This window comes from Hypanus sabinus, chromosome 12 (assembly GCF_030144855.1).
Source record: "Hypanus sabinus isolate sHypSab1 chromosome 12, sHypSab1.hap1, whole genome shotgun sequence".
NCBI classification, from domain to species: Eukaryota; Metazoa; Chordata; class Chondrichthyes; order Myliobatiformes; family Dasyatidae; genus Hypanus; species Hypanus sabinus.
This window is the reverse complement of record NC_082717.1, coordinates 91,090,797-91,323,468: the sequence shown is the minus strand read 5'-3', so window position 1 is coordinate 91,323,468 and position 232,672 is coordinate 91,090,797. Positions and strand designations below refer to the sequence as shown.

Sequence of the window (232,672 nt, the reverse complement as noted above, 5' to 3'; positions counted from 1 at the left end):
TACCTTCTCAAGAGCCTTGCTGTTAATGTCTAAATTGGAAAAAAATGTAATGAAAATAAAATAAAGTTATGTGAAATGACTGCATAATGGTGATTCATCAATAGTTGGACAGTTTGGCCCTTAATTAGATGATTGTCTGCATAGGTATTTTGTGTGATTGTACTATGGATATTCTACACGTGCTTGCTATCTTGTATGGGCAAAGACTGTGGCTCAAGCTGTGGTGCGGCATGTTTACAGCTGCTGGGACAGAGGTATTGGTGCTGGTGCACTCCATCGGGGGCAGTATGACACAGCATCCAGGCTGGAGTCAGTACTGCACTTACCATAAAGACATATGAGCAGAATTAGGCCATTCAGCCCATCGAGTCCACTCCACCATTCCATCATGGCTGATTCTGGATCCCACTCAACCCCATACACCTGCCTTCTCACCATATCCTTTGATGCCCTGACCAATTAGGAAATGATCAACTTCCACCTTAAATATGGGCATGGACTTGGCCTCCACCAAGTTAAAGTGGCAGAGCATTCCACAGAATCACTACTCTCTGGCTAAAAAGGTTACTGCTTACCTCTTCTAAAAGGTCACCGTTAAATTTTGAGGCTGTGCCCTCTAGTTCTGGATACCCCCTCCATAGGAAACATCTTCTCCACATCTACCCTATCTAGTCCTTTCAACATTCAGTAGATTTCAATGAGATCCCCATGCATTCTAAATTCTAATGAGTACAGGCCCAAAGTGGCCAAACACCCCTTGTATGTCAACCCATTGATTCCCAGAATCCTCCTCGTGAACCTCCTTTGGAGTCTCTGGAATGACACCTCCTTCTGAGACATGGGGCCCCAAACTGTTGGCAAACTCCCAAGTGTGACCTGACTAGTGTCTTATAAAGCCTCAACATTATCTTCTTGCTTTTATATTCTATTCCACTTGAAATAAATGCCAACATTGCGTTTGCCTTTTTTTTTACCAGATTCATCCTGTAAGTTAACCTTATAAGAGTCTTCCAAGTCTCCCTGCATCTCTGATGTTTGAACCTTCTCCCCATTTAGATATAGTCCACACTATTGTTCCTTTTACCAAAATGCATTATCCTACATTTCCCAACTCTGTGTTCAATCTGCCACTTTTTGTCCATTCTTCCAATTTGTCTTCAGTCATTGCTGTCTCAGCACTACCTACCCCTCCACCTATCTTTGCCACAAAGTTTGCTCGGCAGAAGACAGGCTCTACTGTGGGCGTCTGCAGATTTAGGTGATGTTGGATGGCTTGAGTTTGGATTCTTATTGGGTGGCAGTATCTTTCTACCTTAAGTATGCTTTGTGCTGTGTGTGACTTGGTACTGTGTTTTGTACCTTGACCCTGGAGTAACGCTGTCTGGTTTTATTGTATTCATGTAGGGTTGAATGACAATTAAACTTGTTTGTCATGGAATTCCCTGGATCCAGGAGAAAGGGAAGGAGGAGGGATACTAGAGGTACGTTGGTTCTCGTGGACTCTCCACACATTAAGTTTTCATTAGTCCAAAAACATAATTTACTCCACAACATTTAATCTACTAAATACCCAATTAATTAATTAATTACCAGAACTGGATCTCAAATATGAAACATTAATTCTGTTTCTTTTTCCCCAGATGCTGGCCGAGCTGCAGAGTTTTTGTTTTTATTTCAGATTCTCAGCATCAACACATTTAATTACTTTTGAAGTTTTCATACTTGTTACAAAGGTTCCCAACCTGCAAAATCCTAATGTAGGTCAGTAAGTCTTTTTCAGGTACTGCCAATGAGAATTCTGAGAAATTCCTTGGATGTGTAAAAAAAAGTTTCAAGGGTTTTGTTAAATTTACTTGAGAGGATAAGACAATATCCAGCAATATAATGCTGCACTATACCAGGTTACAGACCAAAGGTACAATCAGTGTCTCAACAGATAAAGGTGTGTTTGTGTGAACTAGGCCAGGTAACAAATTTGTGATTCTCTGTTCTTCGTCCTTCAGTGCAGTTCATAAACAGTGTATTATTGAAAAATTCAAAGAAGCTGCTTCAATAACAAATAAGAAATCCAAATCCACATTTCGATACAATTCCCATGTTTAAATTTATTATCAAGGTACATATATGTCACCAAATACTACCCTGACATTCATTTCCTTGTGGGCATTCCCAGTAGAACAAAGAGGTACAGCAGAATTAATGGAAAACTGACAACCAGTGTGCAAAAGGCAGCAAACTCTGCAAATACAAAAAGAAACAATAACAAAAATCATGCTGAGGATGAGTTGTAGAATTCCTGAAGATCTTCTTCAGCTCTTTACGTCTTCCACCTATAACCTTCCAACTTCTCTCATTCCCTCCCCTTCCTTCCCCCTCACCTGGTTTCGCCTATTGTCTGCCAGCTTCTACTCCTTGCCCTTCCCCACCTTGTTCTGCATTCTCCCTTTCCAGTCCCGATGACGAGTCTTGGCCCAAAATGTCATCTGTTTATTCCTCTCCATGGATTCTGCCCGACATGCTGAGTTCCTCCAGCATTTTGTGTTTATTGCCCCGAATTTCCAGCATCAGCAGAATCTCTTGTGCTTGCTATTCATGGATCTTTTCTGAATAATTTGCCCATGAGTGCAAAGGAGGGATGTTGGACTGTTGACCTGGCTGGTCCAGTTATCATCAGTCACAAAGCTAGCTTTAGAAATAGATCCCAGTTTGAATTACAACCGGACAGTTAGCAGTGGAAAGGGTGAGTAGTTTCAAGTTCCTGGGAGTCAACATTTCAGATGACCTATCCTGGTTCCAACATATTGATGCAATTATAAAGAAGGCACACCAAGGGCTATATTTCATTCGGAGATTTGGTATGTCACCAAAGACTAGTAAATCTCTATATGCATAGCATGGAGAGCATTCTAACTGGTTGTGTCATCATCAACCAGGGAGGGGGCAATGCACAGGAATAGAAAAAGCTGCAGAGGACTGCAAGCTCAACCAGCTCTGGCATAGGCACTAGCCTCCCCAGCATCAAGGACATCTTCAAAAGGTGGTAACTCACAAAGGTGGCATCCATCATCAAGGACCCCCCATCACCCAACACATACTCTTTTCACATTGCTCTCATCAGAGAGGAGTACAGGAGCCTGAAGACACACACTTAACATTTCAGGAACAGCTTCTTCCCTCCCTCATCAGATTTCTGAACAGACAATGAACCAACCCACTAACACTGCCTCGCTATTTTCACACTACTTACCAAAAAATATGTACATATTTCTTATTGTAATTTATTATATTTTATGTCTTGCACTGTAATGCTGCCGGAAATCAACAAATTTCAAACATGTGACCGTGATGTAACATCTGATTCTGACAGCTTCCAGAAGATCTATAGCCCTAGCACGTCAGAACCTTCAGGAGAGGAGATTGAACAGTGACATCAAGTCCAGCAATTTCTCTGTAAACACATTAATTCTAAAGCTTTGATACTGGAACACATTAAGGATTGGCCACACTGCTGCCCTGCAGCATCTGATGTGGAATCAGAATCAAGATTATTATTGCTGACTTACTAGACGTGAATTTGTTGTTTGTGTGCAGCACAAATTAAGACAGCTCCAAATCTCGCTCACTTCACATGATGGGTGTTTGACTTCTACACTATGTCATGTGGGCTAACTAAGGATGATAGATATGTATGATATTGAGGACAGATAGATACTTCATTGATCCCAAAGGAATTTACAGTGGCACAGTAGCATTACAAGTGTACAGATATAGATATTAGAAGAAATGTAGAAAGAATAAAAAATAAGTTACCTCAAACAGTCCAACAAGTGGCTTCACTTCCCTGGCTATAGGTCGACTCATTATAGAGCCTAATGGCCAAGGGTAAGAATGACCTCATATAGCATTCTTTGGAGGAGTGAAGTTGTCTTAGTCAATTACTGAAAGTGCTCCTCTGTTCAGCCAAGGTGGCACGCAGAGAGTGGGAAACGTTGTCCAGAATTGCCAGGATTTTCCATAGGGTCCTTTGTTCTACCACAGCCTCCAGTGTGTCCAGTTTGACTCCTATAATAGAGCTGGCCTTTCTAATCAGTTTATTGAGCCTGTTGGCATCACCCGTGTTGATGCCATTGCCCCATCATGCCACCATATAGAAGATTGTACTGGTGACAATGTGAAGGAGAGGCCTCAGTCTCCTCAGGAAATCGAGGCAACTCTGGCCCTACTTGTACACAGCCTCTGTGTTGGTGCTCCACTCGAGCCTGTCATCCAGGTACTTGTAGGTTCTCAAATCGGGGGGGGGGGGGGGGGGGGGAGGATTAGATGGAAATTGTATTCTTGATGGGTAATCCTTTCAGACAAAGGTTTGATCTGAATGGTTTGATTCCTTTAGACTCCCAACAGCACTCCTTTCTTCACTTCTCCTCATCCCACCCTCTATCATGCCATTAATTCAAAAAAAGAGCTAAATTCCCTATATTTGTCTTGTTCCTTCTCCTTTAACCCCCATCCCAACTACAAGAAAAAACCCTATGTCCAAATCCAAACAGTACTTCATCCTCTTGTAAAGTTTAATGGCAGTTAGCAAACCAACCTAAGGTTCATTACCCCCAACGGAGTTAGAGAACAGAGCAAAGAAACAGGAAGTATACCCATTAAATCCACCCCCCCCCCCACCAAATTCAAATATTATCAAAATGTCTAATGCTTTTAGAAATTCAAGTACACAATTATACATATTACAATTGCAGTGTGATGCACCATCAATAACTCACACTGAGACGTAAGGCGAGATATCGGCTTTTATTGACTGGAAGAAGGAACCAGGAGTGAGTGTCCATCATACTATGTCCTGGAGACTGAGGCCGAGCGTCAGGCCTCGGATCGCCTTTATACAGGGGCCTGTCGGAGGAGCCACAGGAGCAGTCAGCAGGGGGCGCGTCCAGACAGGCACATAGTTCACCACACAGTGATAGCCTAACAAATTTTCCATCTTGAACTGGGTCTGTCCCAAAGTCCTCAATTTAGCACAAACTTGAGGAAATCTGCATTTGCTGGAAATTTTGAGCAACACAAAATGCTGGAAAGTGTAATTAAAATGGGCGGCCACTGGGAGATCCTGCTTTTTCTGGCGGATGGAGCGCAGGTACTCGGCAAAGTGGTCCCCCAGTCTACATCAGGTCTCACCAATATACAGGAGGCCACACCAGGAGCATCAAACGCAGACGACTCCAGACTCACAGGTGAAGTGTCACCTCACCCGGAAGGACTGTTTGGGGTCCGGGATGGTAGCGAAGGAGGAGATGTAAGGGCGGATGCGCTTGTTCCACTTAGTGCCAGGAGGGAGATCTGTAGGCAGGGATGAATGGATAAGGGTGTCATGTAGGGAGCAATCCCTGTGGAAAGCAGAAAGTTGGGTGGGTGGGGGAAGGTGTACTTGGTGGTGGCATCCATTGGAAAAGGTGGAAGTTGCAAAGAATTATATGTTGGATGCGGAGGCTGATGGGGTGATAGGTGAGGACAAGAGGGAACCTATCCCTGGTGTGGTGAGAGAATGGAAGCGATGCAGATGCGAAAGAGAGGGAGGAACTGAGAGAAGGGGATGGCAGTTTTACAAGAGACAGGATGGGAAGAGGTGTAGTCCAGGTAGCTGTGAGTATCAGTGGATTTATAAAAGATGTCGGTAGGTAGAATGTCTCCAAAGATAGAGACAGAGAGATCAAAAAAGGGAAGAGAGGTGTCAGAAATGGACCAAGTAAATTTGAGGCAGAGTGGAAGCTGGAGGCAAAGTTGATGAAGTCAACTAGCTCAGCATGTGTGTAGGAAGCAGCATCAATACAATATCACTGAAACTCCCATCAAAGGGAAGATCTACATTTAACAATTCTATCTTTCCTTTCACCTCATAGGAACAGCAATCAAACAATACAAGCTGCACCTTTCCTGACAAGTTCATTCCCTACAAATGGCCTTGTTACCTATACTAATTCTAAACAGGGAACTATTGAACATAGTTTGTCCAATATGTAAACGTGAGAGTATAACATCTACCCTTCTTTTATACCCAGTCATGTTCCCATCATCCTCAGAATTTTATATTAGTGCCATCCCTTCTTTTCCTTATCCCAACTTTGTTGCCACAGTGATTGAATATACTTTTTAATTATGATTTGTACCTCACCCTTATGCAAAAGCTCGCTACATTTAATAACTTAATTTTAAGTGATTGCTTTGACAAGAATGTCTGCCATCCTGTTTCCTACATGGGCAGGAATCCATATGAAATGCATACCCAGGCCTGGACCCTGCAGCCTCAACAGATGTTGTCCAATCCCAAGAAGAATGTGTAGCCTGCAATTTGAAATACCTTTTTTTAAAAAAGGTGTCAAAACCAAGAATGAATCAGAGCTCAGAAGTACATAATCAGGGTGTACTGTACTTCTTCAACCCTTTCCAAGGCTAGATAGCAACCATCTGAGACATGAATACTGATAAATTGTTTGATTTTTTTTTCTTATGTCATCTGAAACTTTGGAACATAAACAGTAACACCTGAATGACCGATCGCTGGATCTTTTAAACCATTTGTATAGATGTACGAATCCATAATATCTGCTTTGGATACATTGCTGAACTTCCTGTGCCACAGATAAACAATCACTCCTCATCAAAAAGAAATGGTCAATGTTTCAGGCCGAGACATGACAAAGGATCTCAGTCTGAAACATCAACTGTTTGCTCTTCTCCATAGATGCTGCCTGGCCTGCTGTGCCTCCATCATTCTGCCTGTGTTGCTTTGTATTTCCAGCATCTGCAGATTTTCAACATAGCTTGTCCACTATGTAAACATGAGAGTATATCACTCATCTTGGGCCCAAATCAACCACAGGCAAGGAGAAAAACTATAAAGGAGCGACAGAAAGGGGTACACTGGGACATAATCAACCCAAGACTTTGTACCCATTCATTTCCCATCCAACCAAAACTGCACACCTTATGAATGGAGTGCTCCCAGCTCTCTACAAACGTTGCCAATAATGGATGATCAACTTTAAGTGCTCTTACACTAACCCAATAAATCATTACTAATTGTAACCAGTGTAGGTTGTAGATGATTTAATAGCATCACAACATAATCTTAGTGCTTGAATTTGAACTTTATCTAGGGGCTTTAAGACTGCTGTTGAGGCTGACCCATGAGCAGTACATCTATAATCAAAGATTGATCTGATTAATACAACATACATTTGTTTAATTGACCTCCTACTCACACCCAGATCACAAACAACTAAGCACCTGAGCACATTATGGACTTTTTTCTCTTCTTTAATCCTTTTCGCTCCTTGTGGCGCATAGGGCCTCAACAAAAGTCCTCCACTTTCTGCGATCTCTAGCAGATGTTTTTGCAGTCTCCCAAGTTTGGCTGGCGGCTTTCAGTTCATCCAAAAGCCTACGCCTCCAGGTTTGCTTTGGGCGACCTCTTCTTCTCTTCCCTTGTGGATTCCATTCGAGTGATTGTCAAGTGACATTCCACTGGCTCTCCCTCAAGATGTGGCCGACCCATCTCCACTTCCTCCTCCTTATCTGGAATACAAGGGGCTCTTGGTTTGCTCTCTTCCATAGGTCTAGGTTTGACACTCTGTCGTACCATGGGCTTTTTTTTTACACTTCTTTAAAAGCTTATTCACATACACCTTCCATGTTAGCCTTTTGTCCATCCACCTACCTACAAACATTTGTAGAAACTTTACCACTGACTCTTGTTTAAGAGATATACCCATATAACTTCAGATCAATTGTGGGTGTAATGTTCCTTTTAGAAAAGCAAATAACTTGAGTCTTTGCACCTCACCAACGACCCCATTCTCTACTTCATTAAAAGCTGCTTGCATTTTCCTAACTATATAATTTAAAGTCCTGCCTCTCTTCCACACTGCACCATCATCAGCATTTAATGACTTAGAAATGTCTGAGCCAACATTTAAGAAAATATAACTAATCATAATATTAAAAAGGAGTGAGCTACACACACTCCCCTGTGGAGTCCCATTCTCTATCTCATACTCCTTAGACAATGTTGTTCCCACCCTGACTTGTATCTTCCTGTCACATAAAAATTCTTGAATCCGGTTGAATATTCTACCACATACTCCCACCTTTCCAGTTTAAGCAGCAACACTTGTGTCCATAACATATCATAAGTTTTCTCACATAAAATGAAACTCCTACCACTGATTCTTTATTAACTTGGGCTTTACAATTATCAGGTTCTAACTTAACACCCAGTCCGTGGTTATTCTCGCTTTACAAAATGCAGGTTAGTATGCAGCTTATTTTCCATTACTTTTCACAAGATAAGAAAACCTTGCTATAACCATTTATTCCGTTATCTTACATCCATGTGATATTAGTGAAATAGGTCCATAACTGGGAGAATCTGATTGATCCTTGCCAGATTTCAATTGCTAACAACCGCTAATTTTCAGGAAGCAGCAAGTCTCTCTTCTACCCAAATTGTATCAATGAATTTCAAAACCAACATAAGTTTCAAATCTGGTAAGTGTGTAAACACACCAAAACAAATATCACCTTTCCCAGGTGATGTCTGACCAGCTCCATTAATAGCCCTTTAAGTCCAGACAATATAAATTCAACATCCAAGCAGGAACTGGAACATTCTTTTTTCTCAGCAATCTGAGGATTGCTTGCCAAAACTGTTTCTATATAAGACCTCTCTTCTTTACTTAAACTGACCGAATAATATACACTGATATCTAATTTTGCTAACAGTTCTGCCTTTTCAGAGTGAGTAACTGCAGCCTTCTCCTCACTATACAAAACCAGTAATGTATCAAGTTTTCTAACTCCCTCCAGTTTCTTTATCAAACTTTCCCAATCTGGATCTCTTTCCCAGTGCTATCACTGACATGTATATCACATTGCATTTTCTTTGCCCTTCCCACCACTTTTCTAATGACAGCTTGTTATTTTAAATTGTACAAAAGACGAATAGGACTAACACTAAAAGCTTTATTCTGCTGCTTCACAGCTCCTTTACATTCATCCATCCACCAGGGAACAGCTTTCCTTTTATTATCTCCCAATGATTTGGAATTGATTTCTTGGCTGTGGAGTTGAGTACTGAACTCAAAGGTATTATTACTGTGCTTGATATTCTCTAAAACCATATGATCAAGAAATCTACTTTCACATAAATCATCAAATATGGCCCAATTTGCCTTTTTAAAATTCCATTGGATATATGAGAACCTTTCTTCTGACACACATCCGTACCATTGTACAGATAATGGGGAAATGATGTTCACCATTGTTGTATCATTATACACTTCCCAGTTACACACTCTTGCTATATCCTCAGACACCAGTGTAAGGTCAATAGCAGTAAGTGTTGTTAAATAGATTTATCCTTGTGCTTCTACCATAATTCAAGCACATCAAACAGTTTACTTTCAGAAAGTCTTCCACCACTGTCACTTCCACATTAGTGTCACACATAGTACTGAGCATTAAAATCCCCACACCATATAATCTTGTTTATCCCATTTCCAATCTATCAGGTATTAACCTTTCACAAATTTTATTACCTGTACTTTACTATTCTTTCCTCAAATTTTAATCATAATTGGTTCATAATCAACCCCAATCTCCAAAACTCTTAAGCACTATCCCATTTTTGACAAAGCTAGTCACTCCTCCTCCATTGCCCATTTTCCGATCAAGTCTGAAATCTACATAACCTTATATCTTAAAATTTAGTCAAAATTTCCTGTACACACAAAACATAAGGTTTATTTGGTAAATCTTCAATAAACTTCTTAAACTCTTGACCATTAGCATCCCATTTTAAGACTAAACAAAAATACTAACAAGCCTCCTTTGAAGTCTGAACATAATTTTTTCCTCATTTTACCACATCATTAATAACTTCTGCGGTCAAGACTTTTATCTCTAGATGGTTTCTGCAGCTTTTAATATATTTTTTCCTGTCCTACTTTTATTTGTACTGGACAAATTACCACATCTGCCATGAAAATATTAAGTTTAGTTTATCAACAATCAGAGAATACTTTGTTATACAATTATGCACTTTGTACACTAACCACCTGTATTCTGGAATTCTGGATATCAATAGGTCCCTTTGACATTGTCTTCTGTACTTTCTTTAGAGTCTCTGCATATGATATTCCCATTTCCACCCAGACTCGGGCACTTCCACAGATCTTTACAACACAGGACACTATATAAGCAGAGTATGTTCTCCTTCCACAGTTGTTACATTTTAGCCTAACGCCTTCTCCACAATTGCCATAATTATGTTCTCCACCACATATACCCTACAACTTTTACCCTTATACACAGCTGCTACACGACTAAACCTCTGGCATTGAAAGCATCTCAGAGGGGGCAGCACATCAACTCAAACCATATAACCCAAATTAACCCTATCTGGCAACTTTTTTTTTCCACATCAAATTAATACCTATAACCTATCTGTTCTAACTCCACCACGAAACCCTTTCAAATATTTAGCATCCACGACCTTTTCCCCCAACAAAATTATGTTTAACTTGGCGCTCTAGAGATGACTCCCCAAAGCCATATAATTCCCTGCTATTACTTTCCTTCCTGCCAGAGCTTTTAACCCCAAATCTCTCTCACATCGTTTACTATCTTTACAAAATACTAAGATCGCCTCATCCCTTAGGATTTGCGCCTACAATATCTCCTAATGCTTTTAAAAAAACAACTGATATCAGAAACAGGCCTGCTTTCAAAACTCAACAAAACCTTACACTCTTCCTTCCTTTCATTTAAATCCTGTCTAGTGCCTTCATCACTGGACGATAAGCCACTGCAGTCCTCAATCGACCGCTTGCGCTTCACATTTGCCCTTCACAACTCCTATTACCCAATACCGCCTCCACACTCCCCGTCCTTCCTGCGTGAGGGAAACCTCCCAGCAACCCCCTAACCTCACAATAGATCACCTTCCCACTGCCATTTATCCCAAATATTCCCATCGTTTGGCTGCCCAGCTACCACCCGTTCCTTCCACCAATCAGCTCACGGGATTTAAATGCACCTGTCGCTGAGCGCCAAGTGCGCATGCCCGGTTTCCACGCCGTGGTCCCAGTAAAAAGTAATTCTATTGGCACGGGTGGTTGTCAAGCTGCAAGGGCCAGCCAATGAAAGGAGTCGGAGGCGCGTTGTGCTGTTGCTGTGGTGTTGGCAGCAAAGCGGAGCGGTGGGAAGTTGAGGGCGGCAAACCAGGTCTTGCGGTGGACGGGTCACGGGGGTACGGAAGCTCGGGGAGGCTGGAGGGGGGTGGTTAGGGAGCAGGGTCACGAGGGTATGGAGGCTGGAGGGGGGTGGTTAGGGAGCAGGGTCACGAGGGTATGGAGGCTGGAGGGGGGTGGTTAGGGAGCAGGGTCACGAGGGTATGGAGGCTGGAGGGGGGTGGTTAGGGAGCAGGGTCACGAGGGTATGGAGGCTGGAGGGGGGTGGTTAGGGAGCAGGGTCACGAGGGTATGGAGGCTGGAGGGGGGTGGTTAGGGAGCAGGGTCACGAGGGTATGGAGGCTGGAGGGGGGTGGTTAGGGAGCAGGGTCACGAGGGTATGGAGGCTGGAGGGGGGTGGTTAGGGAGCAGGGTCACGAGGGTATGGAGGCTGGAGGGGGGTGGTTAGGGAGCAGGGTCACGAGGGTATGGAGGCTGGAGGGGGGTGGTTAGGGAGCAGGGTCACGAGGGTATGGAGGCTGGAGGGGGGTGGTTAGGGAGCAGGGTCACGAGGGTATGGAGGCTGGAGGGGGGTGGTTAGGGAGCAGGGTCACGAGGGTATGGAGGCTGGAGGGGGGTGGTTAGGGAGCAGGGTCACGAGGGTATGGAGGCTGGAGGGGGGTGGTTAGGGAGCAGGGTCACGAGGGTATGGAGGCTGGAGGGGGGTGGTTAGGGAGCAGGGTCACGAGGGTATGGAGGCTGGGGGGCTAGGGAGCAGGGTCACGTGGGTATGGAGGCTGGGGGGCTAGGGAGCAGGGTCACAGGGGTACGGAGGCTGGGGAGGCCGGGTCACAGGTACAGAGGCTGGGGGGGGGGTGGGTCACAGGATTACCAAGGCAGAGGGGCTGAGGGAGTCAGTGAGCGGTAGTGATGAGAGGCTGGTGGGTGCCTTGTCATCCCAGAGTATCACATATATGATCACAGAAAGCTCTTGATAGAATGTAATGTGCAATGGATGAAACAATAATCATATACTTATTAAAAGTCATTGTGCTCAAAGTAAATCACAGGGAATTTTACTAACCTTTTGTCTGGGATTACTAGTAGCAGGGGCCCCCGCTTTACGAATGTTTGCTTTATGCCACTTTGCTTTTACAAAAGACCTACATTAGTAACCTGTTTTCGCATTACAAAGAGGATTTTCACTTTTATGAAAATTTTTTCCCATATAAATTAATAGTTCTTCGCTTTATACCATTTCAGCTTAAGATAGGTTTCATAGGAACGCTCTACCTTTGTAAAGGGGGGGAGCACCTGTATATAGCTACTAATATTCTTTGTTGTTAATGGTAATTATTTGAATTTTTAATAAAGTGTTATTGATAATGATAGTAATTGGAATTATTGATAATTGAGTCATTAATCATTTATATTCATCTTTGAACTATGCAAAATACTTTGCTTTAAGCAGTTGTTAATTTCTAAAATAATTAAATTTATTAATCATCATTCAAGTTAGTTATAATTGAGCTTTTAATAATCACTTATCATTGTGGTATTAATATTCTCCACTATCAATAATTGCTAGATTAAGCATATTTATAGGTTAATTATTGTTAATAACCCTCCTTGTTAGAACTTATTTGAGTTCTAACAGTTACAGTTTCTGTGTTGTTTTAAATATTTGGATTTTATGGTTTGTTCGGGATAGTCTTTCTCTGTCAGCAGCTTTGTGCTCTATCTGCCCTCTGCACTGGCGGTGAGACTGTGAGCAGGAGTAACTGTGCTGGTGTCGCGTAGCTGCCTCAGTTGGTGTCTCTCTCTGTAGGTGCTCCCCTGCTGAAGGTATGACAGCAGGCTCCATCGCAGTGCCACACATCATCCCACTTAGGATCCCTCAGCAAGGCAAAGCCAAGTATGAAATTGATACCAACACTCTTATCGGAATCAAGTCAGGTAAGTTTTTTTTTGAACCATAATTGGTTTAAAACAAAGACCAGACAATTCCTGAAATATATTGAGGGCAATCACATGCTTTCAATAACGTACCCCTGAGTCGATCTCCTCTTCCAGCTCTATGATCTCTGCGATCCTCTAATTATGACCTTTTCCACCATCCCGTCTCTCTAAATGGTGAATTTTTGTGCTTGAATCTTTCTACACTTATACTCTTCTTTCCTCTTTTTTAAAAAAAAACCTCCTCAAAATTTAGACCCTTTCAGTTCCCCTTTGGTCATTATTCCTTGTCTGCTCTGTCTGGCTCAGAACCAAGTTTTGTCTTTCTGTACTTCTGCTAGGACCTTTCAGTCATTTTTGTAAATTAAAGCTCTTTGTTGAGATTGTCTTGTCTCGTTCCCAAGCAAGTCAGCAATGTTATTTCCATCTTGTTCCCTTACGCGTGCTCCATTATCAGTGCCCAGTATCTGAAAAAAGAATGCAAACATGACTATCGACTGAATAAGGGACCATCCAAAGTTTAGTAGTAATACTATGCCAGGTGACAGCACAGAATTACAATAAGAATTACAATTCTTATTTTAAATTATTAAAATAAGAATTTCTGCAGTTGCTGGAAATCCAGAACAACACTCACACAACATACTGGATGAACTCAGCAGGTCAGGCAGCATCTATGGAGAGGAATAAGAAGTTGATGTTTCAGGCCGAGTCCTGATGACTGGGCATCTGTTTATTCCTCTCCATTGGTGCTGCCTGACGTGAGTTCCTCCAGCATTGTGTGTGTGTTGCAACTCTCAGTGCATTACTGCTGTACATACAGGGGCAGACTTTCTGACCATAAGACAGGAGCAGAATTAGGCCATTAGGCTCATTGAGTTTGCTCTGCCATTCCATCATGGCTGATTTATTCTCCCTCTCAACCCCATTCTCCTGTCTTCTTCCTGTAACCTTTGACACCCTGACTAATCAAGAATCCATCAACCTCCGCTTTAAATACACCCAATGACTTGGCCTCCACAGCCACCTGTGGCAATGAATTCCACACATTCACCACCTCTGGCTAAAGAAATTCCTCCTCATCTCTGTTCTAAAGGGATATCCTTTTATTCTGAGGCTGTGCCCTCAGGTCCTAGACTCCTCCAGTATAAGAAACATCCTTTCCACATCCTTTCAATATTCCATAGTTTTTGTTGATATCCTCCCCCATTCTTCTACTTCAAGTTTAATTGTCGCTCAACCATCCATGATACCCATGGATACACTCAAACAAACAGTGTTACTCCAGGGCCAAGGGGCAAACACAGTACCAACAGTCATTCACAGCACAAGGCACATGTAGCACAAAAGGATAACAGTAAAATACAGTCACACACAAAGAATACAAAGTCCAAATCCCCGAGTCCCTAAATTTTGCAGCAGTCTGCACTCGAACACAAAACATCTTGTCTTCTGCCGAGTGAACACTGGAGAGTGGCGCTGCTCCAGCATGGACGCCACATCACACCGTCTCCAGCACTCTGACTCTGACGCCGGTCTCCGGGGTGGCTGCAAGCAAGCGACACCGCAGTTTGAGGCCTTCCCTTGGCTACGACTGAGGCCGAGCTGCTCCCCCACCATCGGACCAGCCACTAAGCCTGTGAATCGGACTTGCAGCATTCCATGTTGCAGAAGTCCATCAGGGTCTTGCAACTGCAAGAAAAGCAGCTAAAACAATCACTTGCTGTAGACTGCACACCGTGTTGATGCCTCTCTGACGTAGGTAGCAGCACAATCCACACCAAGTCCAGATCCTTCAGTTTCTCCACCAATGAGCGGGGTAGACCTGCAGTACTTTGTGTTGTTAATGTCCAGCATAAAACTAGTACTATAAGTTACAATACAAAAATAACTAGTGCCAAAGAGGAATCACAAAGTAATGTACGTAAGTTCAGTAACCATTCAGAAATCTGATGGCAGAGGGGAAGAAGCTGTTCCTTAAACACTGAGTGTTCATCTTCAAGTTCCTGTTCAAGTTCAAGACTTTGTATTCAAGTTCAAGTACCCTCACTGATAGTAGTAATGAGAAGAGGGCATTTTCTGGACAGTAAGGGTCCTTATTAATGGTTGCTGCCTTCTTGAGACACAACCTTTTGAAGATGTCCTCGATAATGGGAAGGCTTGTGCCCATGATAGAGCTGGCTGTATTGCAGTTCTCTGCAGCCCCTCTTGATCCTGTGCATTGGAGCCTCCTGACCAGGGGGCGATGCAGTCAGTCAGAATGCTGTCCGCAGTATATCTGTAGAGGCTTGCGTGGTATACCAAATCTCCTCAAACTCCTAATAAAGTGGAGAACTAGTCTGCCTTCTTCAGGATTGCATCAATATGCTGGGCTGTAAGAAGTCAGTGTGTCAGGCAACATATGTGGAGGAAATGGATAGTCAAAGTTACAGGTCAAGACCCTTCATCCGGATTGGAACCCTTCATCCCTTCCAGACTGCCGTCTCAACCCGAAATGCTGATTGTCTGTTTCCCACCACAGATGCTGCCTGACTCATTGAGCTTCTGCAGCAGCTTTTTGCTCCAGATCCCAGCATCTGCAGTCTCTTGCATCTCCCTGCAACCACGGGGGTTTCCTCAGGCTGTGACAGTTTATCCCAATTTTTTCTGCCAAGAGAGAAATGAGTTGAGGTAGTAGATGGGCTTGTGTGAGAGACAGTGAGCTGCAGGTTGTATGGATAAATAAGGAGAAGAGGATTGAATCTTAATGGCCCTGCTTCCCTGGGAGCTGGCATAGACCTGTGGGCTGAATGGCTTCCTTCGTAAGAAATAAGATTTTCAATTTCATTTTGTGTAAAGCTTTTAGGAATGTTTTCAGTGCAAGTAAGTGGTGTAAAAAAAGTGGTAGCTATGGGCACAACAATAGACAACCCCTTAGGAGAACATCACACTCAATTCGAGTGATTCTCAATTACATCTATTACCTTGCAAATCAAGACTTGGATAGGAACAACGCATAATTTAAAATAAAAGTTTCTCATTACTCAAAAACCTTCAGGGTCTTGAAACCCCCTATTAAGTTTCTCCCTAATTCATTACCATCAGTTTTGTTCTGAGGAAGACAATCCAAGTTTTCTAATTGAACTGGCCAGAAATCTAGTTTTTTTTATTTACAGGAACATGCTTCTTTATGTTTCTTTTACTGTTTTTACGTAACAGACACTCATGATGTGGATGTGTACTACACTGTGAATGGCAGCAGACCTCAACCCCAGAAGAAACCAAGCCACGGGGACAGCTCCACCTTCAAGTACAGAAAGCCATTCACCTTGCCCGCAGGCAAAAGGACTGTTAAGTCTTTGGCTGTCTCTAGGTAAACTTCCTATGTGTCAATCCTGAAAAGAATATTTTTTCATTGGAAAGTAGTTTAATTGCATCAAAAAATTAAACCCTAAAATAGTTTGGAACAGAAAATGTCAAATCTACAGAATAAATCCATTCCTTCAATTTCCTCCATAATCTCTAAATTCCTCTTTGCCAGTATTGAATCATCTTCCAATGCCCATTTAAGCTGTGTGTTCCAGATAATAAGAATTTGCTGAGTGGAGAAAGAAACTCTCTTGATTCTTTAGATTATATCTTAAAATTTTGTTCTCTGGTTATCAAGAAATCATTTCTCCCTAACTATGCCAGGAGATCTGAATGCTTGCATGAACCACATCTGCCTTCAGGAGAGCAATTCCATATTCTCTACTTTCTCCATAATCCTTGCACTGTTTTTCAATTTAAATTACCTATCCACTTTCTTTCTACAAGATATATTATTGCACTGTGCTGCGTTATATTTCAAATAACATCATCTTACTTGGCCATTTCACTGCTTCCTCCTGCCTTAGTGTAATATTCTACCATTTTCCTATTGTCATTCTAAATGTCTGTGTCATCTGCAAACTTTTTAGAGATGGCCGAGAGAGTGGTGTTGTAACTAAGGTGTTTCTTGTGGAGTATGTGCAGCCCAGCTCAGTAGAAGTGCTGGAGGATGATGAAGAGAATTTCCTCCAAGATTATAAAAAGGAGCTTTCCAGACAGGTGAGCACATGTAGATGGGTACACTAGCTGGGTTTTACTCACAAAATGCTGGCTCAGAGTTTCTTGTTTCTTGTACAGTTTTGTAAAAAAAAAATTAGATCCTTGGTGGCACTGTTCCTTCCGGTTTTACTTTGCCATTTGTTTCTACTATTACTGTGATGTCACAATTGATATATGGATAGCTATCTAACCACATAATCTATCAGTCATAATAGCAGAATATTGGAATAAGAATAGGCCATTCAGCCCCTTGAACTTATTCTGCTATTGGGTTATGGAGACACAAGACTAAAGATACTGGAATCTGAATCAATAAACTAACTACTGGAGGTACTTAGCAGGTCAGGCAGCATCTGTGGAGAAAAATGAGCAGTCGATGTTTCATGTCAAGGCTCTTCAGGACTGCTCCGTTTGGATGGGTCTAAGTGTCAGTTGTTCACTTCCCTCCACAGATGCTGCCTGACCCACTGAGTATCTTCAGAGTATTTTGATCCGCAAATCAAAGCCAAAGAAAATGTTATTATCTAAGTACATAGATGTTACTGTTTACTACTTTTAGATTCATTTTCTCACAGGCATTTACAGGAAACAAAGATCTACAATAGAATAGCAACTATGCATAAACAAAGACTGACAAGCAACCAATATGTAAAAGAAGCCAAGCTGCAACTAAAAATAATTCTGAGAGCATGAGCTGTAAAGAGTCCTTGAAAGTAAATCTAGCTTGTAGAGTCACTTCAGAATAGTGATGAGTGAAGTTATGCTTCTTCAGGAGTTTGATGGTTGAAGATAATAACTGTCCTGGATATGGATTCAAGGGTTTCTGTACCTCCTGCCCGGTGGTAGTAGTGATGGGGGTCTTTGATGATGAATGCTGCTTTCTTGGGGCAGAGCTCCATCTAAATGTACTCAATGGTGGGGTGGGGAGGGTTTTGCTGTGATGTACTAGGCTACTGCAACACACACACATGCTGGGGGAGCTCAGCAGCTCTGGTTTCACTTATGGAGAATAAGCATTCAACATTTCAGTCTTGATGAAAAGTCTTGGATTGAAGCATCAATTGTTTATTCCCCTCCATAGATGCTGCCTGGCTTGCTGAGTTCCTCCTGCATTTTGTGTGTAATGCTCTGGATTTCCAGTATCTGCAGAATCATTTTTGCTTATATTTAAGGCTACTGACCTTTTCCATCTCCAATCCCATAATGGCTTCTTCCTCCAGTAGTTGATAATCAGCTCTTTGATTTTGCTGACATTGAGCGAGATGTTGTGACACCGTTCAATCAGTTTTTCCAATCTCCCTCCCATATGCAAAATTTGTCATCACCCTTTGATTCAGCCAACAGCAGTGATGTCAGAGCTTAAATGATGTAATGCTAAAGTTGTACAAGGCATTGGTAAGGCCAAATTTGGAATATTGTGTGCAGTTCTGGTCACCGAATTATAGGAAAGATATCAATAAATAAGAGAGAGTGCAGAGACGATTTACTAGGATGTTACCTGGGTTTCAGCAATTAAGTTACAGAGAAAGGTTGAACAAGTTAGGTCTCTATTCATTGGAGCGTAGAAGGTTGAGGGGGGATTTGATCGAGGTATTTAAAATTTTGAAAGGGATAGATAGAGTTGACGTGAACAGGCTGTATCCATTGAGAGTAGGGGAGATTCAAACTAGAGGACATGATTTGAGAGTTAGGGGGCAGAAGTTTAAGGGAAACACGAGGGGGTATTTCTTTACTCAAAGAGTGATAGCTGTGTGGAATGAGCTTCCTGTAGAAGTAGTAGAGGCCAGTTCAGTTGTGTCATTTAAGGTAAAATTGGATAGGTATATGGACAGGAAAGGAGTGGAGGGTTGTGGGCTGAGTGCGGGTAGGTGGGACTAGGTGAGATTAAGGGTGCGGCACGGACTAGGAGGGCCAAGATGGCCTGTTTCCGTGCTGTGATTGTTATATGGTTATATGGTTAAATACGGCATTGGAGCTGTACTTAGCCCACAATCATATGTATAAAGTGAGTAGAGCAGGGAGCTAAGCACGTGGTCTTTTTCACTTTTTAGTGGTGGTCAGCGTGGAGGAGTTGTCTTTACTAATCTGTAGTGACTGGGTCTGCCAGTGAGGAATTTGAGGATCCAGTTGCATAGGAGGTACTGAGGCTCAGGCTTTGAAGTTTTGAAATGATGATAGTGTTGAATGCTGAGAGAAGAGCCAAAGAAATGGCATCTGCTGTTGACCTGTTGTGACAGTAGACAAACTGGAGCAGATCCAGGATGCTCCTCAGACAGGAGATGATGTACTTCATCACCAGTCTCTCAAAACACTTCATCACTCTGGAGACAAGTGCTACTAGATGATGGTCATTGAGACAGGTTACCACATTCTTCTTGGTTATATTACATTCTGATTGATCCAACATCTACAGCCCCTCTGCAAAAAGTGATTTCTGGTTTTACTCTGCTTGTTCTAACTCTAATTTTCAGAATGCAAGTAAACAATCTGTAAAATTGGGCCTGTATTCTTGTTGGAGTTTCGATGAATGAAGGGGAATCTCTTTGAGACTTTTCAAATATTGAAAGGCCTAGATAGAGTGGGTGTGGAGAGGATGTTTCAATAGTGAGGAAGTCTAAGACCAGAGGGCTCAGCTTCAGAATAGAAGGAAATTCCTGTAGAACAGAGCTGAAGAAGAATTTCTTTAGCCGGAGAGTAGTGAATCTGTGGAATTTATTGTCACAGACGGCTGTGGAGGCCAAGTCATTGGGTATATTTAAAGCGGAGGTTGATAGGTTCTTGGTTAGTCAGGGCATCAAAGGTTATGGGGAGAAGACAAGAGAATGAGGTTCAGAAGGATAATAAATCAGCCATGATAGCATGGTGGAATGGGTTCGATGGGCCAAATGGCATAATTTCGTTCCTGTAGTATGTTTTATGTAAAATAATGGATTGTGGAGAAAACGACTATAACAATTTCAACAATCAATGTTGCGAATTATTTTATTTAGTGATACAGCTCATTTCCGGCCCAACAAGCCCGCGCCAGAGCCCTTGAAGGAAACCCATGTGGTCATGGGGAGAGTGTACAAACTTCTTACAGACAGTGACAGGAATTTAACCTGGGTTACTGGTGCTCCGCACTACCATGTTGCCTCCCTCCCCACCCCACTTCCCTGCCCACAGGGATAAATTTATGGGGAAAAAATCAAATTATGCTGAATCTCAGAGATAAAATCTGATGTTCAGCTTAGTCAAAACAGATATGTAACCTACGAAGATGGGCTAGATTACAGGGTGAGTTCGTGGCTCTTGTCCAATGATACAGGTGGCATGAAGTATGGAGTGAGAGAGCAAATGTTGCTATCATAGAGATAAGTCATATTAACTTGTAACTGAGCTAGCAGCCTTGGCACTACAAGTAAGAACAAACAGCCTGCTGGAACGTTTACGTTAAGATAAAAGAGCAAAAGACGTGCTCCTAAAGAATTGACCTCTGCAGGTATGCAGGGAATGGTGATATGTCTGTGAACACAAAGTATCAGAACAGGAAATGTGCCTTCTAATAACAAACCTATTGATAATCATCCAGCATACTGATCTGGAACAGGAGTCTCTCATTCTCACTTGGTCAAAAAGTTATTGAAATGTTTGTAGGTTGGTCAGCATAATGCTCTTCCTTAATGTGTGACCTTACAGCTATGTAACCTGGATTACAGGTTAACCCAGGTGTGACCTATGAGATCTCACAGCTCACATGTATTTATTGTTTAGGTGTAATCGCCATTCTATGATTTCTGGATTTTTAGGTCACCTCAGTACACTCTATCTGGACAGATTCCTTGCATATGCTCAGTCAAAACCTCTAAACAAAGCAACATAAATTTTAACAGATTACTGGGCAATGCAGTGGGTGACTGAAGAAATGGATTTAATTTGTATGGTGTATTTATAATGAGATTAACTTGGTATGTGTGGATTGTAACCACAGGTAGGAAGACTAGGGGCAAAATAGAATGATCTTATTCCTCCCCAAGTTCTGCTTCTTTGTGATAAAGAAGTACAAATAGTTACTGATGAAGGGTTTCGGCCCGAAACGTCGTCATTACCTCCTCCCATAGATGCTGTCTGGCCTGCTGAGTTCTGCCAGCATTTTGTGTTTTTATTTATTTCCAGCATCTGCAGATTCACTCGTGTTACAAATAGTTCTATTGGGTATGTTTCTGCATCTCGTTTAATAAAATAAGACCTTAGTTTTAACTGTTACTTTTATTTAACTATGAGGCTGTATTTCAGTTCCCCCATTCAAAGATCTGTGGATGATAGTTTAGTGTGCTTAAAAACAAGCTACTGGAGAGCTGTGGGTTCAGGCAGCATCTGTCTAGGGAAATGGACAGATTCCATCATTTGTGGCCTGTGTTGCTTCCCCCTTTCGCTGCCAAGCTTCTATCGGCATTTCCTTCCTTCCCTTCTTTATCTACCACTGGTTTCTCCTCACCTGAAGCCACCTGTCACTTGCCGGCTCTTATCCCAGCCCTCTCCCTTCTATTCTGAAGTCCTGATGGAGGGCCTATTCCGGAAATGTCGACTGTTCAGTCATTTCCATAGATGCTGTCTGACCTGCTGAGTTCCTCCAGCATTTTGTGTGTGTCGCTTTGGATTTCCAGCCTCTGCAAAATTTCTTGTGTTTATTATTCTGCAGAATTTTCCTATTCTTTCATGTCGACAGTCCACTTCCCTCTGCAGATGCTGCCTAATGCTCTGAGTTCCTTTAGCACTTTCTAGTTTGCTCCAGATTCCAGCATGTCTTTAAAGTTCAAAATAAATTTATTATCAACCCATATACAACCCTGAGATTCATTGCCTTGCAGACACCCACAAGAAAATAAAGAAATACAGTAGAATCCAGGAAAAGCCATACATAACAAAGACTGATAAGCATCCAATGTGTAAAAGAGGGCAAGACAATTAATCATTAAGAAAAAGTAAATGGGTAATACTGAGAGCACGAGCTGCAGAGCCCCTGAAAGTGAGTCTGCCGGCTGTGGAGTCAGTTGAGCGATGAGGCGAGTGAACCATCCAGTCTGGTCCACAAGCTCAGTGGCTGTAGGGCAGCAACTGTTCCTGAACCTGGTGGGAAGGACCCAGGACTCCTGTCCAATGGTAGTTCAAAGTATGGGTACCATATCCAACCCTGAGATGCATCTTCTTGCAGGCAGCCACAGAACAAAGGAACATAATGTAATTCATGAAAAGCCCCACACAACAAAGATTGACAAACATCTAATGTGTGAAGAAGAACAAATCGTGAAAACAATAAAATAAAGGAATAATACACAGAACATGAACTGCAGAGATCCCAAAAGTGAGTCCACCGCCACGGAACCAATTTGGCACTGAGGCGAGTGAAGCTAGTCCAGGAGCGGAGCAGGGCAACAACTGCTGCCAAGCCTGGTGGTGTGGGACCCAGGACTCTTGCACCACTTGCCTGATGGAGGCAGCGAGAAGAGAGGTAGACAGGTCAAACCCAGGCAAGCGGGACAGGCTCGGGGGAAGGTCTTGGCTGACACGGGGATCTGAGCTGAACACCCAAGGCCTTGATCCCTTAATGTTTTTCATCTGGCTTGTTGCTTAAATCGGATAAACATCAGTTTATTTTTCACTCAGCCCTGATGTTTTAAGTCCACCCCACTAACGGCAGCTGTACTTGCATTCATGAGAGTTCAGTGTGCCAAGTCCTTCAGGAAATCACAAAAACACCAGATGGTTCAAAGGCACACCTCCCAAAGGGAAATTATAGGGTGTGTACTGCAGTGATGGTAGTCCAGAAGAAATAGATTGAGGAGAATGGCTGGTCATTTGTAAGCCACCGTACGTCGCCACCGCCATCTTTGGAAGTGGCAAGAGGAGAGGAAGACGGGGTGGGCTCAGGTGAGGATCTTGACTGGACATTGGTTCATTTTCCACCTCAGGCCTCAACTTTAATCAGGCTTGAATGCTGCCTCTTGCGTCTTTACTGTACTATGCTGTAGCACCAGGTCATCATCAGATACAATATTTAAAAATTTTAGGTTCTATATAAAAAAGAGAAAGACTCAAATTAAAATTCAAGGTCTGAAACTACCTCAAAACATTTCAGTCAATTAAGACATTTCTGCATTAATGTGGAAAATATGTTGGCAAACTTGGTCCCATAATCAGCAATGAACATGGAAATAGGAAAAGGTCGTTGCTCCCATCGGCTTTGTTTAATGAACTCGTGCTTGTTCTCCCCACTTTGACACCATACACGCTACACTTTTAGTCCCATACTGTAACCCTCATGTAGTTTCTTCACGTTAACTTCTCTCTTAAATGCTCCAGCTTTGCTTGAAATTACTTGATACCCACACCATAGAAACATAGAAAACCTGCAGCACAATACAGGCCCTTCGGCACACAATGCTGTGCGGAATGTGTACTTAGAAATTACCTAAGGTTACCCATAGCTCTATTTTTCTAAGCTCCATGTACCCTCCAGGAGTCTCTTAAAAGCCCCTATTGTATCTGCCTCTACCACCATCCCTGGTAGCCCATTCCATGCACTCATCCCTGACATCTCCTCTGTACCTACTTCCAAGCACCTTAAAACTGTGTCCTCTTGTGTTAGCCATTTCAGCCCTGGGGGATAAAGCCTGTGGCTATCTACACGATCAGTGCCTCCCATCATCTTATACACCTTTATCAGGTCACCTCGCGTCCTCCGTCGCTCCAAGGAAAAAAGGCTGAGTTCACTCAACCTATTCTCATAAGGCATGCTCCCCAATCTAGGCAACATCCTTGTAAATCTCCTCTCCACCTTTTCTGTAGTTTCCACATCCTTCCTGTAGTGAGGTGATGGAACTGAGCACAGTACTCTAAGTGGGGTCTGACCAGGGTCCTATATAGCTGCCACATTACCTCTCAGCTCTTAAACTCAATCCCATGGTTGATGAAGGCCAATGCACCATATGCCTTCTTAACCACAGAGTCAACCTGCTTAGCAGCTTTGAGTGTCCTATGGACTCGGACCCCAAAATCCCTCTGATCCTCCACACTACCAAGAGTCTTACCATTAATACTATATTCTGTCATCATATTTGACCTACCAAAATGAACTACCTCACAGTTATCTGGGTTGAACGCCATCTGAAACTTCTCAGCCCAGTTTTGCAAGCTATTGATGTTCTGTTGTAACCTTGGAAAGCCCTCAACACTATACACAATGCCCCCAAACTTTGTGTCATCAGCAAATTTACTAACCTATCCCTCCACTTCCTCATGTAGGTCATTTATAAAAATCGCAAAGAGAAGGGGTCCCAAAACAGATCCCTGAGGCACACCACTGGTCACCGACCTCCGTGCAGAATATGAACCAGCTACAACCACTCTTTGCCTTCTGTGAGCAAGCCAATTCTGGATCCACAAAGCAATCCCCTTGGATCCCATGCCTCCTTGTTTCCTCAATAAGCCTTGCATGGGGTACCTTATCAAATGCCAGCTGAAATCCATATACACCACATCTACTGCTCTACCTTCATTAATGTGTTCAGTCACACCCTAAAAAAATTCAATCAGGCTCGTAAGGTATGACCTGCTTTTGACAAAGCCATGCTGACTATTCCTAATCATATTATGCTTCTCCAAATGTTCATAAATCCTACCTCTCAGGATCTTCTCCATCAATTTACCAACCACTGAAGTAAGACTCACTGGTCTATAATTTCCTGGGTTATCTCTACTCCCTTTCTTGAATAAGGAAACAACATCCGCAACCCTCCAATCCTCCAGAACCTCTCCCATCCCCATTGATGATGCAAAGATCATTGCCAGAGGCTCAGCAATCTCCTCCCTTGCCTCCCACGGTAGCCTGGAGTACATCCCATCCGGTCCTGACAACTTACCCAACTTGATGCTTTCCAAAAGCTCCAGCACATTCTCTTTCTTAATGTCTATATGCTCAAGCTTTTCAGTTCGCTGTAAGTCATCCCTACAATCACCAAGATCCTTTTCCATAGTGAACGCTGAAGCCAAGTATTCATTAAGTCCCTCTGCCATTTCTTCCAGTTCCATACACACTTTTCCACTGTCACACTTGATAGGTCCTATTCTCTCACGTCTTATCCTCTTGCTCTTCACATATTTGTAGAATGCCTTGGTTTTCCTTAATCCTGCTCGCCAAGGCCTTCTCATGGCCCCTTCTGGCTCTAGTTGGAATGTTTCTCTGCATTTGCTCTATCAATTCCTGTCAAAATCCTAAGAAGAAACACAATCAGGAATTGTGTTTCAAAAACTGCAGGTTGATGCGAGTAGGCAGAATAATACTTTGGCATAGACTAGATGGGCAGAAGGGTCTGTTTCTGTGCTTTAGCGTTCTATGAATTTATGGCTATTTATTCAGAGATACAGGCCTTTCTGGCCTGATGAGCAACACACACTTGCCGAGTCACATGACAATTTACAAACTACTGACTGGTCTAACTACTAACTTTGGACTGTGGGAGGAAGCCAGACAACTCAGAAGAAACCCACACGGTTCACAGGGGGAATGAAGGAACTCCTTACAGACGGTGCTGGCATTGAACCCCAAACTCAGGAACACTCTGATCTGTAGTAGCATTTCATTGACATATTAATGTACTGCTAAAGTGTAAATTAGCCGGCTGGTGGTGTAGTAGTATCTGCACTGGACTTTGAGGCGAGTAGTCCTCAGGTTTGAATCTGGCTGGCTCCTTTCATGCTTTCCAGCTGTGCTGGATTGAGTGTCGAGCTAGCAACTCAGCCTTGTAAAAAAACAGACATACAAAAGAAAAGGCAAAGTTTGCTGCCTGATGCACCACAATGTGTGGGGGAGAAAGAACAAAAGCTAAGTTTAAATTATGTGAAAGATTTTGAATGCTCTTCCTGAGTGTGGAAGCAGTGATTGGATTAGAGTCATCTTGAGACTTGAATTTTGCAGCCAGTGATTGTCAAAATAAACATTAAGGTCCCTTCTGACTAACGATGAACTCGGCCATGGATGGACCCAAGCCCGCCTGCGAAAGGAGGGCTGGGCATGGGGTTAGCAACCCCATTCTGTAAAAACCCAAAGGTACAGAAGCAACAACGGAAGCTCGAAAGACCTCATTCCATGGATCTTCGCCTAGAAGGCATATGAAGTTGTGCAGTGAACATGGAAGGCACAGGGCCAATCAACTTTCAGCCCAGAACAGTGGACTCTGACGAGCTGCTGGAGCTGCTGCTGGCGGCCATTGCCCCAGTAACGATGATGAATCACAATGAATCAATGTTAGTATGTTAACATCCTGATGAATCTGTGTTGCATTCTTTCCAGGTCTAGTTTATCCTATCCATGTTACATAACCTCAAACAACACTCATTTCTCTGGATATGGTCTGGTAGGTTTTGTACATTAAGGATAAAATGTATTCCCAATACACTCCAGTCTCCTAGAATTAAATACAAAGTACACTGCAGATGCTGTGGTCAAAACAACACGTACAAACAAGCTGGAGGAACTGCCCCCTCCTTCAGTCCTGACGAAGGGTCTCGTCCTGAAACGTTGACTGCTCGTTTCAACGGATGCTGTCTGACCTGCTGAGTTCCTAGAATTAAATGCTACCAATTACCTTAAATACTTAATGCAACTTAGTGGTTTATGTACATTGACCTTTATAAAACTTTGAACTTTTGTTTCTATTTGCCTACCATTTATAAAATACTCGGATCAGTCCCTTTTGGCCACATGGATACTGAGGCACCTAATTATTGAATTACTTCTGTCATCCTTTTTCAATCTGTCATTGTTTTCATCATTACAGAAAATAGTGTTTGGGCAATTGAATTATTAAACAGTTCAGATTTCTTTTAATGCTTAGTCACTGTCTATTTTAGTTCCCTTTAACTTCCTTGTAATAGATCCTGAATGAATATTTCTGTAATTTCCCAGTTTACCTATCATATCTTAATGACTGGATAACCCAGCTTTAGGTTTGCTAAGAGATGAATGTGGGTCAGGAAACTTGGAAGAACTTTGTTGTTCTGCAGAACAATGCCTTGGGCTATTTCAAAAAGCCAAGCTGGCTTTGGTTGAAAATCTCATTAGAAACTGACACTTTCAGCAGTGCAATACTCTCTCTGCAACTGAACTGGAGTTGTATGCTTAAGTTGTTGCTTGGTATTTAAACCTGCCACCTTCCAAGCAAGAGACGGCAAGGGGTGACAGCAGCAGTGAGCGGTGGGGAGGTCTGTAGAGGCAGTACATCCGGTGGGCTTGTGAAGACATTACAATAGTCTGCACTCCTGATAGGCAATTCTGAAGGATATCAAAGATTAGAGGACAAAACAAGGTGGATGCAGCCTAGTCCATCACAGGCAAAGCCCTCCCCACCATTGAGCATCGATTATCGAGCGCCCCACCATCCAGGCCATGCTGTCTTCTCACTGCTGTTACTGGCCCCTGACCATCAGGTTCAGGAATAGTTATACCTTTCAGCCGTCAGGCTCCTGAATCAGCCTGGGTGATTTCACTTGCTTCGACTGATTACACAAACTATGGACTCACTTTCAAAGACTCGTTTCCTCAGTATTATTTATTTATTTACTTGTTTGTCTGTTTGTTTATTTATTTATTATCGTTTTTTTGTATTTGCAGTTTGTCTTTTTTTTGTACATTGGTTGTTTGTCAATCTTTCTGAGCGGTTTTTCATTGATTCTGTTGTGTTTCTTTGCTGTACTGTGGATCCCTGCAAGAAAATGGATCTCATGATGACATATATGTATTTGATAATAAATTTATTTTGAACTTTGAAAATTGGAGCCCATCTGCACACACTCTGTCAATGATAAACCCAGTCACCTGAGTAGTGTAGGAAAATGTGAAACTATGCAAAAGTATGAGTCCCTCCTTCAGAAAACAAGAAGAAAATGGTGAACATTTGTACAAGAATATAACTGCAGTTTATTTTTATTGCTGTGGTCTATTAACAATGTTCCTATAAAATTGCTCTCCTCCTCATCCATCTATGCAAGTTAGCTGTCTGTTTCCATGCACCTTGACTCCATACTGCCGACAAATCATCTTTGCATTCTTAGGAAACTCAGGAAAAGTTGTCATGTCTGTCAGTGGAGTTTCACCCAGCTTTAAACAAGGAAAGCAGCCTTGCCTGGGAGGAGGCAACTCAAAGGAGCCAAGGTAAGCAGTCTGGACATGTCCAGTCTGATGCTTTAGTACCTTATTATTGCAGTGGCAAAAATATGTTGATATGTAAATGCAGCACGCTGTAAGCACTTTTAAACACTCTTCTTGTGCTGCTTAAGTATATGCTGGTATTTATGTATTCTCATTTTATTTCATGTCTGTACTTTAGCCTTCAATGTGATATTTTATGTAATTCTTTATTCTTTAGAACTGTTGCATGTTGTGCCAACAATGCAAATTCCTAATACACAAACGTATAGGGCAAATAAAGACCCTTGATGCAAAATAGCCAATAAGTGGATACAGTAAAATTAGACAAGGTAGAAGCTGGAAGTGCTGGAATGAGAAATGTCATCTCATCCAGTTGAAATACTTCCAGGGTTGCTAAAAGAAGTAAAGGCAAAGATGACCAAAGTCTTGCTCTGCCGATATCACATTGCACGAGTGAAAAGTTGTATTGTCTTTCCAAAGAAAAGTAGAGGAATAAACTTGGAATCTAGATTAGACTAACAAAAAATATTAGTAAACTTTTAGTGATATAATTCCAAATAAGGCTGGTTGTACTTGGAATAATATGAATTGAAGAATGGAAGCCACAAGGATTTGTCAAGAGCAAATCATGTTCAAAATTTGAGTCCTTTTGAAATATGAAGAGAGCAAATTTATGAAAGGAACGTGGAAGGTCAATTTCAAGAGGCTTTTGATAAAAGTATTACGTAATAGGTCTGTTAGCAAAGCCAGGTGCTGCAGTGGCTGCTTGGGTTAAGATACTATAAGCAGAGAATACTGGTGAATATTTGGAACATTTAGCTTAGTTCATATTAACTAAAAAGCATGCCTTCTCAACACCTTCCCACAAGCCAGTAGTTCACATCTTAACAGCCTCCAAGCCTTAACCCAACATGATTCATGATCCAGTAGCCTGCTGTCCTAACTGATGCCCCATTTTAAAATATATTTAAAAGTTGCTGCCCTCTGCTTACTGTATCATGGCCAAAAGCATCAAGAGGCCTTTGAACACCTTCTGACTGATAATGAATCAGGCTCCTCTGAAGGCCTGATTCTACAGGAGTAGTCACACTCTTCTGTAGGCTTCTTATGGACAAAAGCAAATCCCTCTGCATCCCTGGCATCTCCAGATATCAATGCATTGAATACCTAGAATGCCACAAAAAAATTGTGGTCTGCAGTTTTGCATGCTTTTCCTATCTCTGATGACTTCCTATCCTTTTGAGAACAATCAGGAACATTAGTTAAATGTAATTGCTCCACTCTTAGGCTACATCCACACTAGATCGGATAAATCAGTAACCGAAGCTTCTTCTCTTTATTTTTACCCTTCATCCACACTAAAACGGCGTTTTCGTCCCCCGAAACTGGAGCTTTTCAGAAACACTCTCCAAAGTGTGTACTTTTATAAATACCGTATTGGCCGGATCAGTGTGGATGGGGTAACCGGAGACTTCTGAAAACGCTGTCAAACGGCAGTGTGCTATTTCATTGTTTTCTTGAATGCAACCTAACAATTTCAGAACAGACGGCAATGAGACTGATGCCAGAAGAGTTAGAAATGTACTTAACAAATACTTTGACCCATAACTTACTTTCTTTTCTTTTTCAATCTTTTTATTAATATCAACATAGTGAGATTGATACATAATTATTGGGATTACAAAAATACAAAATTAAAATGAGCATAAAAGAATACATAAACAATAAGTACAATATAGTTAAGTCTTCCCAATTCATTCATGATACGAGTATAATATGAACAAGACAAAAAAAAACAAACTAAGTATATCAATATGAAAAAGAAGAAAAAGAAAAGAAAATTACCCCAGAAAACAAAAACTAATCTGATCTAGCAAACTAACAAGGTACATCCACATTAGACCAGATAAATCCATAACCGAAGCTTTTTCTCTTTGTTTTGATCCTCCGTCCACACTGAAATGGCGTTCTCCTCCCCCGAAAACGGATATTTTCTAGTACGCTGTCCAGAATGTGTAAATCTGAAAACGCCAATTGGGCAGTGTAGTGTGTATGGAGTAACTGGAGCTTTTTAAAAATGCTGTCATGACAGATGGTAGCGGCAGTGCGGCATTTCATTGTTTTCTTGAATGCAACCTCCAACACCACAACAACAATGGCGGACGGCTTCAGGAGACTGTCCCTGAGCAGAATGTTACTGCAGCTTTGCAGTATGACAGAGAATTTCAACATCCCGCACAACCTAACAATTTCAGAGCAGACAGCAATGAGACTGAAGCCAGAAGAGTTAGAAATGTACTCACCAAATACTTTGACCCATAGCTTACTGAATAAATAAGTATACTCACTTTGCCCTGTTTTCTGTCCTTGCTCGTATGAAGGTGGTTTACCTATTTATGCAAGTACTTCTCTGACAATAGATGTGTAACAGCCTAATGTAACACAGTATGGAAATACAAGATAATACTGATGCAGACATGTTTTATACATTTAACAAGGTGCTTTATTATTGCAACAGAGTTAGTCAGTTTTTCAATGTTCGTCATCAGCTAGGTCAATCTGTCCGTGAACTCCCTGTAGGTTGCCTTCGTACGCTCCAGTATTTGTTTTTTTTTTACTTTTAAGTTCTCCTGCGCGAGAGCCAGCTGTTGTCCGTTGTTTTAAGTTTTTCTAGTCTGTAACTACACAAACGCGCACTTTTACGACGAGATTCGACACCAAACATGTCGCTTGTTTTCGGTAGATGTGTCCTGCGCATGCGCAGGAGGAGGAGATTCGCCGAAATCTTCGTTTCAATGTGGATAGAGATATTTTTTTAAATGCACAGTGTGGACACCTACCGTTTTTACATGAAACCGGCGTTTTCAAAGTTATCCGGTCTAGTGTGGACGTAGCCTTAGAGCCTTGCGTTCATCAAGCAAGGTCTTAAGGTGTGAAATTCTTTGCCCAAACCACTCCACCACCCTTTCATCCTTTTAAGACATTGCCATAAAGCTACTGCTTCAAACAAACTGTTGGACATCTGCCTAACGTGTGATTTGATGTAAGTTTGGTTTTCCAGTGAAACCACTTGGTGTGTTAAAACTTGGAGGGGGCTGGTGTGGAACACAGTCATGGACAAGCTGAGTGGACTAACTAGTCTGCCTTGATGCTTTAAGTTTTGTGTATTAGATTTCACTCTGCTATGTATATTCTACTTTTGACTTGTATACATAGGACCACTTTACTATAGTTTGTAACTTCTCCAGGGTCTTTGTTATCCAGCCTTATTCCCCTCTCAGCTGACCACAAGACATAGGAGCAAAATTTTAGCCATTTGGCCCATTGAGTCTGCTCCGCTATTCCATCACAGCTGATTTATTATCCCCCTTGACCGCATTCTGCTGCCTTCTCCCCTCAGCCTTTGATTTCTTTACTAATCAAGAACTTAACAACCTCCACTTTAAATGTGGAGAGATTAGGAGATGTATGGCTTTACATTCCTTCTCTTATTACTCCCTTCTGAAAATCATCGGAAAGTAATATTGGATGGGGTGTAAAACTGGCATTCCACAAACCCTATGGGTTTCCTACAATGAATTATGTTAAAATTGTCCCAATATACAGGCAAAAGGCTTGAAAAGAAATTATCACTTTTAGTGATAAAATTTATAATTTGAACTTTGCTGAAAAGTCCCAATAAATTACTTGCTTAGAAAAAAAAACTAAGTTGAATGTCAAGTTACTTATCCACCCCAGTTATAGATGGGAGCTGTGATCACATTTTCATTATTACTTATTACCAGAACTGAAGATAGATGGCAGCAATCATCACAAATCATTTAAGAGCCCACGGTTCCTGAACAGTCGTCTAGGAGCCCAGGCCTCTGAATGCGAGCCTCAGTCACACGGGTTGCAGGTAAATACTCAGTCACTTTTAGAAAAAGAGCATTATCTTACTGTTAAGGATCCTTGAGATAAATTGATGTCAAAGACAATTGAGTAGATTATTTTCTTGATACATATCTATCAACTAGTTTACAGCCTTAAAATCTTTGATAATTTATACTTCACAGGGGTTTTCTTTTCAATCATATTGATTGTCTTGGTTGACAACTGTAGTGTTTAATTGTCATGGGTCAAAACTTTGTGGTCATAATCCCAGAAACTATCAGTGTTCCACTAATAGTGTTGTAAGAGTGCTTTCATAATATAGTGTGCAAAACCTGAAGGAGCATGATCAAAAATCAAAGGAGAAGGCATTATTGCCACCATCTCAAGGACAATTAGGATTGTTCAAGGACCATAAATGGAAAAAGATGTTGATGTTGAATGTTCTTTATATTAACACGGAAATGTCCCAGGCGGGCATCCAGAATCTAGGGTTTCCCAGAAACCTGGATGAAATTAGAAGCATGTAAATATTTTATACTGGATTCCTAACCTGATATTCAAACTGATCAATCAGCTATTTTCTAATCAGAGTGGAAAGCTTGCACTATGAAGAGGGAGAAGGGTGCAGTTAGGGCAGTGAGTGTGAGGTTGGGATAGACTGTTTATTTATGAGAGAGGATGGTCAGAGTCTCAATGGCAAGGGGAGAAACACAAGGGGTGAGATAATGATATGTGAAGAGGCCATATTCTGGGTGCTTATGCCGGAGAGTATAGGCACTGATTTCATTCAGAGGGGAGGTACAGCTATGGAAGAAGAGATGTAGCTATATTTTTTTTTACAAAAGTACTCTTATTACAAATTCAAACCACTACATTAATGTACAATCATACTACAAAACAAAAGCAGACAAATCATTACTAATATACACTAAACAAGCACAACCCCTTCCTCATCATCTCCTTAGCCATGGGTGCTGCGTGTTCTTTATCAACAGCTACCCGGGCACATACATACCCCCAGGACACTGCCAAGCAGTCAGCCTGGTCAGAACCCTCTGCTGCCTATCTCCAGGACTCACGGATGGCTATCTTAACCTGCCTCCAAAGCAGGTTAACTAGGACATCCTGCCCCACTCCTTACTGGATGATCAAAGATGAAGAAGTTTGGTCAAAAGTGCAGCCAGAAGGTGAGGACCAGTCCCCTCAGATATGTGAATGGGAACTGCAGCCTTGCACGCTCCATACACATCTGGTACACAGTCTCTTCCAACCCACAGAAGCGACAGGTGGCTGGGAGATCTGTATGAACTAAGAAACATGTTGTAGGACACCGCTCTATGCAGCACCCGCCACCCCAGGTCCCCAGTGTGCAAGGGAGAAATGGTAGATGATTATACAGGTTAGAGGCAAGGGTCAAGTGATAGTGGAGGTTGGAACTAGCTGAAGTGAGAAGGAAACCCGGTAAACTTGTTACTTCCAGATCTAGCACTCCTGCTCCTTCCAGCAGTTGTCCATCATGTCTAACGATGACAGTGAAACCTGTGCGGGGAGTTTTTAAAGTGGAAAAGCCATTGCACTGGGACAGTTCCACTCTCTCAAACTCAGAAGTCAGACCCCAGTGGTACGAACAAGTGTCACTAACTGGGGTCTTCCTTGGTTGCAGTGGGTAACCATGGCATCTGTTATACCTTGTTACGCTGTTTGCTCTCCGTGGAGCGTTGCAGAACTGCCTTCCTGGCTGCTAGTTCTCACTGTCGATCTCATCTGCCTAGTCCACCTGCGCTAAATTCGCATGCAAAGACAGGCACATCCCTATCTAGCCGGTGGTCTCTGGTGTACACACGTCATGTGAATGTGATCTCTCTTTCCTGGTTTCCCAAGGCCCAGAAGATGTGCAGAAAAAGAATATTTATTAAAAATGGGGCCTTAGGTGCTTCGACTGACTGACTGTATTGATCAGCCATCACCATCAGTCCCCAGCTATGCTCTCACCATGCCTACTGGAGTCTGTTAAATGTGGAAGTGCAAGTGGACCCACGTCCCTAATTTAGGACTTGATGTATGTACCAGTGTAGAAAGAGATTATGATTAGAGCTTTATTGTCATTGCTGAGGATGAAGAGATTGCAGTGCTGCTCCATAAAGTGCAAAACAGCAGCCTGACAATCCAATTACTAAAAGCACAATGACTGAATTAGTAATGCACTTGCCCATTTTATAAAATATAGTGATTAAATATGAAATAGCATCAAGAATTATGCCCATGTATTGTACGTAGAGGTTGTCCATAGTGCCTGTGGTCTGTGGGTGGGTGGGTGGGGGGTGCTTTGTTCAGTTGCACGACAGCCCTGATTGTCAGTCTGGATGTCCATGCAGAGATGTTTCTGTATCTCTTGCCGGATGCTGGGAAATTGAACGGGGATACCTGGGTGGGATGAGTCCATTGTGATTTTGAAGCCTGCTGTATACATTGTGAGTTGTAAATAGTTACCATATCTGGTAGTTGTGTTCCAGTGATGTTCTATGCAGTCATGATCATTTGCTTAAGTGCTTTTGGGTCAATCTTGTTGCAGCAAATGCTTTCAATTACACATCAGTATAAGTTTACCAGCAGCTTTAGGGTCAGAATTGCACTCTTTAAACACCTTCCCTAGTATCAAGGAGATGTTAGAGGTCCAAGAGAGTTCCTCTGTGACGTTCACTCCCAAGAACTTAAAGCTGGACACCCTTTCCACTGCTTTGCCATTTAAGAGTAGTGGAGCTTCTTGATTTTCTGAAATTGATAATAATTTCTTATCCTCACTGTTGAGGGGATGACTGAGAAAGATCTTAAATGATGAGATTTTTGGGGTGCTTGTAAATTCCAGGATAGCATAGAATAATCTAGAGATCAAGTGTTTCAGTGCTAGATCTGGAAGCACTTTTAACAAATCCTGCAGAAATTTGGAGTTGCCCCACAACCATGCAGATGACAGAGATGAGATGCATTCAAGCCACAGTCTTAATAGCTAGGTTAGGCAAGCAAGCTAAGTGCAGCTGAGTGAGCTAGGATTTTCCTCTTAGGAGCAAAGGAAGATGAGAAGCAACTTGGTGGTGGTATAGACGGTGATAAGAGGTACGTTTATTTATACGGTGGTAAGAGCATGGTGCAGATGATTTGGGACATTTAAGAAATGCATAAATGAAATAAAAAATTAAGTGCTATGTGGGAGAGAAGGGTTAGAATGATCTTGAGATAGGTTAAAAGGTCAGCGCAACATTGTGAGCTGAAGGGCATGTACTGTGCTGTATGACTCTATTTTCTAATTAGAGTCTTGTGAACACTCCTGGTGTCAGTATATATAGAAAGGATGAAGGGAAATTGGAGACAGTGAAAAATAAAGCTTAGTAAAACAATATCAAAACTTTAAGAATAAGGGTAGGCTCCTTTCTTTAGTGAAGACTGAGATCTTTGCGATTATTGAAGGGAACATGAGGGTTGGTGAAGCAACAGTAATGGAGCTATTGGCTAATTAAAACAATCGAGACTCTATCACTTAGTCCACAGCAGTGTCAGATATGATACTTAGAATAAATCCCAGTAATTGAGATATTTCCAGATCCATTGTCATCTTTTTTGTCCCAAATGTGAGAGCCTTTATATGGTGAATTTGTAAATTCAAGCTCCTCCTTTTCTGTGTGAGTTATTCCTTTTCCTGACCAAAAAATAAAATGGCAGTGCAGTTATAACCTATCTAATTTTTTTGTCTGGGAATAATCTGCCAGTTTTGTACATGGGAGTCATTTCCATGAGTGAGTGATTGCTGATCTGCAACCAAGGGCAACCTCCTGTATCTTTGTTCCACTGGACCGTTTAGTCCAGCTGGTGAGGTAGATCGAGCTGAAAGAAAAAATCTCAACTTCCAGATATTTTGGGGTTTCTTGATAGACTTGATAATTTAAGGAAATATACCTTTGATGTGTTTATGTACACGAGAATCTTCAACTTCCCATTTGCAACTTTTTTGTACTCTTCAGCTGACTGCTTCTGTGGACTCACATCCTCCCAAGATGCCAAGCAGTACACAAGCCAAGAGGATCGTGAGGGAGTCTGATTTCCTGAAGTATGTGGCTCTTATAGATCTTCCTCTAGTATCGTTATTTGTTTGCATGTGTAGGAAGGCAACTGTGAATTTTCCAAAAGATGTGGCTAGTTACATGATTGGACAAGGAGCAAACCTGACATTGCTGACTCCAACACATTATCTGCTTTGACATCAGCTCTTACAAAATGTTCGTATGTAACCTCAGTTCAGAGGGATTAGCAAGCCAGTGAAGGCATTAACTTGCAGGGCAGATGGCCTTTGTTATTTTGCCCTCCCCCCCAATTTAGTTAGTTATTTGGAGATACAATGTGGGACAAGACCTTTTGGCTCAATGAGCCACACCGCCCAGCCACTGGTCTAACCACAGGACAATTTACAATGATAGTTAACCTACTAACTGGTATATCCTTGGACTGTGGAAAGTAACCGGAGCACCCGGAGGAAACACACACAGTCAGAGGGAGAACATACAGGCAGATAGTGCCAGAATTGAAGTCTGACTCTGGAATGCACCAACTGTAATAGTGTTGCGTTAACCACTATACTACCATGGCGGTTAGTGCAACTATTTATGTCTGCTGTGCTTTTATAATAGGAAAATGAATTAACCAGCTATTAATGGGCAATCAACAAAGCTGTTTAAAAATACTACAACAAATTTTAACTCATTTCAGTCTGTTAGTTCATTATCGTCTGTTAGAACACTCAAAACAGCAGATTATATTCAGAAAGTGTGCACTATGACAATACAATCAAATGTACACTATGCAGAGAGTACAAAAAATAACTAAATGCCATAGAACAGGGACACGTTGTTTAGTGATAAACACAAGAGTTTCTGCAGCTGCTGGAAATCCAGAGCAACACATGTAAAAAGGTGGAGGAACTCAGCAGGTCAGGCAGCATCTATGGAGGGGAATAAACAGTCAATGTTTTGGGCCAAAACCTTTCATCAGGACTGGAAGGGAAGGGGGAAGAAGCCAGAATAAGAAGTTGGAGGGGAAAGAGCACAAGCTGCTCCAGGGGAGGGGTTACGTGGGTGGGGGAGGGTGATGAGGGGACACAAGCTGCTCCAGGGGAGGGGTTACGTGGGTGGGGGAGGGTGATGAGGGGACACAAGCTGCTCCAGGGGAGGGGTTACGTGGGTGGGGGAGGGTGATGAGGGGACACAAGCTGCTCCAGGGGAGGGGTTATGTGGGTGGGGGAAGGTGATGAGGGGACACAAGCTGCTCCAGGGGAGGGGTTATGTGGGTGGGGGAGGGTGATGAGGGGACACAAGCTGCTCCAGGGGAGGGGTTACGTGGGTGGGGGAGGGTGATGAGGGGACACAAGCTGCTCCAGGGGAGGGGTTATGTGGGTGGGGGAGGGTGATGAGGGGACACAAGCTGCTCCAGGGGAGGGGTTACGTGGGTGGGGGAGGGTGATGAGGGGACACAAGCTGCTCCAGGGGAGGGGTTACGTGGGTGGGGGAGGGTGATGAGGGGACACAAGCTGCTCCAGGGGAGGGGTTACGTGGGTGGGGGAGGGTGATGAGGGGACACAAGCTGCTCCAGGGGAGGGGTTACGTGGGTGGGGGAGGGTGATGAGGGGACACAAGCTGCTCCTGGGGAGGGGTTATGTGGGTGGGGGAGGGTGATGAGGGGACACAAGCTGCTCCAGGGGAGGGGTTACGTGGGTGGGGGAGGGTGATGAGGGGACACAAGCTGCTCCAGGGGAGGGGTTATGTGGATGGGGGAGGGTGATGAGGGGACACAAGCTGCTCCAGGGGAGGGGTTACGTGGGTGGGGGAGGGTGATGAGGGGACACAAGCTGCTCCAGGGGAGGGGTTAGGTGGGTGGGGGAGGGTGATGAGGGGACACAAGCTGCTCCAGGGGAGGGGTTACATGGGTGGGGGAGGGTTGATAAGGTAAGAAGCGAGTAGATGGAAGATTTAATGGGCAGAAGGAGGAGTCTGGAGAGGAGAGTGGACCATGGAAGAAAGGGAAGGAGGGGGTATACCAGATGGAGGTAATGGGCAGGTCAGGAGAAGGGAAGTGGTAAGAGAGGAACCAGAGTGGGGAATATAAAAAGAGATGGAGAGCAGGGAGAAATTATCAGAAGTTAGTGAAATTGATGCCCTCAGGTTGATCGTTAGCCTGACAGAATACAAGTTTGGCCTCATCATAGAAGTAGAGAAACCCATGGACCAATGTTTCTGAGTGTGTTTGGGGAGAAGAATCGAAAGGGGTAACCGCTGGGAAGTCCTACCTTTTATCATGGACAAAGCGAAGGTGTTAGATGAAACGGTCCCCATTCTACATCAGGTCTCACCGATGGAGAAGCTACACAGACACCAAGTACACAAGAACACTAGGGGTGCTGGTTGAGACATTACTGTCAACTGGGATGCTGGGGAAGAACTATTCAGCTTCTGGTTGACATCACGTCATTGGTATCTCTTGTACTCACTGAGAGGGCTGAAGGGGTCATTGTTCAATGTTTTACCTAAAAGACAGCACTTGCAGGACTATAGCACGATACTGTCTTGAAATATTTCTAGAATTTGTACTCAAGGCTTTGGAGTGGGGCTTAAAGCCACACTGTCAGGTTCAACAGGGAGTGCTGCCGCTGATCTTTACAGGCCTGGCTGAGAAAGTGCTCTGCTTGTATCGTGCATGTTATTTGGTCCATGTTACAACTTGTACTTTGAGGACAACATTAAGATTCATTCAGGATGGTGAAACTCATTGTAACTTTTGCATTCTTGTTTTTCATAACCTTTAAATCATAGAAGTGTTCTTTTGTCTTATACTTATTGTGTTCATGCATTTACCCATCTTGCTTCTTTCTGCATGCCTCAACATACAAAGTGAACCAAAGATTGTAAGTCTATCCAATTAGAGATAAAGCTTTGTCCACCTTTTAAGGTAGAAAGCTACTAGAGGTTTAAGTAATTGTTGTCCTTTTTACAAACTGCAAACATTTGTGTGAAGGTGTAAACTGTTAGTTACACTGTTTTATCAAAGAGGACTAATTTATGTTTTATAATCTAGCATTATCTTCAATATTTTGTTCACTATGTATATTTTCAGTGTTGTACATATTGTATATATTTTTGAATGTTTACAACAAAGAATGGTGGACTTGAAACATTCTGAATTTGTCTTGAAGGGCTTTGCATCTAATGAATCAGTAAAGAAGTAAAGTCACTAATGATGAAGTAATGGAGGAATGGCATTGGAAAGAATGATACTGTGGCAATGATTGAAATTATCAAGGAATTCAGTTCTGGGATGCTGGTCAAGGAGACAACATTAATCTTGGTTTGATACTTCTAGTAAATTTGATCATTTTTGAGAAGATGGCATTGTTGATATTTATCCAGTAGAGGACACCTGCTGTACGTAGTCCAGGTCTCAGATGCACATAGGAAGGCAGGAATCACCTCTGCCCAGTAAGACCATGAGCTTAATGCCAGGTCTCAATCCTCAGTCAAATAAAAGCTGTGTTGGTGGTTTGAAAACTTCATTTTGTGTGCCTACCTTCACCAAGAGGTGGTTCTGGCGATAAGGGAAGTCAAGCATTTTGACCAGAGTCTCAATGTAAACCGTTAGTGTATGAGGACAGTGTGGTGCAGCAGGTGTGGAGTCAGTCAGGGTTATCCTGTCTTGTTTGTGTGCTGTATAGAATGCTTCACTAAAGCCACCAGGAAGGACGAGAGCATAAGAGGGGTGACACTGCCAGGCAGTGAAGGGACCTAAGTGAAAACCTCACTGTACATGGACAACATCACCATCTTCTGCTCAGATCCAAGGTCAGTTCACAGAGTGATCAACATCTGCAGCCAGTTTGAGTTGGTGTTAGGGGCCAGGATTAACTGGACAAAGGGTGAGGTCGTGCTCTTCAGCAACTGGCCTGACCGATCCGGTGTTCCCTTCACCATCTGGGGATCTGGTTCAGGGGGGCAACAACAAGAACTGGCCGGAGTGGGCTGAGAAGATGCAGCTGAAATTAGGCCTGTGGGGAGGGCGCTCCCTGTCGGTAACAGGGAAGAATCTGGTCATCAGGTGTGAGGTGCTTTCAGGGCTGCTGTACCTGGTGCAGGTGTGGCCCACCTCCACTCCTCCAGCTTGGGAATCACCTGAGCTGTCTTCAGGTTCATATGGGGATCCAAGATGGAGTAGGTCAGACGGGTCACAATTCACAAATCCCCGGAAATCGGGCAAAAAGATACCCAGTGTCGGCCTCGCCCTAATGACCAGCTTTGTGTGTGGCTGCATCAGGTTGTGTGTGGAACCTAAGTACGTGAGCACCAAGTACCATTACGTGCCGAGGCTCTACCTGTCCCCTGTGTTGTGAAGGACAGGTCTGGCCCTTTTGCCACGCGATGTCCCAGTCAGTTGAACATTGCCACTCAACCTGTCCTTCTTTGAAAAGTTATTCCAGACCAAGTCTATCAGGCAGTGGTCAGCACAGAACACTCTGCAGACACTGCAGGATACGGACTCGATGGACACAGTGCAGTGACCCCTGTGCAGATAGTCCCTGAGCAGACTATCCAAACCATCTGGCAGGATAACTCATCACCAGGCCTCACCAACAGGCACCATGAGCTTGCCTGGCTGGGGGTGAGGGGGTCCTGCCAGTCACATCCTTCCTGCATGCCCGGAGCATCGTCCCCATTGCCCGCTGCCCGTGGGATGGCTGTAGTAGGGAAGTGACAGTAGCTCACCTCTTCACGGACTGTGGGTGTGTAAAGAGGGTCTGAAGAAAGATGCGAGGGCCTGTGTCGCGGTTCATCCCGGAGCAGCAGTGTGACGGGGGACTCTCTGATCTACGGCCGTTCCCAGAGACACACACGGAGACTAACATTGTGCTGCTGTCAGATCATCAACTCAGTGAAAGTCGCTCTGTGGTCTGCCAGCACGTTGAGATGTCTGTGGAGGAACGCTGCCGACTGGCACATTGCAGGCTGCAGGAGCTCATGCTGAGCTATGCACATATTTCTTAACCAGAAAATAACGTTCATTGACCACTTAGAAGGTTAATGAGTTAAAAATAAATTTAATATCAGACTACATGTATATCACCATATGCAATCCAGAGATTAATCTTCCTGTGGGCACTGACAGTAAATATAAGAAACACGATAGAATCAGTGAAAGACCGCACACAACAGGACAGACAAGAACCAATGTGCAAATAAAAAGCAAAAAACTCTGCAAATACAACAAGAAAAAAGGAAAAAAGGTATCATAATAATAAATGAATAAGCAATAAATATCGAGAATGTGAGATGAAGAGTCCTTGAAAGTGATTTGCTAGATTGTGGGAACAGTTCAGTGATGGGGCCAGTGAAGTTATTGCACCTAGTTCAAGAACCTGATGGTTGTGGGGTAACAACTGTCCTTGAACCTGGTGGTAGGGTCCTGAGGCTCCTGTACCTTCCCCTGATGGCAGCAATGAGAAGAGAGCATGGCTTGGGTGGTAATAATGAGGTTCTGCATGTCACTGAACACTGACAAATTTCTACAGACGTGCTGTTGGAAGTATCCTGACTGATTGTATCATGATCTAGTACAGCAATTCAAATGTGCAGGAATGTAAGAAACTGCAGAGAGTAGTAACTCAGTTCAGTGTGGTGGTACATCCCATCCACCATCATGCAATGTCTGTTGTCAAAGATCTCCACCACCTGGGCCATGCCTTCTCACGGCCACAGCTGTGCAGGGGACACAGAAGCCTACCACCAGGTTCAAGAACAGCTACTTCCCTTCAACCATTCGGTTCTTGAACTAACTTGCACATCCTTAAGCACTACATCAGTATAGTATCACTATGTCTCCTTTGCACTACATTAGATTTTGCTTTTTTGTTCTAATTGTGTTCTTTTGTTGTATAATTTGTTGTAAATTTGTGTTTTTCTTGTCAGCGTAGTGCCTCTGTTGCTATTTGCCTGTGAAGTTGCTCAGGCAAGTTCTCATTGCACTAGTACGTGCTTGTACTTGTGCAGATGGCAATAACCTACTTGCTCTGTGATATCACAAAGCATTACAATGTCCACGAACCATTGCATTAGCCAGTGTATCCTCCATGAATGGTTCCACTACTGTTGGTTGTCTATAAACCATTGCCTTTTATTATGAACTGCAAGTTACCGAAGAACCGCTGCTGGAGGTGGTGCATATTAATAAGCTGGTTAAATTTGTTTGTTCATGATAAGTGATGGTGGGGAAGGCTCCTATTTGACTCTCCTGAGTTTTCACTGTGGTTTAATTTGTTTTAGGTGTGTGTCTTGCTTTGCTCCTCGCCCATCAGATCCCTTTGCACGTTTCTGTCAGGAGTGTGGCTCCCCTGTTCCCCCGGTGCCAGGCCGCAGGCTTCTGCCTCCCGAAGGAGCTCAGGTTGGTAACGGCTAAAACCGGGATCTACGTCAGCCAGTAGAAACATGAACACGCGCTGATCAACACTCTACACAATTGCAGGATACCTCGAGTGGAGGAAGAAACATGGCTGCTAACTTAGAAACATAGAAAATAGGTGCAGGAGTAGGCCATTCGGCCCTTTGAGCCTGCACCGCCATGCAGTATGATCATGGCTGATCATCCAACTCAGAACCCTGTACCTGACTTCTCTCCATACCCCCGATCCCTTTAGCCACAAGGGCCATATCTAACTTCCTCTTAAGTATAGCCAATGAACCGGCCTCAACTGTTTCCTGTGGCAGAGAATTCCACAGATTCACCACTCTCTGTGTGAAGAAGTTTTTCCTCATCTCAGTCCTAAAAGGCTTCCCCTTTATCCTTAAACTGTGACCCCTCGTTCTGGACATCCCCAACATCGGAAACAATCTTCCTGCATCTAGCCTGTACAATCTCTTTAGAATTTTGTACTTTTCAATAAGATCCCCCCTCAATCTTCTAAATTCCAGTGAGTATAAGCCTAGTCGATCCAGTCTTTCTTCATATGAAAGTCCTGCCATCCCAAGAATCAATTTGGTGAACCTTCTTTGTACTCCCTCTATGGCAAGAATGTCTTTCCTCAGATTAGGGGACCAAAACTGCACACAATACTGTAGGTGCGGTCTCACCAAGGCCTTGTACAACTGCAGTAGAACCTCCCTGCTCCTGTATTCAAATCCTTTTGCTATGAATGCCAACATACCATTTGCCTTTTTCACCGCCTGCTGTACCTGCATGCCCACCTTCAATGACTGGTGTACAATGACATTGCACCTCACCTTTTCCTAATCGGCCACCGTTCAGATAATAATCTGTTTTCCTGTTCTTGCAATTAAAGTGGATAACCTCACATTTATCCACATTAAATTGCATCTGCCATGAATTTGCCCACTCACCTAACCTATCCAAGTCACCCTGCATCCTCTTAGCATCCTTCTCACAGCTAACACCGCCACTCAGCTTCGTGTCATCTGCAAACTTGGAGATGCTGCATTTAATTCCCTCGTCTAAATCATTAATATATATTGTTAACAATTGAGGTCCCAGCACTGAGCCTTGCGGTACCCCACTAGTCACTGCCTGCCATTCTGAAAAGGTCCGGTTTACTCCCACTCTTTGCTTCCTGTCTGCCAACCAATTCTCTATCCGCATCAATACCATACCCCCAATACCGTGTGCTTTAAGTTTGCACACTAATCTCCTGTGTGGGACCTTGTCAAAAGCCTTTTGAAAATCTAAATATACCACATCCACTGGTTCTCCCCTATCCACTCGACTAGTTACATCTTCAAAAAATTCTATAAGATTCGTCAGACATGATTTTCCTTTCACAAATCCATGCTGACTTTGTCCGATGATTTCACGTCTTTCCAAATGTGCTGTTATCACATCTTTGATAACCGACTCTAGCATTTTCCCCACCACCGATGTCAGACTAACCGGTCTATAATTCCCCGGTTTTTCTCTCCCTGTTTTAAAAAGTGGGTTACATTAGCCACCCTGCAATCCTCAGGAACTAATCCAGAATCTAAGGAGTTTTGAAAAATTACCACTAATGCATCCACGATTTCTTGGGCTACTTCCTTAAGCACTCTGGGATGCAGACCATCTGGCCCTGGGGATTTATCTGCCTTTAATCCCTTAAATTTACCTAACATCATTTCCCTACTAACTTGTGTAAATATGTTCATATAACTAATAATATGAGGGGTGATTGATGTTCATGGCCTAAGGTAGAAGGAGTCAATTTTAGAAAACCTAGCACATTTATTTTTCAACATAGTCCCCTCCTACATTTACGCACTTAGTCCAGCGGTCATGAAGTATATGGATCCCTTCTTTGTAGAAGTTGGGGGTCTTGGACCTCCAGAAGTGGTCCACAGCAAGGGTGATTGATAAGTTTGTGGCCTAAGGTAGGAGATGAGTTATTAACTGCAAACTTTCCGCATAATCACTCAAAGAGTTGACCTGCCTGTGCATGTAACGAGAGCTGTATAACTCGTCTCCTTCTACCCTAGGCCACGAACTTATCAATCACCCCTGTTGTGGACCACTTCTACAAAGAAGAATCTGTATGCTCCATGACCACTGGGCTAAGTGTAGGAGGGGGCTATGTTGAAAAATAAATGTGCTAGATTTTCTAAAATTGACTCATTCTACCTTAGGCCACAAACTTATCAATCATCCCTTGTATGATGAAGAGCAGCTTTTCAGTGCTGTTGGTTGAGGGGTGTATGGTAGAAGTGTCTAGAATTCTTCGGTTTCTCTTTGTATTACAGTCATTTATTTTACCTCCTGTGGAAAATACAATTTCCAACAGTCAATCTTGTCCTCAGTGTTCCACCGCACTTCCAACTAGAACAAGTTTTTGGAGTGAAGCTCTAATCCTCATACAAGGGTTTCATTCAAAATATTTTATCTAGTTGAAAGTGACGAGGGTGGCATGGTAACACTGTGGTTAGTACAAGGCTATAGCAGAGCCAGTGACCTGGTTCAATACCCGTCTCCATCTTCCATGAAGGAATTTGTATGTTCTCCCTGTGACTGCCTGAAATTCGTCCGGGTGTTCTGGTTTCCTCCCACGTTCCAATGATGTACAGAGTTAGTGGGTTAATTGGTCATGTGGGTGTAATTGGGCAGCGTTGTCTTGTTGCATCAGTAAGTCCTGTTAAGGGCTGGAAGTTCCCCTAATGTTGACTGGCTCTGGATTCCAGCTTCTTCCTCCTTCTTCCTCAGCTCTTTGGTTTTGCTGAGAGAGTTTGTTGTTGCGGCACCATTCAACCAGATTTTCAGTCTCCTTCCTGTATGCTGATTTGTCACCACCTTCGATTCGCAACAACAGTGGTGTCATCAGCAAACTATGGCATTAGGGGGGATAATCATAAGTATAAAGAGAGTAGAACAGGCAGGCTAAGCACACAGCCCTATAGTGCAGGAGGAAATGTTGCCAATCCAAACTAACAGGGTCCAGCAGTGAGGAAATCAAGGATCCAGTTGCACAGGGAAGTACTGAGGCCCAGGTTTTGGAGCTTAATGGTGAGTTTTATGAGGGTGATAGTGTTGAATGCTGAGCTGTAGTCAATGAAGAGCATCCTGATGTATGGATCTTCACTGTCCAGATGTTCCGGAGCTGAGTGAAGAGCCAATGAAATAGTATCTGTTGTGATGGTAGGCAAAGTGGGGCAGATCCCCAAGTTATTTCTAGGCAGGACTTGATATGCTTCAATGCTTGAAGCATTTCATCATAGAGCACTACTGGATGATAGTCATTGAGGCAGGTTACCATGTTCTTGGGATCTGGTATGACTGACGCCTGCTTGAAACAGGTGGGTACCTCAGACTGCCTCAGACTATCGGGAACACACCAGCCAGTTGATTAGCACGGGTCTTCAGTACTTGGTCAGGTATACTGTCTGGGCTAGATGCCTTCCATAGATTGGTCTTTTTGACAGATGTTCTCACGGCAGCCTCAGGACATTCATGTTACCAGGGAGAAGTATTTGCAGCCTTGACTCTACAACCCATGTTCTCAGTATTATTTATGTACTTATTTAACTTTATTTGTACACTTTGTTTTCTTCTGCAGTCTGGTTATTTGTCAGTCTTTGGTTGTGTGTAGCTTTTTCCCTGATTCTTTTCTATTTATTTGTTTTCTTGTGACTGCCCACTAAAATGAATCTTAAGTTGGTATTTGGTAACATATACTACTTTTGATAATATATTTACTTTGAACTTTGCTTAGAACTATCTTAAAGTGGATAGATGCTCAGGACATGACTGAATGCATCCTTGGACTTTGTGGGAGCTGGCAAAGAAATTATGGAGGACCTTGCAGATTACTTCATTATGAGCCACTGATGAAATTCCTGAAGACTGGAAGGTGGCTAATGTTGTTCCATTGTTTAAGAAGGCTAGCAAGGGCAAGATAGGGAGCTTCAAGCCAGTCAGCCTGGCTTCAGTAGTGGGGAAGTTACCAGAAGGTACTTTAAGGATCAGAATCTACCAGCATTTCAATAGACAGACTCTAATCTGGAGCAGTCAGTATGGTTTGTGCATGGAAAGTTGTGGAATCTTTTAGATTTTTTTTAGAAGCAACAAAAAAGCGTAGATGAGGTTAGAGCAACAGGTGCTGTGTGTTCGGACTTTAGCAAGTGATGCACCATCAATAACTCTCAGAGACGGGAGGCAAACGATAGGCTTTTATTAGCTGCAAGAGACCACGATTAGCAGCAAGAGACCACCACACAGCATCCTGGAGACTGAAGGGGGGAGCAGTGCCTCCAACCGCCTTTATACAGGGGTCTGTGGAAGGAGCCACATGAGCAGTCAGCAGAGGGGCGTGTCCAGACAAGTATACATAGTTCACCACGGCAAGGTCTTCAACAAGGTCCCACATGGTAAGCTGGTCTGGAAGGTCACATCATGTGGAATCCAGGAAGAGCTAATTAGATGGATTAAAAATTGGCTGAAGTTGGACACAGAAGGTCATGGGTAAAGGTTGTTTCACGGAATGGAGATTGGTGCCTAGTAGCATGCCGCAGGGGTGGTGTTGGGACCCTTGTTACTCATTATTTAAAGTTCAAACTTTAAATTTATTATCAAAGTCACTATATACAACTCTGAGATTCATTTACTTGGAGGCATTCACAGTAGGACAAAGAAATACAACATAATCCAGGAAAAAACTACACACAAAGACTGACAAACAAGCAATGTGCAAAAAAAGAGTAACGGTGCAAATTTAAAAAAAACAAATAATAAACAAAGAGAACATGATTTGTAGAGTCCTTATGAGAAAGATATGGTTAAAATGAAAGAGTCCAGAAAAGATTTAAGAGTATGGTGCTAGGGTTAGGGAGACTACGGGCAGGCTAGGTAGTTGTTCCTTGGAGTGTAGGAGAATGAAGGGGCTCCTTATAGAGGTTTATAAGATCGAGGTGCATTCGGGTGGATGGTCTTTTCTGTGAGAAGAGAATCCTAAAATAGAGCATCTGGATTTAGGGTGAGAGAAGAGAGCTTTAAAAGGGACCTGAGGGGCAATGTTTTTCTTCAGAGGGTGTTGAGTATATGGAACAAACAGCCAGAGGAAGTGTTTGAGGCAGGTAAAGTAGTGTCATTTAAGGAGCACTTAAATAGGTACATGCAGTGGCGGTGTCTATAGGAATATGGACTGAACATAGGAAATTGGGGCTGGATGGGTAGGCACCGTGGTTGGCGTGGACTCATTGAGCTTGAAAAGCCAATATCCATGCTGCATTGCTCTGTAGTCAATTGTTAGCTTGACAATTTCAGTTAGCACCCTCCAATGTCTTCATCACCCATCCCCTAATTACAACTTTAGATACATTTTCTCATGCTTTCAGTTCTGATATAAGGTCTTTGATGCACAGGATCAGCTCTGTTCTCTCACTGATGCTGACCTATCAGCTGAGTATTTTATAGCAATCTTGGCTTTTTCAAGTTTACAACTTCAGGAGTATTTTTACTCAAAAAAACATGCTCAGTTCCACAATGGGGAAAATGGATTTATTGGATTAAGTTGCCCATCCTGAGTAGAAGCATCTTATCAAAAGCCTAATAATGTCTTGTGTTGATGTACAGATGGGGCTCTGTGTTGAATGCAAGACAATGATCCCATTGAATACTCCAACGTGCATTGTATGTGAGGCTCCTGTAACACCTCAGCTGATGCCTCAGGCCAGCATCCGCCTCCAGGTAAACATCTCTTATAGTTGACAAGAAAGAAATTTTCACTCAAAACAAACTGTGCTGATGTATGTGTGGATTGCTTGAGGGCTGTTCAATGAGTATCTGAGTTTCTAGTCACAGATTGCAGAGAAAACTGCTGGGCACAAAGTTTCTATTACACTGTAGTGCATGTTGTAATGCATCTGATAGTAAATGGTCAGAATTATTGGAGTCATAGAACACTGCAGCATAGAAAAAGGCTCTTTGGCCCATCTAGTCTGTGCCAAACTATTATTCTGCCTAGTCCCGTCGACCCACATCCGGACCATAGCCCTCCATACCCCTCCCATCCACATTCTTATCCAGACTTCTCTTAAATATTGATATCAAACCTGCATCCACCACTTCCACTGACAGCTCGTTCCACACTCGCACTATCCTCTGACTGAACAAGCTCCTACTTAAATATGCCCCTTAAATATTTCACCTTTCATCATTAACTTGGGCCTCTATCTAGTATCACCCAACATCAATGGGAAAAGCCTGCTTCCATCTACCCTAGCTATACCCCTCTTAATTTTCTATACTTCTCTCAAATCTCCCCTCATTCTCCTATCCTAGGGAATAAAGCCCTAACCTATTCAACCTTTCCCTTTAACTCATGTCTCAACAACATCCTTGTAAATTTTCTCTGTAGTCATTCAATCTTACTGATATATTTCCTGTAATTAATAAGTCACAGTTTCGAAACCTGAGATTGAACCAGAGAACTTTAGATCTTCAGTCTAATACTCTCCCAACTGAGCTATTTTGGCTGCCTAAGCATTACTCCTAAATAATGTTCGGGGGGGTTGAACAGGTCTCCCTTCACGAAACAGCAGGTTTGGCCTGAAATGAAATGTACTCAGGGTAACAAAATAGCTGTGTGCCATCATTTGGTCTGTTGCCCCTCAGCACATCCTGATTATGGTGTTTATGCAGATAGAATAGTACATAGTTGTGCTGACCCTCAAACCCTGCCTCCCATGTAACCCCCCACCTTAAATTCCTCCATATACCTGTCTAGTAGTCTCTTAAACTTCACTAGTGTATCTGCCTCCACCACTGACTCAGGCAGTGCATTCCACGCACCAACCACTCTCTGAGTGAAAAGCCTTCCTCTAATATCCCCCTTGAACTTCCCTCCCCTTACCTTAAAGCCATGTCCTCTTGTACTGAGCAGTAGTGCCCTGGGGAAGAGGCACTGGCTGTCCACTATGTCTATTCCTCATAACGTCTTGTACACCTCTATCATGTCTCCTCTCATCATCCTTCTCTCCAAAGAGTAAAGCCCTAGCTCACTTAATCTCTGATCATAATCCATACTCTCTAAACCAGGCAGCATCCTATGTGCCCCTTTCCAATGCTTCCACATCCTTCCTATACTGAGGCGACCAGAACTGGACACAGTACTCCAAATGTGGCCTAACTAGAGTTTTACAGAGCTGCATCATTATATCTCGTCTCTTAAACTCTATCCCTCGACTTATGAAAGCTAACACCCCATAAGCTTTCTTAACTACCCTATCTACCTGTGAGGCAACTTTCAGGGATCTGTGGACATGTACCCCCAGATCCCTCTGCTCCTCCACACTACCAAGTATCCTGCCATTTACTTTGTACTCTGCCTTGGAGTTTGTACTTCCAAAGTGTACCACCTCACACTTCTCCGGGTTGAACTCCATCTGCCACTTCTCAGCCCACTTCTGCATCCTATCAATGTCTCTCTGCAATCTTTGACAATCCTCTACACTATCTACAACACCACCAACTTTTGTGTCGTCTGCAAACTTGCCAACCCAACCTTCTACCCCCACATCCAGGTCATTAATAAAAATCACAAAATGTAGAGGTCCCAGAACAGATCCTTGTGGGACACCACTAGTCACAACCCTCCAATCTGAATGTACTCCCTCCTCCACAACCCTCTGCCTTCTGCAGGCAAGCCAATTCTGAATCCACCTGGCCAAGCTTCCCTGGATCCCATGCCTTCTGACTTTCTGAATAAGCCTACCATGTGGAACCTTGTCAAATGCCTTACTAAAATTCATGTAGATCACATCCACTGCACCACCCTCATCTGTATGCCTGGTCACCTCCTCAAAGAACTCTACCAGGCTTGTTAGGTATGATCTTCCCTTCACAAAGCCATGCTGACTGTCCCTGATCAGACCATGATTCTCTAAATGCCCATAGATCCTATCTCTAAGAATCTTTACCAACAGCTTTCCACCACAGACGTAAGGCTCACTGATCTATAATTACCTGGACTATCCCTACTACCTTTTTTGAACAAGGGGACAACATTCGCCTCCCTCCAATCCTCCAGTACCATTCCCATGGACAACGAGGACATAAAAATCCTAGCCAGAGGTTCAGCAATCTCTTCCCTCACCTCGTGGAGCAGCCTGGGGAATATTCTGTCTGGCCTTGGGGACTTATCCGTCCTAATGTATTTTAACAACTCCAACACCTCCTCTCCATTAATATCAACATACTGCAGAACATCAACCTCACTCATATTGTCCTCACCATCATCAAGTTCCCTCTCAGTGGTGAACACCGAAGAGAAGTATTCATTGAGGACCTCGCTCACTTCCACAGCCTCCAGGCACATCTTCCCACTTTTATCTCTAATCGGTCCTACCTTCACTCCTATCATCCTTTTGTTCTTCACGTAATTGAAGACTGCCTTGGGGTTTTCCTTTACCCTACTCACCAGGCCTTCTCATGTCCCCTTCTTGCTCTTCTGAGCCCCTTCTTAAGCTCCTTTCTTGCTACCCTATATTCCTCAATAGACCCATCTGATCCTTGCTTCCTAAACCTCATGTATGCTGCCTTCTTCCACCTGACTAGATTTTCCACCTCACTTGTCACCCATGGTTCCTTCACCCTACCATTCTTTATCTTCCTCACCGGGACAAATTTATCCATAACATCCTGCAAGAGATCCTTAAACATCAACCACATGTCCACAGTACATTTCCCTGCAAAAACATCATGCCAATTCACACCAGCAAGTTCTAGCCTTATAGCCTCATAATTTGCCCTTCCCCAATTAAGAATTTTCCTGTCCTCTGATTTTATCCTTTTCCATGATAATGCTGAAGGTCAGGGAGCGGTGATCACTGTCCCCCAGATGCTCACTCACTGACAGATCTGTGTCCTGACCTGGTTCGTTACCTAATACTAGATCTAGTATGACATTCCCCCTATTTGGCCTGACAACATACAGTGACAGGAATCCATTCAGGACACACTTAACAATCTCTGCCCCAGCTAAACCCTTGGAATTAATCAAATGCCAATCAATATTAGGGAAGTTAAAGTCACCCCATGATAACAACCCTGTTATTTTTGCACCTTTCCAAACTCTGCCTCCCAATCTGCTCCTCGGTAGCTCTGCTGCTACCAAGGGGCCTATAGAATACCCCCAGTAGAGTAACTGCTCCCTTCCTGTTCCTGACTTCTACCCATACTGACTCAAAAGAGGATCCTGCTACGTTACCCACCCTTTCAGCAGCTGTAATAGTATCCCTGACCAATAATGCCACCCCCCTCCCTTTTTCCCCCCCTCCCTTTTCCCCCCCTCCCTTTTCCCCCCTCTCTATCCCTTTTAAAGCACTGAAATCCAGGAATATTGAGAATCCATTCCTGCCCTGGTGCCAGCCAAGTCTCCGTTATGGCCACTACATCATAATTCCATGTATGTATCCAAGCTCTCAGTTCATCGCTTTTGTTCCTGATGCTTCTTGCATTGAAGTACACACACTTTAGCCCTTCTACCTTACTATCTTTACACCCTTTATTCTGCTTCTCTTTCCTCAAAGCCTCTCTATATGTTAGATCTGGCTTTACTCCATGCACTTCTTTCACTGCTCCAGGTGTCATCCCCCTTGCAAATTAATTTAAGCCCTCCCGAACCATGCTAGCAAACATACCAGCAAGAATATTGCTCCCCCTCGAGTTCAGGTGTAACCCATCCAATCTGTACAAGTCCCACCTTCCCCAGAAGAGATCCCAATGATCCAAAAATCTAAAACCCTGCCGCCTACACCAACTCCTCAGCCACGCATTCAACTGCCATCTCCTCCAATTCTTACCATCACTATCACGTAGTACTGGCAGCAATCCTGAGAACACCATGCCTCTGCCTAGTTCCTGAAACTCACACTTCAGGACCTCATCCCTCTTCCTGCCTATGTCGTTGGTCCCAACATGTATCACGACTTCTGGTTGCTTTCCCTCTTGTACCAGGATGTCATGCACCCAGTCAGAGACATCCCGGACCCTGGCACCCGGGAGGCAACAAACCATGTGGGTTTCCTTCTCACGTCCACAAAATCTCATGTCTGCCTCCCTGACTATAGAGTCTCCAATGACAACAGCTCTCCTCTTCTCCGTCCCATCCTTCTGCACCACAGGGTCAGACTCGGTGCCAGAGGCCCTGTCTGGTCGGTCGTTCTCACCAACAACATCCAGGACGGTAAACTTATTATTCAGGGGAATGGCTACAGGGGTGCTCTGCACTACCTGTCTACTCTCCTTTGCTTACCCCCCGCAGACTGTCACCCAACGACCTGCTCCGGCAGCCTGATAAACCTGATAGTTTCACAATGTAACAATGCTGCATGTTAAATAGGACAAGATTATCTGTCGATCTTGTGGAACGGGAAACCCAGCCAATATACAGCACTGTGTAACCTGTGAAACCAAGCTGTCGGACTCTCCTAAGGTACGTTACTGCCATTTGATTTAATAAGACTGAGAAACTTGTAACTTTCCAGCTAGCCATTGAACTGTTGGAGATACCATCTTTCCAGGGTTGAAAATTTAGATCTCTCAGGCCAAAAAGCGGATCCTAGAAGGTAACTGAGAGAAAAGCAGGGTGGTGCTCTGTGTTGTGGTAGCCTATATTCCTCTATCACTATCACCTGAGAAAGTAGATACATGGCAGTTATCTCATGGCTGGTTCAACCATGGATACCTCTTGTACCTAATAAAGTGGCCAATGAGTGTATGTTCGTGGCTGCTGTAGCAGCTGCTGTAGCCCATTCACCAAGGTTTGACATGTGTGCATTCAGAGATGCACCTCTGCACTCCACTGTGGTTATTTGAGTTACTGTTGCCTTCCTGTCAGCTTGAACCATTCTGGCCATTCTCATCTGACCTCTCTCATTAACAAGGCGCTTTCACCCGCAGAACTGCTGCTTACTGGATTTTTATTTTGTTTTCACACCATTCTCTGTAAACACTTGAGACTGTTGTGTGTGAAAATCCCAGGAGATCAGCAGTTTCTGAGATACTCAAACCACCCCATCCATGGACAGATTTCTTCCCCATTCTGATGTTTGGTCTGAACAACTGAACCTCCTGACCATGCATGCATGGATTGAGTTATTGCCACGTGATTGGCTAATCAGATGCAGGTGTACCTAATGAAAGGAGCACTGTGTGTGCAATGGTTCCTCCATTTCTACCCTACAAATGGCACAATATTGCAAACAAACTTCACTGGTATTTCAGAACATCCTGTGATTGTGAAAGGTTTTACATGAATTCAAACATTCTTGGATTTTCACTCTAATGTAGGCCCAAGAATAATCTCAATATCTGTATCAGCGGCTCTCTGATAACGGACAGAAATGTTTGGGTTAGGCCTGAGGCCTGAAGTCACTACCAAGACATAATAACCCAGCTAACTGTTCATACCTGCCATTTGGTGAGGTCTGCAGCTCAAACAGGCCTTAAACAATGGATTCTGAAGTCAAAGTTATCAGAAACTGTTCTGATTTAAAGTAGTAAAAAAAAATTTAATAACAAAAACCTAAAAATTATACGAAATTATTAAGCTAATATGCCATTTGCCTTCATGATTATCTTTTGATTAGCAAGCTTAATGTAAAGGAACCCTTGGGAACCAGTTAACATAATATGATAAAATTCATTCTGAAGTTTGAGGGGGAGAAGCTAACATCAGATATATCAGTATTAAAGTATTACAAAGGGAATTACTGAGGCACAAGAGAGGAGCTGACCAAAGATTATTGCAAGGGAACACTGGCAGGGACGATGGCGGAGCAGCGATGTCTGGGAGCAATTCAGAAGGCGCAGGATGGTTACATCCCAAAGAAGTACTCTATAGGCAGGATGACGCAACCGTGGCTGACAAGGGAAGTCAAAGCCAACATAAAAACCAAAGAAAGGGCATATAATAGAGCAAAAATTAGTGGGAAATTAGAGGTTTGGGAAACTTAAAAACCAACAGAAGGCAACCAAAAAAATGTCTGGGGGGGGTGGGGGGCGAGTTGAAATATGAAGTTAAGCTAGCCAATAATATTAAAGAGGATACCAAAAATTTCTTCAGGTATATAGAGAGTGAAGGAGGGGTGAGAGAAGATATTGGACTGCTGAAAATGATGCTGGAGAGGTAGTAGGGTGGAACAAGGAAATGGTAGACATTGCGGAAGACACTGGCAATATACCAGAAGTTCGAGAGTGCCACGGGGCAGAAGAGAGTGCAATTGCCATTACTTGGGGAAACCGAAAGGTTGGAAGATAGATAAGTCATCTGGACTTGGATGGTCTACACACCAGGATACTGAAAGAGGTGACTGAAGGTATTGTGGGGTTATTTTAATGATCTTTCAATTGAAACCTTTTGAATGTTGAAAGGCCTCAGAATGGATGTGGAGAGGATGTTTGCTATACTGGGGGAGTTTAGGACCAGAGGACACAGCCTCAGAATAGAGGGATGTCCATTTAGAACAGAGGTGAGGAGGAATTTCTTTAGCCAGAGAGTGGTGAAATCTGTGGAATTCATTTCTGGAGGTGGCTGTGGAGGCCAAGTCATTGGGTATATTTAAGCCAGAGGCCGATTGATTCTTGATTAGCCAGGACATGAAGGGTTATTGGGAGAAGGCAGGCATTTGGAGCTGAGCGGAAATGGATCAGCAATGATGAAATAGCAGAGTAGACTAGATGGGCCAAATGGCCTAATTCTGCTCCTATGTTTTATGGCTTTGGTAATTCTATGCAAATGGGCTCAGTGGTGACGAGGCTGCTGGTGCTGGAATCTGGAACAATACGAAAACTGCTAAAGGAACTCGGTGGGTCAGGTGTCATCTGCAGAGTGAAATGAAGAGACCATTTGAAGGGTCTTAAGTCGAAATGTTGATTGTCCTTTTTACAGAAGTCTTATTAGGTTTTAATGATATGGGATTATTTATAAATTGCCTGTCTCACTCTCAGAACTTTGATCTGTACCTGAAAGTACAAATAGATAAAAATCTAAATTAAAACCTAAATGTCCATGCCAAATTTTGCCATCAAAATTATTTTTTTAAGAAGTAAATTATACCAAGCCTTGTTGTGTAGTTGTTTAGCAAGGTTTGCTGTTATTTGAGTCATTATTTATATGCATATAAACATCTTAATTTCAAAAATATATCATGACCTGTCTTGTTTCACATTCAGCAATGCAAACTAAATTGGATTCACTGGTAGAAATGAGCAATCTCCCAAGGGTGGAACAGTGATACAAAGCTTTAAAGAACAGGTTTATGATTTGCTGATGGTCAGAAAAGTCATATCATTAAGACAGAGCAAAGATTGCATTCCTCTATTCTCAACCTGCTCTGGGCATGTTTGAAATTTATTTTGGGTGTCAGAGTGGAAGAGTTCCAGTTCCACCCACTGAAATACCTCCCTTTTATAAGTATGAACTCAAATGGCACTTGAAAATAAATTGTATTGCTTGAAGGGAGACAAATATAGAAGAGAGGAGTCATTCAGCACCATAACTCTGCTGCAATTTATGTCCAGTTATATACCTCAATTTAATTTACCCTTGATGTTCCTTGTCTTTAAAAATTCCTAAAATTTCTGTCACAAAAGCTCCAATTATCCTTGAATTTTTGACTTTGTTTCTCCAATTTTCATGATTACTTAATGATCTGAGTCACTGAATATTTTCAGCATTTTGTGATTTTATTTCAGCATTGCAACTCCTGGGTTTTTTTTTGCTTTTGGATGCCTGAGTTTATGTCCACTTTCTCCCGTCAAAGGGAACAGTTTCACTATATTAGTGGCATTCAATCTTCTCTATATTAATTGCAATCACTCCTAGGTTTTCTAAACCTGCAAAATTACAAGCCCTTCCTTATGCCTCAATAATATGGATGTGAAATTATACATCCATTGTTCTACATAGTGATAAAAACAAAGCAATTTTTTTCTGTGCTGCATTAAAATTGTTGCTAAATTTGATACAATTATTTTTCTTCTCCTTCCAAATTAGCCACTTCTTAGTGGAGATCATGCTGTACCATTACCAAGTCAAGAAGGCAAGTTATTATCTTGTTCCAAATGCAGTCGGGTTAACAATACTGATGCTCGATTCTGTGACTGGTGTGGAGCCAAGGTAGGAATAAAAATAGTGAAGCAATCTGCTTGGTTAGATTTTACACTGCCACAAAATGGTGCCCTAAAGCTTGCTGAATTTTGGTCCCATATCTCCTGTAAACTTCCGCAGTCCTAAAATCCTGGAAGAACTCTGCAGGTCAGGCAGCATCTGTGGAGGGGAATGAACAGTTTCAGGCCGAGACCCTTCGTCACGATATAACCGTATAATATATTAACAATTACAGCACGGAAACAGGCCATCTCGGCCCTTCTAGTCTGTGCCGAACGCTTACTCTCACCTAGTCCCACTGACCCGCACTCAGCCCATAACCCTCCATTCCTTTCCTGTCTATATACCTATCCAATTTTACTTTAAATGACAATACCAAACCTGCCTCTACCACTTCTACTGGAAGCTCATTCCACACAGCTACCACTCTCTGAGTAAAGAAATTTCCCCTCGTGTTACCCTTAAACTTTTGCCCCCAACTCTCAACTCATGTCCTCTTGTTTGAATCTCCCCTACTCTCAATGGAAAAAGCCTATCCACGCCAACTCTATCTATCCCCCTCATAATTTTAAATACCTCTATCAAGTCCCCCCTCAACCTTCTACACTCCAAAGAATAAAGACCTAACTTGTTCAACTTTTCCCTGTAACTTAGGTGCTGAAACCCAGGTAACATTCTAGTAAATCTTCTCTGTACTCTCTCTATTTTGTTGATATCTTTCCTATAATTCGGTGACCAGAACTGTACACAATACTCCAAATTTGGCCTCACCAATGCCTTGTACAATTTTAACATTACATCCTAACTCCTATACTCAATGCTCTGATTTATAAAGGCCAGCATACCAAAAGCTTTCTTCACCACCCTATCCACATGAGATTCCACCTTCAGGGAACTATGCACCATTATTCCTAGATCACTCTGTTCTACTGCATTCTTCAATGCCCTACCATTTACCATGTATGTCCTAATTGGATTATTCCTACCAAAATGTAGCACCTCACACTTATCAGCATTAAACTCCAACTGCCATTGTTCAGCCCATTCTTCTAACTGGCCTAAATCTCTCTACAAGCTTTGAAAACTATTTCATTATCGACAATGCCACCTACCTTAGTATCATCTGCATACTTACTAATCCAATTTACCACCCCATCATCCAGATCATTAATGTATATGACAAACAACATTGGACCCAATAGAGATCCGTGAGGCACACCACTAGTCATTGGCCTCCAACCTGACAAACAGTTATCCACCACTACTCTCTGGCATCTCCCATCCAGCCACTGTTGAATCCATTTTACTACTTCAGTATTAATACTTAACGATTGAACCTTCCATGCGGAACCTTGTCAAAGGCCTTTCTGAAGTCCATATAGACAACATCCACTGCTTTACCCTCGTCAACTTTCCTCGTAACCTCTTCAAAAAATTCAATAAGATTTGTCAAACATGACCTTCCATGCACAAATCCATGTTGACTGTTCCTAATCAGACCGTCTATCCAGATAATTATATGTACCATCTCTAAGAATACTTCCCATTAATTTACCCACCACTGACGTCAAGCTAACAGGCCTATAATTCCTAGGTTTACTCTTAGAACCCTTTTTAAACAATGGAACCACATGAGCAATACGCCAATCCTCTGGCACCATCCCTGTTTCTAATGACATTTGAAATATTTCTGTCAGAGCCCCTTCTATTTCTACACCAACTTCCCTCAAGGTCCTGGGGAATATCCTGTCAGGATCCAGAGATTTATCCACTTTTATATTCCTTAAAAGCGCCAGTACTTCCTCACCTTTAATCATCATAGTTTCCATAACTTCCCTACTTGTTTCCTTTACCTTACACAATTCAATATCCTTCTTAGTGAATACCAAAGAAAAGAAGTTGTTCAAAATCTCCCCCATCTCTTTCTGCTCCACTCATAGCTGTCCACTCTGATTCTCTAAGGGACCAATTTTATCCCTCACTATCCTTTTGCTATTAATGTAACTGTAGAAACCCTTCGGATTTATTTTCACCTCACTTGCCAAAACAACCTCGTATCTTCGTTTAGCTTTTCTAATTTCTTTCTTAAGATTCTTCTTATATTCTTTATATTCCTCAAGCACCTCATTTACTCCATGCTGCCTATATTTGTCGTAGATATCTCTCTTTTTCCTAACCAAGGTTTCCAATATCCCTTGAAAACCATGACTCTCTCAAACTTCTAATCTTTCCTTTCAACCTAACAGGAACATAAAGATTCTGTACCCTCAAAATTTCACCTTTAAATGATCGCCATTTCTCTGTTACATCCTTCCCATAAAACAAATTGTCCCAATCCACTCCTTCTAAATCCTTTTGTATCTCCTCAAAGTTAGCCTTTCTCCAATCAAAAATCTCAACCTTGGGTCCAATCCTATCCTTCTCCATAATTATATTGAGACTAATGGTATTGTGATCGCTGGACCCGAAGTGCTCCCCAACACATACCTTCATCACCTGACCTAATTCATTCCCTAACAGAAGATCCAACACTGTCCCTTCTCTAGTCGGTACCTCTATGTATTTCTGCAAAAAACTATCCTGCACACATTTTACAAACTCCAAACCATCCATCCTTTTTACAGTATGGGCTTCCTAGTCTATGTGTGGAAAATTAAAATCTCCCACAATCACAGCCCTGTGCTTACTACAAATATCTGCTATCTCCTTGCAAATTTGCTGCTCCAATTCTTGCTCCCCATTAGGTGGTCTATAATACACCCCTGTAAGTGTTACCACACCTTTCCCATTCCTCAATTTCACCCAAATAGCCTCCCTAGTCCCTAGACGACCCCTCTAATCTATCCTGCCAGAGCATAGCTGTAATATTTTCTCTGACAAGCAACGCAACACCTCCCCCTCTTGTCCCTCCGATACTATCACACCTGAAGCAACGAAATCCAGGAATATTTAGTTGCCAATCACACCCCTCCTGCAACCATGTTTCACTAATAGCTACAACATCATATTTCCAGCTATCAATCCATGCTCTAAGCTCATCCACCTTTCTTACAATGCTCCTAGCATTAAAATAAATGTATTTACGAAATTCTCCACCTCTTCCTCTCTGTTTATCTCTAACAGTACAAAAAACTTTACTGTCTTTTTCTTCCTTCTCCCATACATCTGTTCCTACACTCTGGTTCCCCTCCCCTCTCGTATCTAGTTTAAATCCACTGGATCCTCTCTAGCAAACCTACCTGCAAGAATATTTGTCCCCCTCCAGTTCAGATGTAAACCGTCCCACCGGAACAGGTCCCACCTTCCCTGGAAAACTGCCAATTAACTATAAATCTGAAGCTCTCCCTCCTGCATCGTGTCTTCAGCCACGTGTTGATCTGCACTATCTTACTATTTCTAAACCCACCTGCACGTGGCACTGGTAGCAATTCTGAGATTGCTATCCTGGAGGTCCTGACCTTTAACTTGGCACCTAGCTCTCTAAACTCACCTTTCAGGACCTCTTCACTCTTCCTACCCACGTCATTGGTCCCTACATGGACCACAACATCCGGCTGCTCACCATCCCTCTTGAGAATACTGAGAACTCGATCCGAAATATCGCAGACCCTGGCACCAGGGAGGCAACAGACCATCCGGGATTTTCGATCTCTTCCACAGAACCTCCTATCTGTCCCCCTAACTATCAAATTCTAACTATCTAATATCTACTGTCCCTCATCTCTACTGCTCTCCTCTTTTTTTTTCCCCCTTCCCTTCTGAGCTGAGGGTCCAGTCTCGGTGCCAGAGGTGCAACCACTGCAACTTGTCCCTGGTAGGTCGTCCCCACCAACAGTATCCGGAACGGTATACTTATTGTTGATGGGAACGGCCACAGGGGTGCTCTGCTCTTTCTGTCTAATCCCCTTCCCTCTCCTGACAGTCACCCAGCTACCTGTCTCCTGACTCCTAGGGGTGACTATCTCCCTGAAACTCCTGTCTATTTCTGCCTGTGCCTCCCGAAAGATCCGAAGTTCATCCAGCTCCAGTTCCCTAACACAGTTTGTCAGGAGCTGCAGCTGGATGCAACTTTTGCAGGTGTAGCCATCAGGGACAACAGTACTCGCCCTGACTTTCCACATACTGCAAACGGAGCACTCAACTGCCCTAACTGCTGCCTTCATTACCTACTCCTAATCTAATTAGATTAATTAAAGGAGCTTACCCGGCCTTACCTCACCTGGAGTGAAGTTCGTACTCAGCCTCTGCTTGCTTTTTAAATTCCCCCGCTGATCTCAGAGGCTGACTTTCACGCTCCTGCGCAGTCTAGCCTCTTTACCCCAATCAGTTAAAAAACACAGCTTGTCTCCAAGCTTCTTTTACCTCTTCCCTCTCCGCCTCTTGCTGCGATTTAAATAACAGTTGAAAACTTTTTTTTTGATGAAGTGTCTCAGCTCAGAACCTGCTAAACTTCCAGCACAAGGAAATCTGCAGAGGCTGGAAATCCAAGGCAACACACACAAAATGCTGGTGGAACACAGCAGGCCAGGCAGCATCTATAGGAAGAAGCACAGTCATTGTTTCAGGCTGAGACCCTTCGTCAGGACTAACTGAAAGAAAAGATAGTAAGAGATTTGAAAGTAAGGGGGAGAGGGAAATCCGAAATGATAGGAGAAGACCGGAAGGGGTGGGGTGAAGCTAAGAGCTGGAAAGATGATTGGTGAAAGTGATACCGAGGTGGAGAAGGGAAAGGATCATGGGACCGGAGGCCTCGGGAGAAAGAAAGGGGGAGGGGGGAGCACCAGAGGGAGATGGAGAACAGGCAGAGTGATGGGCAGAGAGAGAAAAAAAGAGGGAAGGGGAAATAAATAAATCATGGATGGGGTAAGAAGGGGAGGAGGGTATTAACAGAAGTTAGAGAAATCGATGTTCATGCCATCAGGTTGGAGGCTACCCAGACAGAATACAAGGTGTTGTTCTTCCAACCTGAGCGTAGCTTCATCTTGACAGTAGAGGAGGCCATTGATAGATGTATCAGAATGGGAATGGGACGTATGCTCCTCCAGCATTTTGTGTGTGTTGCACTGGATTTCCAGCACTGTAAGGATTATGTTTTTTTGATTTCTCAAGAGCCTTCAATGCCACACAACTCTCATTACTGAGGGAAAGGATCCATTCAATGCAGGTTGTCACTTCCATTGTATCCTGGATAATGGACTACCTGACTAGCATACCACAGTTTGTGCAGCTTCAGAGCTGTGAGTCACACATGGCTATAAGCAGCACAATGGCCCCACAGGGTAGTGTATTGACTGCCTTCCTGTTTACTCTGTATACTTCAGACTGTAGATACAACACTGAGTCATCATCTGCAGAAATTCTCTGATGACAGCAATAGTTGGGTGTATAAAGGGAGGATGGGAGGATGAATACAGGGCCCTGGTGGAGGACATTGTCAAATGGTGCAAGCTGAATCATCTCCAGCTCAACGTCTGTAAGACAAAAGAAATGGTGGTGGACTTTAGGGAGACCAAGCCCGCATTTCTCCCTGTTATGAGAATGTGGATGTGGTAAGGATCTACAAGTACCTGGGGGTGCACCTGGATAACAAACTTGAGTGGAGCACCAATACAGAGGCTGTGTACAAAAAGGGCCAGAGCTGCCTCTACTTCCTGAGGAGACAGAGGTCCTTTGGAATAAGCAGGCCTCTCCTTTACATGTTCTACCAATCTGCTGTCACCAATGCAATCTCCTATACAGTGGTGTGCTGGGGAAATGGCATCAACATGGGTGATGCCAACAGGCTCAATAAACTGATTATAAAGGCCGGCTCTGTTATAGGAGTCAAACTGGACACACTGGAGGCTGTGGTAGGGCAAAGGACCCTATGGAAAATCCTGGAAATTCTGGACAATGTTTCTCACCCTCTGCATGCCACCTTGGCTAAACAGAGGAGCACTTTTAGTAATATACTAATACAACTACACTCCTCCAAAGAGTGCTATATGAGGTCGTTCTTGCCCTCGGCCATTAGGCTCTATAATGTGTCAACCTATAGCTGGGGAAGTGATGACCCCCTCCTGTTAGACTGGTTGTCGGTAACTTATTTTTTATTCTTTCTTACTTCTAATATATGTATATTGTATATATCTGTGTATTTGTAATGCTACAGTGACTAATTTCTTCTGTGATCAATAAAGTATCTATCTATTTCTTGTGTGTATATCTAGTGTTCAAGAAATACTGAATGCCTGAAGCTCTAGATCCTGAGCACCTCTCCAATTTCCTTTATTCCATGCCCTAACCTGATCTTGATCTAAACTCCTCCCACCTCAGTCTCTCTGCCTTTAAGCTGCCTGTTACAACTTACCTCTTTGCTTTTGGGAACCTGTCCTATTTCCAGCATTTCTACATCAGCAGCAGATTTTCTCTGCTAATCCTCCTGTGAAGCATCTTGGGATCTTTACATGTGAGTTATGATCTGAAGACCTGGTAACAGAATTGAACAGATATCCTAAGCAAGAGAAGGGAAAGCTAGGATGGGAGTCGAGGTGTATATGTGTCTGTAAGTTAGTATATCTTGTTCTGGCCACAACGAATTCAGGTTGCCTACCTGGTTGTCCTTAACTCTGGTAAATCGTTGATATGAACCCTGATTGGCTGGAAGCCAGGCTTTCTGTCAGTCAGGTGGTCTGACATAGCAGTGATGTGTTTTAAAAATCCATCCTGTGAGCTCCCATTAGTGCAACTCAAGGGTTTGCTTGAAGCAAGCAAAGATCTCCTATAAAGAGTGGTATTCATGTAAAATGAGCTGCCAGAAATACTGGCTGAGGTGGGCATATTTAAAAGACATCTAGATAAGTGCATGGAAAGGAGAGGTGTAGAGGGCTGTGAGCCAAATGCAGTTAGATGAGATGTGCTCACTGGGCAACAGTCAGCATGGGAGAGTCGTGCTGAAGGGCCTTTTTTCATGCTGTATAATACTATGTCTTTAGAGATATATATAAATATGAGAGAGAGTGTGTTGAGTTTGTCAATATGAGTTGGAGAACAAGTTTGTAAATCTGGCAAGAGCAAAGGATGTTGGGAATGGTGAGGGTGGAGTGCTGTGGGGAGGGGTGTGGGCCAGGTGGCAGGGATGGAGTGCCAGGAGCAGAGGGTCTGAATACAGACGCACCCAGACCTGAGAATCAAAGGGGTAGTATGAAATCAGCATATGGCAATTCCCCTTCAAGTTGAATGTCATCCTAACTTGGAGATGTACCATCATTAGTGTCTAAATACTGGAACTTCTTACCCAAAAATACTGTGGAATAAGGAATGGCCACCACCTTCTCAGGATATTTAGGGCCTTGGCAGCAGCAGCTAGATCTCAAAACCAAGCATAAATCATCCCCCGATAGCTAGTAACGTGGTAGTCCCGCCCAGAAATGTGACAGTGCTAAAGATCAGTCTAATTGTTTTATTGGTTCAGTTTCTGGATAGTGCCCAGGATCTATTTTGTGTGTTATTATAAGTCAACATTGCAGCTCATTTTGCATTCCTGTTTTCCTGTTCTGACAGGTTAATACTTTGTTCAGAGTGGCACGACCAAGATGTTCTGTTGAAATGTTATTTAAAATTGCATCACTTATTGATTTACATAACCCAGAGTCTATACCTCAGCAGGTTAGCTAGTATAAATTTAGAAAGCAGAAGTGTTATATTTCCACATGGATCCCTCATTCAATATACACTCAGTGGCCACTTTATTAGATACCTCCTGTTCCTAATAAAGTGGCCACTAAGTGTACGCTTGTGAACTTCTGCTACTGTAGCCCATCCACTTCAAGGTCCAATGTGTGGAGCGTTCAGAGATGCTCCTCTGCACACCACTGTTGTAACGCATGGTTATTTGAGTGACTGTCACCTTCCTGTCAGCTTGAACTAGCATGGCTGTTATCTTCTGACCACTCTCATTAACAAGGCCTTCTTGCCCACAGAATTGCTGCTCACTAGATGTGTTTTGTTTTTTGCACCATTCTCTGAAAAACTCCAGAGACTGTTGTGCGTGAAAATCCCAGAGGTTAGCAATTTCTTCTACACTCAAACCACGCCACCTGGCATCATTCCATGGTCAAAGTCTCATTTTTACTCATTCTGATGAATGGGTGTGGACCCTGTCTCATCCCAGATGATGTACCGCCTGATACTAAAGACCTGTGCCAATCAACTGGCTGGAGATTTCACTGATATCTTTAACCTCTTGCTTCTGAAGTCTGAGATACCCACCTGCTTCAGTTATATTAGTGGCTAAGAGGAATATGGTAACCTGCCTCAATGACTATTGTCCGGTAGCACGTACATCCACTGTGATAAAGTGCATTGAAAGGTTGCTGATGAAACATATCAGCTCTTGTCTAAGAAGTGACTTGGATGCACTCCAATTGGTCTACCATCACAACAGGTCAACAGCAGATGCCATTTCATTGATTCTTCACTCAACCCTGGAACATCTGGACAGTGAGGCTGAATCTCAGCATTCAGTGCTATTATCCCCTCAAAACTATTCAATAAACTTCAAGATTTGGCCTCAATACCTCCTCCTGCAGCTGGATCCTTGCAGACTCCAGTCAGTTTACATTGGCAACAACACCTCCTCCACAGTCGCCATCAGGACAAGAGCACCACAAAGCTGTGTGCTTAGCTCCCTGTTCTACTCGCTTTATACTTATGACTGTGTGGCTAAGCACAGCTCCAATGTCATATTTAAGTATGCTGATGACACCACTGTCATTAGCCAAATCAAAGGTGGTGACAAATCAGTATAACGGAGGGAGATTGAAAATCTGACCGAGTGGTGCCACGACAACTTCTCACTCAATGTCAGCAAGACCAAAGAGCTGATTATTGCATTCAGGAGGAGGAAACTGGAAGTTCATGAGCCTGCCCTCATTAGGGGATCAGAAGAGGAGAGGGTCAGCAACTTTAAATTCCTCAGTGTCATCATTTCAGAGGATCTGTCCTGGGTCCAACACTTAAGTGCCATTACAAAGCAAGCACAGCGGTGCTTCAACTTTCTTAGAAGTTTAGGAAGATTCAGCATGTCATCTAAAACTTTGACAAACCTCCATAGATGTATAATGTAGTGTATTGACCAGTTGCATCACAGCCTAGTATGAAACACCAATGCCCTTAAATGGAAAAGCCTACAAAAAGTAGTGGGTACAGCTCAGTCCATCACAGGTAAAGTTCTCCCCACCATTGAGCTCATTTATATAGAGTGCTGTAGCAGCAAAATAGAATAAAAATATATTTTAAAAAAGGAAAACAGTATTCATCAAGGACCCACCATCCAGGCCATGCTGTTTTGCTGGACCAGGAAGGAGGACCAGAAGCCTTGGGACCCACACCATCAGCTTTAGAACAGTTAATACCACTCAACCATCAGGGTCAACCAGAGGGCATAACTTCACTCACCACATCAGTGAACTGTTTCACAACCTATGGACTCACTTTCAAGGAATATTCATCTCATGTTCTCAATTTTTATTGCTTATTTATGCTTTTTTTCTTTTTTTATTTGCACAATTTGTCTTGTTGGATGCAGTCTTTCACTGATTTTATAATGTTTCTTCGTTCTACTGTGAATGCCTGCAAGAAAATGAATCTCAGGCTTGTACAGTGGATTCCAGTTAGTTAGGACACATTGGGGCCAGTCCATTTTGGCCAAATTAAGCAACTGCCCCAATTATTGAAATTTCATGGAAATAGTTAAAAAGGTATAAAAAGGCAAACTGAATAACAAATTATGTATTTAAATGAAGTACAGAACAAATTAGAACACTGCTAATGGTATACAGTGCTATAAAACTGTATATTAGTTTGTAATAGTTATTGATGGGGGAATTCATCCAGTGTACTCAATGAACAAAATCAGTGGAGACACCTAGTACAGGTAATAGACTGCCTTCATACCATGCTCTCAATGGTTACATCCTCCAAATCTTCATTTTCATTGTAACATTCAAGATCATTGTTGATGCTTGCAAATTCTTCTTAGTTCCTAAGTCACTTCTGGCTGTTTCTGCTTTCTCCAAACCTGAATGCTTGAAACCACAGTGAGCAGACCATTCAGAATTGTCTTACTGCTTATTGCTTGCCAACTATCAGTGACAAAAGTCACTGTTGTTTGGACATAAACACACACAACTGACACTCTTTTAAGAAGGTTCACTCTAAGCATGGTGTAGTGTCTAATGGCCGCAGAAGTGTCTGTGACTGACACTAATTCAAACATGCTTGGCAAGTCTCCTGCCCCAATTAAGCGGTATAATATACCAAATAAATGAAGGGAATCTGGGCAATTTTCTCAATTGGTTTTTGTTCTTGAAGAGTTGTCCCAAATAATCAGCTGCTCCGATTAACTGAGGCCCAATTAACCAGAATTCACTGTATATGGCGACAGATATGTACTGTGATATTAAATTTACTTTGAACTTTGATGTTTGATCTGCACAACAACTGAACCTCTTGGCCATATCTGCATGTTTTTATGCATTGAGTTGGCTGAGTAGATACTTGCATTAATAAGCAAGTGTACAGGTGAAATGAATAATGTGGCCACTAAGGGTATGTTCCAAGTAGTGTTCTACACTCCCTCTTAATCCTTTTGTTACTTTCTCTTTAGCTGATCTGTTTATAATATTTTTTATTTCTGTTTCAAATCTTCCACACTTGATTTCGTTTTCCTTTTGTAAAACTGTGTTTAAGTTGCTCTCTGGTAAATTTTGAGCTCATATCATTTCATTATTACAAAAAGAAATGACAATTGCTGTTCACAAATGAGAGAAAATCTGCAGATGCTGGAAATCCAAGCAGCACACAGAAAATGCAGGAACAACTCAGCAGCATTTCCTCGAGTTCCAACAGTTCCTCCAGCATTTTGTGTGTGACAATTGCTGTTCTTTAGTTAAAAGGAAAAGCAATTCCTGTTGGAAATTCAAAATCTAAAATTCAGAGCCTGCAGTAAAGTATAGCCATAAGACGTTTCAAGTTCCACACTTGGGCTGCTTCCTCTGAAGCAGAGGAGGCTGATGGGAGATCTGATGGAAGTTGTAAGGTTACATGAGGCACAGAAAGAGTTAATAGCCAGCATCTTTTTCACAGGGTCGAAATACCTGAAACAAAGAGGGCATGTATTAAGGCAATAGAAGGTAGATTCAAAGGAGATGTGAGGAGCAATTTTTTTTTGCATGGTGGTGGTGGTGCATGGAATTCACTGCCAGGAATGGTGGTGGAGACAAAATTGATAGAGGCAACTACGCTCTGGTCACTGCATACTGCAACCGCCAAAAGTGCAGATTCTCCACAGGTAATGGCAAGGTTCTGCTCCTGTGAAGTCTTTGTAGCCTGAACAGTTTGCAAGACGGAAAGGTGGCTGTGAGCTTCACTCCCCCATGTCAAAACACACCCATAGCCAGGCAGCAGCCAGCAAATCTACATTACTGGTCTTCGGAAGCTGAAGTCAAGTTTATTGTTGAATGCACAAGTACAGGTAACCAGGTTGAGTCAGTAGTAAGCAAGTATAATGAAAACATTCATTTCAAGAGGACTGGAATATAAAAGCATGGTTGTAATCTTAGGCTTTATAAATTCAAAGTTCAAAGTAAATTTATTATCAAAATACATACAGTATATGTCACCCTATACAACCCTGAGATTTGTTTTCTTCCAGGCATTCACAATAAATAGAAGAAACACTAGAATCATTGAAAGACTGCACCCAAGAAGACTGGCAAACAAACAGTGTGCAAAAAACAACAAATACTGCAAATACAAAGAGAAAAAAATGAATAAATAAGCAATAAATATTGAGAACTTGAGATGAAGTGTCTTTAGAAGTGAGTCCATAGGATGTATGAACAGGTGAGTGAAGTTATCCAATCTGGTTCAAGAGCCTGATAGTTGACTGGCAATAAAAGTTCCTGAACCTGGTGGTGTGGGTCCTGAGGTACTGGTCAGGCCGCATTTGGAGTATTATGGATTTTGGGCCCACATCTAAGAAAGTATATGCTGACATTGGAGAGGATCCAGAAGGAGATTTATGAGAATAATCCTGGGAATGAAAGGGTTTACATATGAGGAACATTTTATGCTTCTGAATAACATTTTATATGAGGGGGTTTCTCACTGAAACCTACGAAATATTGAAAAGTCTAGATAGAATAGATGTCGAGAAGATGTTTTCAAAAGTGGTAAATTCTAGGATCAGATTGCAAAGCCTCAGAATACAAGGTGTCCCTTTAGAACAGAGATGAGGAGGAATTACTCTAGCAGGTGGGTGGTGAATCTGAAATTTCTTGTCATGGGCTGCTGTGAAGTCATTGGGTATATTTAAACAGAAGATTAATAGTTCTTGATTAGTAAAGGCATCAAAGCTTATGGGGAGAAGGCAGGAAAATGGGGCTGAGGGGGAAAATTGAGCAACCATAATCATACAGCAGAGTAAACTTGATGGGCTGAATAGTCTCATTCTGCTCCTATGCCTTGTGCTGTACATGCAGAAGTGCAAAGGAAAACTTGCTTGCTTAGGTACAGGTTGTACATAAGTCAGGTGTTGGTAAACTGGAGAGGGCCTGAGTTGAGGAGTTTGTTTGGTTTTGCTTGAGTAATAATTAAAGACCATAAGATATAGGAGCAGAATTAGGCCATTTGGCCCATCAAGTCTGGTCCACCATTTCATCATGGCTGTTACAACTTTCACCTTAGCCCTAATCCCCGTATCCCTTCATGTCCTGACCAATCAAGAATCTATCAACCTCTGCCTTAAATATATATACAGACTTTCCTTCCACAGCTGCCTGTGACAATGAATTTCACAGATTCCTCCTCATCTCTGTTCTAAAGGGACGTTTTGTATTCTGAGGCTATGCACTCCGGTCCTAGAATTTACCACTTTTGAAAACATCTTCTCCACATCTATTTTATCTAGACTTTTCAATATTTTGTAGGCTAAAGAAATCCCACCTCATCTCTGTTCTAAAAGGATGTCCCTCTATTATAGTCTCTGGTCTTAGACTCTCCCACCATAGGAAGCACTTTCTCCACATCCACTCTATCAAGGACTTTCACCCTTCGATAGGTTTTAATGAAGTCACCCCTCATTCTTCTGAATTCCAGTAAATACAGGCCCAGAGCCATCAAACGCTCTTCATATAACAAGCTATTCAATCCTGGAATAGTTTTTGTGAATCTCTTTTGAACCCTCTCCAGTTGCAGCTCATCCTTTTTAAGATAGGAGCCCAAAACTGCTCACAATACTCCAAGCAAGGCCTCATCAGTGCTTTATAATGTCTCAGCATTGCATCCTTGCTTTTATATTCTAGTCCTCTTGAAATGAATGTTAACATTGCATTTGCCTTCCTCATCATAGACTCAACCTACAAATTAACCTTCAGGGAATCCTACACATGGGTTCCCAAGTCTCTTTGCACCTCGGATTTTTGTATTTTCTCTCCATTTAGAAAATAGTCAACCCTTTCATTTCTTCTACCAAAGTACATGACCATGCACTTCTCGACACCGTATTCCATCTGCCACTTCTTTGCTATTCACCTAATCAGTCTAAGTCCTTCTGTAGCCTCTGTACTTCTTCGAAACTACCTGCTCCTCCACCTATCTTCATATCATCTGATTCCAGCCCTGATGAAAGGTCTCAGCCCAAAACGACAACTGTTTACTCTTTTCCATTGATGCTGCCTGGCCTGCTGGGTTTCTCCAGCATTTTGTGTGTGTTGCTTTCAAATCATCTGTAAGCTTTGCAACAAAGCCATCAATTCTATCATCCAAATCATTGACATATAACATAAAAAGAATTGGTCCCAACACAGACTCCTGGGAACACTACTAGTCGCCAGCAGCCAACCAGAAAAGGCTCCCTTTATTCCCACTCTTTGCCTCTGGCCTATCAACTACTGCTTTATCCATGCTAGAATTGTTCCTATAATACAATGAGCCTCGTATGTCGCACCTTGTCAAAGGCCTTCTGAAAATCCAAGAACACAACATCAACCATTTCTCCTTTGTCTATCCTGCTTCCTGTTTCTTCAAAGAATTCCAACAGATTTGTCAGGCAAGATTTTCCCTTGAGGAAACTATGCTGACTACGGCCTGTTTTATCATGTGCCTCAAAGTACCCTGAGACCTTACTCTTAATCATCGATCCAACATCTTCCCAGCCACTAAGGCCAGACTAACTGGCCTGTAGTTTCCTTTTTTCTGCCTCTCCCTTCTTGGAGAGTGGAGTGACATTTGCAATTTTCCATTCTTCCAGAATCTAGTGATTCTTGAAAGATAATCACTAATGTCTCCACGATCTCTTCAGCCACCTCGTTCAGAACCCTGGGGTGTTCACCATCTGGTCCAGGTGACTTATCTATCTTCAGACCTTTCAGTTTCCCAAGAACCTTAACTCTAGTTATGGTAATTCCACACACTTCATGAACCCTGACACATGGAACATCCACCATATACTGCCAGTGTTTTCCACAGTGAAGACCGATGCAAAATACTTATTTGGTTCATTTGCCATTTCATTGTCCCCCATTACTACCTCTCCAGCATCATTTTCCAGTGATCCGAAATCCTCTCTTGTACAGTTTATGTGATGTGACCTATTGTCTGCTCAGTGGATAGCTCTCAGGAGGAAATACGGGGTTTGGGTTGCAGACCTGGAACACAAAATCTCTGTGGTGTACAGCTGAAGCTGCTTTCTCAAAGCCACATTGAACCCATGTCCAGCCTGTCCTCTGAGATAGATGTAAAGGGATTGAGTCCCTACATCACAGCTTTCTTTCACAGTGTCTCACCATTTATCTCTAAACTGTGATAAAACTGATCACCATTCTCTCATTCACAAGTTATGCTACCCTTTAAAGATGTTGTCTGCATTTGCAATGGTAACATCCAGATTCTAATTCCATTCCTTGCTGCCGGTATAATTGCTCCTTTCCAATAACATCCTGGCACCTCACTCCCACTGCTGCCTCCTCCAGGCAGCATGGTAGCACAGTGGTTAGCATAATGCTTTACAGCCTGGGTTCAGTTACCATCACTGCCTGCAAGGAGTTCATACATTCTTCCTGTTACTGCATGAACTTCCTCCAGGTGCCCCAGTTTCCTCCCACAGTCCAGAGTTGTACAGGTCTGCAGTTAAATTATTCACATGGGTGTAATCAGGTGGCAGGGACTCATTGGTTCTAAAGTGCCTGAAACCATGTTGTACCCCAAATAAAATAAATTGCAATTTAGGAAGATCTTTAATTTGCTAGATAAGCATTAGGGGGCCATAGAAAGCTTTGTATTAATTTTCTCCTATTAACTAGGTCTTCCTCTTTTTCCAGCCAGGTCCTGCTATGAGTTACCTCGGGTGTTCCAAATGTGGCGCAACTAACCATCCATATGCTCGTTTCTGTTCATCCTGTGGCGTTTACCTGGAGCCGCCCCCACGGATGGATTCGCGCAACAGCACGCTCTTTGGTTCTGGCCTATCTGTGCCTCCAGCTGAGGTGGGTCTTATTGAATGATTTCTCCCTTCAAAACCAGCAAGATACCTGCCCTTCTTGCTTAAAGCAAATGGACATCTCAGTCAGCATGGACAAGTTGAGCTAAAGGGTCTGTTTCCAAAGGCAACATGAGTGAATCTGCAGATGCTGGAAATAAATAAAAACACAAAATGCTGGCAGAACTCAACAGGCCAGACAACGTCTATGGGAGGAGGTAGTGACGACATTTCGGGCCGAAACTCTTCATCAGGAGTGAAGTAACATGGGATGGTCGAGGGGGGATAAGAAGTGGGGGGAGGGATGAAGTAGAGAGCTAGGAAGTGATAGGCTGAAGGGAAATGTGCCAGGGGGAAGGTGGAGAATTATGGGAAATATAAGAGAAAGAAAGGTAGGGCTGGGGGGAGATTATAGTGAGGGGGGAAAAGAGAAAGAGAACCAGACTAAAATTATAAATAGGAATGGAGTAAGGGGGGGCAGGGATATCAATGGAGGTCTGTGAGTTGGATGTTCATGCCGGCAGGTAGGAGACTACCTAGGTGGGAGATAAGATATTGCTCCATCAATCTGCGTGTGGCCTCATCTTGACAGCAGAGGAGGCCATGGACAGATATATCGGAGTGGGAGTGGTCTGTGGAATTGAAGTGTGTGGCCACAGAGATCCCCCACCACTGCTGGAGGACTGAGTGCTGGTGTTCGGTGAAACTGTCTCCCAGTCTGCGGTGGGTCTTCCCAATGTATAAATGGCCACATCGGGAGCATCAGATACAGTATATCACCCCAGTTGACTCGCAGGTGAAGTGGTGCCTCACCTGAAAGGACTGTCTGGGGCCTAGGATGGTGGTGAGGGAAGAAGTGTGGGGGCAGGTGTAGCACTTCTTCCGTTTGCAGGGATAAGTGCCTGGAGGGAGGGATGGGAGGGGGGGATGAATGGACAAGGGAGTCGCGTAGCGAGTGATCCTTGCGGAAAGCTGAGAGTGGGGAGGAGGGGAAGATGTGTTTGGTGGTGGGATCCCATAGGAGGTGGAGGAAGTTATGGAGGATTATATGTTGGATCTGCAGGCTGGTAGGGTGATAGGTGAGGACCGGGGGACTCTATCCCTGGTGGGCTGGCTGGGGATGGGGTGAGGGCAGAGGTGCGTGAAATACGGGAGATGCGATGGAGGGCAGAGTTGATAGTGGATGAAGGGAAGCCCCTTTCTTTAAAAAAGGAAGACATCTCCTTTGTCCTAGAATGAAAGGCCTCATCCTGAGAGCAGATGCGGCGGAGGCAGAGGAATTGAGAGAAAGGGTTAGCATTTTTGCAGGAGACAGGGTAGGAGGAGGATAGACAGATGCTGCCTGGCCTGCTGTGTTCCACCAGCATTTTGGTGTGTTGTTATGCACAGCAAGGGTCAGCTTTATTCACCATCTGCATTTACATGTACTAGGCAATTGCTGTCGTGTGTTGGCAGGACATGCAGCAAAAAAGCAAAAATTATACAGAAGAAAGAATTGTGTAAAAATGGAATTAGAAGTAAAATGTGCATAAATGCCAGAATATATTTACAATACAAACGGCTTATAAAAAGTGGTTTAAGGTGTTTACAGTGCAATGCAGTGACTGAGGTAATCGATAGTGTGGGGGGGGGGGGTGCTATATAGAATAGCTGATTAGATTAAATGCCCGAGGGAAGAAGCTTTTAAGATGACATGAAGTTTTATATTCCTATAGCGTTTTCCAGAAGGAAGCTTTTGGAAAAGGCAGTTTGTTGGATGGGTAGTGTCCATGATGACCTCTCTACCTGCTTCTTTGTCCAATTGCTGCAGTGATGGTAGACTGCAGCCAATGACATCTTCTGCTCACAACATACAGTTTGCTGTAGTTTTTTGTACATTGTGAGAGGATGCTGCCCCAAACCAGGCTGATGTTAGGATGCTGTCTATGGTGAGAGTGTGGAATTGCACCAGCTTTTTTTCTGTGGAGGGTGGAATTTTACCAACTAATGAAAGAAGTACATTCCCTGCTGAATGAGGTGGCTCTGTCAGTATCAACAGTATTTACTCTTGTGATATTGCCTGAGACACACACACGTCACTTCCCTATTCCTTATGTAATGCCCTGGTTAAGAATATGTTTTATTGTATTACTGCTGTTATGCTGTTGGGTATTTTATTTTCTGCAGCTTTTCTATAAAACTAAGTGTGTTCTGTTAATTAAGCTTCACAGTCCAGTATTTTGGTTTCTGCTGAGATAATGAGTCATTTAGTCAGCTTAGGTGAGCAACAGCACGCTTAGGTGTCAGCCAATTGGGTTAGTCTTGATAACATTCTGTCCAATAGGATGCCACAGAACATTCAAGAGGGAGTGGTGGCATCCAATTTATAGGAGAACGTGGATTTTGGGAGAAGAAAGAGTACAAAGGGAGACCGTCGCAAAACCCCGCCCAAAGGGAAGTCCCCATTGTAAGAAGTGCTTTATGACGCAGACAAATAGTTCCAAGGAGGAAGTACCAATACTTCCAAGCTAGCCAGATCATTTGTACAGTAATGGTCTTTGAGGGAAGTTCAAACTGTGTCTGGTAACTTGCACACAGAATGTGGATTTAGCGCTGTGAATAATTAAAGAGAAACACCCAACTACTCAGAAATGAGCTCCAATGTTTACATGCACATTATAGACTGGTTTAACTGTAATGGCCCCCTTTTCTGATAACTGTGATAGTTGAATTATTTGTAAATATACTTCCGCTTTAAGTTTATGCCAATGTAAGTTCTGTTACATGTAATTCTTGGGGGACATTAACTTTTGCATGGGGCAGTATTTATGCAGCATTTACCATAATTTCCATTCTCTCAATGGAACATGCCAACTTTCCTGATCGGTTGAACCTGAATCATACTGACTCTCGATGTGTGTTGCTTATTGGAGACAACTGTCTCTCCAAAAGGAGCCTAATTTGTTATGAGCTATGGTGAGAGGATTACACTAGCATTAGGTGTGGGATCTTTTACCTTCATTTTGGAGAGGAGTTGGGCCTCTCTATATCAGAATTAGGTTTATTGTCACTGGCATGTGTCATGAAACTTACTATTACTTTATTGTCACCAAACGATTGATACTAGAGTGTACAATCATCACAGTGATATTTGATTCTGCGCTTTGCGCTCCCTGGAGTACAAATCAATAGTAAATACAATAAAAATTTGGATTATAAATCATAAATAAAAAAATAGAAAAGGGAAAGTAAGGTAGTGCAAGTCAGGTCCGGATATTTGGAAGGTACGGTCCAGATCCGGGTCAGAATCCATTCAGCAGTCTTATCACAGTTGGAAAGAAGCTGTTTCCAAATCTGGCCATACGAGTCTTCAAGCTCCTGAAACTTCTCCCGGAGGGAAGAGGGACAAAAAGTGTGTTGGCTGGGTGGGTCGTGTCCTTGATTGTCCTGGCAGCACTGCTCTGACAGCATGCGGTGTAAAGTGAGTCCAAGGACAGAAGATTGGTTTGTGTGATGTGCAGGGCTATGTTCACGGTCTTCTGCAGCTTCTTCCGGTCTTGGACAGGACAACTTCCATACCAGGTTGTGATGCACCCTAGAAGAATGCTTTCTACGGTGCATCTATAAAAATTAGTGAGGATTTTAGGGGTTTAGGCCAAATTTCTTCAGCTTTCTCAGGAACTAAAGGTGCTGGTGGGTCTTCTTGGCAGTGGACTATGCTTGGTTAGATCAAGTCAGGTCATTTGTGATATTGACCCTGAGGAACTTAAAGCTTTTGACCTGTTCCACCTGCACACCACCAATGCAGACAGGGTTGTGCGGTCCGCTACTCCTTCTGAAGTCCAACCAATTCTTTGGTCTTGCTGACGTTGAGGGATAGGTTATTGTCTTCGCAGCATGCCACTAAGTTCTTAATTTCCTCTCGGTATTCAAACTCATCATTACCCGAGAAACGGCCTACAATTGTGGCATCATCAGCAAACTTATGTTCGATGGAAACTTGGCTACACAATCATGGGTGTTCAGTGAGTACAGCAGGGGGCTGAGTACACAGCCTAGTGGGACACCGGTGCTCAGAGTGATTGTAGAGGAGAGCTTGTCCCCTATTTTTACAGCCTGGGTCCTGTCTGTGAGGAAGTTGAAGATCCAGCTGCAGATCTGAGTGCTAAAACCCAGGTTCCAGAGCTTAGGAATCAGTTTATTTGGAATGATGGTATTAAAGGCAGAGCTGTAGTTAATGAAAAGGAGCCTTACATATGTGTCTTTATTTTCCAGGAGGAATGTAGAGCCAGAGAGGTGGCATCTGCCGTTGACCTGTTGTTCCAAAACTTGTTATCTTAGCAGCAGCAGTTCAATGCAATACATAATATAGAAGAAGAAAAAAAACAATCAATTACAGTAGATGTATATTGAATAGATTAAAAATTGTGCAAAAAACCAGAAATATTATATATTTGAAAAGTGAGTTCGTGTTCACGGGTTCAATGTCTATTTAAGGATCGGATGGTAGAAGGGAAGAAGCTGTTCCTGAATCACTGAGGCTTCTGTATCTCCTACCTGATGGTAACAGAAAAGGGCATGCCCTAGGTGCTGGAGGTCCTTAATAATGAACACTGCCTTTCTGAGACACTGCTCCTTGAAGATGTCCTGGGTACTTTGTAGGCTAGTACCCAAGATGGAGCCGACTAAATTTACAACCTTCTGCAGCTTCATTCGGTGCTGTGCAGTAGCCCCCCCACCCATACCAGACAGTGATACAGCCTGTCAGAATGCTCTGCACGGTATATCTGTAGAAGTTTTTGAGTGTATTTGTTGACATGCCCATCTCTTCAAACTCCTAATGAAGTATAGTCACTATCTTGCCTTTTTTATAACTGCATCGATATGTTAGGACCAGGTTAGATCTTCAGAGATCTTGACACCTAGGAACTTGAAACTGCTTACTCTCTCCACTTCTGGTCCCTCTGCAGAGGGAGGTACAGGGGCCCAGGATCTGTAACTTCTCAATCAGGATTGTGGGAATGAAGTTGTTGAGCACTGAGCTATAGTTGACGAACAGCATTCCTGACCTAGGTGTTTGTATAATACCTGGTCTGGCAGTTCTGCAATGAGTCTACAACCACTGAGGCATGAAAGATATAAAAGGGAATTCGTAACTTCTTATCTCTGCTTGCGGAGTCATGACTGACTGGGGGTGGTGCCCAGATAATGTAGTGCATCAGTAAAACTGCTGAGATATGTTTCCTTGCATCGCTGGTAATGTCTGCGATACCAAATCTGATACATGCTTAAGGCCTTGGTGTAAGGGAGGGTGACCAGTCACCAGTTTAAAATGCCTGCGTTTGCCTTCACCTCTGAAACACCAGCACAGTTAGTGCTGCTACCTCATAGCTCCTGTGTTCAGATCTGACCTCAGCTGCTGTCTGTGTGGAGTCTACAAGTTCTCCCTGTGACTGTATGGGCTTTCCCTGGGCATTCTGGTTTCCTCTGCTCTCCCAAAGTGCTGGTAGCTAGGCTAAGTGGCATGTGTAAATGGCCCTTGCTTTAGATTGGTGGCAGTAGAATCATTGTGCAGTGGATGGGCTTTCAAAAGAGATTAGCTTACTAGGAAAGTAGGAGAAAGAAGCTGATTGTAAAGTTTTGCAATCCATATAAACTCAGTTACTTTCTATTTAATGTCATAGTTTTTTTTTAAAAGCCAAGGCAACTCTGAGTCCTGCCCTGGAGTTGGAGGACTATCTCTGGGTGGGTGGGTGAGTGGGAGGGACGGGAGCTTGTTTTGCTAGTGTTGGTTTGTTGCTTGTTGTGTTCTGTGTTGTTCTGCCGAGTACTGCAGGCATTTTATGTTGGTATTGGAATATGTAATGACACTTGCCCTGAGCACATCCTTGGACTGTGTCGTTTGACACAAACAACGCATTTCACTGTACGTCTCGATGTACGTGGTGGTAAATAAATGAACCTAACTCTGAATCTAAGCAGCAACTCAATATTATGCCAAACAGGCACCGATCCTACATAGAGTTGATAAACCCAGTTGAGCTGTCAATGGCAATCCTACACGTTCAGTGATCATAGTATATTATTGTATTTAAACCACTGTGATGAGAGAAATGAAACCAGTTCAAAACCTCAGTCTTTTTTGTCACAATGTCTTCCATTGGTGCATGCAGAATGAACCCAGATAATTCCAAGATCTGAGAGCGTATTAAATTTTACGTGGACTTGATGATACTTTCCATGGTGTAATAATGAAGAGAGAAAAAGACACTTCAACATTGCACTTCATGTCTCTGAAGTGTTTCACAGGCAATTAAGTAATTTTGAAGGGGAGTTGTAGTTATAAAGTAGGAAAATACGGCAGCTACTTTGTGCTCTGATAATCACCATACACTGATAAAATGTTGAGCAGCTGATCTGCTTTTGGTGCTATTTCTTAATTTCACATCCAATATTTACTATAATCATGAAATCTTACAACCTGGAAGAAGGCCATTTGGTCCACTGGACTGATGTTAGCCTTGAGAAAGGGCTTCCAAATTAAACACTCCCATCCTCTTGCTCTTTTCTCAAAGTACATGCAGTCCCCGGGTTACGTACAAGTTCTGTTCCTGAGTCCGTCTTTAAATCGGATTTGTACGTAAGTCAGAACAAGTACATCCAGTATTATTTAGCGTCAGTTAGTCAAATGTTTGTATTAATATATAGTATATACTTTACCTTTCTATGCATATAAAACACTTAAGAAACATATGTATTCCAATAATTAAACCACTGCATTGCTTAATAATAATTGTAGTTTTCATCGGGGCATGGCCTTTCACATTATCCATTAAAATTGTTCCGATCGTTGACCGACTGTAGTCTAACGCTTTTCCAATGACCGATGGCATTTCACCTCTTTCTAAATGCTTTATTATTTCCACTTTATTTTCAATCGCGATCGCTTCCCGTCAATAGAACAGAAACACTGCAGGCGGCGGGTCCCGAGCTGCGCTGGCTCCCGAGGTCTGCTGGGTCCGAAGGGCCATGGCACTGAATTCCCCGGGTCCTAAACTCCACCGCACTGAGGCAGGTTAAATGGGACAAGTGGGGGCTGTGCTGGATTTGGGTATTTGATCCTCCACAATATTCCACGTGGGAATTTAAACTGGAGGTGGCAGTGTTTTTCTTTACGAGGTCAGGTTGCGAGCTCAACATCAACCCGGCATGGATGGTATGGGAGTCACTGGATTGACATCAACCTGGCACGGGAGCGGTCTGTAACTAAATCAAACTCAGGAACCTCAAGACCGGCGCTGATCTCACTGAGCCACCAGCCGACCGGAAAAGGGGGGCGGGGTCAAGGTGAATCTTACTAAGACAAATTTAAGCCAAATACAAAGTTGAACACTCAACACAGTGTCAACGGCAAGGACTTAAAATGGCGGATGGTGTCACGATCTGACTTAGAATGGCGGACGGCGTTCTCCTTCCTCGATTCATAAGTACGAGTTGTCCGTAAGTCAGACATTCATAACTCGGGGATTACCTGTAATATGCAATTACTTTTTAAAACCTATCACTGAATCTCCACATCAAGTTCCTCCAGCAAACTGTTTGTTGCAGTATAAAGTGGCATATTGTCAGGTGACGATAGTTTGTGTTTCTTTCTTCTATAAAGTATTGTTGTCAGGCTACGTCCACAACAGACCAGATAAATCCGCAACCGAAGCTTTTTCTCTTTGTTTTGACCCTCCGTCCACACTGAAACGGCATATTCCTCTCCTGAAAACTGAGCTTTCCTAGAAAGCTGTCCAGAATGTGTAAATCTGAAAACGCCGATTGGGCGGCGTGTGTACGGGGTAACCGAAACTTTTAAAAAACGCTGTCATGACAATAGACAATAGGTGCAGAAGTAGACCATTTGGCCCCTCGAGTCTGCACCGCCATTCTGAGATCATGGCTGATCATTCACCATCAATACCCAGTCCCTAACTTGTCCCCATATCCCTTGATTCCCCTATCCATCAGATATCTATCTAGCTCCTTCTTGAAAGCATCCAGAGAATTGGCCTCCACCGTCTTCCAAGGCAGTGCATTCCACACCTCCACAACTCTCTGGGAGAAGAAGCTCTTCCTCAACTCTGTTTTAAATAACTGACTTCTTATTCTCAATCCATGCTCTCTGGTACTGGACTCTCCCAACATCTGGAACATATTTCCTGCCTCAACCCTATCAAATCCTTTAATTATCTTAAACGTTTCAATCAGATCCCCTCTCAATCTCCTCAATTCCAGCGTGTACAAGCCCAATCTCTCCAATCTCTCTGCGTAAGACTGCCCTGTCATCCCAGGAATCAATTGGTACTTCTTTTTTTTAAAAATAGACCACAAAAGAACATGAGATGAAGAGTCCATGAAAGTAAGTCCATGGGTGGTGGGAACTGTTCAGTGATGAGGTAAGACAAGTGAAGTTATCACCTCTGGTGCAGGAGCTTGATGGTTGAGGGGTAAATAACTGTCCATCATAAATAACTGATCCCTTTATACTGAAACCATGCACCTTAGTTCTAAATAACAATTCAAGATGGAGGAATCCACGATATCGATTCTCCTTAGAAACTTAAGTGGTTCAATTAAGTCACTTATAATTCTTCTATATTCCAGTGAGTATAGGGTCAACCTTCCTTCTTATGTCAAACTGTTTATCCAAGGAATCAGCTTTGTGAACTTACTCTGCTTTGCCCCAAAGCAAGTATACCCCTCCTTAAATATGAAGATCAAAGCTCTACATAATACTTGAGTTGCACTCCCACGGAGTCACTGTAAAATAATATGAAATAGAAAATTTGGCAGATGCAGAAGCATGATTCATCAGAAAGAGTCCAAATTCTTTGTATTGATACAAAGTGACATGGAGCACATGATGCTCCAGAAAATGTGATTGTGCATTTTCTGATGTAACTTGTGAGGTGCTAACAGAAAATGGTATTTGATGAGTTAAGAGGAAATTTCATTTTAAATATTTAATTGTTTACTTTGGTTCAACTGTTCTCTTAGCCGTGCGGATTTTACTTGACCGTAAACAAATTACATATAGTAAACAGCAAGCCTAGAACCTCAATTAATTAGATAACCAGCAAGAACTGATTCACTGATCAGCTGATTCAGAACATGTAAAAATACAATTTAACATATGAAAGTTTTGTCAAGGCACAGTGCTTCTTAGTGCAATATGCAATGCCCAGAGTGGAGTGTCAATGGAGAGTGAACTTTGGTGACTAAGCAATTTCAGTAAGACAATGGCAATATGCAGTTTTATATTTAAAAATAGTTAAATAAATATAATAAATCACCTAAAATACGCATAAAAGCACAGTTAAGTCATGGGTACAGGATGTGCTGTAGCCCAATATGATTAGAAGATCAGCCGAAGTTCTTTTTATTATAACTAGTTGCTGTACAGGAGTCTTTGATTTGGACACTGTGGGACACCAGAGAGGGGGATATTACCACCTGGATATTTTGTTTCAAGAAGCAATCATACACGTTTGATTAGGAACTACAGAACTGGTCAAGCCAAACAAAAAAGGAACAAGTGACAAACAGTGACATAGATATAGGAATCGATAATGTAACATAAAAGGATCCTCAGCCTTACTACTTGTTCACACAGATAAAGGTTCTTGGAGCATTATAGATGACAAGAATAACTGCAGGTAAGAGTAGCAGATATCGTTGGATGAGGTCATTTGTAATTGGGGAGTGAAAAGAATCTAGTGGCTTTCAAGGGTAGTATAGATGGTGTTTTCTGCAGCCAGATCTGCAAGTCCCAATTGCCATATTAGCAATGTCAAGGTTAAGATCTCCTTAAGACTGCATAAAGGAACTTGAAGTACAAGTTACCTCTGGTCCAGCTAATCTGAGGGGGAGGTTCTGTTGAAGAAACATGAGCAGCTTGGGTCCAAATTAAATAGCAGAACCACAATGGTAAGAATAGAATGCTTTATTACCTGAGCCACATGCAAAATGTATGACATTATTAAGATCAGAGAGATAAATACATGACCAAAGACTGGTGTGGAGGAAATGGGTTTCAATTTGTGGAATGCTGGGGAAGGATGGAGTGGTTCTCTTGGGCAGACTTCACTAGAATCAAGCTGGAAGCAGCACCCTAACCAGTCAAATAGTTAAGGTGCTTAAATATGGCTTTAAACTAAACAGCAGAGAAAGGTGTTGTGGAATAAAATTTGAGAAATTAAAGACAATGACAGATATGAATCTGTGGAATTCATTGCCATATGCAGCTCTGGAGGCCAAGTCTTCAGGACAAAGGTTGATAGATTTTTGATCAGGGCATGAAGGGATACTGGGGGTGGTGGCGGGGAGGCAGAAGATTGGGGCTGAGAGGGAAAATGGATCAGCCATGATGAAATGACAGAGCAGACTCGATGGGCCAAATGGCCTAATATGTTATGGTCTTGCGATGAAGCTAACTGGAATCTATCAGGAAACAAATATACAGACAGAAGACATCTCCAACTGCAGAGCATGGAAAATTGATGAAGCAACAAAATTGAAAATTGTCTGAAGCATGCAACTTTTATTTGAAGACAGACAGGTAAGAATTAAGAGCTAAAAAACAAATGGGAGCAACCCAAAGCCATTACACAGAAGTTGTTGCAAAGTAACCAAAACTAAGCATTAGACATGTTTTTTTAACAAGATAAATGAAATAAAAGTGGAGGGTAGGAAAAAGGCAGTATAAGGATTAGAAAACCAAGTGCAATTGGGTGGATATAGGAAAATAGACCTTAGGATCTTAGATAATTGCCACCAAACAATAATGGATAGAGCATAACACACAACTGAAAATAAGAGCAATTTGATCATAGAAGAGTTTTATCTTTATATGGACTACGCAAATCAAACTGACAGTAAAAAAAAGAGAACTTCATGGTGGTTTTCTAAATTAGTACACTCATGAACCAAGACTGTGGGTTATATTAGATGTACTATTTTATAAAAATGGAAAGAATTAATTAATAATCTTGTAATTAAAGGCCTTTAGAAAAGAGTGAGAATTGTGTACAAAAAGTGGAATTCAAAGTCAGTCGTCGAAATACATGGCATGGAAGCAGACACTTTGGCCCAGCGAGTCCACACCAACAGCAAACAATCAAGTAACACATTCTGCATTCAAACCAAATCCTACTAGATTCTACCATTCTTCTACATATCAAGGGTAATATACAATAGCCAATTAGCCTAGCACCCCATATTTTAGAAAGAAATTGGAGCACCTGGAGGAAACCTATGCAGTCATAGAAAGCACACAAGGTCAGGAATGAGCCCAAATGCAGAAAGTATAATGAAAGGATTAGAAAAATCAAAAAGTGCTTAAGCCAGATACTCAATTTTACTTCCATAGTTTTAAAAAAATATTCTTTGAAAGGAAATAAAAATCACAATAATATTTATAGGGTCTTTAACTGTAGCAATTCAATATTATTTGACAATCATCTCCTAAATAACAAGTTGTGAGGAGATTAAAGGAATTACTTATAATTTTTTGGTTACAGTACTGAGACATGCCGGAACAGATGGTAGCAGCAGCACGGCATTTCATTGTTTTCTTGAACGCAACCTCCAACACCACAATTACAAAGGTTGATGGCTTCAGGAGACTGTCCCTGAGCAGAATCTTACTGTAGCTTTGCAGTATGACAGAGAATTTCAACCCCCCGCACAACCTAACAACTTCAGAGCAGACAGCAATGAGACTGAAGCCAGAAGAGTTAGAAATGTACTTAACAAATACTTTGACACATAACTTACTGAATAAATAACTATACTCACTTTGCCCTGTTTTCTGTCCTTGCCTGTATGAAGGTGGTTTACCTATTTATGCAAGTTCTTCTCTGACAATAGATGTGTAACAGTCTAATGTAACATTGTATGGAAATACAAGATAATACTGATGTTTTATACATTTAACAAGGGGCTTTATTAATGTATTGTTTGTGCAAACATTCAATAGATGCGATTGTCACTATTTCCAAAATGTAATTTTTAAGTAGTAGCTTATGTTTGGCATAGACGTGAAAATGTTAAGGCCAAAAAAGGACAATTGTAAGTTTCACTTTTACTCAGGTAAAAATAAAATCACTTTTGCCCAGTAACTTGTTTTATTGCACATGTTAAATACAGCAAAATAATACAGAAAGATATGGCAAAAGTAAAGGCAAACAAATGAGGTAACAGCAAATTTCACTTTTGCCCAGTAACAAGCCTTATTGCATTTAATTGTAGCTGTCATCCCTTTCATCGGTGAAGAGACTATGGCTGTAGGAAATGTTTCCAGGGTGGGGAGTGGGGAAGATGTTGGTGAGGCCACCCGGGGGTCTGTGTGTCGATATGTGTAGCTGTTGTAGTGGCTGTGAGGCTGGTATTGTGGTGGTGAAAAGTACTGGGGGGGGGGGGAGCCATCATATTTCTCATCATTGCAAATCCTTCTGCAACAGAGTTGGTCAGTTTTTCAATGTTTGTCTTCAGCTGGGTCATACTGTCCGTGAACTCCCTGTCGGTTGCCTCTATACGTTCCAATATTTGTTTTTTCAATTTTAAGTCCTCCTGCGCGACAGCCAACAGCTGTCCATTGTTTGGCAATTTCTTATTAAGTTTTTCTAGTCTGTAACTGGACAAATGCGCACTAAGTCTTTCACAGCGAGATTTGACACCAAACATGTCGCTTGTTTTCTGTAGATTGTGTCCTGTGCATGCCCAGTAGGAGGAGATTTGCCCAAATACCCATTTTAATGTGGACAGGCGTATTTTCTTTTTTGTAATTTATTTTTTTATTGAAGTTCATCAAACAAACATTTCTATAAGATGTATTTCAGACATTGTAAATACATTATCACAAATCTCCACAAAGTATTTATCTGGGGTATACGCCTACAGAAAAGAGTGGAAAGAAAAAAACAAACAAAAGGAAAGAACTATGTACAAGTAGGGAGTGATCTTTTTTTTACAACAGATTCATTGATTTGTAAAAATAAAATCAGGCCTATGAGGCATTATGTAGTTAAACCATTTTTCCCAATATGAATCAAATTGTACCAGCTTATGATTAAAACATGCTGTTATCTTCTCCATTTTGTAAATGTCCATTGTAATTTCCATCCATATATTTAAAGTTGGGCTCTCCTGTGATAACCATTTCCTAGTAAGAGTCTTTTTACCAGCCACCAGCAGTATATTAAATATTTATTTCTTTTCAGCCATTCTTGAGGTTTATATTCAAAATATATGGTCTTACTCTCTAAGGGTATTTCACAATTAAACATGTCTTGTAGGGCATTGTCCCCCTCCAATAGTTTTTGATAACAGGGCAGTCCCAAAAAATATGATAATGATTTGCATTGTGATTTCCACAATTTCTCCATCAAACAGGGATGTTACTATCATAATGGGATTTCTGAGAGGGTGTAATAAAATATCTTATCAAGTTTTTACATCCAAACTCCCTCCATTTCTGTGAACTGGTACACTTCCATTGATATCTCCATATTGTTGTCCATTCTTCCTCAGATATAATTATCCCTTCTCCCATTTTGTTTTAATGTATGAAGTCGAATGTGTTTTAAGATTTGACAACCCCTTATACATGCTTGAAATGATTCTACTACCATTATCTGAATTATAAGCTTTTCTAAAGAGCTCTATCAAGCATGTATTTGCCTTGGTTACATTTTTAAGTGTCTTATTAACATATTGTCGCATCTGTAAATACCGAAAAAAATCTTGTTTTTCTAGTAAGTGTTTCTCTTTAAGCATTTCAAAACTGAACAGTGTTCCTTCTTTCATTATGTTGCAAAGAACTGTTATTCCTTTAGCTATCCAGTCCTCAAATCTAGCATCCAGTTTATTTGGTGTAAAATCTGAGTCATATGCACACCATTTAAGAATTGCAATATCTCCCTCTAGATTATATTCTTTTATAGTAGTTTTCCATATTTTAAGAGTCAATTTTACCCATGGGTTATCAATAGTATTTATGCACCTTTGCAGGTTGTTATCAGCTAAAATTGCTTGTATGGGGATGGGAAGTACCCGCTCCTCAATGTTTTTCCATTGAGCGTCATATAATGGGTTGCACCAACATATCACAGTTCTCAACTGTGCTGCAAGATAATCTCTAAGAGAAGGTAGGCCCCATCCTCCCTTTTCCTTTGCTAATTGCAAAGTTTTGAGACGAATTCTAGGCCTTTTACCCTGCCGAATATACCTTGATAGCATCTTGTTCCATTCATTGAATTGATTTTGATTAATCTCTATTGGTCGGGTCTGAAAGAGATATAACAGTCTGGGCAGTATATTCATTTTAATAGACTCAATCCTTGAACTGAGACTGAAAAAAGGAATCAGGTTCTATCTTGCCACACCTTCCTTAATTTTTTAAATATAAAGGCTGATAATTACATTCTGATAATTTTGCCAAATCTTATGGCATAATGATACCCACATATTTGAAAGACTCTGTGTGCCATGCCCAGGGGTATCAACTTTCAATTTCTCTTGGTGGGCTATAGTAATATGAAAGTAATTAGTTTTTATCTATGTTGATCTTGTATCCTGATAATTGACCATATTGTTCAAAGGATTGCATCAATTTAGGTAAAGAGTATGTTGGTTGCCCTAGATAGATCAAAATGTCATCTGCATAACAAGCCAATTTATGCTCTGCCCCTTTAATAGTAATTCCCCTGATATCTTCATTTTGTCTGATGTATTGAGCTAATGGTTCCAGATATAACGCGAAGACTAGTGGTGACCATTCACAACCCTTTTTCATGCCCCTTTCTAGGATAAGACGATTTGATAAATATCCATTGATTTTAATCCTGGCAGTGGGATTGTCATATAGTGTCTGTATAGTTTTAATAATTGTGTCTTGGAAACCAAATCTATGTAAAACTCTGTAAAGAAAATTCCAATTAACCGAATCAAGTGTTTTTTCAGTGTCCACACTTATCACTATTGCTTTGATTTTATTTTTTTGTATATGATCCATAATGTGAAGTGTCCTTCATATATTGTCTTGTGTCTGGCATTGTCGTATAAAACCTGCCTGTGTGTTACGTATCAGTATGGGCAGAAACTCCTCTAATCGTTTGGCCATGATGGAGGTAAATAACCTATAATCTACATTAAGAATGGATATTGGTCTAAATGACCCGCATTCTATTTTATCCTTGCCTTCTTTCGGTATAGCTGAGATTATCGCTTCCTTCCAACTGGGTGGCATTTGTGTCTTTTTTAGAGCCCAGTTCAGTATGGGGAGTAAAACAGGAATTAACTCATTTTTAAATTCTTTGTACCACTCTGCTGTATACCCATCTGATCCTGGTGACTTGCTTAATTTAAGCCTACTAGTCAAGTCAAGTCAACTTTTATTGTCATTTCGACCATAACTGCTGGTACAGTGCATAGTAAAAATAAGACAACGTTTTTCAGGACCATGGTTTACATGACACAGTACAAAAACTAGACCGAACTACGTAATAAACAAACACAGAGAAAGCTACACTAGATTACAGACCTACCCAGGACTGCGTAAAGTGCACAAAAACAGTGCAGGCATTGCAATAAATAATGAACAGGACAGTAGGGCAGGGTGTCAGCCCAGGCTTCAGGTATTGAGCAGTCTGATAGCTTGGGGGAAGAAACTGTTATATAGTCTGGTCGTAAGAGCCCAAATGCTTCGGAGCCTTTTCCCAGATAGCAGGATGGAGAAGAGATTGTATGAGGGGTGCATGGGGTCCTTCATAATGCTGTTTCCTTTGCGGATGCAGCATGTAGTGTAAATGTCCGTGATGGCAGGAAGAGAGACCGATGATCTTCTCAGCTGACCTCCCTATCCGCTGCAGGGTCTTGCGATCCGAGATAGTGCAATTTCCAAGCCAGGCAGTGATGCAGTTGCTCAGGACACTCTCAATACAACCCCTGTAGAATGTGATGAGTATGGGGGATGGGAGATGGACTTACCTCAGCCTTTGCAAAAAGTAGAGACGCTGCTGGGCTTTCTTTGCTATGGAGCTGGTGTTGAGGGGCCAGGTGAGATTCTCCGTCAGGTGAACACCAAGAAATTTGGTGCTGTTTACGATCTCTACCGACGAGCCGTCGATGTTCAGCGGGGAGCGGTCGCTCAGTGCCCTCCTGAAGTCAACAACCATCTCATTTGTTTTGTTCACATTAAGAGACAGGTTGTTGGCTCTGCACCAGTCCATTAGCCGCTGCACCTCCTCTCTGTAAGCTGACTCGTCGTTCTTGCTGATGAGACCCACCACGGTGGTGTCATCAGCGAACTTGATGATGTGGTTCGAGCTGTGTGTTGCAGCACAGTCGTGGGTCAGCAGAGTAAACAGCAGTGGACTGAGCACACAGCCCTGGGGCCCCCCCGTGCTCAGTGTGATGGTGTTGGAGAAGCTGCTCATGATCCAGACTGTCTGAGATCTCCCAGTCAGGATGTCTAGGATCCAGTTGCAGAGGGAGGTGTTCAGGCCCAATAGGCTCAGCTTTCCAATCAGTTTCTGAGGGATGATTGTGTTGAAAGCTGAACAGCACCCGAACGTATGTGTCTTTTTTGTCCAGGTGGGTTAGGGCCAGGTGGAGGGCAGTGGCAATGACGTCATCTGATGAGTGGTTGGGACGGTACACAAACTGCAGGGGGTCCAGTGAGGGGGGCAGCAGGGTCTTGATATGCCTCGTGATGAGCCTCTCAAAACACTTCATGATGATGGATGTAAGTGCAATGGGATGGTAGTCATTTAAGCAGGACACTGAAGACTTCTTCGGCACGGGGACGATGGTGGCGGCCTTGAAGCACGTTGGAAATGGTGGCGCTGCTCAGGGAGATGTTGAAGATGTCAGTGAGAACATCTACTAGCTGGTCTGCACATCCTCTGAGCACTCTACCAGGGATGTTGTACTAATTGCAGCTTTTAATTCAACTTCAGTTATGTCAGCAGTCATCGTTCTATTTTGTTCTTCGCTTAAAGTGGGTAACTCTAGAGAATTCAAGAAGGTGTCAGTTTGGGTTATGCTTCCCCCTGGAACTTTGGAATATAGAGTTTTGTAAAACACTTAAAAAGCTTCTTGAATTTCACTTAGCTTATTTTTTTTTTATCTTTTTCATTCTTGGATCCCTAATTCTATGAATTCACTTTCATAATGTCTCTGTTTCAGAAACATTAAGTTTTTCCTGATTTCTTGCATAGCCAAATTATTTATTTCATTCCTAATTCTTTTAATTTCCCCAAATGTATCCTGTGCCAAACTCAATTTGTGTTTTTTCTCTAGTTCCTTCAGCCTATTTTGTAATTCCTCTAATGTTTTATTTCTTTTTTTTCTTATATGAAGATATCACTGTAATTTTCCCTCTTAAGACCGTCTTCAGAGTGTCCCATAAATTGGGAGGTGAAACCTCTCCATTATCATTAAATTCTAAGTAGAGATCAATTTCTTTTTTAATTTGTTCCTTAAAGTGCGGAACATTGAGTAGACTTGAATTTAGTTTCCAAATTGTATTCTTTGCTTGTAGGTCAAAATCAAAAGATAAATATATAGGTGCATGGTCACTTACATCTATTGTCCCAATTCCACAGGTGTTTATTTTGTCTTTGTCTTTTCCAAATGTTATGAAATAGTCTATTCTTGTATATACAGAATGGGGAGCAGAATAATGAGTGTAATCCCTTCTGTCAGGGAAAAGGTCCCTCCATATATCAATTAAACCAACATCCTCAAAAAGTGTATTAACTTTCTTATGTAAAGATTTTGTTTCATAGGTTTTTCTATTGGAAGAGTCTTAAGTTTGGAAGTAATTGTAAATTTAAGTCTCCCCCACATATCAGACCTTCTGATTCCGTTACCATAATATCAGTAATTTTCTGAAAGAATATCACTTCCCGGGGGTGCGTATATATTCAATAGAGTAACTGAATTGCCGTCTATATTCCCCCTTACCAGAATATATCTGCCCTCTTTATCTCCCATTTCGAATACTTTTTCAAAATTTAGCTTACTTGAGATAAGAATAGCAATTCCTCTCCTATGTCCTGATTTATATGAGGAGAAAAACAGATTAGTGAAGCCCATTCCCTTTAGTTCTTTATGCTCATTATCACTTAAATGAATTTCCTGTAAATATACTACATGGGCTTGTTCTTTTTTCATTTTGGATAAAATTCTCTTACGTTTGATTGGATTTAATAGCCCATTTACATTAAAAGAAATGAATTTTATCTTGTCCTTAGCCATCTGTATTTATCTGTCAATGTATCATCGAAATTAGAATAAAACTAAAACGATCTACTCCCTGAACAAATAAGAACCAAGAAACACAAATGACAACAAAAATGACAATGGACGTGTGATTCCAAGGCTGAGGTCTCTAGTAGATGACCCTGTGTTGAGCTAGAGGAAATGTCTAGCTGTGGGGGATAACCCCTCCTACTTGTGAGTTGAGGGCCCCCATTGCAGTATTCATAAAAGTCAATGAACAAATCCATTACACAGAAAAGATTTCCCTGTGTACTCCTCTATATATATATATATATATATATACTGATAATTCCTCAGCCAGGCTTTCCTTCGTTTTGGTCATGCTGACCAGCAACCCTCTGACCTTCATGTCCGTAGTCGCCTCTTCCACTGGCTGGTACAACCGCGTCCCGTTGTCATAAAACACTCGAAGTTTAGCAGGGTATGGAGTTTGAAATCTAATCTTATTTTGCTTTAGTACTTGCTTTACTTCGGAGTATTCTTTGCGTTTCTGGAGGATCGCGGGGAGGTAATCTTGGTCGAAATATATTAATTTATTGTCGAAAAACATTCTCTTCTTACCCCAGGCCCTTTGTAGAATCTCCACCTTGGTGCTGTACCGAAGGAATTTAATTATTATTGAGTGTGTCTTTCTATCCTGGGTAGTTTTTGGGACTAGCGCACAGTGGGCTCTTTCGATTTCCAGCTTCATAGCTGGGGGAAGCTCCAGCGCATCCCGCAGTAACTTTCTGACGAACTCCGTCATAGATGAGCCCTCCGCTCCTTCGGGAACGTTGTAGATTCTGATATTTTTCTGCCGTGATCTTCCCTCCAGGTCAAGCAATTTACATATAACATATAACAATCACAGCACGGAAACAGGCCATCTCAGCCCTCCTAGTCCATGCCGAACTCTTAATCTCACCTAGTCCCACCTACCCGCACTCAGCCCATAACCCTCCACTCCTTTCCTGTCCATATACCTATCCAATTTTACCTTAAATGACACAACTGAACTGGCCTCTACTACTTCTACAGGAAGCTCATTCCACACAGCTATCACTCTTTGAGTAAAGAAATACCTCCTCGTGTTTCCCTTAAACTTCTGTCCCCTAACTCTCAAATCATGTCCTCTCGTTTGAATCTCCCCTACTCTCAATGGAAACAGCCTATTCACGTCAACTCTATCTATCCCTCTCAAAATTTTAAATACCTCGATCAAATCCCCCCTCAACCTTCTACGCTCCAATGAATAGAGACCTAACTTGTTCAACCTTTCTCTTTAACTTAAGTGCTGAAACCCAGGTAACATCCTAGTAAATCGTCTCTGCACTCTCTCTAATTTATTGATATCTTTCCTATAATTCGGTGACCAGAACTGCACACAATATTCTAAATTTGGCCTTACCAATGCCTTGTACAATTTTAACATTGTATTCCAACTTCTGTACTCAATGCTTTGATTTATAAAGGCCAGCATTCCAAAAGCCTTCTTCACCACCCTATCTACATGAGACTCCACCGTCAGGGAACTATGCACTGTTATTCCTAGATCTCTCTGTTCCTCTGCATTCCTCAATGCCCTACCATTTACCCTGTATGTTCTATTTGGATTATTCCTGCCAAAATGTAGAACCTCACACTTCTCAGCATTAAACTCCATCTGCCAGCGTTCAGCCCATTCTTCTAACTGGCATAAATCTCCCTGCAAGCTTTGAAAACCCACCTCATTATCCACAACACCTCCTACCTTAGTATCATCGGCATACTTACTAATCCAATTTACCACCCCATCATCCAGATCATTTATGTATATTACAAACAACATTGAGCCCAAAACAGATCCCTCACCGGCCTCCATCCCGATAAACAATTATCCACCACTACTCTCTGGCATCTCCCATCTAGCCACTGTTGAATCCATTTTATTACTCCAGCATTAATACCTAACAACTGAACCTTCTTAACTAACCTTCCATGTGGAACTTTGTCAAAGGCTTTGCTGAAGTCCATATAGACTACATCCACTGCCTTACCCTCGTCAACATTCCTCGTAACTTCTTCAAAAAATTCAATAAGGTTTGTCAAACATGACCTTCCACGCACAAATCCATGCTGGCTACTCCTAATCAGTTCCTATCTATCCAGGTAATTATTAATACTTTCCATTAATTTACCCACCACTGATGTCAAACTGACAGGTCTATAATTGCTAGGCTTACTTCTAGAACCCTTTTTAAACAATGGAACCACATGAGCAATACGCCAGTCCTCCAGCACAATCCCCGTTTCTAATGACATCTTAAAGATCTCTGTCAGAGCTCCTGCTATTTCTACACAAACTTCCCTCAAGGTCCTGGGGAATAAACTGTCAGGACCTTCTTGGTGATGTAATATTTTTATTGTCTTACTCAGTATCCGTTCCACATTCTGAACACGATCTTCCACCTTCTCAATTTGAGTCTCTGCCACCGCTATTTTTTGATTGATGCTGGCGAGCTCTGACTTAGTATCACAGAGCTGCTGCTTTATATCTTTCTGGACCTCCATTATTTCTTTCAGGATTTCGAAGATTTTCGCCGCTTCACCTGAACGAGGCCCGGCGTCCGCAAGCACGTCGGGTAGGAGAGCCACTCGCTGCACTCCTCTCGGCTGCAGGCTCCACAGTGTCGCTTTTTTTATTTCCATTCCTTTTCCCCATTCTTGCCCCTCTTTTCAGTTCAAATATTTTTCAAAGAATTATTATATTCGATGGGTTTACGGGGCTTAAAACACGTTTTTCCGGAGGAGCTAGTGACTTAAGCTGCCATTCCTGACAATGATGTCACCGGAAAACAGACAGACGTATTTTCAAAAATGCCTGGTGTGGACACCTATCAATTTTACGTGAAACTGGCGTTTTCAAAATTATTTGGTCTAGTGTGGAACAATTGTATGAATAGCTGTACTATATTACCTATAATCAGCCAATTACACATAATCACCTTACAGTATTAAGTCCATTTATTGGAAATCTCTTAAATTGCTCAAACTCGTATGTTTACAGTCTTACACTGATTTCACCCCGTACTCAGTGCTCATAACATGCAGAACTATGGCGCAGAAATCATATTCAGCTGTTCTGAGGAGAACCTGGATTTAATCCACATGGGCAACTATGAACTTTCTGTTGCCTGCCACTTTAGTTCTCCAGTGCACTCCTTCTCCAACCCATCAGTCCATAGCCTATTGAGTTATTTTAGCAAGACCCACCATAGGCTTGAGGAATAGCTCTTCATCTTCCACCTAGGCAAGAGACACCCTTCCAGACTCCATATCCATTTCCACAACAGGTAAATCTCTCTGTGTTTCAGAGCTGCCCAATCCATTTGTGATAGTGATAGGTTATTCTTTCTCTGACCTAAGAGGCATGCTGCAGTTCTGCATTTCACAAGTGTTTGCTTTCTCACCCAATTTTATAGTGTTTTTACTTCATTTAGATTATTTCTAAATGCTCTCATTGTTCTCATCAACTCCAGTCTGGCTTATCCCCATTGCCATTCTGGCCTTGCCTTTTCAGAAAGGTCCCCTTTGTCCTATCCATTCCATCCCACCCTAAAAAAATCTTGTTTTCTCTCTTTGCTACCTCTGATGAAAACTCTCTCCTGAAAAGTTGACTCACTTTCTGTTTGCACAGTTGTTGCCTGACCTGCTGAGGTTTTCCAGCATTTTTCTGTTTTTATTTTATACTTCTAAATCCAAATTATACTTGCCTTAAAGTCCAGTTTGAAATTTTACTTTTAAGACCTGAGGACATTATCAGTATTTTACATATTTTATGTTGTAATATTGAAAAAATGTTTGATATTTGTCCAATACCATGGTCAGAATTTAACATTATTAATTTAACTCCGCCCATTTAGAAGCTAATTTTGAGATGGAGTAGACATATCAACTAAGCTGATGTTATGGGAGTAATTATAATTAGGCTATGTAGCATTTCTTTTTTACTAGTGAAGGCAGTGTATATTTACCTGGGGTAGAAATGATTGCTGTAATTTTGTTGTGCAAGTTTAGACCTCTGTTATTTTAGCAACTTCAACAATGTCATGTTGGCAGCATTTCTAAGATCATGTCAGTAGATTGTCAATTCATGGATTTCAATGCCAATACATAATTTTATGAAAAACAGAAAATACTTTTTTTAAAAAACTCAACAGATCAGGTAGCATTCCTGGAAAGGGAAACAACTTTTGGGGTGGTATGATGGTGTATTGCTGTTTATGGTGCCAGTGTCTGTAAGGAGTTTGTATGTTCCCCCCGCATATATATTTCCTCCCACATTTCAAAGATGTGCAGGTTAGTACAGTAGGTTAACTGGTCACGTGGGTGTAATTAGGTGAAGCAGTTTTGTTGGACCAGTAGTGATCTTTGCTGTGCGCTATGTCTAATTAACTAATGTCTTCTTGAAGAACCCTGTGAATTGGTTACTATTATGACTGGTACCGAGGTGCCAGTCATAATAGTAAACCAATTCACAGGGTTTTTGCATGACAAAAACCTTTAAAACCAATACAAAAACCAATAAAAAGCTTTTTGCATGACATCCGTACAGAGCATTTCACCACATTAGTACATCAAAGGGGAAAACAATAACAGAGTGCAGAATATAATGTTGCAGTTACAAAAGGTCGTGCAGAGCGGGCTGACTTGAAGGTGCAAGGCGTAATGAGGTAGATTGTAAGGTCAAAAGTTCATCTTCATATATGAGGGGACCGTTCGATAACAACAGGATAGAAGCTGTCCCTGACTCTGGTGGTACATATTGGGAAAGAGAGTTAAGACTGTAATTTAAATTTCAAGGTGATGATAGCGCAGAAGGAAGATTTCTGAAAGTGTAAGGACAAGGTTGTCATGGGATGAGTCCTTTGGTCAGATGGATTAAAGGGTGACAACCTGATAAAGAGGTATAGAGTGTTGTTAATATCAAAGCTTTGGGACATGCTGTATGCCATGTTGTAATGGTGAGAGAAAGCTGAGCTAACTTGGAACAGAAATGATCTGTTCTGACACCAGTGGAGAAAGTGAGTTACCAAAAGTTGAGAATTCAGAGTTGAGTCTTCCGATAGGATGGCAGTGCATTTTGTCATGGCGCCTTCTCCAAGTCCAAAAAAAGGAGGAAATGTTTGCCTTAAACATTTTTATTGTGATTACAAGACACTGTTGGAAAAATACAAGTCCAGTCTGTTGGTGAGACCAACGGTGGGGGAGTTGCATTGCCTTAGTTGTTGCATGGACTAGGCCCTCATGTCACGGTGTATCCTGTTACAGCTATCTAGGGGAAGAGGGGCCAGAGTCACAAAGACTAGCAAAGTTTTACAGATGTACCATAGAGAGCATTCTAATTGGTTGCATCACTGTCTAGTATGGTGTGGCCACTGCACAAGATTGATAAAAGCTGCGGAGGGTTACAAAATCAGCCAACCCCATTATTGAAAAGGTGGTATCCATTATTAAGGACCCCATCAACCAGGACATGCTCCCTTCTCATTATACCATCAGAGAGGAGGTACAAGCACCTGAAGACACACGTTCATTGTTTTAGGAATACCTTCTTCCCTCTACCAATTGACTTCCAAAAAATGAACATACCCATTAACACTACCTCACTATGTCTACTCTCTTTTTGCGCTTTTTATTTCATTTATTTTTAAAACCTATTTCTTATTGTAATCGATAGATTTTTAATGTAAAGCAACAAATTTCACGACATTCAGTACTGTGCCGAAGTTTTAGACACACACACACTCACACACACATATATATATATAGCTATGGTGCCAAAGACTTTTGTAAAGTACTGTATTTGTCAATGTGGGGCAGAGAGCGAGTTTGTAAATCTGGCAGAGCAAAGGATGTTGGGAATGGTGAGGATAGAGTGCCGTGGGAGGGGTATGGGACAGGTGGCAGAGAAGGAGTGCCAGCGTGTGGTGAGGGGGATGTTGCAGGTACAGGCATACCCAGCCCTGAGACACCAGCCTAGGTTATTTGATTCCAAACAATTGGTTTATTGATCATTACAGAATGTTTCTCTGGTGGTTCCTGCTCCCTCCCTTTTCCCAATCATGATTCCCCTCTCCCTGTCCCCTTCCCACTCTCAGTCCACAATAGAGACCCATATCAGAATCAGGGTTATCATCACTCATGTATGTTATGTTTTCTTTGTGGCAGCAGTAGAGTGCAATACATAAAATTACTACAATCCTGTTCAAAAGTTCTGGGCACCTTAGCTAGCTTTTTATATATCTAAGACTTTTGCACTTTACTGTATATAATTGTTATTAAACCTGATTCTGATTCAAATTCAAAGTTGAGAATAAGCATTCAGGATGATATTGAGAAACAAAGTGATTGTTAATCTTCCTGCCTGAGTTATTCTTCACGTGTACATCGAACATACACTCATTTGCATTAATAGCCAACACAAGCTAAGGGTGTGTTAGGAGCAGCTTGCAAGTGTCACAACACCTTCCAGTGCCAATTCCCCATTAGATACATATCCAACTAGAACAGTGAAAAATGTTATGAATGCAGTAGCCGGTTTGTACCTGTGTGATAGCACAGCAAGAAGCATGAGCATATTGTGCTGGCTCTGTAAATTTGTGGGAGACTTCAGCAATCATCTTGGTAGCAGTGTACATTCCACCTCAGGCCAGTGTATGCTGGCTGAAGACGTAATAAACAGGCATGAACCAGTGCACCCTGATGTCTTCCTTATCATTTGGGGGAATTTTAACCAGGCCAGCTTGAAAAAGTCTATAAATAATTATTACCAACAAATCCCTTGTAGAACACACTGGATTGGATGACTGTTACATCACCATCAAGAGCACTTACTGTGCTATCCCATTCCCACACTTTGGAAAATCTGATCAATCTAAGTACAGGCAGAGACTGAAGACTTCAGCACCAGCAGTGACGACCAAGAAGGTTTGGACAAGGGAGGCACAGGAGTGTTTACAGGACTGCTTTGAATCTGGACTGGACTGTATTCAGGGATTCATCTTCGAGTCTGAATGAGTACACACTGACTTCATAAAAACCGGCATGGGTGAGTGTGTGCCTACAAGGAAAGACTGTACATACCCAAATCAAAAGTCATGGATGAACCAGAAGGTTCATAGTCTGCTGAGGGCTAGATCTGTGGCATTCATGTCTGGCAATCCAGGTCTATACAAGAAAACCAGGTATGACTTGCGGAGGGTTAGCTCAAGAGCAGAAGAACAATTCCAAAGGAAGTTGGAAGTGGGTTTGAATGCATGTCAACTCTGGCAGGGTTTGCAGTCCATTACTTTCTACAATGTGAAACCCAACATCACGAATGGCAGTGATGGTTCACTACCAGATGAGCTCAATACCTTTTATGCACACTTGGAAAGGAAGAATAAAACTACAGCTAGGAGAATCCCTGAAACACCCAATGACCATGTGATCTCTGTCTCAAAGTCCGATGTCAATCTGTCTTTCAAGACAGTGAACCCTCAGATGGCCACAGGCCCTAATGGAGTACTCTGAAAACCTGTGCCAACCAACTGGAGGGGGTGTTCAGAGACATTTTGAATCTTTCATTGCTACTGTCGGAATTCCCATCTGCTTCAAAAGGGCAACAATCATACAATCTTTTGCCCAATCAACAATCATTTGCCCAAGAAGAGCAAAGTGTATCCAGTAGAACTCACATCTATGGTGATAAAGTGCTTTGAGAGGTTGGTTATGAACTCCTGTCTCAGCAAGGGCTTGGACCCACTGCAATTTGCCTATTGCAGCAATAGGTCTACAGCTGATGTGATCTCATTGGCTCTTACAGCCTTGGATCACCTGGACAATACAAATGTCTATGTCAGGATGCTGTTTATTGACTACAGCTCAGCATTTAACACAATGATTCCTACAGTTTGATCAAAAAGCTCCAGAACCTGGGCCTCTGTACCTTCCTCTGCAACTGGATCCTCAGCTTCCTAAACCAGAAGACCACAATCTGTGTGGATTGGAAATAACATCTCTCCTCACTGACAACCAACACTAACCTACCTCAGGGGTGTGTGCTTAGCTCACTGCTCTACTCTCTATATACACATGACTGTGTGGCTGGGCACAGCTCAAACGCCATCTGTAAATTTGCTGATGACACAACTAATGTCGCCAGAATTTAAGATGGTAAAGAGAAGGCGTACAGGAGCAAGATAAACCAACTACCAGTAGTTGAGTGGTGGTGCAGCAGCAACCTTGAACTCGGCATCAGTAGGACTAAAGAACTGATTGTGGACTTCAGAAAGGGTAAGATGAGGGAACACACCAGGGATTAGAAGAGGAAAAATTAAGCAATTTCAAGTTCCTGGGTGTTAATGTCAAAATCTCTGAGGATCTATCCTGGACCTAACACATTGATGCAGCTACAAAGAAGGCACAGCAGTGGCAATATTTCATTAAGAGTTTGAGGAGACTTGGTATATCACTAAAAACATTTGCAAATTTCTACAGGGGTACTGTGGATAGCATTCTAACAGGCTGCATCACCGTCTGCTATGGGGGGATGTGGTTTGCTACTGCACTGGACCAAAATAAGCTGCAGAGAGTTGAGAACGTAGTCGGCTCCATCGTGAGCACCAGCCTCCATAGTATCCAGGACATTTTCAAGGAGCGGTGCCTCAGAAAGGCGGCATCCTTCATTAAAAACCCCCATCATCCAGGGCATGCCCACTTCTCATTGCTTAATGTAATTCATGCTGGTTTCTTCTATTATTATGTTTTGTATTGTACTGCTGCCGCAAAGACAACAAATTTTACAACATATGCCGGTGATATTAAACCTGATTCTGATTCTGAAGCTGAATACCACTGACTTTGCTCTTTATATTTCCTTTGCCATAAAGACCACAGACCTGCATGCTTCTGCAACCTGGCAACCTTTGACCATCCCATTGCCACAGTTCAGACTTGGATATAATAAGGAGGATCAGGCGACCCAAACAGTGGGCCTTTTTTACCCATCCTGCAAGATGATGGAGAAGAGGGAAATGGAGATCACCTCTCAACAAGAAAAGCAGCAGAAGATGACCAGTCGACGACCCCTTTTAACCGCTGTCAGTCCTGGAAGAGGTCAGTGATGTCGCCTACATGTTTAGAGTCTATTTATGTGGCCAGGATTGAGCAGTCCAAAGAAAACCACTGCACAGTGTTACTGGAACAATACTGTTTTATCTGCTGTCTGCTTGCTTTATTAGAGTTGAGGAGCCCATTTGCCATTTAATGGACAAAGATATATATTCCATATTTTATTGTCTATACCCAACATGTACATTCAGAGAAATCCTTACAAGATCTGTGGTTGATCTTGGCTTTTTATCAAGAATAAAATGCTTAAAGTTCACAATGTGATCAGCCAAAGTTTACTTAGAAATTGGATATGCTCTTTGTTGCATCTAGATCATTTTACCTACATGTAGCTAGTGCCCAGTGTATCCATAATACTGTCCTGCTTATAGTCTCTGCTCGGCCAATGAAAGCAGAGAAATTAGGCCTGCGAAGTTCAAATAGACAGACCAAATGACATTAATGTAAAACAACAAGTTATGTTGAGATGTATCTATGTGTTGCACTCTGTAAATCTTTTTTTTTTCTTCTGAATAAAAATATTGTAAAAAAAAATGTAAAACAACAATCTGAGCAGTTAGAATCTCTGACTAGGACTGGGTGTTTTAGAACTCCAATAGGCTTCAGTTTAGAGCAGGGTCATTTTCTTGATACTCTGGTGCTGCTAAATTTCTGCTCTGGTGAACAAGAGTTGGTCTGGTTCACTTGATAGGGCGTGGCATCACAGCAAACAAAGTCCTACATCAATTCATCAGGTGATGTACTCTTGATAAATGAGTTATGTTAAGAGGAAATGCTTTTTGAAAACAGAACCTGGTGGAGACTGTTTCAGAAGAGTGGTGAATGAGTCCCAATCTGGTTTACATCAGAGGGGAGAGGTGCTAATGATGAATGGTATTTGGTATGGATCACTTCTGTTGGGTTAAGTAACGGGATGACATATCATTGTGAATGGAATACTTTACTGGGTTCCAGACTAACCCAGTTTGGTAGGATAAAATATCACTGGGGTGAAAAAAACACCTCATTAGAATAGTCTGGTAGAATGAGATGGTACTGCTGAATGATTCTTGGATGAATTAGGTTAATGTTCAAATTTTGAACTAATCCTGGCGAGTAGATCACTTTTGGAGAGTGAAGTACTCCTCACAGACAGAATATCTACTAAAATCCAGGAGCAGTACGTTTCTTGTCCACTTAACCTCTGAGGATCCACAGCTAAGGAAGCAGAAAGCCGAATATTTCATTTGTGAAGCAATAAAACTTGTCAAACGTGGCTGCCTATAATTATCTGTATAATGATGTGCTGACGATGAAATGTGTTTTAAAGTTAAATTTTCAATTATACACTCAGTAGCGACTGTAATTAGATACCTCTTGCGCCTGTTGAAGTGGCCACTGAGTATGCATTTCTGTTGCTGTAGTCCATCCTCCTCAAGGTTTGATGTGTTGTGTGTTCAGGGATACATCAGGGTGCATTCCAATGTAACGTGTGGTTATTTGAGTTACTGCTGCCTTCCTCGCGGCTTGAGCCAGTCTGACCATTCTCCCTGACCTCTCCCATCAACAAGGCATTTCTGCTCAGAACTGCTGCACACTGCATTGTTTTTGTTTATCACTCCATTCTCTGTAAGCTTTTGAGACTGCTGAGTTTGAAAATCCCAGGAGATCAGCAGTTTCTGAGATACTCAAACCACCCCATCTGGAACCAACTATCATTCCACAAAGTCCCTTAGATCAAATTTCTTCCCCATTCTGATGTTTGGTCAGAACAACAACTGAACCTCTCGATCATGCAGTTGTACAGGTGTACAAAATAAAGTGGTCACTGACAGGATATAATAATAAGCCCAGGACCTTTACAAGCAATCTCACTTCAAACCATGCTCTTGTCTCCTTCAAATTCAGAACAGAGCTCAGAGTATAATTTGGACAAGGATGTGGAAAAGCACAGGGAAAAAGTTAGGAATGAAGAAAAGTCTTCAGTTGTAGAGGGGCTCGTGAAATGAGAAACAGAATTCAGTTCAGAACAGCTGAAGCCCAATGTATTGAGTGAAGGAAATCTTGAGTCATGGGTCAGAGGACTGAATTATCCAGGACTGCCTAGTGCTACAGACAAGGGACAGAATATGACCAAAGGCAGATTGAAGATCTGTGGGTTTAGAGAGCCAACGTGGATTATCGAGGATGGGTGTGAGCAGCACTTGGGAGAAACAGAATAGTTTTAGAATCATTGATTCTGGGAATTGTATCTAGTAGCAGCAAAGTCTATAAACCTGTCTAGTGGTTCTTTCTGTGAGAGAGAAGCTTCTTACTGGCTACAATTCCTTCTCTTAAAAGCTTGCCAAATTGATTTGAGCTGCCCTTTTCTGCATTCCAAGATGGTTCAGCCTGTGGCTGTTTTCTAGCAGGTGCCTGAGCTTTTCCCTTTGTACCTTGGAGAATGGATATTTACTAGGTGCTGTTGCAGTAGCTATCCTAGGGGCTGAGGACTTCAGTAGACTTTGTTTTCCTCCTGGTGAAACTGTGTGCGCATGTGTAACTGGATGTGGTCATTTGCATGTACTGCCAAGTATATGCATATCATCACAAAGCATGAGTGATGTAGGGTTGACTGATGGTTGTAACTCTTAGGCTGATAGTTTTTTATTAATCAAAATTATTGTGGCATTTAAGGAAAGTGAAGGTATATTGTGCCGGTTCTCTGCCTTATCCGACAATGACAGGAAACCTCTACATGAGAGTTTTTAAAGAGGAAAGGCTTTTGCACTGGGGCAGTTCGACTCTCTCAACCTCAGAAGTCTGGGTCCTGTGGTATGAGTAGTCGTCACAACTGGGGTTTTCTTTAATTGAGGTGGATAGCCATGACATCTTCTGTGCCTAGTCAGGCCCTTCACTCTCCTCAAAACGTTGGAGAACTGTTGCTCCTCATTGTTGCTTTCATCTGCCGTCCACCAGAGCTTACTTTGCATGCTGAAACAGGCATGGCCCTATCTAAGGCCCTCTGGCTACCCTCAGCTGGTTTAGCCTGTCTGTTAAAGCAGTGTACCGGCTGTGGCCACTGTTGCATGCAAACAGCTACTTGGAGCCACAGGTGAAAGCTGAGTGTTCTGTCGGGACCAAAGGTGAGTGAGCTAGGCCCCCAGAACAGGCCCCTTCCCCAGAATGGACACCCCAGACACCCCAGATCTATTATAATTAGGCTAAATATCAAATTCTGTTGTGCTCTCACTTTGTCTTGGAAGAGGCCTACTCTTGTTCCTGAGTGTGTACATGTGCATTTGTTCATTTGTGTCTGCATTTTTTTGGCCAAGGTGATGTGGTGGCACGGACGCTCACTGTGATTGGCTAACAGCAGCAGCTGTAACAGAGATCTCAATACGGTTCATACTCCTGTGACTGTCTAAGGGTTTAGACTTGGGTCTAGTCTGGAGGAGCCAGGTGATCGCCCCTTTATTCTTTGTGTTTTGTTTGGAAACCTTTGTGGTTTGGTGGGGAATGGGAGTGAGCACATGGTAACTCACCATTGACCTCACTTAAAGGACTCTTTATCTCGTTATCTCATGTTCTTGTTATTTATTTCCATTTGCACAGTATTTTGTCTTCTGCACTCTTGATATTTCATTGACCCTGTTATAAGACCATAAGACAGGAGCAAAATTAGGCCATCTGGCCCATCGAACCTGCTCCACCATTCAATCATGGCTGATCCTTTTTTCTCTCCTCCTCAACCCCAATTCCCGGCCTTCTCCCCATAATCTTTGATGCCATGTCCAATCAAGAACCTATCAATCTCTTCTTTAAATACACCCAATGACCTGGCCTCCACAGCTGCATGTGGCTACAAATTCATTACCCTTTGGCTAAAGAAATTTCTCTGCATCTCTGTTTTGAAAGGGCACCCCTCTTTCCTGACGCTATACCCTCTTATCCTAAACTCTCCTACCATGAGAAGCATCCTTTCCACATCTACTCTGTCTAGGTCTTTCAACATTCAAAAGGTTTCAATCAGATTCCCCCTCATCCTTCTGAATTTCAATGAGTACAGACCCTGAGCCATCAAATGTTCCTCGTATGATAACGCTTTCATTCCTGGAATCATCTTTGTGAACCTCCTCTGGACCCTCTCCAATGCCAGCACATATTTTCTAAGATGAGGGGCCCAAAACTGTTGACAGTACTCAAGGTGAGGCCTCACCAGTGCCTTATAAAGCCTCAGCATCACATCCTTGCTCTTATATTTTAGGCCTCTTGAAATGAATGCTAACATGGCATTTGCCTTCTTCACCACTGACTCAACCTGCAAGTTAACTTGTAGAGTGTTCTGGACTAGGACTTCTAAGTTCCTTTGCATCTCAGATTTTATCTCCATTTAGAAAATAGTCTGCACATTTATTTCTACTACCAAAGTGCATAACCATGCATTTTCCAACATTGTATTTCATTTGCCATTTTCTTGCCCATTCTTCTAATCTAAGTCCTTCTGCACCTATCTGTTTCTTCAACGCTACCTGCCCCTCCACCAATCATAGTATCATCTGCAAACTTGGCAACAAAGCCTTCTATTCCACCATCTAAATCATTGATAGGCAGCATAAAAAGCAGTAGTCCCAACAACGATCCCAGTGGAACACCACTAATCACTGGCAGCCAACCAGGAAAGGATCCTTTTATTCCCACTCGGGGCCTCCTACCGGTCAGCCAATGCTCTAACCATGTTAGTAACTCTCCTGTAATACCATGGGCTCTTAACTTGGTAAGCAGCCTCATGTGTGGCACCTTGTCAAAGGCCTTCTGAAAGTCCAAAAACACAATATCCACTGCATCTCCTTTATCTATCCTACTTGTAATCTCCTCAAAGAATTCCAACAGGTTCATCAGGCAGGATTTTCCATTAAGGAAACCATGCTGACTTTGTACTATCTTGTCTTGTGTCACCAAGTACTCCATCACCTCATCCTTAACAACTGACTCTAACATCTTCCCAACCACTGAGGTCAGGCTAACTGGTCTATAATTTCCTTTCTGCTGCCTTCCTCCTTTCTTAAAGATTGGAGTAACATTTGCAATTTTCCAGTCCCTTGGCACCATACCAGAGTCCAGTGATTTTTGAAAGATCATTTCTAATGCCACCACAATCTCTAATGCTATCTCTTTCAGAACCTGAGGGTGCAGTTCCTCTGGTCCAGGTGATTTATGTACCTTTAGGTCTTTCAGCTTTTTGAACACCTTCTCTCTTGTAACAGTAACTGTACCCACTTCTTTTCCTTCACACGCTACAATATCAGGCCTACTGCTAGTGTTTCTACTGTGAAGACTGATGCAAAATACTCACTTAGTTCATTAGTCATCTCCTTGTCCCCGGTTATTATTTCTCCTGCCTCATTTTCTAGTTGTCCTATATCCACTCTCATTTCTCTTTTATTTTTAACATACGTTTCTATTTGAAAAAACTTTTACTATCCCCTTTGATATTATTTGCTAGCTTGCTTTCATATTTCTTTTCCTTTCTAATGATTTTTTAGTTGCTCTCTGTAGGTTTTTCCAAACTTCCCAATCCTCCATCTTCCCACTAATTTTTGTTCTGTTGTATGCCCTTTCTTTTGCTTTTACAATAGCTTTGACTTCCCTGTCATCCATGGTTGTACTATTTTGCAATTTGAGTATTTCTTCATTTTTGGAATACTCATGTCCTGCACCTTCCTCTTTTTTCCCAGAAACACACACCATTGCTGCTCTGCTGACATCCCTGCCAACAGCTCCTTCCAGTTTACTTTGGCCAATTCCTCTCTCATACCACTGTAATTTCCTTTACTCCACTGAAATACTGCTACATCAGACTTTACTTTCTCCCTATCAAATTTCAAATTGAACACAATCATATTGTGATCACTAGTTCCTAAGGATTCTTCTACCTTAAGCTCACTAATTGCCTCTGGTTCATTATATAACACCCAATCCAGTATAGCTAATCCTCTAGTGGGCTCAATGACAAACTACTCTAAAAAGCTATCTCTCAGGCATTCAACAAACTCACTATCTTGAGATCCATTATCAACCTGATTTTCCCAATCTACCTGCATGTTTAAATCTCCCATGACTACCATAACATTGCCCTTTTGACTCACCTTTTCTATTTCCTGTTGTAATCTGTGGTCCACCTCCCAGCCATTGTTGGGAGGCCTGTATATAACTGCCATTAATGTCCTTTTACCCTTTCAGTTTCTTAACTCAACCCACAAGGATTCAACATCTTCCGATCCTATGTCACATCTTTCTACGGATTTGATGCCATTCCTACCAGAAGAGTCACACCACCCCCTATGCATACCTTCCTATTCCTCTGGTATAATGTGTAATCTTGGACATTCAGCTCCCAACTACAACCATCCTTCAGCCACAATTCAGTGATGGATACAACATCATACCTGGCAATCTGCAATAGTGCAACAAGATCATCACCTTATTTCTTATACTCCGTGCATTTAGATACAACATCTTGAGTACCGTATTTGCTATCTTTTCTGATTCTGCATTCCTAATGATTGATACTCAGCCTCTTGACTGCAACTAAGCCCCATCACCTGCCTGCCCTTCCTGACAGTCTGACTGCAAGCTATCTTTGCTTTTTTACCATCTGCCCTATCCTGAGTCCCTTTACTCCAGTTCCCACCCTCCTGCCAAATTAGTTTAAACCCTCCCTATCAGCTCTAACAAACCTGCCTGCGAGAATATCGGTCCCCCTCGAGTTCAGGTGCAACCTGTCACTTTTGAACAGGTCATACCTTCCTCAATAGAGATCCCAATGATCCAAGAACCTGAATCCCTGCCCCCTGCACCAGCTACTCAGCCATGCATTTGTCTGCCAAATCATCCTGTTCCTACCCTCAATGGTGCATGGCACGGGCAGCAATCCAGAGATTACTACCCTGGAAGTCCTGGTTCTCAGCTTTCTACTTAGCTCTCTAAATTCTCTCGTCAGGTTCTCTTTGCTTTTCTTCATATGTCATTGATACCAATATGTACCAACCATCTGACTGCTTTCCCTCCCTCTACAAAATGTTGTGGATGTGATCTGAGACATCCCTGACCCTGGAACCTGGGAGGCAACATACCATCCGGATGTCCCTTTCAGGTACACAGAATCTCCTGTCTGTTCCCTCATTGTTGAGACCCCTATCACTACCCTTCCATTCTTCTCTCTCTTTCCCTTCTGTACCACATGCCCATGCTCAGTGCCTGTAACCTGGTCGCTGTGGCATTCTTCCGGGAGGTCATCCCCTACAGAAGTATCCAAGTATTTTTGAGTATACTTATAGTTACTGTTCTGTTGATTTGCTGAGTATGCCGGCAAGAAAAAGAATCTCAGGGTTGTATATCGTGACATATATGTACTCTGATAATAAAATTTACTTTGGCAATGACTTTTAGTCACAGCAGTCGTATTTCACCTTAGGCACCCTATTTTTTTTTGCAGTAGATTTAGGCCTAAATACTTGAAATATTAACTTTTATTTCCTTTTGACAATGACTTAAAATGGAAGACTTGTTTTTGTTTGGCTCCAAGCACTATACTGTTATTAAATTATTTTCCTCGAAGAGAAGCTGCTGGTACATTGAATTAAGCAGTCCAGAACTCTGTTCATTGTGCAGTGGAGATGTGTTGTCCAAACTTAGAACACATATTCTCCTTCCCCAAAGCCTACAATACTGAACCAAGACTAGTGTTGGATAGGTGAGTGTTCAAGCACTTCGTGTCAGTACTGAAGCTTTTTTCACTTATAACTTCTTTCTAACCTTAAAATGGAAAGGACACAAGTAGATTCCTGTTTTTTCAGACAACACCTGCTTTCTTCCTGCTTAGTTAACAAGTAACGATTGGATATAGCTCACAAATACAACCTTAGTCAGTCATATGATAGGAATGTAAACCACATGGAAACAGAGTCATTACTAAGGTGTAGGTGTCATGAATTAGTCAGAGTTGTGCCCAAAGCTCACTCCACAAGTAGGCACTCCAGGTCTCTTTGCTGGTGCTTTTACTGGGTCATCGTATTACCTACTCTCAACGTGACCTGTCTATATTGGAGTAGTTGGGCATAAGCCAAATGGTGAGAATAAGAGGGGCCTCTCCTAGTTGGCTGCTTTGACTAGAGGCATTCCGTAGAGTCCTCTACTTTTTACATTATATGCTAATGATCTGGATGACAGAATTGATGGCTTTATAACCAAGTTTGCGGACAATACCAAGATTGGTGGAGGGACAGATAGTGTTGAGGAAGCAGGGTGTCCACAGAAAAGACTTGGTCAGATTAGGAAAATGGATAAAGAAGTGGCTGATGGAATACTGTGTAAGGAAAGTGTACATGAGCGTATGTAGAAGGAAAAATTGTGTAGATTATTCTTTAAATGAGGAGTGAATTCAGAAATTGGAGGTGCAAAGGGACTTGGGAGTACTAGGACAAGATTCCCTAAAGGTTGATTTGCAGATTGTGCTGGTAGTAAGGAAGGAAAATGCAATGTAAGCACTTATTTCCAGAGGACTTGAATAATAAAAATAAGGATGTAATGCTGAGGCTTTATCAGGTATTGGTCAGACCACATTTGAAGTAACGTGAGCAATTTTGGGCCCTCTATCTATAAAGGATGTACTGGCATTTGAGAGGGTGCAGTTGAGGTTTACAAGAAAGATCCCAGAAATGAAAGGGTTAACAATCTGTATGAAGAGCATTTGATGTTTCTGGGCCTGTATTCATTGTTTAGAAGAATGGGGGAGGATCTTACTGAAACCTACCAAATATTGAAAAGTGGACATAGAGAGAGTGTTTCCTGTAGTGGAGAGTCTAGGACCAGAGGACACAGTCTCAGAATAGAAGGATATTCTTTTAGAACAGAGATGAGGAGGAATGTCTTTAGCCAGAGGGTGGTTAATCTGTGGAATTCATTGCTGCAGATGTCTACAGATGAAAAGTGATTAGATATATTTAAAGCAGAGTTTGGTGTGTTATTAATTAGCAAGGGAATGAACAGTTACATGTAAAAGACAGGAGAACAGAGTTCAATCACAATCCAAGGAATAGAATGTTTGCCTCCCAGGCTGTGCACAGTAATTGAGACATTAGGTATCAGAGCAGAACTGGTGAAAATGATTAATTGCAGTTCACAAGGTAGTTGACTTCAAATTTACTTTCTGCAGTGATATTATAAACTAACTGTGAGGAAATCAAAAACACAAAGAAGTCTACAGATGCTGGAAGTCAAAGCAACACACACAAAATGCTGGAGGAACTCAGAAGGCCAGGCAGCATCTATAGAAATGAATGAACAGTTGGCAATTCAGGCCGAGACCCTTTTTCAGGACCCGAAGGAACTGGGAAGTAGTCGGAGGAGGGCTTAAGGAAGGAGGATAGCTAGAAGATGACAGGTGGGTGGGAAAGATAAAGAGCTGAAGAAGAAGGAATCTGATAGGAGAGGAAACATAAGAAATGGCACTTGGAACATGGTGTGCAGTTCTGGCCACCAGGCTATAAGATGCATGTGATTAAGCTATTCTGGATACAGAAAGTCTAAGAACATAAGAAATAGGAGCAGGAGTAGGCTATCCGGCCCATCGAGCCTGCCCCGCCATTCAATAAGATCATGGCTGATCTGTCTGTAAACTCAGCTCTATCTATCTGCCTTCTCCCCATAACCCTTAATTCCCCTACTATGTAAAAATCTATCTAACTGTATCTTAAATATATTTAGTGAAGAAGCCTCAACTGCTTCCCTGGGCAGAGAATTCCACAGATTCAGCATTCTCTGGGAAAAGCAGTTTCTCCTCAACTCCATCGTAAATCTTCTCCCTTGAATCTTGAGGCAATGTCCCCAAGTTCTTACCAATGGAAACAACTTTCCTACTTCTATCTTATCCATCTCTTTCAAAATTTTGTATATTTCTATAAGATCCCCCCCCCCCCCAATTCTTCTGAATTCCAGAGAGTATAGTCCCAGGCAACTCAATCTCTCCTCATAGGTTAACCCCTTCATCTCTGGAATCAACCTGGTGAATCTCCTCTGCACTGCCTCCAAAGCCAGTCTATCCTTCCTCAAGTATGGAGACCAGAGCTGCACACAGTACTCCAGGTGCAGCCTCACCAGTACCCTGTATAGTTGCAGCATGATCCCCCTGCTCTTCAATTCAATCCCTCTAGCAATGAAGGCCAACATTCCATTTGCCTTCTTAATAACCTGTTGTACCTGCAAGCCAACTTTTTGCGATTCATGAACAAACACTCCCAAATCCCTCTGCACAACAGCATGCTGCAATCATTCACAATTTAAATAATAATCTGCTCTTCTATTATTCCTTCCAAAGTGGATGATCTCACATTTACCAACATTGTATTCCATCTGCCAGACCTTGACCCACTCACTTAACCTATCTATATCTCTCTGCAGACTCTCCACATCCTCTGTACAATTTGCTTTTCCACTCAGTTTAGTGTCATCAGCAGATTTTGCTACGCTACACTCAGTCCCCTCTTCCAAATCATCAATGTAAATGGTAAACAGCTGCGGGCCCAGCACCGACCCCTGCAGCACCCCACTCTCCACTGACTACCAACTGGAGAAACACCCATTTATACCAACTCTCTGCCTTCTATTGGTTAATCAATCCACTATCCATGCCAATACACTTCCTCTGATTCCATGCATCCGTATCTTATTTATAAGTCTCTTGTGCGGCACCTTATTGAATGCCTTCTGGAAATCCAAGTATATGACATCCACCTGTTCCCCTCTATCCTCTGCACTCATTATGTCCTCAAAGAACTCCAGTAAGTTTGTCAAAAGGACCTGACCTTTCTGATCCATGCTGTCTCTGTCTAATGGAACCACTCCTTTCTAAATTTTTCGCTATTTCTTCCTTAATGACAACTTCAAGCATTTGCCCTACTACAGATGTCAAGCTAACTGGCTTATTGTTGACCATCTTTTGCCTACGTCCTTTTTTAAAAAGTGGCGTGACATTTGCAGTCTTCCAATCTGCTGGGACCTGCCCAAAGTCTAGAGAATTTTGGTAAATAATTACTAACGAGTCTACTATAACCTCCACCAATTCCCTCAGCACCCTGGAATGCATCCCATCAGGACCAGGGAACTTATCTACCTTCAGGCCCTCTAGTTTGCTCATCACTATCTCTTTAGTGGCAGTGGTTTTATCAAGACCCTCACCTCCCATTTCGTCCATAACATCCTTCTTTGGCATATTAGACATGTCCTCCACCATGAAGACCAACGTAAAATAGTCGTTCAATGCCTCAGCCATTTCCTTGTTACCCAATATCAATTTCCCCTTCTCATCTTCCAAGGGACCTATGTTGACTTTAGACACCGTCTTCCACTTTATATATTTATAAAAACTTTTGCTGTCTGGTTTTATATTTTGTGCTAATTTACTTTAATACTCTATCTTCCCTTTATTTCTTGTTTAGTTGTTTTTTTGTTGCTTTTTAAGTTTTCCTAATCCTCCAGTCTCCCACTACTCTTTGCGACTTTGTACACATGAGCTTTTAATTTGATACTATCTTTTATTTCCTTAGTTATCCAAGGCTGGCTCTCCCCACACTTACTGTCCTTTTGTTGAGCACTGTGAAAAATCTCTTTGAAAGTATTCCACTGTTCCTCAACTGTCCTACCAAATAGCCTGTGCTCCCAATCCACATTAGCCAACTCCTCCCTCATCCTGTTGTAGTCTCCCTTGTTCAAGCATAATACACTGGTTTTAGATCTAACTATTTCATCCTCAATCTGTATGGGAAATTCAATCATACTATTTCCAAGTGGATCCCTGACTACAAGATTGTTAATCTTACAAAGATCTAAGATAGTATTTTCCCTTGTAGGTTCACTAACATGCTGCTCAAGAAAACCATCACAGGTGCAGTCTATGAAGTCCTCCTCAAGACTTCCTTGACCAACCTGATTTACCCAATCTATGTGGAAGTTAAAATCCCCCATGACAACTGCTGTTCCGTTCTTACGAGCTTCAGTTATTTCTTGGTTAATCACCTCTGCTACTGCAATATTTTTATTAGGTGGCCTATAGACAACTCCCACCAGTGATTTTTTTCCCTTAACTATTCTTAATCTCTACCCAGATGGACTCAACATTCTGCTCCATAGATCTTATATCGTCTCTCACAATCGCCCTGATCTCATCCTTAATTAAGAGCGTCGCCCCACCTCCTTTGCCTTCCTGCCTATCTTTCCGTATTACCTGATACCCTTGGATATTTAATTCCCAGTCATCTCCACTTTGCAATCAGGTTTTTGTATTTGGCCACTAAATCATATGCCTTGGTACTATCTGTGCTACAAGTTCACTAACCTTGTTTCTAATATTACAGGCGTTTAGATAAAGTGTCCTTATACTCATTGTCCCTTTAGAATCTAGTGACCTATGTGATTTTTTGCTTTTTATTTTTATGCTCTCTACTCTTACTTTTTTCTTCACTAACTCTAGCTTTGGTCTCTGCATCACTTCCCTCTTCTTTTCTGTGTGGGTTCCCATCCCCCTGTCATATTAGTTTAAAACCTCCCCAACAGCACTAGCAAACAATCTCCCTAGAACATTGATCCTGGCCCAGCCCAGAAGCAGACCGTCTGGATGGTACTGGTCCCACCTCCCCCAGAAGCAGTTCCAATGCCCCAAGAATCTGAAACCCTCCCTCCTGCACCACCACTCAAGACACATATTCCTTCTAGCTATCTTGCTATTCCAACTCTGGCTAGCACGTGGCATTGGTAATAATCCTGAGATTATTACCTTTGAGATCCTACTCTTTAATTTATCTCCTAGCTCCCTAAATTCAGCTTGTAGGACCTCATCCCGCTTTCTTTCTATATCTTTCTACATGCACCACAATAGCTGGCTGCTCACCCTCCCCTTTCAGAATGCCCTGCACCCTCTCCGAGACATCTCTGACCCTTGCACCTGGGAGGCATCACACCATATGGGAGTCCCGTTTGCAGCCACAGAAGCTCCTCTCTATTCCCCTTACCATGGAAACCCCTACCACAACAGCTCTGCCACTCTTATTCTTGCCCTCATGTGCAGCAAAACCTCCCATTGTGCCATGATCCTGGCTACTGCTGCCTTCATCTGATGAGCCATCTCCCCCAACAGACTGTTTTACTGATGACTGCAGGAGACTCCTGTACTACCTTCCTGTTGGTCACCCACTCCCTATCTTTCCTTAGATCCTTAAACTGTGGTGTGACCAAATCACTAAATGTGCTATCCACAACATTCTCTGCATCTTGGATGCTCCAAAGTGAGTTCATGCGCAGCTCCAGTGCCACCATGCATCTGTCAGGAGCTGCAGCTGGACACACTTCCTACACACGCAGACTTCAGGGACACTGTCAGCCTCCTTGAGCTCCCACATGTCACAGGAGGAGCATGGCATGGGTCTGAGCTTGCCTGTCATGTCAGAGCAACTAGTGTTAGCTGAAGAGGACCACGGGAGAAAGGGAAGAGTCCACTGGGGAAGCTGAAGGCCGTTATCTGTGAATCTGGACCATAGGAGGAGGGGACCCAGGAGGAGTTGATAGGCAGGTGAGAAGAGGTTAGAGTGGGGAATAGAAGAAGGGGGGGAATTTTTTTACCAGAAGGTAAAATTATTATGCACGCCATCAGGTTGGAGGCTATCTAGATGGAATATAATGTGTTGCTCTGCCACCCTGAAGGTGGCCTCTTCTTGGCAGAAGAGGAGGTCATGGATTGACATGTTGGAATGGGAAAGGAAATCAGAATTAAAATGTTTGGCCACTGGGCATTTCTGCTTTTGGCGGATGGATCTGAAGTGTTCAATGAAGCGGTCCCCCAATTTACAACGCATCTCACCAGTGTAGAGGAAACTGCATCGGGAGCACCAGACACAATAGACAACCCCAGCAGATTCACTGGTGAAATGTTGTTCCACCTGGAAAGATTGTTTGTGCTTCATGGAGGTGAGGGAGGGGATGATTGGGCAGGTGTAGCACTTTGGCCACTTGTAGTGATAAGTGTCAGGAGGGACAAATGGACAAGGGAATCAGGGAAGGATTGATCTCTGCAGAAAGCAGATAGGAGTGGGGGAAGATAAAGATATGTTTGGTGGCAGGATGCTTTTGGAGATGTTGGATGTTGCTGAGAATGTTGTGTTGAATGTGTAGGGTGATAGGGTGGTAGGTCAGGCAGCAGGAAGATGTTTGGAAGATGGGGGAGATGTAGGTGAGGGCAGCATCTATGGTGGAGCAGGGGAAACCCTGTACTTTGAAGTAGAAGGACACCTCTGATGTCCTAGTAAAGAAAGCCTCATCCTGGGAACAGATGTGGCAGAGAGGAAGTGACTGAGAAAACTGAATAGCATTTTTACAGGACACAGGCTGGGAAGAGGTATAGTCAAGATAACTGGGAACCAGTAGGTTTATAAAAGATGTTGGTCAATAGTCCATCTCCAGAAATGGAGACAGAGAGATCGAGAAAGTGGAGGGAAGATTCAAAAATGGACCAAGTGAATTTAAGGACCAGGTGGAAGTTAGAGGCAAAGTTGATGAAATTGACAAGCTCAGCATGGGTGCATGATGCAGTACTAATGCAGTCATCAATGTAGCAGAGGAAGAGTTGGGAAGCATTACCAGGAAAGGCTTGGAACATGGACTGCTCTACATAGCCAACAAATAGGCAGACAGAGCTGGGTACCCTTCGAGTCTGGAGAAAGTGGGAGAAGCTGAAGGAAAAATTGTTTAGGGTAAGGACCAATTTTGCTGGACGGAAGGGGGGAACTGGTCGGTCATTTTATTGAGAAAGAAACAGCAATATTTAAGGCCTTCTTGATGGTGGATATAGGGAGTAGATATCCATGGTGAAAATGAGACTGTCTGAGGCAGGGAATTGAAAGTTACTGAGGAGACTGAGAGCATAAAAAGTATCGTGGATGTAGGTGGAAAGGGTTTGAAACAAGGGGGACTGTAGTCTAGTGTAGCTTTCTCTGTGTTGTTTTTTTTTTACGTAGTTCAGTCTAGTTTTTGTACTATGTCATGTAACACCATGGTCCTGAAAAATGTTGTCTCATTTTTACTGTGTACTATACCAGCAGTTATTGTCGAAATGTCAATAAAAGTGACTTGACTTGACTTGGAGTTGAGGTATGAGGACGTGAGTTCAGCTGGGCAGGAGCAGACAGAGACCATAGGCCTCCCTGGACAGTCCAGTTTGTGGATTGTGGGTAGGAGGTAGAAGCGAGCAGTGCTGGATAAGGGAACTGTGAGTTTGGTGGCAGTGGATGGGAGTTCTCCAGAGTGGATGAGGTCAGTGATGGTGTTGGAGACAGTTTTCTGATAGTCCAGAGTGGGGTCCTCTTCAAAGGGTAGCTATGAGGAGGTGTCCGAGACCTCAGCAAGGTAGGGGTCAGAACAGCACACTATAACAGCACCCCTTTGTCTGCAGGTTTGATTGCAAGGTTGGGATTGGTGCAGAGAGACAGGAAGGCAGTGCATTCAGAGGAGGTAAGGTTTGAGGAGGAGAGAGAGTGCTGAAGTCAAGACAATTGATATCTCATTGGTAATTCGAGATGAAAAGATCCAGAACAGGCAGAGGACCAGAGCAGGGTGACAAGAAGAGGAGAAGGGTTATCAGTGCATGGAGTGGAATTCCTGCCAAAGAAATGGGCTCAGAGACGGGCAACAGAACAATGTTGTGGTGGGTATAGAATTCAGTGAGGTGCAGGTGAAGGGGGACAAATGTAAGGCCTTTGCTAAGGACAGAACGTTCTGCCTCATAGAGGGGAAGGTCAGAGGGAATAGTGAAGAGAAGGATTAGAACTGGGATCAGGTGGGGGGGAAGAGAGTTGATGATGCCAGAGGAGAGAAAAAGGTTGGGGTGTTTAGGGAAGGTGGGTTGTGAGGAAGATGCAGACTCCAAGAAGTGACGGTGAAGCCTGAGAGATACGCCTAGGGGTCATACAGCAGGGAAGTCTCAACCGGGAGGTGCTGGTGGTCGAGGTCCAGGTCCAGCTAGAGGCCACATTATTGTAGTCTGAAGACACCTGGGGTCAGGAACCAGCATTGGCGGCTGTGGAATCCAGGGTCTGGATTCACTTGGTATCATTGGAGCTGAGATTGGCCACAATTGTATCACTGGTCCAGACACATCCAGGGCCATTGGAGCTGAGGTTGGAGATGGCAAGATCCATGTTCTGGGGATTCATGTCTGATCAAGTTGAAGTCTGACCCAGAGGCAACAGGGACCACGATATGGGGGGTGTCCAGAGCCGTCGGGACCGGAGTCAGAGGTGGTGCGATCTGTGGTCTGGGGTCGGGTGATCTTGTGATCCTTCCTTGAAGTGAGGAATGTGAAGAACTGGCACTTGAAGGCATGATCCTAGCAGAGGGTGAAATGTCAGAGAGGTCTATGACAGGCAGAGGAGAGAGAGGCCTGGAGCTGTGGCAGGGCCACCAGGTATCTCTGCATAGCAGAGACGGTGGCATGTAGAAGTCAGAAGGAGAAGCTGGGGGAGAAGTAGTCAATTGAACACGAGTACCTGGGATCCTTGGTGGATCCAAAACCGAGAGACCTGAAAACGGATCTGGAAGCCGTGTGCAAAAAGATTGTAGCAAAGATTGTGGCTGTGGTAGCAAGTCTGGATGAGAAAGTGTGTAGGATTTAAAACTGGGTTGTAGACAATGCCTGATGTTTGATTATACTGTTTCAGAAGTCATTTTGAATCTGAGGTTCGCCAAGATGCAACTTATGAAGAGCAGTACATTGCTTAGATCTGCTGAGCTAGCTAGGTCACTAAGCTTTCAAATGATTGTATTATTTCCAGAGATTTAGATTTGATCCCTTGCCATCTGCTGTGAATTGAAATACTTTTTGCTGTTTTCTTCCTTTACTGTGATGCTTTCCCTTTAAAAAAAAAAGATTCTCATCCAGTAGTCATCTTCAGCCAGATGCAAAAAATGTGTAGAGCTGCTGTCTGCCTACCTGCCTCTCAGTACCTGCTGGTGCTTGTAAGATTGTGGCAAGTGTACATGCTGACTCTGGGAAAGGTGAGGCTCTTTGTAGTCATCAACTGTTTTCTTACTGTTACTGCGATTCTAGTGGTCTGGAGAGGTAATCATACTCTGCCATGCTTTGTACAAAATGCTTTGCAACATTGTATTAAACAGAATTAGTCACCCACTTCCTCCTACACTCTATCAAAAGGTGTTTTAAACTCAAGAAGATCTGCAGAGGCTGGAAATTCAAACAACACACACAAAATGTTGGGGGAACTCAGCAGGTCAGGCATCATCTATAGAAAAGAGTAAACAGTTGGTGTTTCAGACTGAGACCCTTCATCAGGACTGGAAAAAAGTTGAGAAGTCAGAGCAAGAAGGTGGGCACAGGGAGGAAGAAGTATGAGGTGGTAGTGAGAGATGTAACTGGGGGGGGAGGGAGATGCTGTGTTAAAAGTGATTAATGTGCATTTAGTCTCTTTTCTCAAGTACATTAAAAGTGTTACTTGAGTGCAGCTCTGGTATCTCTCTTGCGTTTCAGGTAGTTGAGAGGTGCAAGAAAGCTGGGATCACTGTGCACTTAAAGCTTAATTTGGTTTCCTATACATACCTGTTTTCTTTTGCACTTGGGAACACATTGAACCCCAGGCAGTTTAACATAGATGAGAGACTGATGGCGGCGGCTTCTACATTGGTGAGACCCAACATAAATTAGGGGGCTGCTTTGTCTAACACCTGCACTCCAACCACCAAAAGCAGATTTCCCAGTGGCCAACTATTTTAATTCCTATCCCCACTCCCCTTCCAACATGTCCATCCATGGCCTCCTCTTTTGTTATGATGAAACCATGCTCAGGGTGAAAGAGCAACACCTCATATTCTGTCTGGATAGCCTCCAACCAGACAGCATGAAAGTAAATAATTACTTTCCCTTCCACTTCTCTCTTCTACTATTCCCCCACTCTGTCCTCTTGGCTCTTCTCCTCATTTGCCTATCACCTCCCCCAAGTGACCCTCCTTCCTCTCTTTATCCTATGGTCTACTCTCCTCTTCTGCCAGATTCTTTTCTCTCCAGCTCTTTACCTTTCCTACCCACCTGGCTTCACCTATCACCTTCCCTCCTCCCACCTTTTCTTCTGGCATTTTCCCCCTTTCTTTCCAATCCTGAAGAAGGGTCTTGGCCTGAAATGTCAACTGTTTATTCACTTCCATTGATGCTGCCTGACCTGCTGAGATCCTCCGGCATTTAGTGTGCATTGCTCTGGGTTTCCAGCAACTGCAGAATCCCTTACATTCGTGAGTTTAACATTCTTAGTTGCTTTAGATGCCACCCCCTTTTTGTTTAAACCTTGTGAGTGTATTATTTTTCTAAATGTGCATATTATTTAGTCCTTGAATGTCTAAAATGGCCTTCAATATATTGGAGTTGACATCAATTCTGTTACATATGGTCATATGGAGTTGGAGTGGGTTACTCAGCACTTTGAAACCAGTTCCATAATTCAACAGACAACAGCTGATCTGATTGTAGCCTCAACATTCTCACCTGAATCCAGTAAGCTTCTACTCCCTTCCTGATGAAGGACCTATCCAAGTCTTTTAAAAAAAAATATTCAAAGACTCCATTCCACAACCTTGGATTAAATCGATACCTGTAGCTGGCTGGAAGCCCGAGAAGAGTTTGTTCATGCACCATGATGCCCAGCAAATCATAAACACAAGGGATTCCGCTGATGCTGGAAATCCAGAGTAACCTTTGCAAAATGTTAGAGAAATTAAGCAGATCAGGAAGTATCTATGGAGAAGAATAGAGTCAATATTTCAGTCCTGATGAGGGTTCTTGTTCCAAAATGTTGATTCTTTATTGATACTACCTGACTTACAGAGTTCCACCAGTACTTTGTGGGTGTTACCATATTCTGTTATGTCTCAGACCTCTGCAATCTCTCAGCATTTAGATAAAGTGATAAAATTTTATTTTTCCTGCTAACTGGATGATATCATGTTTTCCTACATTATGCTCGATTTGCTGGATCTTTGCCCAGTCAACGTATTTATAGTCCCTTCCCTGAAGTGTCAGCATTCATCGTGGTGACTACAAAAGCTTTATTCCCCTCTATGTTGCTATAATTCTCTTGGATATTTATTGTGTTTGTCCCCAGTACTGTATTTAGCTGTTTTACCAGGTTCAGGAACAGTTATTACCCCTCAACCACCAGGCCCTTGAATCAGAGGGGATAATTTCACTCACCCCGACACTAAACTGTTCCCACTACCTATGGACTCGCTTTCATGTACTCCTCTGGTTGTTTGTCCATCTTGTTGTGTGCAGTTTTCCATTGATTCGATTCTGTGCCTATGTATTTACTGTGATTACCTATAAGAATAAAAATCTCAAGGTAGTACTGTGTATGGTGACATATATGTACTTCAATTTAAAAAAAACTTTGAAGTTTTGAATATTGAAGAAGTTGGTACTACGTAGATTCACAAGAGTTTATAGTAGGGCTTAAACAATGAAGCTATGAGAACAGGTTACACAGACCCGGCTTCAATGCCACTGAACACAAATGAGTAAGGGAGGACCTAAGTAAGATGACCAGGGCTGAAGGGCTTGTTTCTGTGCTGTAATGTTCTGTGTTCTATTCTGAAATTCAGATTAATTGTTCAAAAGTTATCCAAACTATCCACTCAAGAACAACAAGGCATACAGATTGAAACATTAACTACAGACTGACATATAGTCCTGATGTCCATATTGTAGCTGTCAGCCATGGCTCGGTGGTTAATGCTTGTCTCTGAGTCAGAAGGTTGTGCCTCCATTCCACTGAGCTATGTAACCTTATCAAATACTTCAAGGGTCCTTCAGGTGAGAGCTTGGATAGCTGCCCTCTCTGGTTTAAATAAAGATTCCATGATATCATGATGAGAAAAGGTGGGAACGATCCCCCTGATGTAATGTCAATGTCTATCCCCCGATGAACATCACAGATTATATGCTAGTTATCGTGACCATAGCCTCCTGCGGTGTGAAATCTGTCTTTACATCTCATACTTTATAAGAGGCTTAGGCGAGAACAGGCGCAGGCTAGAACTTTAGCTGGAAGAGTTAAAGGTATAGCAGCCGTGGGCAGGATGGTAGATCAGACAGTGGAATTCTCGTCCTGTAAAATGTGGGATTGCAGGGTCCAAAATGGTCTCCTTAATTACTACATCTGCATGTGGTCACTCTCCTCAGCAACAATCTGCTGGGGAGGTTGACCTGTCAGGGTGCATCAGCAAACAGGCCTGTGATGGGCTCCGAGGCTCAGTAGGAAAGGATAAAGTTGGGCAGAGCAATACTCGATAGTCAGGGGGACAGACAGGAGATTCTGTGTGCGTGAAAGGGACACCAGCATGGTGTGTTGCCTCCCAGGTGCTTAGGTCCAGGATGTCTCAGAGTGGTTGCAGACAATTCTCAAGGGGGTGGATAAGCAGCCGGAGGTTGTGGTGCACATTGGCACCAATGACATGGGTAGAAAGGGGGAAGAGGTCCTGCTCAGTGAGTATAGGGAGTTAGGGAAGAGGCTGAAGATCAGGATCTTCAAGGTAGTAATCTCTGGATTACTCCCAGTACCACATGCTAGTTCAGGCATGAATAGGGTGACGGTGCAGATGAATGAGTGGCTGAGGATGTGGTGTATGGGACAGAGTTGCAGATTTCCAGATTATTGGGATCTCAGATGACATGTACAAAAAGAACAGGTTAAATCTGAACCCAAGGGGGACTGGGCAAGTTTGCTAGAGCTGTTGGAGAGGGCTTCAACTAATTTGACAGAATTAGGAGCCAGAGTTATGGGGCTGAGGATGGGGCAGTTGGGAAACAAATTGATGCATTGTGTGGTGAGACTGTGAAGAAGGACAGGCAGATGATCAGGCAAAATTTCAGTCAGTAGGATAAGTTGAAGTGTAACATGGGAACAAAATCAAAAGAAGAATACAGGACTTGAAAGTGTTATATTTGAAGCCACACAGGATATGGAATAAGGTAGATGATCTTGTAGCACAGTTAGAGAATGGCAAATATGATATTGTGGACATCTGAGTCATAACTGAAGAAAGGTCATATTTAGGAGCTTAACATCCAAGGATACATATTGTATTGAAAGAACAATCAGATAGGCAGAGGGCAGTAGGAGTGGGGTGGCTCTGTTGGTAAAAAATGAATTCAAATCCTTAGAAAAAGATGACATGGGATTGGAAAATATAGAACCTTTATCAGTCAAGTTCGGTGATTGCAAGGGTAAAAGGACCCTGATGGAAGTTATTTACAGACCTCCAAACAGTAGCCAGGATGTGGGATATAAATGACAATGTGAGTTAGAAAAGGTATATAAAAAGGGCAGTGTTACGATAGCCATCAGGAATTACAATATGCAGCTAGGTTAGGACAATCATTTAGATGCAAGACTCCCGAGAGAGGGCATTAGTAGAATGCCTATGAGATGGCTTTTAAGAATAGCTTGTGGTTGAGCCCACTAGGGGAGAGGCAATTCTGGATTGAGTGTTGTGTAATGAACCAGATTTGATTAGTGAGCTTAAGTTGAAGTGATCTTGGGAGGCAGATAGAATTCACCCTGCGGTTTGAAAGGAAGATGAAGTCAGATGTATCAATATTACAGTAGAGTTAAGGGAATTACAGAGGCATGAGAGAGGAGCTGGCCAAAGTTGACCAGAAGGTGGCACTATCAGGGATGAGAGCAGAACAACAATGGCTGGAGTTTCTGAGGGCAATTTGAAAGGTAGAGGAATGTCCATTTGGAAAACATTGAGGAGGAATTTCTTTAGCCAGGCCGTGCTAAGTCTGTAGAATTAATTGCCACAGGCAGCTGTGGAGGCCAGATCACTGGGTGCTTTAAGACTGAGGTTGATAGGCACTTGATTAGTCAAGGTGTCAGAGATTACAGGGAGAAGACAAGAGAATAGTGATAGTGACAGTGATAATAAATCAGCCATGAGGGAATGACAGAGCATACTCAATGTGCCAGCTGGATTAATTCTGGTCTAAGATTGATCACCACTTATTTCTCCATTGGTTGATTTTAGCATGTCCCAAGGTACCACATAAATGAAAGTCTTTCTTATTCTGTTGTCTGGTTTAATTTCATTAGAGCAATGTTCAGTGACCATTTAATTAAATATGAAATATTAAAAACAATAAATATCTAACCAGAACATTTGTTTAATCAGGAAACAGCGTAATGTATTCTTAAGTATTGCTAACTCGGCTTATTCGTTGTTTGAACTTGTAAGTACCTAGAGGTAGAATTTCCTCCTTATGATTACACTCAATTTGTGCTGCTTGGATTACACTTCACGTTTCTTGTTCTATTCATTTCCATATTTACAACAGTAAAATCTTTATTGAGCTAGTCTTCATCTGACAGCCTCAGAACAAAGTGGACTCCTTTACTACTTTAAAGAACTCCTTGATGTATCATGAGAAAAATTTCTCTAGCCAGAATCTGTGGAATTCATTATCATGTCATTGGGTGTATTTAAAGTGGAGATTGATAAGTTCTTGATTAAACAGGGTGTCAAAGGTTACTGGGAAAAGGCAGGAAAATTCTGCTGCTATGTGTTATGGAGAGGTAGCCTGCCGCAGTCTCACCTTTACAGCCCAAAATGGTTTTTTCTGCAAAGGGTTCATGTTCTCAAATTTTGAACTTTCTGATTTTAAATAAAAAGGCCATGAAAGGTATAATATAAATGTACATTTAAGTGATTTTTGGAAAGGTTATTCTGCATAGTTTCACTGGTGTTCTCTGGTCAGTTTCTTATTCAGTTAAATATTTCCTTGATTGAGGTAGGCAGGTAGTTACACCAGGGCCTTGGGAGACAGATAAGTTGGGTAACAGTCAGGAGAGGGCAGGGCAGGAGACAGATACTAGAGACTACCCCAGTGGCTGGTTCTTTTGTTAAAGTACCCCAGAACTTTAACAAAAGTACTCCTGTTTGAGTACTGTTGGGGGAATAGCCTACCTGGGGAAGTAACAGCAGCTGTGCCTCTGGCACAGAGTCTGGCCCTGTGTCTCAGAAGGGTAGGGAAAGGAAGAGGATGGCAGCAGTTATATGGGGCTCTTTTGTTAGGGGGTCGGACAGGTGATTCTGTGGATGCGGGAAAGAAACAAGGATGGTAGTTTGCCTCCCAGGTGCCAGGATCCGGGATATTTCTCATCGCGTCCATGATATTCTCAAGTGGGTAGGAGAACAGCCAGAGGTTGTGGTACATATTGGTACCAACAACATAGGTAGGGAAAGGGAGGAGGTCCTGAAAACAGACTACAGGGAGTTAGGAAAGAAGTTGAGAAGCAGGACTGCAACAGTAATAATCTTGGGATTACTGCCTGTGCCACATGACAGTGAATATAGGAATAGAGTGAGGTGGAGGATAAATGTGTGGCTGAGGGATTGGAGCAGAGGGCAGGGATTCAGATTTCTGGATCATTGGGACCTCTTTTAGGGCAGGTGTGATTTGTACAATAAGGATAGGTTGCACTTGAATCCCAAGGGAACCGATATACTGGCGGAGAGGTTTGCAAAGGTTATTTGGGAGAGTTTAAAAGAGAATTGCTGGGGGGGTGGGAACCAAACTGAAGTGACAGAGGATGAGGCGGTTGGCTCACAAATAGAGAAAGCTTGTAGACAGTGTGAGAGGGAGGATAGGCAGGTGATAGAAAATGGATGCATTCAGACCGATGGTTTGAGATGTGTCTATTTTAGTGCAAGGTGTTTTATGAGGAAAGCAGATGAGCTTAGAGTGTGGATCAGTATTTGGAGCTATGTAATGGCCATTACAGAAACTTGGATGGCTCAGGGGCAGGAGTGGTTACTTCAAGTGCCAGGCTTTAGATATTTCAGAAAGGACAGGGAGGGAGAGAAAAGAGGTGGGGGCGCGGTACTGTTGATCAGAGATAGAGATCAGAGATAGCTGCAGAAAAGGAGGAAGTCATGCAGGGATTGTCTACAGAGTCTCTGTGGGTGGAAGTTAGGAATAGGAAGGAGTCAATAACTCTACTGGGTGTTTTTTATAGACCACACAATAGTAACAGAGACATTGAGGAGCAGATAAGGAGACAGTTTCTGGAAAGATGTGATAATAACAGGGTTGTTGTGGTGGGAGATTTTAATTTCCCAAATATTGATTGGCAGCTCTCTAGAGCAAGGGGTTTAGATGAGGTGGAGTTTGTTAGGTATGTTCAGGAAGGTTTCTTGACAGAATATGTAGATAAGCCTATAAGAGGAGAGGCTGTGTTTGATTGGGAAATGAACCTGGTCAGGTGTCAGCTCTCTCAGTGGGAGAGCATTTTGGAGATGGTGATCACAATTTTATCTCCTTTACCATAGCATTGGAGAGAGATAGGAACAGACAAGTTAGAAAAGCATTTAATTAGAGTAAGGGGAAATACAAAGCTATCAGGCAGGAACTTGGAAGCATAAATTGGAAACAGATATTCTCAGAACTTACGGAAGAAATGTGGCAAATGTTCAGTGGATATTTGCTTGGGGTTCTGCATCGGTACGTTCCAATGAGACAGGGAAAGGATGGTAAGGTACAGGAACCATGGTGTACAAAGGCTGTCATAAATCTAGTCAAGAAGAAGAGCTTACAAAAGGTTCAGAAAATGATAGCGATCTAGAAGATTATAAGGCTAGCAGGAAGGATCTTAAGAAGGAAATTAGGAGAGCCAGAAGGGGCCATGAGAAGATCTTGGTAGACAGGATTAAAGAAAATCCCAAGGCATTCTACAAGTATGTGAAGAGCAAGAGGATAAGACGTGAGAGAATAGGACCAATCAAGTGTGACAGTGGAAAAGTGTGTGATGAACCGAAGGAGATAGCAGAGGTACTTCATGAATACTTTGCTTCAGTATTCACTACGGAAGAGGATCTTGGCGATTGTGGAGATGACTTACAGCAGATTGAAAAGCTTGCGCATGTAGATATTAAGGAAGAGGATGTGCTGAAGCTTTTGGAAAGCATCAAGTTGGATAAATCACCCGGACTGCATGACATGTACCCCAGACTACTGTGGGAGGTGAGGGAGGAGGTTGCTCAGCCTCTGGCGATGATCTTTGCATCATCAATGGGGACGGGAAAGGTTCCGGAGGATTGGAGGGTTGCGGATGTTGTTCCTTTATTCAAGAAAGGGAGTAGAGACAGCCCAGGAAATTATAGACTAGTGAGTCTTACCTCAGTGGTTGGTAAGTTGATGGAGATGATCCTGAGAGGCAGGATTTATGAACATTTGGAGAGGCATAATCTGATTAGGAATAGTCAGCATGGCTTTGTCAAAAGCAGGTCATGCCTTTCGTGCGAGAGGTAATGTTGCAGCCATATAGAACCCTGGTCAGACTCCACTTGGAGTATTGTGATCAATTCTGGTCACCTCACTATAGGAAGGATGTGGAAAGGGTGCAGAGGAGATTTACAAGGACTTTGCCTGGATTGGGGAGCATGCCTTATAAGAACAGGTTGAATGAACTCGGCCTTTTTTCCTTGGAGCGACGGAGAATGAGAGGTGACCTGATCGAGGTGTATAAGATGATGAGAGGCGTTAATCATGTGGATAGACAATAGACAATAGGTGCAGAAGTAGACCATTCGGCCCCTCGAGTCTGCACCGCCATTCTGAGATCATGGCTGATCATTCACCATCAATACCCAGTCCCTGCCTTGTCCCCATATCCCTTGATTCCCCTATCCATCAGATATCTATCTAGCTCCTTCTTGAAAGCATCCAGAGAATTGGCCTCCACCGTCTTCCGAGGCAGTGCATTCCACACCTCCACAACTCTCTGGGAGAAGAAGTTTTTCCTCAACTCTGTTTTAAATAACTGACCTCTTATTCTCAATCCATGCCCTCTGGTACTGGACTCTCCCAACATCTGGAACATATTTCCTGCCTCAACCCTATCAAATCCTTTAATTATCTTAAACGTTTCAATCAGATCCCCTCTCAATCTCCTCAATTCCAGCGTGTACAAGCCCAATCTCACCAATCTCTCTGCGTAAGACAGCCCTGCCATGCCAGGAATCAACCTAGTGAATCTACGCTGCACTTCCTCAATTGCCAGAATGTCCTTCCTTAAACCTGGAGACCAAAACTGTACACAATATTCCAGGTGTGGTCTCACCAGGGCCCTGTACAAATGCAAAAGGACATCCTTGCTCTTGTACTCAATTCCCCTTGTAATAAAGGCCAACATTCCATTTGCCCTCTTCACTGCCTGTTGCACTTGCTCATTCACCTTCATTGACTGGTGAACTAGGACTCCTAGGTCTCTTTGCATTTCTCCCTTACCTAATTCTACACTGTTCAGACAATACTCTGCCCTCTTGTTCCTGCTTCCAAAGTGGATAACTTCACATTTATTCACATTGAATGACATCTGCCAAGTATCTGCCCACTCACCCAGCCTATCCAAGTCTCCCTGTATTCTCCTAACGTCCTCTTCGCATGTCACACTGCCACCCAGTTTAGTATCGTCAGCAAACTTGCTGATATAGTTTTCAATGCCCTCATCTAAATCGTTGACATAATTCATAAAGAGCTGTGGTCCCAATACAGAGCCCTGTTTTACCCCACTAGTCACCTCCAGCCAGTCCGAGAAACACCCATTCACTGCTACCCTTTGCTTTCTATCGGCCAACCAGTTTTCTATCCATGTTGAAACCCTGCTCCTAATGCCATGAGCTCTGATTTTACTCACCAATCTCCTATGTGGCATCTTATCGAATGCCTTCTGAAAATCTAGGTACACTACATCCACTGGCTTACCCTCGTCTAACATCCTTGTCACACCCTCAAAAAACTCCAACAGATTAGTCAAGTATGATTTGCCCTTGGTAAATCCATGCTGGCTCGGCCTAATCCTATTACTGCCATCAAGATATGCCACTATTTCATCCTTAATAATGGACTCAAGCATCTTCCCCACGACTGACGTTAGGCTAACAGGGCGATAGTTCTCCGTTTTCTCCTTCCCTCCCTTCTTGAAAAGTGGGATTACATTAGCCACTCTCCAATCTTCAGGAACTGATCCTGAACCTAAGGAACATTGGAAAATGATTACCAATGCATCCGCAATTTCCTGAGCCACCTCTTTTAGAACCCTCGGATGCAGACCATCTGGACCCGGGGATTTATTAGCCTTCAGTCCTATCAGTCTACTCGTCACAGTTTCTTTCCAAATGTCAATCTGGTTCAATTCCTCTGATATCTTATGACCCTGGCCCATCCATACATCTGGGAGATTGCTTGTGTCCTCCCTGGTGAAGACAGATCTAAAGTACGCATTAAATTCTGTTGCCATTTCCCTGTTTCCCATAACAATTTCTCCCAATTCATTCTTCAAGGGGCCAACATTGTTCTTAACTATCTTCTTTCTCTTCACATAGCTAAAAAAGGCTTTTGCTATCCCCTTTTATATTCCTGGCTAGACTGAGCTCATACCTGATTTTTTCTCTCCGTATTGCTTTTTTAGTTAAGATCTGCTGTTCTTAAAACTTTCCCAATCATCTGTATTCCCATTCATCTTAGCCCTGTCATACTTCTTTTTCTTTAATGCTATACAATCTCTGACTTCCTTTGTCAACCACTGTGGCCCCTTCCCCCTCTTTGAATCCTTCCTTCTCATTGGAATGAACTGCTTTTGCATCTTTTGTATTATCCCCAAGAATATCTGCCACTGCTGATCCACTGTCTTTCCTGCCAGAGCATCCGCCCATTTAACTTTGGCTAGCTCTTCCCTCATGGCTCTGTAGTCTCCTTTATTTAATTGCAACACTGACACCTCTGATCTGCCCTTTTCCCTCTCAAATTGTAGATAAAAACTTATCATGTTAAGATCACTACTTCCTAATGGCTCCTTTACTTCAAGATCACTTATCAATTCCTGTTCATTACACATCACCAAGTCCGAAATAGCCTCGTTCCTGGTTGGCTCAAGCACAAGCTGTTCCAAAAATACATCCCTTAGACACTCCACAAACTCCCTATCCTGGGGTCCAGCACCTACCTGATTCTCCCAGTTCACCTGCATGTTGAAATCTCCCATAACGACTGCATTACCTTTAGCACATGCCAATGTTAACTCCCTAATCAATTTGTACCCAATATCCACGCTACTGTTTGGGGGCCTGTACACAACACCCATTAGGGTCTTTTTACCCTTACTGTTCCTCAGCTCAATCCACACAGACTCTACTTCCCCCGTTCCTAAATCACCCCTTGCTAAGGACTGAATCTCATTCCTCACCAACAGGGCCACCCCACCCCACTTCCCATATTTCTGTCTCTATGATAGCACGTATACCCTGGTACTCTCAATTCCCAGGCCTGATCCCCTTGCAGCCATGTCTCCATTATCCCAACAGTATCGTAGTTCCCCATTTTCATCTGAGCTTCAAGCTCATCTGTCTTATTTCTGACACTACGCGCATTCAAGTATAGAATTCTTAGCCCATTCCTCCTCTCTTTGCTTAAAACACTGTCTATTGTACCTAACCCAGCTCCTTGAACTTCCATCGGGCTAATTGCACTTTGAATTTTGATGACCTTCTCAAGATCACCCAAACCTTCTACACATTTAACACCATGATCCTTCTGACCAACCCTCTGTACATGTAACTTTTCCAACACATGTTCTGTCTCACCTTTCTCCTTTACACAATTAATATTTGGGAAATGTGTATTCCCCACCTGTCCCTTATCCTTCATCATATCATCTTCTCTCATATTCTGGATCCCTGCCCCCTGCACATCTAGTTTAAACCCCCCCCCCCCGAGCAGCACTGGCAAACATTCCTGCAAGAATGTTAGTACCCCTCCAGTTCAGATGTAGACTGTCCCTTCGAAACAGATCCCAACGTTCCTGGAACAAAGACCAATTATCCAAAAACCTGAACCCTTCCTTCCTGCACCATGCTCTCAACCTCGTATTAATGTGCATAATCATTCTATTCTTCACCTCACTCGCATGTGGCACAGGTAGCAATCCTGAGATTGTCACCCTGGAGGTCCTGCCTTTCAGCTTCACTCCTAACTCCCTGAACTCTCTAAGCAGGACCCCCTCACTCACCTTACCTACATCGTTGGTCCCTACATGGACCACTACATCTGGGTTCATGCCCTCGTTCTCAAGAATAGCCTGCACCCGATCTGAGATGTCCCGGACCCTGGCACCAGGGAGGCAACATACCATCCGAAACTCCCGATCTGCCCCACAAAATCTCCTATCTGCCCCCCTGACTATAGAATCCCCTAAAACTATCGCTCTCTTCTCTTCCCTCCTCCCCTTCCTAGTTGAGGGTTCAACCTCTGTGCCAGAGGCAGGACCTCATTCCTGGTAGGTCATCCCCATCAACAGTATATATAGTCAGAGGCTTTTTTCCAGGGCTGAAATCGCTAGCACAAGAGGGCACAGTTTTAAGGTGCTTGGAAGTAGGTATAGAGGAGATGTCAGGGTAAGTTTTTTACTCAGAGAGTGGTGAGTGCGTGGAATGGGCTGCCATTGATGGTGGTGGAGGTGGATATGATAGGGTCTTTTAAGAGACTCCTGGGGAGGTACATGGGGCACAAGAAAAATAGAGGACTGTGGGTAACCCTCGGTGATTTCTAAGGTAAGGACATGTTTGGCACAACTTTGTGGGCTGTAGTGCCTGTATTGTACTGTCAGTTTTCTATGTTTCTATGAGTCATAGAGCCATAGAGCACAGACAAAGGCCATTCATCCCACTGTTTCTATGCGGCCCATAAACCACCGTACATTAATCCTTTCTCTTTATCTACCTACCTCATTGTACCACTGATCCATCCACTGGAAGCAAACTTTTTTTTCTTTCCTTTTCAATATTTTTATTAATTTCTAAAATAGAAGAATACAATCTTTTTTTTTAAAACAGTGGCCAATGAATCTACTAGCCTGCAGATCCTTGGGACATGGGAGGAAAGCCAAGCACCCAGAGGAAGCCCCAGAGGGTATGGGGAGAAGGCAGGGGATGGGGGTGGGGATGAATGGAAGAATTGGATCAGCCCATGACTGAATGGTGGAACAGACTCGATGGGCCAAATGGCATTTTATGTGTGTTTGTTGAATTGTATGCATCTAGCCGTGGCATCGTGGGGGAGCTGGGCTTCGGGACCCATTACATGATTGTGATCTTGTGTGTGCTTCCTGTGTGTGACTGCTGGTAATGTGTCTTTGCAACTTGACCCTGTCGTAATGTTGTCTCATTTGGCCGTATGCATGAGCACTCGTATATGGTGAAATAACAATTAAATGGATTGAATTGAAATCCAGCTGCTAGTGCGAATCTGCTGGCAAAACCTGTTCCAGCTTGTGCCCAGAGTGGGAATATCAAGTCCGTTTCAGTTGAAGAACCACTGCTTCCAGCAAGGATGAGTATTATTTCAGAGCAACACACACAAAACACTGGAGGAACTCAGCAGGTCAGGCAGTATCTATGGAAATTAATAAATGGTTGATGTTTCAGCCGAGTCCCTTCAACAGGACTGGGGAGGAAGGGGGAGAGGTTAGAATAAGGCCAGGTTGGAGGGAAAAAGGAGCTCAAACTGGCGGGTGATAGTTGAGACCTGCTCATGGGGGAGGGGAGGATGATGGGGCAGTGATAGCTCATCCTCCTTCCCTTTCTCCCAGGGTCCACTCTCCTCTCCTACCAGTTTCCTTCTTCTCCAGCCCTTTACCCTTTCACACATCTCACTACCGCCCCCCCCATGATATGCTTCATAACCAACCTGTCGAAGCACTTCATCACAGTGGATGTAAATGCCACCAGACTACAGTAATTGAAGCAGGTTACCACGATCTTGGGCACCAGTATTATTGAAGTCTACGTGAAGCAGACTGCTGAATGAGAGGTTGAAGTTGCCAATAAACACTGCAGCCGGTTGGTTAGCCCAGATCTTCAGTACTCAGCCTGCACCACTGTAACAGGAAAGGACGCATTCAGTTTAGAGAGATTGATGGGTTAAGTAAGTAGACCAAGAATTAGCAAATGTAGGAAAATGTGAAGTTCATCATTTTGGAGAAAAAACTATTTAAGAGAAAAGATTACAGACAGCTACAAGTTTAGTTACTTCTTCATGTATAAAATGGAGGTCCTTGCCCATAAAACAGAGGGACTAAATCCTTGAACATATTCAGGGCTTAGATAGAAGGGAATTAAAGGCTGGGATAGGAAAGTTAAAGATAGATCAGCTGTCATCTTAATAAACAGTGTAGCTGGCTCAATCCTTTCCTATATCTTATTTCTAATTATTTTGAGTGTTCTTAATATTAACTTTTTTAATAGTATTTGAATGTTTTTGAATGACATTCAGGATTTGAGTACTCAGAATGTGCGTAGCACAGCTGGCGGGTGTGTTTACCGACATTTTTAATCTCTCCCTCTCCCAGTGTAGAGTGCCCTCCTGCTTCAAATTATCCACCGTTGTCCCTGAACCAAAAAAGACCAAGGTAAAATGCCTGAACAACTGGCATCCTGTCATGCTCACCTCAATAATAAGCAGATGCTTTGAAAGGCTGGTCAAGGACTACATCTGCAGCTTGCTACCACCCAAAATGGACCCCTTACAAATCGCCTACCAACACACCAACCGATCAACAGATGACGCAATAACCACTACTCTACATCCTATCCTTACACACCTGGAGAAGAAGGATGCTTATATGAATGCTGTTCTTGGTCTACAGTTCAGCATTCAACACCATAATTCCATCCAGACTCGACAGGAAGCTCAGAGACCTTGTGCTTGACACTGTCTTGTTCAGCTGGATTCTGGACTTCCTGTCAGTTCACCGGCAGGTGGTAAGATTGGGCTCCCTCACCTCCACTGCTCTCACTCTCAACACAGGAGACCATCAGGGCTCTGTACTAAATTCCCTCATTTACACCCATGACTGTGTCGCCAGCCACAGTTCTAATCTGCTCATTAAATTTGCCGATGACACTACATTGATTAGCCTAATCTTAAACAGTAACGAGGTGGCCTATAGGGAAGAAGTCATCACTCTGACACAGTGGTGTCAAGAAAACAACCTCTCCCTCAATGTCGCAAAAGCAAAGGAGCTGGTTGTGGATTACAGGAAGAATGGAGACAGGCTAACCCCTACTGACATCAATGGATCTGGGGTCGAGAGGGTAAACAGCTTTAAGTTCCTCGGCATCCACATCACTGAAGACCTCATGTGGTCTGTACACACCAGCTGTGTGGTGGAAAAGGCACAACAGCGCCTCTTTCACCTCAGGTGGTTGAGGAAGTTTGGTATAAGCCCCAAATCCTAAGAACTTCCTACAAGGGCACAATTGAGAGCATCCTGACTGGCTGCATCACTGCCTGGTATGGGAAATGTACCTCCCTTGATCGCAGGATCCTGCAGAGAGTGGTGTGGGCAGTCCAGTGTATCTGTAGTTATGAACTCCTCATGATTCAGGACATTTACAAGGACAGGTGTGTAAAAAGGGCCTGAAAGATCATTGGGGACCCAAATCACCCCAACCACGATCTATTCCAGCTGCTACTATCTGGGAAATGGCATAAAAGCCAGGACCAACAGGCTCCAGGACAGCTTCTTCCACCAGGCCATCAGACTGATTAACTCACGCAGATTTGAGTGTATTTCTATGTTACAGTGACTGTTCTAATTATTACAAGTTATTATAAATTACCATGATTGCACGTTGCACATTTAGACAGAGATGTAATGTAAAGATTTTTACTCCGCATGTATGTGAAATACAGTCAATCCAATTCAGTTCATTTTCTGTAGTAGATTTGACATGCAATTAAACATACAGGTGTGGATTTTCATAGTCAGGACTTGTTCTGTCTCCTGCTAAGTGTAGATACATATTTACCATGCAAATGTGAGTAACTAACCACAAAAGCAAGTACAGCCCATTGTGCAAATAATAGCAAACACCATCATCCAGCTCTAATAAATATGTTGTTAATTGAAAGACCTTGCCTACTCTTCTTCCTGTATAACCATGACTGTGTGACCAGCTTCTGTTCTAACTCCATCCACAAGTTTGCAAATAATCCATGGTAGTGGCCACATCTCAAATAATGATGAGTACAGGAAGGAGATGGAGAGGCCAGTGATGTGGCGTCCTGACAGCAACTTTTCCCTCAGAGTCATTAAAACAAAAGAAATGACTGTTGACCTCTGGAAGGGGGTGCAGTGCACATTCTGTTCACAGCAACAATGTTGAGGTTGAGTCTCAAGTTCCAAGGACCAATAACCTGTCCTGGTCAAAGCACATCCAAGAATGCTTACCAGCATTCCTATTTCCTCAGGTTGACTAAAGAAATTTGGCATGTTCCCTTTGACCCTTGATAATTATTGATGCATCATAGTAAGCATCCTAGCTGAATGCATAGTGGCCTGGTTTGTTCACTATCCTGCTTATGGCTGCAAGAAACTGCATAAAGCTGTGGGAATAGTTCAGCACATCATGGAAACCAGCCTCCCCTCCATAAGACCATAAGACATAGAAGCAGTATTAGGCCATTTGGACCCTCAGGTCTTCTCTGCCATGGCTGGTCAAGTTTTCCTCTCATCCCCAATCTCCTGCCTTCTCCCTGTATCCCTTCATGCCCTGACCAAATATCCATCAACCTCTGCCTTAAATATGCATAAAGACTTAGCCTCCACAGCGGCCTGTGGCAAAGAATTCCACAGATTCACCACTCTCTGGCTAAAGAAATACCTCCTTATCTCCGTTCTAAAAGGACACCCTTCTATTCTGAGGCTGTGTCCTCTGGTCTTAGACTGTCCCACCATTGAAAACATCCCCTCCACATCCACTCTATCAAGGCCTTTCACCGTTCGATAGGTTTCAATGAGGTCACTCCTCATTCCTATGAATTCCAGTGAATATAGACTCAGAGCCATCAAACACTCTTCATATGACAAGCTATTCAATCCTGGAATCATTTTCATGAACCTCCTTTGAATCCTCTCCAGTTTCAGCCCATCCTTTCTAAGATAAGAGCTCCAAACCTACTCACAATACTCCAAGTGAGGCCTCACCAGTGCTTTATAAAGTTTCAACATTACATCCTTGCTTTTATATTCTAGTCCTCTTGAAATGAATGTTAACGTTGCATTTGCCTTCCTCACCACAGACTCAATCTGCAAATTAATCTTCAGGGAATCCTGCACAAGGACTCCCAAGACTTTTTGCACCTCTGTTTTTTGTATTTTCTCTCCATTTAGAAAACAGTCAAACTTTTCAATTCTTCTACCAAAGTGCATGACCATACACTTCCCGACATTGTATACCATCTGCCATTTCTTCACCCTTTCTCCTAATCTGTCTAAGTCCTTCTGTAGCCTAGCTACTTCCTCAAAACCACCTGTCCCTCCAGTTATCTTCATATCGGCTGCAAACTTTGCAACAAAGTCATCAATTCCATCCTCCAAATAATTGACATACAATGTAAAAAGAAGCGGTCCCAACACAGACTCCTGTGGAACACCACTTTTCACCAGCAATCAACCAGAAAAGGTTCCCTTTATTCCCACTCTTTGCCTCCTGCCAATCAGCCACTGCTTTATCCATGCTAGTATCTTTCCTGTAATACCACGGGTTCATAGCAGCCTCGTGTGGCACCTTGTGAAAGGCCTTCTGAAAATCCAAGTACACATCAACCGATTTTCCTTTGTCTATGCTGCTTGTTATTTCTCCAAAGAATTCTAAAAGATTTGTCCGGCAAGATTTTTCCTTGAAGAAACCATTGTTGACGTACAGCCTATTTTATCACATGCCTGCAAGAACTCTGACACCGCATTCTTAATAATCGATTCCAACATCTTTCCAGCTGCTGAGATCAGACTAACTGGCCTATAATTTCCTTTCTTCTGCCTCTCTCCCTTCTTGAATAGTGGAGTGGCATATGCAACTTTCCAATCTCCGGAACCATTCCAGAATCTAGTGATTCTTGAAAGATTATTACTAATGCATCCACAGTCTCTTCAGATACTTCTTTCAGTACTCTGAGGAGTGCACATTCTGGACTAGATGACTTACCTATCTTAAACCTTTCAGTTTCTCAAGAACCTTCTCTCTACACACTTCATGACCCCTAACATCTGAAGCTTCCACCATACTGCTGTAAAATACTTAGACAGTTCATCCGCCATTTCACTTTCCCCCATTACTGCCTCTCCAGCATCATTTTCTAGCAGTCCAATATCCACTCTCATGTCTCTTTTACGCTTCATGTATCTGAAGAAACCTTTGGTATCTCATTAATATTATTGGCTAGCTTACTATCGTATTCCATCCTTACCTTCTTAATGACTTTTTTTATTTGCCTTCTATTGTTTTAAAAGCTTCCCAATCCTCTAACTTTCCACTAATCTTTGCTCTATATTATGCCCTCTCCTTGTCTTTTATGTTGGCTTTGACTTCTCTTGTTAGCCATGGTAGTGTCATCTTTTCTTTAGAATACTTCTTCCTCTTTGGGATATATATACAGATAGTCCCCAAGTTACGAACGTCCGACTTACGGACAGCTCGTACTTACGAACCGAGGAAGGAAAATGCCATCCGCTATTTTAAGTCAGATTGTGACACCATCCGCCATTTTAAGTCCTTGCCATTGACACTGTGTTGAGTGTTTAACTTTGTATTTGGCTTAAAATTTTCTAAGTAAGATTCACCCTGAACCCGCCCCCCCCCCCCCCCCCCATTCCAGTCGGCTGATGGCGTAGTGAGATCAGCACCGGGCTGGAGAACGGAGGTTCCCAAGTTCGATCCAGTGACAGACGCTCCCGTGCCGGGTTGATGTCGATCCAGTGACTCCCATACCATCCATGCCGGGTTAATGTCGAGCTCGCAACTTGACCTCGTAAAAAAAACTGCCACCTCCAGTTTAAGTTCCCACGCAGAGTATTGTGGAGGATCAAATACCCAAACACAGCACAGCCTCCACTTGTCCCATTTAATCTGTCTAGTGCAGTGGTCCTTAGGACCCAGCGGACCTCGGGAGCCGGCAGAGGTCGGGACCCGCCACCCCGCAGTGTTTCTGTTCCGTTGACAGGAAGCGATCGCAATTGAAAATAAAGTGGAAATAATAAAGTGTTTGGAAAGAAGTGAAATGCCATTGGTCATTGGAAAATCGTTAGGCTACAGTCGGTCAACGATCGGAACAATTTTAAAGGATAACGGATAAAGTGAGAATAATGGAGCATGTGAAAGGCCCTGCCCCAATGAAAACTACAATTATTACTAAGCAACGCAGTGGTTTAATTATTGGAATACATACATTTCTTAAGTGTTTTATATGCATAGAAAGGTAAAATATATGCTATATACTAAGACAAACGTTTGACTAACTGATGTTAAATAATACCGGATGAATTTGTTCCAACTTATGTACAAATCTGACTTAAAGACGGACTCACGAACAGAACTCGTACGTAACCAGGGACTGCCTGTATCCTCTGCCTTCCGAATTACTTCCAGAAATTCCAGCCATTGCTGCCCTGCCATCATCCCTGCCAGTGTTCTTTTCCAATCAATTCTGATCAACTCCTCTCTTATGTCTCTGTAATTCCCTTCACTCTATTGTAATACTGATACATCTGACTTTAGCTTCTCTTTCTCAAATTTCAGAGTAAATTCAACCATGTTACAATCACTGGCCCCTAATGGTTCTTTTACCTTAAGCTCTCTAATCAATTCTGGTTCATTGCACAACACCCAATCCAGAATAACTGATCTCTAGTGTTTTCAACCGTGAGCTGCTCTAAAAAGCCACCTTGTAGGCACTCTAGAAATCCAGCATCAACCTGATTTTCCCGATCTACCTACATATTGAAATCCCCTATTACTATTGCGACATTGGCCTTTTGGCATGCATTTTCTATCTCCCATTGTAATTTGTAGGCCACATCTGTAGTACTATTTGGGGGTCTGAATACAACTCCCATCAGGATCTTTTTACCCTAGCAGTTCCTTAGCTCTATCCACAATGATTCAACACCTTCTGACCCTATGACACCACTTTTTAATGATTTGGTATGATTTTTCACCAGCAGAGCAACACTGCCCACTCTGCCTTCCTGCCTGCCCTATCAATACAATGTGAATCCTTGGACAGTAAGCTTCCAGCTATGATTTTTCGGCCATGGTTCAGTGATGTCTACAACATCATACCTGCCGATCTGCAACTCTGTGTGTGTGTGTGCTGCAAGTTCATCTACCTTATTCTGTATGTAAGACTGTAAGACATAGGACAGAATTAATCCATTCATCTCATTGACTGCCATTTAATCATGCCTGATTTATTTTCCCTCTCAACCCTATTTTCCTGCCTTTTCCCATAACCTCTGATACCTTTACTAATTAAGTATCTGTAAACCTCCACTTTAAATATACCCAGTGACTTGCTATGTTAATCTATGACTACAGTCCATCATTCATCAATAACTCCATTGGCATGATAATTGCAAGGTAAACTTAGCTGGCAGGTGGGAAACTATATTTACCTTGATGAAGCTTCCCTATAAGCCTGTACGTTGTGTAAGTTGCTCCATCGACAACCCTTGCAATCCGCAGCCTGTAATTTTCCTTTGGGAGTTGTGCTTTAGAACTGTGTTTTTGTGGTATCCTGAAGGATTCTGTGAACTGGACTCTCAAGAATGCAAGTATGGCCATGGCGGCCATTGTTGGAGTGGACTTCAGGCCAGACAACCAAACCAATGTTTAGTCGATATAAGTTCTGAGCCAGATTAAAAAGATTAAGGCATTGAGGCCAAGGGCAGGTTTTGAACCGGTGTTCAGCTCACTACTGCATGTCAGCCAGGATTCCCACCTGAGCCTGTCAAGTCAGTGTTGAACTGACTCTGAAATTGTGGCCTGCAGACCACAGGCTCCCGGACCGACTGTGCTTACCTCAGCATTGAACTGGTTTCGTGGCTGTGGACTCACCTTCGAGAACTCTGCAGTCCACGTTCTGTGTGTTTTTTTTACTGTTTCTGATGTTTGCACGACTTGTTCTTTTGTTACACAGTGAATGTTTGATGGTCTTTGTTGTGTGAGATTTTTCGTGAATTCTTTTGTGTTTCTTGGTTTTGTGGCTGCCTGCAAGAAAATGAATCTCAAGGTTGTATATGGTATCAGTATTTTAATAATAAATTTACTTTGATAGCAGTGTGGACCTGATCTAACCCCCATTGCCCTGTTGTATTCTCACCCGTGTGTGCCTCATCTTACTGCATCCGTCAGGTCGTGTTCTCAAGGATACTAGTCTGCCAGTTACACTCTCATCAGCACTCCCATCTTCCTGGTAACCCCAGGAAGCTCCATCTCTGCTTCCATGAGTTGCTGATGTTTCTGGTGGTTTCTGCTATCGATTATCAGAGTGGTTAATTCAATAAAAGCAGTACCATTTCTGCTGTCTTCTGTTAAAACTCTTACAGTGGAAAGATTAGGCCCAATTTCTCTTATCCACCAAGTCTTCACAAGCACATCTCCCCTCCATGTTGAACTCCATCGTGCGTGAGGAGCTAATGGACTTCATTGTCACCACAAACAATTTTATCCCAAAAGCATCTAACCTGAGCTTTGAGCTTCCTCTGGCTTCCTCTTACCCCTGGGCTCAAATGTCTGAGCCCCAACCCCTGCTGTTTCAACCCTGTGCTATCCTCCAATTTCCCTTCTTGGCCCTGATGCTAATAAAGAGCCTTGTCCTTAAAGTGTTTTTTAAACCTTGCCTCATTAACCAACATTTCAATTACCTGTTAGAATATTCAAGTGGCTCAGTGTCAAATTTTGTTCATTAATATTCTGGTGAAATATTTGTGAAAAAAACTGTAATGTAAATATCAGTTTTAAAAAAGTAAATGCTGGAAATGGTCAAATTGAACAATTCTGATGCATGGTCTCAACCCAAAATGTCAACCATCCATTTTCCACAGCAGATGCTGCTTGACCTGCTGAGTTCTTTAATTGTGTTATAAAGTTGGAAATGTTAGCCATCTCCTAACAGATCCTACCTACTGAGTATGCCCAGTATTTTCTGCATTAGGCCAATATTTTCACTATTTAGCTCTTGTTGTAATATAGTCTAGACATTTTTGTTTCTATATTTTTATAACCTTCTTTGCTGTTACTTACATTCAGTAACATTATTGGGTGAGTCTAAGGTGCCCAAACGATTCCTCACCTTTTTCTTCATATGCAGGGTATTGGAGAATGCAGTTGGATCACATCTGTGCACATCTGCGCAGTTATGCACATAACAACACTGAATTTCGAGCTCTTATTGGAGAACCTCAAATGGGAAAAGTAAGTAAACAAAAGCTCTGGACAGTTCCAGGGAAGTTGAATCAGTGGTTAAACAAAAGTCTTCAAACTTACTTTAAGAAACTGCTTTCCCACAATTGTAAACCCTGCAAGGGGTTTCCTAAAAGAGACCAGGCATTCTGCCATCAAAGAGTCCTAAAATGAGATGTCAGACTGTAGCACCCAAAACACATAATAATGGAGCCAAGTAGTCTTAAAAACATCAGTATTTCAATCCAAGTTGTTGACTGTCCATTTCCCAGATTCTGCCTGACCCATTGTGTTCCTCCAGTAGTTTGATTTTTAGATCAGATGTGTAGTCCCACATCTAGTTATGGGCGGTGAGAGCGATTAAATAAGGCCATCCCCATCCGTCTTTGTTGTCAAGACCCAGCAAGATAGTGCTAGACACCAGGCTGAAATGGCCACGACTGTGTTCAGCCAGAGGTGAGGTGGCAAGTGGCTGATCCAGTTCACTTCATGTAATGGCAATAAACGGCTGAGACTGTGGGTGCAGCAAACAGGTACACTGCAGAGCCAGCAGCACAGTTACTACACTGGCACTTCCTCCCCACAAACACCAAGAGAAATACAACCGATTAGTTATTGCCCGATCTGTGCAGTCGTAACCGTCCACATAAGGTGCCATTAGCAGTGCTGTCAAGTGGCAAGCACGCCATCCATGCAGATCATTTCATCATATCAGCGTATTGAGGTAGCTTTTATTTTTATTATTTATCAGTAGATTTGTGGTAATGTCACTTTGTGTGTGTGTGTAAGTTCTATGTACTGTGGTGTACACCTTGGTCCGGAGGACATAGTTTTGTTTGATGGTATACATGTACACGGTTGAATGACAATACACTTGAACTTGTACAAGGGAAGGTCAATACAGAATGCAGACTAAACTGTTCGTTTACAGGAAAAGTGCAGAGCAGGTAGAAAATAAAGGGGAAGGTCATGATGGGGTAGATTGAGATCAAGAATCCTTTATCATTTACTAATCATATAACATCAGGACTGAAGCTGTCCTCCATCCTGGTGGAACGTGCTTTCAGGCTTGTACCCTCTGCCCGAAGGGGGAGAGCAAAAGCGAGAATGTTCAGGGTGGCTCCTTTACAGAGCGAGAGGAAAGTGTAGACAGAGGCTACTCTTGACATTCAATGGCATTACCATGGCCTAGATGCCCACCATCAACATCCTGGGTTTCTGCACTGACCAGACCTATCCCATTAAAATCTTTGGTCAGAGGCTGGGTGTCCAGCGGTGACCAACTTACCTCCTGAAACCTTAAGATCTTTTCATCATCCACAAGTCAGGAACTTGATGTGGTACTCTGCCCTTCTCTGGATGAGTGCAACTCAAACCGCTCTCAGGGCGCTGTTTATCCACTTGTGCCAGTACTGTCGATCAGTAAGATCTTTCACCTCAGTGCCACTTTCCTATCCTGAACTAACCCCATATCTCTATGCCCCTTAATATCAAAGTTAGTATTACATCTTCTTTTTGCTCGCCTTCTCTTACCTCCTGAGGGCACTTTATGACCGACTCATCTCACAGTCGAGTGCACTGTGAGATCACTTACAGAAGGCTTTCATTGCCACTGTGCCCCCATCACAACCCTTGCTTTCTGGGGGTCAGCATGATCTGAGTTGTGAACTCAAATGTATTGAGTCAGGGTGACTTAATAATTTGTAAGACCATATAATCAAATACAAAGGAGCAAACTTAGGTCATTCGATGTATCAAGTTTGAAGTGCCACTTGATCATGGCAGATTATCCCTCTCAACCCTGTTCTCCTGCCTTCTCCCCATGACCTTTGATGCCATTACTAATCAAGCAACTAGCAACCTCCACTTTAAATATACTCAGTGACTTGGCCTCCACAGCTATCTGTGGCAATGAATTCCTCAGATTCACCGCCCTCTGGCTAAAGAAATTCATCCTCATCTCTGTTTTAAAGGGGCATCCTTGTATTCTCGGGCTGTGTTCCCCCCCCACACCCCAGTCCTAGACTCCCCCTCTATTGGAAGCATCCCCTCCACATCCACTTCATCTGTTCGATAGGTTTCAATGAGATTCCCCCCTCCCCCCCACCCATCGTTCTTTTAAACTCGGGCATGTACAGGTCCAGAGTTATCAAATGGTCCTCGTACAATAACGCTTTCATACTTGTGAACTTTCTCTGGACCCTCTCCAATGCCAGCACACCCTTTCTTAGAAAAGATACCCAAAACTGCTCATGATATTTCAAGAAGGATGAAATCGGAGTGCTTTGAGAATGGTATTGCAATTACCATAGAGCCCAAATCCGCTGCATTAATTGAAGAGTTTGAGACAGTTCATGAGAGTGTTTCCAGGTAGAAATTGATGCTGTGACAGAAGGAAGATATCAAGGCATGTTGAAATATGATAGGTTTAAAAACTGGAGAGGGATTTTCAGAGCAAAGGCCTGAAAGTACAGCCCCCGTGGTGGGAAAGGGAAGTTGAAAAGGCAGCTAAGGAAGCTTTGGAATCACTGAGTTTCCCGAATAAGATAATGCCTTTCAGAGCACTGCTGATCCTGCCACAGGGTTCTCAGACTCCTGCTAGTCTCAGTACCATTCACATTGGGGCAGGTCATAAACAAATTAAGAAACTCAGCAGGTCAGGCAGCATCTATGGAGAGGAATAAACAGTCGACATTTTGGGCCGTGACCCTTCATCAGGACTCTTACTCATAGATGCTGCCTGACCTGCTGAGTTCCTCCAGAATTTTGTGTGTGTTGCTCTGGATTTCCTTGTGTTATAACCAGCTTTAAGGAACCCCTTCAATGTTGACAGCAGCAGTCCCATTATTCAGTTTGTATCAATCCTGGGATATCTTGCTGGAGAAGGGAAGGGAATGGCTCATATGGTCTTTTTAACAACACTCTGCTTCTTTGTATAATCCTGTAAGAACTTTTGGATTTGAAGTGTAGACACCATAAAGTAGCAAATACAAAAGCAGTGTGATAACGAGAATATTGACGCTGTTGGTCAAGGTAAAAATATTGGCCAGAACATTGTGCAGATCTCCCCTTTGTTTCTTCATTGTGGGAGAACAGATGGAGCTGTGGTAGAAAGTGGCATCTTAAAAAGTACTCGCCCTATCTACTGGGAACATTGGCCTGAACTTGAAATCTAAGTTATGGGATTTAGAGGCCAACTGAGCTACAGCTACTGTCTGCATATGGATCGGTAAACAAGATGCTGGAGGAACTTAGTGTGCTAGGGAAATAGTTGGCATTTCAGGTTGCAACCCTTCACCTAGGCTGAAAGATAGAGGGGGAGTCAGCTAATATAAAGAGGAGAGGGGAAGGGGTGGAACATGCAATAGCTGGATTCAGGTGAGGAAGGGTGATAGGCAGATGGAGGAGGAAGGTGTAGAAATAATGAAAAAGCAAAGGTCTACTGATGATAGTAGATCAGACAGCATGAAATCTGCTCCCCCACCCCTGGTCCCTTTTCTTTCCTGATCAACCAAATTCCTCCTACAGCTACCTCAGCCCCCACCATCCCATTTGTTTACCTTCTGAAGGAGAATCCCAAGTGATTCTACAGATATATTAAGAGCAAAAGTATCACAAAGATCAAAATCGGTCCTCTTGAAGATCAGCATGGTCATCTATGCATGGAGCTGGAAGAGATGAGGGAAATCTTAAATGGATATTAGGATCTGTATTTATTCGGGAGATGGACACTGAGTACATAGAAGTGAGGCAAAACAGTGAGATCAATTACCATATGTGGATTGCAGAAAAGGACGCACTTGCTGTCTTTAAGCAAATTGGTATCCCCAGGGCCTGACAAAGTGTTCCCTTGGATCTTGTAGGATGGTATTGTAAGAATTGCAGAAGCCCCAGCAGAGGTATTTAAAACACCCTTAGCCAAAGGTGAAGTGCTGAAGGATTAGAGGATAGCTAATATTGTTACATTGTTCAAGAAAGGTCCTTAAGAATAAACTGGGAAATTATAAATCAGTGAGCCTGACGCCAGTAGTGGGTAAATTATTTGAAGGTATTCTAAGGGACCAGATATAAGTGTTTGGATAGACAGGGTCTGATAAGGAATAGTCAACATGGCTTTGTGTGTGGGAGATGGTGTCTAGCCAATCTTACAGTTTTACTTGGAGGTGGTCAGGAAAGTTATTGAAGGCAAGGCAGTTAATGTTGTCTACATGGAGGGCTTTGACAAGGTCCCACATGAGAGGTTGGTCAAGAAGTTTTAGTCACTTGACATTCAGGATGAGGTAGTAAATTGGATGTAACATTAGCTTCACAGGAGAAGCCAGAGAGTGACTGTAGCTGCTTGCCTCTCTGACTGGAGGCCTGTGACTAGTGGTGTGCCCCAGGGATCAGTGCAGGGTCCATTGATTGTCATCTATAGCAATGATTTTGATAATAATGTGGTGAACTAGATCAGATTGGGGGTGTACTGGACAACCAAGAAGACTATCAGAGCTTTCATGGGTTTGGAACCAGCTGGAAGAATGGGCTGGAAGATGGCAAATGGAATTGAAGTGTGAAGTGTTTCACTTTGGGAGGGTAAATCAGGGTAGGAATTACACAGTGAACAGTAGGGCACTGAGGAGCGTGGTAGGACAGAGCCATCTGGAAATACAGGTCTATAATTTCTTGAAAGTGGGTTCACAGATAGATCGGATCATACAGAGAGCTTTTGGAAGATAGGCCTTCATAAATCAGGATATTGAATACAGGAGTTAAAATGTAATGTTGAAGTTGTACAAGATGTTGGTGAAGCCAAATTTGGAGTATTGTGGTCACCATCCTCCAGAAAAGAGTACAGATAAAGTTTACAAGGATGTTGTTGGGATTTGAGGATCCGACAACACAGGGAAAGGTTGAACAGGTTAGGACTTTATTTCCTGGAGCTCAGGAGAATGAGGGGAGATTTGATAGAAGCGTTGGGCACAGCCTGTTTCTGTGCTGTGATTGTTATAGAAGTATATATAATTGTAAGGGTAAAGGCAAGCAGGCTTTTCCCACAGAGGTTGGATGAGTCTACAACTAGAGGCCATGAGTTAAGGGTGAAAGGTGAAATGTTTAAGGGGGACTTCTTCACTCAAAGGGTGGTGAGGGTGTGGAACAAGCTGCCAGCGGAAGTGGTGCATGCGGATTCGATTACAACATTTAATAGAAGTTTGAACAGGTACATGGAATGGGAGGGATATGGAGGGCTGTGTTCCATGTGCGGGTCGATGAGACAAGATAGAGGCCTGTTTTGGTGCCGCAGTGCCCTATGACCCTTTTGCCTACACCAGCTCCCTTATTTGATTCCGTGCAACACCTCCTCTCCCCTCCTATGGTTTGTTTGCTCCAGATTCTAGTATCTGTGCTCTCTTGTGTCCATGTCTGCATGGTTTTCATTTAAAGAACAATTATATGGCATTAATTGTGATCTTCTCTGTGTCCTGGCAGATCATATCAGCTACAGTCCATGAAGATGGTTATGAGCTCAGCCTCCAGCTGAACTTTGTCCTTGCAGGAAATAAGGTCAGTTCGGATAGGGAGGGAATAGTTAGATTATCTTACAGTAGGTTAGAATGTCTGTTCAACATCACGGGCTGAAGTACCGGTACTGTGCTGTAATATTAGTTCTATGTTTTATATTCTATATTTTGAGTTCTGTGAACCTGCAAAGGGACTTAGACAGATTAGGAGAATGGGCAAAAAAGTAGCAGATGGAATACAGTGTCGGGAAATGTTGCTCATGTACTTTGGTAGAATTAATAAAAGTGTAGACTATTTTTCATATGTTAAGAAAATTCAGAAATCGGAAGTGCAAGGGGACTTGGGAGTCCTCATGCAGGATTTTCTAAAGATTAACTTGAAGGTTGGGCCGGTGGTAAGAAAGGCAAATGCAATGTTAGCATTTGTTTTAAGTGGAATAGAATATAAAAGCAAGGATATAAAGCTGAGACTTAGTAAGGCATTGGGCAGATCACATTTGGGAGTATTATTCTAAGAAAGGATGTGCTGACATTGGAGAGGGTCTCGAGGGGGTTCATGAGAATGATCCCAGGAATGAAAGGCTTATCATATCAGGATCATTTAATGTCTCTGAGCTTGTATTTACTGGATTTCATTGAAACCTATTGAATATTGAAAGGCCTTGATAGAGTAAATGTGGAGAGGATGTTTCCTATAGTGGATGAGTCTTGGACCAGAGGGCAAAGCTGCAGAATACAAGGACATCCCTTTTGAACAGAGATGAGAAAGAATTTCTTTAGCTGAAGGATGGTGAATCTATGGAATTCGTAGCCACAGATGGCTGTGGAGGCCAAGTCATTAAAGTGGAGATTGATAGGTTCTTAGTCAGGGCTCAAAGGCTATGAGGAGAAGGCAGGAAAACAGGGTTGAGAAGGACAATAAATTAGCCATGATGGAATGGCAGAGCAGACTTGATCAGCCTAATGGCCTAATTCTGCTTTTTTGCGTTTCTTATGGTGTCTTAAACTCTTTGACAAGGTTCCACATGGTGAGTTGGTCAAGAAGGTTAGTGTGCATGGGATGCACACAAACAACAAGGGTGAAACAACAAGTTGGACGCAAAATTGTCTTGCTCTTGGGTTGCGTAGGGTGAAGAAGGTGGCCTAGGGTTGCAACAGTTTCAGATGAAAGTGTAAGCGAATACCAGATGGAATTCAACTTGGGTAATTTCAAAGTGATGCATTTTGGGAAGTTAAACCAGGACAGGACATACACAGTGAGTGGCAGGGCTGTAGGAAGTGTTATGGAACATGAAACTTAGGTATAAGTAGTGGTGAAGAAGGTGCACAGTATGTTTGCCATCATTAGCCTAGGTATTGAGTGTTAGAATTGGGATGTCATATTACAGTTGTACAAGTCATTTGTTAGGCTGCATTTGGATTATCATGTGCATTTCTAGTAACCACAGTACTGAGTGGATGTGATTACATTAGAAAGGGTACAGAAAAGATTCACAGTAGTGTCACCAAGACGAGAGGGCTTGAGTAATGGACATTTGATAGGCTGGGACTTTTTTCCCCGGAATAGAGGAAGAAAGGATATGCTGACATTGGAGAGGGTTCAAAGGAGGGTCACGATAATGATTCCAGGGTTGAAAGGCTTGTCATATGAGGAGTGTTTGATGGATCTGGGCCTCTATTCATTGGAATTCAGAAGAATGGGGGAAACCTCATTGAAACCTGTCTTATGTTGAAGGGCTTCAATAGAGTGGATGTAGAGAGGGTGTATCCAATGTTTGGAGAGTCTAATACCAGAGGACGCATCCTCAGATTAGAGGGGTGTCCTTTTAGAACGGAGATGAGGAGGAATTCATTTAGCCATAGAGAGGTAAATCTGGAATTCATTGCTACAGGCAGTTTTGAAGGGCAAGTCATTGGGTTTATTTAAAGCAGGGATGGATAGATTCTTGATTAGTCAGGGCTTGAAAGGATATGGGGAGAAAGCAGGAGATTGGAGCTGAGAGGGAAAATGGATTGGCCATAATGAAATGGAGGAGCAGACCCTGGGCTAAATGGCCTAGTTCTGCTCATATATCTTATGGTCTTGTGAGTAATTTATGGAAGTTTATAAAATAATGAGAGGCAGAGATAGAGAAGATAATCACAGTCTTTTTACCAGGTTAGGGGAGTCCAAAACTAGAGGTCATAGGTTTAAGGTAAGAGGGAAAAGCTTTACAGGGGATCAGAGAGTGGAATTAGTTGATAGAGACAGGTACGTGGATGGCAAGGGTTTAGAAGGATATAGGCCAAATGCAGGCAAATAGGTCGAACTTGGATAGACATTTTGGTCAACGTGGACCATTTGGGAGTTCTGTGACTATATAGATAAAATGCTGAAAATAATTTATGGATCAGGAGGGGAAGTGGTCCAGTTGCCATTCCTCCTTAGTGGGATTTGAACTCATTGGTTCTACAGGGATATATTTTCTGTTTCAAGAGCACTGAATGTTAAGTCATATTACTCACTAGAGCTGCAAATTAACTCATGCTTTGGGAAATACTAAAGCATGAAATGTTTTCACAGTCTGACACCAAGAATGTACTATGAAGCCCTGAGGAGGTCCATATTCGACAAAGCAGTTAGTGAACCTAAAGTTATAGAAAGCTTACTGTGATATTAGTGCTTTCCTTCCATGCTTTTTGTGGGTTTTTTTTCTTCCTCCAACAGAACCTACTAACTAGAAACTCGTCAAAGATTTCAGAGAGCAACTACCTCAGCAGCGTAACTGAGGGGAGAGACCTGCTGTACGGCAGTCTGACTAGTCTGGGTAAATTTCCCCGTTTCACAGTGTTCTGTCAGCTGGACCAAATGAGAGGATGGTATTCAGAGGACAAAATTTCAGCAAGTAAAACCAGTGTGACATCACCTTGTTGGTATTTTGCTGTGAAAGGTATCAATGGGAGGAGTGAGCTGGGTTGATGCCTGGTTACAAAATATGAACTGTTTCAGTCCAGAAACGAGTACCACCTGAACTAGTCTCAGAACTGAAGCTGCAGAATTCCTCAACTATGAAGGCACTAGTGTACATTTCACCTGTATCCTCTAATGCAGATTTATTGGAATAGAGCAACTGATAATTTGGAAAGCTCATTAGAATTGATGAACTAGCTAACTCTATTTTTATGCTGTGCATGATTTATGTACTTGTTACTCTACTGTCCTTTTCTGCCACTCTTGGCAAGGAGTTTGTATGTTCTCTCTGTAACCTCATAGGTTTCCTCCCACATCCCAAAGACACACTGGCTAGTAGGTTCAGTGGTCAAATGGGTGTAATTGGGCAGTATGCACTCGATAGGTCGGAAAGGCCTGTTACTGTGCTGTATCTCTAACTAGAAAAAAGAATATTATCACATTTACTGGTAGTGCTCACTCGAATCTAGTAATGGTCCTTGCAATATCCACCTCTGAGCAACAGAATATACTGTATATCATAATGTCACCTGTGGCCAGTTGATGTTCCTCAGTCTAATTAATTACCATAAATGATGATAAACTTATATCTGTGTATAGTTCTCTGGGGAAAATCATATGCCACATCCCACCATCTTGACTTTCCAGTTACCCTGTCTTGCCTAGAAATTGGCATTAAATGTACATGTTTGTATGTTGTTTTGTATGTAAACATTGGATCACTCAGGTTTATTATCAGCTCAGTTAATGAACATGAGGAGACAGGATCTGTCACTTTAGCTTGGCATACCTGACATTTCCAGCAGTCTAAAACTGGGTTGGTCCCGTATTGCTTTACCCTACATTTGCATTTTAAAGTTCCCAAATGAACCAGGCAGATGGTAGTTCAACAGCAGGGGAAAGCTTTGTGCTTCAGAGGTTTTACTAATGTGAATCAAATGAAATCTTTGAATCATTTCTCAGTTTTCACAAGAGACATGCAAAAATTAACATGAATAACTAATTTCTGCTGAGGAACTGCCTGTGTTCAAAGTTCTAGGTGTAAATGGCCCTGTTGTTACCTCTCTGTGTAATGTTCCTGTTTCCAGGTAGTGAGCATCAGTCAGACGGAGCAGACACCTACAAGAAGCCGAAAAAATCGCGGAGGAAAAAAGAAGTGTTGGTGAAAGAAGACAGGCTGCCAGTCAGTATCTTTCATAGTAACTGTTATGTACTGTTTAGTAGTGACACTTGGGATCCCTTTAGATTATGTAATGAGATGTATCAGAGTTCTGTGCTCATGAGAGGAAGTCCTGATGAGCAAAGACTGGGCAAACAAACCAGGGAGGCTCTTCAGCACCTCTCCCTGCAAACCATTAAACACTGTTTTCAAATCCTTCCTCAGATTCCTGTTATTCCATTTATGTACAAATATATTTTATGGTTTTGTTTCTCAATGACCCAAATCTTGAATTAAAGAATGGGTCGGATTTGTCAGACACATTAGTTCAGGAGTCCCTCAGACCAGTCGGCCACTCCACGTGGCTTCCAGCGGAACTACCAGCAGCCTAGGCCCAGTTCAGAGATCCTGCCCACTTCAGTGGCCATGATAGAGCTTTATGGCATAAAGCAAAGTTATACTTTTTGAATACTTTACATCAATTTGATATTTTAAATAATTTAGGGTGCCATGAACTATGCTGTAGATCTGGAACTTAGGTATTGAGCAGAGCTTTGCTGGCTGCCAGAGCTGTCCATGGCTTTCAGGGCTGGATCTCAGCCAACACTGTCTGTCTTCCCAATCCTGCTCTCTGTAAATCTTGTGCCATCAATCTGTAGCAGGCTCCTGTGCAGCCATTGATGTAGACTGTAACATTGTGGGCCTTGCCACAATATCCATGGATAGAGAGGTGGAGAGAATAAAGTTCTAAGAGTTTGTACAACAGTTTCCCCAACTGCAAAGAAATTGCCAGGCACCTGTTAAACAGCTTCTCTTTAAGCTCTTTTAATGACCTAAAACATTACACTGCACAGAACTTGCTCCGTGCAGTGAATTTAGTCACAGCCTAAAAACACACTTGAAGGGTCTCGACCTAAAACATTGACTGTCCATCTCCCTGCTGCCTGACACAGATTTCCTCCAGCAGTTTGACTTTTGATCCTGAGTACACATTGTGCAGAAAAACTTGCAGAGGTCTTCCCTGTGCAGACTCCTGCTACCGTGCATGGCAATGATTCCACAGAGAGTGTACTGTGCAGTGAATGGGGTGGGTAGAAATGATATGAGGCTGAGCTTTGAGTATCTCGTTGAGTGGGAGATTATTATGGGTTGAAAAGAGACAACCTGCTGGAGGATTCAGCAGCACCTGTGGGGACAAAGGTACAGTCAACATTTTTGGGTGGGGTGAGAGTGGACTGTAGAAACAGGGAGGGGAACTATGGAGCAGGGGATAGCTCAGCTGGAGAAATGATTGGACCTGGATTACTCAAAGTATCCACCTGGAGATTTCTGACTGCTGCCAGTTGTCCAGAAAGGGTCAGACTCTTTACACAATCACAGAGCACATCTTTGCTTGAACTGGCCTAAGGGAACAGCAGCGTTCCACACCAGATTGTGTCAAAATTAATGCTGAATGCCTTGTTACCTTAATGGCGCCCAACAAACGCCTAAAGGATCCACACTGTAGTTCCATTAGTGCACAGCCAGTGCATTAAATAGCCACTGGGATTTAATAATTTAATTACACAAGATGGTGTAACATGCATGTTAGGCTTTCCATTGAATCTGCTGCTGAAACTCTGGTATTTCCCCCACGTGATTTAATCATATTTCTCTGCAGACAAACCAAAGACCTGTATTTTAGGAACCCACCTTATCATTACTGCAATTTTTTTTAAAAATCCAGATCAGGCCGCTTCTGTGCGCTGGGTCAGAAGCAGGCATCTCCAGTATATACTGTTTGAATTTCAGATTTCCAGCATTTGTTTTTCATTTGTCCAGCTGGTTAATTCCATGGAGCAGATGGTGGAGATGGTACAGGTGTCCCAACTTCCAACATCTGCTATCCTCCTACACACTCTGCTTTCTGCTTCCCTCCACAACTGGGGCAACAATAAAACTCAAATAATTTTAAAAAAGAAAAAAAAAAGCCAGATTTTCTCCTAGCCCATTTCTTGGCCCAGTCCTGACTGTTTCTACTGATCCAGACCCTGCATTGAATGGCCTCACACCAGACTCCCCACAACCAAAGTCAAGCTCTTGCCTCGTTCTTAGTCACTCTTGCTCACAGTGCTTCGAGTACAAGTTAATGACAGCCACGGTGGAGCTGGGATCTTTGCTGAGTTTCGGCCATCAGCAGGCAGACAATACAGTAAGCTCAGCTGATGCATATTTCATTGCAGTGGTAACTCCACTGAAGTTGCACATACTGTAGGCCAGGTCAGAGCATCTGGGAAGGTTTCCTTTGTTGCTGTTAATTAACTAATTAGATTATTACAACACTCTGCCAGTTTAATTACCATCTGTACAGCAAATGCATTTTTCTAATTAACTGATTTCAAATTCGTACCGCTTCATTATTAGACTGGGCCTCTGAATTAGTATTACTCTCTAACTCTGATCTGATCTGATCTGATCCCACAACCTGTGGGACACCTTCAAAGACTTGACAACTCATTCTCAGTATTATTTATTTATATTTGCAGTTTGTCTTTTGCATTTTGGTTGTTTTCAGTCTTTGGAGTGTTCAGTACTGTTTCACTGATTCTACTGTATTTCTTTATTCTGTAACTGTCCATATGAAAATTAATCTCAAAGTATTATATGGTGACATATAATGTATTGATAGAAATTTGTTTTGAACCTTTTGGAGCCTGTCCTATTCTGACAAACTATTTCTTCCCACTGAAGCTGCGTGTCTTGCTGAGTGCTGCCAGTGTTCTGTTTTTGCTCTGAATTGACTAGCTCAGTCATAAACAAAGGTATCACACACACGAGGGGGGCACATCAGTTCTGCCCCGCCTGGACTGCTTGCTACCCACACACTGCACTGCACTCTCTTCCTGCAGACAGAAGACCAGCAGCTGCTGAAGGAAGTGGGACCTACTGGCCTGGGGAGGATCTCGGAAGTACAGCAGTTACTCGATGAAGTAAGTTAGACATTGTGGTATCATTTGACTCACAGGAGTGGATTGATCTATGTCTAAATTAGGATAACTGGCCTAAGAATTAGAGATCTTCTTCATTGAAGCAAGTGAAATGATTTGGAAAGCATTCCTAAAAGTGGGATATAACCAGATATGTAGGTATGTTAATTTGCTCCTGGTGTAGATGGGATGAAGGAGAAAGGGAGAAAAGAGCATGGATGAGGGGGCGGGGGGTTTGAGTAAAGAGAGGTTACACTGAAATAACTAGCAAAACAGAATAGAGGGCTGGTGTGGACTCATTGCACAGAACTGACAAGTTGGAAGTAAAGATGACTGGACTGGAAAAATGGGAGGTTGCTACTTTTGGGGAAAGGGAGGACAGATCTTTCAGAGTCTGTATGGTACAGTACACACACACACTCACTCAACTGAACACCACTCTCTTTGTGATTTTTGCTTTCTTTCTCAATTCCTGCTAAAACATTGTTTACATTTACATTTATTATTATATTAAATTTGCCCTTTACTGTGCCTATTGTCTTTATTAGTTATTGTACTGTCTTGCACTGTTTTGTGCACTTTATGTAGTCCCGTGTAGGTCTGAAGTCTCATGTAGTTTTGTGTTGTTTCATTTTTACTGTGTACTGTAACAGCAGTTATGTTTGAAATGACAATAAAAAGCGACTTGACTTGAGTCTATAAAACCATAGTATGTGTGCTCTTTTTCAGCCCTAAAGGGGACGTAACTTTAAGGTGTTTGAAGGATGGGTGTGTGGAATGTGCTTTGTGCTGCTAGGGGTGATGGTAGAGACAGATGCATTAAGGACATTTAATAGACTAGTAGATAGACATGGATGAAAGCAAAATGAGGGAGGGAAGAGTAGGTTAAAGGCCGAAGGGCCTGTACTGTTCTATGATTTAACGTAAACATTGTGCTGTCTGTATTTGTGACTGTTGCAGGGAGCAGATCCAAACTGCAGCAATAGTGATGAAAGGCCAGTGTTAACTGTGGCTGTTCTGAACCAATATCATGAGGTGATACCGGTTCTGGTGCAGAAGGGAGCAGATATTAACCAGCAGTCTGGCCGGTAAGGAGGAACATGTGCATCATTTTCTTGCTGACCTGTGTTTCTGAAGGGTCAAATTGACCTGGGACAGTGGTACCTACAAGAAAACAACAATTACCCACCAAGATAGAATGACATTCTGGCATTGCTCTGGGTTGTAACAACACTTCCTATAATGACATACATGTGTTTATTCCAGCTGTCTAATAAAACCAAGCTCCAGATGATATTCTTTAGTTTAAAAACTCTATAGTTCCATTGTTCAACACAATTTAAAAGTCCATTTTGAAGTATTCCAAATGGATCTTTAATCTTAGTGTCAGCAACAGAAATGCTATTGTTAATTGACAGTGGATTGGTGACTAGAAAGCTGGCAGTTCACTAAGTCAGAGGCTTATCTCCCAGTGAGATCTGAGTTCCTGAACTGAGTTAGGTACTCAGGATCAGGCTCTGGGTGAGAACAACCGGCACACTGACAACAGCAAACATAATTTTTTGCTGCAAGAGACCAGAGTCCTATTTTGCCGAAGGTGGAGGGCATGGGGGAGAGGGGAATGAAGGGCAGGGGTCTAACCGCACTAATGGCCCTTGCTATTGACGCAGAGCAGTTTTGGGTTTCCCAGCTGATCGTCATCTCCTTCAGGTTAACATTATAGATTTGGTCCAAATCACATCAGAGTCATTTCCACATATTTAAAGGTCCTGATTGTCACGGTGAGCAGATTGGATCAGAAAAGCCAGTAGCCCAATCCAGCATTACTGACTTTCTGGGACGAGGTCAAGGCTATTGCATTAGGATCGTGGATTATAGGAGTTCCTAAATTGTGCCGTATTGTTAAAAGGTTGGATTTATGAAATATCCAACCCAACGCAACCTTGTCAGTGCTAAATACCCCTTCGTCCTTTCTCAAATGTATATAGCTTCCACTTAAATGTACCTCTGTCTATCCTCATAATTAAAGAGAGTAGCTCTATTTGAAACATACAGCAAAATGCTTCAGTTTGCATCAGATAAGCGAGGAATATGCTTGTGTTGACATGCTTCTGCCATTCACTACTCACGAACCTTAACCATACAACTTTGGAATAAGGAAGGGAACTGGAGCACCTGGAGATCACGCACGGTCACTAGGAGAACGTACATACAGACAGCGGCAGGAACTAAATCACGATTGGTGATCCCTGGCACTATTAAGTGATGCGCTAACCGGCTCGCTTAATTACTTCGCATGGCAGCAAATTCCATTTTCTAACCACTCAATAATTCTCTTTTAATTTTGTGATTTTGTTTTATATTTTTCATGTTCTCCATGTCTACCTTATTAAACCTGTTTGAAATGTACAAAGATCACAGGTACACTTCTCTGAAGAGAACTGGTCCCTGTGGGAAATGAGGCAATCAGGAAGGAATCTTAGGGAACCATAATTTTTACTTCAATGAATAGATAAATTTGTAGACAATTAAGGTCATGTCCAGCTTGTATATAAAAACACAGGCCAAGTCCCACGTCCTGCCATGGTGATCATAGGTAGAAATGTTACAAAGTTGGCTATCATAGGAGACTGCCACATTCTATTTCATCACTTTACCTCATCCTCCTATCCACTTCCCCACCCACCCACTTTTCCCCTCACCTGTCACCTACTACCTCCTCCCCCTACCTTTTTATTCTGGCTTCTTCACCCTTCTTTTCCAGTCCTGAAGGATCTCACCCCAAAACGTCAACTATTTATTCTTCTCCTTAGATGCTGCATGACCTGCTGAGTATTTTGTGTCTGTTGCTTTGGATTTGCAGCAGCTGCAGGATCTCCTGTGCCTAGATAGTTCATCAATTCAAACTAATCCAATAAGTGTTAAAATCTGTCCTTTTCAAATACAGCTTGAACAATACGGCCCTCCACGAGGCTGCAGGAATGGGAGCCCAGGGAGTGAAATGTGCAGCTGTTTTACTTGGGTAGGTATTCCTTTTTTACAGTCTATAGTAACCATCTTCTAATGACAAACCTGTAGAAAATAATGGCAGTTGTGGATGCATCTTTCAAGTGGCCTTGTCTTGTAAAGTTCTACGACAGTATACATGGGGCTGGGGGGGTGGCGGTAGCAGTAGAGCTCCAACTCGACAATATATGCATTATTCTAAATGACCACAGCTTCAGTCACATTTTGTGCTAGGCAGACAGCCTTTAACTCACCAGCATTGTCCTTGGTGGAAGAAGCAAGAGTGAAAATGATAATGTCAGGCAAAATCATTGTCCGGGTAACGTCTGGCTTCTTCCCCTCCCCTCCACCCCTTCCTCTCCAGTCTAGATGAAGGTCTCAGCCGAAAACATCAGCTCTTTACTCCTCTCCATACATGCTTCCTTACCTGCCGAGTTCCTCTGTCATTTTGTGTGTGTTGCACTGGATTTCCAGCATCTGCACAGTTTCTTATGTTTATGATTTGCTACCCAAAATTAAAACGTGCAGCCAATTCAGACTAATGAATTTTGTTTTAATTCCTAACAGCTGTAATGCAAATATAAAGAAGAAAAATAGTAAAGGTTTAACAGCATACGACCTGGCTGTTAAGACTGGCAGTGACAAACTAACATCGCTGTTTGCTGCAAAAATGGGACAGGGCATGTTAGCCAAGTTTACCAAGACCAAACATGTAAGCCTGGATGTCTTCTAATGATCTCCTCAAGATGCAAATACATTCAGCACTCAAGGCTTCTGAAGCATAATCTGCAATTTTCAAGCAGATTCTCATTTGAGAATGCTAGCTGTGTATTTCTGAAAGTTCTTGTTGCATATCTCGGAAGACTCTGTATTCTTTTCCATTCTGAAATGAGCTGTTGGTATAGGGTTAGTTTATGTCAAAGCCTTTGGTTTCCACTTTCAATCATGTAGTAACAAGAGTGAACTGGCAAGTGGCTTGAGGAAATTTAAATGTAAATCCAAGGATTGCACTACTTTGTTCTCTTCTGGCAATTTATAATGTGGAATTGACCCAAATCAATGTGGTTTAATTAAAAATCAAAACTATTTACTGGGTTTGTTTCTTTGTATAGAAGTGTTTTCAAAAATAAAAATACAATAATAATTTGCAATGAATGATCCACCTCCCTACAAAATACATGCAAAATTTAGCAGCTGCCAGAGAATACTAAATTGCCCTAAAATTACTGTCAATCACAGAAGTTTGGTCAGATTGACAGAATAACCAGCAGCAGAGACAGGGGTGTTTAAAGGGTTCCTCACTTCTGAAACAATTGTGGGTGCACAGAAGGTTCACAAGAATGATCCCAGGAACAAAAATGTTACTGTGGCCTGTAGTCACTAGAGTTTAAAAGAATGAGGGGCAATCTCATTGAAACCTATCGAATATTGAAAGGCCTAGGTAGATTGAACATAGAGAAGCTATTTCCTATAGTGGGAGAATTTAGGACCAGAGGGCAGTCTGAGAATACAAGGAGATCCCTTCAGAATAGAGATGACGAGAAATTTCTTCACCCATTGAGTGGTAAATCTATGAAATTCATTACCAAAGATGTCTACAGAGGCCAAATCACAGGGCGCATTTAAAGTGGAGGTTGATAGGTTTTTAATTTGCAAGAGCATCGAAGAATACAGGGAAAAGGCAGGGGAATGGGATTGAGATATATCATAAATCAGCCATGATGGAATGGCCCAATTCTGTTTCTTTGTCTTAATAGTCTTAACAACACCAAATGTTACCGGACAGTGCAGATCAAGAAGCATTCCAATGCTTTCCCTCACATCCATCATGAAAGAAAATACAAATGTTCCTTTATTCTTCCCTTTATTGGTTCTGCCGAGGGCTGACAGCACCACATCATTCTACCCAGGTTTAATGGCAATGGTCCCTCGCTGCTGCCAGGTCTGAGGTTTGCTGTCTTATTTAAACAGGGATGGCCTTATAAAACAATATATTTTAATACATATTCTAAAAACTTAACAGTAATTAGATTATTTCTCCTACTTAATTGTCTAAGTTTTGCAAATTAACATCAACATGGGGTTTTTTAGGCAGTGATCCTTCAAATCACATGATCTTCTCAATACTGTCCATGTTTTTTGCATTTCTGAATTCCAAGAGATTACCTCCGCAATCTGAGGAGAAATGCATGTTTACACTCCTTACTATCCAAGGGGTGATACTTGTCATAGAAATCCAAGATGTATTCCTCAGCCTTGAATCCAAACTTCTGGTACAGCAGCATAGCAGAGTTACTGGCCGAGACATGTAGAGTCACATCCTTCCCCATGCAGGTCTGTAAAACAGAAGGTTAGAGAGCACAATTAACTGGAATCCACATTCACCTATAGAATCACAGAGGCTGATTAATATGAGATAAACTGATGACAGAGGGGATTTTTACAGATGCTGCTGCTATCAACCATAGGTAATAAAGCTTACAGAGAAAATACAGTCCATACTCTTCAGCACAACCTTCTTTACAGTTCAGGTGGGCCAAAAGGGGAATCCCACTAGGAATACATCTTGTCTGGAAAAGCACTGCATGTGATTCCAGAATAAGACCGCTAGTGGCGGGGGAACCTTCACCCGTAACACAGTGTACTCAGAGATGAGGTGCCCAGAAGGCAGGTTTGGGTTTGAGGGAGTGTAGTCCTTATGCCTGTTTAGTGCAAATGTGTGCTGTTTTAATTCACTACATGAAGCATCATATATTAAAGAAATCTGGTTTTGCAAGGTCATTGCATTTTAGGCCTTTCTGATTAAATGACAGCTCCTACACCTCAGAGAGTGAGTGGGAAAGGGGGGGTTTATCTCAGCAACACAAGCCACAATAAATGTTCAAAGTGGAATAACAGTCTACCTGAATGAGGTGATAAATCATGAAAGTTGCAATCCCAGCTCTCCTCCACTCCGGGTGGACCAGCAGAAAGGAAATATAAGCCTGGTTGTATTTCACATCAGGAACCATGAAGCCAAAACCAATTATAACTTTTTTGTAGAGAACAACAACACTGAAATCTGGGTACTGCAAGCACTCTGACATGTCAATGCCTGTGTGGGTTACAAAAGATGGTGTAAGTACACAATTAGAAACCACTCCAAGTTGCTCAGAGAGTAAGATAGAAAACCATCCTCATTTTGTTCAAAAATGGTTGAACTTTTTTTAAAAATCTGATTCATCGCAATTAGAAGTAGGTCAGGATTTTAACCACAGTGTTAAATAATTAAAGAATACCAAAATGTTTTTGGATATGAGAGTTTGTCTATAATACTGAATGGTGTGAAAAACACTTTGACTTAACAACCTGTGATGACAGAATTTACAACTTTTATCACATTAAAATGCTTCTGTGGGCTTGCAGCAACTCCATCCCCCACCTTTATAATATCCTGCAGTCCTATCACAGTCAGAATCCAGCACTCGTCCAGTGCTAGACTCTAAAAGTGTCTTCATTTTCTTTGGATGGGATAGTACAAGGAGCAGGATCCATGATAGCAGGTTGGGTTCAAGAGAGAGGCGGAGTAAGAAGGGAGAGAAGAGAGGGTGGAGGGGCAGACAGGGCATGATACAAGCTGTCAGGAAAGATTTCCAACACTGGGACAGACTCTCTCAATCTCCTCATTCTCTCCCATCTCTTTCTGTGGTGCCCAGATCAAATGACAAATGAAGGCTACTACTGCAACACAAGGCATAAAGGTTGCCTCCATTCCCATGGTTTGTCTTGGGAAGGGGGAGGGTTTGTTTCAGTTTCAAGTCAATGCACCAGTTCTAAAGTGAATTGTGGAAGCTACTATGAAACTAATTTTTTTTCTTAAACACGTTCAGAGTGCTTGATTGATTGTGGAATTTGTTGCCACAGATGGCTGTGGATCCCAAGTCACTGGGTCTATTTAAGGCAGAGGTTGATAGATTCTTTAAGGCATGAGAGAATATGGGGAGAAGGCAGGAGATTGGGACTGAGGGAAAATGGATAAGCCATGATGAAATAGCAGAAGACTGGATGGGCCAAATGGCCTGATTCTAATCCTATACTTTATGGGCTTATTAAGGAAAGTGGACATTAATTTTAAGAAATGACTTAAATGCTCAACCATTTTGACAAAAGGTCATCAACCCAAAATACTACATCCATTTCTTTCTTCCTAAATGCTGCCTGGCCTGCTGAATGTTTCCTTTTACACAAAGTACACTGCAGATGCTGTGGTGAAATAAACACGTACAAACAAGCTGGATGATTCAGCAGGTCGGGCAGCATCCGTTGAGAGGAGCAGTCAACGTTTCGGGCCGAGACCCTTCGTCAGAACTGAAGGAGGAGGGGGCAGGGGCCCCATAAGGAAGGTGGGGGGAGGGTGGAATAGGGCCCCTGCCCCCTCCTTCTTTAGTCCTGACGAAGGGTCTCACCCCGAAACGTTGACTGCCAGACCTGCTGAGTTCATCCAGCTTGTTTGTACATGTTTGTTTCCTTTTACTGTTTGTTGTTATTCCATTTCCAGCATCCTCAATATTTTAAATCATTAATACAATTTAGCAGCAGTGGCGATTAAAGATGCCATATCAGTTAGCAAATTTAGTACTTGAGAATTATAATCAGTAGATACAGTATCTTTAGTATTCACCCCCGCGTGGAAGTTTTCATGCTTGTCTACTGAGGCCATATGGGTGGAGCTGAGAAACAGGAAAGGTATGACCACATTAATGGGGTTGTATTATAGAAAACCCAATAGTCAGCGAGAATTGGAGGAGCAAATCTGCAGAGAGATAACAGACAACTGCAGGATACAGAAAGTTGTGATTGTAGGGGATTTTAACTTTCCACACATTGATTAGGACTCCCATACTGTTAAAGGTCTAGATGGGTTAGAGTTTGTGAAATGTGTTCAGGAAAGTTTTCTAAATCAATATATAGATGTACCAACTAGGGAGGATGCAATATTAGATCTCCTATTAGGAAATGAGTTAGGGCAGGTGACGGAAGTGTGTGTAGGGGAACACTTTGGTTCCAGTGATCATAATGTCATTAGTTTCAACTTGATCATGGATAAAGATATATCTGGTCCTTGGGTTGAAGTTCTAAACTGGAAAAAGGCCAAATTTGAAGAAATGAGAAAGGATCTAAAAAGCATAGATTGGGACAGGTTGTTCTCTGGCAGGGATGTGATTGGTAAGTGGGAGGCCTTCAAAGGAGAAATTTTGAGAGTGCAGAGTTTGTACGTTCCGGTCAGGGTTAAAGACAAAATGAAAAAGAACAAGGAACCTTGGTTCTTGAGGGATACTGGAACTCTGATGAAGAAGAGAGAGATGTATAACATGTATAGGCAACAGGGATGAAATAAGATGCTTGAGGAGTATAAAAAGAGTAAGAAAATACTTAGGAGGGCTAAAAGAAGACATGAGGTTGCTTTGGCAGTCAGGGTGAAGGATAATCCTAAGAGCTTCTACAGGTATGTTAAGAGCAAAAGGATAGTAAGGGATAAAATTGGTCCTCTTGAAGATCAGAGTGGTTGGCTATGTATGGAACCAAAAGAAATAGGAGAGATATTAAATAGGTTTTTTGCATCTGTACTTACTGAGGAAACTGGAATGGAGTCTATGGAAACAAGGCAAGCAAGTAGGAAGGTCATGGAACTTATACAGATTAAAGAGGAGGATGTGCTTGCTGTCTTGAGGCAAATCAGAGTAGATAAATCCCCAGGACCTGACAGGGTATTCCCTCTGACCTTGAAGGAGACTAGTGTTGAAATTGCAGGGGCCCTGGCAGAAATATTTGAAATGTCCATATCCACGGGTCAGGTGCCGGAGGATTGGAGGATAGCTCATGTAGTTCCGTTGTTTAAAAAAGGCTCAAAAAGTAAGCCGGGAAATTATAGGCCAGTAAGTTTGACATCGGTAGTAGGTAAATTATTGGAAGGAATACTAAGAGATAGGATCTGCAAGTATTTGGATAGACAGGGACTTATTAGAAAAAGTCAGCATGGCTTTGTGCGTGGTAGATCATGTTTAACCAATCTATTAGAGTTTTTCGAGGAAGTTACCAGGAAAGTGGATGAAGGGAAGGCAGTAGATGTTGAATACATGGACTTCAGAAAGGCCTTTGACAAGGTCCCGCATGGAAGGTTAGTTAGGAAGATTCAGTCGCTAGGTATACATGGAGAGGTAGTAAATTGGATTAGACATTGGCTTAATGGAAGAAGCCAGAGAGTGGTAGTGGAGGATTGCTACTCTGAGTGGAGGCCTGTGACTAGTGGTGTGCCACAGGGATCAGTGCTGGGTCCATTGTTATTTGTCATCTATATCAATGATCTGGATGATAATGTGGCAAATTGGATCAGCAAATGTGCCAATGATACAAAGATTGGAGGTGTAATGGACAGTGAGGAAGGTTTTCAAAGTTTGCAAAGGGATTTGAACCAGTTGGAGGAACAGGCTGAAAAATGGCAGATAGAGTTTAATGTGGACAAGTGTGAGGTATTACACTTCGGAAGGTCAAACCAAGGTAGATCATACAAGGTAAATGGTAGGACACTAAGGAGTGCAGTAGAACAGATGGATCTGGGAGTATAGGTACATAATGAGCTGCCAGATAAAGTGGTGAATGCTTTTGACATTTAAGAAAAACTTGGACAGGTATATGGATGAGAGGGTTTGGAGGGATATGGCCCAGGTGCAGGTCAGTGGGACTAGGCAGAAAAATGGTTCGGCACAGCTAAGAAGGGCCAAAAGGCCTGTTTCTGTGCTGTAATGTTCTATGCTTTATTGTTTTACAATTGAATCAGTGGATTTAATTTGGCTTTTTTGACACTGATCAACAGAAAGACTTTCATGTCAAGGTGAAAACAGATTTCCACAAAGTAATCAAAATTAATTATAAATATAAAACACAAAATAATTGATTGCATAAGTATGCACCCACTTCAATAAGCAATTACAGCCTTGAGTCTGTGTGGATAGGTCTCTACCACCTTTGCACATCTGGACTCTGCAATTTTTCCCCATTCTTCTTTACAAAACTGCTCAAGCTCTGTCAGATTGCCTGGGTATCATGAGCAAAAAAAAAGTTCATGTCTGTCCCGAGCCTTAACTTCACAAGCCTTCCAGGACCTGCTGCAGTGAAGCATTCCCACAGTATGATGCAGCCACCAGCATGCTTCACAATAGGGATGGTGTGTTTTTGATGATGTACAGTGTTTCAGCTTACACTAAACATAACGTTTAGCCTGATGGCAAAAAAGCTCAATTTTGGTTTTATCAGCCCATAGAACCTTCTTGCAGCTAACCCCAGTCTCCCACATGCCTTCTAGCAAACTCTAGCCAAGATTGCATGTGAGTTGTTTTCAACAGCGGCTTTCTCTTTGCCACTCTATTAACCTGCGACTGGTGAAGCACCTGGACAACAGTTGTTGTATGCGTAGTCTTTCCCATCTCAGCCACTGAAGCTTGTAACTTCTCCGGAGTTGTCATAGGTGGCCTCCCCCACTAGTCCCCTCCTTGCACGGTCATTCAGTTTTTGAGGATGGCTGGCTCTAGGCAGACTTATAGCTGTGCCGTATTCTTTACAAATCTTGATTGACTTAACTGTCTTCTGAGAGATATTCAATGACTTGGAAATGTTCTTGTGCTTTTCAATAACCTTTTCACAGAGTTGCTTGGAGTGTTCTTTTGTTTTCATGGCACAGTTTTTGCCAGGATACTGACTCACCAGCATTTGGACCTTCCAGATACAGGTGTATCTTTACTACAATGAATTGAAACACCCTGACTGCACATGGGTCTCCAAAATCAGATCTCCATTTAACTAATTATGTGACTCCTAATACCAATTGGCTGTACCAGTGATGATTTGATGTGTCATATTAAAGGGGGGGGGGGGGTGAATACTTACGCAATCAATTATTTTGTGTTTTATATTTGTAATTAATTTAGATCACTTTGCAGGAACTGTTTTCACTTAGACATGAGAGAGACTTTTACTGTTGATCAGTGTCAAAAAAGCCAAATTTAAAGCACTGTGATTCAATGTTGTAAAACTATGAAAGATGCAAACTTCCAAAGGGGGTGAATAGGCACTGTATAACATAAGAGTATGATAATCGACTGCTTATTTCTCTCCATATATGTTCCCTGACCAGCTGAGTTCCTCAAGCATTTTGTTATGTGTTGCTCTGGATTTCCAGCATCTGCAGAATTCCTTGTGTTGATATCTAAAAATAAATTGCTTAAATTGCTTCGTCTTGACGAAGGGTCTCGGCCCGAAACGTCGACAGCGCTTCTCCCTATAGATGCTGCCTAGCCTGCTGTGTTCTACCAGCATTTTGTGTGTGTTGTTGCTTAATATATCAACTTGTTATCCCCAAACTAACCAACACATCCCAATATCTCACTTAAATAATTCTGCCCTTGTTGTTCCTATATTTGAATTTTGACACGTTTCCCTATATTCACTCTACTTTGGTCATTTAAAGCAGCCTGCTCACTTTCCTCTCCACTCATTTTCCTGTCTGATCTTGTGCATGGTTGAAAACATTAGTTTGTAATCATGATGAATTGTTGTTTCTCAGACCAGAAGGCGGTAATTAGTGCCATTCTCCTTTGATTGGTACTGGGGGCCTTTGCCTTTCATCTATATTAGTGACCAGGACTTGGGTCGGGAGGGGTGTGGCAGAATGCAAACCAGTTTCTTAACAATAATCTGCAAAGAGGATGGTAATTCATTGCATTCGGGTGGAAACAAGCTTGGATGGGCAAGTATTGCCCAGATATTTGAGGTGATGAATTTTGGTGGGAAGGACGAGAAGAGGTGAAGAATATAGATACAGGAATAGGGCCTGGGAGCATGGGTGCACAAACCATTACAAGTGGCAGGGTAGGTTGAGAAAACAGCTAATAATACATACATAATGCTAGGCCTTCTTAGTGACGCCACTGAAGAAATTATGTGTGGAATACAGTAATCAATTCTGGCCATCTCATTACAGCAAAAATGTGGAGTCAGAGAGGGAACAGAAAATATTTACAGAAATGGTTCCTGGAGAAAGATTTATTTGTGCCATAATTTTAATATGATTGGAGAAAAGTACAGGGGGGATTTCTTGGACTTCAATGCTACTTGGATTAGAGAGCATGTCTTATCAGGATAGGATGAACGAGCTAAGGCTTTTCTCTAGCGAAGGATGATAAGAGCTGACTTGACAGAGGTGTGCAGATGCACAGACTGAGTGAATAGCCAGAGGACTTTCCCTAGATTAGAAATGGCTAATACAAGGGGGCATAATTTTAAGGTGATTGGAGGGAAATACAGAAGGGATATCAAGAGGTAGAATTTTTACACAGAGAGTGATGGATGCGTGGATTGCCCCGCCAATGGTGATGGCAGAGGCAAATGCATTAGGGATATTTAAGAGATTCTTAGATAGATAGAAAAATGGATGGTTATGTCAGGAGGAGGGGGATTAGATTGATCTCAGAGTACGTTAAGACATCGGCACAACGTCATGAGATGAAGGACCTGTACGGTGCTATAATGGTCTATGTTCACTAGCTTACAACTTGCCAAGCTCTGTCCAGTAGCCCATCCCCTATCAATGAGTTTATTAATCCATGAGTTCCCGTAACTGGCTGAGATTGCACTATTGAAACAGAAGAGTTAAATACCTGGCCAGAAGAACTCATGGCACATGGAGTTTATCGTAGGAATAAAATTAGGACAGACATAGCAGTAATCAATTGGAGCTTCTGCTTCTGCTTTCCAGCTTGGGTCATCCCGATGTGGGTAAGCGCGAACTTCTGCCAATAGTTTTAGTTTAGGTGGAATACAGTCAAAGTCACGCCTAGTTTAGCAAAATAAGAGAACAAAATTTATCAAAGAATTATTCAAAGGTTTCATCTATCAAACTTGCGAAAGTCTAAATAATATGACAAAGCTGTAGACACAGATGGCTGTATTTGCAAAACCAGTAATGGTCAATGCTGCAATAATCTACTATGTTACATTTTAAAAGACAGCAAAATGGTGAGCAGAACCTGTGATCTTGAACAAATTTTACAGAGAAACTTTTAACTGCATCCATTGTCAATTCAGCTCAGAATTAGAAACATACAACATGCACATTGTTCGATCCTGCGTGCCCGTACCATGCTATGCCTAGTTTTACATCCACTACCTATCTGTGTCACCCTCAGGACTATTATGAAATTATCTTTTCATCAGAACATTCCAGAGCCCAACATTTATCAGCAAAACCTCCAGATCTTTTGCTAGTACTTTAAATATGTGGCCTCTGGCTACTGACAAAATGAGATGATAAGACATAAAAGCACAATTAAGCCATTTGGCCCATCAAGCCTGCTTTGCCATTTGACTGTGGCTTATTTTCCATCTCAATCCCATTCTCCTGCCTTCTCCCTGTAACCTTTAATGTCCTTACTAATCCAGAACCTATCAACCTCCACTTTAAATATACCCAATGATTTGGCCTCCACAGCCGTCTGTGGCAACAAATTCCTCAGATATACCACTCTTTGGCTAAAGAAATTCCTCATCATCATTTTGCCTTTACTGTTCTATAAAAAAGCTCATTCTTATCAGATCTTTTATTTGATCATCCCCTAATTTTTCTGTTCCAAAGAGAACTGTCTTGGTTTTTCCATGTGTTCCTCCAATCAGAGATTGCCATCATTATAATAGCCTAGAAATGATTCTAAATTGAGGGACCTGGGCATGTTCCATCTCAGTGGTATTGATTTATTATTGACACATCTATCAAGATACAGTGAAAAGCTTATTTGTCTTATTGAACAGCGTATATTTATATTGTAGTCTTGTTGCATTAGCCAACAGTTGGTTACCCTTCGATTTACTTCCCAAGAAACTTAACCCACGGCCCTCAAAGTCCAGGGGTGTTGTTAAAGGAGATATCCTGATCAAGAAAGAACTTTGAACAATGGCCAATCCGGACATTGGAAGTTTTGAGAGGAGGGGACTTCAGTCACATCCACTACCTGAGCACAAAAGGCATCAGCGGGTCACTACAGTGAAAAAAGCTTTGACCAGTGACCAATCAGTGTTTGGGATTGATTAGCAAGAGCAAATTAAAGCAAGGTGGGGCAAGTGCAGCGGCCATTATCTGAGTGGACAGAGTTAGAGAGGTCATCTTGAGGCTTTAGCTCTTCGAGGCTTCAACAAAGAGAGGCTTCAGCCAGAGGAAAGAAAAGCTCGTGGTGAAGTGTTCTTTCCTTGCCTTTAAATCTGCTCAATTAGGACTGTGGGGATGACAGATAGAATAGTGATATGTCCTCTGGCAGCATATAGGAAGGCAGGGAGACTTCCAGTGTCCCTGAAGACTACAGATGCAAAAAGTGCATTCAGCTGCAGCTTCTAACACACCATGTTAAGGAGATGGAGCTGGAACTGAATGAATTCCGATCATTCAGGAGGCTGAAGGGGTGAAGGGGACATATAGAGAGGTAGTTACACCTAAGGTGCAGGGCACAGGAAACTGAGTGACAGTCAGGAAGTGGAAAGGGGTTAAGGGGCCAGTGCAAAGTACTCCTGTAGTCATCCACGTCAACAACAGATCTATCACTTTGAATACTATCGGGGGGGGGCGGGGGGGGGGGAGGAGATGAACTAACAGAGGAAAATCACAGTAGTCAGGTCTCTGGCACTGAGCTTGGTTCTGTGATTCTGAAAGGAAGGGGGGGAGAAGAGGCAGGCTGCAGTGATAAGGGATTTGTTAGTTAGAGGAACAGGAAGGAGGTTCTGTAGGCAAAAAAGAGATTGCTGTCTCCTGGTGCCAGGATCCAGGATATTTCAGATTGAGTTCTCGGCATTCTTAGTGGGAAGTTATGGACATGGGTAGGACAAGTGACAAGGGTCTGCAGAGGGACTTCAGGGAGTTAGGTGCAAAGTTAAAGGGCAGGACCTCTAAAGTTGTGAGGATGTAGCCTACAAATTACGAGCAGATAGAAAATGCATGCCAAAAGGGAAATGTTACAGTTGTCATGGGGGTTTTCAATATTTAGGTAGATTGAGATCAGGTTGGCGCAGGATCCCAGGAGGAGGAGTTTCTAGAGTGCCTACAAGATAGCATTTTAGAGTAGCTCATTGATCAGCTATTCTGGATTGGGTGTTGTGCAATGAACCAGAATTGATTAGAGAGCTTAAGGTAAAAGAACCGTTAGGGGCCAGTGATTGTAACATGGTCAAATTTACCCTGAGATTTGAGAAAGAAAAGCTAAAGTCAGATGTATCAGAACTACGGTGGAGTAAAGGGAATTAGAGGCTTGAGTGAGGAGTTGGCCAGAATTGACTGGCAAAGAACACTGGCAGGAATGACAGCAGAGCAGCAACGGCTGGAATCTCAGGAAACAATTCAGAAGGCACAGGAGACAGACATCCCAAAGAGGTATTCTAAAGGAATACCTCTAAAGAAAAACATGGCTAACAAGACAAGTCAAACACAACATAAAAGCCAAAGAGAAGGCATAATATAGAGCAAAAATTAGTGGGAATTTAGAGGATTAGGAGGCTTTTAGAAACCAAAGGAATACAAAAATAGTCAATATGAATATGGAATATGAAAGTATGCTAGCCAATAATATTAAAGAGGATATCAAAATTTTCTTCAGATCCATAAAGTGTAAAAGAGAGGCAAGATATTGGACTGCTGGAAAATGATGCTGAAGAGGTAGTAGTCGGGAGCAACAAAATGGCAAATGAACTGAATAAGCATTTTGCATCAGTCTTCACTCTGGAAGACACCAGCAGTATGATGGATGGGTTGACTATTTTCTCAGTGGTGAGACAGTACAAAAACCTGAGGTGCAAAGGGACTTCGGAGTCCATGTGCCAGATTAACTAAAGGTTAATTTGCAGGTTGAGTTCCTGTGGTGAGGAAAGTAAATGCAATGTTAGCATTCATTTCAAGAGGACTGGATTTTAAAAGCACAGATGTTATGTTGAGACTTTATAAAGCCTGGTGAGGCCTCACTTGGAGTATTGTGAGCAGTTTTGGGCCCCTTATCTTAGAAAGGATGTGCTGAAACTGGAGAGGGTTCAAAGGAGGTTCACGAGAATGATTCCAGGATTGAATATGATGAGTGTTTGATGGCTTTGGGTCTACATTCACTGGAATTCAGAAAAATGAGGGGTGACCTATTTGAAACCTTTCAAGTGGTAAAAGGCCTTGATAGTGTAGATGTGTAGGGGATGTTTCCTATGGTGGGAGAGTCTAAGACTGGAGGACACAGCCTCAGAATGGAGGAGGAAATTCTTTAGCCAGAGAGTGGTGAATCTGTGGAATTCTTTGTCACAAACAGCTTGGGAGGCAAAGTATTTATGAATGGTGGTTAGTGGTTTAGGCAGCGGTTGATAGATTCTTGATTGGTCAGGGCATGAAGAGATACAGGGAGGAGCATCTCAGAATCTGCTGATCTGGAATTTTCAGGTACAACAGTCTCTGGTGTAGGGGTTCCCAACCTTTTCTATGCCATGGACCCCTACCAGTAACCAAGAGGTCTGTGGATCCCAGTTTGGGAATCCCTGCTCTAGAGCTAGAATGGTGCGAAAAACAAAAAAGAAATTCAGTGAGCAGAGTTCTGTGAGAAAATACCTTGTTAATGAGAGGCCTGAGTGGTTCAAGCTGACAGGAAGGCAACTCAAATAAACACACATTACAACAGCGGTGTGCATCTCTGAATGCACAATATGTCGAACCTAGAAGTGGATGGGTTACAGCAGCAGCAGACCACAAACTAAACTCAGTGGCCACTTTACTAGATGCAGGAGGTAGCTATGTCCAGTTTTCCAATGCACCATTCCCACTCCCTGCTTTGCTACATAAGTCCTATTCAGATTCAGCCCTATGATACCACATTAATGAATTTTAATTTTTAATGAGGATTAATAAAAACTCGAAGTGGAGCAGCCTCCAGTACCTCTCCATAAAAGGAATGGATGAATCACTGCAGTATAGGAGAAAGTGTTACCTGATATATGGCTTGAGCACCCGTGATGTATATGGGCTGACAATACATTGGTTTCTCAGGTCTCCCGATCCAGTCAGTCGATGCAAGAACTTTATCCTTTGCTCTTGGTATCCCTTTGTATGAGATAAAGGTATCTGCACAGAGTAACCACCATAAATAAAACCAAACAGTAACCTCCGCAATCCCCTAAATAACACCACTCTTGCCTTTACCAACTCTTTGACTGCAGGTTCAACGAAAATTGCCCTACTGATTGATCATAAGCTCCCAGAACTGAAATGAGTTTGTTGACATCAGCCAGATTGTTGCTTTAGCATTCCAGTATCCCTTGGGGTGGGAAATGTTGGCGATGGAGGATGACTACAAATTCTATTTGGAAGTACAAAGGTTTAGACTATGCTGAAAGGACTCACAATCCAAATTACAAGGAATGTCATTTGATGGAATTCACAGAAACAGCATTCATGAAAATCTGCACCCCAGGACAAGGTAATACCTTCTCAACAGGAGCATGAGCAGGAATCCCAACAGGTAAGTGTTTTGGGGGAAAACAAAACCCTCTGATAATTTACTTCCTATTGTTCCCCAATCAGTTTACAACTGAATTTGAGAGGACGAGGAAAACTATATCCTGGTAGGAGAACCTTAACTAGTGTATGACTCTACATCACTTTCATTTATTCCATTCTTCATCAGCTCAGGATGGAGTCTCAACCATTTATTCCCATCCACAGATGCTGCCTGACCTGCTGAGTTCCTCCATCATTTTGTGTGTGTTGCTCTGGACTCTCAGCATCTTAAGAATCTCTTGTCTCTGAATTACCAAACCAAACCTGATAGGATGTTTTCTATGGTGCATCAATAAAAAGTGGTGAGGGTCAGTGGGACATGCCAAAGGTTTTCCACCTCTTGAGGAAGTAGGGGTGCTGGTGAGTTTTCTTGGCCTTGGTAACTAAGTGGTTGAACCAGGATAGACTATTTGTGATGTTCACTGCTAGGAAAATGAGGCTCTCAATCTCGAGCACAGCAACGTTGATATAAACAGGAGCACGTGCACTGCCCCACCTCCTGAAGTCAATAATCAGCTCTTTTGTTTTGCCCACAGAGGGAGAAGATGTCACGAGTCCAGGTCACTAGGCTCATTTATCATCTTCCCATATTCCAACTCATCATCTTTGAGATCCAGCCCACTACAGTGATGCGATATAGAAATGTGTAGATAGAGTTAGAGCAGAACCTGGTTACACAGTCATAAGTGTATAGGAAATAGAGTGGGGGGCTGAGGATGTGGTGCAACAACGTTGAGGATAATGTATAGGAGGTGTTGCTTCCTATCTGTATTGCTTGCAGTCTGTAGGTCAGGAAGACAAGGGCCCAATTGTAAAGGGAGTGTTGATTTCCAGGTCTAGGAGTTTGGAGACGAGTTTTCTTGCAATTCTACTATTGAAAGCAGTGCTGTCGTCAATAAGCAATAGTCTAACGTCAGCGTCTACTGTCTGGATGCTCCAGAGATGAGTGCAGGGCATCCGCTGTACACCTGTTTCCGCAACAGGTGGGTTGCAGTGGGCCGAGGTTGTCTGAGAGGATGGGGTTAATGTGTGCCATGGCCAGCCTCTCGAAGGACTTCACGCTGATGGATGTCAGAGGTACCAAGCAGTTATCATTAAAGCACAGTTTTTCTTAGGAAACAGACTAATAGTAATCTTTTTAACCAGGTAGGAACCTTAGATTGAAACAGGGAAAAGGTTAAAAGTGTCTGCCAGTACCCCTGCCAGCTGATCTGCACAGGATCTGAGGATGATGGGGATATTATTCAGCCAGGGACACCATACAGCCAGATGCTTTTTATGCCTTCACTCCCTGGAAGACTGATCTTACACCTGTAGCGGTGACTGCGGGTTTAGGTGCATTGGAGGCTGTCGAAGTGGGCAGTGACGTTCCAATCCCCTTCTGCTCAAATTGTGCAAAAAATGTATTAGGTTCATAGGGAACAGATATACTGTTGATGGTGGCACACTCAAAATGGGCAAAGCAATGGGAATGCACGTCCCCTTCATACATTCAAATGCAGATTTATTTATCACATGCACTTCAAAACTTTCAGTGGAATGTGTTGTTTGCATTAGCAACCAATATACCCAAAACATCTAAACCCCAGAACAGCAGCTATTCCTGTCCCCGTGACGGCCAAGTCATAAATGTCATAGTTCCATGTACTGACCGATGCTCTGTTCATCACCCTACCTCCTGATGCTTCTTGCATTAAAATAAACACACTTCAATCCATCCAACTGCAATTTTGTCCTATCAACTGCCTATCCTTCCTCAAAGTCTCTCTAAATGCTGCATCTACCTGTGCACCAACTGCCCCATCCTTTGCCACCCCATGTCAAATTAGTTTAAACTCTCACCAAAGGCTCTAGTGAACTTGCCCTCAAGGATATTGGTCCTCCTCAAATTCAAACGGTACATGTCATAGTTTTCCCCGAAGAGATGCCAATGATCGAGAAATCTGAAACCCTCCCCCCTTCACCAATTCGTCACCAGATTCAACTGCTAAATCAACCTAACATAGAAAAACCCTAATTCTAACTCAGACAATATTGCCCTCAACTTACACTGCCAAAATGTTTTGTTTTTTGGTGTCATGTAAGTTATGCATAATTTAAAATGTTAATTTAAGCTTATGTAATTTGTGATTATTGTGTTTACAATATACTGTGCTGATGCTGCAAAAAGTTCATTTGCAAGGCATGTATACATGAATGCCCATGACAATAAACTTGAAGATGGAAAATGCTGATCTTGAAATGTTCTCTTGAAGCAGACAAAGTGGCCCACAGCAATTCAACTAGCCTTCCTCAAAGTCAGGGATCTGATTCTGAAAAAAGTTGGTCTCTCCTGACACCAGTCTGGTGAGAGAGGGAAATGGGATGAATAATCATAATCTCAGTGCATTTCCCCCTCTCCTGCCATCCGCAGGTCAGGGAAAACAATCAGACTCTAAACTACTGACATCTGAAGAATCAATAGGCACAATGTTTGTGATCACGCTCACCTGATACCGGTCCAGGATCCGAAAGTCATGACTGGTAGTCCGGAAGGTCCCAGTGCCCATAGGTATCCCATTACAGTTACCTTCCTTGGCTCTATACACCTCACCAACCAGTGAAACAGCAGCTTCAACAGCTCGATCCAGGTCAAAGAGGGGCAAACCCCTTTCCCTTTTGGCTTGTCTCACAAGCAATTTGCGACGGAGTCTTTTGGCCTCAACGCTCAAGGCTAATGCGTGAGGGCACGATTCCAGCCTTCGGAGCAGCAGTCGCTCATCGTACAAACTGAGGGCTGTATATTTGGGAACAGGCGGCTGCACAACCCGCTCCATCTGGACTTTTTTCCTTTCATGAGCCCTAGTTTGGGACAACTCAATGCCATGCTCGGGTTCTTCGGTGTCATCTTCCATTTTCTCATCTCTGTCTTCATCCTCCTCAGCTTCACGCTTGATTTGCTCATGTACCTTTACTTTCTTCCTGCCTACAATCACTGCGCTGCTGACCATGCTGGGAGGTGGTATGTACTCTATCCCAGGGTCAATGACGCCATCCGGATCTCCCTCTTCATCATCTGAAGGAAAGAAGAAAAGAAACTGGCTTCCAAAATAAGACTTAATTTCATTACATTAAATCTTGTTTATATCTATACTTTATTTTGCCATGCCAGCTGACAGAATTGTTAAGAAGGCAAATGGCGTGTTGGACTTCATTAATTGGAGGACTGAGGTCAAGAACTGTGAGGTAATGTTACAACTCTATAAAACTCTGATGAGGCCACATATTGCGTTCAGCTCTGGCCCACCTCATTATAAGAAGGATGTGGAAGCTTTAGAGAGGGTGCAGAACAGATTTACCAGGATGCTGCCTGGATTGGACAGCACATCCTATGGAGATACGGTGTGTGAGGTAGGGTTTTTCACTTTGGCGCAAAGGAGGATGAGAGGTGACTTGATAGAAGTGTACAAGATGATAAGAGATATATGAAGATCAAGTGAATGGCTAGAGCTAGAGACGGAAATGGCTGATACTACAGGGCATAATTTTAAGGTTGGAAGGAAGTATACATAGGGGGATGTCTGAGGTAAGTTTATTTTTCACACAAAGAGTGGTGGATGGGGTGTCAGGGGTGATTGTAGAAGCAGATACATTAGCGACAATTAAGAAACTCTTAGATAGGCACAAGGCCGATAGAAAAATGGAGAGCTCTGTAGATTGGAAGAGTTAGGGTAGGTATAAGGTTGGCATCGTGGACCGAAGAGCCTGCATTGTGCTATACTGTTCTACGTTCTAAAAACTAACTTTTAAAATTGAATTCTCAATGAAAAAAGGGAATACTAGAAACACAAATTCAGTTGTATCTCCATGCCAGCTACCTTATAGGCTCCACTCCATTTACTCATTTACAAGATGTGATGCCCACAGCAATGCCTGTATTTATTTCACATTCCTAACTATCCTTAACTCACGCAACATCTGTGGAAGCAAAACGAGCGTTGACATTTTGAGTGGAGACCTTTATCAGGACCTGCTGAGTAATTTGCAATGAAGTCTCTTGGTCTCAATGCTCAAGTCTAACATGTGATAGGTCACATCAAGTAAGAAGGACAGATTTCCTTCCTGAGCTGGGTTTTTTAAGATAATTTACTAATTGTTCATGATGTTCATCATTAGTTCTAATCTCTTTTGACCCTTCCAAATATATTTAAATGATGTTTGCCTCTTATGTTAGTCTCAAGCACAAACATGACCATCTCCACCTATTTCTTTCCCATTTCTCTTACCCTCATATCTCAGAATTAGAATCAGGTTTAATATTACTGGTGTATGTCGTGAGATTTGTCAACTTAGCAGCAGCAGTACAATGCAATACATGATAATATAGAAAGAAAAAAATAGTAAATCACTTACAGTAAATATATATGTGTATATTAAATAGTTAGATTAAAAATAGTGCAAAACAGAAATAATATGGAAAAAAAGTGAGGTAGTGTTCATGGGTTCAATGTCTGTTTAGGAATCAGATAGCAGAGGGAAAGAAGGTTCCTCCAAATACTCCTGCCTGCCAGGTCATTGATTGATTTTTGTTGCAGATTTGCCAATAACTAACCTGCCTGGCTAACAGCATCTGTGGCAGCAGCCCAACAAGGCACCTCAGTGTGTAAAGTTGCAGTCAGTGTGGTGATAGACCACATAAACAACTAACACAAACCAACAGAACAACACACACAAAATGCTGGGGGAGCTCAGCAGGTCAGGCAGCATCTATGGAGAGGAATTAACAGTCAACGTTTCAGGCCAAGACCCTTCATCAGGACTGGAAAGGAAGAGGATAGAAGCCAGAATAAAAGGGTGGGCAGAAGGAGAGGAGCACGATCTATGGAGAAGGCCACACCAGGAGCGCTACATACATTGAAGGGCCCCAATGGATTCATGTGTAAAGTGCTACCCCATCTGGAATGTCTATTTGGAGCCTGAATGGTGGTGAGGGAAGAGGTGAAGGAGCAGGTACAGCACTTATTACTGTTGCAGGGATAAGTGCCAGGAGGGGATCGATGAGGAGGGACAAATGGATGAGGGAGTCACAGAGAGTGATTCCTGTGGAAAGCAGAGAGGAGAGGGGACGGTGTAGCTGGTGGCGAGATCTGACTGGAGATGACAGAAATTGTGGAGAATGATGTGTTGGAACCTGGTGGGGTAGTAGGGAGGATAAAGGGAATCCTGTCCCTGTTATAATGGATGGGGAAAGGGGAATGGAGCAAGGACAGATGTGCAGGAAATGGAAGAGAAGTGGGTGAAAGCTGCATTGATAGCAGTTGAGGAGAAACCTTGTTTTCTGAGAAAAGGTTGATATCTTGGGAGACCTGAAATGGAAAGACTCATCATGATACAGATGCAGAGGAGACAGGAACTGAGAGAAGGGAATAGCATCCTTGCAAGAGAAAAGATGGGAAGAACTGAAGTCAAGGTAATTGTGGAAGTCAGTGGGTTTGTAAAAGATGTTGGAAGATAATGTGTCAGAGAGATCAAGAAAGAGGGGAGAGGTACTGGAGATGAAGGTCGACTGTTCATTTCCCACCACAGATGTGCCTGGCCCAGCATTCTGCTCCAGACTTCTAGCATCTGTAGTCTCTCTTGTATCCATAAACCAGCAGAGGGAGTCTGCAAGAATTGCATAGTTAATGAGTACATTTAGAATTTAAGCTCAGTGTGGCTAGCGTAAAGTGCAAGATTGTTAACAATCCCTAGCTGTGGTTACAAAGAAAACATTTACATAAAGTAATGAAGTTAACTTTCTACAACCAGATCAGCTGCCTCTCAGCTCCAAGGACTTGGGTTCAATCCTGATTTCTATGCTGTCACTGAGTGAGAGTTTAGCCCTGGTTTCCTCCACTTCCCAAAGAAGTGCCCTTCTTTGCTTAACTGGCCACTAAGTTACAGAGAATAAAATGGGAACAGGTTGCCGGGAAAATCAGTTGGGTGTCGGGGTGGGGGTTGGGGAATGAACTGCTCTGCAAACGGGCATAGACTAGATGGGCTACAGTCTCCTTCAGTGTCCTAACAAGATGCACTCAGTGGCCACTTTATTAGGTATACCTGTATGCCTGCTCGTTAATGCAAATATCTAATCAGCTAATTATGTGGCAGCAACTCAATGCATACAAGTCTGCATACATGGTCAAGTAGTTCAGTTGATGTTCAGACCAAACATGAGAAAGGGAAAGAAATGCGATCCAAGTGACTTTGACTGTGGAATAATTGTTGGTGCCAGACGGAGTGGTTTGAGAGATGAGGTTAGGGCCTCCGTCAGTCAGAGTTGACCATGGATATTGCATCCTAGCTGTCTAGATATGCAAGCTTGGGCAGTACAACAGAGAGAACAAACTGTTGCCCATGTAGCAAGCTCCCCCCTCGGCCTGCATCTGATGAACCCAAAGGAACGGCAGAGACCGATACAGTTTGGTACCAGCAGTATCACAGGAGTTGCCAGTCAGCGTTGAACTCAATGTAGGACTGCCTTGGGACTCCAGCTCCAGATTTTTCCCTTGGGGTTTACTCCCGAAGGCTTTCCCATGAGCGGGTATTGCCACAAGGCAGCAGAGGTTTGAGATCAGAGTTTTCCTTCTCCTGGATGAGCTACCAACCACAGCTGTTTTAAGGCACCAGTAATCCTCCTTTGCCCCTTCTCCTGTCAGTAGAAACAGTTCCGCCGGGCTTAGTAGCTAAACCACACGTGAAGGCCAGGAGCTGGATTTGGTTCTCAGAGGCTATTTGAAGCACACATCTTTGGAAGCATTTAATAGAACACAGAAATCTACAGCACATTACAGGCCTTTCGGCCCACAATGTTGGGCTGATCATGTAACCTAGAATTTCCCTAGCATGTAGCCTCTATTTTTCTAAGCTCCGTGTACAGGGGTAAGAGCCAAGAGGCTCTTAAAAGACCCTATTGTATCCGCTTCCACCACCGCCACAGGCAGTGCATTCCACGCACCCACCACTCCCTGTGAGAAACTTACCCCTGACATCCACTTGGTACCCATTTCCAAGCACCTTATAACTATGCCACCTCGTGTTAAGCCATTTCAGCCCTGGGAAAAAGCCTCTGACTATCCACATGATCAATGCCCCTCATCATCTTGTACACCTCTATTAGGTCACCTCTCATCCTCCGCCACTCCAAGGAGAAAAGGCCAAGTACACTCAACCTATTTTCATAAGGTACACCCTCCAATTCAGGCAACATCCTTGTAAATCTCCTCTGCACTTTCTGTATAGTATCCACATCCTTCAGTGCTGGATAGATAGTGGGACATTTAATAGAAATTGTTTGAGTATCTCAGAAAATGCTTATGCTTATCTCCTGGGATTTTCACGCACAATGGTCTCTAGAGTTTACAGAGATTAGTGCAAGAAAACAACAACAAAAAAATCCAGTAAACAGTAGTTCTGTGGGCGAAAATGCTTTTTTAATGAGAGGTCAGAAGAATGGCCAGACTGATTCAAGCTATCAGGAAGGCAACAGTAACTCAAATAACCATAGTGTTACAACAGTGGTGTGTAGAAGAGCATCTCTCAACACATTACATGTCGAACCTTGAAGTGGATGGGCTACAGCAGAAGACCATGAATATACATTCAGTGGCCACTTTATTAGATACCAGAGGTATCTAATAAAATGGCAACAATAAAATATATATGAAAATATAAATATGCAGTACAGCAGACAGCACATATGAAAATAAGTTAATATTTCAGGACAATGGAAGTCCAGTTATTTAAAAACTAATTCTTATTCTCTATCCCCAGGACCTTCCCAAACTGCTATTTCCAGCATTTTCAGATTTCTTTCCCAACATCCATGGCCCCACTAAAAAGAACAGAAGCAAGAGAAACTGCAGATTTGTTTTTATTTGATTTGATTCAGCCAACTTACAAGTTTCTGTGTGCATGTTTAAAGTTTTTTGTTAATTTTAGACTTTTAAAATATCTTTCAAACCTCTTTTAATGCAAGTTTTTCTAAAATAAGCCCTAAGTTATTTCGAATTCTAATAAACATCTCACTGAATGTCAAAGCCATTTTGTTCGTGTACCAGCTACGCACTCTGGGTACTCAAAGCACTCACTCTACGCACTGAGCCACGTACGCTGCCTTAGATAATGGTATTAGTATTAAGCTGGGAGCCGGCCTCCCACTGGGACAGACCCTACACTGCCTTGAACAGTGGTATTGGACTGGGAGCCGGCCTCCCACTGGGACAGACCCTACACTGCCTTGAACAGTGGTATTGGACTGGGAGTGGCTTCCCACTGCGACAGACCCTACACTGCCTTGAACAGTGGTATTAGACTGGGAGTGGCGACCCACTGCGACAGACCCTACACTGCCTTGAACAGTGGTATTGGAATGGGAGCCGGCTTCCCACTGGGACAGACCCGACACTGCCTTGAACAGTGGTATTGGACTGGGAGTGGCGACCCACTGCGACAGACCCTACACTGCCTTGAACAGTGGTATTCGACTGGGAGTGGCTTCCCACTGGGACAGACCCTACACTGCCTTGAACAGTGGTATTGGACTGGGAGTGGCGACCCACTGCGACAGACCCGACACTGCCTTGAACAGTGGTATTGGACTGGGAGTGGCGACCCACTGCGACAGACCCTACACTGCCTTGAACAGTGGTATTAGACTGGGAGTGGCCTCCCACTGGGACAGACCCTACACTGCCTTGAACAGTGCTATTGGACTGGGAGTGGCTACCCACTGGGACAGACCCTACACTGCCTTGAACAGTGGTATTAGGCTGGGAGTGGCTTCCCAGTGCAAGGCTGACCCAGGCCAGCAATTTCAGGGCACCAGAGTATCTGCCACATGCTTCTATGTTGTAAATGAAATACTGAAATGCTTTCACTTTCTTCAAGAATATGAAAAAAGGAAAAAGAAAATGTTGTTAACATAATAACTTCAGTCCAAAGTCCTGCACTCCAATGAAAACATTGGCCATGGGGCCTGGGAGTCCTTGACTCTGCAAATCCAGGGCTGATGTCTCAAATTAGCACTTCATATGAAGGGAAGTTTATCAAAAATGCAGATTGCATAGTCAAAGACCCCTCTCATCCGAGTCACTTTTTCTTTCCCCTCTTTCCATCAGGCAGAGATTGACATCGCCATACTCAAATTTCTATCCCACAGTTGTAAGACTATTGAAGAAACCTCTTGTGTGTTAAAATATGAACTCTTGAACTTACAACCTACCTCACCATGATCTTTACATCTTATTTCCTACCTGCACAGCCCCGTCCCTATAACTGTAACACTATATTCTGCATTTTGTTATGGCTTTTCCTTGTATTATGTACTCATATTTTGAAATAACATATGGATGGCAAGCAAAACAATTGTCAGTAAGTGACAATAATAAACCAATTTTAGTTCCAAGAATCCATTAGCACACTTCTGCATCAACAACTCATTAAAAGGCAAGTTGTTATGATTTAGCATAACCAAATGAATCCTTACCATGAAAGAGCGCCTGTGGAGGCATGATGTCAGGAATGAGATCTGCTTCAGATAAAAGACTTGGGGTGGCCGAATGGGATAATGGTGTTCCAGGAGCGGAGAAATCCAGTGAGGGGGATGGGGAGGGGCTGGTGAGTGGAGTCCGATCTGAAGAGCTCAGGGACGAGAAGTCAATCACCTCCCCTTTCTCCAGGACCAGTTCTGTCCTGCGTGTCCGGCTGGACAACTTCACTGGGGTGGAGGACGTGCTCCGATCAATGAAGCTAGCGGCTTCCTTCTGAGCACGCCGGATGTCCTTAGCTTCCTGAGTACGTGAGCGTTTCTCCTTCAGTTCCATGGCTGTTTCCACAGGGTTGCGACTTACTCGTTTCCGAAGCCCTTCCACTGTAATAATTGGATCCAGGGGTGGTTTCACAGCTGTGAAATGAAGCAAATCAGTACATCATTCCACCAAGCATTTCATTTACCAAATGCTGACAAATAGTCTTCTACCAACCAAAACTATGCAACAAGGAAAGTTGTTGAATGATCTCATACAAAGAAGACGACGTATATGAAAATATTTCTATAAATGCATTTAATAATGCTTAGTTAAACCATGACCATGAAACAGTCAAATCACCCAAAGGATGTTATTGCCTCAGCATAGTGGATAATGGAAAAAATTAAGGTAATTGAAAGCAACTTTAAAGTAATAAAATAAAAACTCTTAAGGCTGGGGTGGAGATCATGATCTGGATCCAATTTAACCCAACCTGCTCCTCACACACCCATTGTTGGACTTAGCTTGCTGCCAGGTATTCTCAGAAAACATTACCAGCTTATTACTGCCAGAAGCCTTTTTGACGGTGGTTAATTATCTCAGCTCAATACAGACATTTAAACACAAAACTAAAAACTTAAATAACTAAAAATAAAATGACAAAGTTAAGTTTAATGTTAAACATATTTAAAAAAATAAATTATTTTAAAGCTTCAAATTCAAGTGAAATAAAAACAATACACAAACCCACCTACCTCTTTCATTAAGGTTGGTGACCTTACTCAAAATGTGGCCACCATTAAGTTTAAAGAACCCAATACATTCAGCCTGTCGGTCTACTACTGTCAAGTCCAGCAGAGGAGGGGGGCATTAGATGTGCTGAATGCATAGGTGTAGAAGTCAAACACAAGCTGATCTATGAAAAGACACGCTCTAGGTTTTCTCTACAGAACTAGCTGCTAACTTTAAGTATGCTCTATGTCAGCCGGAAGGAGCTGTTACAAGGGATTCAGGACCAGAGTGGTGAGCCAGATGAGAATTTCTCTCCCGTGAAGGTCACAGAGGAATTCTGACACCTTCACTTCCCAAGACCATCTCTTTCTTTTTAAACTATTTTTCAATTTTTCTAAGGAAATAGTTTAGATGACATGGAAAGTGCAATTAAGAAAAAGACAAAATATTACATCTGCATGGGACAAGCTGAATGGTCAGAGTCTCTCCTGTCTATAATTATTTAAATGTCATTATCACATTTATTTTACACTGCAAGTCCATACAGACTCAGTGGCCACTTTATTAGCTAACTCCTATACCTAATAAAGTGGCCACTGATTGTATGTTTGTGGTTTTCTGTGGCCACAAAGACCACAACCGTCCACTTCAAAGTTTGATATGTTGTGCGATCAGAGATGCTCTTCTGCACACCAGTGTAACAGGTAATTATTTGAGTTACTGTTGCCTTCCTGTCAGCTTGAACTAGTCTGTCCATTCTCCTCTAACGTCTCTCATTAACATGGCATTATCATTCACAGAACTGCTGCTCAATGGATTTTTTTTTGTTTTTCTGTCAATTCAAGATTGTTGTACGTGAAAGCCCCAGGAGAGCAGCAGTTTCTGAGGTATTAAAACCACCCTGCCTGGTACCAATAAATCAGTCACTTAGATCACATTTCTTCCCCGTTCTGATGTTTGGTCTGAACAACAACTAAACCTCCTGACCATGTTTGCACGCTTTTATGCTTTCAGTTGCTGCCATGTGATTAGCAGATCTGTTACTTGCATTTACAAGTAGGTGTACTGATGTACCTAATAAAGTGGCCAATGAGTATATATTTGGAAACAACACAATGTGGTCTTAATATAATTCAATAACTGGGTCTCATTTTACTTTTTCTCCCCCCCAAACATCATACTCCAAATATTTAAAGCCGTTCCCTCACATGGTTCTAAATAACAAGTTAGTCTCTTCTACCTGGTAATGGCTGGCCTCCTACATTGGGGATGATAAACATTGTCCAGTACCAGTCTCTCCCACACTAAAAGCAATGGGTATTAGCAGCAGTGGCTTACTCCGTTTGCCAGTTCTGTGACACCCTTTAACCCTCTAATCCTGTTCAGTGAGTGTTTACTCATCTGCTCACCTGTTGTTTGCAAACCCAGAGAAATGTCTCCAGTTCAGTGAGAAGGACAATGTTTGGGAGAGATAGCTGAAGGGCAAAGGATTTTGAGGGGAATGACAACTATAAGAAAAGAAATGTATGACCATTAAGACCATAAGGCATAGGTGCAGGATTAGGCCATTCGGCCTATTGAGTCTGCTACACCATTCCATCATGGCTGTTTTCTTTTTATCCTTATCAACCCCATTCACCCATCTTCTCCCTGTAATTTTTGATGCCCTTACTAATCAAGAACCTATCTACCTCCAATTTAAATATACCCAATGGCTTAACCTTCATAGCCATCTGTGGCAATGAATTCCACAGATTCACCACCCTCTGGCTAAAGAAATTCCTCTTCATCTCTGTTCTAAAGGGATATCCTTGAATTCTGGGGCTGTGCTCTCTGGTCCTAGACTTCCCCACTACTGGAAACATCCTCTATCCAAGCCTTTCAATATTCATTATGTATGAAGAGACCGCTTCTGCAACAAGGATTAGAGGTGCAACAGAGAAAAATGAGAGATCAACCAAGAGACCATCAGGGAAGAGTACAGACCAAGCGTGAGGAACAGTGAGAAACAGGACAAAAATAAAGGAAGCACAAATGGGAAATAACACAATTTGATATAGGAAAAGCAGCACAGAAAAGTAGTAATATAATGCAGAGGGTTCTGTAAAATGACACAATGAGGGATTAAAATTATAATTAGAAAGTTTAGCAAAAAGATAAGCATTAATGTACTTGACAACAGAAATATAAATTCTGAAGTCTAATAATTGTGACTGCATTCAAGAGTGGATATTTTGATCTGTGCGTGTTATGAATTTTTTTTTAAACTGAACACACACAATCAAAAGATTGCATTTTAGCAGAGATGCTGATGGAAGCCTCAACCTTGGCAGCGGTGTTTACACCAACATGCTCCTTGTTTTTCCATTTCTCAGAGCAGGAGCAGCTGAAAGGTACTTTCTTTCTTCGCATGGGTTAACCTCATTGTACATAACTTGCCAACACACTGGACAAAGAATCATCCAGAACTAGTGCTTCAAAGCAACCACCAAAAAAAATCAACATGCAAGATACAAGGAGCAAAATTATTACTCTGAGAAGAGTCAGTCCTTCCTGACTTTTAAAGATTTACATTGTAGTGCATTTTAATTGTCTTACATATTATTTAGAAATAATCACTAAATGTCAATGCTAATATTTTAAAGTGGGGCTAGTTCAATGATTCTAATTTTCTAGCTAACATAAGATTAGGACACTTTTGACAACAAGCAAAAGTTTAAAATAATGAGATTTGATCAATCACAATTGAGCACAATACCACCAGCTGAGATAACAAGTAAAAGCTATTGTAACTTAGCATTGTGACTGAGTTTCAGAGAAGTGGACTAACACTATTGCACTGTTTATTGACTGATTATGTGTGGAAACAAGGTGGGTACAGAATCAGGCTTCTGCAGTGCTTCCCATTAACAGGCAGACTGTTGGCAAGACTTGCAAGTGAACAGTAATCACTAGAACCCATAGAACCACATCTCTAAGAGAAGCCACCAACTTAGACATCAGTTATGACCCTTTCTGATCAGAATCTAGAGAAGTGAGACCAATCTGATATAATCTCTCCAAAGGCAGCTTATCCATTTTATTCTGATCAGTGATCCACTGGGCCAAATTTAATTCCAAGATGGAAGAAAAGTTAGGGTCAGTGCGAACACTCCTGTTCCTCGTAATCCAATAGGACCATTCTACGTGTTTACCTTTTGATGGCAGACACTGGAAAGGCTGCAATGACTGCTCAGGATTCCATGGCAAAGTACGCCCAGGATCCTGACACCTCTTTCCTAGAAGTAAACAAGCAGCCTAACACTGATTTAAACAGCAACTGGTTCACTTTCCAGGCTAATGTTTTCACAGGTGGGGCAAGTAAGGACTACTGGAAGAAAACTAGAACATCAACAAAAGAGTTCTAAACAAATTTAATTATCTTTTGTAATAGGAATTCATAAATTAAAAATTCAAAGATGAATCATTATCTGTCCTTCTGATATGTCGAAGTGAGGCTCCAAATTACAATTTAAATATTTTCGTAATATACCCAACTGCCTCCTATTTTTATTTTGGACCTATAATTGATGTGAAAAACAAACAAATGATATTCAAATGTTTTACAGTATACTTCCAAAAGGTTTAAGAGAGGTAAACCTTGGACAATAAAAGCTGTATTTATGAAGATGCAGGGAATAGGCATATTGATTAAACTGCCCTTTTTAATACTGTATGAATGTACAAGAAGAATCATGAGATTGCATTGCGGTCCTTGAAAATAGAAATTTTCATAACATATCAACACTGAGGGTCTCCCTAAAAATAAGTTCAACAATAAAACATGGTTCTGATACAACCTATTTCTTAATTATCAGCTAGTTCATCAGACTCTGTAATAGGAAAAACACAGTCATGCTGGAGAGGTTTACAAAGGCACTGCCTGGTCGAGAAGACCCGAGTTACAAGGACAGGTTGGCAACACTGGACCTTTATTCCCTGGAGCATGAGTGACCTCACGGGTATGGATAAGGTGGTCATAGTCTTTTCCCCAAGGCCAAGGAGTCCAAATTTAGAGGGCACACATGGAAGAAAGGAGAGATTTAAAAGAGACCTGAGAAGTAATTTATTTACATAGAGGGTAGTGAGTATGTGGAATGAGCTGCCAGAGAAAGTGGTCGAGACAGGTACAATTGCAATACTCAAGAGATATCTTGATAGGTAAAGTACATGAAGGGATGCTTATGGGCCAAATGTAGACAACCGAAGCTGTAGAGAGGATGCTATGATCAGCATGGACCAGTTGGGCTGATGGACCTGTTTCTATACTGTACAACTCAATAACTACCATCATAATAGCTTTAAAAGCTTCTAGGTACCAAGCTTCTCTATGCATCTATCACTGAAATGTTGGACTTACACTTTGGTTTGCTAACATCACCTCATTAAATTTTGTCTTTACATTTTTCTGACAACATGGTCGCCTGGTAGCACAATCTCTATCACCCAGAAGCAGCACTCATATCTATTGTGCTGAAGGTGCTTTGAGAGGTTGATTACAGCTGGAAATAACTCCTGCCTGAGCCAGGACCTGAATCCCCTGGCATTCACCGACCGCCGCAACCGATCTACAGCAGATACAATCTCACTGGCTCGCTATTCTCCAGCATCTAGACAACTGTAAAACTTAAAGACCATAAGAAAAGGGAGCAGAAGTAGTCCATTTGGTCCACCGGGTCTGCTCCGCCATTCAATCAATGGCTGATCCAATTCTTCTAGTCATCCCCACTCCCCTGACTTCTCCCCATACCCTTTGATGCCCTGGCTAATCAAGAATCTACCTATCTCTGCCTTAAATACACCCAATGACTTGGCTTCCACAGCCACTCATGGCAACAAATTCCACAGATTTACCACCCTCTGACTAAAGTAATCTCTCCGCATCTCTGTTCTAAATGGATGCCCCTCAATCCTGAAGTCGTGCCCTCTTGTACTAGATTCCCCTACCATGGGAAATAGCTTTGCCATATCTAATCTGTTCAGGCCTTTTAACAGTCAGAATGTTTCTATGAGATCCCCCCTCATTCTCCTGAACTCCAGGGAATACAGCCCAAGAGCTGCCAGATTTACCTCATACGGTAATCATTCTCGTGAATCTTCTCTGAACCCTCTCCAATGTCAGTATATCCTTTCCAAAATAAGGAGCCCAAAACTGCACATAATACTCCAAGTGTGGTCTCACAAGTGCCTTATAGACCCTCAACATCACATCCCTGCCCTTATATTCTATACCTCTAGAAAAGAATGCCATCATTGCATTCGCCTTCTTCACCACCGACTCAACCTTTAGGGTATCCTGCACAAGGACTCCAGAGTCCCTTTGCATCTCTGCAATTTGAATTCCATCTAAATAATAGTCTGCCTGTTTATTTCTTCCACCAAAGTGCATGACCATACACTTTCCAACATTATACATCATTTGCCACTTCTTTGCCCATTCCCCTAAACTATCTATGTCTCTCAGCAGGCTGTGTTTCCTCAATACTACCTACTCCTCCACCTATCTTTGTATCATTGGCAAATTTAGCCATAAATCCATTAATCCCATCGTCCAAATCATTGACATACATTGTAAAAAGCAGCAGTCCCAACACTGACCCCTTTGGAACTAATTCCACTGGTAACTGGCAGCCAGCCAGAATAGGATCCCTTTATTCCCACTCGGTTTTCTGCCAATCAGCCATGCTCCACCCATGCTAGTAACTCTCCTGTAATTCCATGGGTTCTTATCTTGCTAAGCAGCTTCATTTGTGGCACCTTCTGAAAATCCAAGCACACCATATCTACTGCATCTCCTTTGTCTATCCTGCTTGTAATTTCCTCAAAAAATTGCAGTAGGTTAGTCAGGCAGGATTTTCCTTTCAGGAAACCATGCTGACTTTGGCCTATCTTGTCATGTGCCTCAAAGTACTCCATAATCTCATCCCTAACAATCAATTCCAACAACTTCCCAACCACTGATGTCAGTTCTATAGTTTCCTTTCTGCTGCTGCCCACCTTTCTTAAATAGCAGAGTAATATTTGCAATTTTCCAGTCATCTGCTACAATGCCAGAATCTATCGATTCTTGAAAGATCATTGTTAATGCCTCTGCAATCTCTCCAGCTACTTGCTTCAGAACCCAAGGGTGTATTCTATCAAGTTCAGGAGATTTATCCACCCTCAGACCATTAAGCTTCCTGAGCACCTTCTCAGTCGCAATTTTCACTGCACAAACTTCTCTTCCCTGACACTTTTGAATGTCCGGTATACTGCAGATGTCATCCACTGTGAAGAATAATGCAAAATACACATTCAGTTCCTCTGCCATCTCTGCATCTCTCATTACAATATCTCCAGCGTCATTTTCTATCGGTCCTATATCTACCCACAACTCTTTTACCTTTTATATACATAAAAAAGCTTTTAGTATCTTCTTTGATATTAGTCACCAGCTTCCTTTCATAATCATCTTTTCCTTCCTAAGGACCTTCTTAGTTTCCTTCTGCAAGTTTTCAAAGCTTTCCAATCCTCTATCTTCCCACTAGCTATTGGCTTCTTTGTATACCCTCTCTTTTGCTTTTACTTTGGCTCTGACTTCACTTATCAGACACATATGTCAGGCTTCTGTTTATCACTGCTCAACACCATCTTCCCTTTGGTATTAATTATCAAGTTTGAAATCTCAGGCCTTCGTATCTTCCTTTGCAACTGAATCCTCAACTTCTTCATTAGGAGACTACAGTCCGTACAGATTAATAATAACATCTTCTCCTTGCTGACAATCAATGCAGGCACATCTCTAGGATGAGTGCTTAGCCCACTGCTCTACATTCTCTATGTTCATGACTGTGTGACTAAGCCAAGTTCAAATGCCATCTATGAATTTGCAGGTAACACCAATATTGTTGGTAAAATCTCAGATAGCAACGAAGAGATGTACAGGAGCGAGACAGACCAGCTGGTTGAGTGCTGTCACAACAATCTACCACTCAACTTTACAAGGGAAAGGAATTGACTGTAGACTTAAGGAAGGGGAAGTCAACAGAACACACACGCCAGTTGTCATTAGCAACAGCAGTTTCATGTTCGTGAGCATCAACATCTCAAAGGATCTGCCCTGGGCCCAACACATTGATGCAATCATGAAGGAGGCACAACAGCAGCTCTACCTTGTTAGCAGTTTGAGGAGATTTAGTACGTAACCAAAGATTCTTGCAAATTTCTATACTGTAGGTGTACAGTGGTTACATCACAGTCTGGTATGGAAGCTCCATTGGAAAAAGTCGCAAGAGGCTTCAGAAGGTTGAAGACTCAGCCAATATCACAGGCACAACCCTCTCCACCACTGAGGGCATCCTCAAGAGGCAGCATTCATCAATAAAGATCCTCACCATCATGGACACACATTGCGGAGGAGGTACAGGAGCCCAAAGACCCACACTCAATGATTTAGGAACAGCTTCTTCCCCTCGCCCATCAATTTTCTAAATGGTCCATAAACCATTACAAACTTGTTTTTTATTTTGCAGTATTTATTTTAGTATTTTATAGGAACTTTTTCTTTGCACTGGGCTAATGCCACAAAACTAATTTCACATATTCATGTACGGTAAGTCAGTGATAAAAAAAACCTGATTCTAATCACACAAGCTCACCTCTTGCCTTCAGTGTTGTGCTTGATGGTCTCTCCCCTTCTGGCCTCAGGACTGGGGGCTTATTGTGCACCAACTTCCACCAGCCAGGTTCACCAAACTGCTGAGCACCCGAGCGGAAATACATCGGACTGCCCACGGACAGGCAGCCAGCTACAGTACTCCACCAAGTTGAGGTCTTTTTCCTAAAGTGCAGAGAGAGCATAAGCTAAGTGAAAGTTCAGGATGTCCAAAAGAACATATAAAGTATGTAGATCATATACAATCTTGAGATTCATTTTCTTGCAGGCACCCAAGGGAAAACGAAGAAACACTATAGAATTCACAAAAAAAATCTACACGTAACAAAGACCGACAAACATCCAACATTTATGCAATCACCAGTCTTTACAGTTTGTCTATTTTGCACATTGGTTGTTTGTCTCTCTTTGTGTACAGTTTTTCATTGATTTTATTGTTTCTTTGTACCTACCGTGAATGTTCTCAAGGAAATGTATCTCAAAGTAGTATATGGTGCCATAAACTCACTTCGATAATAAATTTACTTTGAACTTTGATGTCCTTTAGTAGTCGACATTTCTGCTCTGGGAGAAAGATTCTGATTGTCTACGCTATCTATGCTTCCCCTAAGTTTATAAACTATTATCAGATCTCCCCTCAGACTTCAACCTTCTGGAAAAAACAACCTAAGTTAGTGCTAGCTCTAAATGGCACTATTTACATAAAATTAAGCTGTATCACCTTCATAGTAGGCAATCCAGCTTCTTATGCCATTTAATAAGATCATGGCTCATCTTTCAGCTCAGTGTAGTTTCTCTGCACTAACTCTATACCTCTTGCCTGCTGACATAGTACATTCTCTTTCACACGCCCATCAACTCCACCTTGACTTTCCTACTGCCAACAACATTCAGAGAACCAATCACACCTTTGGAATGTGGAAAGAAACTTAAGTATCCAAGGGACATTATCAGAGGATACATGTAAACTCAACACAGACAGCAGCTGAGATCAGGATTGAACCAAAGTTGCCAGAACTAAGGCAATATCTCTACCCACTGCACCTCTATGCTGTCAGTTTGGGGAAACTAGAGTGATGGGACTGTTGGGGTCACAATATGGCAGGGTAAGGACAGAATGAAAAAGATTATGTATATTATTTATGAGATGATACAAAGGAGTAAAACATGAGATACGGTGGGCCTAGAAAACTGCTCTCCACTAAAACCAGAGCTCAATCTCTTTACTGAGTCAGAGACACTATGTTCTAATGTACAGTAATTAATCAAAAACTAGACTGATGAGAGGAAGTTATTGCCATGCAGAATGCACTGCCTGTTTTCTCTGGTATTTCCTCAATAAACTGTCCTCAAAAAAATGGTCATTCATTGTTTAATAAGGGGAGGGACCTCCAAAATCCCAGAGCAGTTACAGTGTCAGAAGACATAAAAATTAACAAAAAGCAGCAACTGTTGAGTTGGCTGCATAGGCAGCGATTGGGAATAGAAAACACAGTTAAGAAAACTCTGCAGAACTACAATGAAAGCAATGAGCACCAGATATTTGACCAGGAGAACTTAAGCCTTTGTTGTAATGGAAAATAACTGGTTCTTTGAGTCTCAACAGTAGAGGCCTGGACTCACACAGTTTTAATAATAAGGAATTTATTTACAAGGGAAAGTCAGGTCAACACAAGAAACTACAATACACAGGAAGCGGTGTGGGGACAGGGTATGGTTACACAAACAAAGAACAAGGGAAAAGCACAACAGCAGCTATCCCCCTTAACCTTGGATAGCTGCAGCTCCCTTACCAGGACAAACAATAGACCCTCCCAAGCATAAATCAATGCACTTACCTCCAATGTGGTGGTCTGTAAGAGAGGGCTAGCGAAGCCCAAGTCTCACCTTTTAAAGCATGGGGTTGGGTGAGATAATCCAATTAAGGTGACCAATAATTTAGGTGTGCATTGATTAGTTGGGAGGGACCAAATGTTGATTGGCATGTGGTGTGTCCTCCGACCAGCCAGGTGGCAGTGCATCTGTCACGTGGCCAGTATCTCTGGATACAGCCTTGCCGTAGTTTTTCAGGACAATTTCCCATTCAGGACATATACCAGAAGCACTGTGTTCGCAGAGGCCTCAGCATTATCGAGGATCCCTCCCATCAGTTGCACAATCTCTTTGACCTCCTACTGTCAGGCAGAAGGTACCGCCCATATAGGAACAAGAACTGTAAGGCTGGGTAAGAGCTTCTTCCCCCAGGCTGTGAGACTTCTGAACCACCCAATACACACCATTTATGACAGTGCAAATGTACTGTTGTACATTCAGCTATGAGTTTATATGCACTTCATGTCAACTTGTACATCAACAGAATATTTTTTATGGTGTTAATATTATTTATGTTCTGTATGTGATATATGTATTCAGTTTTTCTCTGGTCCCAAGGAATGTTGTTTCATTTAGTTATATACATGTGTAAAGCTGAATGACAATAAACTTGAACTTAAATTTGAAACCCATTTCCATCTTCCTGTTTCTAAGTAATTGCAAGTTCATCCTGGCTTACAAGAGGGCAAATGAGCTACATTTATCAAATGGCAAAAAGCTTAGCAATAATCAACACTGGACAAGAGTCTAAATTACAAGGTATAGACATACAAATATCTGCTTTAAGATTTGCTTCCTTTTCTCCACTACTGTGCTAAATGTATCATTGTGTTAAAAATGAACAGTAAGCACTTACTGTATTGCCTTGAACCAATGGTTACATCAGGAAAATTTGAAACACCATGGTATTCCAGTACAACACAATTCTCCCACCATAAAATGTTACAATTTTTCAGGCAAGTCTTCTATGGACTGTGGAAGGAGAGTTTACCTGTTTCCTAACAAGAATGCCCAGTGCTTGTCGATAAAAGCACATATATCCTCCTTCCAACGGAAGTAGCCTTGGCGACCAGTCCCTTCCAATGATAAATTGTACATGGCCAACACCACAACCTAATACAAAGAGGAAGCAAAGGCTCAACTTAAGAATGGGAATTACATTACACCTCTTATCTCAGAATGTCCACAAATCCCAACACAGAAAAGTAGAACACAGAGGAAAGCCATTTAGCTCAACAAGTCTGCACAAGCTCTCAAAGAGCAATATAGCTATATTAGTTATAAATTACATAACAGTATTTAATATGCAAAATAAAAAGTCAGCATCATTTGCCTCCATTATTTTTGCTGCACTTTTTTTTAAATTAGTATTTAATTTTATTGGAAAGCTGCTATTAATGAGGCGGAACCACTTGGGGACTGAAAGTTAGTGGCTCATATGAACTTCTTATTGGAGTTTGTGACAGTATTGTTTATATGAGAAAGGTGGAAAGTTAGTGACAGAGATAAAAAAAATAAAGCAAAAGGAAATGTGGTAGAGCTCAAAGAAGATAAGTCATTGAGACTGAATTTAGCAGGCTTGCCAAGAGAAGCAAAAGTAGCAACTATATTGCTGCTGACAATATTCCTTGGATACAGAAAATGTGACCAAGAAGTAGAAGGCTGCAATGCTTTACACCCTAGAGTAAAATCAAGAGACTCAATTCTTTAGTTCTAACCTTTCAGTTACAAGTTCCAGGTTTAAATCTAGCTCCTGAAAATGAAATTTGACACTTGTAGCAGATATTTTATACAAAATAAATCTGGGGGATTTTGCTATTGTATGAAGACATGGGTTCCCTATTTACTGTGAGTCCGTGTCCAACAGCAGGACGCAGTAAGCTATAAAGAAATTCTCTGACGTCTGAGGAGCTACAGCACATCTCCTACAACACAATAAATCTCATCGGGAACTTTGTGTGACAACCTTTTATGTGGCACCTTATCAAATGTCTTCTGGAAATGCAGTAACATTAGATGTACAAGTTCCCCTCTATTGCCTCAAATTGTAATATCCTCAAAGAAACTTGTCTAACTTGACTTTTCTTTCATTAAACCATGTTGATTTGGTTTGATTGGATTAAGCATTTAGTAAATGACCGGCTATTAAACTCTAATATATTCCCAGTTACAGTTGTTAAGCTATCTGACTAAGTATCCCACTAAGTATCTCCCTTTTTGAACATCATACCTAATATAGAACACTGGAGATAAAGAAAAAGAAACAAGCAGGGATATTGACCCTGAAGTGCAAGATGGCAGAATTGATTCAGAAGATAAAACCACTTGGTGCTCTAGATACACACTTACTTGTTGCCATGTGAGCTTCAGTCTTTCAAAATGCTCCTTCCGATCCTCTGTGCAGTCTGAACAACTAAACCGGAAGAAGTTATCACCTCGCAAGTAACTGGGGTGCTCTCCCCTCAACTGAGCTGAAAACCAAGAAAGAAAGTAATCGTTATCAAATTGGGAGAAAGAAACAGTAAAAAAAATATTCAAAGTCTAAACATGATGAAAAGGATAGGACATTTACTGTGCATCTTCCCAACTGCTGCTTCCTATCTTATATTATGATGAACTTCACAAGCAGTTTCAGGCAAGTGATCAGGTATCATTCAGAGCAGTTCAAAATAAAAACAAGCATTATACTTTCCACCTTTTAAACAAAAAAAAACTATACAAGCCTACTTCAAGTCTATCCTGGCTTTCTCTCCCAAAATATGGCAGTTCTGTACCATTTACCACTCCTCTATTCACATTCCTTCGTGTCATATTCCTCGATATGATCTCAACTTATTTCTCTTGTAGGACAGAATTCCACATTTCTCCCAGCCTTGATATGAAAAGTTACATTCTGAGTCACCCCTGAAAGTTCAGCCACTATTTTAAGATGGCATCCCTTGTTCTGGATTTTAATTAAGGGAAATACTTCCTCTATATCTATCTCAACAAATTAATACAATATTTTAAAATGTTTCAATAGCACACTCCATAATGTTTGCTCCAGCGCAAGGCACCGCCTTTATTTACATCCCAGGATCAAAGTGCAATTATAATTTTTTTTCTCATTTGTACTTCTGTGACCACAGGTAGATCATATAGCCAGCCAGTGGTGTAGTGGCATCCACAGCAGACTTCAAGGCGAGTGCTCCCACATTTGAATCAGGCCTGTTCCTTGCAATCTTTCCATCCGTGCTGGGTTGAGTGTCGAGCTAGCAACTCGGCCTCGTAAAAAACAAACACTAAAGAAACAGCAAGGTTGCTGCCCAATGCGGCACAAGGTCACAGAATAAAACAGTTTAAAGACTACCACACTGGTTCATGATTTCTAACACTTTCTAACACTTAAAAAAATAAATACTAGAAACAGTAAATGCTGGAAGTACTCAGCACGAGAAGCGGCATCTATGGAGATAGATGAGGTAGAGAGAGAAAGTAAGTTTCAGGTTTGGGTTTTCTCTCCACAGATGGTGCCTGATCTACTGAACAATTCATATAGGCCAATACAAACATTAAGATCAGTACATTTTTATTTACTTTATTTGTGGGATAATACTTCACACAGTGGCTCTGGTAAGAAAGACTGCCAACTGTCAAAACTAGAGCAGAACCCTAACTCCATAACTAACTCACAATGTCTGTTTCCCATTAATGATTACCACAGATGGCGACATCAGGCTTTTTTGAAAGTTGTCCAATTCGTCCTGCCCTCTATTCTTCATAGCACTATAAACGTCACCCTTCAATAAGTCACTTTTGAAAATTACTGTTGATTCTGCTCGCACCATGTTTCACTCTGTGCCATTTTGATCATAGCTTGGTACATTAAAAGAATCCCTTTTCTTTGCTTCACTTCAGTGATCAGTGATCAGTGATCTTATATCTATGCTCTTTGTTACTAACCTTTCAGTAGAAAGAGTTTATCCTCAGTTCTGTTAAAACATCTCATATGCTCATCGGGAGCAACCGAGTTTGGGGCCTAAACTAAACCGAGGAAGAATTCATCTTGCTTACCAATTTCCAGTGTGGGTAAAGTCAGTGGTGCATCTAGTCCTTTCCAGTACCCAAGGAAGTTATCTGCTCTATCACAATAACTCTGACTTCTAGCCTTTAGTCAGAACATACTCAAGTACTATAACCTGCAGACTGTTAAGAAATGGACTTTTCTACACATTCAGGTTCAATTGCCAGCTGCTCCACTTATGAAACGATATATAGCCACCTGCCACAGCTATCAGGAATTGGGGTGGGTGATTTTGGGAGAGTGAAGAACAAATGTTGGTTATAACATATTGGGGTGACATCCTGTCCTTTCAACCTCCGAAGAAATGTATACTTATCTCTGCTGAAGAGCTCCAGAGTTTCTGAAGAAACAGGAAGAAGAACAGACCCATCATCAGTTACTGAAGGTCATTTAATTATTTAGAGATACGGTGCAGAAAAGGCCCTTCAAGCCATGCTGTCCAACAACCCCCGACACCGCCAACTCAACCTTAACCTAATCATGACCGATTAACCCAACCAGAATGTCCTCAGACTGTAGCAAAAAACCAGAGCACTCAGAGGAAATCCATGCATTCCATGGGGAGAACATATACAGCCTCCTTACAGAGGACACTGGGACTGAACTCCGATGTCCTGAGCTGTAATAGTGCCGTGCTAACTGCTACTTTAGTAGTCTGTTCCATTCAAAAACCTTCAACTACATCCAATACTCCTATTAAATGAACCCCACAAACTTAACAGTAGGGGTGCCTGGTGGAAGCAGGTCATCTCACTGAAACTGTTTTGAAGTCTATCCATTCTATATCTGAAGGATTGAGGCAAAAACAAAGGACCGCTGTACCCTTCCCTCACTTAGGAGAAGCAGAATTTCTGCAGGAAATATTCAACCTTTGTGGAAATCTACTCGCTTACACTTAAGCCAAACCCCACACCATCTGTAACCTCGATTAGGCCAGCAACCAATGGTGACAGGGTCACTCCACTGACCCATCAGGGCCGCTGAATTGAGGAACACAGTCGTGTTGAAATCAGATTGTGAACGCTGTTTTATTTCAGCATTTTGCCATAAAGATGTACTGACCACAGAGTGCAAATAGCTCTGAGTGGCTTCCATCACTCTGGAAGTTCAATCAGGCTTTTTAAAATGACACTTCCCTCCAAATTATCTTTTGTCAATCACAGTATTATTTCTTCACCAGACCAGAGAGTATTATGGGAGAAAGCTCTGGTTATAAGCAGCAATCTCTCTACACTTCCAGAACTGCAGAAAACCTCAAATGTTAACACCTAAAACAATAGGAAATTCTAATTCTCTTCACATTATTCAGTGAACTCTAACGAGATTCACCACTGACTTTCAGAGATCTGTCCAATTTCCAGCTGAACTTTGAGATTACAATGGAAATCGTAACTAAGCACATTACAGGTGCTCAGAAATATCATACGTACTTGCGGGGATCCACTTCTGGCATTTGTCACAATAATAGGACATTTCTTCTGCCCAGGACACATCACCTTCATCACCAAGTTCACTGTTCAAGGAATCCCCACTCTGATCGTGGGACAGATCCACTGATGCCTGGTCTTCAGACTCAACTATCAGTAAGGTTTCCCCTTCAACCTCTCCTTCTTCCAAACCTTCTGATACAGCCATTCTTGTGCATTCATCAATTTGGCGAGCAGTTAAACTTTTTGCCTCCCCATTATCTTCCATTGCAACAAACTTGTGGCACAGAAAAGCTTAAAAGGGTAGATTCATCTAATAGCTAAGGAGAAGTTTTGTTATTAGTCGTTTCATTAATTAATTCTACTGTGTTTTTCCCCACCATAAAGAAAAATATCCGTCATCAATTAAGACAATTCATGTTAGAGAATAAAACAGGTTATTTCATTCTGGCTTTTTGGAACTTCCAGATGCCAAGGGACTTTGCTTCAGTCGATCAGCTTCCAGCTTCTTTGTCAGACTAATCTGTTCTTCCAGTATCCGAATGTTTTCTTTCTTGCGTTGCTGTCGTTCAAGATCTCTGTAAACCCCTTCTCGCAATCTCTGCAGAAAATAAAAAGGGATTTAGCCTAATGGTGACATTTAAAAGTCAGCAGAACTATTATTATCAAAAGCTGCACTAATTTCCTAAAAACGAAAGCCTGAGGCAAGGACATCCTAAATTCTCAAACAACTGAAGGCTTGAGGTTAGGAGTCCAAAGATGTGATCATTCAGTTCAACCTCCTACGACCGTGTGTGTATGCTTTGCCCAAGGTTTCTCCGTCATTAATATACAAAACCAAGAGAAGAGGTGTTTAGAAAATGAAGGGAGACAGGATATCAGATTAAGAAGTGGATAAGGTAGAGGATCAGTCAGGATGTTTTTTTAATTTTGAAGCAGAAACAAGGGACCTTATAGCCTGATCCTGCTTCTATTTCTAATTGTAAAGCTGGTAAAAGCAGTGATAGTACTTAGACTCCTGTTTAAAATGAAACATCAAATGTCTGAAGAAGTTGCCTTATCATTCCAATAAAGAAGGCTGCAGGAGCAGTAGCCGAACCTTCCACAGATCCAAGGATGCCTGGAGTAAACCGTTTCCTCTCATATTCTAATACATGGTATGATAGCGTAAGCGATTAGTGCAATCATTTTACACCACCGGCAATCTCTCATCAGGGTTCCAGTTCTCACTGATGTCTGTAAGTGGTTTGTACATTTTCCCTGTGATCTCTCCAGCATCCAACCAGGCTAGTTCAAGATGCATCTCGTGCTGGCACTGTATTTACAGATGCTCTGTGACCCACTGCAGCGTGCTTCCCCTCCTCCTCCCACCTCTGGTCAGACTCCGGCTCCACCTTTCTGAAAATCCTTATCAATAGACAGGAATCAATCATATTGATTGATTTCTTTATTCTGTGCATTAATTACATTATAATCATAATAGATGGCAGCCATTCAGCCCATTGGGTCCATGCAAACTCTCTGGCACATGATCCCATGAGATACAAGCCCTCTCCCTTTATTTCCCTCTAGCTCTGCATCTTATTAAAGCCCATCAATTTCTCTTTTGTTGCATCTTATGAATCTACTTAAAGGGCTAGTTAACCGCAGTCAGCAGGGTTCCCCTCTCCTATCCCTCACAACAACCCCGGATTCCTCTGCAGTGTGAATGCAGCCTGGTGTAAATATCCAGACGCATCTTCCTCTCCCACTCGCGGTCAACTAACAAATGTAAGGGAAGTGTATTCCCAAGGAGAGTTTAAACACCTACATTACCAATCCAAACACACAACCCCCAAAGGCAAATTATGGATGCAGACAGATTCTATAGCAAGATTTTGACTTTCCAATTCAAACACTCAGGTAGGGTAGTGGTTAATGTAACGCCATCAGGACATCAGCTGCAAGCTTGGGGTTGAATTCCTGCTCCTATCTGTAGGCATTCCCCACATGGGTTTCCTGCAGGTGCTCTGGTTTCCAAAGACTCAGATGTTAGGGTTAGCAAAGGGCATGTTATGTTGGCACTGGAAGTGCGGTGACTCGCCGGCTGCCCCCAGCACAATCATTGGATTCTGATGACCACTGACTCAAAATGGCACACTGGGCACTGTCTGTTTCGAGGTGCATGTGACAAATGAAGCAAATCTTTCATCTCCTTGATACCAAAGAGGCCTTCCAACAGTATTCCATTTCACTTGCTACAGGAGCACCCAGGGGAAACCCACGTGAGCTACAACATGAACCTGTGCACGCAGAGGGCAAATGACACCCCTTCCTTAGCATTCCACTCAACCAATGGGGGCAGGAGGTTGCAATGCCGTGAGGTGGGCTTTGCAGCAAACTGTCAGGCACACACTAGGCACGGCAGCGCCGGTGAGACAAACTCCTGAGCCTGGAGGCCTTGGCAGAGTTTCCTGGATGACCTTTGACCGATCTCGCGCCAATGAAGGAGGGGCGGCGGCGACTCGCGCTCCTGGGCCGCACGTGCCGGGGTACAGTCTTCCCCCCCCCCCCCCCCACCCACCCACTCCAACCGTCTCCTTCCCCGGGGCCTAGCCCACACTCGGCACGGGCGCAAGGCCCGCAGCTTCCACCTCGAGGCAGCATTCCGACCTCGGCGCCTCGCAATCACCTCCCTCTCCAGCTTTTGCTTGAGGTGAACCCCGGCCACCGTCCCCGCTGTCAGCACCGCGGAAACACCGAGGGCCACCTTGGACGCCGTAGACATGCTGCGGCCTGGAAAACCCGGCCCGTCACCATAGCAACCGAGGCCCACGCAGCCGAATGCCGAGAACGCGATCCCAGCCACGAACAACAGAGCGTGAACATCGCTCACAGGCAGCCCCAAACGAAGCGGAATCGTCGCTCCAGTGCCACAGCAACTGCTTCCTGTGGGTGAATTTTGCAAAGAACCAGGGGTTTATTATTAATAGTGAACCGGAATGCAACGTGGAGATGGTGCACAGAGATGCAGTATTATCATTTCTTAACCCTGACATATTCCATACCTTCACAGTATGGTCCAGGTCAATTTTGACCCAGCCCCTGAATCCCCTCATAAGTACCAAATTTTGAACCACAGATCTATTTAGAATGTATAAATAGGCTATCTGACATTAATAAATGGTTGATTAATCCTTAATTAATGTTTCAGAGGTCTAAAATCCATTTCAATAGATACTGGTCAAATTTGACCTGAAACAGCCTCAATGTACAAAAATTTGTAGCACCTGTGCAAAAGTATAAAATCTTTAAATTTTTCATTTTTGCACATTTTGGATCACTTTAGGAAAAGTCCTTAAATTTCGGCTAAAAAAGATACGGCATTTAGGGTGTTGTTATTGCTGTCAATTGTCAAAACAGATCAAATTTGACCCGAACAGTATGTATGGGTTAACAGAAATGCAGGGTAAGAAGGAAAAGCAGAAATATTTGGATAACTCAGTCTCAGACTATAGGTTTGATGGTGGGATGCTTTACGATGTTAACAATCAGTGAGTCTCACAGCATGGAACCAGGCATAGACAGGGTAGACAGCCAGTGTCTTTTCCCCCAGAGTTGAAATATCTAACACAGAGTTGAAATATCTTACATGCATTCAACGTAAGAGGATGTATGTTCAAAAAAATGGGCAGGGCAAGTTTTTTTCAAACACTGTGTTAGAAGCCTGAAATGTGCTGCCAGGGATGGTAGTGAAGGCAGATGTGATGGTGGTGTTTGAGGCCCATAGATAAGCAGATGTACATGCAGAAAAAAGAAGAATATGGACCAAATGCTGGCTAGTCCATCACAGACAGACAAAACCCTCCCGAAGTGCTGTCACAAGAAAGCAGCATTCATCATTAATGACCCCATCATCCAGGCCAAACTCTTCTCATTGCTACCATTAGGCAGGAGGTACAGGAGCCTTAAGTCTCATGCCATCAGGTTCAAGAACAGTTATCACCCTTCAACCATCAGACTCCTGAACCAGTGTGAATAACTTCACTCACCTCAACTCTCAGCTGAATCCACTAACATGCAAGCTCATTTTCAAGGACTCTCCAACTCGTGTTCTCAGTATTATTTGCTTGTCTTGCACATTGGTTGTTTGTCAGTCTTGGTGTATAGTTTTTTTTCATAAATTCTGTTTTATTTCTTTACTTTCATGTAAATGACTGCAAAAAGATAAATCTCTGGGTGACATATGGTAGCAAAAAACATTTTGATATAATTTACTTTGAGAGGGAAAAGGTTTAATTAAGCATCATTAGCTTAATTGGCGTGATACAACATAGTGTGCTGAAGGATAGATTTCTGGTTGATCCAGTTGCCAGATTGATTTCTGGGATGAAGTGAAGTTGAGTGGGTTTATCCTTCATTAGAGTTTAGAAGCAGGGTAGGTGATTGTGGAATCATAGAGAAATACAGCACAGGTACAGGCCCTTCAGCCCAATGAGTCCATGCCAACCCAGCTAGTCCCCATTTCTTATGTTCAGCCCCTATCTCTGCTCTATCAATGTGCTTCTTAAATGATATATTGTTCCTGCCTCAACCACTTACCCTGGCAGCATGTTCTATAAGCTCACCACCCTTTGTGTGGAAAAAGTTGTCCCTCAGTCCTTTTAAAATCTTCCCCCTCTCGCTGAAATGTGCACACCCTAGTTTTGGACTCCTCTACTCTGCCAACTGCCTTATTTATGCCTTTCATAATTTTAAACATTTCTTTAAGGTTGCTCCTAACTCTCCTACATCCCACAGAACAAAGACCTAACCTAACCAATCTTTCCTTATCGCTCAGTCTTTCTAGTCCTGGCGACATCTTTGTAAATTTATTCTGCACCCTCCCTTTTAACCACATCTTTCTTCTAGCAGGGTGATTAAAACTCTACAATGGATTTCACTAATGACTAGTACAGCTCCAGCAAATGTCCCAATTCCCTACCTAATGAAGGCCAGCATGCTAAATGGTTTTGTCACCACCCTGTCAACCTTTCTTTTAATTTATTAATTTGCAGGACGTGGGTGTCGCCAGCCAAGCCAGCATTTGTTGGCCATCCCTAGTTGCCCCCGAGAAGGTGGCGATGAGCTGCCTCCTTGAACCGCTGCAGTCCCCGAGGTGTAGGTCAATGTGGGGTTGTTCATCTGGGTTCGTTCCTTGTTATTTTCTTTTTAGCGTTTGGATACAACTGAATGGCTTGCTAGGCCGTTTCAGATTCAGCCACATGGCTGTGGGTCTGGAGGCCAGACCAGGTAAAGACAGCAGGATTCCTCCCCTAAAAGACAGATCTCCACAAGCAGCTCCACTATTTCCTCTCTAGCCTCCCACGTAGTCAAATGATGCACTTGCTCAGGCCCAGGGATCTATCCACCTTACTGTGCAGTGAAATTCCAAATGCCTACTCCCTCGTAATTTGAACGTCCTCCAAAACATTACCACTTGTTTCCTTTATCTCTGAGTAACCATGACTTTCTCCTCAGCAAATACCAAGGTGAGATATTCATTCAAATACCCACACACCTCCTGTGACTCAAGACATAGGTAGACCTGCTCCCTCTGTAACCACCCTTTTAATGTAGCTATAGAACCTCTTGGGATTTCCTTAGTACCTGCCAGATCTAGCGTATACCCTCTGTTTGCCCTCCTGAGTTTGCCCTTAAGTGCATTTTTGAGCTTTTTATAGTTAGCAAAGGGTTTTCTTGTCCTGGACCATCTAAACCTAATGTATGCTTCCTTGTTTTTCTTGTCTACAGCCACAATAACACTCAACAGCCAAGATTCCCCAAACTCGTCCGGTTTACCCTTCAGTCTAACAGGAACATGTTGCTCCTGGACACTGGATATCACACTCTTGAAATCCTCCTGTCACCTATTCATTTCTTTCCCTTCAAGCAGGCTCTGCCATTGACCTCTGCTAGATCCTGCCAAATTAGCCTTACTTCAGTTTAGGTCTCTAACCCATGGACCTGTCTTATCGTTTTCCAGCACTATTTAAAAAATAATAGAATTATCATCTATTGAGCCAAAGTGCTTCTTGACCGCTTCTTCAGTTACCTGCCCTGCCTTGCACCCTAAGAGGAGGTACATTATTGCACCCATTCAAGTAGAACCCTATATATTGACTCTGGAAACTTTTAGTTTTAAAACTTTCTTCAATGTATTTCACAGCTTCCTCCCCATCCAGGCCCATTACAATCTGGGTGGTCCTGTCAATACCAGGGAAATTAAAATCTCCCATTAATTCAGGTGTGTGTATGTGTGTGTGTTGGGGAACAGATTCTATAAAACAGCATCACAAGAGCATCTCTCCCCTACTTGTTCTACCCATATGGCTTCACTGGATGATTCCCCCAAGAATATAATCTCTAAGTTTGATCTGGATGATGGGGTGGTAAATTGGATTAGTAAGTATGCAGATGGTACTAAGGTAGGTGGCGTTGTGGATAATGAAGTAGGTTTTCAAAGTTTGCAGAGAGATTTAGGCCAGTTAGAAGAGTGGGCTGAACAATGGCAGATGGAGTTTAATACTGATAAGTGTGAGGTGCTACATTTTGGTAGGAATAATCCAAATAGGACATACATGGTAAATGGTAGGGCATTGGGGAATGCAGTAGAACAGAGTGATCTAGGAGTAATGGTGCATAGTTCCCTGAAGGTGGAATCTCATGTGGATAGGGTAGTGAAGAAAGCTTTTGGTATGTTTGCCTTTATAAATCAGAGCATTGAGTATAGGAGTTGGGATGTAATGTTAAAATTGTACAAGGCATTGGTAAGGCCGAATTTGGAGTATTGTGTACAGTTCTGGTCACCGAATTATAGGAAAGATATCAACAAAATAGAGAGAGTACAGAGAAGATTTATCAGAATGTTACCTGGGTTTCAGCATCTAAGTTACAGGGAAAGGTTGAACAAGTTAGGTCTTTATTCTTTGGAGCGTAGAAGGTTGAGGGGGTCTTGATAGAGGTATTTAAAATAATGAGGATAGATCGAGTTGACGTGGATAGGCTTTTTCCATTGAGAGTAGGGGAGATTCAAACAAGAGGAAATGAGTTGAGAGTTAGGGGGCAAAAGTTTAAGGGTAACACAAGGGGGAATTTCTTTACTCAGAGAGTGGTAGCTGTGTGGAATGAGCTTCCAGTAGAAGTGGTAGAGGCAGGTTTGGTATTGTCATTTAAAGCAAAATTGGATAGGTATATGGACAGGGAAGGAATGGAGGGTTATGGGCTGAGTGCGGGCCAGTGGGACTAGGTGAGAGTAAACATTCGGCACAGACTAGAAAGGCTGAGATGGCCTGTTTCCGTGCTGTAATTGTTATATGGTTAAGTACACTGTTACATCCTCCCTAATCAAAAAGGCATCAGCCACACCTTACTTACCTGTAGCTTAGTCACACCTTTGGCTTCTGATTCCTGAAATGTTGACTGCCAGTTCTGCCCTTCTTTCAGCCATGTTTCTCTTATGGCTGTAACATCCCAGTCCTGAGGACCAATCCATGCTCTTAGTTTGTCTGTCCTAACTGTTAAACCTCATGTTACAAGATAAGTCCAGATTGCCTGCTTTTATTGAGTCTTTGCTACCGTGACTAGTAAACTTGCTCTCGCTGGCTACTGCTTTATCCCTTGACTCGGTCCTGCTCAGAGTCCCACTACCCACTACCTTCCCCCTCCCTCCCTGCCAATCTAGGATCCTGGCCCCTCTCTGGTTCACGTACAATTCATGCCCTTGTATAGATTACCTCTGCCCCAGAAGAGATCTCAATGGTCCTGCACAGATTCTCAGCCACAAATTCATCTGTCCTATCCTTCTGTTTCAGACCTCACTACCATGTGGCACCAGTAATTATCAGCAGATCACTACCCTTGAGGTCCTGCTTTTTAACTTTGTACCTAACTCCCTATACTGCTTTTGCATGACCTGATCCCGTTCTACCTCATCTGTCTATATTAACATGTACATAACCCCTTCATGCGGGAGAATTTTCGGTAGCTGCTCGGAGATATTTTTGGCACTGGCTCTCAGAAGGCAACACACTGTCCTTGCGTCTCCTCTGTGGCTACAGAATCTCCTTCTCTGTCAAGTCTCCTGTCTGACTGTACCCTTTCCCTCTGAGCCTTGGAGCTGGTGACAATGCCAGAGATCTGATTATTGCTGCTAGCCCCCGAAAGGGAATGCCCTCTTGAACAATATCCAAGGACAGATACCTGCTAGTGAAGGAATGGCCACAGATGGACCCTGAACGGATTGCCTTCTCCCCCTCTCCTGGTAGTCACCCATCTCTCTGAAGACTGTAACTCAGGTGTGACCTCCTCAGTAGAAGTATCGTCTCTGACAGCTGTCATCTTCCTGGACGATCCTGAGTATATCTAACTCCTGCTCCACTTCCAGTACCTGGTCAGTCAGCAGCTGCAGCTGGATGCACTTCCCACAGATGTGGACACTGGGAGACTATGAGGTTCCTTAGCTTCCCACATCTTACAGGAGGAGAATTCCACTGCCCTAACCACCATCCTGCCTACACTGAGTCAACAAAATAAGACCTTACCTTTTCACTGAAGACTTTAAAGATCCGGTCTCACTCCCGAAACCCGGGCCACTTGCTCAGCCACTTCATGCGGAAGCCTCAGCTCCCCACTTCGATATCGACCACTCTCACAATGGCCACTCCAACACTGAGATGTATTCTAGAGGTCTTAATGGTCTGGATGTTGTGAGAACATCTTTCCATATGGAAGCTGGAACTTGAAAGATAATTACAGAAAATTCTGGAAGCATTCAACAAGTCAGGCAGCATTCATGCTTCAAGACATTGACCTCAATACCTCCTCGTGCAAATGGGTCCTCAGTTTCCTCACTTGCAGACCCCGGTCAGTTTGAATTGGCAACAACATCTTCTCCAGAATCTCCATCAGCACAGGCACACCACCAGGCTGTGTGCTGAGTCCCCTGCTCTACTCGCTTTACACTCGTGACCGTGTGGCTAAGCACTGCCCCATGCCGTATTCAGGTTTGCTGATAACACCACCATCATAGGCTGAATCAAAGGTGTTGGTGAATCAGTATATGAGAGGGAGGTTGAAATCTGGCTGAGTGGTGCCACAACAACCTCTTCCTCAGTATCAACAAGACCAAGGAGCTGATTATTGACTTCAGAAGGAGGAAACTGAAGATCCATGAGCCAGTCCTCATCAGAGGTAGAGAGAGTCACCAACTTTAAATTCCTTGGTGTTATCATTTCAGAGGACCTGTCCTGGGCCCAGCGCTTAAGTACCATTACAAAGAATGCACAATAGCGCCTCTACTTCCTTAGGAGTTTGCGAAGATTCAGCATGACATCTAAAACTGTGACTAACATCTATAGATGTGTGGTGGAGTGTATATTGACTGGCTGCATCACAGCCTGGTATGGAAACACCAATGCCCATGAACGGAAAATCCAACAGGAAGTAGTGGATATGGCCCAATCTATCATGGGTAAAGCCCTCCCCACTTTGAGCACATCTACATGGAGTGTTGTCACAGGAAAGCAGCATTAATCGTCGACCCCCATCAATCAGGAAATGCTCTCTTCTCACTGCTGCCATTAGGAAGAAGGTACAGAAGCCTCAAGACTCACACCACCAGGTTGTGGAAAAGTTATTTCCCCTCAACTATCAAGATCCTTGAACCAAAGGGAATAACCTCACTTGCCCATCATTGAAGTATTCTCACAACCTACAAGGACTCTTCATCTGACGTTCTTGATAATTATTGCTTATTTATTGTTATACTTTCTTTCTTTCTGTATCTGCACAGTTTGTTGTCTTTTACACACTGGTTGAAAACCCAAGTTGGTTTAGTCTTTTATTGATTCTATTATGGCTACAGTTCGATTGTGCATTTATTGAGTATGCCCACGAGAAAATGAATCTCAAGTAGCGACATATATGTACTTTGATAATAAATTTACCATGAACTCTGGAGAGCCAGGAAAAATGTTTTGGGGACTTCGGCCTGAAATATTAACTCCTTTTCTGTTTCACAGGTGCTGCCTCAGCCAGTGATCACAGGCACTGAAGAAGCGATGAGCACTATGGAAGAACGTAACATGAAGTTAACTGAGAAGCAGAAAAGTAATCACAAAAATATTTCAACCATGCAGCTGATCTGAATTTCTGAGGATAATTAGAGTACCTCGGTCTCACTTCAGGCAAGTCTATTGATGTCCTGCTCAAATAAAAGCAAATGTTGTTGCTTGGACACCCTGCTTTGTGATATTATTACTTATTAAATAGAAGTACAGTTTTACACTTGCAACTTGGCAATCTTGTGCACAGATCAGTGCTCCAAGAACTTTGAATGTACACAACTGATTTGAGTTGAGAAAAACCTACCCGTATATAAAATTTATTCAAAACTTTATTTTGTTTACACAGTTTGGGTTTGTGAGCATTGATGATTTGTTGTCTGTTGTGTCCAACAATGACAGCCAAACCTGTGTGGTTGAGCTTTAAAGCGGAAAAGTGGGGCAGTTCCACTCTCTTGATCTCGGAAGTCTGGTGTCTAGTGGTACATCACATCTGGGGCCTTCCTTGGTTGCAGTGGATGACCACAACTTCTGTGCCTTATCATGCTCTCTACGAAGTGTTGCAGAACTACCTTCCTATCCATTGCATCTCACTGTTGATCTCGTCCACCAACTCCACTGTAGCTGACCTTGCATGCTAGGATAGGAATATCCCTATCTCACTGGGATATGGGGCTGCCCTAATCTGGTTTAGCCCACCCATCAAACCAGTGTGCCAGGGGCGGCCACTGTTGCATGCAAACAGCTACTTGGAGCCGCAGGTGAGAGCTGAGTGTCCAGTGTGGTCCAAGGTGAGTGAGATGCCCCAGAATAGAACAACCCCCTTCACTAGACATCCTGATACACCTTGAGCATTACTGTTATGGTCCAAGCCTAAATGCCTTGAGAAGACAAGTGAAAGGACACCTACAGTGTTGTCGGGAATGGAGCCCCAGATGTAGATCCAGTAACAATGAAGGGCTGGTGAGATATTTCTGAGTGAGAATTGGTGTGTGAAAATTGGAGAGGAACTTGCAGGTGAACCTAAAGCAAAGGCCCTTGTCCTTCTTGGTGATAGAAGTCACATGCTTGCAGAGAACTTCTGTGGCTACCTGTTTACATGTTGCAAATAGTTCAATTCACAGCCACAATGCACCAGTGGTAGACAGAAGGAATTGATGAGGTGCCAATGACTCAGGCTAGAAACCCCCACTCGCTTTTCCAAATCTCTGCAAGAACCGGCTTTAGGTAAAACAAAACTCAGAGAACATCCCAGGACCAATGAGGGAGAGGGAGGGAAAGGTAGAGCCACCATGCCAACCAAGATGCTATCTAAGTTAGTGCCAGCTGCCTGTGTTTTTCCCACATCCCTCTAAAGCTTTCCTGTCTATGTACTTTCAAAGTACCTCTTCAGTGTTGTTGAAGTGCCTGCCTATCTGCCTCAACCACTTGCTCTGACAGTTTGTTCTTTGTAATGACCACCCCCTGGATGAGAAGTTTTCCTGTCAGCTTCCTCCGTTCTTGATTCTCCAACCCTGAGGAAAAATACTGTGTGCATTCACCCTTTTTATACCCTCTATAAGATAACTTCTCATTCTCCTAGGAGTAAAGTCCCTACCTGCTTAACCTTTCTCCATAACTCTGACCTTGAGTCTTAGCAATGTCCTTGTAAATGCCTTCTGCATTCCTACCAGCTTAATGGCATTTTCCCTCAAACAGGGTAACCAGCGCTGAACCCAACATTTGAAATGCAGCCTCATCAACGTCTTGTACAACTGCAACAGGACTTCTCAACTTCTATACTCAATGCCTGGAACAGTAAAGCGAGCATATCAAAAGCCTTCTTCATCATCCTGTTCATCTGTGACACCACTTTCAGAGAACCATGTACTTGTATCCTTAACACGCTCCGCCCTACAACATCACCCAAGGCTCTATCACTTACTGTGAAAGTCCTGCCCTCATTTGTCTTCACAAATACTTATCAGAATTAAACTCTATTTCTCTTGCCTTGGTCCACTTACCCAGTTGATTAAGACCCCGCTTTAATTCCTGATAACCATCTTCACGGTCTATAACACCACCAATTTTATTGTCATCTGCACATTTTCTAGCCTTGCCTTGTATATTCTCAACCAAGTCAATGATTCCAGTTATTGACTATTGCTTGGCCTGTCGGTAGCTCTCCATTCTCTTGAATCACTTTCCAAGCTGACGGTGTATTCAAGATAATTTGCTGTTCCTTCACCACTCTCTAAGTAGCTCAGCATTTCTCTGTGTCAGAAGTTCCACAGCAAAGATATCAGAACGAAAAATCTATGGCTAATGTTTCATTACCACAACTTGGCTAAGAGGGTGGTTAAATTTTGAACTTCTTTACAAGATATTTAGTTGAACAGCACAGTTGTACTTAACAGGAATCTAATAAACCTATGAGGGAGAAAGGATTAAAATATAATAATACCTTTGAGTTGCTCCTCCACTCTTTGAGATCTCAGCTAATCTTCTACCCCAGTATCATTTTTCCACACTGTCCCCACATCCTTTGATTCCGATAATAAGCAGAAATTATAATGATAGGATTAGACAGAGAGGAGTGAAAAGGGAGCATAAACATGGCATAATTCAATTCTGTAAATACTTCCTTTTAAATTAACCTATGGGGCAGAGGAATCAGTGACATGGTTTCCAATTAAGAGTCCTGGAAAAGTCAGCAATTAGTTACTTCTATAAATGTTGAGGTTATAGTGGTCCACAGTCCCTTATCCGAAATTCTGAAATCCAAAAAGCTCCGAAAACCAAAGTTTTTTTTCACCAACAGCTGACGTCACTCAGGTCTGATGTGGCAGCACTAGCAGAGGCCGCCAGACGTCAGTTGTGGCTCAGTGCTCGTACTGGTTACACATGCATTTGCTGTTCGCTGATATTTTGTGTTCACTGTTGACTTTGTGTTTAATTTCACTGTGAAAGTGTCAAAGAGAGCTGCAGATACCCCTATGGGTAACAATGAGGAAAAGAGAAGGAAGCATCTATCATTATCAATAACGCAGAAAGTGGAGTAATTGCAGAGGCTTGATCGTGGTGTGTCTGTGCAGTGTCTTACTGAAGAATATGGTGTCGGAACTACCACTGTAAATGATTTAAAGAAACAGAAAGACAAGTTACTGAAGTTTTATAGTGACAGTGACGTTCTACATTTATTCCAATAAGTCATTTACCATGTGATCGATTAGGTTCGTTTGAAGCTCTATATTTTTATGTTTTACTGAATGTTTTTGTTTGAAATGAAATATTTTTTTGTCATTATTCCCTAAATAATACAGTATAACAACTATTTACATAGCATTTACATTGTATTAGGTATTAGAAGTAACCTAGAGATTACTTACAATCTAGTGATATATAGGACTGTCAGGTAGAAAGTTCTAAAATAATGTTGAGTGGTGATAAAAAAGATTAACAGTATATTTCCAAATCAGTGTGTTACCAGCTTTGTGGGTCTTTTTGAATTGAATTGACTTTATTTCTTACATCCTTCACATACACGAGGAGTAAAAATCTTTATGTTACGTCTATCTAAATGTGCTATTTGTAATAAATAGTATGTACAACAGTCAATATAGCATAGAAATACAATTGTATCAGCATGAGTTAAGCAGTCTGATGGCCTGGTGGAAGAAGCTGTTCCAGGGCCTGTTGGTTGGTCCTGGCTTTTATGCTGTGGTACCACTCCCTGGATGGTAGCAGCTGGAACAGGTGACTCAGGTACCCAACGGTCCTTTGGGCCCCTTATAGACAACTGTCTCTAGAAACAGGAACAGACTCAATGCTATTCAATATGATAGAACTGTACAGCACTGGGCAGGCCATTTGGCCCATTATGGTGTGCTGGTCATGATGCCAGTCTATACATTGTCCTCCTTCCTGTGTATTACCTCTCCATCCCTTTCATATTCATGTGCCTATCTAAAAGGCAAACAGTCTGCTTCCGCCACTATTCCTGGCAACTACCACTTCTTTATTCCCTTTTATTTAATATAAAATGCCTTGGGATTCCTCTTGAGCTTCTCCACCAACAACTTTTCATTGAACCTGTTGGACTTCCTATCCACCTGCTTGAGCACATTCTGTCTTATCCTGTCATAATTTGCCTTCTGCTGTGATCCGATTTAATTCTTGCACATTCTCACATTTACTTTCTTGCAAGATCTGATTTAATCCTTACACATAGCTATCTTAAAACGTAATGGGTTGTGGTCACTATCCTCAAAATGCTCTCCTACTATCAGGTATGTCACTGGACCTGGCTCACTTCCCAAAACCAGACCCTGTATGTTTTCTCCAATAGTTGGGCTCTCCACAGACTGTTTCACTAACCCGTCTTAGCTGCACTGAATAAATTCCACCCCATCTAGGCTTCTTGTATGAAGTTCCAGTCAATACTGGGAAGTAATGACAAACTTGTTGCTTCTGAACCTTTCCATAATGTGTCTACATATTTGTACCTCCAGCAAACTGGGTGGCCTACAGTATAATGCTTTCTGATTTTGGAACTCTGCCCAAAATGCCTGAGTGGGTGAGCCCTCCAGTGTGTGCTCTCTGACTCTGCAGTGATATTCTCTCTTATCAGTAGTGTCGCCTTTACATCTGTTTAATTCCCTCTCTATCACATCTAATACAACAAATCCCAGCATATCAAGCTGCTGGTCCTACCCCTCATGCAACTAGATTTCTATAATGGCAACAACATTGTAATTCCATGTTCTGATCCAGGCTCTAAGTACATCCTCCTGATCCACAAGACCCCTGGCATTTAAATAAACAAATTGCAGCCCATCAGTCCCATGTTTATCTTAGCTAATCTATGACTCAACTCCGTATACCTTTCTCTACAGTGTTTGATACACCTATTTAACAAATATCTATTTAAATCTCAGCTTTAGAGGCAATAATTGATTTTGCATCGATGGTCAATGTGCAAGAGAGTCCCACATTTCTTTCATTTTCCATGTGTAAAAGTGTTTCATAATTTCAGTTCTGAAAGATTAGGCTTTCTGTTTTAGAATATGGCCTCCAGCCTTGGACTTTACAGCCAGTGAGAATGGTTCTTTTAAGCTACCCCCAGTCTTCCTTAACACCTTCAATCAAATCAGCACAGTCTTACAAGTTCCATGGAACACTACAGTTATGTAATCTTTTCAAGCAACTTGACCCTTGGAGTCGAGGTATGATTTTGATAAATCTACTCTGTGCTGTATCCCAGACCAATGGCTCCTCCCTAAGACGTGGTACCCAAAATTACACAGATTATTAATGGGTCACTTGATCAGGAATTTACATTACTCTGGTATGAAAGGCCTGGATAAAGTGGATGTGGAGTGGATGCTTCCATTAGTAGGAGAATCTAGGATCCAAGGAGATGGCCTTAGAATGAAGGGATGTCTCCTTAAAACTGAGATGCGAGGATGGTGAATCGGTGAAATTGATTGCCACAGAGGGTAGTGGAAGCCAAGTCATTGGATGTATTTAAGGCAGATATTGATAGGTTCTTGATTGGTAAAAGAAGAGGAGTCAAAGGGTTACGGGGAAAAGGTGGGAGAATGGGGTTGAAGAAAGAGTATAGCCCTAATTGAATGTCAGAGCAGACTTGATGGGCCAATTGGCCAGATTACACTCTGATATCTTGTATCTCTGTGATGGTCATCTCCATGGCACCCAGGCTATGAAGAATGCCCAGATGTTGTGCTCCAGCCCCACTAGTATGATGAACTGAGGCTTTGGGCCTACTCTGTGCTGCTCCAGGGTTCAGATCCGAGGACTCGCTTTTGCTTCAGAATGCTGTTGTTCGCTTCAATGGTTTACTTGACTTTCTTCCCCCTTTCTCTTGTGCATCAAGTGCTGGTCTTTTATTTTTATTCTTTTTTTTTCTTTAAATTGGGTTCTTTCAGGTTTCTTGCTGCATGGCTACCTAAGAGCAAACAAATCTCAAGGTTGTATAAGTTATGCATTCTTTAAAAATAAATGTACTTGAAACTTACAGTCTTGTATCTCATTGTCATCCCGTCCACTAGACATAAGTGTCACCATTCCACTGGTCTCCTTGATTGCTTTCTTTGTGCATTACATCTATGTGGACCCCGTGCATTTTTGCTTCCAAGGTTTCACCATCTAGAAAGTACTGTGTTTCTCATTTAAGTCCTCACTGTTTCCTACATTGTCACAGATTTGCATATTTGTGCATTCCTGTTAGTATGTCTTTGTAAATTAACACCTGCATCTAGATTCATTAAAATGCTGCTTATCATTATATTATTAGCAAATTTGAATGGTGAATTAATAGCACAACATCATTAATTACATCCAAATAATTAGAGTACAGTAATTATCCCTACTTTTTGCCTTCCTGATCAGCTGGAACAATAATTGAGCTTCAAATTTTGCCCTACTTTGAAGGATTTATTGAATGTTTTCTAAAAGATTATACAAATAACCTTCATGTATAATTTTCTGTCTGCCAGTTCTGTCACTTCCTCAAAATCTTCATTTTGGTCTAATGACATGATCTAAACTTTACAAATCCATACTGGCTGTGTCTGAACAACTACAAACATTCAAACTGCTCATTCATTCTTTCTTCAATTATATGTTCTGTTAATTCCATATTCCTAAAATAGATTTGGAGCTTACTGGTCTAAATTGCCTTGCTTCCCTAAGTGGAAGAGTAACATACAATTTTACAATGTAAATTAATTTGATTTACAAAATGAGAAAAAAATGGAAAATTACTGTATCTGTAATTTTCTCTCTTCCTTGAATTTGTTGGGATGGATGCTATCTGTCCCTGAGGATTATTATTTTGTTCACACTATTTTTCAGTAATCTTTGTCCCTGATTCAACATCAAATCTGCTGAAATATTATCCCTGTCTTCTTTGGAAATAACGATGGAAATTAATCACTCAATGGGTCCACCACTTCTTGGTTTTACTAGCATAACTATAAAAAACACTTTGATAATTTTATTGTCACTTGCAATATTCTTCTCATATTTCCTTTTTGTCCCTTGTAATACCATATTAATTTTTGATGTACTGTCACCTTACTCATCGGCAGGTTTGGTAAATTTGCAATCACTGCACCACCATTTTCCAAACCTAGAACTTAGCAGCTGCTTTGGCATTCTCCTCCTTTGAAACTATTTTGAATTTACTCAGATTGCAATCATTAGATCAATGTCCTAATATGTTTATGCTAATTTATATCTTGTACATAAAGATAATACATATAAAATGCTGCTGGTGGCATTCTGATAAAGAGGCTTTGGCATGCTGACTAAATTGACTGCATGTTTTTGCCCTGAGTGACAATAATGGTGTACTCAACTAAGTCTAGCAAGGGGAGTGAAGTCCATTAAACTTCTAACTGTTCTCTACAGATGGTGGAAAGAAGTTGGGGGGGGGGCAGGTTCCATCAATGATTTCACAATATTTGACCTATTCTTGTAACCTTGGTATTTACATGGTTCATCTGGTTAAGTGTTAGTCAATGATGATGATGATGCTGCTGGATTTCACAGGGTAAGTGGTTAGACTCTCTCGTTGGAGTTTGTATCAGCTTTCAGTTGTGTGGTACAAACATTTCTTGTCGCAGAAGCCCATGCCTGACCGTTACCCAACTGACTGACGTGGGTGCTGACTGAAAGTGAAAGGGCCAGGACAGTACTTAGAGACATAAGAAACCATAATGCTAGAATCTGGAGGAACTCAGCAGGTCAAACACCAGCTATGGATGGAAATGGGGAGATAATGTTTCAGGCCAAGACCCTTCATCTGGACTGGTGCACCTTTAGTGTTGGACAATACTTGTGGCTGCTGCTCCTATCAACCCATTCAGTTTTACTGTATCTGGGATATTCTTTTTGTTTTACCTATCCCTACTCACCTTGGCTGCTACTGAACACTGACTTGTTTTTCTCAGATGAAAAGCTCCTGATCTGAAATGTCAATTGTTTCTCTTACCATAGATGCTGACTAACCTGCTGAGAGTTTCTAGCATCTACTGTTTTTGCATAGGACATTAATATGAAAGGTTTCCTGAAAGCTTTCTTCATTTGTGCAAGATTGAACCTTGCCTTCTGTCACTAAGGCTTCATGGTACTGGAGCACCCTGGGGAAACCATGAGATCAGAATTTCCAGCATCTGCAGATTTCCTTGTGCAGATCAGAAGGGAGTAACTTTAGCCTCCACACAGAAAGTTCGAGGCCCTGTCCTCAGGTAGTGCTAGGTTGATACTGAAGCTCGAAGCCCAAGGGTTGATCGGAAGTCCAGAAGTTAAAGTCTGATGACCAAAGTCCTGGATCAAAGTTTAAAGTCCAGTGGGAGTCACAGGCCTGTTGTCTGCAAGTCTGTACAAGATATTAATTCCTCTTAATATCTGTACAAAATATTAAGAGGAATAGACAGAGTGGACAGCCAGCGCCTCTTCCCCAGGGCACCACTGCTCAGTACAAGAGGACATGGCTTTAAGTTAAGGGGAGGGAAGTTCAAGGGAGATATTAGAGGGAGGTTTTTCACTCAGAGAGTGGTTGGTGCGTGGAATGCACTGCCTGAGTCAGTGTTGGAGGCAGACACACTGGTGAAGTTTAAGAGACTACTAGACAAGTCTATGGAGGAATTTAAGGTGGGGGGTTATAAGTGAGGCAGGATTTGAGGGTCAGCACAACATTATGGGCCGAAGGGCCTGTAATGTGCTGTACTATTCTATGTTCTATGTAAGTCCTGAAGACTTGTCCTGGAGTAGGAGGACTGTCTGCGTGGGAGGAAAGGGGCTTGTTTTACTGTTGGTGTTTTGTAGCTTGTTGTGTTCTGTGTTGTCCTGTTGAGCACTGTGGGCATGCTATCCTGGCACCAGAACGTGTGGCAACACTTGTGGGCTGCCCAAGCACATCCTTAGGCTAAGCTAATAAATAAAATCTGAAGCAATACGTACAAAATGCTGGAGGAACTAAGCATCTATAGAAGAGAGTAAACAGTTGGATGTTTTGGGCTGAGACCCTTCATCAGGTCTGGAAAGGAAGGGGAGAAGTCAGAGTTAAAAGGTGGGGCAGGAGGGGAGGAAGAAGTACAAGGTGGAAAGTGATAGGTGAAAATGGGAGAGGGGAGGGGGTGAAGTAAAGATCTAGGAAGTTGGTGAAAGAGATAAAGGGCTGGAGAAGGGGGAACCTGGTAAGGAGAGGATAGAATACCATAGAAGAAAGGGAAGGGGGAGGTGATGGGCAGGTAAGGAGATAAGGTGAAGTGGGGAGAATACGATGTTCATGCCTTCAGGCTGGAGACTACCCAGACAGAATACAGGGTGTTGTTCCTCCAACCTAAGTGTGGCCTCATCACGGCAGGAGAGGAGGCCATGGGAATGGTCACGTCAAAATGGGAATAGGAAGTAGAATTGAAATGGGTAGCCACTGGGAGATCTTGCTTTTTGTGGCAGATAGAGCATAGGTACTCAGCGATGCGGTCTCCCAATCTACATCAGGTCTCACTGATATAAAGGAAGCCATACTGGGAGCACCAGATACAGTAAATGACCCCAAAAGATTCGCAGGTGAAGTGTCACCTCTCCTGGAAGGACTGTTTGGGGCCCTGAATGGTGGTGAGGGAGGAGGTGTAGGGGCTGGTGTGGCACTTGCAAGGATTAGTACCAGGAGGGAGGTCAGTGGGGAAGGACGAGTGGACAAGAAAATCACATAGATCACATAGGGAGCGATCCCTGCGGAAAGTGGGGGGGTGGGGGGGGTAAGATACATTTGGTGGTGAGATCCCATTGGAGATGGCAGACGTTACAGAGAGTTAACGTGCTGGGCACAGAGGCTAGTGGGGTGGTAGGTGAGGACAAGAGGAACCCTATCCCTGGTAAGGTGGCAGGAGGATGGGGTGAGGGCAGATGTGTGCGAAAGGGAAGAGATCCGGATGAGGGTAGTGTTGATGGTGGAAGAAGGGAAGCCCTTTTCTTTGAAGAAGACATCTCAGTTGTTCTGGAATGAAAAGCCTGCTCCTGAGAGGAGATGTGGCAGAGATGGAAGAACTGAGAGAAGGGGGATGGGAAGAGGTGTAGTCCAGACAGCTGTGAGAGTCAGTCTCTTCCCACCCTGTCACTTGTACTCTCACAGCTGCCTAGACTACACCTCTTCCCACCCTGTCACTTGAAAACCCACTGACACTCACTGCTATCCAGACTGTTTTGGGTTTCCAGCATCTGCAGATTTTCTCGTGTAATGGAAGTCAAGCCAACTGGCCTATAATTTCCTTTATTCTGCCTCCTCCTTCACCTTCTTGTTAAAGACTGAAGTGACATATGCAATTTTCAGTCCTTCACAACCATTCCAGTATCTAGTGATTCCTGAAAGATTTTTAAAAATCCATCCACAATCTCTTCAGTTACCTTTTTCAGAACCCTGGTGTGTAGTCCATCTGGTCCAGGTGACTTATCTACTTTCAGACTTTTGAGCTTCCCAAGAACCTCCTCCTTAGTAATAGTAACAACACTCACTTCTGCCCCCGGTCACTCTCGCATTTCTGACACACTGCTAGTGTCTTCCACAGTGAAGACTAACACGAAATACTTAATAAGTTTGTCAGTCATTTCTTTACCCATTACTACCTCTCCAGAGTCATTTTCCAGTGGTCTGATATCAACTCTTGTCTCTCTTTTACTCTTTATATCTTTAAAAAACTTCTTGTATCCGATTTTATATTATTGGTTAGCTTACCTTTATATTTCATATCTTCTGTCTTTATGGCTTTTTAGTTGTCCACTGTTGGTTTTAAAAATGTCCCAACTCTCTACCTTCCCGCTATCTTTTGCTATATTATTGTATATGCCCTCTCTTTTGACTCTATGCTCTCTTTGACTTCCCTTGTCAGCCACAGTTGCCTCATCCTCCCTTTAGAATACTTCTTCATCTTTGGGATGTATCTTTTCTGCGCCTTCCGAATTTGCCCCAGAAACACTAGTCATTGCTGTCCTGCCATCATCCCTGCTAGTGTCCCCTTTCAATCAACATTGGCCAGTTTTTCTCTCATGCCCCTGTAATTTCCTTTATTCCATTTTAATATTGATACATCCAACTTCAGCTCTTTCTTCTTAAACTTCAGGGTCTATCATATTACGATCACTTTTTACTTTTTACTTAAGTTCCCTAATCAAATCTAGAATTGCTGCTCCCCTAGTGGGCTCAACTACAACACACACAAAATGCTGGTGGAACACAGCAGGCCAGACAGCATTTATAGGAAGAAGCACTGTCGACGTTTCGGGCCGAGACCCTTCGTCAGGACTAACTGAAAGGAGAGATACTAAGAGATTTGGAAATAGTTGGGGGAAGGGGGAAATGCGAAATGATAGGAGAAGACTGGAGGGGGTGGGATGAAGCTAAGAGCTGGAAAGGTGATTGGCGAAAGTAATACAGAGCTGGAGAAGGGAAAGGATCATGGGATGGGAGGCCTAGGGAGAAAGAAAGGAGGACGGGAGCACCAGAGGGAGGTGGAGAACTGGCAGGGTGATGGGCAGAGAGAGAGAAAAAAAAACAAACAACTAAATATGTCAGGGATGGGGTAAGAAGGGGAGGAGGGGCATTAACGGAAGTTAGAGAAGTCAATGTTCATGCCATCAGGTTGGAGGCTACCCTGCTGGTATATAAGGTATTGTTCCTCCAACCTGAGTGTAGATTCATCCTGACAGTAGTGGAGGCCATGGATAGATGTATCAGAATGGGAATGGGACGTGGAATTAAAATGTGTGGGCACTGGGAGATCCTGCTTTCTCTGGCAGACCAAGCGTAGGTGTTCAGCGAAACCGTCTCCCAGTCTGCATTGGGTCTCACCAATATATAAAAGGCCACACCGGAAGCACTGGACGCAGTATACCACACCAGCCGACTCACAGGTGAAGTGTCGCCTCACCTGGAAGGACTGTCTGGGGCCCTGAATGGTGGTGAGGGAGGAAGTGTAAGGGCAGGTGTAGCACTTGTTCCACTTACAAGGATAAGTGCCAGGAGGGAGATCGGTGGGAAGGGATGGGGGGGGCGAGTGGACAAGGGAGTCGTGTAGGGAGCGATCCCTGCAGAAAGCAGAAAAATGAGGGGAGGGAAAGATGTGCTTGGTAGTGGGATCCCGTTGGAGGTGGCAGAAGTTACGGAGAATTATACGTTGGACCTGGAGGCTGGTGGGGTGGTAGGTGAGGACCAGGGGAACCCTATCCTGAGTGGGATGGCGGGCGGATGGGGTGAGAGCAGATGTGTGGGAAATGGGAGAAATGCTTTTGAGAGCAGAGTTGATGGTGGAAGAAGGGAAGCCCCTTTGTTTAAAAAAGGAAGACATCTCCTTCGTCCTGGAATGAAAGGGCTCAACTACAAGCTGCTCTAAAAAGCCATTTCATAAGCGTTCTACAAGTTCCCTCTCTTAAGATCCAGCACCAACCTGATTTCCCCAATCTACCGGCATATTGAAATCCCCGATGATTATCATAACATGGCTCTCTTTACATCCCTTTACTATCTCCTGTTGTAATTTGTATCCTGGTTACTGTTCAGAGGCCTGTACGTAACTCCCATCAGGGTCTTTTTACTGTTGCAGTTTCTTAATTCTACCCACAAGGATTCAATATTTTCTGATCCTTTGTCACCTCTTTCTAAGGATTTGATTAGACCATATGATTTAGGAGCAGAAGTAGGCCATTCATGGGCTGATCCAATTCTTCCCTGTGTCTTCCTGCCTGTCCTTTCAATACAATGTATGTCCTCCAAAATATGATCTTCTTTCAGCCACAACTCAGAGATGCCCACAACGTCATCCATGCCATTCTCTAACAGTGTTACAGAACCTTATTCCGTATACTGCGCGCATTCAGTCCTGTATTCATCATCTTTTTTGATTTTGACCCTCTGTTACTCTTTAATTCATTCCACTGACTGCAATTTTGCCCTATCATCTGCCCATCTTTCTCACAGTCTCACTACACACATTATGTAATAGTATACCAACTGCCCCAACCCCAGCTCTATTATTCTGTTCCCTGTCCCCCTGCTAAGTTAGTTTAAACACCCCCCCCCCACAGCTCTAGCAAACCTGCCTGCAAGAATATTGGTCCCCCAAGGGTTCTGGTGTAACCCATCCTTTTTGTACAGGTTTTACCTTCCCCAGAAGAGAACCCAGCACCAGACCCCAGGTTAAACTTGGGTACGGCAATCTTCTGATCACCAGAGGAATCGCAATTCTTCTGCCTTCAACAATACCTGGAGGAAACATTGAGAGGAACAACAATACAGAAATCCACTCTGGTGGGTTCAAGTCTTAAAGGTCTACAAGCATCATATTGCATGACTTTTGATATATTGTTGTGTGAATCACTGTCATCAGTTGAGAACTTCTAGCCTGGCATCTCCTTACTTGTCCTTCCAATGTGGAGAGGAACCAATGGGCACCATGTCAGTGATGAATCTGGCATGTTGCTGCTGTGAAAAAGGGAAAGTCATCGTGAAATGTGAGGAGGATAAGAGATGGGATTTGCTAATAGTGGAAACATTGGCATACTGGAAATGTATGAAAGGTTATGGACATTTGTTTTGTACATGGACTGGGTGGAGATGTTCCCCAGAGCAAATTTTTGTCCTGGGAGAGGCAAAAAAGATAAAATGCACCTATTGCTGAACACTACCTTACTATTTTTGCTCTTTGTGTGTGTCTGTGTATATGTATGTATATATATATATACACAAAAGGAATAATTACAATAAGAATGTATATATATTTATTATATTGTATAGTATTTTATGTTCTGCTGCCACAAAATAACAAATTTCATGACAGTGATAATAAATCTGATTTTAATTCTGATTCCACCGAGTTGGAATTGAGTAGGTGTGACATATAGGATGGGTGACTGACTGTCCCATTAATATTATTCATTGTCATGCTGCTATTCACTACTCATCAAGATTAATGCTTGATCTAAGCCTGTGCTTTCTTTAACAGAGGGATATCTGAGATACTCCAGAAGGTATAAGTAGATTTTCTTGAGGCTTACAGCTAGCACCCTGTGAGCCCAGTCTCAGTCCTATTTACCTGCACACAGCTTTTCAGTATCTTTGATCCCACCTTCATCCAGTGACTCAAATACATTCTAGCAAGGCGACAAACTGTTTACAAACATTCCACAACATCAAACCACCATCAACTGATGCCTGACTAAAGCAGCAAAGACTTCACTCAGCAAAGATTTTCCTGATCCATATATTCAGTAGCATGCTAACAGTGCAAAGTGAAATGATTGTTGGTAGCTCAGAGATCTGGAATGGTGCGCTGCAGGTTCATGATTGCATTCTTTCTGCCTTGCAGCTCAAAAATCTGATCCTTGGAAGGCTAAATTGTCAGCAAACTCTCCACAGGGAAGTCATACATAAGAAGCAGTTTAATTTTTTTTTTGTCACTGTCAAACTGGATCCAGCTAATATGAATAGCATACGCAGTACACCAGGGTACAATGAAATTCCTTGTCTGCCTAAGGTCGTAAAGTAAAGAGTACATGGGATAATAATTAAAATACAATCACTACAACAAAGAGCATAAAACAATAGAATGGTGCAAAGGGTCTGAAGGATCTGAAGTAATGTGGGAAAAAAGGATATGAAGTCACAACAACTTAGAGGGGAAGAGTTAAGAGAATGTGACAGTGCCACAGAGAAGATGGTGTGAAAGAAGCAATTGATTCATAAGCCTGGGAGGATTGGGGAAGAAGCTGTTGCTGAGTCTGGTCATCCTGGCTCTTGATCTCCTGTGCCTGCTCCCGGAGGGTTCAAGTTCAAGTTTAATTGTCATTCAACCCTACATGTGAGTACAGCCAAATGTAACTGTTTCTCTGGGGCCAAGGACCAACAGTCACACACAGAACCTAGCACATATAATCATCATAGCTGGAAAACATACAATTATTAAAAGCATTTAAATCTAATAATACAGCCCAAGTCCCTGAGAGTCATGGTCAGTAGATTGATGGCGCATAGATGTTGGCCTGGAGCCCTGTTTCTGTAAGAACAGCCCACCAAGCGAACACTGGAGGGCAGTACCGCCAGAAGGGGCTAGCCAGCAACCCAGCGTGGAATTCAGTGGCTCACAGCCATCTCCTTCCTCAGCACCTGCAACAGATGACTCCAAGGCATGAATGAGGGCCTGTCCATGCCATAAGCAAGGTCACACAGCTTCCCTGCCCGCCATCAGACTCACCAATAAACCACTGAGTCAGACTTGCAGCATTCTACATTACCAATGTCCAACAGGGTCTTGTGATCACAACAGAAACATCCTGCACTGTCTGTTGGATTACACACTGCCACTGATGCCTTCTGCCCTGAATGGCCGAAGCAGGCTATAACATAATGCACAACGTCCAGCTCCAGCACCACCGAGCACCTCGCTAGTGGGGTAGACCTACAGTACTTGGTGTTCTTAATATCCAGCAGTGTCTGGGTGAACAATTACACCTTTGGTTGGACCCAGAGAGGTGGTTGCATCTGAGCGTGCTACCTTACTGGAAGTGTAAGAAGAGAGAAAAGGAAATGGCCAGGGTAGCGGGCATCCTTGATGAAAGCACTAGTCTTCCTGATGCAAGGCACCATAAAGACAGACTGGATGGAAGGAAGTGATGGACTAGGCTGTGCTTAGCACTTTCTGCAGCTTCAGGCAGGCAGGGCTGGGACCAGCCCAAGATTCAACCCATCAGAATACTTTCTGTAGCACATCTGTACAAGTTTTGAGACTATCCTTGTGGAAAAGCAAAATCTTAAATTCCTAAGAAAGTAAACATACTGATGAACTTTCTTGATCACTGCATCAGTATGGAGGGACTAGGAGAGGTTGCTGGCGATAAAGATGCCAAGGAATTTGAACATCACTGTAGCAGCTCCATTAATAAGGACAGCACTTTGCTTTCTTGATTTCACACCAGCTTTTTCACCCTGCTGAAGCTGAGGGATGAGTTGCTGTTCTAACACCATGATGCACCATCAATACCTCTCAGAGACGTGAGGCGAGATATAGGCTTTTATTGACTGGAAGAAAGAACAAGCAGCAAATGACCACCACACTACATCCTGGAGACTGAGGCCGGGGCTCGAGTTCCAATCGCCTTTATACAGGGGTCAGTGGGAGGAACTACAGGAGCAGTCAGCGGGGGAGGGGGGGGCGTGTCCAGACAGGTATATGTAGTTCACCACACACCATGACACAAGGTTCACAATCTCCTTCCTTTATTCCATTTCATCATTGTTGTTCATCTGGCTAACAATAGTAGTATAATTAGCAAGTTAGGTAGTGAGTTGTGGGCATGCTATGTTGGCGCTGGAAGCACGGCAACACTAGTGGGCTGCCCAGCACAATCCTTGCTGATGTGATTTGATGCAAAATGGTGCATTTCACTGTACGCTTCATGTACATGTGACAGATAAAGCTAACTTCAACATTACAACACAACTCCTGTACTCAATACTTTGACTGCTGATCATTTGAAGTATTCTTTTCATTCTACTCAGCAACTTGTGGCATATGTGTACATCAGTGATTCCCAATAGGGGATATTTTGTAAGGTTTTGTGTCCTAAGGAGACGTTAGGGGAAATATAAGTTGTCAGGGTGTTCAAAATTCTTGGGATGTTGTAAGCAGCACCCTAACCTGAGGCTGGAGACCTGACCAACTGTTAGTAGAGCAGGCACTTACAAAAAAAAAAGGAAAGAGGCACTGGAACATAGGAAGAACCACAGCTCTGCACATGATGAGCACATCGTCACCACACGTCTGAATCTCGGCAATCTCATCTGACCTTACCAACTAAACAGACCTTATTGAGAATGCATAAATTAGCATTCAGGGTGCCCAAAAGTTTCCCTTGACCCGCGGCACAGAATGCAATTTAACAGTTGGTAAGTCAAGTACATCCTTTCAAACTTTCCCTACAGATCTACAGAAAACAGGTCGTGCAACGATACAATGCTGGCCGGAACCAAACAGTGAATCTGTCGATCCTGAGGACTTCTCTTGAAGTGTTCAAAACAACCTCGGATTCATATGTGCAGTCAAGAATCACTTTTGGGGGTTATGAGACCTTATGAAATTGGTCAATTATGCTAACTGGAATAGTATAAAGGTAGCTAGCCGAACACCAGCTCTATCCTGACTAACATTCAGATTCCAATCTGAATCCTTGTCAACACAGTTTTTGCTGTTGTGATCATCTTCATCTTCACCTCACCATTCCTTTGTGTGCCACTACTATTGTTCCATCTGTGTCAACTTGCTGCTGATAGCATCCGATCAGCATCAATATCTGATAACATTCCCAGTTTGTATTAACTTTTTATTCCCCATTAATGATGGATGAATATGTACGGCACAATCTCTATGAACCCTTGAATTCTAATCCTCCTAAAAAACAGAAACTACAGAAAGTGTGTCAATACAATTTTACATACCTGGAGAGTGGTCTTATTCTGTTCCTATGTGTCCCATTTGTAATACTGTGCTGTCCAATGACACCATGAAACCATCAAGGTTGCAGGAACACTTGACTGGAGGGCAGAGTAAAGTCAAGATGGCACTAAACAGCACCTCTTTTGCTTGCATTTTCAGAAACAGCTCTATTTCTATCTTTGATATCTCTTTTTTCCCCTTTTAAGGTTCTTTTGAAGACCCTGACCTGGATTTACACTCTGTCTTCAGTTCTTTGTGGGAATGGGACCTGCTCTCAGGGCCTCACGACCAGCTGCTCTTTGATATCTCAAGGATGCAGCCTGGAAGACTAGCTTGCCTTCAGGGTGCCAGATTTTCGTGACAATGGAGATGGGCTGATTCAAGGCCAAAGCCTCTGACTGAGGCGTTGCAGGAGAATAGGGAACATCAAGAGTAATGGGATAGCTGCTGGCTGTGTGTTCAGAGCCTTTCTGGGGTCAATTCTGGGTGAAGAACTGGGAAAAGGCGATGCAACAGACACTTAACATCATAAATCAGCGAGTTGTTTATTATGTCTCCCGTCTCACTGGGAAACAGGGACATCTCTTTCTCCCTTATCGGGGGGGGGGGGGGGGAAGAGAGAGAGAGAGAGAGAGAGAGAGAGAGAGAGAGAGAGAGAGAGAGAGAGAGAGAGAGAGAGACTATGGGTGAATGAGTAGTCTTCAGGGTACTACAAGCTTGAGTGCTTTGCTGCATGCTTGAGTGCTTGGTGGAGGACGCTGATTTCTTTTGTGGGTGGGGGAGGGGGTTTGTTGCCTTGCTGCTGCTTGTGCGTGGGAGGGGGGAGCTGGGGGGGTTCTAACATTTAACTGTCATTCATTCTTTGGGGCAGTCCTCTATTTTTGTGGATGGTTGCAAAGAAAAAGAATTTCAGGATGTATATTGTATACATTTCTCTGACATTAAATGTACCTATTGAACCTATAAAAGAAACACTGAGAAGGCTACTTATGGTATCACTCAATTCCTGAAGATGAAAGATGCATTTGAAAAGTGTTGCACACTCGACTCATTTGCCAAGAAAGCTAAAAATGACCTTGATAGTGGTCTCATTTCTTCTTATAACATTTCCAAAATGTTAGCAAAGTGTGGAAAAACTCATACAATTGGTGAAAGATTAATAATGTGCTCGCCACTGTTCTCAAAATGAATATCAGTATTTTAAAATCAATTCCTCTGAGAAATAACTCTGTAGCTCGTCGTATTGATGAAATGAGTGAAGACATTGAGTATCAAGTATGCAGAGCTACAAACAACAGAGCTTGGGTTACAATTGGATGAGTCAACTGCATTAGACAATGAGGCATATATACGGTTTATCAAAATTGGGAAAGTTTATGAAGAGATACTCTTCTGTAAAAGATTAAAAACAAATATCAAAGGAGAATCAATCTATGACGAACTCAAAATGTACATTGAGGATAAAAGTATTCCGATTAGGAAAATGATTTCTTGTGCAACAGATGGAGCACCATATTTGACAGGTCACCATGCTAGTTTACTGGCATTTATGAAAAAAGAAATTCCAACTCTGTTTGTAATCCATTGTGCAAATCATCATCAACATTTTGCAGCCAAAAACCTCAGCCAGTAACTTTTTTTCAAGTGTGACTCCTGTAATATCTGCTGTCAACAAAATTAAAGCTCAAAAATTAAATAGCAGAATGTTTCACCAATTATGCCAAGATAGTGATGGAGAGTTTAAATGCTTATTTCTTCACTCTGAAGTGCGTTGGCTCTCAAAAGGCTTAAAAAAATTCTTTGATCTTTTTGACACTGGTTGAATTTTGTTCAAAGTTGACAAGAGCTTGGAAAACAAGATTGAGCTTCTACGTGGAGATGTGGCATACCTAGCCGATCTGTATGGCAAAATGAACATTCTAAATATGAAATGGTAGGATGAAAATTTCACTTTAATCCAGGCAAAAATACAGTGTCCACTTTTATTGAAAAATTGGAAATATATAAGCAAAAGATTGGGAGAAGAATGACACTGTCTTTCACAGGCAGTGATTTGCAAGTGTACTGCTTATACCTGCAATCACTAAAGAAGGATTTTCAGAATCGATTCATGTATTTGTAATTAACCCATTCCTTTTCAAGGTGGAAGAACAGGAAGAGAGCTTGCAGGAAGAAATTATGAAACTCAGAATGATGAAGAAGCAAAAATGTTTTTTTCAAAAATGGCTGCTTTTATGGTATGTGGCTACACTGTCATACAAAGTTTCCTGGTCTTCGGAGAAGAGCCAAACTGCTCTTCATTGCATTTCCATCCTCCTACCTTGCTGAAAGAGGCTTCTGTGCGATGAACCACATACTCACAAAAAAAAACGAAACCATTTGGACATTGTTATGCATGAGGACTTAAGGCTTTTGCTGTCACACTTGAACCGGCTATTTAAATCCTTGCTAAAAACTATTAAGCTCCAGGATTACATTGATATGCGATTCAGAGCGAGAAGGCTGCGAGTGGAACAGCTAAGGATTTCCGGAGTGAAGGCATTTTTCTACTTGGGGTAAAAGAGAGGCAAGACTGCACGGTCATGTGACGTCAGCCAGTAGAGCGGGAAAAGTTTAAAAAGAAGACCACCATATCCAGTGGGCAGTGGAGTGAGAGGTAGCAGAGTGTTAGGGCTTTGGCTCAACAGGCTTAGGCAGTAACAAGGCGATGTAGGTTTACCTGTGTTAATTGCGGAAAGGAAGTATGTGAGTGAGGCCAGTGTTCTGTGCTTGATGTCAGATGTGGGAGGTCCTGGAGTCTCCCAGCCTCCCAGACAGCCATATCTGCACCCGGTGTGTCGAGCTGCAGCTCCTAAGGGACCATGTTAGGGAACTGAAGATGCAGCTCAATGATCTTTATCTGGTCAGGGAGAGCGAGGAGGTGATACAAAGGAGTTATAGGCAGGTGGTCACACCAGGGCCATGGGAGACAGACAAGTGGGACACAGTCAGGAGGGGGAAGGGGAAGAGTCAGGTATGAGAGAGTACCTTTGTGTCTGTATCCCTTGACAATAAGTACTCCTGTTTGGGGGAGACAGCCTACCTGGGGGAAGCAACAGTGACCGTGCGTCTGGTACAGACTCTGGCCCTGTAGCTCAGAAAGGTAGGGAAAGGAAGAGGAAGGCAGTAGTGTTAGGGGACTCTATAGTTAGGGGGTCAGACAGGCAATTCTGTGGACGCAGGAAAGAAACTCAGATGGTAGTTTGCCTTCCAGGTACCAGGGTCCGGGATGTTTCAGATTGCATCCAAGATATCCTATAGTGGGAGGGAGAACAGCCAGAAATCGTGATATATATTGGTACCAATGACATAGGTAGGAAAAGGAAAAGATTGGGAGAAGAATGACACTAACTACAGGGAGTTAGGAAGGAAGTTGAGAACCAGGACTGCAAAGGTAGTAATCTTGGGATTACTGCCTGTGCCATGTGACAGTGAGTAGAGGAATAGAATGAGGTGGAGGATGAATGCGTGGCTGAGGGATTGGAGCGGGGGACAGGGATTCAGATTTCTGGATCATTGGGATCTCTTTTGGGGCAGGTGTGACCTGTACAAAAAGGACGGGTAGCGCTTGAATCCCAGGGGGACCAATATCCTGGCGGGGAGGTTTGCTAAGGCTATTGGGGAGAATTTAAACTAGAATTGTTGGGGGGTGGGAACTGAACTGAAGAGACTGGGGAAGAGGCGGTTGGCTAACAAATAGAGAAAGCTTGGAGACAGTGTGTGAGGGAGGATAGGCAGATGATAGGGAAGGGACACACTCAGCCAGACAGTTTGAGATGTGTCTATTTTAACGCAAGAGTATTCTGAACAAACCATATGAGCTTGGAGCGTGGATCAGTACTCGGAGCTATGATGTGGTGGCCATTACAGAGACTTGGATGGCTCAGGGACAGAAATGGTTACTTCAAGTGCTGGGTTTTAGATGTTTCAGAAAGGACAGGGAGGGAGGCAAAAGGGGTGGGGGGGGGCCATGGCACTGTTGATCAGAGATAGTGTCACAGCTGCAGAAAAGGTGAGTGCATGGAGGGATTGTCTACGGAGTCTCTGAGGGTGGAGGTTAGGAACAGGAAGGGGTCAATAACTCTACTGGGTGTTTTTATAGGCCGCCCAATAGTAACAGGGATATCGAGGAGCAGATAGGGAAACAGATCCTGGAAAGGTGTAATAATAACAGAGCTGTCATGATGGGAGATTTTAATTTCCCAAATATCGATTGGCATCTCCCTAGAGCAAGGGGTTTAGATGGGGTGGAGTTTGTTACGTGTGTTCAGGAAGGTTTCTTGACAAAGTATGTAGATAAGCATACAAGGGGAGAGGCTGTACTTGATCTGGTATTGGGAAATTAACCTGCTCAGGTGTCAGATCACTCAGTGGGAGAGCATTTTGGAGATAGTGATCATAATTCTATCTCCTTTACAATAGCATTGGAGAGAGATAGGAACAGACAAGTTAGAAAAGCATTTAATTGGAGTAAGGGGAATTATGAGTCTATCAGGCAGGAAATTGGAAGCTTAACTTGGGAACAGATGTTCTCAGGGAAAAGTACGGAAGAAATGTGGCAAATATTCAGGGGATATTTGTGTAGAGCTCTGTATAGGTACATTTCAATGAGACAGGGAGGTTATGGTAGGATACAGAAACCGTGGTGTACAAAGGCTGTAATGAATCTAGTCAAGAAGAAAAGAAAAGCTTACAAAAGGTTCAGAGAGCTAGGTAATGTTAGAGATCTAGAAGATTATAAGGCTAACAGGAAGGAGCTTAAAAAGGAAATCAGGAGATCCAGAAGGGGCCATGAGAAGGCCTTGGTGGGCAGGATTTAGGAAAACCTCAAGGCATTCTACAAGTATGTGAAGAACAAGAGAATGAGACATGAAAGGATAGGACCAATCAAGTGTGACAGTGGGAAAGTGTGTATGGAACCGGAGGAGATAGCAGAGCATACATTGCTTCTGTATTCACCACAGAAAAGGATCTCGGCAATTATAGGGATGACTTGCAGCAGACTGAAAAGCTTGAGCATGTAGATATTAAGAAAGAGGATGTGCTGGAGCTTTTGGAAAGCATCAAGTTGGATAAGTTGCCGGGACCGGATGAGGTGTACCCCAGGCTACTCTGGGATGTAAGGGAGAAGATTGCTGAGCCTCTGGCGATGATCTTTGAATCATCAATGGGGACGGGAGAGGTTCTGGAGGATTGGACAGTTGCGCATTTTGGTCCTTTATTCAAGAAAGGGAGGAGGGATAACCCAGGAAATTATATACCAGTGAGTCTTACTTCAGTGGTTGGTAAGTTGATGGAGAAGATCGTGAGAGGCAGGATTTATGAACATTTGGACAGGTATAATATGATTAGAAATAGTCAGCATGGTTTTGTCAAGGGCAGGTCGTGCCTTACGAGCCTGATTGAATTTTTTGAGGATGTGACTAAACACATTGATGAAAGAAGAGCAGTAGATGTAGTGTATATTGATTTCAGCAAGACATTTGATAAGGTACCACATGCAAGGCTTATTGAGAAAGTATAGAGACATGGGATCCAAGGGGACATTGCTTTGTGGATACAGAACTGGCTTGCCCACAGAAGGCAAAGAGTGGTTGTAGACGGGTCATATTCTGCATGGAGGTCTGTGACTAGTGGTGCGCCTCAGGGATCTGTTCTGGGAACATTACTCTTTGTGATTTTTTATAAATGACCTGGATGAGGAAGTGGAGGAATGGGTTAATATATTTGCTTATGACACAAAGGTTGGGTGTGTTGTGGATAGTGTGGAGGGCTGTCAGAGGTTACTGTGAGACATCGATCGTATGCAAAACTGGGCTGAGAAGTGGCAGATGGAGTTCAACCCAGGTAAGTGTGAAGTGGTTCATTTTGACTCTTGGCAGTGTGGAGGATCAGAGAGATCTTGGGGTCTGAGTCCATAAGACGCTCAAAGCAGCTGTGCAGATTGACTGTGCAGTTAAGAAGGCATATGGTGTATTGGCCTTCATTAATTGTGGAATTGAATTTAGGAGCCGAGAGGTAATGTTGCAGCTATACCCACAGTACCCCACTTGGAGTACTGTGCTCAGTTCTGGTCGCCTCACTACAGGAAGGATGTGGAAATCATAGAAAGGGTGCAGAGGACATTTACAAGGATGTTGCCTGGATTGGGGAGCATGCCTTATGAGAATAGGTTGAGTGAACTCGGCCTTTTCTCCTTGGAGGATGAGAGGTGACCTGATAGAGGTGTACAAGATAATGAGAGGCAATAATCGTGTGGATAGTCAGGGGCTTTTCCCCAGGGCTGAAATGGTTGCCACAAGAGGACACAGGTCTAAGGTGCTGGAGAGTAGATCGGAGGAGATGTCAGGGTAAGTTTTTTACTCAGAGAGTGGTGAGTGCGTGGAATGGGCTGCCAGTGGTGGAGGCAGATATGATAGGGTCTTTTAAAAGACTTTTGGATAGGTACATGAAGCTTAGAAAAATAGAGGGCTCTGGGTAAGCCTAGTAATTTCTAAGATAGGGACATGTTCAGCACAGCTTTGTGGGCCAAAGGGTCTGTATTGTACTGTAGGTTTTCTATGTTTCTATGATATCGAAGCTGCCGTACAGCGCACAGGTACTGTGTAAACTACGTTTAAAGACAAACACAAATGTAAACCTGAGTCATCTTTCTAATGTTACTATATGGTAGACAGGTTTTTACACTATGGGAGCACCAGAAAGTATATTGTGCATAAGAGGGGCATTGACAAATATGAAGGTGTTTTAGGGGGGCATTGGGCTAAAAAAGGTTGGGAAACACTGGTGTACATTCTTCCTTTAACTTCACAACTAGCCAGGAATATAATCAATCACTAAAAGGCATGGTGAATTACATACTAAATACTTAATCCACTCTCTCTAACCGCACTGCACAAGTGTGCATTTGACATCTCCATCCTCAATCTGATTTGTCACTTTGCCTCACTCACATCCTCACATGACATGTCTTCCACTCCTGCATTTCTATTTCCAGCTTCCCTGCCTTTTCCAAAGACCATATGGAGTACTTGACTTGTTTGACACCAGTGGCCTTCACCTTGACTTGCTTGACTTATTGGCTTGAATCATGGTTTCCTTGCCATAATGAACCAAGGGTGAGATGGAGAAGAATTTCTGTGGGCAGCTGAATCTAAGACGATTCACCACAGTCCCTCTAGAGTTGATAAGATATAAAACATAGGAGCAGGATTAGGCCATTCTGCCCATCGAGTCTACTCCACTATTCCATCATGGCAGATTTATTATCCTGCTCAACCCCATTCTCCTGCCTTCTCCCCATAGCCTTTGATGTCCTTACTAATCAAGAACCTTTCATAGTCCCCTTTAAATATACACAATGACTTGGCCTCCACAGCTGTCCGTGGCAATGAATTCCACAGATTCACCACCCTCTGGCTAAAGAAATTCCTCCTCATCTCTGTTCTAAATGGATGTCCTTCTATTCTGAGGCTGTGGTCTCTGGTCCTAGACTCCCCCATTATAGGAAACATCCTCTTAATTTTGACTCTCTCTAGGCTTGTCAAATTCTGTACATTTTAATGAGATACCCTGTAACTCTTCTAAACTCCAGTGAATACAGGCCCAGAGTCATCAAACACTCCTCATATGTTAATCCTTACGTTCCAACTGCTCCTAATCCTTGTGACCCTTGATTTGACAGCCTTCTTGGCTGTCATAAATGGTTCCAAAGTTCCTTGGTGTGGATGTTGGGAGATGGGGGTCAGTTAAGGAGATAGGAGGCCTTTAATGTGTTCCTTCCAATGGCTGTTGACTCCATTTCCATCCCAATGAGCTCAACCCTGCTCTGTCTTCCAGACAAGTGGGGTCTTGAGTTATAGATGATCTTGACAGAGCTGAAGGCTGCATGCTGGTCTCAGTGGTCAGCTCCCCGTACTCTCTGTCCTGGGTCTCTGCTAAACCTCATCCTTCAGATGATCGTAGTGCAATTTGGTTTCCCACTGGTGGAGCTCCCAATGGTTATTTGCCCCCCGGATTTCCTGGTTCTTCCTTGGTAGAGAAGCCAAAAAAATGTCTTGGCAGCTGTCAGTCATTGGAGCAATCCACAAACTCTGCTCCTCCACAGCCTAGCAGTGACAGGCTGTGTGTGACGGGTTACCTCTATAGTTTTCCTGAGCATTTCCGCGTGAAACTATCCTTGATGGTTCTACGTCTGTCAAAGTCAATGTGTTATCAAAGTACCTATATATCACCCTATACTACCATGAGATTCATTTTCTTGCAGGCATTTACAAGAAAACAAAGAAATACAGAAGTATTTATGAAAAACTATATATACTGTACATTATTAAAGACTGACGATCAATCAATGTGCAAAATAAGACAAAATGTGCAAAAATAAACACTGGGAACGTGTCCTTGAAAGTGAGTCTGTTGGCTGTGAAATCAGTTCAGAGTTGAAGAGAGGAGTTATCCGTGCAGGTTCAAGAGCCTGACAGCTGAAGAGTAATATCTGTTCCTCAACCTGGTGGTGTGCGACCTAAAGCTCCTGTATCTTCTGCCTGATGGCAGCGGGGAAATGAGAGAATGGTTTGCAATGAGGGGGTCCCTGATGACAGATGCTGCTTTCTCGTGGCGGCTCTCCCTGTAAATGCGCTCTGTGGTGAGGAGGATTCTGCCGGAGACGGCCTGGATTGTAGCCACCGTTTTCTGTATTGGGAGCGGATCTGATGGAGGTATGTGAATGGATTATGCACTGGTTGATTCAGCAATCATGTAAGAGGGGCATCTTTATCGGCTCTTCTCTGCACCAGCCCCCCCCCCAAACCAACACCAATGGTATACCCGTGAAAACAAGTCATTCAGTAAAGAACTGCGAAACCGGTTGGCTTCTGAACCCGAGGGAAAGGTCGTCATGTAATTTTCTACACAAACGTTTCTACATTCAACTGAGCACAAGTTTCAAAAACCAACGAATTTTATCAGCAAGTCACCTTTATGCCTGCTGGAAGAACGTTGTTCTCGTGTTTTTGACCGAAGACTTACTAATCGTTCGCACAATACTATTTTATTTTGGCCATAACTTCAAAACTGATTGCAGTGACCACCAGCCAAGTCATTACCTGCAGAGCAGCGTACCTGTTATTTCACGCTCTTGCCCGCAACCACTCTGCTGCCACAGATGTCTGTAAGTGAAACAACTATTTGCTCCCAGTGACACTGAGAGACAAACCCTACGGTTTAGAGTTTCGCACGGCTTTTGTGCGAGTGGAAATTCCTAAACCGTTACCATGTGCCGGTGACGCCTAGTTTAGTCAACGGGAGTGAGTAAGAGATTCTCGTTAGAGTGTCTATTCAGCCGAAACGTGGTGTTAATGTATAGAAGTTAAATTTTATAGAAGCGCACAGAGAGATGTTACTTGGTGTACAAGAGACTATTAATTGAGAACGAATTGCCTATGTTAGGGCGTGAGTGGCTCTTCACACCACATCTAGCGATTAACAGCTTTGGAACTGAAACAATGCAGGAACAAGCCCGGGACGATTTGCTAAACAAATGAACCAACGCGCCCTGATCCGGAGGAAGGGAGATTCCGCTCCGGCAGTGGAACTCGCACAGGTTAGCCTGCCTAAATACACCAAGTAGCACCTCGCTTCTCCAGTTTAGCTGACGCTCTCTGCACCTCGTGTGGATATAGAACCGCACGGTTCCATACTTCATGCGCGCTCCTCGATTTGGGCATCACCTTTTCAGAAGGTGTGGGGTGGGTTTAAACGGGGAGGCGTGTGTGAGAGAGAGAGAGAGAGGCGGTACATTTTCCTGCTGTTCAATAAACTGTTTGCTCGTTTCAACGACCAACCATATTTATTACAAGAGCTGATATGATCTCAGATTTCATCTTAACAGGAAGGGTGGTAAATGCTTGCAAACCCCTTCCAGGCATTTTTAAAAAAACAGGTATGCACTTGGATCGGCTACGAATACAGTCAGACCCGATGCAGTCCAGCACCGGAAAATCCCACACCGCTTTCTCAATTCAC

General features: G+C 42.6%; 3 protein-coding genes across 4 annotated transcripts; 1 reads left to right on the top strand and 2 right to left on the bottom strand.

Moving 5' to 3' along the window:
• The first annotated feature begins 11,204 nt into the window (after positions 1-11,204).
• dzank1 (double zinc ribbon and ankyrin repeat domains 1) lies at positions 11,205-155,632 on the top strand. 2 transcript variants are annotated; one of them, XM_059986441.1, is made up of 21 exons: positions 11,205-11,314; positions 13,063-13,190; positions 16,389-16,542; positions 17,129-17,258; positions 28,350-28,449; positions 32,232-32,344; positions 36,336-36,421; positions 42,669-42,786; positions 48,445-48,558; positions 53,213-53,305; positions 56,870-56,992; positions 72,346-72,510; positions 99,704-99,929; positions 139,213-139,316; positions 144,774-144,848; positions 147,513-147,612; positions 148,844-148,938; positions 151,803-151,883; positions 152,841-152,968; positions 154,828-154,902; positions 155,454-155,632. In XM_059986441.1, the coding sequence occupies exons 1-21, from the start codon at positions 11,205-11,207 to the stop codon at positions 155,617-155,619; spliced, it is 2,484 nt and encodes an 827-aa protein (XP_059842424.1). In that variant the 3' UTR covers positions 155,620-155,632. The 2 variants fall into 2 exon arrangements, with proteins under 2 accessions (XP_059842424.1, XP_059842425.1); XM_059986442.1 differs by lacking the exon at positions 56,870-56,992.
• A 1,415-nt stretch (positions 155,633-157,047) lies between these two features.
• Positions 157,048-195,322, bottom strand: kat14 (lysine acetyltransferase 14). The gene is made up of 10 exons (XM_059986443.1): positions 195,040-195,322; positions 191,896-192,017; positions 190,538-190,659; positions 187,658-187,839; positions 178,988-179,404; positions 171,972-172,537; positions 168,914-169,047; positions 164,579-164,754; positions 157,790-157,980; positions 157,048-157,222 (listed from the first exon to the last, which is right to left on the bottom strand). Exons 1-10 carry the CDS (start codon positions 195,302-195,304, stop codon positions 157,049-157,051), a joined length of 2,349 nt encoding a protein of 782 aa, XP_059842426.1. The 5' UTR covers positions 195,305-195,322; the 3' UTR covers position 157,048.
• A 133-nt stretch (positions 195,323-195,455) lies between these two features.
• Positions 195,456-197,940, bottom strand: LOC132403140 (protein PET117 homolog, mitochondrial). Its single transcript, XM_059986444.1, has 2 exons — positions 197,708-197,940; positions 195,456-195,637 (listed from the first exon to the last, which is right to left on the bottom strand). Exons 1-2 carry the CDS (start codon positions 197,801-197,803, stop codon positions 195,479-195,481), a joined length of 255 nt encoding a protein of 84 aa, XP_059842427.1. The 5' UTR covers positions 197,804-197,940; the 3' UTR covers positions 195,456-195,478.
• Positions 197,941-232,672: the final 34,732 nt, after the last annotated feature.

Coding starts and splice junctions, on each gene's coding strand:
- kat14 (XM_059986443.1), bottom strand. CDS start 195,304: ATGGAAGATAATGGGGAGGCAAAAAGTTTAACTGCTCGCCAAATTGAT. Junction 179,405..187,657: donor CACAACACTGAAGGCAAGAG/GTGAGCTTGTGT, acceptor TTCATTTCACAG/CTGTGAAACCACCCCTGGAT. Junction 172,538..178,987: donor TCCACAGGCGCTCTTTCATG/GTAAGGATTCAT, acceptor TCTTTCCTTCAG/ATGATGAAGAGGGAGATCCG.
- LOC132403140 (XM_059986444.1), bottom strand. CDS start 197,803: ATGTCTACGGCGTCCAAGGTGGCCCTCGGTGTTTCCGCGGTGCTGACA. Junction 195,638..197,707: donor AGCAAAAGCTGGAGAGGGAG/GTGATTGCGAGG, acceptor TATTTTCTGCAG/AGATTGCGAGAAGGGGTTTA.
- dzank1 (XM_059986441.1), top strand. CDS start 11,205: ATGAAAGGAGTCGGAGGCGCGTTGTGCTGTTGCTGTGGTGTTGGCAGC. Junction 36,422..42,668: donor AGGGAGTCTGATTTCCTGAA/GTATGTGGCTCT, acceptor AATTTGTTTTAG/GTGTGTGTCTTGCTTTGCTC. Junction 99,930..139,212: donor CGCTGTCAGTCCTGGAAGAG/GTCAGTGATGTC, acceptor CTTCATATGCAG/GGTATTGGAGAATGCAGTTG.